Source organism: Ciconia boyciana, chromosome 4 (genome assembly GCF_034638445.1).
Source record: "Ciconia boyciana chromosome 4, ASM3463844v1, whole genome shotgun sequence".
Lineage (NCBI taxonomy): Eukaryota > Metazoa > Chordata > Aves > Ciconiiformes > Ciconiidae > Ciconia > Ciconia boyciana.
In genome coordinates, this window is record NC_132937.1 from 62,405,405 (window position 1) to 62,634,933 (window position 229,529).

General features: G+C 38.7%; 1 protein-coding gene across 11 annotated transcripts; it reads left to right on the forward strand.

The window, feature by feature from the left end:
• The first annotated feature begins 11,426 nt into the window (after positions 1 to 11,426).
• AOPEP (aminopeptidase O (putative)) lies at positions 11,427 to 221,274 on the forward strand. 11 transcript variants are annotated; one of them, XM_072859722.1, is made up of 18 exons: positions 11,427 to 11,493; positions 26,778 to 26,880; positions 27,530 to 28,496; positions 39,675 to 39,841; positions 47,522 to 47,678; positions 53,203 to 53,451; positions 97,682 to 97,871; positions 99,709 to 99,818; positions 105,068 to 105,170; positions 105,280 to 105,387; positions 115,109 to 115,152; positions 123,463 to 123,523; positions 140,405 to 140,467; positions 141,101 to 141,184; positions 196,277 to 196,393; positions 214,528 to 214,614; positions 217,336 to 217,480; positions 220,453 to 221,274. In XM_072859722.1, the coding sequence occupies exons 3-17, from the start codon at positions 27,691 to 27,693 to the stop codon at positions 217,474 to 217,476; spliced, it is 2,487 nt and encodes an 828-aa protein (XP_072715823.1). In that variant the 5' UTR covers positions 11,427 to 11,493; positions 26,778 to 26,880; positions 27,530 to 27,690; the 3' UTR covers positions 217,477 to 217,480; positions 220,453 to 221,274. The 11 variants fall into 11 exon arrangements, with proteins under 11 accessions (XP_072715823.1, XP_072715832.1, XP_072715820.1 ...); XM_072859731.1 differs by having other exon boundaries at positions 28,289 to 28,496; XM_072859719.1 differs by lacking the exon at positions 11,427 to 11,493 and adding an exon at positions 11,507 to 11,957.
• Positions 221,275 to 229,529: the final 8,255 nt, after the last annotated feature.

The following is a 229,529-nucleotide window of genomic DNA, read 5'->3' on the forward strand; positions in this document are numbered from 1 at the left end:
GGAAAACGTCAGCTCCATTCTTTACCTTCCTTCAAGTTCCCATCCCATTAAAACCAAGAGAAAGCTATGAGAGGAAACACATCAGGAAAGCTCTTTATACCTTTTCCAGTGACTTTTTCTTCTTTCCATAGGGGAGAAAAGACCAGGCCTCCAAAAGCCTGCTTCTGAATTCAAAGTGTTGCCCAGCTCTAGAGGAGACAGATCCTTTTTGTGCTAGAGAAACACGGGGGTGCTCATCAGAGACATGTGAACTCAAACACAGAAGGAAATCCGTGAAATGTTATGGGGGACTTCATAACACTCAGTTTTGAAATCTGTCTGCAGGCAGCAAGTTTTGAAATCTTTTTTTGTAAAGTCCTTTATTCAATTCTCATCCATTAATTACAAAATTGTCCCAATAATTTATAAAAAAATTCAATGTACAGAAAAGATAAAGGGAAGGACAAAATGAAGATATTATTGAAGTGTCATTGTTTATGGAAAGAGAACAGATAAACAAGTTAATAAATACTATGGCAATAAAGCACCAGCAAACATTTCAGTTTTGAATTATTATGACAAGCATTTATTTCGTGGATATTTCTGTGTTGTGGCGGATGTGAGTGATCCCATGCTGAACTAATGGTACAATGGTAAGTTCTCAGGATGCAACAGTCATTATTTGCTAAGATAACGTAAGAGCAACAGAACAAATTCACCACAGATGTAAGCAGACATTCAGAGCTGTAAATCTGTTTTCCAGACCTGCGCCTTACTACATTGGGACTTAATTTTGACTCAACCAAGTGGTAACAACTCTTGCTGGAATAAATATGTAGAAACTGCATAAGCTAAACCCAATTTTGAACCTTTGCTCTCTTATCTTCTTACAACACCTGCAGTACAATAATACTGCTTTAGTGCAAAATATATTTTATTTTAATCTATTTGTTTCTATCCTTACTCTTAACAGCAATTAAAAATCAGTTCAATACTGGCACTATATTCACACAGCATTTGTGCGCCTTCTGTCCCCTTGGAAGGTAAACATCTAGAGACATCTGGAAAGGCAGTGTCTTTCCATTGGCTGAGTCTTGTATGCCACTTCCATATAAACATTTAATAATAAATTAGAAGTTACAGAGTTGCCATGACAGCTATTGCCTATTTCCAGCAGCTAGCATGGGATCTGTAGCTATTAATAGGTACCCAGGACACAGTACTGCCTGTAGTTTTGTGCAGATTGTTACTGAAGTTAGCACTGAACTAATGCATTACAGATTAACGTAATTTGCTCTCTCAACGGTAGTCTCTTACAGTACGTTAGGTAGCTCATGATTAGTTAGCATGACCTTTACTGTACAGTTCTAATAGTTTAAGGCAATGTTGTATACCAGCTTGAGTTATTTTAGGATTTGTAAGTCCTAAGTTTTACTTGATTATATATACTATAATTATACACGCTATGTATTTTAAAAAGCTATGAATTGTGTGTGTGTGTAACATACCCATGGTTTCTACAGACAGGGGATTAACTTTAAAATAGAGAAGGATAGGAAATTAATTTAGCAGATATTATGATATAATAATGAGAGCCACACAGGCAATGACAGTGGATTTATGATTAGTAAGTGAAAATTAAACCATGAATGACCTACACAGTGGTCCTCAGTAAATCAAATTATCAGCATTGCTTTGCTTCATTGTGTCTTTTATTTATCTTAAATAAAATCTTACCTTCTGTGGCTTTTGCCTTTTTATTAATTTTTTTTCTAGATCCTGGGGTAGCTCAATTTAATAAAATAAAAACTACTTGATTACTCTGCCAGCTTCAAGTCAAAATGCTAGTCCTTACTTTTATATCAGAGTAGACTTGCATCATGTTAACATTTGTTATGGTTAACTACAGAAGGAAAAAGTGCTATAAACTTTGAGGTCATGCAGCTGCACAAACCATTATAACAGTAGTAAGCTTTTACTTGGAAGGTTGTGCACTTTTGTCTTTAGTCCTGTATTTTATCCAGTGACTGTTTAATCTAAAACACAGAAACAGCCTTCAATGGAGGAGGAGAGGGAACCAAGGACTCCCTCTTACAAATATCTTACAAATACCCTGCTTGTAAGCAGGTGTGCAGCTTGGGAGCTTTCAAGTGAGGCTGCAAGGGGCCTTGGGGATTTAAGCAGCACCTCAGCAAGAGTCTTCAGGTTCACCATTTTGAATTTGCGTACGGGAACTCTGCCTGACTTCCCTTTTCAGTATGTTGACTCCGCACAATACTGTGCAAAAGTCCTCAAGCCAGTGACACATGACCTAATGTCTCTATCTTTCTACACAATCTCGAGTATATGGCAAGCTCAGCATCTCTAACCCTGTGCTGTGTATTGTGCTGTGAACACATAGCCTAAACTCTTTACCAAATTTTGCTTCCATTTCCTGAATAGCGAAAACTCAAGGACTTATCAAGATTCCTTTTCTCAAAGATTTAACATCCCCACAGGTAATATATGTGCAAAAACAGTCCCCTTCTTTCCCACTGAAGGTTTTTCACAAGTTGCTATTGATCATGGCTGCAAACCTGAATATATTCAATTGCATATTTGGCTGTGATCTAGAAATAGCATCTGAGATGTCATTGCCTAGTGCCAAACTTTAAAATCAACCCATCATTGCTACACAGAGAGCTAAGTCACCTCTTCCCTCAAGAATCGTGATTCCAGCAGGATCCAACGGCACAAACTGGCAGCAACAAACCACTACTCAGAGAAGATGAGTCTGTCTTCCCAACACCTCCTCACTCACATCATCCGCGCAAGCAGCAAGTTCTCTTATGAGCTCTGACAAGTGAAACAACGTGTCTGTTAAGTAAAGTGCCTATGAAAAATGTGAAACTCCTAAGGATTATTTTCACGTGTATTCAGATCATAAAAAGGCTAAAAAAACCCTCTCACACACAGCTGCAGCTGCATCTACTGCATTCCATTCAAATATGACCGCATCAATTTGCTGAAGGCAAGCAGAGGCGTTCCAGGGATTTCTCAAAGCATCCCAGATTCCCTACAAAATATGCTTGTGCAGCCTACTTCGTTGACTGAATCCTTAAAATGGAGCTTGTGGGAATAACAGAAAACTTCCCCCAAGCTAAAATTATATCACTGGGACTGCTCACCTATTCAAAAACCTGGGGGCACTGGGTCCTATCTACCACCTATAAAGCCCGTCCCCACCCTACACAAGCAGTGAAGTCCAACAGGAAATATCTACTGTCCTTGAGAAGTGAGTTAACCAGGTCATCTATCAAAAAGGCAAATAGCCAATATTGTTAAAAGAATACCACAGACTAAAAAAAGCCTGTGTGTCAAGCAGACTTACCGAATGACACTCACTTTCCAGTTTTCTTCCTTTTGGTAAGATTGTTGAAAGCTCAAACCCTTGCAATATCACCATAATCATCCATATCCCCCAGTCATGCTTTTCACCCATGCATAGACCAAAATAGTCTCAGGAATGCTATCAGGAGTCCAGTGACTGAAGAACTTTTTTCTTCTGATCCTCAGAAATAAACAGGCTTCTTTGGTGATACTTCTAGATATCTTTGCAACCATTATTGTATGGTACTGGTGGCAAACATGTATTTCACCTGTAGAGTAAATGAGATGACACACAGAATTCTTTCATTGTTAACATACGGGTTTCAGAGAGTCATTACGGTCACTTTTTCCCTGCCAAAATTTTCAGCTTCCAAGCTATCACCATCCTATACTTACATATGACTGACAGTCTCTTCTCAACTGTGAACACCACAGAGGCTGTGAACTGCAAATCAGTTTTGGGACAGAGATCCAGGTCTTTTGTCTGCCTCATCAAACTTAGCCACAGAAACTTAGTATCAAAGAAGCACAAGGCTTGTAAACCAAGTAAAACATGAGCCAGGCAGTGATAATTCCACTTACACTTACTGTTCTCAAAGATAAAAAAAAGATTCATAAAGAATCTGATAAATCATAAAACAATTAATTAAATTTTATTAGCAAGGGCTGAATGACTTGAGTTAGTCTTAAGACTATTCCCAAAGCATGTTTATTAAGGATATTGTCATTTTCTTTCTTTCTTTTAAATACTCAGACACTTCATATTGTCAATGCAGATGGTGAATCAGGTTTAGAATTCAAACAGTCCCTCTTATGTTCTTCTTATAATTTTAGTGTAATTCCAGAAAAACTTTCCAAACTTGCAACATATAAAAATTAAATGCTATATATTTTATATATATTATATGCGTGTTATAACATTATAAACAAATGTATTTGTTTTGTGTGTATTACTTCTTTGTAGACTATGAATACATCATAAGAGTCTAACTCATGAGAATAAAACCTAGAATTCATTGATAAGTTGAGGAAAATTATCTTTCAACAGTTACAGCTGTTAGTAGTAAGAATTAGAGTCAGGTCATTTAAGGCATGTAATGCATATATTACGGAATTATGTGTTGAGCAGTATGTCCTCTTCTGGAAACTACAATGTAAATTTTTTTTTAAAAGTACAATTTTATAGCTTTTGTGAATACAGTGATTAGCACATAATCCGAACACCTTTTCAAGAACTTGTTTTTCACATTATATACTTCCACAGTATAATTTTTTGTTTTGAAATTCTTTGGCCTGCATCATGCAGAAGATTCAGGTTAAATGTTAATTAACCCTCCTTGCATTCAAGTCTATAATTTACTAGAGACATACTGAATTAGGACAAAACTTACTCTCGAGTCCTATGAAAGCAATGCTGAATTTGCTCTTTAATCTAGGTGCTTCGGAGTTTTTCCCCCCTACACACACTGGTGCTGACGTGATGGACTGATTGCCCAGAACAGGCATGGGGTGTAATGGAGATCCAGCGCACACTCCGTCAGCCTCCCCAGCCACAGCCCTCCAAGTGCTAATGAAAGGATTTTCAGAGTCGATCCAAAATGCCACTTTGAGTTAAAAAAAGGCAACAGCTTTATTTTGGTAAAAAATATACATGCATTTCCCTCGATAAGGCTGGCACAGTGGTTTCCATATGTCACCCATCACCCCCATATCTCAACACCTCTATAATGTTTTGAAATAGAAATTCTATCTATCTCCACTACATCTACTCTCTTCCCTTCCAAAACATGGAGTAAGCAGCTTGACCAGTGAGAGTAAATAACTTGACTAGTTCACAGCTCTGTTCCTAAGTGTGGGAAATGTGAACGTGCTGAAGAAAGCTGAGACAAAGAATTACGCTTGTTTTTTTAAATTAATTCTGAATGCAATCACCTTGATTTTGATTTTGAAATTAAATTACCTTTTATGATATTCTCAGTCCAGTTCTGAGTTCTTGGTTCCCAGATTCAGTAACTGGAGGGCAGTTAAGAACAGGAGAGATGACTTTGTCACGCTTTCATGCTAAGTTACTTTACATTCCGTTTCAATTGCTGCCTCCTCAGACAGGTGTGTATGTCACCTAAATACTCAGATAGTGCTTACTGGCCTAAAAGAGACAGAGCGTTTTACATAAATCTTTCTGGCAGGCTCTCCCGCTTATGTCCTCACCATCCCTGCATAAGGTTTCTTGTGGATTTTGAATCAGTTGATGTAGGGAGCTGAACCTCATGTGACTGCAGATGTGAGCCCTCCATCATATTTATTTTAGGTATTGTCTGGAAAAATTGCACATGCCACAGCAAAAGATTTCAGTGAATTCCTGTGGCTTCCTGTGGATGCAATGGACACAGCTGGTGACGTACAGGGGTGCAGCTGGCAGGAGGGTGAAGGCTGCCAGCAGAGCTGAAGGGCCAGCAGCTGCATCTCAGACACCCTCTGCACCCAGGTGGCCCCAGAGGCTGAGAGCTGGCACCTGGCTCCAAAAACTGGACTTTGCCAGCTTTCTTTATCGTCTTGCTTAGAAAAGGGAGGATACATACTGCATGCTCCAGAGGTCTCCAGGTAATGAGTGAAACTCATTTTGGCACTGAGCAACCCATATACTTCAGGACTGCAATTGTATTTCTTTCTGACCTACATGGAGCGGGGGAAGTTACAGCACCACAGGCCATTCCCTGCAGCTGTTCTCCTCCAGTTACGTGTCAGAAGCTTTTCATCCTATCTGTCAGATTATAAAATATTCTCTAGACCCCCATTTGCTTATACTTAGTCCTATCCTGCAGCATTCCTTGTGTTCCTGAACCTTTCCTTTCAGTTTGCTAGTGGCAAGCCACTTCATATTATTAACAGTCATAGGCCTGCAGGAAAATATTAAATTATGCATATGTTTACTTACATTCTTTGTTTACATTACGTTTGGAGATCAGAGAGTGAATAGGAGTTTTTTGTGATGATGCACTCCATTCAGCTTCCCTTTTGTGTACTAGCTGGGAAGGTTCACAATGAGCTGATCTCTCCACTAAGCACAATGAAACCCACACTCCCAGGTGCAACAAATATTTTTCTTGTGTTGGTTGAGAAAGGTTTCCTGAAAGCAAGACTTTTCAGTCTCTTTATCCCATATTTGCATGACTGTATTAGGATATTATCAGGCCAAATTATAAGAGCAAATTATCAGGCCAAATATCAAAGTGTGAGGCCAAATTAAGACAACCATTGATGTTCATGTGGAGGGGGTATTTTTTTGCACTGCATGATAAGAATCACTGCAGCTGAAATAATAGGCTGGATAAAAGAAGTAATCCTTTTAGGAAAATACAGGTTAAATTAGATCACAACACTCTTCATGCGAGAGTAAAGCCATAGAAGAACACTCATATTTAGCAATTATATCAATGACTAATTCTTACAAGTGATGGGTTGGGAGCAATAGACACTGAATCCACATAAAATTTGATCCTAAGATCAGGTGTCCATCTTTATCTTTGTATTTGCTTCCAAAAGGTAACTTCATGTGAGAGATATCTTTGGAAACCCAAAAGTGGAAATGCTATACATGTCTAGCTAAGATAAAACACAGCATCTTAGGTTCCTTTTTCTCTTCTGTGGTGTCTTTTAATATTCCTTTGTACTATTTCAAAATGTGCAACCAAGGAAAGATTACCAGGCAAGGTATAATTTTTTCCTACCTCTCCTGGAGCTTCAGGGACATCTCCACAGCAAATTTGCTTTACAGGCTTCCACATATGGTATACTTAACACATTGATTTTGAAGGTTTCAGAAACCACTTGCAGATGAGCGTCCCTTCATATTAATCAAAATACTGACAAAGTAGGACAGTGGCTCCAGCCTTAGCTGCAGACGCAGCTAAAGCAGAAAGGACTTCCTTGGAAGGCGATAAAGCTTATCCGCAGCAGGACTGCCCCATCACTCTGAACTGTGCGGGAAAAAGCTCCAGTTTTAGTGTCAGGCAGCATACCAGGTGGTACTTTTGTTAACTCTTTTTTCCTAAATAATGTGTGGCATTGGGAAAAAAAACAGCAAGCCAAGAACTTGCTGGTAAGAGCACCTATGAAAGCCATCAAAATAAATAAAAAAAGACTGAGGCATGCCAGCTTCCCTGGCTTTTAAATTCAATTTCATGCATACCTGCTTCTATACCACCTCCTCCACTGTGCTTCTGTACTCACCCTCACTTTGTTTCCTTTTACAACATTTATAAAAATTTATAACATTTATTACTTACGTACCACTGCTACCAGAGTGGAGGTGTGTGGGAGATCCTTGCTGCCATCACACCATTCATGCTGCCTCTTTCTTAAACCCTTTTCCCCTATCCTGTGTGTCTCTTGTTTCTTTAGACGATAACTCTCTGGAATACAGGATGCCTCTTCATCTGTGTGATACAGCTTTTAGCTCAGCTGGCTTGTAGGCACTATTGTCACAAACATAATAATAAACAGTGCAAGGCAAGCCATATGTTTAAAGGAGTTTGAAAGGAGCTAACATCCAGTTTCAAACTATGCCCAAAATTGTGCACACCCTCAATCAAATGCACCTTCAACTTCAATCCTCAAATATAATCTTAAACTAACATTTAACCGCTTAATTTGCTGTGTGAACAAAGTGCCATACTCACATGTAGTGTTGCTTTTTGTGGATCGAAAGAAGAGGTCATTTTTTAACATGGGCTCATACTGTTCTTGAACAGTGCAGCCTCGTAGTGTAATTGAAAAAGAGAATCTATGCACAAGCTTTAATCTCCTTAGACTCCACAGGACGGAGAAAATACTAGTTACTAGATTAACTGGCATAGTAATTAGTATATTAACTATGTTAGTTAAGGGCAATACTAGTCACTCCAGAATGCAATCTTCTTTTATTTCTTTGTGGTCAGCATCTTGTGATCAATTGAAAGGTGATTTGTAATTATAGTTTGTAAATTGTAAGCAGTCTAGACTCAGCTTGTTAGACTGAGTTTTGCCCTCTTCTCCATGTTTCAAGTACTCCTCTGTAGAGCAATTGCTCCAAATAATTGCCACTGCTGTCATGTTTGGCACTAAAATAAAAGTTGATGTGGTACTAGTCACAAAATTTTTTAAAAGGTATTTAGCAGTTACTTTCAGTATTTTTTACTTTTAGAACTTGTCTTAAGCCCGATTGTTAAAGGCGTAAACTATTAATACTAGTGAAATATTGCCCAAATAAGCTGTTATAAAAATACCCCTTTATGTAATCTTTAGACTTTTTGGTGAAAGTTACAGTAATATTTTTACAGTAAGCTTTTCTTTTTAATGGCAAATAAACTTCACTACTGGAATCACAAGCAGGTTAACTACTTTGCTCATGTTTAAGGCCAAATAAAGCAAGCTTCCAATATCCATGTACATCAGGCTATCCACTGTTCACTTGACAATAGCAATCCAGAGTGTTTTATTGTAAATAGGAAGGGTGATGATGATGTGCCATGCTGTATGCATTTGGACAGCAACAGGAAATGCTGTTTGTCAGAGAATAGCTCATCTTTCAAGAAATAAATAGGTTTGAGATAAATACGGAGCAAGAGAGAGGTTGGTTTACACTCATGATGAGGTGCTGGTTTAGTTTCTGTAGGCTAGAGCAATGCATTCTCTCAGTCAATGGAAAAGGCTGCCGTGTATGCAAGTAAAAGCAAGAACAGTCAACAATGTTGACAATCCACTGTCTTTAACAAAGCACAGTTGATTTCAAGAGCTCTGTACATCACTATTTCATCAGCAGGAAATGACCCACATTTTGCACTGAAAACAAAAAAAAACCCTAAGGCTGCTGTAGTGCAGCTTTTGCTTAAGCTACAGCATTCCTGATCAGAAAAAAATGCATTGCTTTTCCAGTATTTGCAAAGTAATGCGTATTTTCATGGTCATTCACTCTTGTTTATATATGTCAGATCTTCTCAAACAGAACTCTTACAAATACCTGTTTCATCTGGATTCAGAACACATACTTAAGCCCATCCAAAGTGGTACACTGGTTTCCGACTCAGCCTTTCCTTGATTACTGCAGATAGCCCTAGCCAGAAAGTCCTCCCTAAGTATGGGTAGTGTGGCTGTAATCCTCAAAGAGAGGACCCTGTACTGGATCTGGCTGGGTCAGAGATATTTTCTATTATCTTCCTACCAGTGCTAGTATGTTCCAATTATTTTGGAAAGACTGAGATTTCTAGCAGTTTTTGACACTTCAAAAACCATCTTAGACAGACCTGCTGTGAGTAAGTTTGCATTTCACAACAGCAAGTAGACATCCACATGTCATGTAGGCTCCCGAGTCCAATGTTTGGGAGCCTCCAAAACCTTAAAATTTCTGTTCAATTGTGATTTGAGCTCCCAGCTACCTAAATTTCTGCAAGGCAGTCTTTAAGACAGCTGTGAGTACATTTACACTGCAACTGATGGTCCTTAACCTGCATGAAACACACAGGCTAGGTCTGGAACCAGCACTTTACAGCTGACTGCGAGGTGGAGACTAAGCTACTTCACCCTGGTACTGAAGCAATATAAGGCAAACACCTCGTTTGCAGGGTCCAAAATTCATTGCTGCACTGCTTTGTGTAGATATGCCTACATTTCCTGCTGGCAGGCATTCACAAAAGTAAATCAAATCCTTCTCCTCCTCAGGATTCTCAAACTACATTCCCAAATTCCCTGCCTAGCATACCCTGTCCAGTGGGCACAGGAGGTCTGCACAAGAGATGATCTCTGTGTTGCTTTCCCTATAATCCAAAGATAATGGCATCTGCTTGGGGGGAGGGAGCTTTGTTTGCAAATTTCCCTAGTTAGCAAGGCTCTGAATCCAAAATTTCCCACCTCCCTTGAAAATGCCCTAGAAAATGCAATTGGGAGTTCTGGGAGAGACTCTCCCAATTTCCCCTCTCAGTATTTTTCCACTTTGCATAAAAAATTAAATGTTCATGGGGCTAAGGAGAAGGAGGAAGTGACTTTGCCAAGCTGTGGTTAAGGCACTCACATTGGAAAGCCAGTGTGAATCCCTATTCTAATGAATATTTAATTATCCTTCTGATACCAGACAAGCTGTGGAGGCATTTCCATTCCCTCCTCCCCCACTCCTCACACGAGCCTTGTCAAGGAGCCTGGGCACCGGTGGACCGAGAATTTAGTAAGTGGCAAGACTCACAAAACTAAACAGTGCAAAGCTAAACTACGTATTTCAAAGACCTTTCACGGTCCCGATTTTAACAGCCAGCGGCCTGCCTGTGATTCCTAGACAGCTGCAGAGTTGGTTCAGTGCTAGCAACCGCTGGGTATTTTTAGTGGCCATTCCTTTTGCTGACAGAAGTAACCGAGCACTTTGCCAGTGAGAAGCACCCTTGGCTCGCCTGGGAGCCAGCTGACAGCTCCCGCACCCAGCCAGCTCCGAGACACAGAAGCAGGGGGGCTATGCCAGCACCTAATCAGTGATGAATTTCTCCAAGAGCTTAACCACCCGCTGCCAACCTAAGCGACAGAATGAAGTACCTAATTAAATCTGTGATGTAAAAATAAATGCTTTCATTTATATCCTAAGCTGAGGTCAGTGGCACCTTGGCTGCCCTGCACACCTGTGACAGGGCCCCACCTTAGTGTGCAAAAACCCCCGTTCCTCCATCCGGTGACCTCAACGTGCCTGCAAAGGCTGGTACGAGCAGCCAAGCGATTCTGGTGCTGGCAACCATCACCGGTTACCTCAGAAGGGCAGCTCCTGCTCCCTTCCCTCATCCCCACGCCCTAGGAGCGGGAAATGCCACCTTCCGTTTGCACGACGAGGCCAGGTTCGCTGATAGCAGGCGTGCTATGCGTAGTTAGCCGTACCGTGCATCGTACGAGGCTGCGCAGTGGCGAGAGCCGCCAGCCCGCCCGCTCACGGAGAGACCGGCACGCCCCGGCCGCAGGCCCCGGCGCGGCGGGGAGGAGCCCGCGCGCGGCCGCCGGCGCCTCACGGGTGTGGGCGGAGCCTGCGAGGCCCGCGGGCGGGGCGGGGCGAGTAGGGGCGGTGCCGGGTGGATGAGGTCATCAAAAGGCGCCGCGGCCGGGCTGGAGGGCGGCGGGGGCTCGGCGCGAGCCCGGCAGGTAAAGCCGCGGCAGTTCGGCGCTCGCGGCCGCTCAGCGCTCGCGGCCGCTCACGCGCCCGACGGGGCTGGAAAGGGAGGGGTCCGGTAGCGGCCGTTTGTCCCGCTCGCCCCCTCTCCCTCGCACGCACCGTGTGGCCCCGGGAGCCGGCACGCTGGCGCTGAAGCGGCTGCCGGTGGTGGCTGCCGTTGTAAGCGTTCCTTCTCCGTCACGCCCCTGTGCCTCCGGCCCGGCGCGGCGGACGGGGCCCCCAGCTCCGGGCGAAGGAGGCGTGAGGGGGAGCCGGGTGTCCCGTAAGGGGCTGAGCTGCGCTCTGCTGGGCGCGCTGGCCTCTCTTGTACCGCAGCGTTCCCCGCCTCCGGCGTCGGGCCCATCCGCCGAGCCTCGTGCGAGGCGCTCCTGGAAGCTACAAAGTTACGGTCCCTGCCTTTTCTTACCGACTAAACGGCTGCGGCGGGAGAATAGTAAGCAGCAGAGTGATCAGAATGCAAAATAGGGGGTGTGCAGCCAGCAATACCTGTCGTCTTTTTTCACACTACTTACGCAGCTTGAATAGGTGCCCTTCGTGTAGGACTCTAGTTTTAAAATAACTTTAAATGTAATTCTGTTCAAGCTGCTCAAAGCTGATTAACAAGCTTTTCCACTCGTTGGCCACTTTAACACTTGGAAACGTATAGGTGAAACTTGTATCTTAATAAATGGCATTTTGTAACTCATCTGATGATTTCAGCTTAGTTGTGTGTTAGGTCCTTTACTCAGGATAATGCTTAGTTTTGCAGAGGTCAAGTTGAGTGACTGAGGTGGCTTGCCAATGTCAACATTGGAAAGAGAAGACTGTTTTTCTCATTCCAGCCTTAAGGAAATAGTTCTTTCACATTGTAGGTGGCATTCATGGTGCATTGAGTTAAAATGAGAAGGAAGTTAAAATGACAGCTGCACTGAGTTAAAAATGCTCATTCTATTTCAGCACAGTTTTGATTTGGACACTTCCTATGTCTGAACATGTTCTCACTTGCGTGCTCCATCTCCTGAAAATCAGACACACCCCTCCCTCCCCCTGTGTATTTTGAGTGGAAATAAAATCCAAGGTAATTTTGCACCTCTTTAGTGCTGTTCAGCATCTCCACAGAGTCACTGAGGTTGAAGGGGATGCTAAAGATCATCTAGTCCAATGCCCTGGCTTAAGCAAAGTTAGGTATAGCAGGTTGCCCAGGATTATGCACACCTTGAAATAATTTTGTAAAATAAAAACTTCAAAATTACGTCCTTACTCAAATGGGTTTTCTGTAAACACAGTAATTGTAAATTTGTAGGCAGGGACTTGTAAAACATTTAGCCAGGGACTTGTAAAACATTTAGCTGCATATGTTTGGGCTCTGTTTAATGGTTTTAGGTATTTGGTCACTACTGTAATACAAAGAACTGCCAATGGACTAAAGAGAGTTTATGGGGAATATCAGGATGCTCTTCCTAGCTCATTTACTGATAGTAAGTTATGTTTCGGTCTCAATCTTTGGTTAATTATGTGTTTTTCTTTGGGAATGAGTATTTTGGGAGCAGAAGGGGACTTTGATTTTTTGGTGTTTCACTCTTTATTTCACCTGAAAGAAAGGAGTTTTCTATCTTGACTTGTAATTTCAACTCATGGAAAGCTACTTCCACTGCTGCTAACTTGTAGTTGGTAAAGGTCTTCCATGATGCTCATTATTTCTATAGTTTCCAGAGTTAAAAGGAGGCTTCTGGAAAGGCACCAATTGCTTTGTCAAGGGATATTACTAATTGAATTAACTTTCACATCAAAGCCTCATTACGATGTATACTGGTTTTCTTGTGATGCAGAGTGAGGTCTGCAAGCTCTTTTGTATGGATTGGTTTGCAGTAGTTTAACAGTAGCAAATGTTTGTTAGTTCATTTAAGCCTTACTTTCATTTATAGAAAAACTCATTCCTGCCTTAAAAAGGCTTAAGATGATGGCTTAGCTATTTGTGTTAAGTGTGTGGAATAAAAATAAGTTTGTAATTACCAAAAATTATGTATACATATTACTTGATACTTAAAGAGTAAAATTACTGTTGATGCTGATGTTCAAAACTGACTTCTTGGTAAGATCTTAGTGTCTTACATTGTGTGAAAAATCTATAAAACTGGATTTGGAAGAAGCTTCCTTGAAAGCAGTTTAAAGGGAATTAGTTATGAATCTCTTATAATTATTAGAGAGAGTGTTTATCCAGAAGACTTTTAGTTGTTGTTGTTTTTTAATTTCTTCAAATGCTAAGTGGAGAGCATTCTAGTTTATAATTCTAACACCTGCATGTTGAAAGCAATTGAGTTGGCTTTTATGTACGGATGAAGCAAATCGTGCTTAACTGAAGGTGAAGAGAAACCACAGATGGCTTTATTTTGCACTGTCTTTTACATGGGGATAAAAAGCTGGTGGTGTTTAAATGGGTAGCATCTGGATATTGGCCGGTGGTATGTAGCGAAAGTCTGTGGTGCTGAAATACTTCTACAGTTTTTGAAGAATATAGTGAGTACATAATACAAACAAGTTGGTGTCTGTGCTTCAGAGATCCTTGTTTGCAGCCCAGAATATTAGCTTAAATTACCAGTTCGGCTGCATGTGCCAGGCTATGGGCTGGAGTGACTGTGCCTGGAGATATCCGTCTCTGTTGGCCGTTGTTCAAAGGGGAATTCTGGCAGAACCGGCAGATGGGAGAAGTATCTTCAAACAGACCTAGCATAAATTGGTAGGGTTTGTCTGACAGTCCTTAGTTTTCCAGGAAACTCGATTTGTGTAAATTTCTATTTAATTGCTTTAATTGGCTATTATTTCAGGGAATTAGTTTGTATACTATCTGAGAACTAGAAAAGCTGAGATAGAAATGGCCTCCGTCTTGGGGATTAATGCCTGCTACTTGTGTCAGCATTTGTGTGTGACTAAGTTTGTGCAACTCTGATTTTGCACAATAAAAAATATTACTATGGTTTTTAAGGCACTAACCAGTTAATGTATTCAAATTTTTGGAACAGCTTTAAGTTGGGAATTTTCCAGGGCTTGGCAGACGTCAAATACAGAGTTGTAACTGCCTGGTTTGGTTGGAGATCAGTTCTCTTGATGTTCTCTCATACAGCCCTCTCTTTCATTCATTTTTGTTTTCTGAGATTTTGGAAATGCATGAAAAGAAACAGCTACAGTTGTGCTCTGAAATAAGAGGTATTTTGTGTATGGGTACAAAAGAACACATTTGGCATAGTCCTTAATTTTGTCATGAAGACATATCTGAGATGACTGCATTTTGCACCTACCTTTCACTGTTCTGTATTAACAATGTAAGACAGCCTGTCACTGGCTGATCTACCAGGAGTGCAATGAAATAAAGCGTGTGCTTGGAAAGGGAGTGGGTGATTCAGTGCAGTCAGGATAGTACATTTCTAGCTTGTGCCACTATATTATGGAGTCATCTCTAATGACCATGTATCTTCTCTGTTTTTCAAGGGCTTTTTTTTGAAGTTTCTAAGCCTTTCATTTGCTTCCACCTAGTAGTGCGTGTGCTGGACCTCCCAACAAGTTCAGATGGTTTTCTGATTTTCTCATGTGGATTATTAGTGTTAGAGTGGAATTAGACTGGAATAGTTAGTTGTCAGCAACTGAAAATAATAGCTTCCTGGAATAATGGAACATCAGTATCAAGTATCATAATTGATCATTATAGTTTTTAATAGACTATTTACAGATTTAACTAGACTACTTTGTATAACAGTTATTCTCACTTTCTTAGTTTACTATTTGTAATGGGTATATTCCCAGGGTAGTTCAGATGCCTGGTTTTTTTCTTCCCCACTTTCCCCTGTAGGATGGGATTATGTTTCCAAGTTCTTCCCTTCTCCTGTCTCTTTATTTTCCTTTTAACCAAAACAACCAAAACTCTGCATTGCTCTGTATTTCTTACCATAAATAAACATTTTTTGCTATAGATATTTTTAGGAAGTTTATTCTCTAATCTTGTCTACTTTGCAACTGTGTTTTATTTTGGCTGGAAGCTCTTTTATCAGGTTTGCTTTCAGAGGCGTATGATTCTAATTCAGGCTGATGCTTTCTGTATTGAGTGGAAAAGCAATGTTATACAAATATAATTCCATGAAGGATCACTTCTCCCCTGTTTCCTATTCTTTGTGCCATTTATGCAACTCTGTTATGCACAGATGATCAAGAGTGACTCTATTAATGTTGGCCACCATCTGCTACTATTGTTGTTTATTCATTTGCAAACATCTATCTTCTAAAATATTAAAGTATATAACCAAACAGTTAGCTTGCCTTATATTTTTATGACTTACGATGTACATTTGATAAGGAAGGTACATTGAATGTGAGGTCTATTTTTAAAACGTACTAGTAGTTTGTTACATCTGTGTGTGTAGAAGTATGACATAAAACAGTGTAAAATTATCATCAAGAGTTTGTGGTAGCATTACAGTTCCTAATTTGTTTTCATGCTTAGAATCCAGCTAGTGAACCTCCTTTTCTAAAGGTGAAATGCATTACTTCCAAAAAAATGAAAACCAGATACTCATATTATGGACAGAATATAGCAAAAAATATTACAGAAGACAATGTTGTGTAAGAGAAGTATCTCAAAAAAGATGTCAGAAATAATGGCTCTAGTATCTTCTCTATGATGACAGTACCTTGATACGTGCATGAAGTAGTGAGGAACACATCAAATCCAAGGAATACTGACTCAGAACAGTGTATTTAGGAAGCAGGAGTAAAAGATGTACTATTTGCATATACAAAGCTCGGACACGTGCAGAGAACTTCCAAGGTGCACAGGAAGGATATTGCTTCAGCAGCTGAGGTAGCATGTTTCTTGTATTACGTGAACACCATGATTACAATTTATTCTCTTAACCTGTTAAGGAAGAATGAAAAGAAATGCAGAATGAATAGAAGTTCAGTTATAAAAGTGTATTAGATAGCTGGACCACAAAATAAACCAAATGATACCTGCGTGCTTTGACATTTGTATGGCAGAATGCATACCAATGGCTTTTGATTGTCAGGAAAACACTTTAGAGGTATTTAAACCACTTTAGTAACAACACAACATATATTACATCAGTGTTCAAAAAATACGTGAGGTATGAATATATAGGCAAGACTTTCCATTTCTGTGCAGTTAGCATAGGCAGTTCTTTTTGTTTAAAACAAAAGCCCCATTTCTCTTTCTATCTTTCACACTCCAGCTCCTTCTCCCTGTGAAAGTGAGGAAAATGTTGAATGACAAATGCTAGTCTGAATTAGTTCCATGATTGTAGGCTGTCTGGGAGTCAAGTTTGTTACACTTCATCTGAATCTGTATTCAATTAGTTGGAAAAAAAGTAGGGAAGAATCTTGCCTTTGTATACCTAGGCTTGACTTGCAAATTTGCAAAACGTTGCAGCTCTTGATTTTGCTTAGGATTTTGATAAGCTGTATTTTAGTACTTGCAGTATAAAACGTGTTGGTGGGATAATTATATTATGATTTTTGTACATTTTTTGGGAGGTCTTGGTTGAAGAAAAGATAGAAGTTGCATTTAATCAAATGCAGTTGGAGTCAAATGGTAAATTAAATCATTATTTACATCCTGTTCTGTTACATTCCCCACATGTTTATGAAAAGACATCACAGTTCAAATAAAGAGGAGAGCATGGGGTTTACAAGTATGTTTGATTGTTGCACAGCTACACCTTTTTTTCTTTTTTCTTCTCACCTGTCTCTTGTACCTGTCATTACAACTTTTTGCTTCTATGAGTGCTCACATACTTTCTCTCTGTCTCATCTCGCTGATTTAGTCATGTTGGACCAATGAGGAGCAGACTTCAAACAAAATATCAGCATGTTTTTTACAATATTATTGAAATAGCAGTACTGATTGAAAGGAAATATATAGATACCTAGCACTTAAACAAATGCAACAATATACATACACATATATCTTTTTGTCCTGTTCAGTTATGGGTTTTCACTATGGTCCTTTTAAGAAATTAAAAAAACCCCCCAACTTTTAGCTCTGATATTACATTCTGCAGTAATTTTTATCCTCCTCTTTTGTTGAAGTGCATCCTTCCTTTATCAATTTTTGCTTGTCTTTTCTTTTTTTCACTTGGTTTGATTTCTGGTTTGCTTGAATGTCATTCCTGTATCATCTGTTTCATTGCTACAGAGGTTGGGTGCATAGTCATTAATTGCCTTGATCTTTTACTTTTGTTCTTGATACTGAAAAGGCTGTCTGTTTAAGTGACCAAATAAACAACTCATTCCTGTCTTTTCTTCTTGGATAAAGCTGAGGCATTCTCCCAGCGTGGTTGAGATTCACTGTTTGATAAGCCAAGCACAGCCCGAAGGAGGAGTAGATATCCATCTTGTCTGGAACGCAACCATTTAGCCATGTATTTTAATGTCATAAAATTAGCAGTCCTGTTGAAGACAATGCATCTGTTCATCTCATGTCAAGTTAATTCTTATGTAACATGGCTTTGGGCCCAAATGAAACATTTAAATCATCTTTCTAGCTCTTAATCAGGTGACTATCATATATATGCCTTAAAATATTTCTACTAGATTGTTCTAAATTCTAGGTAGCCATATACTGTTTTTCTGTATTGCAAATGCTGTGTGCTTTCCAAAAATGCATCATTTTACCATTAAATTTCTTGTTAATAAAGCAGGTGTAAGTAAAATGGGATTAAAAAGCGCAACTCTTTTGCAGCTCCATTAATATTTGCTTTTTTAAAAAAATCTGGAAAATACATTGTGTTAGCACTGATTATACTTCTATAAATTTTGGTCTGATGTGAGTCTGAAGTTGTAAGAAGAAAAGTTTAAAGGCAGTGTGTATTGTTTGTATTTTATAATCACTTATAATTTTAAAGAGAGCATTTTATTGCATATGTACCAAACTGATTTAATGCATAGTGGTGTAACATTACCCACACACAAGAGGGCACACTAAGTCCTCTGGAATATAATTATGGAAAACCTTTTCAGTTAGGGTAAATTCATATCTGCAAAGAAAATAATAAAAACACATGTCGAATGTGGTGCTATCTATAATTTTCAACAAATGTTTTGTAAGAATATTTTATGTACATGCCAGAAAACTTAACTAATCTTACCTTAAAGTCCTTTTGGTTTAGTGCAGTGAATATTGTGAAGTTCTGTGACTGAAGATTAGCATTGTTGTTTAAGCTGGCTTAAAGAAAAGAAAAGTAGAAAGTAATCTAACGCTCACGTCATCATTTCTTTCTTACCATAGTGTGTTATAGTCAAAAGATTATAAATATAAGAGTTCCCATAGTGAAGTGAAGTTCCAGGACTCAAATACAAACATTTAATGATCTGAAAAGCTTTTAAAAATTATTGTTAGCTTTTGGTAAAGTTCTTTCCTGTTCACATTGCAGGTTTTATTTTGTACTCTCTCTCTGAAATAAGAACAATGCCTCTCTGCTTCCATCCCTAAAATTTATGTATGGATTGAGTTTTTTTAAAGATACATTAGTGTCACTTGAAGATTTTTTGTCCTTGGATTCACCTTAATTTATTACTGAAGTAACAATTGATTTAAGTTTTAAGGACCATTTCCCCCTCAGTCTTTTCTGTACTAGTGTTAGCTTTGTAATTCTGTTTCAGAGCTTTTTAGAGTCATTGGAAAAAGTAAATAATTAGACTTCACTATGCATTTGAGTTTCTGTTCATTTCTTGCGTTTTCCCATCCCTCCCTTCCCCAGAAGACATTTAGTGGCCCAATCTCCATTAAAAGCACTAGGTACTATCTCTGTAGGTCTGTATAACTCCTGAAAATCTGTCATAACAGTTTGCAGAAGATGTCTTAGGATGCCTTTTAAAAGATTCTTAAGGAATTTTCTTTCACAAAACAATCAATGCAGACAATATTGTTTAGGCATCTAAATAATATTATTTAGGCATCTTCATTGTTACAAACAATTAACATTTTTAAGTAGTCACTCTGAATACTGTGTGGAAGATCACCCTAATAGTATATCAATGAAATACATATTAAAGCTAAATTCTATGTGGAAAATAAACCAGCAACTTTAGAAACAGTGATGTAGTCTGACTACTTGTAAACATAGTATTTTGCAAATTTCTGGTTAACTTGACCATGGAGCAGAAGAGTAATATTTTGTTTGTTGTCTTGTTATTTCAGCTACATCCTAGACTTCTACTGAAAATGTAGAGAACACTGTTTCCCGGGAGTATATTTTGGTATACTCATTCTTAAAATTATGTATTTCTGTTCTTATTCTTTATCTGCTCCTTACCTGTTCATTGTTTCAGTTCAACAACAACAAAAAAGCAGCTCTGTGGAATAGAAAAACGACCATTTTTTGTATTTTTAAAAAAGTTAGCTCTATTTAATGCAGTATAATATGGAATGTAGTTGTATTTGCAAGACAGCTTAGTATCTTTTTGCTTGTCTTTTCTCTGTGCCCCTCTAAGAAGAGTCTGGCTCCATCTTCTGTATGCAACCCTTTAGATACTGGGATATAGCAGGTAATCTTCCCTAACTGCCTCATCCTAAGGCTAACCAGCTCCAGTGCCATCAGCCTCTCCTACTTTTGTGTGCTTCAGTCCTCTAGCCATGTTAGTGGCTCTCTGCTAGGCCTATTCTGTCAATGAAATTGCAGTTTTTCAATAGGCTTATTATAAACCACATTTCTTTCCACAGGATTAAGTTAAGCTAATGAATTGTTAGGCAATCAGCTTCTGAGTATTTAGTGGTAAAAAACACGCAGTGGAGGCTTGTCAAAAGTTAAAGTTGTTAAAATAATCTGATTGCTTTCTCTTACTAAACAACCGAGCTATTAGATAATGAAGAAATAATAGAAGTTTTGCTTGCCTTTGAAAGGACTGTTGTGTCCTATATTAACTTTCTTTAATTTGCCTTCGAATTTAATTTTTTTTTATTTGTTTGTAATTTAAAAACCCACCAAACAGAACTCTCAAGACCATCTTCAGCATTCACCAGTGATTTAATTTTCAACTCTGAGAGCATTTTAAGTTCATTTTAACATGCTTAAATGTAGTTGTGTCTGTCCTGTGTTTTGCTCAATTTTTGTTAAATTTGGATATGGCCTCATGCTGGGTTTAAGTCTGTCCCGATGTGAACTGCCTCCTGAAGGGCGATCATATTCTGTCCTCAGCTGCATGTTCCTGCCTCTTCCTTTGAGTTGTCTTCTGCACTTGTGTAGCTGCATAGGAAGGAAGGCTGTGCTGAAATTTGCGGAAGACAGACACATTTCCTATTCTGGCATCTCAGGCTAAGGTTGGCTTAGTTTTGTTGTGAATACACACCTTCACGTGTTTTATGCTTGCATTAGTTGAATGATTGGAGGGGGTCAATCTGGAGAGGTTACAAGCACTTTGGAGTTCAGGATGTAAGTGATTTTTAAAAATTATTTGAAATCATTAAGTTGAAATTCAATAGCAGTAAGTACAAAGTATTACAGAAAGAGAAATTCAGTGTGCAAATAAAAAATTGGGAGAAGCTCAGAGAATTGTTTTGTGGTTATAGCAATATCAGCTCAGGTTTAATAGAGCAAACACTGAGATTTAAAGGCTGAGGTTACAAAGAAACACCACTTCTGGCTTTAGCAATACAAGTATTTATTGTCTTTCTTGCCGGGGCTCTGCTGCCCCTGTGGATCTGTTGAATGACCAGGCTATGTAAATGATCTTAATTTATTATGGGCAAAATGAACTATTTTGACTCAGAGCACAGTTTAAGCTTTATTTTAATAATCTGCCTATTCTCAACTGGTGCGTTCAGTCATTGGAGAGATGGAAGAGTGACCTCCAAGTGGGGTTGGAGGTTAGAAGAGGTGAGAAGCAAATGAGTGCTTCCACAGTATAACTAGGTCCTCTTTATCCAAAACTTTAGGAAAAATGAACTTAGTGAAGCTTAGAGGGAAAAAAAATGCTTACAGGAAAGAACATTTAATTACATATTTTGAAAAAATGGATCATGCTAACTAGTGAAACTGAACGATTCCCTTCTGCAGAGGTTTTTAAAAACAGTAGAAGAGTGTTTCACATACTTCTGTCTCATCTCAAGGGAAAGAACTAGATTGTTCCACTGAGGACTCTTCCAGGCAATGTAATTAATCTATCAGATATATGAGGTATGTATGCAATAGTGGAGGCACGAAAAAATAGAGCAAAGAAACAAACAAGATATACTTTGAGAGTATTTTTAATAAATCTAGAGTTTGGATTACATGGGTAAGAAAGGCAAAATGTGGTAGAAATTACACAGTTGGCTGATGAAAATATGTTTTGATGTGAATGAACAGTAACCTGCCAAAATTCTAGTTCACACATACAGGGCACATCTTAAATAGCTTCCTGCATGTATTTGAAAATTATCACTTTTAATGAGTATTGGGTGTGTATTTTAAGCAGTGCAAATATTTAGAGTCAGGCTATGAACTTTCTAAATATTTTAAATGAAGTAAACTAGACAAGTGTGCATAGTTAATTTGGGCAGATATGAATAGGAGCGGGCAAGAGCTGAGAGTCCCATGCCTTATCAATACTGTGGAACCCCGGAGAGTGATGTAGCCCGAGTGTTCTTGTAATATCTACCATTACTTTGTAAAGCTAGATGTTTCCATATAGAGAGCTCTGTCTTTAGACTCTATTTTTCTTTTAAAATGTATATAAAATAACATTTTTTAATGTCTCATTGCTTGCCCATAAAGCAGAGAATGCTGTGGTAGTAAGAGTGTGCTAATGACATACTGCTTTGGAAATGCATCGTGATAGCTTCTAATGAAATGATCAAACCATTCCTGAAAAATACCATGTTTTTCAACTTTCACAACCTGAGATGCATATTTATATTCTCTGAAATTTCTGATCTGATACATTTTATTGAAGTTTTAATGTTAAGAAGTATCAGCAATTGAAAAAGCTAATAGGGATGTAGGAAACACCTCATTACCATTATAAAGGTAGTATTATATGTGGCTGTTTCTTTACAGGACTATAGTGCTAGATGGAGTTGCAACTAAACATTTTTTTTAGGACTTTTTTCTTCTAAAATCTCAACTTGGATACAGTCTTAAGAGATGTCTTTTATCAATTTTGTCTTATTTTGCTATTTTATACAATTTTGTATTGTTGCAGGGAGTTAGGCTTCTGCTTTTCAGCAGGTAGAAGAAAATGTCTGGTTTTGTTAACAAGCCTTGCTAATGAATTATTATATACTTCTCAGCAAGGGGCTTTATCTCTGCAGTTCCACACTGCATATTCCCACTGGGTTTTTGAATTTCTAGAGGAGTTTTTAATTATCACAGTGGTAAGGAAGTCATGGCAATAATGAATGTAGAGTTCCTGCCTCCAGAGAATGGTAATATATAGTGGAAATACAAAATCAAGGGGAGGGCTTATGTAATAAATGATCAAAGCAATTACGCTAATAGCAGCTTCTTTCCAATTTGTCTTAAATTTGGTGTTTTTCTATATGCTATCTATGGACTATTGCTGCTGGCAGAAAGGTGCGGAATTGTGCTTTAGCAAAAGTTTTGTGGATGAGTTCCTCACTAAGTTAAGAACTGTCCAGTGCAAGAATGTTAGTGGACAATTTCTTTACAGAAGAATTGACAGTAAATTAACAGCATGTGCAGCATCTCTGATGTTTATTTAGAGTTCCAAGGTTGGACTTCAAGGTTCTTTTCCTGCTTTTTAGCATTTACTTTTGGCCACTTATTTATATTATAGAAATAGATATGTCTAAGTTACTGGAATTGACATTATATGGATATGACCAAAACCAGTTTTAAGCTAACCTCTAAAATTGATTTTTTTAAAATAGTTTTTTTTGTTTTATAGTATGTTTCTGGTATTTCTTAATCTGTACAACTATACAATAGTAGAAGACATTGCTGCTGTGCATGACCATGAAACACTAGAGAACAGGGAAAGGAAGTAATCTCATTTATAATTTCTATTCTCCTAACAGTGGATTTTTGGCATGTTATTTAGTGAGCAGTAACTCTCTGGAGGCTCTAGGCATAGACCAGATAATATAGAAATGACGTTTTTAAAAAAATCAGGCTTTTTGTTTGTGCACATTTTTTTCCTCCTCTGAATTCAGTGTATGTACGTTTGCAGTTGGAAATTGAAAAAACTGGTGAAGCTGTTAGCAAGTATGTTTGGTTTATCTAGAAGCAGGTACAGTATGAAGTATCAGGACTTCAATTAACATCATGCAGACAGAAATTCACACTGAGGATGTGTATTGCAAGATTGACAAATAAGTTCATGGTCATATATTTCCTTGGACTTCTTCAGTGTTCTTTTAAAAATAATTTTCCATCTATTGTTGCAGATTATACCATCTGAAGTCTTCATATTTAGAAACTCCACAGTTGATTAGTGGAGTTTGCTGTACCTTCATAATGTAACTCCAACTTTTAAAAAGCTAAAATTGGTGAAATTATTACAAAATTAACATTTAAATTAAAAGCATGCATGATTACCCTGTCTTAAAACTGTAGTGCATAAATTCAGTTTCTTTCCTGCTTACGAGAACTCTAAATAGGACTATCTCAATTTACTTGAGACACCACCTCACTTCATAGGTTGCAACTTCCAGTGTGAGGCTTTGGTAGAGAAATAAAATTATCATTTGTAACAGAAGCATACTTTGCACAGAAGTCAGAGCTTTTTGCTAATTCAATATCAATATGGAATTATCAAAATACAGTACAAAAATACAAAGATATTTGAATGAGTCCCCAACACTGTCAGAACAGAATAGCATATCAGCTTCTTTATTGGGCAGTTCTAATGTTCTGTAGACTCCTTAAAAATATTTCATTAAAACATTATTGACAGGTTCAGAAGCCAACACACCTGAAAACAGCCATTTAAATTCACTTACTAGTGCTTGGAGATAAGAGAGGCTACCTGCAGTTTTTGAAAGCTGAGATATCTAAAGTAAGATGTTTTAAGATAGGATTAAACAGACACAGTGTTACATGAATTAAAATTCAGTGTCAGAGTGTATGCAGTAATAGTTGTTACTTGTCTACAAATGTGTTCCTCTTGTCTGTTGCTCTGTTTGTAAACATGATCCCACGTGTCATCTCCACGAAACAGAAGTGTTGATCTGAAACTTCCAACTGTGAAAAATGGATGTCCACTCTGCATGTTTTTTAGCCTCATTGGACTTTGTTTTCAATTGTTTCTCAAATCTCATGGATTTCATGTTTTGGTATTAATAGTTTTGAGGAGTATTTACATTTATGGAATTTAATTTTTTGGTAATGCTTCAATTAATTGTGGGAGTTTTTTAATTTGGATTGAGTTTACTTGTATGGCACTATTTGACTCCTTTTAATCTGCCCTATTAATTAACATTAAATAAATCTGTCAGTCCTCTAAATACAAAATAAGTGTGGTTTTGTAGGCATTGAACTGCAGCTTTACTATTTATTTTAAGGTGTTCAGAGGTACTTCTTACCATGGCAGCTGAGAATTTAATGTAAGTTAGTGTAATTATCTTAATACTTTTGAGGTAAGAAATTGATCATACTTCCAAATGGAAAACAGAAAAACAGGGATATAAACACTTATTAGTAATATAGCACAAATATTTGTTGTTAGTATAGTACTTACATTTTATAAAATGTATCAGTATTATATTATACCTGGTTTTCAAATGAGAAAATCTAAGTATTTGTGCGAAACAGGGATTCTTGAATGCCAGTTCAGTGTTGGGTTTTTTTCTCCACCAAGTGACTTTATTTCATTTCTCTACCACCATACTTAGCTAACCTGTCAGAAGTCATAATGTGTTGGTAGTCAGAAAAAAATCCAGATAACATCAAGTTCAGTCCACAGTGTTACGCACAGACATCGTATTCCCAGTTAGGTGTCAAGACAAGGACATGACTGGAATGGCCAGATGCTATTTATAGACATTGCTCATTCACTAAGCTGAGGTTTGCTGAATCTTCCCTCAGCCTTTCTTACAGGTCTTCCTAAATGCTTTAGCTCCACTTCTGTACTATTTTCTAGACTTCCTTAAACTAAGTAGAAACCAATCACTATGATGTTATTAGGACCCAACATGCATTTCAGGCTACTTAATTCTTCACCTTCCTCTGTTGTTTTTTTTTTAAGTCAAACTGGCAAAACACAGATCAAACACTGCGCATATATCTGCAAAGATAAGTTATCTTTGGAAAGCCACACTGAACTCACTAGGACTCTGCAGGAGCTCATGAACCTGGTTTTGGATCCTGATACAAGGTTGAATTCTGAAAGTATGCAGACTTACACATCAGTTAAGGCAGTGCAAGATGCAAAGTGTTTTCTTGCAAATATGTGAAGTTTGAAAGCACTCAAAATAGTAAACTGTTATGATGAACAAGATGATTATTAAATTCGGAGAAAAAGTTTGGGAAAACTCTCAAACAGAGAATAGAGAAGTATCTACTGGAAGCAGTTCAAAAGATGCAATGAGAGTCTCTTGCAGGCAATCTTCAAATTATTCTGAATTTACTGGGATTTTTCAGTGAAAGAGGGCCTTCTGAAGTGACCTTGGTGCCCTGGTATGTTTGCAAAAGTGCAGGAGGGTTGATATAAAAGTGAAAGATTTTTCTCAGCTTGTCTTCAAAGAGATCCCTGTAAGAGCTGTTTCTGACTGGTAGAAAGCCATCAAAGAAGGGAGATATTTGCTATGTTTTGTGTGGTTTGTGTGAAGCTAGTTCAGGGAACAGTATATAGATAATTTCTTGGCCTGAGTCTTTCACTTACTGATGCTAGCTTGATACATGCCCTGCATTCCTACAAGAGAAACAGCAAGACTTGGGGGAGTCTGGATTCTCCTCTGTGCTGACTTTGAGAACTCAACAAAAACTGACTTTGGACACTGAAGTCTGCGATGAGGCTGTGAAACTGTGAAACAATGTCACAAGGGAATATCTGTTCACTTAAGGCACTTAAAAACAGAATTGGCTGCCTATCATGAAAGCATCACTGAATTGGCAGGGAGAGAATTGCACATCTTAACAGTTGCTTCTTCCTCTGATTTCTGTTTCTAGTCTAGAAAGTAGACAAAAAGGACTTAAGTGAGCTAAAAGTGCATAACTTTAGCTCAATGGTTATAGCAAAACAGAGAGTGCATGACAGTTTAACTTCTGTGATTAACTTCTGCCTGTTGTTGCAACAAATGTTGATGCATTTTAATATTTTCTTGCTTTTATAGGTATTTGCCTATTTTCCAGTGAGAAGACCTTTTTTTTTTCCTGTAAGATGCTGTTATCCTGAGTGTTAATGGGTTTCCAGCTATTAGGATGTAATCATATACCGTAAGTATTTAATTATAAATTTGAAAAATCTTCATGAGCAATCTCAAAGGAATACTTGGAATGCACAAATTGGCTCATTTTCTTGTAATTTACTAGAAGTGCTGATATGAGAGCAGTTGTAATGTGGAAAGTACATTAATCTGTGGAGATGCATTGTATATATGAAATTATTGCTTTAAAACTTTAAGACAGATGAGGTGATTTAGGCTTACTCTTGTTACTTAGAATCATAGCAGAGAAATTATCACTATCTTTTGAGGTAATGCATTTGAAATAAATACAGCAACCTTAAAAACAAACAGTGCAGTAATAAATTAAATTAGATGTTGAATAACCATGTATCTTTTCTAAAGGATTATTGTGGGTGAAGAGAGTCAACAGGAGGCCTCTAGGAAAGTTTTGTTCTTTCAGTTTATAGAAGCTGTCTAGAAATACTGTCACTTGAGATCTTCTCTGAAAAATAAAGCCAGTGGTTCTTGACAGCAAATCCTGAAGCAGCTAGCTTGATGCCATTCTGTGGAGACACAATCACCCTTTGGCTGTACTATTTTTAATAAAGGCAACTGCATTTTAAATAACTTTTAGATTTAATGCATTTCAGAAACAGTTGTGGAAAGATTATCTGATTTCTTTTTGTTTTTGTTTTTAGTAGAATGTGAGAAGTGGAGGAATTGCAATTAATTTCAATGCTGTAATGTTAATCAAAATTATTTTTGCCAGTGGGAGGCTGAATATCCTTGCTCTTTATGGAGACATCACATGTAAGAAATGTTTAAGGCTTTTTAAAACTGTTGCCCCATAGTCTGGAACATGGAGACACAGCTAGACCCCATGAAGGATGACTTGCCCTTAATGGCCAACACTAGCTACATGCTTGTAAAGCACTATATATTGGACTTGGATGTGGATTTTAAAAGTAAAGTTATTGAAGGCATCATAGTTCTATTCTTTGAGACTGGTAGTGGGTACAGGAAAACCAGCAGTACTGGCAAAGACGACTGCCAGTCACAGTTTGATGAAACCTGTAAAATGAGGGCATCTGAACTCTGCCACATTCCTGTGACAAATGTGAGTGCCTGTTCATCTAAAACGGAATATATTGATTTTCCTGTCTGCGGTAAAGGTGAAGAAGATACTTCTGATAAAAATGGTAACCATAGCAACGAGGAACAGGCTTCTGGGATTTCTAGTTCAAAGGACTGCTGTGACATAGAGAATCATGGGAACAAGGATTTTCTGCTGGTATTGGACTGCTGTGATTTATCTGTGCTAAAGGTTGAGGAGGTAGATGTTGCTGCTGTGTCAGGCATTGAAAAATTCACAAGGTCTGCCAAGGTAACTGATGTTTCAAAGGAGCTGGAAAATCTCAGGAATCAGATTGTACATGAACTTGTGACTCTACCTGCAGATCGCTGGAAGGAACAGCTATACTATTTTACTCGCTGCAGCCAGGCGCCTGGCTGTGGAGAGCTTCTGTTTACTACTGGCACTTGGAGCTTGGAGATCAGAAAATCAGGAATTCAGACTCCAACAGACTTTCCTCATGCAATAAGAATATGGTACAAAACCACACCGGAGGGAAGATCTGTTACATGGACTACAGACCAGAATGGCAGGTATGTAACTATTAGCTGAAAGCTTTGCACACATTAATTTTAAACATAGGTGCAAGAATGTATGATCATGTAATGCTGAGCAACTGTGAAGATGGTGAGCATTCTCTTCCATTGTTTTCATTTCGTCCTTGGTTTGAATCCTGTTGCTGTCCTGTAGGAGAACAGACAAACTCTCTGCTCAAGAAACCCCAATGGACTTGCAGACCTCAGGCCTGTCTAAGTGATTGCATTTGCTCATTCTGACTGAGAGTAAATAATTGTTGTGTATTGGAATAAGTGTGTGCAGGGAATAGGGGATGAGAAGGTATGCATGACAGGTTATTTTCACTTTAGTACTTTGTGTTCCTTTTCCTTCCTGGCTTACACAACTGATCATACAGCATAAAGATCAGTATACACAATATTGAATAGAATTGCTTCACAACTAGTCTTTTATCAATACTGTAATAAGTTTAGAAATGCAGTCTTTTCCCGTTTAGTCTCTCATAATCAACTTTTTAAATCTCCTTCATCTATTATGTAAAGCACATTGATTATAGCAAATGAACTACAAACTGAAACTGCAAGAAGAATTGTCATTTTATCTAGCGTTTGTGAAAGCACACAGTGTTGTACAGAAATCTTCAAGATAAGCTCTTTATAGGTGGGAAACTACAATCCACTCTTGACTTCTACAACTGTAATTGTTTTACTGTAATGTTCAAAGCTGGATTTTAATGGCTGTTAGTTCTTTATGATACCTAAAAAACAGGAACAAAGTTGGAAGATGAGGAAAAAATTTGGTCTAATTGAATACTTGCTTTTCATTCCCGAACAGGAGATACATGGTTATCTTTCATTTCAGTTATGCTAATAGAAATTAAGAGTCTTCTCACTGGCATCCACGTGAGGGAGGAAAATTAGGCCTTTTAATTGTACATCTGGTAGTTAGGTAATTCCACTGCTAAACCATGAGCAGTGTCAAGTCCAGGAATGTCTCAGTCATGTTCATTACGTCTTCCCCATCTCCCTCCCTTCCTCACTCCCCAAGGAGTTATTTTTTGTGTGAGTTTAGGAAATTTAACTCAATATAGTATTTTTAGTTATGAAAATTCTGAATTTTGGCTGCATACAAAGGTAGGGCAATTGCCTGTGATCACACAATGTGCCCATGTCTACTTGCCCCTTACTGAAGTCTTTGAGACTAATGTTAGCAACACTCAGCTGGTATTGGACTCCTCCTCTGTCTTGTCTGTGTGTTTTGAGCATTTGAGGGTTTCTTTTAAGCATTTAAATCACTAATGTCTTTTAGTTTTTACTCTTTTTCCCTTTCACTGCAAAGCATTATTTTTGCTTTAGAGACATTTCATGGCAGTTGTACACAAGCACATGAAATTTTATGAATCAATAATGAAGCAGGAAAAGATGGCTTGACATGGGTCAGGCAGTCCAATGGTAGCAAATAGTCTCAAGCTGGTTTATTTTCAGTCTTTTGTAGGGTATTCCAGAAACTAATGCCTATCAGAAAATAAGTTTTCATATCACAGTCATTAGACTCTTTCTTGCTACATTTTTTAAATCAAATTCTGTATGTGGTGAACCTATAAATATAGTGGTAAAGCTCATTGTACAAAATGCTGTCATATTTTTCCTTCCCTTCCTAAAAAATAAAGCCCATTTATAATGTATGGGGAAGTACTATTACATTATATTCTCACAGGGGAATTCTTTAAATTGTTCCAAATGATGTGTATCGTGCTTTTTTAGGCACATGTCAAATCCTTTGCCAGAGGAGTCTATAATCTATGGTTCTAACCCTGAAGAAAAGTGAAGCAAATAACAAAATATAAGCATTGTGTGGCTGCTTCAAATAAGTTTCCTCTAATTTAACTAGTACAATGTTTTGAAATTTAACCTATGCACTGTTTTATAAAGACTTCAATTTTATCTGTTTTAAACAATGATGTATTATAATACACAAAAAATCAGTTAAAACAAAGCTTTGTGGGATGAGTTTAGGCAAGTTGAGATATGTGTATGCAAATCTGGTCTTAGCAGAGCAGGGCACACTCCTGTTTTCAGTAGAGAGCTGAACACGTGGAATTTCAGCATTTCCCTGTTTGTTCTTTTGATACTGGAAAACACATTAATGATCAAGAAGGAAGGTTTTCTTTAGCCTTAGAACATGTTTTTTGTAATAACATGCTTTTTGGGGCCTTTATGCGGAAGTACTAAAAAGGGGGCAAAATAGAGGAATAGAGTATGGGTATATGTGGTCATGCATATATATATACATTTGTGTATATATAAATATACACACTTTTTTGCCTCTCCAAAAGTTATACTTACAAGGACTATATCAGTTCTTAAAATTAGCAGGTAACTTTTAACAGTGTTCAATAACATAACTATTAAAACAGAAAAAAAAGATGTTGATTATAATGTTTGTAATATACTTATCATGAAAAAGAGCAGTTCTGTTTCAAAGTTTTTCAATTGTTTACTAGTACAATACAGCACTTGCGTTTCAAGCCAAGAAGGTAATGTTGCATATTGCAGTTTTAACAAAATTATACTTCTGTTTGAAGTATTCTTACTAATATTAAGTATTAGAAGATGATTTAAAATAAAAACTTACTTTAGACACTATAATAACCACTTTGTGGACAGAATAATGTGTATAAAACATCTTTCATTACTGGGAAGGAGAAACTTTTTGCCAGTCCATCAAGGTGTTTAAGCAGTTTTGCCTAACTCTTAGGAGTATGTAGCAGTGTTGCGTTAGCATGGCTACCAGTGTATTTCAAATTAAATGCTTTCTCATGATCATTGTTAAGAATCCTTATTCATTAAAATATCCTGGGATCCCATCTCTTTGTTGTTTAAGAAAAGGATTAAACACATTTGGGTTAAAATTAAAGAGGTAATTTTCCTAGCAGCCAGTCTTGTGAATTCACTTCTAATGGGAGATTCCTCCCACCTTTTTTCTGCCCTACTTATTGCCACTTCTAGTGCTGTCATAAATTAGTTAATGGTTTTGTTGATATTAATGAGCGACTGGAGTGGAACTAATTTCCTCATTGTGGGATTAGGAATGAAACAGTATTTTTGATATGAATGACATCAATGAAAGACATTCCATGACACTGAAACCTTCCAGTAAGCTACCTGTGCATTATTTACCTTGGCATACATGAATAGGTACATGAGTCGGTCAGGCACATACATTTATTTTTTCAGGTTGAGCCCTAGATATCAGATATACAGAAAAGGAGAGATTCTGGGAAGTAAACGGGATGGGTTGAATTACTCTGAGTGTATGATTTTAATGAGAATGCTATGGAAAAAGTATATTTTTAGAAGCTATTAAAGGATGATTGAGCAGTTTTGGGGAAATGCTCTAGAAAGAGTTAAGCTTGTGCTAATTTTCCGAAGTGGGAAATATTGGAAAACATGAAATGATCTCCTTAAAATAATGATCATGGTATCTTGATATTTATTTGACCAATTTAAATGTCTTACCTTTTAAAAATATTTTGTACCTGTCTAGTTGATTATCTTTATGATATCTTATTATTAGATTAAAATATCAATGTATTTTTAAAGAATTCAGAAAATATTTTTGCCTTTATGAAAGCTATGGAGGTGAATACAGCAAGCATAAATGTACGATTTAGCAGAAGTGCTAATGCTAGCATATGTTCTGTAACTAAATGCTTCTTTTCACATGCAGTGTTCAACTGTATCACAGACATCCCTGAACTGCATGGTTATTTGTAATAAATAATCTTGCATTTCTGTAATGTGCAGCTGAGGCACCTGAGGTAGATAGCGATTAGGAAAATATCAAAAGAGGTGGTACCTATCGCAGCAATAAAACAGACCTTGGTTTCCTGTTTAAATAATTGACATTACTGATTCTGCTGAAACAGCAAAGAACTAGTAGAAAAGTTCTGCTGAACCTTTTGTGATGTGTTTTGTGAACCTGTGTCAGGAGTCCATGTCAGGCTGGATCTCACTGGCATGGAGACTGGCACAATTCCTCATTATTTTTTGTCTGCAGATAAAAAAGAGAGATGTTACCTTTTTTGAAACTGGTCGTTTCAAGCCTGCCTCTCCTTAAGACATATGTTTTGAAATGCAAATCATGTTCGAAGAGAGTAGTTGCAATTGTTCATATGCATTGGTGACAAGAACTATGCATAAATTCAGGTACTTTTGAAGATAAGATCTTAAAAAGTCATACTCTTCTTTGGCACTGTAGTCAGTCAGACTTTGTTATGTAGTATGTTGCATACAGTAAGGACTAAATAAAAACTATATAAAAGTACACATAGCAACATAGGAATTTTTCCTTTTTTAGTATTTTAACATTTAGTTTATCATTGATATTCCCTTTTGAAAGACACTGAAATTTTCATAAATGTTGTAAACTTGAGATTTTGTATAAATATTCAGGGTAGTGGAAACATGCTAAACATGTTTCTTTAATATTTAGCTAAAGCTTGAAGTTAGAAGTGAATTCTTGAGCAGTGATCTCTAATTTCCAGGAGGTTACACATAGAAGTCCATGTTTATGAACTTTCTGTATACGGAAATACAACCTAGAAAAAATGTTTTGTGTAGCTGTAAGCACCATGTTTCTAGTGTCAGTCACAACAATGATATTTACTAAAAATCAAGAAGTGGAGTTTAATACATTTTAGTATATGTAATGTCCTTAAGTTTCAGAACAGTTCGTAAGAATTATGGAATTGTTTTATTAAGAGACTGCTGGAGAAGCAGAATGTCACCATTTCACATGTGGAAGGATTGCTTTCCAAGCTAAGTCTTCAAAGTTTTGATTTAGAATTGTTTAAGTCTATCATCTTTTATGTCCTACAGAGGTCAAACGACTGTCTAAAGGTTGCAAAATTGTTCATTGTGTCCTTAGTGATTGGTACTTAAGAATGAAGAATTGCATTTGGCTACAGTGAGCTAGCAATTTGCAGTGGATGTAGTCTGGGTATTGGCTGCAAGTCATTCCCTAATCGTGCTCACATACATGGGCATTTTAGGCCATACTTAGAACATGTTTGCAGTGGGCCTGCACAAAAAGAGGGTAATTGTACTGATTCCCAGACTGGATCACGCAGTTTCTCCCTACTTAGTCAGAAATCTTTCTGATTACCCTCAAAGTTCAGCATAATGCTTTGTGTTTGTATTTTCTGTCTCCAAAGTGTATTAACAATACAGTGTCTACCACAGAGCTATTTTGTACTGATGAAAAGAGGGAAGGAGGGAGAGCTAAAAAGGAATGAGGAAGAAGCCTACCAAAATACATGTGCTGAAAGAGACACTCTTGACCTCTCTAAACCTGGATGCTGGTTCCCTCCACCACTGGTATGATGACATAGGTGTGCATATAGCTGGGTGATAAGGCATATTAGGGAGCTAACCTAACTGAAACTAAGCAGGGGGGAAGGGAATGCCTTATAGGAGTTGTTTGGAATATGCTACTGAGGTTAGTTTGGAAGGTAGAGTTATCTGTTTCACTGGTAATACAGGTTTGTGACAGTGTAACCCTGTATCTGTAGCCTTTATGGAGTCTTAGGCATCCATTGAATTTTCATAATATATTTGATATTTTCAAAGCAATTATTTTTCCAGGGTAGAAATTGGAAAAATGAGTCAGATTTTCACAGTTTCAAACTGAAAATTAGAAAATGTGTCATGAAAATAGATGTTTATTTTTCAGTGTCATGAGTTAGTATCATTCTGTGCTCTTGGATGCTGGAAATATAGGAAGGGAATAAAAAGCTTGTTTTTCTTAATGGGCAAGGCTTGGAAGAATAAGATGTTCCAGAATCCAGGCAAGTCACAGACTAAATCCTAAGTGGCTACCATCAGCTGTGAAGAATTCTCTCCTGTTATTTTGTGTAATTTTGTTCCCAAGTGATGAATATATATAATTGAGTAATTAATGAAGCAGTCTGAAGTTTGTTGATTACTCATGTTTGACGCAGTAATTTCTAAGGAATAACAAACAGTATCAGCAACAGAATGGTGAAGTAAAATAAAAATAAACAAAAAAAAAGTAGGCAGACCTTGACTAGAAAATTAATTGATTTGATATTTCTGGAAATGTGGATGGCAACGAATAAATATGTCTAAAAAATTTAAAATAGCTCCTCTGAATTAGTTGTCCTAACTAAAAAGGAGGACCATGAGAAATGAGGGGTATTTAGTGAACTTACTACTTTTTCAGAGTTATAGCAAGTTTTATTGTCTGGCAGGACAAATGATACTCACATGTAGATGGAGTAAGTGGATGTCTATGGCACAGGCCAGAGGAAGGACGTGCTGGGCACTTACAGAGGCACTGCATACCGGAGTAAAAGGGGCAAGGCTGATGATACTCCTTCAAGAAGAAGGAATACAGAAGGCAAGTTGCTTCACTAAAGTGTGCCAATGAGAGGACCATACTAGATCGGAGAAGGCTGAGAATGAAATAGTATTATGAAAATACCATTATCCATAGAAACAATAAAAGTCTAAGTGTTTTAATTTTCAAATCTAAAAGGGAGGTGAAAACACAGAGATTAAAGAGCCAGTGACACGGGGTATGATAAGTCAACCAGCACTTGTGTGTTTGTGAATTGGCTGGCCAAGAAACCAAAGCAACCTTTGATTTCAGAATAGAGCTGAGAAAGTCCAGCTGTATCACAGTTCATATCCATAGGAAAACTGTCTTCTGTTTTTAAAGACAGAGGCTTACAAGGGGTCGGATTTTTTTCTTCACTGCTGTGGGAATAGAGCAATTAGGAAATCTCCTGTTTTCTCTGCCAATGTCAGTTATTTCCAATCTTTACTACCATTTAAACAGGAGCTGTGACTATGAAATTAAATTTTGTTTAAATGCAGTCAGGCGGTACTTCCTAAGGTGTTATGGAAGGAGTATTGAAAGATGTACAGGGAATGGAATACCTAAGGGATTGGTCAGACATGTGACTTCAAATTTAGGAAACATTCTCATCACAACCTTGAAGAAGCTTTTTAGCATATTGCATTTGCCAAAAATACAGGTCAAAGCAAGTGAAAAAATCCTTATTGTTAGAGGCAAAGTGGGAGCACAGTAAGTATTAAATTGATTTACTTTGGATGAAAAAGGCATGCCCTGTCTTAACCTTATTATCCTTGCTTCCCAGTGATGGCTGTACCAAAAGGTAAAACTTTGGAACAGGAGATTGTGCATGTACTATGTCTAGAAGAAGCAAGACTGATACACCTGATGCGGGCCACAAATTAGTGGGCAAAAGTCTGAAAAATTTACGGTGAAGTATCAGTTCAGAAATGTAGCTATCCAGCTGTTGGAAAATCAGCATCAGAGTAACAGAGATTACTGGAAAAGTCGGTGGAATCACTCATCTCATAATCATATTTAGTACTTTTAAATTGGATAATGGTTTGAAGAAGGCATGGGTAGTTATTGGCTGGTGTTTTATCAACAGAAAAATGAAAACAAGAATACCTGCTCTATTGGAATCTGATGACGATCACTGTCACCTTGCAGATATGTAAATTGATAAGGCAGAACAAAAAAGTTTGTGTGATTTAGGTGCCAGGAAATTCTGCTAATTTGTGGAAATGACACTGCAATTTAGAGTAAGAAACAGCTGCGAACAGCAGTGGTTTTACAGGGAATGGCCTTGAAGTTGCAGGAGGTTGCCACCTTATATCCTTACATGGAGACAACCCTTGAAGGAATAGGGAATGTATTTTTTCAAATACAGGAAAAGGATAGAGTTGCTGAGCTGGACATTTTCCTTGAGAAAGCTTCAAACAGGCACTAACCAAAGCAGGTTGACTGGCTGAGCCTTAGGACATGATTCAGGTGTTTGATGGCAGATATCTCAAAGACGACCTGCAGATTCCTGTTCGGAGAACAGAGTATCAACTGAATATTTATTATTAGCTTTAAGGTAGTAGCTTAATTTGTTATTACAATTGATATGCTTACATGGGAGAGGGAGATCTGCCAAGAGCTGGTTTGAACTGGTTTTGTTATGTTATGAAAATACATGGAATAGTGATGAGTTGGGATTGCATGAATCAAATTTTCCTCAGAATCCTTGGCTCTGGGAGACTGCTGAACAACAGACAGCCCCGAGTCTCCTCGTGGAGCAAAACCAAACAGTACCACAACTACGTCTCGATTTCTCCAGTGGCCTGGATTGTTGATCACTGGGAATTACTAGTCATAAAATTGGCCAGATGAGTGACCAGAGACATATTTTGTGTGTTGTTGGTGCTTGTCTTTCCAATGTAACAAGTAATTAGACAAATAGTCTGAGTTCTCTGCTTATCTTACTTTTGCTGTATTCAGTTTCCTTATTGCTTCCAACCTACAGTGGCAAAGATTATGGCTGGCATAAACAACATATTACATAAGTAGATGATTTGAACGTTACAAGACCATTAAAAGTGAAAGAAGAGATATGGAAAGGATAGATAGTAGGAAAAAGGAAAGGAACTGTGAAGTTTCTTGCTAGCAGTGGTAGGGATAAATCAGAAAAAAGGCCAATTTTGTATCAATTGACAAAAGCAATCTAAAATTAGTTATTTGTCATTGCTATTCTTTGATGTACCTTGGTGAGCTAGAAATTTTTCTTTTTCTGGATCAGGTGAAAAATCTCATCCGTGTCAGGATAAGAATTATATTTCTGGTCCTCTTACATGCTGGAATTGTGCTGCCTCACCCAGAACAAAGAAAACTGTCAGCTGCAGTGGGTATCCTAAAGTAACACTGCACTATTACCAATGTTGTAAAAAGAAATTACTACTATAAATGAAGTATAAAAAATTAGCAAAGTAAAACATGATTTGTCATGGGACGCAAAAAAATCTGTGGAGGTATATTTTAGGGTGAGAAGAAAATAGATTAAAAATTCCAGTGAAGGAAGAAAAGAGGAAGAAAAAATTGTGACTTCACCTTATAAACACTCCTCTCTAAAGCAGAACAGGAGACTGTTCAATGTTTCAGAGGCATTTCCCTCTAACATTTCTTCAGGATATGAAAATCCCCTATATTGCTCTTAAGATTGGGTTGTACCAATGGCACCCAGCAAAACAGCCTTCACAAATGCATGGTAGATCACTGGTAAAATATGTATATCAGCAGTCATTAACCCCAGCTTTCCTCTCATTCCTATAAACTCTACTAGGATCTCTTTTTATAATCCTGTGTATTTTGAGAAAGCTTTCATGAATGAGGAACCATCCTTTCCTCCCCATCCCCTCCCAGCACACATATGTTTTATGGTAAATAATATGTCCAATATCTCTTGGTTAGCATTATAAGGAGGAAGCAGAACCTCCCAGGAGATAAAAAAGCAAGCTCTTCCTTCTTGTGAACTCACTGCCAAGCACTGTTTCTTTTTCTGGGAGAAAAACCAATTATTTTCTGTATATCAGAGGTGGTTACAGATTCAGTTTTAGGAAATTAATTCCAAATAAATTAAAGCTAATTAAAGATTTATGCAGATTAGTGGTCTTTTACATTTAGCTGTGCATTGTGTCTTACTGGGTAAAAGATAACCAGTTGACTTCCTTGCCACTGCAGTTATCTGTTGAGCTTTGCTGGATATCAATGTCCTGCTCTCTTCACTCTGATACATGGCAGGGGGAGCCAGATTATTTTCTTTTTCGGTTTGTGTGCATTAACAATAGGCCTACTTAAACTGCAGTTTCCCTCCCTGTTTTACTGAAAGATCAGCTGGCCTGCATTAGTTAAGCCACAGTAACTTGATTGTGCCACAGACAGCTCTGGATCCAATAGCACAGATAGTACTTTTGACAAGAGGGCAAAAATAGCTTCAGAATATTTTTCATCTGTGGCCGTCAGTATCTCCAAGTTCTTTCCCTCTGTGTAGTTTAGAGTTGGCTTTAGGGGAGGAATAATTTGAATGGAGGAGCTGTTTGGAGGGTAGTAAACAAGATGCTCAGATCTTAGCCATTGCAAAATAGGTTTTGCCCTAACAATTTGTCTCCTATTTTCCAAAGTGTTTTGATGATTTTTAAACTGAATTTATGAAAGATACTGATCAGAATATTTTTAGCCTCAAGGATTCACAAAATAATGTGTTGTGCTCCCAGAATACTGGCTTTAAATATCATAGGTTTTTAAAAACTCAGTGCAGTGAAGTGATGCTTTCAAGATTTTCTTCTTTAGCTGGAGAAACTTACTGACTGTGTTTGTTTTATATAATTTATATTTGAAAACTTAACTTTTTTAAGCTAAGGGGTGGTGTTATGCAAATACTCAGAATTAAGATAAAACTGCAAAATGCAACAAAAGAAGTAAAAGAAGAATTATTACATCTATGCACCAGGAATAGCAAGCTAGAAGGAGCTGGTGAAAAGCCTTGTTACCTTCCCAGCTGTGGCTAAGCTGCTAATAAGAAATTGGCTGGCATGAAATACTGCAGCTGAAATTGGAAAGGCAAAGTAGATGAAGAGGCTGCCTAGGAGAGGGTTAGAGAAACTGCAAAAAGAGCAATACTACAAGGAAGATTGCTATGTGAAAAGAAGACGGAGGCTGAGGCTGATAGGGAAGAAATGCTTTCTTCTCATTATATGCCCTGTGGTTGAAATTCTGAAAGACAGGTGAGCTAGTGCGCATTACCTTACTGCAAGAAGAAATGTAGAAGTGTCAAGATATATTGAGGCTTGGATTTAGCAAGGCTCAAGTCTAGGTCTACTGCTCTGAGTTTGGATGAGCCTCCAGGTTGTACAGAGAGATGGGATTAATGATAATGAAAGCACTACTTTGATGGCAACAGGGAGGTGTCACAGGTGTTGGTGAAGCCCTGCAATGGCATCTTAAGAAGATATTCAGAAGCCTTCTTCGGCCTTATGGGTTCAGCTGAGAGCTATTGTATGAGGCTGGAATGCTCATGCAGAAGCAGGAGAGGGGAAAGACTGGAGTTACTCTTTTCTAGTTTATGTAAAAATTATTGTGGTAATCTTGCTTTTCTTCATCCTGTCTTAAATTACTTAGATCGCACTGTGATTGGTGCATGTCATACAGGTTTGAAACCTACATAGCTGAGGTTGAAAAAAAAAAACCTCTGTACAACAGTAGGTTTGATTGTTGACAGAAAACTTAATTCAGTCTTTCTTACTGTAACTCCAATTTCAATCTCTTTTCCTTCCATCTAGGCCATGTGTTTATACGATGGGATCACCAATAAACAACAGAGCCCTTTTCCCATGCCAAGAACCACCCATTGCCTTGTCAACATGGCAAGCTTCAGTCCGAACAGCTGCAGGCTTTGTTGTGTTAATGAGTGGTGAAAACTCAGCAGAACCAGTCCAGCTTCGAGAAGGTGAAATATATTTTCTATAGCAAATTATTTTAAATAATTTTATAAGTAGAAGTATAGTATAGTAAATATATGGTTTTTTGAAAGAATGAAGTTCCTAACCTTAAGAGTACTTACATGTCTATCTGTAATGTCCATGTCATTCTATGGAGAAGTTACCTGCTCAAGGCCTCAGGATAACTTAGTAAGAATTCAAGGCATCTACATTTCAATATCTTACTTCTACTTACTTTTATTCCTTTTACTTTTTCTAAACCTAGACTTCACTTGTCATAAATTGGTTTTGTTTTAATCACTCTGCAGTTGAACGTTTTGTAGATGAAGTACCTTATCAGGCTCTTGACAACTTCAGGCCTTGGTAGATAATTAACTTTCAGTTTCAGTTCTCCAGTCCAAGAGTAGCTCAGCATTCCACTGATTAGAAGTGGTCATTGTGTCATATCTGTTTCTTGAAATTTATGGAATAGATGAAGAATATCAGGTCAGTGCCCTGAAAATCTAGTCTTTGGGGTTTTTTGGCAGTGGTAGATCATACCTTGTGCAACAGTAAGCAAGCAAGCATTTTTCTTCTGTGTTGGTTATACTTTATTATCTAAACCTCTGTCTGCACAGACAGAAGGAAGTTTTTAAGGCAGTTCTACACATAATACAAAGTATGTCTTGCTCCCATTAGTTTTGAGATAATCTGTCAAACAGGGTCAGTATTTTCTAGTGTAAGTAGTTTGATGAAAAGTAATGTATAGCAAAAAGTTAGAATTAGGTGTTTCTGGAAGAAAAAAGTCTTCTGTTCCCCTTTAAAGAGGCAAGTTTATTCTTGAGGGGAAAAAAAAAATGAAATCCTCCTTGATTTGAGAACCATCCGTTAATTCATTTGCATGGAATTGTTTGGTTATTTTTGGCCATATGTGAAGCCTGTTTCAAGTCTTGTCTCTGCTGTTGAAATATAGAAAACTGCCATGATGAGCTGCTCAGCTCACTTGGACAATAATACTTTCCTGTCTCGGCATCAAGAAAGCAACAGTGCTCTTGACTTCAGACTAGGAGAACAGCTCTGCCATCATTGTTGAATTAGTTTAATCCACACTTACACCTTGCTAATGAGTTGTTGCCTGTCTGTCCCTTAGTGGTGGCTATATGGTCTGAAATATTAAGAGGAAGAAGGATACTTATGTGAATTTCTAGAATTAGAAACCTTGGAGAAAATTTCAGGCAGTATGAATTGGCATAGGTCAGTTAAAGTTGATACTCTCTTAGACCAATTAGCTAGTTGAAAAAGCTGTATTGTGAAAGAATTATTTCCTCATTAACATTGTTTTATCATTCTGGTTTAAAAAAAATTAAAAATTTATACTTGAATAAAGAAAAAAACTAGTTGTGGGGAAAACCATTTTTAAAATGCTGTTGATGGAGTGTTGAGAATGATATCAGGGTACCATATTGTTAATGATAGCACTGGGGCTTAGTCACCCAAAGTCAGCCTTGTGACTCTGTGAAGAACAGAAGGAGCTTTTGTTTAAATCCTTGTAGTTGTTGCAGTGAGTCAGTTTATGTTGGTAATTCATGTGTCAGTTTAAAGCTTTGTTTGTTTTGGTGTTGTGGTTTGTTTTTTTGGTTTTTTTTTTTAAATTTTCCAAAGGCTAACCCAGTATATTTCCTTTCCTAAAAACTCTGTGAAAGCAAGAAATACTGTAAGAAGTCTTTAAAGGAAAGGCCAGTAGGGAGGAAATGACTCATTTTAGCTTCACTGTGCTAATGAAGTGCTGAGTGAAAAGTGTGAAGTGAACTGGGAAGAACCGAATGTAGCATTAAAGCTGGCTCCTTTAGGAGCCGTGTGACAATGGCAAAGTTTTGTGCTGAACTTTACTGAACTGAAGAGAAGCAGCAGGAGCACCTACTGCACTTCTGTCCTTCCAGTTTTCCTTCTGCCTCTCCTCAAGATGGAATTCCCAAGAGTGCGGAAGGTTCTGCTTACGGATCTATGTGCCACACACAATTATTTAGGCTAATTTTGATGTCATGATGCAAAGGTTGCTGGGTTTCTTTAAAGGTAGTAGACGTTGTACTCCAGTAGCTCTCAAAGACTCAATCATGGAGGAGACCCTCATTATCTTGGTGCTTATATACAGTTGGAACTGACGAATCAGTGTTAGAGAGCTGTTTGGAATTGTAAAAATTTACAAAACAGATACAGAGGAAAGAAGGGAAAGGAGCAATATTGTGAGGAATGTTTTAAAAAACAAACAAACCCAAGGCTCAAGTGCTAATTTGAAGCCTTGAATAAATTCTTAAGAATTTAGGAATGCAAATTCATTAGTTCAATTAGTAGGACTTTTAAGAGTTAAAAAATTCAAAGTGGTCTGTAGTGTTAAATAACCTGTTTCACATAGATCTTGTTAGGCAATTATGCAGGGCATATGAAATCTATCCAACTTAAAATTTTGTCTTTACATTTATAAAAGACACCTAAAAGTCTTTCAGGATGGCTTCAATTAAAATAACTTTTCTTTGCCAAATTATTTACATACAGTATGCTATTGCTGCACTGCATATTTATAAAATCATACATAACTATCAGAACATGAAAATATATTTTCACAAATACAATTTCTCAGAAAGAATAAGAATTTTGGCAAACAGTTGTGAGTGAATTTATTCTGAATAGAATTACAAGTTAGCTGAATATTTTTTCCTTTAAAAATTGTATTTATAACAAGTGTGCAGACAGCCAATAAAAGAAGTGCAAGGAAGGATGATACCTTCATGCTTTTAAACAGAGATCTGCATTCTGTTTCAGAGACCTACGTCTCTAGATGCATGGATGCTGTGATCCAGTGCATAGCTAGACTAGGTGTACTCACATGTGCAGATTCCTCATTTGTCACTTGTATTTGCAGGTTTTGCTAATAGTGTACTTCCTCCCATATGTGCCATTTTTGCATTCTGCCTCCTACAAAACTATGGCTCATCCTGTCATTTGAAATAAAGCAAGGCCACATTTGTCTGAAAATACTCATACGTCACTTACTCAAGTACAAATGGTAACTATTCAAGTATGACCTAAAAGTGCTTAAAAATACCATGCATTCTTTACAGCGTACTTAGAGAAGAAAAATTTATCAGAAAAATGCAATTGATAATGCCCTTTGGGAGAAAGCTTTACAGGTAACACTGTGTGTGTAATGTGAGCCATTTAACCATTGGATTTATTTTTCAACACTTGTCAGTTTTACTTTCCTTCAGCGTATCGCTGTAACACATAGAAGGTGCAAATATATTTAGTCACAAATACCTTTACATTTGTTTTGATTCATGTTCAAGAAGTAGATATTCAACCATTAAGTGTGAAATCGACTGGCTTGCTTTTTGTGCAGTTACCCTACCATTATGTAGTCCTTAATCTTGTTTTGCCATCTCTGATTCCAGTGAGAAAGTGTATTCTGTTCTTGAGAGGAAATACGGTCCTAGAGAAGCCACTGCTACTGCTCTGTAGCTAGAAGCAACAACAGTTGCTTTTGTTTGTGCTCCTCTCACTTTTCACGGGGCAAAACAAAAGAGCCCAGTACTTGTGTTGATTGATCTCCAACATACATCAGGAACTACAGCACAGGAGCTGACAGCTCATCACATGCTACTCATCCCTCTGAGCCAGTGTTGAACTAATGCTCTGGCATGAATGTGAGGGTGCTCTGTGGGAAATTCTGACTTTCAGATGAGATCAAAGATCTCTACAAGTTACAAAGAGTTTCAGAAAGCTGAAGGGTTCTTAATCGTGGTGCTCCAGCCAAATAGTAGTTTTGGCATAACTACTTATTTAGCTGTAGTTTTATGTATCGGCACTAGCTCTTACTTTGTATATAAAATGCTGTGTGGGGCTATCTCTCTTTTTCCCTAAACGTAGCTGAATTTTGTGGGTTTTAGTAAATCATGGGCATCATCTATTTTGTGGTGTTTATATTTGCATTAGTGCAAACTATTTGAGGGAAAATATACTAGTAAGTAAAAATACTCTTAATGTTCTTGCATCTGGCATTAACAGATACTGATGCTCAGGTGCTTCTTCAGTTGTAATGGACTCCACAGGAATCAAACAATTTTAATGGTTTCAAAGATAGCTAAATGCATTAAAAATTCTAGGAAGTTATTACATAATTCACCATTATTATTTCAAGTAGAAGAAATAGATGGCCTTTAAATTGTTCTTTTGCAAAATTATAAATAGATTAAAATTTCCTACCCTTGTTAAATGTAGTCCTAAATTTTGCACGGGATGTTTTCCAGTTATACCTCATAGACTAGGTGATTGTTGTTGCATGGTATGTGCAGTTATGACATGATACATTTGCTTTGCAGAACTGAAAAAAAAATATTTTTTTGTAAGTTATTTTCAAAATTACCTGTAGAGAAAATATTTTGAAAGTATTTTAATTGCCTAAAATAATTATGTGTAGGAATCAAGTTGCTTTTAAATTAAGTCTGGTTGTAAGGAGAGGGTATAAGCATTACAGATAAAAGGACTGGGGTGCTCTTACTCTGTTTTTCCCATGGACTAACCCCAGCCTAATCTCTTGTTCTTCCCAAGGTGTCATTGCTTAGTGTGAAAATGTTTTTGTGGTACAAAATGCTATCTTTGGTAAAGAAGGCCATCTCCCGTGTCAGCTGCACTGTTACCTCTTACCCTAGAGGTGGTGCTGTCTCCAAGGTAGCCACTGGAAAGCAGAGGGCAGCCAGGGCAAGGGGAGAGAAGGGAAAAGGAAGAGAGTGGAGCTGGTGATCCCAGTCTGTGCCCTGGGATAGATCTGAGGTTACAGATGAAGGAAAACAAAACAAAGCCCACTGACCTGAAGAAAGTTAAAGAAAGGAAGTGAAGTTATGGGAGAAAAGGGCAGGCTGGGAGACAGTCTTACCAGTAGTGAGAGGAGAATACAGAAGATAAATGCAGGTTAAACTCTGTTTGAAACAGTACTTCATGGTGCTTGCTGTAGAGAAGTGTTGCCAGCATAAAGACCATTTCAGTCACTGATCAGTGAATGCACTATAGAGAGAACTCACTTGTCATGCCAGTGCATGTGATGTCAGTTGTTCAAGCCAAAACAGCTGTAGGATAAATATATAGTTATCCTACACAATTCTAGAGTATGAATGCAGAAGGCATCTAAAAGCCCTGCAGGAAATGGATTGAGCCCCAGTTAGGTGTTTAAAGACAGTATAGATCTTGGACCTTGTTCTGAGAGTATCCAGAGTTCGCATGGTCTCTATAATGCATGCAAAATATAAGGGACTTGGAAAAAAGACAAGGATCTGTATGTTAGTTGCTTTTCTTTTCTTTGGGAAATCCTAATCAACGTAAATCTCAAAACACATAGCAAGCTTTGTTTGTCTTTGGTCAAGCAAAACACAAACTTTCTTTGTCTTTGGTACCTTTTGCAAGGTTTGCTCCAGCACTGAATAGCAGATGTTCGTTGCTAATTCATGTAAACTTCTGAATGCAGTACATACTGTGCTTCTCTCTGGACTGCTAAACTGATTCCCCATTCATTTTGACATTCTGTTCAAATTATCCTTGTTTTTTAAAAAAACTATGGTCTTGCTCACTCTAGCCTGCCTTGCTAAACTTGTTTCCCACTAACCCTCTCTGCTCCCTCTGTTTGCACAGCCCAGGCCAACACCCTTTCCTTTTAGACAATCTCCTCACTGTTGTGAGAGCCTTCTCCTTTACACCTCCTGCCGTCTGGAACAGTTTTCTGTGACTGCCTTTTGACTTTCACGCTTGTTTCAGAACTCAGTTGAAAACACATTACTGTTTTTCCATCACGATTCCTCAAATTTTCACTCTTTGTCTGCTGTTATTCTACTTTTAAGGTTTTACAATTAACATAACTGCATGGAGCATTTTGTAATGCTTTGTATATAACAGATGCTACACAAAGTGAAGTATTGTAGCCTACCTCTGGGCCTTCTCTTGTACGCTTTTAAGTCAATGGTAAAGCTGCTATTAACTTCAGTGTGTGCAGGCTTGGGCCTCTAGCACAGTTTATATCAATGAAACACTCTACATCAGGAGTTTGGTATTTCAAAATAATAACTTGTTGCTGTCCTGGGTGACCTTTTTCTCTCAAGGTGGCATTTGCTTGCCTTGGCTCATTTGTAGCTTTGGTAAGTTAATTAAAAAAAAGGAAGGGGATTTGGCAAAACAGTTACGCTCTTTGTGCCTCATGTGTTTGGAGCAAATAAGTTCCTTCTGCTCACATACTGACAGATTAGGAGAATTACAGGAGTAATAATATGTTCACCTGACAATACAGACAACAGGTTTTTGACAGTAGTGGTGAATGTTGCCGGAAGTGGAATGGCATGAGGGAGTGTAAGTGGTTGCTAGTGCATATATGAGGCAGAGGCTTTATCTGCCTCTTACAAGATTTCACAAACAGTATTGTTTTGTCATACTAAATAGTAGGTGGAAAATTTGTTGAGGCTAAGCAAGAAGATTTTTCTGCTTGTCCTTCCTTTGGACAGCTTGATCTGTGGTCATTAAGGTAGGAAACCCAGAGAGAAATAAAATAATTTCCTCTATACCTTGTGGCCTTCATTGGATTGGTTTTTTTCCTTTTTTCCGTTTGATAGTGTTCTGTTGGCCTGGTCAGAATGCTATTGCAAAAGAACAAGTATTAATGTTTTCTTAAAATAACTGAAGTTTGTATGTTTCCACAGTTGCCACAGCTACAGTTATTTGCACATGATTCCAGCAGGTTGTAACTCATGCTAGGCCCTTTCCAAGAACAATTAACTTATTAATATGGTGTAGTAACTGTATTTGTGACCATAAATGAGTACTTGAATGTGACCCTTAAGCTATACCCTTTTTAAAGGGACAAAACGGAAAACCTAAGCAACATTTAGATTAATGAAAAGTACGCTGTCCTAAAACATCCTCCAGTTTATCCAAATGTGCTCATGGATACAGTCATCCTATACCTTACTCCTTGTCTTCCAGCACTGTGTTCCCATAATGATAAGACTTACCATCTTTTTACCTTCTAATAGACTCTGTAACCTTGTTTTAGCAGCTCCTGGATTATCATGACCAAACCATTGACTTAGGCAACATCCCAGCTGATTCTGAGCTTTGATTTCTCATTGCCTGGTTGGCACATCATGTATCTCATATTGCCAGGTCCAATTCACAAGCACTAGTGTTGTTTGTTAGAACTTGCCTATCAGTTTGGTACTGCCCAGAACACAGAAAAGATTTTATCCTGTGTGAGATAATATAGTTAAGACAAAACCATAATGTGGCTGATCCAGGGTTGAAAGAGTTAAAATGTAACCTTTTTGTGTATGTGGATCTAAGGGTGCTATTAGATTTAATGTCTGATGCAATTCTTGGGCAGTAACAGCACAATCATGTTAAGTTGCATTAATAACATCCCACTTATGGATGATTTATTTATGGATAGACATCAGCAGATAGAGGAAAGTTGCAGGTGTGAGTAAACAGTACTGAATCCACAGTGCTTATGTGTGACTGCTCTTATGTGTCTCAGCGAAATTATTTTTCTTTCCTCAACAAAAATACCAGGATGTAAGGTGGGAGGTTTGGCCCAAAATCTCAAGTACATAAAAATGTCAAGTATTGAGTGTGTGCTGTGACTGATGAGTCTGTACAAATGTTATTTTTATTTACAGGTGTCTTGAGCTGGTACTACTATGTGACTATGCCAATGCCAGCATCCACCTTCACTATTGCTGTGGGGTGCTGGCAGGAAGTTAAACAGCAGTCCTTCACAGCTGCTGTCCAGACAAACATTGAGTTTTCCTTGCCATCTTCACAAGCTGATTTCAGGTTGGTGTTTAGAATATTGTTGAAAAATGAGATATATGGGTAGCATTTTCATTTACTCTGTGGAATGTGAGAATGAGTCATATTAGTATAGGAATCAAAATAGAACTTGTTTAATCTGAACAGAAAAAACTTGACAGGAAAATAATTCCAAAGGCATTATTTCATGGGGAAGGGTGTGGTTCTTTTTATATGAAAACAAGCTGCTTAGTGAGCTATAGGGTTGATAAATCCCAGTGTCCTCTGGATTTACATCCTACATCCTGTGTCTCTTAATGCCCTGCTGCAGCAATACCAGGTCCTCCCTTGTTTCTTAAAATGCCTGGCTGTAGGACCTTTTGTGTTACTAAACTCGATCCGTTCTGGATACCTAATGCCCCCTACTACAATATTGCCTGCTGACTCACTTTTTTCTTCCTGTCCAGTCCCATCCCAGAGTTAGAGCTGGCCTGTGCAGTGGTTTGCCTGGGGTAATGTGTACTGACTGGGTACATGAAAGAGCTCTTGCAATGGTCCCATAAAATAAAGTTGAACCAATGATTCTTTTCAATAAAAAAAATACCCTGTTGTCAAGTACATGCAGTCGCTACTTAGCTGTCATTCACCAAACCCATAGAAATGTAATTATTTTGAATACATGTATTCCTCCTTCCAATCTGGTCAAAACTGGTCAAAAATGGATGAACAGAACAATACTGCATAGGCCTGAAAATGAGATTTGAAGCTAAAAATTAAGTCTCTGGAGAATCCACTTGTTTCCACATGTATTCACCATAGTTAGCAGAAGTCTCAGACATGGCGCTTGATTTCCTCGCATATTACTCTCAGCTTTTCAAATTCATAGAGTCATAGAACAGCCCAGGTTGGAAGAGACCTTGAAGGATCATCTGGTCCAATCCTTCGTGGGAAAGGGAGCTTAGATGAGGTTATCTAGCACCTGCTGCCCTTTGTCTTCTCCATGTGGCTCCTTGTGAAGAGAGAGCCTCTGTGCCCTTTGTAGATGCCCTTTAAGTACTGGAATACTGTGATGAGGTCCGCCTGAGCCTTGCCGTCTCTTCTCTTCTCTTCTGAGAAAAGGCCTAGCTCCTTCAGTCTTTCCTCATAGGGCAGGTTCTCCAGCCTTTTGTTCATTTTCATGGCCCTCCTTTGGACCCTCTCCAGTCTGTCTGTGTTTTTCTTGAATTGTGGGGACCAGAACTGGACACAATACTCCACGTGCAGTCCGACAAGCACTGAATAGAGTGGGGTGATCACATCTCTATCTCTGCTAGTAACGCCCAGGATCCACTTTGCTTTTGTTGCTGCAGCGGCACACTGATGACTATGTTCAACTGGTTGTCCACCAGGAACCCCTGGGTCCCTTTCAGCAAGGCTGCTCCCAGACACACATATCCTAGCCTGTGCTTGGCTCTTTGGTTATGTCGTCCCAGGTGCAGGACTTTGCACTTGTCTTTGTTGAACTTCACACTGTTCTTGCTATCCCACACTTCCATCCTGTCCAGGTCTCTCTGTAAGATGGCTCTCCCTTCTGACGTGTTCACCTCACCACCCAGTTTGGTGTCGTCAGCAAACCTGGTGAGGGTGCTTTCAATCCCATCATCCAGGACATTTGTGAAGATGTTGAACAGTGCAGGGCCCAGTATCGATCCCTGGGGGACTTGTGACAGGCTGCCAGCCTGAGTAAAAACCACTGATCACCACTCTCAGAGTGTGGCCTGTGAGTCAATTTCCTACCCAACTTGCAGACCATCCATCCAGTCTGTATTTGCCAGTTTGTGCAGAAGGCTGTGGGAAACTGTGATGAATGTTTTGCAGAAGTCCAGGCAAACAATACCCACTGCTCTCCCCCTGTCAACAGAAAATGTTATTTTGTTGTAGAAGGTGATCAGGTTAGTCAGGCCGTAAGTATTTTTTCTGTTAGTTTTTTGTAACTTCTTTTTTTTTTACTTCTGTTATTTTTTCCTGCTTGACCAGCCTGATCTCTTTCTACGACAAGGTGACCCGACTAATGGATGAGGGGAAGGCTGTGGATGTTGTCTATCTAGACTTCAGTAAAGCCTTTGACATGGTTTCCCACAGCATTCTCCTGGAGAAACTGGCTGCTCATGGCTTGGATGGGCATACTCTTCGCTGGGTTAAAAACTGGCTGGATGGCCGGGCCCAAAGAGTGGTGGTGAATGGAGTTTACTCCAGTTGGCGGCCGGTCACAAGTGGTGTTTCCCAGGGCTCTGTGTTGGGGCCAGTCCTGTTTAATATCTTTATCAGTGATCTGGACAAAGGGATTGAGTGCACCCTCAGTCATTTTGCAGACGACACCAAGTTGTGCGGGAGTGTTGATCTGCTTGAGGGTAGGAGGGCTCTACAGAGGGACCTGGACAGGCTGGATTGATGGGCTAGGGCCAATTGTACGAGGTTCAACGAGGCCAAGTGCTGGGTCCTGCACTTGGGCCACAACAACGCTACAGGCTTGGGGAAGAGTGGCTGGAAAACTGCCTGGCAGAGAAGGACCTGGGAGTGTTGGTTGGCAGCCGGCTGAATATGAGCCAGCAGTGTGCCCAGGTGGCCAAGAAAGGCAATGGCATCCTGGCTTGTATCAAAAATAGTGTGGCCAGCAGGAGTAGGGAAGTGATTGTGCCCCTGTACTTGGTATTGGTGAGGCCGTACCTCGAATACTGTGTTCAGTTTTGGGCCCCTCACTCCAAGAGAGACATTGAGGTGCTGGAGCATGTCCAGAGAAGGGCAACGAAGCTGGTGAAGGGTCTGGAGCACAAGTCTGATGAGGAGCGGCTGAGGGAACTGGGGTTGTTTAGCCTGGAGAAAAGGAGGCTCAGGGGAGACCTTATCGCTCTCTACAACTACCTGAAAGGAGGTTGTAGAGAGGTGGGGGTCGGTCTCTTCTCCCAGGTAACAAGTGACAGGACGAGAGGAAACAGCCTCAAGTTGCACCAGGGGAGGTTTAGACTGGGTATTAGGAAATTTTACTTCACTGAAAGGGTTGTCAAGCATTGGAACAGGCTGCCCAGGGAAGTGGTTGAGTCACCATCCGTGGAGGTATTTAAAAGATGTTTGGATGAGGTGCTTATGGACATGGTATAGTGGTGGTCTTGGTAGTGTTAGGTTTACGGTTGGACTGATCTTAAAGGTCTTTTCCAACCGGTGCAATTCTGTGATTCTGTGATTAGAAACTTAGCTGAAACAATACTTGCCTTTTAGATAGCTGTTTTGGGCTAATACTGTGTTAACATTAAGACACTGGAAGTCATAACCGTTTTGGTAAAGCTAGTGAGACTTTTTGGAACTTGAGGACCTAATAGGGATTTCTTATTGGAATTTAAAATGAAAGGATTCTGATGGCTTGCAGCCTGGCTAATTTTGGTTTAAAAAAATTCTAATAAATCTTGAGAATAGGAATTTTTGTATTTTACCTAAGATCAGTAAGACATGCCTATTCAAGCTTTAAAATAGTTTATAGGTTTGATAAGCTTCCAGAAATTGTTTTGTGTTTATTCCTCTACTATTTATATGTTTATAATATGACTGCCTCTACAGAAATATGGTGTAGATGTTCACTATATATTCCTCTCTAATATACAGCACTTTCAGTAATAGGAATTTTTATCAATTTGGTGCAAAAGATTATTCTGACAGAGTGTTGATAGAATAAATGAAAGTTTCAATTTTTAAAAAAACTTCTGAAAAAGGGGAATACTTTTGTAACTTTTTGTAGCAAATATTAGTGCAAGTTTTAATCAGTGTGATGGTCATCGTTATAAGTCACTCTATGTGATGGTCATTGGATGAGTTAATTGGCACAGGTAGTGTGATGTATCTGCAGCAGTTGAGTTAGTGACAGTGGAAGAAACAGAACTAATGTGTTTTGGAAAAAAAACCTGACCAAAAAAAGTCAAAAAATCCTCTGCAAGTGTGGTGTCTATTATGCATAGACAAAAAAGGAGAGCCTAAGTGTACAAGGTTGTTTTGCAGTTAATTAGGACATAAAAATCTATGTCCTTAAAAACCTGCTCCCACAGTTATATCCAGTTAATCTTTATTTGTGAGTTAGTACAACAGACACTTGTTACTTGTTTTAGTCATTAAGACTAGGTAACCAAACCAACATTATGCACAGTAGCAGGCATTTCTAGAAAGGGTGTGAAATGGATAGACAAGCCAATGTTAAGGTAGTGTCTCAGATTAGATAATGGAGATAAACTCTTGGGCAGCAGGGAAAAGAAGGCTTTCGGAAAGAAGTTGTTGAAATGTGTAATGTAATTTATGTTCAGGTGCCAGTGACTTTGACATAACGAGACGACATCAAAGAAAATGTTAAATGGAGCTAGGATGTTAAATAAGTTTCCTATCTCCTTGGGGTCATTAAGGACTTGGCAACTTTTACAAGAGATAGGGTGCTAGCTTTCATGTTCTTGCCTAATCTCAAGTCTGATAATTAAACACAAAGTGACATTGTTTTAGAGCAGAAATATGCTAAGTTAGACCACCCTTGGAAAAAAATTGTGTAATGATGGATGTAGTTTCTTTGCATATGTAATGAATGAAATAACTCTTTCTGTGAAAGAAGTGGATTCTAAGCTATGTGAGGTGTTAAAGTGTTGTCACTTCAGCAAAATGTATTCCTTTTCTACGTGTTACCATTTTGTTTTGTGTGTCAGCACTCACCTGGAGCATGATCTTCCAAATATAAATGCTTTGGGTGATGCCGGGTGCAATAACAGTGCTTTGCCTGTCCAGGCATAGTAGAACCAGCTTCCTTAAATTGAAATCTCAAACCAAGGAGAGGCGGTGCACAGTACAGAAGACAGGCTAGCAGGTGAAAACATGAAGCTGATTTCTGCTTAGATATGAGTATTTGGGCAGATAAATTATTGTGAAGCTATATGACTCAGTGTTTAGGAAGGATTTGATTTACCCCTCCTTCCTTCCAGCTACATATCCTGTAAAAGTAATGTAAAGTAAGCTTGATCCTAATGTGATATTTTCAAATGTCTGCACTGATAAGCCTGAATTGATACGTACTGTTGTTTTTTACTTAAGAAAAAAACAATTGGTAAAAGTTCCTGGAGAATTTTAGTAACAACAGACACACCCTCCCCCCCCCTTGGAATTTCATTCTAATTGCACTTAATATGTTTGTGTTAGTATGTATGAAATTTTATTTTCATAGTCAAGTTTGAGTTGGAATTCTCTGAATAAATAAGTGTTTTTGTATTGTTACTTAGTTTTCTTTATGTACACTTTGAGCACTTGTTCCTTTGATGCATATCTATTATAAAAACAAGGTTTGACTAGTCTTTTTTTAGTTATGAGTAACTATATCAGTTCTACTCAGACATATAGTAATGAGTGTTTTCACAGTGCTGCACATGTGTGAACAGTGTGAGAATACAAATGAGTTGGTTTTATGCAAACTAACTCTGTCATTCTGATGTCTAGAGAATGTCCTTGTCTTAGCATAAATTGTGCACATTTCTGGTATCACATTAAACTCTTTTTTTTTTGTTATTCTCAGGTGGCATGAAGACATCTGTGGTCATGTGGAATATCCCTGCCGTTTCCAAAATCCTGCTGCCAGGTTGCAGGCAGTCATTCCTTATAGAGTCTTTGCACCCTGGTGCCTTATGGAACGCTGCGAAGAAAGTTTGCTTCAGCTAATACCTCAGTGCCTCTCAGCTGCTTACATCACACTGGGCACCCACCCCTTTTCCAGGCTTGATGTTTTGATAGTTCCTTCCAACTTTTCCAGCCTGGGAATGGCTAGGTAAAGAAACTTCTTAGTATCTCATCTCCTGTATTTTGTTAGACTCCTTTTTATCAGCTAGTTAACAGTGTCAAATTGCCATCAATATAGAATTGCTGTGCTATTTTTTTAAATCAAGCTTAAAACTCTAGTTCTGGCTTCATGTGGGTAGGTTTGTTTGCATCCTTTGTGCTATGATCTTTAATTTTAGTTTTAAGAGGGCTCAGGGAAGGAAAATAGAAGCTCATTTAGACATGTGGGTCTGAATTTCCTCATTTACCAAACTGAAGTTCTTTTATTGCTTCTATTGATTTAAATACTTGATGCTGCTATAATTTAATCATGTTTTCTTTTGGTGTTGATTTTACTATTATGTCTTGACAGAGCAACAGCATGTTAAAATCCAGATCTAGAGTTTATTCATAAGCCTTTTGTGATTCATGAGTTTCTAGTCAAACACTGGTCTTTGGAAGCTGAGTAAGGCAAACTGTAAGGATTATATTATGAAGTTTTCATGGAACTGTGGAGAATAAAATGCTTAATTAAATATTTTTGGTTTTACCGTATAATTTTCAGTCGTGCAATGACAATAGAATTTTAGCTCTATTAGGTGTAAGGCAATGCCTAGCAATTGAAATTTGCCATTTGCTTTTTATTGTTCTTAAAAATATGTATTTTTTTAAGTTGGTAATGCGATATTGTTTGTTAATAGCAGAGAAGGAAACACTATTTTTATTCACTGTTTGCCTAGTGCCAACAGTAGAGTGGATTCATTTAGGCAGATGGACAAAACATCCAAGGGAAGAATTAAAGGCAAAGCCCTGTTAGAAAGACGAGGACTGATAGGAGAGGTGTATTCCCAGACTGTTGGTTTTGTATTTTGGAGCTCTTGGGGCAGTTGTCAAGTAGGTTTGATATCTGAAGCAACTTCAACAGATTGCACAAATTGCCAGTCTAAGTGTTTAGATGAACCAGAAATTTATTTCTTTTTACAAACTGTATATTTAATCAAATAAGGAAACATTTTGTTTCGTGCTACATGTTTTGTTTCTTATTTATGTAGATTTTTTTCTACAGCTTTCCTCTTGCAATCCTCCTTAGGGATAAAAGTAGAAAATTATGCTGGCATGTAATATGGTAATATTGTATAGTTTTTAGTATAAGTTTACTTTATTTTTTTTTAATGAAGATCTATAAAATTTAAAACTTAAGCATTTAGTGACCTTTCTCTGTCATATAAGCCTCATTGCTTTGTAGATACCTTGTACTGGTTACTGAGTTTTCAGTGATAGCTCTTCGCTCAATGAATTCCTAAATGAAAGCATCAAGTAACCTACAGGAGTACTGGCTGCTTTGGGCACCTACCACAAGACTATATTCTCTGATGCTTTGCATAGTGGTTTGATTTAAGTGTGATGTTGGGTACCATGTTTCTGAAGCCATATGAAATTGGTAGAGCTGCTTAGCGATTTTCTCTGACTTCAAAGGCATGGTACTAAAAGGTTGACACAGGTCCTTATGGATCATCACTGTAATTGAGGAATAAGCTGGGCATTTTACTTAGCGTGTGATAAGAACAGTGATCAGTGGAACCCTAAAGGGCAAGATGCACAAATAGTACAAAATGAAAGGGGAGGGAGATGTCCAGGCCAAAATGACATCACGCAGTAAGAGAAATCTTCAGGATTCAGTTGTTGATATGCTGCTGCTCTTTGGGAAGTTGTCAGAGCTTCCCCTTCATGTACCTTTCCCAGAAGTTATAGGGAAAAGATGCCTGCAGGGTATTCTGTTGCAAAACCATCTGTGGTTATCTGAGTCCAGATTGCGTGTTCAGAATACTGTAATTGTGCTTTCTTTGTGAAGGAGATGAGAAAAACCTATTTTATTTCCTTATGCTTCTTCTAACCACTGTCAGTTCCAAGCGATCCATATCATTGAATATAAGTAAAGGATGAAAGAAAGGGCATGCATACTTCCTGATGCTTTTCATTCAACAGTTCATCAAGCCAGGCCCATTCAAATTTTTCAAAATTGAAATAAAGCAATAATTTAAGCTGTTTAAATGTCAAGCTGTATTTGGACAGCAAAGGAAATTATTAAGTGACTCATAATAGCTCGTTTGTTCTCGTTTCGTGTGATTTTTCAAATAGAGGCTTCTATGTATATAGCAAGCTACTTAAATGGTTAATTCCTGTGCATGCAATGATAATTACCTAAATGACTTCAGTTAAGAATAAGCTATGTGCAAAACCATGTCCAAACCCACATTAAAAAAAAGCTAGCTATTATCTTGGGTTAAAAAGGGTGCTGTAGTATTTATTTTTTTATCTTCTGGTCTATCTGTAGCAGTATAAACATAACACAGCATGCCAGCACAAAGAGGCTGTTGTTTTGAGAATTCTAATTGTACTCCTGTCTGCCAGGGAAGGAAGCAGTCATAAATTTTAGTCATTATCTGAAGTATCAGGGCTTTACAGCATTTGGCACTTTTCTTTGTCTGTTCCTCATTAGCCGATACTTACTGTGTTTTTTATATCCCAAAATACTTCCCTTTGCTTAAGGGGGATGTTTCCCCAACATTTTAGACTGGTATGAAATGATGATAGTTCTTGCATAGAGTGACATAATTAGGCATTTTAAGCTGTCTATTCCAGTAGCTGCTACTGTGGGTCAGCTGCATTTCTCTTGAAGTCTAACAGATGGTTTATGAGAAAAACTGCAGTTGAAAGCATATTCATTTTACATATTCATTGTGTTTTCTCTACATTTCTTCCTGTGTTTTTTAATTTGCTATGGACTTCAGTATGGAAACGGGATCTTGACTGTATATAATAGTTGCAGTCATCCCCTCTTGCTTCCTGCAGATCCTTGAAGCTGGAGGATTTAATTTTGCACTCTCTCTTGGTTTTACACTATTTTAGTTCAAGTGATCCAGTATAGCTTCTCCGAAATTTATGCTAGTAAAAGAAGAATGTGGCCTACATGTCTTTGTTGGTGATACTATGTTAAACTGTACATAAATGAATAAAGCATTGTGGACCAAATTTAAATAGCTTAAAAGCCAGAAACTCAGTGCTTTCTGTAGAATTTTGAGAGTTTCATGAGCACCTAACAGCACTTAATGATCTGATTTTAAGTTCTCTCACTAGCAAAAGGGAGTGAATTGGAGGAAAAGGAGTAGGGAAGTGTGTAAGACTGCAAAGACTCTAGAGCTCCTAATTAGATTGTTCAGGGATGAGATGCTTGACCTCGCACTACACTGAAAGGTGCACATCATTCATGTACTCAGAGAGCTAAGAGGTTAAAAGCAGGAGATTAAAAGTAGCACCATGTTTTGGTGCTGTTGATGATGACATGCTACTCCCTGAGGAATTGTCAACCCCACTGGCATTTAAATAGCAGTTATTTCACAGTTGCAAATGCTGTCATGTGAGCCAGTAGTTACTCATGTGAACAAAGCTGGCTGAAAGACTTCAAATAAAAAATAGGGTCTGTGTGTTCCCAGGTTGTTCATGCTCTTCAAATCAGTTCATTCCCAGTCCAGTTTTGTTGATCACATTTGAAAACCTAGTGTTTCAAAATCTCTTCCCGCTGACCTACAACTGAATTTCCTTTCCTTTTGGCAAAACCTGAAGAGACTCTGAATTCCTTGTTCTTTTTCATTCCCCAAGGAAAAACATTCTTTTGAATACAGAGACCTTGACTTCTTTTGCAGTGTTTAATTGCAATCCTCTTTTTATTTTTATTTTCCCCATGGAAGTAATTTTTTCCTTGATAACCGTCGAGGGCCTTTCACAGTCACACCAATCTCTTGTGTTTCTGTGGCTTTATAAAATGCTTACCATCTTTATACTACTTCACAGTAAATGTGCTGATTTTTATTTTACTCCCCTGGGGGTTGTAAGCCTTTGTTTGCATTGAGTTGAAGTACTTTTTTTGAAACAATGGTCTTCAAAGTTTTTTGTTTCCAGTACGTGTAGTTTAAATGACATAAGATTACTGCTTTTTCTGTTTGAACCAATGTACTTTGGATGTACTAGTTTTGTAGTAAGTACTAGCACAAGGAAAGATTCTTAGCCAAGCACTAATGTGTCAATAAGTTGACTAGTCACATCACATGTTGCAGGGAGTTAGAAGAGTATGATTAGAAGTGTGTCCCTTGGTATGTACCATGCTCTTAGTTTTTCTTTAAACACTTAGTACTAGTAGCTGCTGAAAACAAAATAATGGGATAGATGGACTTCTGGTCTTACCTAGTTTGGCTGTTCTTATAGCAATTTTGCCCAGCAGAGCTAGCAAGTAGGTGGAACCAAAGAACTTCTGAGCAAGATACTGACATTTTCAAGACAGGATCCCAATGTTAGGTTATTTGAATCCTATTTAGACTCTAAAATTAGTGGCCTCATTTTCAAGTATGCTGGACACCCTTGAAACCCAAATGGTGTTTGGTGACAGAAACATAGAGGATGCTTGGCATATTTGTAAATCAGGTCAACTTATATAGCTGGCTAAATATGGATTTAGCAACCCAGCTTTCAATTCCTATTTATAAAGATCTTAGTCACTCTTCTCCTCTCATGTAAACAGTCTTTGGTATTTTAAGAGGAAAGAATATCCCTTTCTCTAAAACATGGTATATCAGCAGAACTCTTGAGTCTTTCCAGGCCATGTCACTAAGGTTGTTAACTTTTTAAATTGAAAAGGGAGAACAAAAAAAAATAAAAATCACCAGAACGAGAAAAAAAAAAAAGCCCAAGCATCCTCTTTGATCTGTGCATCTGTAGCCACCATTTATCCAACCTATATGTCTGCAGTGTTCCGACGACAACTGATAAGTCTATAGTAAAATCAGCCAGGGCTACTGGAAAACATCCAAGTGTCAAACCTAACTGTGCGTCTTTAGTATTGTTCAGTCTTGCAGAACTGTGATTGACTGTTTGCCTTGGCTGTAGAAGCCTTTTGTGAGTGTATACATTTGTATAAACTTTTTTGCACAACATTTTCAGGTGTGTTAATTTGACAAAATACTTGCAAGAGTAGTCCTTAAACATGAACTCTCCTTCATCTATTTTTTACATATCACTAGTTGGCTATCCAGACAGAAATAACCATGTACAAAAATTAAAGTGAAAAGTAAAAGTATGATGTCTGGAGGAAGAAAAATGGATTTTTTTTTTTAACTTATTTTTGATTCATTATGTAGTGGAGAATCTTAACTTGATAATCTATACTTGTTTGCTTGTGTGTGTGGTGTTTTTCTCTTTTATTTTGTTTTGGGTTTTTTTTTAATATGAGAGACTGCAAATTGCCTGAGATTTTAATTCCTGATCCTGCAAACGGTTTTGCATCCCTTCAAATTTACATACAAAAGTTATTTTCTTTTCATTCAAAAGCCATACTTGCATCTTTACTTAGTATATTTGTTGGCAGGATCATGACTTGGTTAAACATAAGTGAAATTTGACTTAATGATGCAAGTGATATTAATGTGATTTGAATTTAAAGAAAAAGAAAAAGCTATTGAGCATAGACTTCCTTGAAAATATTTGCAAGTAGTGTTGCTTTGGTGTACATCCAGTGGGTTTTTTTATTAGAATTTGGAGCTTGAAATCCATAGCGGAGTCCACCTAGGAGGAAATTGTATCTGTCCTTCTTGTGCTTCTAAGATGAAGAATGAAGCATGGTATTTGGCTGAAAATACCATGAAATCCATTCATCAATGCAAACAGAAGCGCTAAAACAGGACTGAGCATAAACCATTTTTTTAACTCTAGGTTCTGTTTTTCTGTCCTATTTGAGATGACCACCTCTGCTGAGTTCTGTAAGAAAGGATGCAAATTACCAATGTTTTTTCCAGAGTCAGTTTTTCCAATTGGCATTTTTTCATTTTCAAAAGTATGTGTTTTTTAAATCACACAGAAATAAGTAGACATGGTTTATTTTAGTATTGTGGAAATTACCTATGAAATCCTTGTTGTCTATGGTACAAAGACTACCATAGAGAGTTATAAATACAGAGATTCACTTTGATTTACATGGGGTTTCTTTTGATTAGTAGCTGTTCTGGTAGATATTTGGCGTGTTTGCTAGCCTCACACACTCTGTTGCAATGTTGCTGTAAATAGTAACTCAATACACCTATGTTTAGCAAAGGGACTCCAGAGATTTGCCTTGAGGAACGGAGAGAAAAAAAATGTGATACTAGTTGGGGAGATTTTTTGAAAGAGAGAAAAAGTTTGGTATCTATTTAAAATGTTGTTTTTGTTTTAAATACCAGAAAGGTGGTCAGTCCTGGATGACATAATATTCAAAAGTCATTGTAGGCTCTACAGGCTATAATCTGCAGTCAGTTTTGAATCCAAAGAGATCTTGGATCTGTCTTCCAGATATCTAAACATTTAGCTCCTTATATTTCACATTACTCTTTCCTTCCTCAAATTTGTCACTGTCCTAGGAATTTGGATTCAGTTTTTAGTGCTATAGAATTTAATTAGAATTTTAATGGAACTAATATTAATCTACTGACGGGGTAGAAATTTAGTAATTTTTACTTTTGCTGAAGCACTGCTTTACTATTTCAAGAAAGCTATTCAAAATTCATCCCAGTTGGAGTCTTAGCTGTGATAGCAGTAATTCAGAGTATGTGACTGTACAACACATGCATATGAACTTAGTGGTATTTAGACGTTGAGAACATTTTCTGACTCTTAGCTGGAGCCTGAAGTGTAATTTGCTACCACTGCAATCACAGTCCTTCATCCAGTTGTCATTTTGGGATCAAAACAGGATTTGGAGTACTTCAGGCACAACATATTTCCTTACTAATGTGCTGAGCTGCCTTGTTGGTCTATTAACTCTTAACAGATGTTCTTTTGAATGTAAACCTGCAAAGAGAATAAAACAAGTTCATTTCTTGATGAAAAGCAAAATTTGTTTTACATCATTTTATAAAATTGCTACAGTCAGAGAAATATTATTACTTTAAACAAATATCAGAAATAATTGATTATTCCTAAGAACACATCCTTTTTCCCCTTCAGAATGATATTTAATAGATTAATAAAGCAAAGAGATTTCTTACCTTCAATACCTCTTTCTTTCTTTTTAGTTTATTGAAAATAAGTACTTACAAAATAGAGAGTTCTTTAATTTTAACTTGGCAAATAGGCTTTCATGTGCTTTGAATGCCACTGGAAAATAAAATGGCTGCTTCTTTTTAAGAAACATTTCAAGTTTTGTATAAGGTAGCTTCTTAAGCCAGATACTATCTGGTTTTATACTGGCATCTTCACTGACCTATTATGTTTGGCTGCTGCAGCACACTGAGAAAAGAGAGACTAAAAGGTTAAGCACTTTGACTATGACAAAGTGGGATGTAGAAGTTACCTGCTGCAAATAATTTTTTTTGTTATTATTGACTGTTTACCTCCTCCCACCACCTAACAGCCAAATTGTTTTGCACTATGTCTTGTGACACCATAAAAACAAAAGGCAGTTGATGTTCTGACAACTATACATTTCAAGTATAAGACATGATACTGTGATAGGGGAAGCCTTGTTTCTTTAATTTGCAGGATATCTACATATTTTAAATATGGTGGGTTTTTTTTTCCAGTGGCTGTGCACCCGGCCATCTGAAAACCATGCCCTTCTTTTTTTATGCTTGAATGTGCAAAAGATGATATGCACTAATACACACTTAACACACACCCAACATACACAAGTTGCTTTTGAATTTTTTTTCCCTCTTAGGCTTATGTTTCACAATCTGACAGGTTGATGAAATAGCATTTGAGGCTATGAAGAATAAAAATTGACTTTGGCTTTTTTCACCACCCTTCATACAGTGCCACAGCAATAGCTGCTTTTATACTTAATCCCTAAAGGGAGATTATTCAAATGGCTTCTATAACCACCACAGTTCAGATGACATGTCCTTTTGCTTTAGTGTGATATCTCAATGTAACGTCTGTGCAAGAGTGTATATTGTTTTCCTTCCAGTAGCAACAGCATAAAGCAGAAAACAACTTAGTAGTCTACTAAAACAGTGGAAGCAACTACTGCACCTTAAGGTGGATTGAAAAGGCTTTACAGTAAAGTAAATTCCATGCTCTGAAACTAAATTTTGAATTGAAACCAAATTTCAGCCATACTGCCTGGTACAATCAGCAGTCTGTGCTTGACCACTCATAGGTCTGCAACAGACACTCACCAGGACCCTACCAGATCCATATATGATCCTGTTGCCTATGTATTATATCAATCTGTCAGTCATTACTTCCTTGCTTTTCAGTTGTAAGATTGGTGCCTCTTCATGGACACAAAAGTGTAGAAGCTGAGTTCACAGTATTGCATCACAGCTACCTCTGTTGAGACTTCTTCAGTTCAGTCATCTCTATGCTATCTGGCAGAAGGACTAATGTGAGGAACTTGCTAATCTAGAAAGTGGCTATCACCAAATCTTAGTAGGTAAACTGAGAAAAGTACTATTTGCTCCTCTTTTTTGAAAAATACGGTAAAATGGTAAATATGATAAAATGGTAAAAAATGGCAAAACAGGTAAAACAATGGTAAAACTGTCTTGCTTGAGTATCACCGATGATGGTAAAGATGATAAGTCTCTGAAACCCATTGTCCTGCCTTTGCGCCACCTTAGAGGACACAAACCTAATCATCCAGCTTTGCATGTACAAACTATGTCTGTGTTTCAAAACAAAACCAACCCAGTTTCCAACCCCTGCCCCTAACCCCCAGTCTCATCTGGAATTCTGAAATGTGCCCTTCCTTATAATAAACACCTAAAGTGACTTCTGCTATGGAATGTGTTAATAAACAAACCAGATGTGTATTCAACAGTACCAGGGGGCTTGCTTTTGCATTTCTTGCAGTTTTCCATAGAGCTTTCTTAGTGGTTTTAGAAGACAAGGTACAATATTTACCTGTCTTAAGATGCTCTTGGAGAGTACCACAAGAAGATAACATCTCAGTCACGGATTACTGACCAAAATTAAAACAAAAAGTCATGTTTTAGAACATGTGAATTTACTTGTGCTTCAAATATGCAACTTCAAATAGTTACCATTTGTCATTTTATGAGATGAATAAGGAATACGGTTTTAGGAGTTTAAAAATCACTTGCGTCTTTTGCTGTATGGCACATGAATTGTTAAAAGGGCTTTGGCCACTGAAACTTGTATCTGAGTTTATTGAAGAGGTAGGACCTGCACTGTGATTAGAAAAGCACTCAAAAATATGTATCTTTATTAAATAAACATTCTTAAAATTGTCTTTTGTACAGAAATTAACTTACTTCAAATGAGCAAAATAAACATTATGTTGTCTAGAATAAACCTTGTAAGCTGTCCAGTTGCACTAAACTGAGGCCTTAAGTTGGAACATGAAGCAATTCCCTCTTCTTTTGCTGCCTCTTAGCTGTAGCCACAAAAAATGTCATTTCTTCTTGTAGTAACTGGAGAGTTAATGGGGCTCTTTTGATGCTACTGTAGAACAGTAACTGCATGTTATTAAATTCTAGGATTGGAATTATTGCAGAGCCTACTAGCATCATTATAGTTAAGGGTGCGTATTTCCAATATAAACTTGTATTTCAGTGGTTTATGACTGGCTGTAAAGACTCGTTCCCAGCTTAAAGCTGGCATAAAATGGTTTGGCTCAGGAAAAGTGTGTGTGTGTGTGTGTTGTACACACATATATGAGAGGCAGGCATATGTTTATGCGTATTATATTTGTTATATATTACACAGATTATATATATGTATGCCTAATCATATATATCTATGCCTGCCCTTCATATGTGTGTATATATATGTGTGTAGGTAATACTAATGAATTTTTTTTGTTGTATGAGTTGCATGGCATTTAGAAAGTAAAAGTATTCTTTTTCCTCAGAAGTGACCTGTGTATAGAGAGGTAGAATGTGGAGAGATGAAAGTAGTAATTAATTGTCATTATTGAACACTGTTTTTGAGATTTTGAAACTAATTTTCAGAATGAGTTTTCCTCTCTCTATCCTGCTTTATCTACCCCTCAACTTTTTTCTCCTACCAACAGAGCTGCATAAGATGATGGAAAAAGTTTTTTTGTTGCAGATCAGTAGTAAAATAGTCCATGTACTGTTTAATATTGTATTCACAATCAGCAGTATTACAACGTTTAATTTCAGTTTCTGAGTCATTTAAATAGTAGAGTGCTTATAAATGCAGAGATTTGGCATTGTATATGCTGTGAGTGATAAGAAAGAAGATATTTAATATTGTGGCAAATCGTTTTGAAGCCCTAAGCTTAATTTGAAAAGGGCCAAAAGAAAGGCAGTGTTCAAAGCAGCCACAGACTTCTGTCATGCGACTGTCTCTATCTGACTTGCCGTACCAGATACGCGAAGCTTTCTTAGTCTCTGTCTATCATAATCCCTAGTAGTCTGCAATTTACCTGGGAAGAACCTGAATCAGGTAATAGATTTCAGATTTTAAACACAGACTGCAAGACCAATGTTGCTCAAAGCAAAAGGAAGTGCATACAAAGCATTAAATCCATGCATACTGCTTTACCTCTGGCACCAGTTGCCAGGTAGTAATGTTAGTCTTTTTTGCTGCAGCCTTGGTTTCAAGTTTAAACAAAAATACACCAAAACAATGCAAACAAACCAATGGCTCTGTTTTCCTTTTTTTTTCTTTTTTTTTTTTTTTTTTGCTAAAGAGAGAAAAATGAAAGATAGTCTTAAAGATAGGGATTTAAGATACAAAGAATGTGTCAGAAAAGTTGTAGACTGGAAGAGAATGAAGATAACGTGGAATTTTAGTAGGTAGTCCCAGTGCTGATGGGCTACATCATGTTCCTCTGGATGGAAGTTTTCACAGGAGACTGATTTAAGGATCCCTAACCCTTTTCTCATATGAGTAGTCATTTGAGTACTTGCTGGTGACTACCTCAGAGAAGGCTGAGAGGATTCATTTTCCTACAAAAGAGTGATGTTACTGAGCTAAAACTCTACTAAATCCAGTCCTTGTGAGTAAAGCAATCCATCCTGAGCTCCACCTTTTGCTTCTGGCCAGGGAGCCTTTTTGGATAGTCACAGACAGTTGGGTAGACAATTTTGGTTTGCTTCTGCTCCACTCACCCACCCCTAGCCTAGGGCAATAGTGTTCTCTACACTGTGCCCAGCTTTGGGCTGCGTATTATGACAGAGATACTGACAAACTGGATAGAGTCCATCCAGCAGCCACTAAGATTATTAGCAGGTAGGAGGATATGTTGTATGAGAAGAGACTGATAGAGCTAGATTTGCTTAGCCTGGGAAAAGATGAGACTAACTGAGACTCTAATTGCTGTCTCCTACTACCTGAAGGAGTGGTCACAGAAAAGACAAAGCCATGGTCCTCTCAGAGATGCAGTGGGAAAATATATGAGGCAACATTCGCAAGTTGCAGTGAGGAAGTTCAGACTAGATCTAAGGAAATGAGTTTCCACAATGATTGTGGGTAAGCACTGAAACAGGTAGTCCAGGGAGCATGTGGAACCTCCATCCCAGGAGGTGGTGAAAAGAGGTATCTTCAAACTTGACTTTTTTCTGAGAGTCCAAGCTTTGTTGCTTTTACCTGTGCTACTGCTTTGGTTTTTATGTTCAGTGACAAATGACACCTCCCCCTCCATGTTACCTGTATGACTTATTCATGTTGCCATGGTACTGTGAAAGCCTTTCAACAATTAAAATATTTTGTTTTAATTGAAAATCCTGGGAAGTAGTAGGAATATATTCTTATTTTACAGATAGCTAATTGATGTCTGTAGATGTTACAGGAGAATCTTTCGACGAAACATACAATTTCCTAATTCCCTTTTCCTCTCCCATCCCATGCCAAGGTTAAATAAGGAACTGAGTCCATGTCGTTTGGACCCAAACCCAGTGTCCTAACATTGCACCAGCCTTTCCAACCTTTTCTTGTTTGTAATAGGAAGTACTAGCTATCTGCCAAGTTTGAAATGCATACTCCAAACTTCTGGGCTGCTAGTACTAACAAAAATAAGTCTTTAATTGGAATAATGTATAGTGCTTCCTTTTTTTACTGTTTGTTTTTAAAAACACTGGAAGCATTTTCATTATTACCTCTAATCCTCGAAAAGGCAAATTTCACATGTAGAAATTTCAGTACATTCAAAATAATGAAAGCTATTGAAATTGGGGGTAAGGGATGGGATCTTTAGTGACAGAGGATCTAATATCCTGACAGAGGATTCTAATATTAGTCTTACTGCCTGTGGCGTCATCTTATATGGAATGTTTTTGTAGTATGGCAATAGACTGATTTTATCCAGTTACTTAGAAATTGTTTCAGAATGTGGTTAAGCTTTTGGAAATGCCTTATTTGGTGCCAATAAGGTCCTCCTGCAGCATCATTAGTTCAAGAAAACATTGTGTATCAGCCATTGTGAACAGGGGTGGTAGTTGTTTTTTTCTAGGTTAAGTGGTGCTAGTTTTTCTCATCTAATGTTGACTTTACTGGTTGAATGAAGAGATACATTTCTTAACTTCTTTTTTGGTTTCCTCTTCCACTGAGAAATCATTTTAGGTGCAGTAGAATTACGATATAGGACTTTTCATTATTGACTAGGTGTAAAGGTGTCTATCATGACTTTTTCTAAGTCTTTTTCTCTTTCTGATGATGTAAGCTGAGATCAGACTGAACCAGCAGTATAGTCTTAGACAAGAAAAATGGCTTTAATTTCTTCCCTTCTGCCTCTCCCAATCCCTCAAAAAAACCCCCAATCAAACAAACAAACCCCTACTCCCTCCTATCCCTCGTCCAATCCTACAATGAGTGTTCATATGTACCTCTGGGAAAAAAAAGTGAAACCATGAGACAAAGACCAGTTATCTATTTTAGAACATGTAATTATTTGGCAGTAGTGTAAAAGTAGTCTAAAACACCAGTATTTTACAACTATTTGTTGCTAAACAAGTACAAATGTTCCTTACCCATACCCATGACACGTGGTTTATGATTTAACCTGTTTTAAATTTGTGCTGATATTTTTGATTCAGTTTTCCAAATAATGTGTCCAAGGAAGCAATTTGCTTTTGCCCATACAATTACAATTTCCTCAATCAGGTAATATATGCAGCAGATGATTTTTCTTACTTCGAATATACCACAATGAATGTTATGGTCACCATAATGCTGGTGTAAATCATGAGTAATTCCATGAAGTTCTGTGTAGGTCTGTCCTATGTGCATGAGATTGTTTATGAAACTTAAAATTTTACAGCTAAATCCTAAAAAATATAGAGGGCTTTTTAGCTGTTAATTAAGATGAGTTATTAAATGCTGTTCCTAATTCTTACGAAGCATATTGTTATATTGTTGAAAATAGCTTGTGCAAATCAAGATTGCTTACCTGAGAGTTTAGAGCTCAGTATGCAAAAAGCACATTCTGATGATGGCTTTCTCATCTAATTTATCTAAAACTTTTGGGACTCTAGAAGAGGAAGATACTAACTTTTTTATCTGTGCTTTAGACAGATTTAGTCTTTGTTGAGCCAGTTGTGCACAAAGTCACTTTCTGTGAACACAGCAATTAATCATCTTTTCCTTGAGCCCTTTTTGTCTATCAAATAAAAACAAGGAACAGAGATGGGATTTTCTACTACATCTGTCAGTTACAGGCATCCTTGGGGTGGGGCAGGGAGTGAAAGGCTATGTTGAGACTGCCTGTCCATTTCTACTGCAAGGCTAGTAATTTGTAGCACTGCTTCTTACACATGGAAAAAAAGATGGGGAAAAAAAAAGATGAAGGTTATCCTTTCACTGCTTCTCCTTATCTTTATTGCAGTATATGTTATGGTAAGTGTGTCTCACTGCTTTCAGGCTGAGAAGCAGGGAGACTTGGCATGTGATGTCAATCCTAACAAGTGTAGAGTGCCTCCAGTACTCACAGTAGCTATGTGCATCTATATTGACATGCCTTCTGCCAGGCAGTTCCGTGTATAAAGACTGTGTTCCAAGTGCAAGTACTAAGTGGTTGGATATGGGTTAGATAAGGCCTTCACCGCTGCACTCCTTTGCAGTGAGGATTTGGATCTCATGGTTTTACAGTGCTTTAGGACTAGTTTCTTTTCCCAAAATTTGCAATTTCTCCAGTAAATTCTTACATAAACAAAATCTGGTGGTAAAAGCTCTGACTTTATATGAATCAGGAGGCAGGAATGCCTTTCTCATCACCATTGGTCTTTTATTTATGTTTGTTTTTTTAACTTTGAGACCTTCTGCAAGTACTTTATGATATGCTCATTGCCTCTGACCAAGGTAACTTTATCTCCCTAGACCTCAGTTTAGCTTTTGGTGTTATTTATCCTTGTCCTGTTTGAAAACTTATCTCAAGGTGTCTTTTTTAATAGCATTGGTACTTGGGATTTTTTTTCACACTTCTTTCAGCTGCTGCAAGTCTGTTTTTTCATAACGTTCACTCCCTCTAATTCTATGCTATTGTATAGTTAAGTCTCTTTTCCTCTTATATGTTGTAATTCAGTACTAGCTTTGATCATGACCATTCAGTTAAGTCTTCCTCTGCTTAATTGCTTGGATCCTATACTTCCTGTATTTGCTATTCTTCTTATTTCTTTGCTGTCATAACATTCTGTTAGTTCGGAGACTTTATTCCTGAAGGACAGTTTTACCAAATTCATGGTGTTCAGCAGCTTATTCCACCTTAGAGTGATCCTTTTCACTTTGACATTTTGTTAATCTGTTTCTTCCTCTGCTCAGTCCCCACATCGGCTAGCATGGGGCTTCACAAGGGCCTAGGTCAAATTTCAGTTACTCTTGATGAGAGGGAATAGCCAAAACTTTCTTTAGAGCCTCATGATCCATTGTTAGTTTTCTAAGCAAAGCTCTGACATTCCCTTACTATGTGAGGTCAGAGGTTTTCCCTATCTTCAGCAGCAATGGGCTGCAAGCTGGTCTAGGGGGCCTTTGCAATTCTGAGTTTGGACCATAATCTTTGGGAGACTCTAGCGTGCATCAAAAGGCATCATTTTCATCTGTCACATGTTCTGTTCTTTTCGAATAGTTAATCCAGTCTGCTTGGCTAGTGTTACTGTTCTGATATTTCAATGCCAATTAGTTAAATTTTTTGCTGAATCCGCTGCTGAGCTGTGATTATGACCTTCAATAAGCTGATGCTGCTGTTTGGCTAAGAATGCAGAACTCATTTTTCAACACTGTCACCATCAGATGCTGGCAGCTTTGGACCCATTTTGCCAAGGAACATAATTTCTTCTTTCTTTCTGGCTTCCTTCCACTGTGTATCGCCTCCAGCTACTTTACACACCATTGTAGTACAATATAATGTTTCTTTCTTTAGAATTAAATAGCCTTCTGCTTCTTTGGTTTGGGCAAGAATGTTTGGAGGTGCGTGTTCAGGTGGTTTCCCACACCTTCCACAAGAAAGTTTTCTATTTTTAGATGAAAAATTCTGGTTGTTTACAAGGTCTGATGGATGGCAGAACTGCTAAGAACAGCTTAGGCAGTGTTACATTTTCAGCAAAGTACACATTTTTGGTAGGTACTATAGGAAACACTGGGTCCAGCAACTGTGGAAAGATATTATGATCCTTCACTGTTATTTTTGGAGTGCGTGTGTTGAAGGGATTGGCTGGCCTTCTCTTTTGATTTTTTGCCTGTACTAACCTGGGAAGGGATGTAGTTAGTAGTGCCTTGGACCTTTTGCTTGAAATGAACTCCATGGATGCTGACTTAAGTCACAGATATTTTGTCATGGAGGCCTGTAAACCTAAGAAATTTAGTTGAACTAAGTGAGTTCACATAATTGGTTTCTTTAAGTCAGTCCAGATATTAGGTAGTAAGTACATTATGTCCCTGTTTTGCATTGAAATCAGACTCAAAAGCTAGATGTAATAAACAAGTTTACAATGACACAGTGCTGAGCTAATTTCTAGTTTAGAGATCAGCATGCTTAGAGATGCAAGTCAATAACTTTACAAATGCTTCTGGATATGTCTTTGTATTTCTGCTTGAAAGAAAAAAATCAAGCAAAATAAAAATTAGACAAAAACTAGTCTTAAAAACTCCACACTGTTACTGGCATTGACTGTGTTAACAAGTAATATAGTGTTGCTATAGTGGATGAATAGGCTGAAGTAGTCAGTATGGAGACCCCTACGTCTAGAGTCCGTACAGTTGGAGAGATGTACTTTGTACTTGATTTAGTCTGGTGCCCTGAGCTAAATAACACTTCCTAAGCATTGAAGCTGTTCAGAGGAGTGCTTCTTTTTTCACACCCTTATACTCCTGTTGGGGTGAAATGGTGCACAACTGGAACAGAGGTTCCTCTCCAGCTTCCTCTAGAAATAATCCAGCTTGCCTGCACCAAGATCTCCCTGAGAGATGAACCAGTTTGGAAATATAAGTGTGAATGACTGGCAGATTCGCTTTAAAAATATACTGTTGGTCCAAACAAAAACACTAATGTGGGCATAACCATTCTCTCTCTGCAGCAATAAACTCTCTATCAAACTGCCTTAAGTAGTTTGCATACAAACTATGTGGAATAGTGTTTAACTGTACTATTGTACATAGTAATAATGTAGCAAATACCCATGGGGAGATCTTACAGGTGGGAAAGGTGGTTTTATCTAAAAGAAAGCCTAAAATGAAGTAGGTTTCACTCACTCACTGTCGCACTCGAGCACCAGAATGTGCACGGTGTCCAAGTTTGTCCAACAGTCTGGCACCACGATTTCTGTCCAGATGCTAGGCTCTGGATCAGATCCCATGACATGAAGGACATGTTTCAAGTCTTTATGTCTCCTGGGTTCTTCTTGGCAACCATGTGCAGGTTTTGGATATGCCTTTTTGGATATGCATTTTTGTACCCTTCTGGAGCTAACGGTGAACAGTGTTTCCATTCTTTTCCCCTTTGTGAGTGGTCAGGCTGTGATGACTGCTCTTTGTCTCCGGATCTGGATGTCTTTTTGAAGCTTAGGTGAGCTGGGGCCTTGATGACCTGCTAATCTGCCTGCCATTAACACAGGACATTCTGAGAGCCTTGACCTTGCTGTATGTTCCTCTAGGTGCCACCACACCCAGGCATTCCCATTCATTCTCTGTTCCTGCATACTATTGCCAAAGAGTTCTCTGCAATACTGCAAAAAATCAGACACTAATGAGGTTTTATCTTCTGTGGCTTAGTTTTTGCTCTCTCTCAATGACATTTTTTCACAAAAGTTTTGTTAAACAGTAAACTTACAGGACAACTTGCGGCTGTGGTGTTAAATTTGGACTAGGCTACAACTAGAAACCAAGAGAGTTTTCAGCGGGACACGTATGCCAGTTATCAACCCTATAAGCTACAGGTATGTAAGGCATGTGTCCTAGACATGGAGGAGGTACAGAGCCATTCTGAATCCTGTGCCTTTGTCTCAGCAAGATAAAGATGCTGATCAACAGAGTCCTGCCTGGAGAATATACTAGTAAGTCAAACAGGCCTACTCAGGAGCCTGTGTGGCCCAAGGAGCTCCAGACGATCCAGAAAGAATCATAATGGAACCTGTGACTAAATACTAGCACAACAGCCTGGGCGTGATGAGCCAATAATACTTGCAAAGCCTCTTGCTTCACAGCAATCAAGTTAGCATTGGTGACCACAAGAATTAACTACGTTTACCTCCAACTAACTGGATCTCTTGCAGAGGTCAGTGTGTAGATGTAACACCATAGGCAAAAGGTGTTGAACTGGAAACTTAACAAAAACCTACATGTTGATATCATCCCCCTGTCTAAGAAGCGTGGAGTGATTATACTAAGAAAAGCTTTTGCCTATCATGCTATCATGCAGGAAGTAGCAGAATGAGATCTGTGAACCTCTGGAGCAGTGTCTATTCCCTGAGAGCAGCTTGATAAGCTAAAACTTCCTTTGAGATCAGATCAGCAGGTTAGAATGAGCTAGACACTTCACATATATCTGGGGCATTGTTTGAGCCAAGTTACCTTGATCTGAGAAACTGGTAAACTAGATTTTTGCCCTAGTATCAGTTAGAGGATATAAATGCTGGAAAAATGAGCTCCAAGAAGCTAGTAAACCAGAGCTGCTGAGTTTTCCTTGCTCAAGTCCAGCGTGCGCAAAGTATTCCTTGTATCTTTGTGCTTACTAATAGGGTCTACCAGATCAGTCATGGGTACCATATCATAAGCTTCATAAATTGGCTTTTAGATGAGAGTGGCTGGTGCTCTGAGAACAGCTGACAGAAGCAGCTTTAAGCTATGTGTGGCAGAGGAAGATTCTGGAAAGTTTGGAGTAGGACAAGCATTCCTTTTTGTACATGTTCTGGCTGTCACTTTGTTCTTTAGCTCATCATTCCTTGCTGATGCTATGTTGTCTGCTGGAAAGCATTTTCCATTGAGGCTGGAATCATTTCTTGGCTTGCCTGGAGATGCCATCCTATCTTGACAGGCAAAGGCTTGGTTTCAGCTGTTCACATCTGTGTGACCTCCTGGCTGGACAGTGCAATCCACCTGCATACCAAATATTCAGTATGTAGGAAATTGTGTAAAACAGGGACCTTAGCGCATTTCCTTGAGCAAGGGAGTCTGTTTTGGGAACGTATCAAACTTTGCTTTTCAGATTGGCTTTCCACAGAGTTTAGATTAAATTTCAAGGCTTTGAGTATCTTAATACACTCTGTTATATGGGCACAAAAACCTAAAAGACCATGTAAGGTTTCACCATGGTGATGTAATGCCTGGTAGGCATGTGTATAAAAACAAGGTTTCACCATGTTTCGCATGTGTATGTATCGCATGTTTCGCATGTATCGCATGTATATTTCTCATGTTTATACATCTCGTGTATAAAAACAAGGTTTCACCATCACCAAGGTTTCACCATGGTGAAACCTGTGGAGATCTGCAACACAGGGGAAAACTGAGGTTTATCCAGGGGGTTAAATGTCAGTGGGGTTGATCTAATTTTGCCGAGTGAATTCTTCCAGGAAGTAGGAGACAGGATGTACTGTACCACCTTGCGGTCAGGAGTAAGGGGAATGTTGTTGCCCATGCTTGCCCCAAATCCTATCAAAGGCGTTTGCTTCTGCTTTTCCCCTGGAGGAAGGATCAAAGAAGAAACAATGTGCAACAGATGGTAGTCACATGGCGTAATGCAGTGCGATTTATAAAACTGTGCAGAATAAAAATTTGCTTGTAGTTACATTGTTGTTAGTAGATTAGCTCAACTGAAATCCAGGCAAAGTAGTCCCAAATTATGCGAGTATAAGAGAACAGAATTAGTCCTGCCTACACATATGGTTTATTTAGATTGTAAGTCTTGAAGAAGACTTTCCAAAACTTTATGTTGTTGTGTGTTTATGTTAATTAAACCAATTCTGTTCAGTCTTGAGGTTTTGTTTATACCCTGTGTGTATTTTCAGGAATTATTTACTCAAACATGTAAAGACTGTTAAAAGATTCTGAGATGATGAGTCCTATGGCAGTCGTTTTTATTTTATGATTCATATTTCTTCATTAGTGTTGCTTTAAAGCTTAACGAAATTAAGAGATTTATATTCTACAGTCTACACATACTTTTTTTTCAGTTATCAAAACTATGGAAAAAAGTATGTTTTACCAGTGCAAGTATTTGCACTGTATCTTAATTACTATTCCAGCAATAGTAAGTTGAAAATTATGTGTATTTTATTAGTTTTTCTTTTCCAATGACATAGTATTTTCATTCTGATAGCATTGTCTTTTTAGTGCTTCACTAATATTCACTTGGGAAGTGCTGCAAAAGCTAATCAAAGCTATTAGGACACATTGATACAAGTCTTACTCCTTGTGTAGCAGAGCATAAAATAGCCACCAATAATTTCATAGGTAACTCTAGTATAACAAGAACTCTAGAAAGTTACTTTAATGGTAAATTGTTGTTTTTATTGTTTAGTTGCACAGCATAAGTTAATAAAACTAAATCAATAAGGAGTGTCCTAAGGCAACTCTGTATTGTACTTTTGTTTTTATACACATGCCTACCAGGCATTACATATGCAGTAAATTAGTAACAGGTATAAGCGATTGAATACATCGCATATTTGGTGTGAAACTGTACCATGCAAGCTTGTGGAATACATTCTGGACACCTTGAAATTAGTCTTTCAATGAAGAGTAGTTGTGTGTTCAATTAAAATCTGGGAAGGTAGGTGGCAACATCTTGTAGAAAGGAGGATAGAAATGTACAGAGAACCTTTCCAGTGATTAATAGCAGTGATAACATTTTACTTAATGCAAAAGACAGATTTCCCTTTTCTGAGGTATTTTTCAGTTGTTTGACACTAGGGGCAGAGTATGGGTGCTATTTTTAAACAGAATTCAGCAAATAAATACTTTATGCTTAAAAATGTCTGGCATCGCATGGCATAAGAACTTTTAATTAACGTGTGCATAACAAGACTGAAACACGCTATCTAAGTTTGTTATATTTGCATTCTAAATTGCTGATTAGTGCAGTGTTTAAGGAGGGTGAAGCAGGAGTTACTCATATTTTTCTCCATCTCAAAGCAAATTGTTTTTTTACTTGTGTCTTTCTCCTTAGTCCTACATTGTCTTAAATATCATCCTTTGTGAAGGCAAAGAAGGGAGTTTGTTCTTATTTTGTGACAGCTGCATTTGTTTATGAGCTTTTACTTGGGGGTTGTTGCAGTAATTTGACCTAAAATTGACAGATGTTTGAACTCCTATATAAAACCATATTCTAAACAGTGTAGCTTACTGCTCAACAAGAATGCTGAACGTGTCAAAACAGAAATACCTTTCCAATAATAACCACCTTGAAAGCAGAAAAGAACAGAGCTGTCAGTTCTGTGAAGTGATCCAGAAGAAGATATCAAACTTCCATCATTACATTTTCTCTGTACTTAAAATTAATGTCACACATAAATCACATTATCATGATAGCAGACTATTAAAAACTGCGCAAGCCAAAAGATTAGGAGAATTCCACTTCTCATTTTTTAATATGTGATTTACTGCTACTTAGAATGAATTTTAACTTAGATTAATTTTAAGTGAAATGGGCATTGTACACACTAAAGATGACACAAAAATCTTATATCTGCATTATAGTAAAGCGAACTACTGGCATCTCTAGAGGTCAGAACATTTGTATGGTGCACTGCTTCTTCTCTGTCCACTCACATTTAGTCATCATTATCTCTGGTCCCACAGGTTTTCTCAGAGTTGCCATACTTCTCAGTCTCATGAAAAAGTCAACATTCTCCACAGTTTTCATTCTTCACATAACATATTGGGTAGTTTTTGAAAATATTACTACCTGAATGTCCGGCTGAGACCTGACCGCTGTTTTGTTGTGTGCCCTCAGCTTCCACGGGGAACCGAATGTGTTCACTGTTTTTCAGAAAGTGCTCAGCCCTCCTTAGATCACTGCCTTTGCTTTGTAGCCAGCTAGGAAATTTCATAACCATAACTGGCCTAAAAAACTTTGATTTCATATAATATATCCTGCTGTTTTGCAATACCTGCATAAATCTTCTTAATGCTTATGGGCATCACATGCTCACAAAGAGGGACAAGGATAACCATTTGTCTGAGATTTACATAGTCTTCGTGATGTTATTTCTAAAGATTTCTGTGTTGCATTCAGCCATAAGATTTTCTTCACAGGGTTCCTATTGACGTCAGTAGGAGGTGTGCTTTCATATCTGGAGAGCATACTCATTTGTTTTTAACTACATAACATATGGGTCAGTGCTTAGATACCAAGATTATAGGAGCCAGAGAAATACCTAAATAGAGAGACATGCGTGGAATGGCTAAAAATATATACATAGTTTTAGATACTTTAATCTACTATAGTATGTCTGAAAATGCAAGGCATTCTTAAGATGTTGATCTTGGCACTTAAAAAAATGAAAGAGATTAATCTGTGATCATTCGCAATCAGTTTATAAATTTAACTTTCCTTTGGATAAAAAATAAACCAAAATCAAACCTTGAATTAAACTAGTCTCAATTGATGGATAGATGTGCTAGAAAGCTTGCCCTCTACCTTGTATCTTTTGCATAGCCAGATGTAGTCAAGCACAAATTATCCAGATCTGAATGTAATATTGTTGTGCTGTAATCTTGTTGTGAAGGTAATGATACAATATCACATTAAAAAATGGCTGTTATTACATTAAGGTTTTTTTTAGTCTGCCGGTTTGTTCCTTTTCATTATGATTAGATTTTGCTTTTACCATTCCAAAATGATAAAAGAATAAATCCTTCCTGTTTTTATAAACTGTTATCACACTGATCTTTTCTTTTTCTGCTCTTGACTTGACTGAAAATGTGAGATGTATTATAAATCATAGCTAGCCACCTTCTCACATCATTTTAGCATTGTTTTCCATGTGTGTATGGTACTTTGCCCTGTAATTTTTTTGAATAGTCAATTTTATGCCTTTTTATGTTGGTTGAAAATGATTTTATGTTTTGGAATATGCAGTGTGTCTACTTGTGTCTATCTTTTTGCATGTACTATCACTATAGTTACCACTAGTACTGCATGTACAGTGAAAAAGAGTATCTTATGTGTGCAGTGTATTTTTAAGTTGGGGCTAAAACAGTTGATCACTTTCTTCCTCCAAAGGTATCAGTGCTTCTGGTAGCTGGATATTTGGAATGAGTTAAAACTCTAAAAGAAAGATATTTTTCATTGTTGTTTGGTTTGATATAATTTTTAAAGTCTTTTTCTACATATGGCCATTGTGGTCCAAATTATCTGCTTGTGTTTAATAGGTATGAGATTGTATTACTGATAACCTAGCTGAAGAAATCAGGTGGCTAAATTCAAATCTGATAAGTATACCTACAGAGATTCTAATTTCTGAATGAGTCACGAAAAGCGTGGATGAGAGAATTTAGTTGTGTTCTTTGTGTTTGGCACCAAGTGTAGGACCAAGATTTTCCATCTTGTGTCCAAGTTCCTGTCATGAGACTAAACTACCAATTTTTGCTGTTGCAATTGCTTCCTAGCACCCCAGGCTTTTCACCTGAGTAGGCTTTTCACCTAAGTACTAGTCTGACAGTACAGGAGATGCTTACGGTGTTTGCTCTGTATGACTACAGTATCTATGCTGCTGTCATCTGTAAATAGCCTTAGGATCTCCTAGACACTATGAAAACTGTGGGTCTCAATATTTTTGCCACATTAACAGTTAGCTGTTTTTGGACTCCTAAATGAGAGACTGGAAAGGAGGTGGTAACATCCATGCTTTTGTTATGGTAGTGTCTGCCTTTTTAGGGTTCAGGTCAGATGCCATGCAGGTTTTAAATAGGTTACATGAAGTGCCCCCTGTGAGTGACTGTCAATATACATGTTCCACTTTGGGGTGTACTTGCACATGTGCATCTGAGCTCATACCGCTTTTTCCAGACAAAAAAACTGTACCTTGCACACACCTAGCTTTTCTTTGTACTCTGCACTGAATGCATGGACGGCAATGTGTGTCTTCCATTCTTTAGTGCCTCTCAGTTCTGGCTTTTGCTTAGGTAAAGCATTCTGTGGCTTCTAGTTCATAGTTTTGTCTCTTCTAAGCTTCTGAAGTAAATTTTAAAAAATTAAAGTTTGCAAAAATTTGCAAATTACAAATAACTAGTGCTCCTATTTTTGTGCAGTACTTTTAAATAACCTGAGTTTGCAAAAACTGTAAATATGAATAGTATACAAATGCATTTGTGTTACTTAAAATCTAAGTGATTGTGCTCCTGGAAACAATTTTTTTTTGTTTGGTTTATGATTCTCTCTCACTCTTTCCACAGTAACTAGACAAACAGAAAGTTGTGTTATATGCAGCATTTTAAAACCCAACTGCCTTTTCCCAAGTGCATAATTCATAGGAAGAATTAGCCAGTGTTCAGCTAGAAAGAATTGTGCTAATATAGGCTGCTCTTACAGTTCAGCAGTTATGCCATAGACAAGGAGCCTCAAGATAATTTCCTTTCCTTGGTCATGGATTTGCTGAGAGAGTTGCTACCTGTGAACTGAGATGAAATCTGTTGCCATTTATGGCTAGGAGAAACTAAGTAGGAGATAGGGATCTGACACTGACAGGCTCATTAGAACTTCCAGTCGATTGCAGAGTGCCATATATTCACTTTTACAAACAGGCTGTTTTTTTCTGGTTAAATTGTCAGCGTTCACAACTTAGTTAAAAATATCTGCTCTCTTATTTTGTTTATAGAAGTCAGGCACAGTGAAGCAGCTCTGGCAAAGGCCAGCACCTGATCCTTTCCTGCCACATGATGTTTAAATTGAATATGACCTGGAGCATTCATTGGACAAGGAATTTGCAAATAAAGATGGTTTGGGGTTTTCTTTTCATGGTACTAATTGCAGAGAGCAGTGTGCTGCTCCAGAAGCCTTTGATGAAGCTCTGTGCTGTAGTTGCACATACTGCTTTATGAGATACCAGAGAATGAGTTTGTTGTGTGCTCATTATTCCTGGGATCTGTTTTGTAATGTGTTTTGCAAAGATCTCTTCTGGCAATTTCTTTGTGTAATATTCATGTGGGGCCAGCGAGGGAGTCTCAAAGATGGTCTGTGCTTCTGTGCCGTCAGTATGCTGAAGATACCCTCCTCCCTGTCGTCACCCAGATGGTGCAGGCTCTGCTTTCCCACTGTTTGTTTGATTCATAGACTTACATAAGGAGGAGTTGGCTGAGTTTCAGCTAGAGGTAATGCTCACAGGAAGAAAGGAAAAAAATAGTGGTACTTTGTCAAATTCCTCTGTTGAGAAAGAGTGCTCACCCTCTTTCAAGAAGTCTCATCTTCTACTGATTTATTAGATTCTGCTAATTCTATGGAATCATTGTTGGATACAGCTTTTTTTGTAAGAGGCATGTTTTTACTGAGTAACTAATTTGTGGTGAAAATTATTGGTCAATGAGCGGATCTTCTTTATTTAGCTCAATTTAGACCCTCGTGCTTTAGTTTGGGGTGTGGATAGTCTTCTAGTGTGGGTATTGGAGTCCTGCTGTCAGTCATTGCCAGTCAATTGTTATTTTTTTTTTTAACTTCAATTATAAACTTGCCCAAAGCTTTATGTGTTGAAATGTTTTATACATGTGAATATTAGAAGAAAATTCTAGTCTGAGATACATGTATGTCTCTCTCCCATTGAAACAAGAGTCATATGCATACATCTGAAGAACTGAACTTGGCTTTAAGCATTTTCTCAAATAGATATAAAGCATGAACATAACTTGCTTTCATTTCTCTGTACGGGGATCCCTAAAAGGCTTCAGAACAGTCAATGCAGAGAAATGCTGTGATTCTTGCAAGTGTTTGCCGTCTATGTTGTACGTCTTGCTTTACTTTTTTCTCTTTTTCAGCTATGTTTGAAGTTACCTTTTTCTGATTTGTATGCAGGATATGCTTTATGACTGTGAGACACCAAAGCTGATGAATGGTTTTGTGTCTGATCAGAATCTTGCCCCTGCACAGTAACATCAGCATCGCGTCTCTGACGCAGCCAGTCCCTGTACCTCTAGGGAGCAACAGTCTGTTAGCAGCTTTGCTTATGTTTCCTGCATTTACAGCACATTTGCACTGCTGTTTCTGCTTTGGTAATATGACGAGCTTAAATTTCATTCTGACTATGTCAGATTATCAAATAAAGCTACAGCACTGCAGTGGCTGGGAAAAGAAGAGGCTGGACAGTAGCATATTTATGATCTAAATTCTTCCTGTTTTTCAATTCTAAGGCTGCTGTCATTTTTCCATTTTACCAGTCCAATGTGCGTGTTCAAGACTTCTACAGATGTCTGCAGTTGTCTACATTAACTGAAGAACTATTTCTTTACATATTTATTGTTTGGTTTTTTTTTTTTAATTGAAGGAAAATCCTTCTGAACAAATAAACAAAGCTCATAAAGTTTGGGAGTTGGTAAGCTGAGTGATTCTTGACATGGAGTAGTGGGGTACATTATCTGGGTGGTATCTTGATTCAACTTTTCTGCACATCACTACCTGATCTTTACATAGGAAGGAAGATACATGCCTTTGAAAAGTTTCAGCTTAAAAATAGTACAGTATGGAATTCCTTGAAGAAAAGTGTATTCTGCATATTCTGAATAAATCAGCATTATAGATTGGGGATTTTCCTTTACTGGCTATTTTATGCCTAAATCCAGATTTCTCATACATATATGACTCAGTGATGTGGGCGTCATATATAGAAGATGTTTATGGGGAAGCATTATAGCCATGCAGAAACATTCTGTTGCTTGTTTGTCCTGGTTTCAGCTGGGATAGAGTTAATTTTCTTCCTAGTAGCTGGTATAGTGCTGTGGTTTGGATTTTAGTATGAGAATAATGTTGATAACACACTGATGTTTTGCTGTTGCTAAGTGGTGCTTACACTGGTCAAGGACTTTTTAGCTTCCCATGCTCTGCCAGGTGCACAAGAAGCTGGGAGGGGGCACAGCCAGGACAGTTGATCCACACTGGCCAAAGGGCTATTCCATACCATGTGCCGTCACGCTCAGTATAGAAACTGGGGGGAGTTGGCCAGGGGGTAGCCATCGCTGCTCAGGGACTGCCTGGGTGTCGGTCCGCAGGTGGTGAGCGCTTGTATCACTTGTTTTCTTCCTGGGTTTTGTTCCTCCCTCGCTCTCTTGTTGTTTTGCTTCTCATTACTTATTATTATTATTATTATTATCATCATCATCATCATCATCATCATCATTATTATCCAATTATGAAACTGTTCTTATCTCAACCCTCGAGTTTTCTTACTTTTGCTCTTCCGATTCTCTCCCCCATCCACCCGGGGGGGAGGGTGAGCGAGCAGCTGGGTGGTACTGAATTGCCGACTGGGGCTAAACCACAGCATAGTTCTTGACCCAACTCTGTGTCTGCTCCTGTGTGTATATACTTAAATAGTATGTTTATATTTGGTGTAGAATACCACGTGATCTTCCTAGGAGGATTTTGACTGGCAAAAGAGAGTTGATTGGAGAGGAAACTTGTCCTCTTTCTGAGGTGTGGTTTAAGGCTCCATAAGGAAATCTAAGATTTTGATCTGTCTCCTAAGAGCTTTGTGTTTGCAGTTGTAAATACAAACAGAGACACCTCCAGAGCTTACCAATGTCTTGGGTTAGTTCCTGCTTGTTAATATAGCAGAATTAAACTGCAATGACAATGTTACTAAGAGCTCGAAGGAAGCAGCTGGTAGTTAAGGATCTTTCTGAGGGTAAAGAGCTTCTTTGTGGTCATGTGTATTACTTCTGGCTCCCACCTGATGCTTGTAACATAGCCAAAGGAGGAATTACAGGGGATCTGTAAGATGCTTCAAGACCTGTCTCTTCTGGAGGATGGGAAAAGTGGATGGCACCATGTAATCTATTATTAACTTCAGATAGCTAGATGTTTTAGCCCTTTTGTCATGAAGTTGGGATTTAAAAATAAAAAGGTTTTAACCCTGCTTGCAAATGCTAAGCTTTCTAGCAGATTCAGTTTGAGTATAAATGTGAAATGTGGCTGGAAAGTCCTGTGCTGCCCCTTACCACAGTTGTTAGACACTGGCAACTTTTTATTTTTGTTTTTATATAGCAGTTTCTACTGCTTTTAAAAAGAGGCAGAAAAGTGTTGGTGATGCATGAAAATACCATGGTACAAAAAGATTCCCTTTCCCCTCACTCTGACACTCAGGGAAATTACTTAGTATTTACTCATTAGGCTTGAAAGCACTTTGAGAACATAAAGACACCCATGCTGACACCATAATTCTTACAACGTGTCAGTGAGCTTGTTCATTTCTGTTAATTTCGTAGTTTCAGATGATCTTGTTTCATCTTGCTATCTTTAGCTTTGTTATCTTAAGCCATGGGAAAAGGTGTTGTTACTATTATTGAGACTACTTTGGGCATAGTCCTATGCCTGTTGATCACAATGGGAATGATAGCAAGAGTCTACTCTATATGTAATTCTTCAGATGTTTTTCAACATTTCTATTTTAAACTTGTCCTTTATTTATTATCTGCCTAGAAACCACTCTCTTGATCACATAATTTTTAGACTTTTGACATCTGAATGGAATGCATACATACAATTCTTAATGGTGGGTTATTTTAATCTTCACAGTGACAATAAATCTGGCAAATCCCTCAAGCAACGGTGTGGATTTCTTGATATTTTGATCCCTTTCTACTTATTGCAGAGGTTGCTTCATTTAAAAATGTAAGGCTGGTGTCTATTGTTATTACTAATTCTCAAATGTCAAAGCAGGTATTCCACCAAACTTTACTTTCAACTAATCATTATCATGTGCTTATTGTAGGCTTTAACCAGTGTGAGTTCGGTCTCTTTGGCAGTACATTATTTCTCTTTCATGAGGTGTAGGAAACTGTTCTAATTTTCATTGTTTTCCTCCTTGACATGTAAGTACAAGTAGAGAAGACTGTTTGGATAGACCTGACTTGATATGCTGTTCTGTCACAACATGAATGTCCACATGCTCGTTTTGGAAATGTTCAATGGTGTACCTAAGAACATTCATTAAATAACAGTGAAAAATGCGTTGAAAGGAGAGGGGACATTACAGAACACGTTGGGGGGAATCTGGGCAGTATTTATATTAATGCCTTGGTTTATCCCTGTTCTGAGACTTTTGCAGTGAGTGCACTGATAAAGCATTAGCTTTGAGCGTAGTCCTATGAGGGATGGTTATTGTAATTCTTTTATACCAAACATCTGAAAAAATTCTTTGCTAGCTTTTGTACTTTCTCTGCCACTGCCAAATTTTTAAGGTTTTTATGTTGCACACAGAGCAGATTCCTCTGATGTGTTGGTCATCTCCAATTATTCTGCATCCTTGTGTTTATTCATTGATGTGTGAGGGAAGGAATGAAAAACAGAATTCTGTATCCTGAGAACAATCATTTAGCCCTTGTGTCTGTTCCACTATATTTAATGTAAAAATGATAATTCTTCTCTTCAAAAGTGGATTAACATGTGTAGTTCATTTTAAAGATTTTTTTTGAAACATTTCTCATAGGAAAGAATATTATTTGAAAGGTACAAGCAGATTTTCATACCTGTAGGAGTAAAGTAACTATTTATTTAGAACTCTTAATATATATTAAACTATATCAGTTGCCTTTTCAAAAGAATTTCATCTGAAGTCTCCTTCCATCTGTTCCATCCAAATAATTGGAACTTTTTTTAATTTTCAGAAAAAAAATATGAATTAAAAACCCTCACAGTTTCCAAAGTGTGTTGATACTACCATCAAACCCTAAACCTGTAATGGGGTTAAAAAAGAGATTTTGCTGCCTTATTTTACATTTCAGTGATTGAATTTCTGACATAGATTTCTTCTGATCATGCTTACTAAGGAAAAGTTGGGGGCTTTTTTGAGAAAAGCTGAGCTGTGGAACTACAGAATTTTTCAGAGTACTGTCAAAATATAGCTCCTCCTATAAAAGTTAGCACCTATTGGTTTGTGGATCATTATATGTGACTGGAAATTTGAAACATTATTTTTTGTTTTTCCAAGGGCTGATATGTGATACATTGCAGTCTGATTGTTGTCATATGAATTTGCTCTGCACACACGCGTGCTTCCCACCAGTTTGTTGCTGTTAGAGATTTGCTTTGGGACTAGTAGGGGTCTCATGATAGAGACTGAGAGTTAAACTGTTGAAATTGGTGGAGGAACGCATGTAAGAATGTTTTGTCCTTAGGCAGATCAGAAGGACAAGTAGACTGCTGAGAGTGCTTCCAAGGAGGAGAGAAGGGTGCTGCGTGTTTCCTTTTTCTATGAGGGAATTGCGTCTATGATGGATTTGGGGGAAATGAATTGAAATGTGTGGGTTTGAGAATATGAAAAGTTTGCTTGGAGATTGTGGTTTGTGAATAAAACACCAGCTCTGTTTTCTGGGATAGTTTTTGGATTTCCTTTGTCTGTGGTAGCATGAAGGAAATAGATGGTTTCATTCCTTTTAATTTAAAGGCCAGTCCGTTTTCTTGCCAGGTGGCAGGCATCTGGTTTGTGATGACTGCCTGCTCTTCCCACAATATTGCATAACTTATGCCTCTGCTTAACAAAGGAGGTTACTATGTGCTTTGGTATTACAAGTTTATATTACAAGTTTATCTTGACTTCTAAGTCTGGTTTTAAATGTCAAAATTGAACAGTGAAGTCATATTAATTCGATAATCTGTCTCATTCATGGTATGATGCTGCATTGATATTTATAAAGGTTCATTTCCCTTTAATTATAGCATAATTTCAGAATTTCAAGCATCTTTAAGATTTCTTGGAAAATTGTTATCTTCTGCTTAAATTGTTTGAAGGTGAAATTTAAGGTAGTGTTTCGAACTGTGAAGAGCTAGTACAGTGAATTTGCTGGAATATTCTTTCTCATTTGTTGTATACAGAGCTATTTTGTCAAATAAATGTTGGGGAGTTCACTGTCAGGAATACATTTTTCGTATGATCACCATCTTGGTAGTGATAAATACTGAGTTAAAGCTGTGATGTAATTCTGAATAGCGTTGTTAGTCTTCTTGAAGATAACTCATAGACCACCAAAAGAAAGGTGCATATGGCTTAGTCACTGAGCAAATTTTTAAGAGGCCTAAATTAGACCTTAGCATGATGAAGTGAGGAAGGAGACTTGCTTGTCAGTGATTGAAATGGCTTTGCTACTATCTTGTATATCTTATATATGTATCTCATGATATTTCAAAAGTTTCTGTCTTTGCACATAAAATTTTGTGCACCTCTCAGTGCTAGCTGAAGCACCATTGTATTTTACTTACAGTACAGTGCTCCAGACAAAAATGCAGCATATCAGAGATAAGATCATTAGTTTGGAGAGAACACAAAGTTATTTCTAAGTAACTGTAGGACATGATTTTGAGCTGTTTGGGGAAATTTTTCTCTTCCCCACTGCCTTCAGTAGCATAATAAGGTAAAATCTTTAGGGCCAGTGCTGCTTTTCTGATTTTGATTTTGTGTGATGTATTTGTAATGCTAAACAGTACATATTAATTTTACATTGTATATATGTAAAAGCAGTATGTGCAAGTTACATCTTGGAACAAACAGATTTACAGATTAATTCCTCTTTCTGAATCCCATGACTTAAGTTTGGGTTATCACGTTTCCTCTGCAACAGTTTGATAGGTTAGAGACAATTTGAGTGCAGAGAGAACTGCTTTTATTCACTCACTTTTCCAGAGAAATTGGAATACTATATTCATTTAGTGGTGCGAAGATGCCTGATTTAAAAAAACTACCTGCCTTTACCGCAAGGATGGAGAAAAGGATAAAATGAAGCTTACTATAAGTCTACAGTCTATGTAAAGTCTTAGCTTCACATAATTTTCTATAAAGAGAGCTATTGGCAGAGAAGGTAGGATTCACCCAATTCTATTTATGGATTAAGCAACTCCTTTTTCTTAAAAACCACACTGGGCACATCCTTGTAAATTCAAACCACTCTGCCATTATGGCCAGTATAAACCAGCAGTCTCTACTTACTGCTGTTTACTTTTTTCTTATAATAAACAGGCCTCTGATTTTGAACAGATCCTGGTGTTATTGTGCTGTCTGGTAGTGCCTGACTAGATATGTTATTTGGCTCTTGAAGCTTAATTTCTGTTTTTGCTTGGCCAGTTGATCTGAGTTAATACAACAGTGCATATGTATAAATGCAAATTCTTTAAGTTCCCAGAAAAAAAAAGGCACAGAGGTATTTCCAGTGCTTTCTGAGAAGAAACAGCTACATCCAATTTGCATTTGTCAGTATAACTGTAATATTTGTGGTGAATTCTCAGTTAACCAAATTTAAACCTGTTGGAGGCACAGTTACAGAGTGATAGCTATTAGCAGGGGTGAGGTACGTATTGCTGTCACCAAAGAGCTTTTCTCTCCAGAACTTGGAACTGAGCCCAGCAGAAACACACTGGCAGACACTGTGCCGTCCCTTCTAGTGTCAGGCCATGGAGAGGGTAACAGCTTCTTGTATCTACCTGTGACTTTGGTAACAGGTGGTGAGGACAGTATAATAGACCTAGAGGTTTGAATCCAGAATATGACCTGAGAATGGAATTTATCTTTTAAAGTGTTTCCTACTCTAAAACCAACATGAAACTGCTATACTAAAGTTTAAGTTGCAGTCAAGCAGGTATGTACAGTACGTCAGAGACACACTGTCTTATAGTTGGAGCAAGTCTCAAGGAGTGTTCTCCCACTTGACATTAAATTCTGCTAAAACTAAAAATGTAAATTACACTGTGGAGATTAACTAGATTTACAGCAGAGTGACTGGATTTGGCTGTAAAACTGATAGCTATTTGGAAACTTCAATCTGTACTTTCTGGAAAATTATACAATTTGCACAACTTTTTGATCATCAGGTTCATAAATCTAAACTGATATGAATGCCAAATATCATCTGAGGTTTAAAAACATTAATTTGATTAATGCTGACAATACAGAATATATAGAAACAAAATGTAACCATTTGACAAGATATAGACCCAACCGAGTCTGCAAGGAAGAATCCAACAGGAACTACCTGTTATCCAGCTAGTTTTAATTGGATTTTAACTGGAAGCCTGATTCTGTTTGGTCTTGGCAGAAATTTTGGAATACGTTCGCTTCTTGTGAGTGGCCAATATCCACATGCAAATATGAATGTATGGTCTGACAAAAAGAGAGAGATTTTAATGTATTGACAGAACTGATAGCAGGAAAGTACATGAGGAGGAATCAAAAATTTTCTACTTTTTTTTTAATTTAAAATCCTAGGTGATTTAAAACAAAACAAACAAAACCACCTCAAAATTGATATCTTTTGACCCATGGTTGTTTATTTGCTGTGGTCTTGCAAGGCAGGAAACCACCTCACTCTCTGCTCTTGGACTTGGGAAAATACTTACTAATATAATCTGTATTAGCCTTAGCATTTTGCCAGATGCAGAATTTGGCATTCTCAATGTAACAACTTCAAAAGCTCCTTTCTGTTTTCAAGGTTTATTTGGTGAATTCACAGAGCACAAGTTGTCAGGTCACTGTTGGAAATCTCCAGAAGAAATACTGGATGCAACTGATGTTTCTAGAAGATAATGGTGTTTGCTTCTTTCTGGCATCTTTTGAAAAGAATAGGTAAATGTATTCTGTGGCAGTGTCCTGGACAACAGCAAGAATCATAGAATCATAGAATGCTTTGGGTTGGAAGGGACCTTTACAGGCCATCTAGTCCAACCCCCCTGCAAGAGCAGGGACATCTTCAACTCGATCAGGTTGCTCAGAGCCCCATCCAACCTGACCCTGAATGTTTCCAGGGATGGGGCATCTACCACCTCTCTGGGCAACCTGTTCCAGTGCCTCAACACCCTCATTGTAAAAAATTTCTTTCTTAAATCCAGTCTAAATCTGCCCTCCCTTAGTTTAAAACCATTGCTCCTTGTCCTGTCACAACAGGCCTTGCTAAAAAGTCTGTCCCCATCTTTCCTATAGGCCCCCTTTAAGTATCGAAAAGCAGCAATAAGGTCTCCCCAGAGCCTTCTCTTCTCCAGGCTGAACAACCCCAACTCTCTCAGCCTTTCTTCATAGGAGAGGTGTTCCATCCCTCTGACCATTTTTGTGGCCCTCCTCTGGACCTGCTCCAACAGCTCCACGTCTTTCCTGTGCTGAGGGCTCCAGAGCCGGACGCAGTACTGCAGGTGGGGTCTCACCACAGCAGAGCAGAGCGGCAGAATCACCTCCCTCGACCTCCTGGCCACGTTTCTTTTGATGCAGCCCAGGATACGGTTGGCTTTCTGGGCTGCGAGCTCGTATTGCTGGCTTATGTCCAGCTTTTCATCCACCAGTACCCCCAAGAATATTGTTTAGTCCCTATGATGGACTGAAACAAATTTGGAGATGTATGAAAAGGTAAATTGATAGAAGATGCAACAGAATAAAAGTTCATTAGTAGGTGATACTTAATATTATAAGACATTAACACAGTTCTCAGTTATGCTAGCTATTGCCAGTTAAACTGTCCCTTGCTATGTGATTCAATAGTAATAGCTGGATGTCTTTGTATGATGAATATAGTAATTCACATGCACACTAGCTACTTCCAGCTAAACTGTCCCTTTGCTATATGATTCAACAATAATAGCTGGATGTCCTGTATAATGGCTAAAGTAATTCTCAGGCACACTGAAGCTCTTCTATCACTGGATATGATGTAATTTAATCTTATTTTTCCACCAGCACAATAAATGTGACTGTGTGTGAAAGAGAATCTGTGTGTGTAAGATTTTATTTGGAAATAATCTTCCAAAAAGGAGGAAAATGAATGCATTGCAAAGAGTTTGATGTTCCCAAAAGATTTTGTTTACAGTTTTGTTGAACTATTAAGCATTTATTGTAAGGAGAGTAGATTGTTCTAGTTTTAATAATTATAATGCTGTTCTGTTTTAATATTGCATGATCTGTGGGCTGCCATAAAGTTGTTACAAATTGAAGGGCTGATATAACATGAAATGAGGCACCTCTTCTGAATGTTGCTTTTGTTCTGTATTTAACAAATTAGTATGTTGACATTTGTCACTGATGGATTTCATTATTTGCTGAAAGGCTTTTAGGGGGTTTGACAGCATGAATGGTTTGTCCTACAGACTTTTGAGAATTGATAAAGGCATCTTTGTTCTTTGTGCAAAAGCACAACAGATATCTTATTGACTGATGCACACAAAAAAGAAGGCTTGTATAGCTGCTGCACAGAATAAACTAAGAAAATAATTTTGAAGCCATTACGTATTCTTCTATGTTCTCTCTTTTTTTCCTAACAACATGTATCTCGTTAATCAGTGTAACAATAAGCATTGGATCCTCATTCAGTGAAATGAAAGCATGCATTTTATGTCAGTTTACATACTGTTTATAGATGACAAAAATAAGAAAAACAGGTAATGGATGATAGTAGGACTAGTGAGTTAAATTTCTATTGCCTGAATAATTTTTAAGATGAGTGCGCAGAGTGTTGTAGCATTTGTATATACAGAGGATAAAGGCATAGTAGAAATAATGCTTTTTAGCAGGGATGTTGAAAATCAGGGTAGACTTGATAGTGTTGGCTTTGCACCCCTTCTTTTAAGTAAAATGAAAGTTCAGAAAATGCATTTCTAGGTACCAATTCTTAAAAGCAAGAATTGTGGGTGATACTGCTTATGGGCAAAAATTAGATCACATGCAAATTGTATAATTATTTTAATCTCATTGTTTGCTCCCACATTTGTAGTTGGCACAACAAGCAAGAGTGTATTGGATATGAATTGAAAATTTAAAAGAATTGGATCTCTGACTCTTTTGTGATTTGAGAAGTTCTCATCTTTTTTTAAAAAACTCTGAGCTTTACCTTTTTATTTATTTTTTCTTAGAAATATCAGGGATTTGTAGCGCTCTCTCCTCCAGTAATGTTTGGGATTTCCTGAATGAATCAGGGATGTATCTGAAGTTTTCTCGGTCTGCAGGTGAAGTATTTGTGATAGGGATCCTTAAAAAACAAGAGCATTCCTTAGGTTTGGTTTGGTTTGTGATGATACTTTAACTGTAGTTTGTAGAGATTTAATAAGAGCCACTTCTGCCTTCATGCACATTTCATTTCCTTGCTACTTTTAGAACAGCGATACCACGAGGTTTACATTGAGGGAAGAAACCTGAAATACTTGGAAGAACAAGCAATCTCTTTTCCTTTTTTCTTGTTGGTTTGGCTTGTTTGTTGTTGTTTGTTGTTCTTTTGTTCTGGTATGTGTGGATAAAAGCTTTCTTCTATATGTTAAATGAAGAAAAAATGATCCATTCTTTATTTTAGTTTGCCTTTTCCATGTCACTTTTGAGACCACTAATGTATAGGCCCTTAACTTGAGTGAATTTTCACTGAATATGGAGGAGCAGATACATTTTGCTCTTTCTGTCTGACTATTTATCATAGTTGGTTATTTGCACTTTGGCTCTCAGCTGTGTTAATATCTGCCAGAAACTTCATGATGTAGTAAAAGGAAATCCAGGTCTTCCAGTAATAACAATGATGGAAAGCTACAAATAATTAAATCCATCCATGATCAAATAATATCATCCATCAGTGACAAATGCCATCACTTAGACTGGAACTGAGGAATGTTGTTAGAGACTGTTCATCATATTAATCATTTTAGCAAGAATACAAAGAATAGTTTGAAAAGGCTCCGAAACAAATGCTGTGTGCATTTCTAATATAAAACAAGAGATTCCTTTTTTTAGTCTTCCCTTTGGTACATGAGAAGGAAACCTAAAAAAAAAAAAAATATTATCACAGAAAACCATTTTGTATTTACAAAATGAGAGGTGTGAGTACCTGTATCTACATCTGTTTCCATTACCCTCTTGTTAAAATAATATGATAAATTAAAATAATTAATTACAATTATCAATGGCTGTCCGTTGCTATTTTCTGTTAACTTTTTTTTATTTCAGCAAGTGCTTAAGGTGAATTTTGTGATCCTAATCTTATAAATCAGTTTTAAATGAAAGACAATGAATATAAATGCATGGTTCTAATAGAGACTTTCCACAGTACTATCTGTTATTAACCATTTTCACATGGTTAATAGCACAACTTTTTCTTTCTTTTTCTTCATTTGGCCATTTTCTCATGTTTGGAAGCACTCAGAGAAATGTGGTAGAAGTTTCATATGAAAGATGGAATTTAGCAAATCCAGAATGTAAACCAAATATTGCATTCATATTCCAGTTCTTACTGAAATTAGTGGGAACGTGGTATTTCCTCTGGCTCCTCAGACATGAACAAAATTTTCCCCTCAGCCTCTGAACCTTTTTTGTGATGCTACCTGTGTCAGCAAGACTAGAGATGTTTTATCATTGTTGTGATCTTTGCATCAGCTGTCTTCTGTCAAACAAAAAAAAGATACTTCTAAGAAAAATTCCATATCCTAAAATACTATTCACAGAACAATCTGAACTGGAAATATTTTGACTTTCTAGATCTTGATTTCTTTGCTCTTTAACTGAAGTACTCTAAATTGACTTCCAATCTATCTGTTTTTTAAGAAAAAAGGAAATAAACTAATTGAGTTGTGTAGCTTGTAAGACTTGTTTGGAAACATCTGCCATGAAACAATACAATTTTGTACTATGAATACTTAGTAAGGGATCTGGAAATCGGTGTCACTGATTCACAAATTACTTTCAGTGTTAGCAGTGTCAGTACTTTTTGAGCATGTGAAGTGTGAAGGTTAAAAGTTGAGCTCCGTAAAATATAGAGAGGGGTTTTTTTAAGAGTGAAACAGGTGCTTGCATTTATTGAAGCCACTTTACTTGCAGTTACTTCTAAATCAGTTAACTAAATCCGTTAAATATGAAAAATTCATTGTGTGATATACAACATGAAAAGCTTTAGTCCTGAAGGTGTTTCTCTTTGAAAACTGACTGTAAGATTTTTGACAGTATTGTAGCCATTTGTTACTAGGAGGTATTGTGTAATTGATTTTTATAAGAGAATTCCATTACTTCGTGGTTTTTTGGGTGTGAGGTTTCAAACAAATCTGGATAAAAAAATCTTGATGGAAGCTGAGGTTTTGAATCTGTAATTCCTTCTCCCCCCCCAATTTTCTGTGTTTGCTTTTCTTTCTGTACAACAGGAGGCAATTTGCTGCCTGTTGCAAATCCTGGGAGTACAGAAGTTTCTAAATGAACAGATATTGTTGGGCTTACATAAGATATTAGGAAACAAAATCTGGAGGACTCCAAAAAAGGTTCGTGCCCTGCAAGTTCCTCTTTGTGATACAGAATGTGTCAGATGAAAAGAAGTGAGCTAGTGTTGCTGTTAGGCATCCTAGGGGCATCACAGGTCAACTCCTCAACTCCACAGTTCTTACTCGGGTTGACTGCTGGTTGATCTTGTCACCTCTAATTCCTGATGAGCTTATTACAAAGTTGGGTTAGCTCACTGGCAATACTTGGATCCCAGACATCAGACTGAAGTCTTCATGTAAAATACAACGTCTGTCCTTTCCTTCTTGGTTCACATCCCGAATCAGAACATTTGAAGCAGGTAGGATTTATTACCATGATATGACTGCAGCAGGATATCAGCCACAGATAAGTTGTTTTGTGAATTTTTGTAAAACCCCAATTAAAGTTTTTTTGTCTTAGCACTATCAATGTGTGTGCTCCATGTGTGTTAGAGAGAGGACAAGACAGCATTGTTTAAAGAAATTAGTTGCATTATTACCAGATTGTTCATCCTGTGGTGTGTTCCTGTTCTTGAGAGTTGGATCTAGGGAAATTCTTGTAACTCTTCTGTGGGAAGGGATAGTTTCAGTCCACCATTTTAACATTGGATATTTTGGTTGGATGATGGAGCACAGAGGAGCTGAGCCTAAAAGAAAGCTAGAACTTCAAAACAGAGCATGCTTTAGAAACAATTAGAAAAGAATAAGGCACATTTTTGGCAATACTGGTGCAAAACTTAAAACCTCCAAAATGTTTCCTGTCTGCTAGATGTGCATTTTGTTGGGCACATAAATATCTTGTTTTAGCAGGTACAGCTCTGCATTTTATATTTGAAGTCCCCTAAGACAGAAATACGAAATATGAATTCCACTTTTAGGATTGACTGTCCTATGGTATTTAAATAAGAAGTTAATAGATGGTATCACCCTGTATGTGGTTAGTTCCCATTGGTCTAATTTTAAAACAAAAAATAAATTCTTCAGTAGTTTGGTTTGTTTCTTGACTTTTATTAATTTTTTATTGTTAAAAAATAATCTAAAAATACTGCAGATTGTTTTTTTAATACTTTGACCTTTTACTCATGTAAAAGTTTCAGAGCAAGTTATGATTGAAATTTTGAGGAAATTTATGCAAATATATACAAGATATAGCATGAAAGGATATAGCATATCTTTTAATTTGTGAACATACAGTTAAGAGAATTGAGTTATGGGGAATGAGATGGTTTGACACAGTTTCCTTTAGGCTGATCTTAGCTGGGAGTGCATCAAATTCTGTGTTTATTTTTTGAAGCACATCAAACCTGTATCCTTTTTGTTTGGGTCAGTATGATTGGTCCTTTTGCAGTAACAAAGTAAGGTCTCCTGGCATATAAAAATTGCATTTGTCAGCTCTTGTCAATATTTTCAATGTGGCTTAGTTTAGTTTATTTTTGTTCATCATAAAGTTCCAGAGCTGTTTTGGTATCTGAAGAAAATTTATAAAATTTCCTCTGTGAATAATGTCTGGACAAATCAAATAAATAGTTGACTTGTAAGTCCAAAGACATTGGAAGGTGGTGTATGTCACAGTTGTGTGTGATAAATACATTCTGGCTTTTTATGCAGGTTTGTAGTTTACGGCTGTTCATTTAGTATAGTATGGGATTGGAGATAATGCAAAAAAATCAAGAGTTGTTACAAACCCAGTTGTTTGTGTAGCAGCTGTCTGAGCTTAGGCTCATGTTATCTTTTTCCTTTTACTATATAATTTCTTCAGTTTTACGCCAAGTACCAGTTTTGCTGTTGAACAGTAATAAAGAGAGTTTCTCCTGAGAGGGTTTCACCCTTGTTTATACACATCCTGATTAATCTGGTTTGGTACAGTAAAATAAGCAAGACTGAAGTGATTGTCTGCCAGTTCATGGAGCAGCTCAGGTGTTCAGATCATTAACTAGGTGCTTGACTGAAATTTGAAGTTTGGATGTTGAATTGCTCTACTGAGTTGGCTGATACCATCCTCCTTCCCACACACAGCGGTTGGTCGTCTTTCCCTATGGCCTACCCTACTGTATTATTGCATGATTTATGGAGTAAAAAGTTAGTCATCTGCTCTAGAATGACTTTCAGCTGTAACTTCCAGTCACTTTTCAGTTTCCCACTATGATGGTAGGAAGGGAAAACTTCACGAAGTTTCCATTATTTCTGGAACAATGCTGAGAATATTCTAACTACCAGATCCTTGTCTCTACAGCTGCATCTGCATGTGTATTTGAGTTTCTGGTACACTATAAACCTAGGAGGTTAAAAAGGTTGTCTCTGTAGTTCTCTCAGTACTGGACTGTAACATACACCAGAAGGCTGGAGATTATAGAGGTAACTGGATGTTGCATGTTCTTGTGTCTGCATCCTAATGGCACCAGTGTCCTCAAAGATAAATGAAGCTAACATTCAAAGTCTGGTGTAGATACCGCCGACAGTATGCTAATACTGTTCTTTGTATCACTGGAATCACGTAGGTTGAAGGCAAGTGATGAGAGATTGCACAAACTATATGTAAAGAGCTGTCATTTAATTGTCTAGCTTTCTCGAATTCCAGTAATCTTGAAATGTATATCTTAATTTTAATGTGTTCCTATGAAAATATTTTGAGAGAGACTTCCCCTGCTCCCTTCTACGTGTTTAAGAAGGGATTTTCTAGAAGTACAATAACTGTCTAACCCATTTACTATCTGACTACCTTTTTCTAAATAGGAAAAGAGAAGCAATATGTGGAATACTTTCAAAACATGAAAAATATTTTTTTAATTATATAACTTCCATCTGTAATAGTGATTTTGACTCCAGAAGCATAATTTTCCAGCTGATATGGTCTTGGCTCTGTTATTTCAATAAATACATAAGAAAATGTATCTGCAAATCCCTGTGTGTTAAGAGAGAAAGACTGCTACTTCAAAAGGAATGCAACAAGTCTGTTAGAAATTAGCTTCATGTTCCTAACTTAAATGTGTACTTAAGTTCTTGCACATACATTTGGCTAGAGTTTGTGCTGTGTCTCATCTGATTAAGTGTGAGCAGCCAAAGATAGCATGCTGCTGCAGCCTGTGTGCAAAGCGGCACCTGCATCTAAGTCGTAAGTCTGGAGAAAAAGTTTTGCAAAATTGCTTTCAGAGATTTGGCCTCTCAACTGGTCAGATTACTGCTCAGAGCTCTAGGACTCATTGGAAACCTTTTATGTGTTAAAGAAACCATTTATTAAGAACATCAACATGGGTGGACTTGGATGATTGGAACATCAGGACCCTTTGGCCTTTCACACCAAAAATTTCTTTCCCTTTGGGGCTCAGGTTTTCCTTCATATGCGTTCATACCATAGTTAACAGTGTTGAGATTTCCCTTAACTGCAGTTTAACTGGGAGAGGGAACTTGTTCCTTCTTTCAGTCAAATGATACAAAGATCTAAGTTATGAGGGTGTGATTCTGCTCAGAATAATAACCTTTTGTTTTAAAAGTGTAACCACGTGTATACTTGTTGAAAACAAGTCATTAACTTATTTTTCTGTAAGAGCTATCGGGAACTTGTCCAGCTTCCTGCAAAGGACTGCTGGGGTTTTTATTTTTTTGTTAACTGGGAGAGGTTTCCCATCTTCCTTACCACATCCAGCTAGCCTGTTCTGGCCTGCTTTAGAAACTTGGGCCAGACTTGAAAAGACATCAGCTAGAGGCATTTATAAGCTGCGCATACCTTGTCAGGTCTTGATGTAATTGCTGAGGTGAATCACCTTTGTCCGCTCCTGGTGTAAGAATGGGTTTCTCTCCTTTTCAATTCCAGTGACAGCAATGGATATCAAGCCTTATGATTTGTTCCTAGTAAATCAAATGGATGGTAAGGGGGCCAAATTCCTATTCTGGTAAAAAAAAAAAAAGAAGTTTTTGGCTATTGCAATTTAGTCATCATCCTGACTATCTTATTTTTCACATAGACACCTTCTTGAATTCCTGAGTGCTTTAGGAACAACACTGACAGTAACAATGTGCAATGAATAACACTGCATATCCTAGATGATGTAAAAAATGTAGATTTGATTGGTATCACTAGAGGTGGAGCAGAGTTTCTGGAATTCAAACATGTATTGGAAATAGAGAATCTGGGTTTTAAACTAATACACAGAATCAAACTTCTCCCCAAACTAATAGATGCTGGACATATTACAGAAACATGTTCAGTCTTTGATAAAATTACTCTTAAGATAAATGGGAACTCTGCAGTGCTCTGTAGTGATATCCGTTGCTATATGAGGCTCTGAATTAGAGATATAGATGCTTGTTAAGGGCAAACAAAATAAAAGGAATCATTAAGGTGTTCTCAGGCAAGGAAGTTGCTGGCTCTACCCAGACTCTAAAATGAAATTCTGCTGCAGCACATAATCTTATTTTTGGCCTTGTAGAAAGTTGTATTCTTATTCTTTGGCCAAAATTTTAACTCATATACATTTTTCTCACGGAAGTGATTTGTAATCCTTCCATAAAGGAGAAGATTGTTCAAATGTGGCATTTCTATTATTTAAGTGATTGGAAAAAGCAGGAAATACAATCTTTACTTTTATTGTGTGTTTACCTACAGTAGACTTAAAATGCAAAACATTCTGTGGGCCTGTTTATAAGGCATGAAGTTACTTTTGTTTTGCTTAACCAAATGGCCGAAACACTGCCAGCAGTATGTCTGGAATGTTATTTACTTGGTCCATTTCTGCGGTTTTTCTTTGTAGCACTGTACACATGCCACAGTTAGGGGTCACTTACTTACAACTGACCAAAGTAATACCCCCAAAGCTGCAGTTATTCTTCTCATCAGGGGCTTTATAATAAAAGGTTCATCATGTTCTGCAGCTACTGTGCTTGCACTTTTCCCCCCTCTCTCCCTCCCTCACTTCTCTTAATCAGAATTGCTTTTGGCGAAGATTTGGAGAGCTGCTGTTTTTTCTTGCTGTGTTCTCTGTGACTTGAGTCCTCTATTAGTGCTTTAATTTCTTACATTGTTTTTTACAATGCCAGCTGATTGAAATGTATTAACTTGCTTTGCTGGATGAGTATTATTATTTTATAAGGAGATGGTTACTGAATATGTTTTTCTGTTTAAGTGTGTACCATATTTTATGGTCTCAGTTCCAGACATTCAACTGGTTGCAAGAGAAATGTGGGTGTTTTTTTAACATTTCCAACGGATGGGTCGGGCGGGTGGGGAAGCTCTTTGGAACACTTGACGAATAATATCTGACTCTTGGAAATGTCTTGAGGCCATGTGCTCCCCTCCCATGCTCGGAAGGCTAGACTTAGTTTTAAAGACCCATGGTCTTAAAGGTATTACCATTATGCTTTATTTCCTTTTGAACTGTCTGGAGTTGAGAAAACAGTTGAAATGCAGATTATGGATGCTGAGGGTTAGTGCAGGAATAGTCTGCAGATGGTGGTCTTGGTTTGTGCCCTTGCTACTCCCATCAGTGGCACAGTGCCCCGTTAATCCCTTGCATGTTAGTCAGAGGGCTTAATTCTGCTACTTTTCTTTCCTAGATGTACTTAATTCCAAAAATTATGTAACTTTGGAGACATTAATGTCTGTAATGTCTATAAGCATAGCAGAAATTGCCTTACAGCAGAACATGAGTTGGGAACTGCAGTAACTTGCAATTCAGTGTAAGTGTTTTCAGTAGCAGAGCAATAATTCATAACAGTTTTTCCCCCAATTTCTTCTTATAGTACTTGAGTGCAAAGAAGAGTAGATATAGATTGCGTTGTTCTCCCCTGTTGTGAAAAGCAGATATTTACTGAAAAATATTGAGTCTCCTTCTCACTTCTCTGCTTGTGGTAAAGGATGTTGTTCTTCCTCTGCATTTGTAGAAATGATCAACTCTTATAATCAGATGATACCTTTTTAGCTTGTTTTAAGTTTTAACAAGCACATGTACTTTACTATACATGGCTCTTGTTGCTTTTGGATAGTGATTTGTTTTCTTTATAAAATGTTTCTGCTTTATTTATTTCCAGCTTTGATAATTTAACTGATAAATACTTGCTGCCTATATTCACACCTGCTCATCTTTTATTATCCTGGCTTATATATAAATGGTTCTATTGAAATAAATCAGTGTTGTAATTTGAAAAATATAAAACTTTGGTTTAAGTTACTTCTTACAGGTAATAGCTGTTTGACGGTTGAATACAAAACAACTGCTTGGCAGAATTTTAGTTTGATTCTCTGCCAACCAACAATAAAGTACAACCTAATTCCTCAAAATGTCTGAGCTATAAACTATCAGTCATGACCTAGCATGCATATAGTAATAACAGGCTGACAAGGATAATAAAGCCTATACATTATTATGGCCATGCAATGCATGTTATAACAGGTCAATAATGTATTTTGTCACTCATTCCTGTTGTGCAGCCCACACATCATCTTCCTGTCACAGAGTGTATTACCAGGAGGGAGCCATCTCTGTGGAACGCGTTTGTGCCATGAAATTGCTCATGCTTGGTTTGGACTGGCCATTGGTGCTCGTGACTGGACTGAAGAGTGGATAAGTGAAGGGTTTGCCACGTTTTTAGAAGATATATTTTGGGCTAGGGCACAACAGGTAAGGTGATGATACATCACTTCTCAATTGAATTATGTGAAAATCAAATTATATACCCTGCTGTGAATTAGGTAGAAATTAAACCTCCTGTGTTATGAAGATAAGTCTTTTAAAATAATATTGGAATTTGCATGATAACTTGATTTAAAAAAAAATAAAAAGTCTTTCCTAATCCACCATGAACACTAATCTTTACAGAGGTAGAGGTCAGTGCAAATAAGAATGGAAACATCTGTTTGTCAATGATTACCTTGCCACAAATGTACTACTCAATTATTACAATTCAGCTATCAAACAGTTGCTCTGCATTCTTTCCACTTGTATTGTGTTCCTGAAACTGGAATAATCAGCAGAGTCTTACTGAATATTGTCATATTCCAGGTACCTAATGAAAGTGGTCTGGTTTTGTCCAGTGGACAGCCAAGAAGCGTACCTCAAAACAAAATGAAAGCTGATGAAATAGGGCACCAGTTCTTACACTTTCTTCCTCTTATACTACCCAGCAAGAGTTACCCTCATGTCAGAGGCTTAGAAATCATTGTCTGCCTTAAAGTGAAAAGCTCATAAATTGCATGTCAGCTAGTAAAGTGGTTTTCTGATCCAATTCTTATTTTTATGGTACCTCTGCTACTTCAAGCATTTCGTGTGTTAGTCATTTCTTCCCATGCTTGTGTCAGGCCCTGATTCTGTCCCTTAAGTCTGCAGAGCTCCACCTGTGGAAGAGCAGGTGGGACTGGGAACTGACATCGTACACTCTTCTGAGCCTCCATTTAATTAAGTATTAGGCATATTTATAGCACCAAACAAAACAGAATTCCTTGTCACTTACCATGTTTCTGGAACAAGAAGGAGAGGAAGGCTGTCCAAACACTTTGCTTTTCCCTTCTGGTCCTGAAGCTCATTTCTGCCCTTACATTGAGCATCACTCCTCTGCTGTGAGCTGTTCACATTAAGTCTATGCTTTTGTGAGTCACTTGAAAGCATTTTCATTGTAGTAGACACCCTTCCATGTAGCTGAATGGAAAGGAGTAAGCAACAAAACAGGGTGATTAGTGCCCTTGTTAATTTATAAGGTCAGAAAATATATTATTGCTTTTTTTTTTCCTTTTTAGAATTTATGAGTAGTTTTGGTGCTGTGCAATTGTACAATTGTAGGATTGTAAGTTAATTTCATAGTGCCTGACAATAATTTCATGTGACTGAAATATTGTTGTAATGCAGGATAATATTAGCTGCTTTTGCTTTCTCCCATCTCCCATCTTTTTTTATACTAGAGAAGCATAGATTAGTTGTTATTTGTAAGCTGAAAACCTGGCATTTATTTCATAAGCATGCATCTCTGTTAATATTACGTAAATGGGGGGAAATACAACAGGGAGCTTTCATGAGTATATCAGAAGTAGTAGGAAAGAGGAGTCAAGTCAGGACACAAAGCAGCTCTTTGCTTTCAAGGCTGGGAAGAGTAAAGATGCAACCAAAACCGATACGCCAGGTATCTGTCCTGTCCATTCAATTCACTTATTGCCAGTCACTAAAGGGAAAACAACATGCCCATCTCTCTCCTCAGACAGAAATATTTAACCGACTATTGATTTGATGCGCACATCAAGGCTTCTGTTTTCCTTCATGCTGCTATTAACTCTTAATAGCAGCAACTGTTATTTTGTTGTTATTTTTTGGTTTGTGGGGTTTTTGTTTTTGTTTTAAATCATGGATATTGGTACTGTTTCCTGCATCTTCTCCATGTTAAAGGGAAACAAAACAAGCTTCTCTTTCTGAAAATTATTGTTGTCTGTTGGGAAACAGCAATCAGTGATTGGTGTTTTTGTACCCTAAGCAGCTGTCACATGATGAAGTAACAGGGCAGCAGGAATTGAAAGCTTTACTTCGCTGGCGACGACTCAGAGATGAGGTGCAGAACTCTGAAGAAGAGCTGCAAGTTTTAAGGTAACAATATGACAGTGTAATCTTTGCTTTTGCGTGTTCTCTCTCTCCTGTTTTCCACCATTTTCTCCCTTCAAAGGATAGGCATCCAAATCATCTGATTAAATCCACTGCATTTCCTTATTTCCTTCTGAAGAAAAAAGAAAAGTCAAATTAAATTGAGTAGGTTATTCATCTTCTGTATAATGCAATTGCTTTTCTCTTTGTTATAGAAAGCTTTCAGAACCCATGGGATTTAGCTTGATATAAAATGTCTGTAAGCAGTTTACAAGAGCCTCTATTCAGGGGAAAAAAAAAGGCCATTTCCTGAACAAAGTTCACTGTTTGAAGCTGTAACAGATTCACTTTCTGTGGCTCAAGACAAGCACATACAGGAGTACGGTATCTAACTGCCAAGCTGAATGAAGATTTAAAAAACAAAGGAAAAAGCATAATGAACTATATAAATCTTCGTTCTCTTTAGAAATGACTAATGATACTATTTAAACAAGATTTTGGTCTTTAGGTACCAGATGCTGAGCTCAAGGCTTCTTCCTACATAGCTAAAGACATTAGATAAAAAAAAGATTCTTGCTTTGCTAATGATTAATAATCTGGGCTGTTCTGATTGGTGTCTTGGGAATTTGCCATAGTCTTTTTATCTTGAGTGGCTGCCTAACATCTCCTGTGCTTGTCTCTCCACAGTCTTTGACCAAGAAAAACAAGTTTACTAATCCTAACTCAAATTAGCCCTACACTGACCAAATCACGGAAGTACAGGGACAGATTTCAAGAGATTATGTAGACCGTTCCCCTACCCTGAAATACAGGCAGTGTACTCAGACCATCTTAAGCAGGTTTTTTTGCTAACAAGTTCTTTGAAACCTCCAATAAAAAAGTTTCCACCTAGCTAAGCTGTTTTAGTGTTAACAGTTAAAAATTGCTTCCTAATGCACAGTTGAAATACTGTTTATTTCAAATAACGTAGATTTCTTCTTTTCTTTCACCAAGTGGAACTGAAGAACAAATTGATCCCCATCTTCTATATAATCAACTTCTAAATGTTTTTGGAAGTCTGTTGCCGTTTCATTCATTTTGAGGTCTGCCCTTCTTTTTGTGCTTTCCCAGTAGGACCTAAAAGCCTTTTATATTTGGGCAGTGTTGACCAACATAGAAATTCCTGTCTATGGCCTCATGTCATCTGAAAATGCGTCACCAACTTTGCATAACTGTAGCCTTTCATTGACCTGTTTTACTTCATGTTTGTTGATGAATTGTGTATCCTACGTGTAAGCAGAGTCAGTGAAGTTATATATTTGCAAGTGTGCAATCTGATGATAGGTGTAAATACAAAAGCAAGCCTTATCACTAGCTGTCATATAGCTGCTACCAAAACAACTACTGATTGACAGACTCTGGGGTTTTTGTTTGTTTGTTTTAAAATTGGAACGTTGGTTCATGTGATATGAGGCTTATCTGGATGTATGGTTCCATTTTCAACATTAGGGAATCACATTTGTCATCTTTTGCGTTAATTATGTAGTTGTTACTTTTAATAAAATGTGTATGTGGTGTAAATTTTTAAAATAATTTTTCTAAGGGCCAAAATACCCTTTGTAGTTTGAAACTCAGGAAGGATTGATTTATCTTGAAATTGAAACTTAAGCTTTCTGTTGACTTCCACAGTTAGTAGACATAAGTCTCTGTAATAAGCATGCTTCTTACCATTTGCATAGTGGTATTCTCAATGTTAATACAAAAGAATGACAAATTTTTTCTTGTTTGAAAAATATGCCTGTAATATACACTTCAGGAGAGGAACATGACGCCAGCTTGGGATTCTGGCAATCTCTTCCTCTCTGATGTTTCTAGTTTCCTGTGGTTGCCTTTAAGGACTTTCCACTGGTTTCAGTCAGATATAAATATTCTCTACTATTTTTGTGGCAGGGACTTGAATAAGTTCTCTCTTTGCATGTTTACTGTTTTTTTTTCTTTTCTTCTCCCTTCTGAAAGTATGTCCATGTGCTTTCCCGAATTGGTATGTAAGAGAGGAAATTTCAGTCTTGGCACTGCACTGGGTTTTGAGTCTGTACTGAGGCTTGTGCTGGTTCAGGCTTGTGTTTTTATACAAGGATATTAAAATTACGTGATAACTGTTTGTTACTTCTTGCCAATTATGTCAGGAAGAAAAAAATCAGCCAACCCACTCTTCCCAAGCATAAGCTTATTCTTCAATTACTTTTTTGTTTCCTGCTGGATGATCATACGATTTTCTGTGCTTTCTCCTGACAGCAGGAAAACCCTGCCCAAAACTTGTCAGCTGATCCTATTAACTTTTGATCCAGCAAATGAATACCTGTTCAGACTAGGTGAAAGCCACTCAGCAAAGTGATTGTCAGCGTGATGTTTCTTCTTATTATGGATATTTGATGTTATGTTATAGTAGCATCTCATAAGCTACCTGTGAAAAAAGAAGTCAGGTATGAAAGAAATAGGTAAGTGTCTTTTCAGCAGGCAGCAGCTCTGAAAGGCAGCACCAGCAAATCTTAGTATTGAAGAACGAATTTGTGGCACTGTAGTGCTCATACAGGATAAGACTTCAGACAGAATCCTGTGTATTTTCTCACAGAGTTTGAAGCAAACCTGCAGGGATAAAAGCACCTGTGAAATATGTCCTGCCACTCATTCTGCTGGCAAGCATCAACACCAGCATTCTCATCCAGTCTCTCTTGTTATGAAAGCAAAGAAGACTAGAGAACTCCATTTCATTCTGTGGAATAAAGCTGGTGTTGAGATTGTTTCATGCCCTGGCCCTTATGACTGAACTTCAGCTTGTGATTCTTCATTAAGACAAACCAGTGTTGATATCTAATTCTAAATTTGTCTCTGAGTTCTACTTGCATCAAGCCCATTTTCCTCCTGAAGTAATTCTCTCTGACTGCTCTGTAGGTGTTTAAAGAGTTTTATTCTATCACACTGATAGGAAATGTGCCTTTCTGATGGTCTCTTGTGGTCTCTTTATGACTACCTAGCACATCAGAGCATTTAGTTACCAAGGACTTGCTGGTGAATTGTACTTTTACTTTGTACAATGTACTTCTCTGCCTGGCAAAAAAAAAAAAAAAAAGCAGCATCTTTTGCTTCCTTCAGAAATTTGCCAGTATCTAAAATGTGCCAGGTAGCAGCTTGCATACCTTCAATCAGCTTGCCTTTAGCATTATGCCTAGCTTCATCAGCTACGTTAGATGCCAGGTTTTGTACGTCAGTGTAAAACTTTCCATCTCTGTACATTCAATGTGTTGTAAATATACTAAGCATTGCTTTAAAATAGTGTGCTGAAGTACTGACAGCAGAGGACAGGGTAACTTTCTGAATATTTACACTCTTTTGCAGACAACATCAGGGGTATATATACATCCTTTGCAAAAGGAAATTCTTCAGTACCATCATCCAGATGGGATACTGCTTTCTGGTCACCTACTAGGATCTACACAGACACAAAGTTGGAGGAGGAAGGAAGGAAGTATGGTTGCCTAATTTAGAATAATCGTGATTATGGGAAGTATTTCAGTTTAGTGTGGATCCTGTAGCCTGGGCTCAAATTCCATTTTTCAAAGTCTGGGCTATTTATTGTGAGAGAAATTAAGCAGTTTTGGCTTTTTATATATGCAGAGAACAATGAAAAGTCGCATATGGAATGCCAGTAAGCATTCCTTCCGGGAGACTGATCCAGAGTGGAAACAGGTGGACCTCTGCTCTTCTACAGTGGGTCTGCAATGGTTGCATTGTCTTGAAAAACTGGAGTTACCATAGGATAAGAAATCAGTTATTGATCTCCTCCTTTCAGTGCTGAAGGAAGATCTTCCTTGAAAGAAAATATGAACTATAGCATGGTAAAGGACTGTATTAGGAAAAGTGTAAAACTGAATCATCACTTTGTTTTTCCTATTTTATTTCAAACAGTTATATTTTGTCAAGATTTTACTGTGTGAAGTGAATTTCATATGCACAGGTCCTAAATGTAGTGCCTAAAGGGTAAAAAAAACAGCTTAGCATTCTGGACAAAACTCTAATAAGAAACCATTACACAGAAACAAAAAAGGAAGAATGTTTTCTTCAAAGCAGACATAGGTATGAAAGAAATTTGATCACATGGATTAGCTTATGAGAAGTGTGTGAGTGATGTGGTTTGAAGAATCCTGCACTGCTGTGGCCTGTGTTGCCCCTATTCTGTAGAAGTCGGGGGAAAGATGTTTGGTTTCCAAGACTGGCCATTTCAAAATCCACACTTAGAATTGGAGAGGTTGTTTCAGTCACAGGGTTAGGCTCCTAAGACAGACATCTGTTGTCAGACCACTGTTAGCTGTGATGTTTTCTGGATGGAAGAAATAAAACTAGGGGGATCTTTGGTACTATGCCTGTGAAGGCACTGCTTATAAGTGAAGAAAAAATATTAGCATAGCTTCTCTTTAGTTTTCACTCTGTGCTCATAAGAGCCTAGAAGTCCTCCAAACTTTTACTGCTGTAGATTTCTGGCATACCAGGTGCGGTATTACATTTTAAAATCAGGCAGTGAAGAAGCAGTTTTATTCTAGACATTATTGTCTTTAAACCCCAAACCTCTGTGTGTGTGAAAGGGTTGCTCTTTTAAAACAAACTTCAACTACTTTTCTTCCAACCCCAAACAGCAAAAATGAAAAACAGAACATTATTTCTTCTGCAGTGTATTGCATGCAGATGAAATAGGTTATTCTTGCAAGTATAGTTGTGTAAGCTGTTAAGCCGATGTTCAGGTATAAAAAGAGAAATCTCTAGTTGAACATAATGACTTCAATATCCTTCCCTTTCCCTTTCCCTTTCCCTTTCCCTTTCCCTTTCCCTTTCCCTTTCCCTTTCCCTTTCCCTTTCCTTCCCTATGTCTTTTTTTGTTTGTTTCTCTTTGTTCATAATGTGTCCGTGCACTGTAGAATGGCATGAAATATGATGTCATGCTGGCAGTGAAAAGAGTACACCAACTTAGTGATGGATTTCATTTGTACCCCAGCTGTCTGGTCACCTATGTACAAAATTGCATTAAAAGTATGGAATTTGTTTGTTTGTTTGTTTGTCTAAGCCAAGTTATTTACTTAGGGTAAAGAAAAAGACTGAACTCTAGTCACAGGTGTCTAAAGTTATTATGTCATTCACAATGCTTTCAACTGTGAGAATGTGTAATGTATGAGTTACTTCTTTACCTACTTATCCAAGACTTAATTAGCATGTTACCATTTTAGGCCCAAAAAGGAGAGCACAGGAGAATTGAGTGAGTCTGGAGCATCTGTTATCAAACATGGTCTTAAAGCAGAAAAAATCTTCATGCAGGTTCACTATTTGAAGGTGAGTGTTGTCAACTAATTTTTATTGAAATTGCTTTGCTAATACAATAAAGACTTCTCCATCAGTGAATTCATAGCATCCTATTTGTTTCTGGCTTAATTTCTTGCAGGGTTATTTCCTTTTGCGGTCTCTGGCAAGGACAATAGGAGAGGCTTCATACCTTGCATGTTTACGAAAATTTGTCCATAAGTTCCATGGGCAGCTTGTCCTTTCTCAGGTACTATGCTTGGGGTTGTTCTTCACTTTCTGAAAAAACAAATGACCTAAACTTTTGGTTTGACTATCTAAATCACCACTTCTGGTTATGGTGAAAAGAGAGGGGCAATTGTAACCTGGCAATATTGGTGAAATTCCCACCTGCTAGAGAGCAGAACATTTTTTTCAGGGCGATACATAAATCAGACACCCTGCTAGTATCTAATAATGTAAACAATGGGTGATTTTTTTTTTAACCTTGATACTTTGAAAGGCCAATGTTCATAGGTCCTGATGTTCTCAAAGATAGGGTCATTTACCGTACTGGAATTGTCTCCTGTAGTCTTTTTAGCTCATGGGTTTTGGTTGTGATCAGTCAGTCTTTTCCCTGATACCTCTCTGTTTCTGATAGAGAAGAAACACAGAGTAGGAATGTAACTGAAAACTTCCATAAATCGTAACAGTGCGTGCACATTACATTTCTGACTTTATTTCCTGCCTCTCTGCATGCTGCTTCATTCAGTGCTTACAATTTCACAAGTCTTTCTAATGAGGACGGTCTCTTTCTCACCAAGTCAGAGTGATGTCCCCATCACTCTGTGACATTGCACCCACATGTATTACAGTGTTGTCACAGCCTCTGTATAGGTTTCCTCATCACGGTCCATACTCCCGTGCTTTCTAAAACATTCTGTTACTGAAGTATTACTCTAAAAGGGATGTTTAAGATGTGCTGCTTCTTTCTTTCAGTAGACTTTCTCTGACAGTGATACTATACAATGGCAGCCCATTCTTAAGAGCAGTTTTTCTCACAGAAGAGGATTTCTTCGTGGATTGGTGAAGGCTTGGTTGTAAAAAAAAACAATGTTGAATTAGGAATCGGAATCTGCCCTCCCTAAGACCAACTGCATATATTAACCACTTGAACTACAGACTTAGCTTGTTCTCTTGCTGGCGTAAATGGTGTATAATTATTCCATGCAAAGTAGAACAGCCTCAAAAGGAAAGATTGAACGAGTCACACCACAGTATATTGTACCATCTGTTACACAGAGAACCAACCGGGGGTTATAAATAGAAATTTACCTCCTTCTAGGTCTTTCTGAAAGAGTCCTGTAACCACTGGCTGTAGCATTAAAAGGGGGACTGTCTTGTCCTCCAGTGTTTTGTTTTGAGAAGGAAATTACATAGCTCTCTGAACCCAAAGTTCTAGGAAATCCTGTCATTGGTGATGAACCCAGCTTGCGCCATGGCACTGTAGCTTGTTGCTTCTGTAATGGTGTGAAGACAGCCATTCATGGGGGTGTCTGTGAACCAGGTCACTGAACTCATCATGATTAAAACCAGGATGGCACAAAAGGCCAACATGACAAATAGCTGGCATCACTAGAAGAGCAGTGTGATGAGAGTGAGGGGCAGGGGAAGAGAGAAGAGATGAGGTATGAGTGAATTTCTGAAACTTTTTTTTTTGCTGAAGTCCGTCTTTTCTGGAGTTATGGTTGAAATCTTTGAGGGGGTTCAGGATGGTAATAAATGTCTCCTTGCAACATAGAGTAAGGGCCTCTGATTTTGGGGTCTAACACTTTCCTGTTCCTTCCAGCCACAGTGATTCTTTGCTCATGTGCTTGCTGTTTTGAATGTCACTCTTACAGGGTGAGATGCATGCCCATATATCTTACAAATAGCTCACAGACCTATGGATTCTTTCGTACGTGAAGTCACCCAGAAGTCAGGCACAGCAGCTCTGTCCTGTGGAGGAATGTTTGGGGTGTCAAGGGAGTTAATGTTTCCACTGCTGCAGCTGTTTACTGTACCATGTTACTGAGAACCCTGAGCAGTTACATTTGGCATAGTGTGAAAAATGCCAGTGACTATATGAGCCTTGTCTACATTATGGTGTCCAAAATCATAAATATGATGCTTCACTATTACACAGCTGGAAACTTTCAAAAATTACAGCAATCATGAAACTGCTAAAAACATGAAGCAGCCCAGTGTTTTAAACTGGTGGTAAGAAAGGTGCTCTCATTTTGTTGAGGAAAAGTTAGCTTGTTGCTCCTGGTTGATGTAAGATTAGTTGTGTCAGTAGACTGTTTAAATGCTGCAAAATTCTTAGCACATTATACTATTAGTCATGATTGCATTGTAATTGAACTACCCATGTACTAGAGACTTCTCCTCTTGTCCAGCACTCTGCTATGAAATGTCAGTTTGTAGCTTATCTAACTCCAGTCTCATGAGATGAAATAAGGTATGTTGTTTCTGCACTCAAAAGCAACCATTTTGGTTATTGGATAAAAAATTGTTCAGTGTTTTTAGTTATTCAGGCAAGAGTAAGCGATGCTTTTATTTCTGGTTTCTTAGGCCACTTTTTATCTGAATATGTACAATATGTCCATAGCTACGTGCTTAATGTAGGTCAAAAAAAGATACTTTCCCTCATTTCAAGATACTTCATTTGGTGGAGAAAGAGCTGTGTACTATGTAACTTCTACTGTGTGCTTTTTGCAGTTTTACCCTCTTTCACAGCAGCCTAAATCCAGCTCCCATTGAAGTTGCTGGGAAGAGAATTTTAACATCATCCTGTTGTTTTGTCACTATGTTAAAAATGAAAAGGGGATAGGGCTATATCCAATTGTAAATGCATTTATTTTCTTTGTAAAAATCTTAACGGTTGTATTTATGTTCATGTCTGGTATAGGCAAATAAGCAATCACAGCAGGAATTGCAAATGCAGAAGCAATGAAGTCAAGTTAGTACAAAGTTTATTGTTCAAGTTCCTTCTTGAAAAAATATGCTGTCAGTGTTTAAATTAATAAAAGATTTAAAATAAATAGAGGTGCAAACGGTAAGTTTAAATATCATAGTGTTGTACTTTCAGCTTGTCCAAAATAATTGTAAAAGTTCCCAGCTTTAGGAGTTGTGGGGATGAGGGAAAGTAAAAACAGTGGAAATAATTGCCCATGTTCTGAATACCAGTCTTGTTTTCAGTGGTGTTTGTAGTATTTTTCCTCGATGGGAGCTGCAGGTGCAAGGAAATGACTTCAGATGTGAAACATTAATCAGTTTGCCTTTTTCCTTCATTTTGATTGCATGCTCAGTATGTTTTTAATAGTAGTTTTTGTTTATTTTAGTTGAGTTAGCAACAGACAAGTAAAGCAAGTCTGGAATCTTTGAGAAGGATTTAAAAAAAAAAATCTTCCATTTTTCTTTCTGTGAGAGAATTCACTTAGTAACTGCTTTGAATTAACTTTTAAAATAATGAATGGAGTGTTGCTGACTATAAATAAATAGAAAGGAGTGCAAGTTGGTGATATTCATAACACAGTTAAAGCTGTTCTTCAGTTTGATATTGAAATAAGAACACCTTGGGAATTGAATTGTTTGCAGACTTTTAAGTTTCATGTAGTTCTGTCTGCTGTAATAGTAACCCAAGGTCTGTAGTGTTCATCCATCTGAGAGAGTTACAATTTGCCATAGTGAAATGACAGTTAAGGAGGCAGCACTTCAAAAAAATCCTATTTTATGCTATTGATAAAAGTTTTTTAAAAAGGCAGATGTATGGATCCAAGCCCACTGTGTATGCACCTATATCAACATGTTCCTGCACACCGATTTGCATAGGCACATACCATTATCATAATTTTATAAAATTGGTATCTGCACACACAAATCACCATTCAACTATTAGCTTGTAGAACTCTTGTAACTAGAATTGGAAGTCTAAGCATGCAGTGTGCATGTATTTTGATGTTTCAACCTCTAGGATCTTATTTTTAGATAAAAGTTTAACTAAAAATTTGTCTCTGCAGTTTGGCCCCAGCTCTTCCATGCTTACTGACTTGTGAGCTTGAGTGAACAACTGTTGACATCAGTGGGGTATGGTGTGGACACTGGCACTGTCCCATCCACAGCAGCCTCTAGGACAGGGATCTTTGCTTTCTACACTCTCATGTGCTTGGAAAACAGAAATAGATGGGTCAGTTTTACTCAGATTGAGTAAGTTTCCTGTTCCAATTCTAGCAGAAATGAACATTTTCCTGCTTTTTTGTTAGCTATGCACCATGCAGCCTTCATTCAGTTTCCTTATATGTATGCATTATGAGACAACCTTTAATTACTACATGATCACTGTCCTTTTATTATTTTCTTTTCCAAAGACCTTTGCCTCATTTATGTAGAATAGGTGTTGCTCTCATATGAAGCAGCTGCTTGGTATTTTGTTCTCTGTTCGTTGTTCATAGGCACTTTATTTACCATGCAGTATGCTTTTCTTTCTGTTCAACTGTTTAAGTTCTAACAAGTGTAAGGCAATAAAAAAGACTGCTTCACTAGGTCAGACATTTTAACCTGAGATTAACTGTATTTAAAACGCTTCTGTATGTGACAATTGATTAATGTATGGATCAGTTAATTACAGTAAACATTTTGACAACCCATTGTGTTCCTATATAAAAATCTGACTAGCTTTAGGCCATATCTCTATTTCAGTACAAGTGTCTTGAAAGAATGAACATATGAAATACTGTGCTTGAAGTATAAGTAAGACTAGGTTAGTAAAAGTCATTAATGTCATATAAGGCAAGAATTTTTTTTATGAGAAAACTTTCTATTTCTTTTTTCTGATAACACTTTTTTCATAATCATGTAAGATAAAATGTGTATTTTAAAGGACAGAGAGATCAGAATGAAGTAAGGCTAGAAATAGAACTGGAGAAGAAAGCAGAGAGTAGTGAAGCTAAGAGGAGCCCAGTTGTTTTATAATCATGTAAAATACAGATGAGTGATTAAAAAGTCAGTTAATGTGTCACACATTTCAATGTCCAACAGTACAGTTGTATTAAAAAAACAAGTATCTTTTGGCATCATTTATCTCAACTATAAAGATCTTAAAAGAAGCAGTTAGTTTTACACATATAATTGTCTCCTATCAGGGAAGTGACCCATATATCTGAAAATGTCTTGGACCTTTCTGATAGATTTCACGAATCCTTCCCATAGCTGCTGAACTTACTAAGTCTTGAGCTTCAGTCTTTAGCTGTGGAGTATCTTTTTGCATTTCCACTTCTGTTACAGTAGTGTCTCACTCCTCTGCTGACCTAAAGTTTTTGTATTTGCCTAGGTTCCATTTAGCATCTTTCAAGTTTAAAATTACATGGTAGCTTCTTATGCAATATCATTTGATAGGAAAAAAGATAAATTCTTTAATTCTGATGAGGGCAAACTGACAAGGGAGCACTCCCAAAGCATGTGCCTTTTATTAGTGCTGAATCACACCTCCACCATTTGTTTGATTTAGTGAGATGTATTTTAAATAATCAGTCAGATGCACCTTACATATGATTTTCTGCTGGATAGTCTTAAACAGAAGTCCAAAGAATGATTGAGGGCTCTATGTAGAACCATTGATACATAATAGATCTAGTTCCTCATCTTTTCCTTAGGTATATATGTGTGTTCTTACATGTTTATACATGTAAAACAGAAGGAATCTGTGTTTAATTCAAATTTTTAGGTGGTGGTATATTTAGTATTTTTAGTGGGCAGTGAGAATTTGTGTAACTTCTAAAGAAATTGAAACATTTCAAGTGAATTTGAGACAACATAGGCTCTGGTGTCAAAGTATAAGGAGAAGGTGTGTTCAAGCTGCATGCCTTCACTTCCCTGCGGGTCTGGTTTGAATCTTCCCGTCAATAAAGTAAGGAGGAATGCCAACGCTTTGTTCAGTGAATTAAGTGACAGTCAACATACTTTTTCCAACTTATCTGGTCCCTGAATGGACTTATCTGCTCGGAGGTGTTTTGACGTGTAGGAAGATGGTTTTTGTGAAAGACCTGGGACCCTGACAGAAACCCTTTTACAAATATAGCTGGGGTGATTTAAGACTTGCTTCCCTTAGTTATTCACAGTATACCTAAGAGGACAAATTCAGTCTTGTTAGTATGGTCAGTTTACTAAGATTGGTTTGTGTGAAAGCACTGGACTGTGAATTTGGGCAGCTCAGGCAGGGATACAGGTTGCCTTCTGCTGCTGTGCTACACAGGGCCAATAACCCCTGTCAGAGAAATGCCGGGGAATGGCCGTCCAGGAGGCTGATGTCACCTTAAATATCCACAAGAAGATTTACCAGAAATCCTTGTCAGATCCTCATATGTGCTATGTTTTCTTGTTTACCACAATAGTCAGGCATTTTTCTTTAGGGAATTGCTAGTGATCTGAATGCAGTTCATTGGCATGGGGTAAATGGGCAACAAATTCTGCTTTTGACTGGAGCTAGTCAGTGGCTCCGTTGCCTGGGGCTTAAACTGTTAAGCTGTCTGGCTAATGATTGTTGCCTGATAATAGAGCATATAGCTGGGCAGTCTTGCCTACCCTTGGTAGGAAGTTGTCGTCTTTGGAGGGGCATTCTGGGCTTGTTACCAAAACGCCAAGAGAAGGATTTCAACATTTTGCTGATTTTGTTAAATAAAAGCCAGGAAGATGAATGGGGAGGGAACTCAAAATAAAGAGGATCCTAGCAAGGGTGCTCATTATTTATTTTTCCACCCAAAAGGGACAAAGTAACGTGTACCATTTAGTTATGTAATTTACAAACTGCATAATTGATAAGGATAGTTTAACGTTGACTGGGTAATTTCCGTAAGGAATTGGATGTAAGTACATTTGGAGTTTATTTTTTGCCAACTGAATGTCCCTTCAGATGTAACACTTTTGGTCACAAAATCTCCATTGCTCTTGTGCACCCTATTTGTATTTCAGTTAGAGAATTTAACTGAAAGTATCTGTTGGTTGTAGAGTACTTGAAATATCTAGATTTGAGTTTTTCATAAAGAGGATATAATTTGTCTTTTAATATTCAGTGTAATTTATTTAATATCAACATGTGTGATCAGAGAGAGGTACCTGTCTGGTGCCCCAAAACAGTTCAAGAGTAGAAACATGCTGGTCATTGCTGAAGAAAAGAATTGGAGTCATAATATACCATATTTAGTCATGCAATAAAAGGTCTTCTAACCCCAGATCTGTCTAGTTATTGCTTCAAGTAGCCTTCATTCCTAAGGTTCTCAAAATTACTTCTCTCAACCTAATTCTCTGTCTTTGGTTCCCCATTCTTCTTTGCCTTTGACTCAGACATGCTACATGCATTAACAGTGCAAAGAAAACTTCTCCTTGATCTCAGTTCACAGTCTGTATCCAGATTTGATTTGCTCAGCAGCAGCCCAAAGTTGCAGTTGTGATTAAAATTTTTGGCTTCAGTCTGGACTATGGTGAGAGCAGACAAGAGTCTTTAGGGAATTTAGTTATGAGGGTCTAGCAAATCCTTAGCAAACATGTGAACTCATTTTCCAAAGGCTTCTTCAGTTTGGCCAAATGTCAATAAAATTCCACAAACTGCAGAATAACAGTTTCTGTATATAGGGAAAAGTTGCTTTCTAGCCTCTGGGTTTCCAGCCAGGGAAGAACAACAGGAGTATGTAGGGAAGTGAGTTTATTTAATAATATTAATATAAGCCAGTTTGTTAATAATGCAGCACTGTGGTGGCGTGTGATTTCTAACTCTTTTTTTTTTTTTTCCTGGCTTCACTGAATTACTTGCAACAAAGAGAAAAACTAAACTATAGTTTGTTTATGATCTGACTCAGCATTTATTTGTGATTACTCTAGTCATCCACAAGTCTTTGCTTCCAAGTGTAAGATCACTAGAATCTCTTAAAGAAATGGCATCAAAGCTTAAAAAACCCCACATTATTCCCTAACTTTTCTCTTGGGCACTTCTGAACCATTTAATCTGGCGAGGAAGAAAAAAATAGCCTGAGGATAAAATTTCACTCCAGATGGTTAAAGTTTGACAAAATTATAAGCAACCGAAAAGTCAGACCTATAATGGGATGTGTCATGCAGACTTGATAACAGGCAAATGTTAAAAGCCATGCAAATATGAGGTAAGTGGTAATTTGTTTTTCTACTCTGTTTTGGAGCATCAAAATAGAAGCAGCTAAAATAAAATAGAATAAATTAATCCTAATTTTAAGAAAGTGTGTAGAATGATGGTTACTGCCTTATTCTTAATAGATATTTGGAAAAATGAAGACAGCTTTAATCACAAAGGAGATGTTTAATCTCATGGTATAATATACAGAATATAAAAACACTTCTAATACCAGAGGTATCTTCAAGTATCCTGTGGGACTGATTATAAAAAGTTGATGCAATCCAATCAGGGAATCTAGCTGCATTAATGTATACAGAGACGGTGCAAATAGTGTCAAGGATGACCACTTCAGTGTTACTTTTTACACACTTTTGAAACAACTCTCATGATGATCTTTTCGTATGCTTTATTTCTGTGTAAGCTTACTCTGTACCTCCAGCAAAGTTTCCACAAGTGGAAGGAGACAGTAGTTCTCTGTTTACATACAGACTAATGGTACACAACTGCAAGTAGTAGTATGAAATAAGGGGATTTCACACTTTATCATCATGTCAGCAATACACCGTAGTTAGGACAGAACAACTCCTGGCACAGTTAATGATGGCATTCTTGCCACAGCAACACTGAGCCCGGTGCTATGTAATTTACCTTTTGTCATAAACAAATTTTGCACCCACTGCAACATAGCCTGAATCTCACTTGTAATCTGAAGGAGGAAGGCTTAATTGTGTTACCAGTAGTTTCAATTGTGCAATCACTCTTTCTTTGATTCCCTAACAATGCCATAATCAGACAGAGAAACAGCATCTTTTGTTGAATGCCGTGGCAGAGTCCCTAAATAAAAGTTTTCTGCCTTTTAGGAAACATTCTTCAAGACCTTAGAGAGCAAGTACTTGCAATCAGAAATCAGCCTGCACTCATATATTGCAGTGAGGAACATCATTAGCCTATGAAACTTGTAGTTTCATAGGCTATGAAAGGCACATAAATGAATAATGAAATGGCGTATAAATGAATAATTCATATTAATAAATCCTCTTCTAATGAGATTGTTCAGATGAGTGCATTGTGTCAAAGTGATCGCCATTAAAATTAGGCCAAGTATAGTGTGGGGTACCAGAGAACCTTTGTGTGATGTCAGGTGTGACTTTCTAAAGAGGGCTTATCATACTGTTAGAAGTGAGGATGATAGTAATGCTGTTCCAGTGGCATTGCACCTTCTTTGTAAATCCATGAAAGAAATTCTAGCTACCTTTTCTTTGAAGAATTTACTCCTTAGTTTGTGTGGTTGGTAGCAGCATTGTGAATTTTGTCACGGAATGAGGAGTAGGTGTGATCTTCCAATCAGGTATGTGCATTAAGGAAAAAAAAGCCTTATGTGGTTATATAATCAAAGACAGTGTGATAACATAAGCATAGTGGAGAGAACGTAAACACCCTTAATTCCGCTGTTTCTTAGCCTTTGAGTATGTGAATCTGCAGCCTTTAACAGTTTTAAATATAGTTTGTGTGTGTGTATTATAGATTAAATAAAAGTGGGAATGTGGGATTGTGTTAAAATAGTCAGCAGGCTTTTCAAGCCCATTTTCTTTCAATATTGACACTTTTTGCTTGAGTGGGTTGGAAAACTGACAAACATAATGTATGTTGTATAAATAACTGAGCAGTATATCACCATAGTGGATATATGCATTTCTTTCTTATCATTCTGTTATCTGCAGTCTTTATAAATCCATTGCTCACTAGCAATGCAGACACAGAGTTATGTCTTCATAAACACACTAATTGCGGTGCTTTGTTCATTTTCCAGGATTTTCTTTGCATGCTGTTGGAAGACATCCCTGAACAAAAAGAGTAAGTGAGAACCAGGCTAGAAAAGTCAAAGAAGAAAGTAGAAATCAGATTTAAATATCAGCTGTGCTAGCCAGAAATAGTAGGATTTCTTTTAGTATTGTTATGCTTTTTTTTTTAAACTGTGTGTGTGTGTGTATCTTTCTCTGAAAATTCTCAGACATATATACACAAAAAATATGAGACTTGCTGTGTTGTTGCTATCCCATGCTCCCCGCAAGCAGTGCCTTTAACTTGCATGTTATGGCACCAGTGAGGTCCTGTGTTCACTATGCAATCTGAAGCACCAGGCACAGCTGCCTCCTCAAATTAATCTGTGATCCTCCTGCCAGCTGCTTTTGGCACATGGCACCCTAGAGCAAGGAGGCCAGAGCTTTGCTGTGGAGCTGGGAAACCAGAGAAGATGGATTTTCCTCAAGCAGTAGTCTGGTACCATCCCCTCCCTGTCACACAGCGTGCCAAACGGGGAAGGATGGAAAACACTAACAGAAATCCAGCGTTAATTGCCTGACATGTCCTTCAAAATCCTGCTGTATGTGACTGTGGCTGGCCAAAGATGATACAGCTAGTCTTTAGCAGAGCTTTAAATCCATCCCTGCTTATCAGTTGGTTTGTTCTGTGCTACTACAGACTGTGCTACAAATACAGATCCTTTTGTAGTGGAGCTTTACGTATTATAGTTTTTAAAAATAATGTATTCACTTGAAAAATGCCATTTTGGGGAGCAGGATTCCAAAAGTCTTCATAAATCTGGGTGAGCAGTTTGGAATAAAAAGGAGAGAAGATATTCATAGAAGTCAAATGTATTGCATTTTTTAGTGAAACACTTCTCTTCTGAGCAGGTGAGGGACAGAGAAGCTAGTTATCATTGAGATAATGTATTTTGTGGCATCATGAGTTTAGTTTGGGTGGCATTACATTTCCAGAAATGAACTGTAGGATGATATTTTGTTTGGATATGGGTTTCCAGCCCAAATATAATCAGGAATATTAAATGGAATATATGGGAAAGTGAATTATTTACTGGCATGATTATACATGGATTTGTTAATAAAATCTCTGTTTTCCTTCCTTTTTTCACTTGTGTTTCTCTGAAGTCCAAAGCTAGTACAAAATATTATTACAATAAGCATCCAATTTTCAGCCTAGAAACATGCCAAAATATTTAAACTTTCAGTGAGACTATTGCAAAAGAAGTATGTCTCCATTTGCGTTTCATCATACTCCAGAACGTATAGAAAAAATTTCAGATCTACAATAATTCATTTTACAACCAGACGTATAGCATATCTGAACTTACCTACTGCCAAAATTACCTTGGGTGCAGTTATGAACAGCAATGCCAAGAATAATAGAAGATCTGGATATACACAAGGCCTTTATTTCTTATCTGCTACAAAGATGTTTCTTCACTCTTGAATGTATTCTGTTGCTAGTACACAAATACTAGCCTGAGGTAAAAGTAAAGGGACGAAAGATGAAAATGAAATATTTTTAGAAATCATCTGCTGATGAGTGTTTTTTTGCACAAAGTTTTAGTCGTAGGAATGAAATGCATTTCAAGATTAGAGCAACAAAATTCTTTGTAGCACACAAGACCTCCCAGACTTGTGCAATTCTACCAAGTAAAATTTTAATGTTAAAACTAAATGCTTGTTACTTAAAAATATTAAGCACTGTAATATACTCAAGTTTGTAATGGAGGCTGGACTTAATTATAAAAAAAAAAAAAAAAAAAAAAAGAAAAGAGAAAGTAGTAGTAGGGAATCAAGCCAAATCCTGCCCTCAGCTGTGGCAACAGAGGCAAACTAGGGTAGCTAGGAGTAGAATTTGGCTTATGGGTGACTTTCGTAATGAGAATGGCATTAACATGGGCAGAAAGCAATCATATAATAGTGTGGAAATTTTCTGTAATTATTAAGTTGGTGTAACGCAACATTAGCTTTCTGCTATTGGATGCAGCAGACTATATCTAAAAGATTCTCACTCTTCCAGTACTTCATTCCTCTAGTTTTTAGTTACAGGAGATTTTTTAGTACATTCCCAGCGATGAGCAGTTCCAAGATACAGATGTAAATTCTTAAGTGGCAGTCACTGATTTTGCTGCCTTCTGTATTCAGAGGAGGATTATATGCCTATTTTATAGGGCTACTTCACTTCCTGCTCTGACTCAATTTTAATGGCATGTTAGCGGTAGGAATCCATTCTCCAAGGCAGGATCCTCCTGTTTCTGGACTGCGGGTGAATACTGACATCAGACAGGCCTAGCAGTACCTTCTGGTCCTTTAGAATTTCCTAACTTTCCCCTAAGGCAGATTATTTCTCTGTGTGAAGGGCTAATGGCAAGAAGGACAAACAAATATCTACCATTATCCTTCTCTGTTTTCAAAGCTGTTTAAAATATAACATGCACTGGCTATAGCCTCACATTATCTTGGCCTTTCTGTAGAAAATCTACAATACGTCCCACCTGTAACTGAGGCATCTTATCTCCTCATATATCGTTTGAAACTTCACTACATTAAAAAAAAACAAACTAAACCAAACAACAACAAAAACCCCTCTTACGTGTCTGTATATCACGGTGCACCAGATTTGATAAAACTCCCAGTGGCTCTGTTCTGTCCAAGGCTTACACCCATAGTCTTTGCTGTAAATTGATCCTCTCCACATCTGCCCAGCATGTGAGCCGTGCAAAGACTCAATGTTTTTAAGGCCCTGTAACAGAGGGTGAGTTTCACCAGCCTCCGATAATATCAGAGTTTCAGCTGCTTGTGCTCTTCACAACTGCAGGTCAGTTCTGTTCTTTGGGTTTTTTCTGGTGGTATTTTTTATTTCATTTAGTTCAATAAAATAAGTGTACTAATAAAGCTATGGTTTTAATAATACACGATAGACAAAGGAAGGTTTGTGTTACAGCTCTGCTATTTGTACTGTTAATAACTCAGGCTTACTAACCACATTCCTTGGATGTCTTCATAAATTGTCAATCAAGTACTAAATCAGTGTTAAAATAATGCTGTAATTTCAAACTACTCAGCTATACAGGTATATGTCTCTTTCTTTCATACTTCTCTTCATTACTCACATTGTAATGAATGTGGTGATTTTGATGGAGACAAACAGCTGGTAGGCACCCAACTCCCAAAGCAAATCATTGGGAATTATTCTTTCCAGTGTTTTTGATTCCCCCATTTTTTTGGTAAGCCAAAATGTAGATGCTGGACAAAAACCAAAGGAAATCTTACCTGCAGAAAGCTATGGCTAGGTGAGAGACTCACTAATCAGTCACTCGTCTTTGATTTGCTCTAACTATGTCTCCATATTTAGCTGGAATGGCTCACTTTGAAAATGGTTGATGTGTATGAATCTATATATCCAGATGAAGCAGATATGCTTGTTGAAGTATATTCAGTTGAATATGGCAGACTTTTTATCTTCCTTTACAAAAAAAGTTGCACATTTTCATGTGCACTGTTTATTTGCTGCAACATCTTATTCTAAAAGTGGTTTCTCCTCCTTGACTGAGGAATTAGGTGGATTTATGTTATAGTTTGCAGAGTGCCTTTGGGCCTTGTGCAATGAAAGCTTGATATATAGACATCTTTTATAATGCTAATTTTCAAATTATTATTAATGTTAGTATTTTACAGAGCTTGCTCTTAAGCATTGAATCTGGCCATGAACAGTATATATGCATGTTAGGGGATCATTCCTAGGCTTATCCGCTTCTCATCTAAACATAGACAAAGGATGAGAAAATGGATGTACTAGAATTCTCATTTTACAGTAGAGAACTGTAGTACAAAGCAATTGAAGAACCTGCCCAGCCTTGTAAGAGCTCTGTTAATAAAGCTAATCAGTTGAACCCAGATCGCACAGTCCAATACAGTACCTTAACCAGAAGGCCATTCAGGAAATCACACGCACACCAGCTCTAAGTCCTTACAGATGCTTAACTGCAACATAAGCAGGTGGTGAGTGCCCTTTCTGAATATGGATGCTTTACTAAACTGCAGCCTCTATAAATATCAGGCCCTGTGTCCTTTCTCTAGGACATTTGTTTTGAAATAGCAGTCTGTTCGTGATCTATTTTTTGGGCTTGATCCGCAGCCCAACAAATTAGTGGAAACCTTTCCAAGGACTTCACAGTTCTTCAGTATTGACTCTCAACACATTCAGAATAGATCTTTGCAATAGTCTGCATATTACTAATATACTTGGAAAAAAAATAGTGAATGCCTCTAAAATGCTAAAACAAGTTGCTTTTTTTGATGGGTGCCAACAAGAATGTCCTAAGTTGGAAAAAAAAAAAAAGGTGTGTGAAAGTACAAACAAAGAACACTGCATATGGTAATATGACAGGTGTTTAGCTGAAACAGGGTGCTGCAGGCAGAGAAATAGCAGTAGTGTTGTCTTTGCCCTTGAGAAAAATGACAAAGTTTCAGGAGAGGCTGAGCAACTTACTAGTGGTGTTTCTGCCTGGATTAGCGTGGTGTCAGAACAGTGCAATTCCCCTCAGTGTCATAAGCTCATTTCAAAGCCAGTGTTTTGAAATGAGCTGTTGTTGGCTTTAAAGGAAATGGAGAGTATATTAAGCAAAGGCACTACATAGCAAATGTAGTGTTATTATTTTGTATAGTTTTATTTTTTCTGAGGAAATCTCACACTTTAAATTAAGCTTAGTTTCAGGGGGGGGGTGTCCCTAGCTGCTCGCTCTATTTCAGCATTGTAACACTAAGCTGTATTGGTTTTGATTCATGCAGTAACAAATAAAAAAATGTTATTCTGATTATGCTGCTTGAGACAGAATAAATGGTACAATCCACCTATCTACCTTTGACTATATAAAATTTGGGGACCAGTTTTAAGCTAGTCCTGTATGTGCTCTCTGTAGTAACCAGACAAAAATAAGAACTCAAGAAAAAACATCATCTTATCCCGAGGAAGGTGAATTGACTGACTGTTTGGAGATACTACTCTTTCTCTCTGTTCCCTGTGGAAGGGACTCAGCTAACTAACTTAACTAACTTAAGCTAACTTAAGCTAACTTAACTAACTTAAGCTAACTTAACCTAACTTAACTAACTAACTAGACTAGACACAAATTCTTAGAGCACTGTAGTAAGGTAAAGACAATTATAGCCTGAAGGATCTGGCAGTCAAATGCTCTAAATTTAATAAATTTGCACAAATAACAAGATACTACTAAAAGCTGACCAAATCTGGATATTTAGTAATTAATTTGAATGTAGAACACTACCCCATTACAAGCATGGCATATATGTTCAGTTATATGTAGAAAATCAATTTCCATAGTGATCAGACATGCAGAATGGTAATTTCCTGAAAATTCAGAATCCTGCCCTTGTAGAAATGCTTCTGCATGACTGCTGCAATTATTTGAACCACATGTTCAGAGGGAATTTTTTTTTTGTCTGTAACAGTCTACAATCTCCTAATGTTACAAGAGATATTTTGACATTTCAGATTTAGTGACTGGGAAGATTTCTTTGGCTCCATGGGAATTACTCTACCTTCTGGGACTTTTAAAGTCACCTCAGCCAGGCTGATATGTCACCTCTTACTTGTAAAGACACTGTTGAAGTAAAGTTTGGACCTAAATTGCATGAACTATCAAAATATATTACCAGCAGTGAATAGACTAGTGCTGTTTCCACATTAAGCGTCCTTGGCCTGCAACCATATGACTGATCAAAAACTGAAGAAAACTATTAATAGGAAATGAAAGCATGTATAAATGGCTTTATTGTCATTGTAATCTGAATGGTCTTTTTCTTTAATCTGTAGCTTCTTCCGATTTTCAGTATGATGCTGTAGCCCATGTATGCAAGCATATCTTAGTAGCTGAATGACATAGGGCAGCATTTGTAAGGCAAGACTTTCTTATGTTTAAGGCACTTGGTGACTGTTTTTTGCCTTTGTTACAAAATTCCTGTGTATGCTGGACAAGCTTATTAAAACCAGATTGCTTATTTTTTGCATACACTGTTGAACAATTACTCAATGAGAAGCCAGCTGACTATTTTGATCAGATTCTCCCATCCCTAATTCACATTGGCAGAATTTTATTCTATTAGGTAGACCTGCTCATTTTAATGGACCTACTTCAGAATACTGCTGAGTGTGAGTAGGGATGGCAGATCTCGCAACACAATGGTGTAGAGTGGAGGTTGTAGCTGCTAATTCTGCCTCAAAGGAATGCTAACACATAGTTCTGCTTGGAGGCGGAGGGTAAATTTTTCAGCTTGGATTCAACAAGGATAAGAATTTCTAACTCAGGATATAAGCTATGTCTGGAAAAGTGCTGTTGTTACACATATTAATATCAATAATTTCAATCTTTGGTCATTCCAAATAAAACTAACCAAGTTAAAAAAAAAAAAAACTATGATCAGTAAACACACAGAAATTTTTACTCTATGAATGTGTTCCAGGGTCATCCACTAGCATATTGCTTGACTGCTTTTGAGACTCCATAAGCTCTCTAAGCCTTAGTTTTTCCATTTGCATGTCAGGCATAACAGTGATTGATCTCTCTCCCATCAGCATAGTAAAAGTTAATATTTAAAGGTGTTTAAAAATCCTTCAGTAAAAATGACAGATGTTTTCATTACAAATCCTTTGTAGTCACTGATACAGTCCATAAATAAACATCCTTTAGGGTCAGAATTTTGAGCACAGCTTTGTCAGGGGATGGGGGGAAAAAAGGCTTCTTTGTCATCTAATTCAAATAAAAAATATATGGGGTTGCTTCCCTTCCTGCTTCAGAGCTTCTAAATGGCTGTTCTTTTCATGAATGCTTTCTTGGTTATGGGTGTACACTACACATATGAAGGTAGCTGCAAGTATTAGAATGAGTCTTGCCAAGGCATTACCATGCACAGGACCATGCACATCTATTCTGCTTCTCAGAATATTTACAGTCATCGAGGGCTTACTCAAGTTCCTTTTTCAGTATTAGCATACTGCATGGACAGTGTGATTCTTTTTTTTTTTAATTGGCTTCCCTGCACGTTGGGAAGACTTCAACCACAGTTGAAGTAAATGCGACAGAAGTTGCTTACGAAAGTATAAAGGGAAATGTAATTTCTGAATTTGCAAATACTTATGCATGTTGTTATTTCTGTCCCACACAGCTTGATCATGACAAACTATTTCCTTTTGTTGGGGCTCCAGACTATTCTGTGACTTCACTGTGAGTGTTATGAGGACATAAAGAAAGTGCAGAAAAGATGAAACTGAAATATATTACTTGGTAACTTTGAGGATTAATATCCATCAGTGCCTTTTAAAACCCAAAAGTTTAAGGAAGTTTGTATTTAATTTCATTTTCTTTGGTATTTTATCTTTACATTTAGGCTGCTTGTGTAACAAGATAGTAGTTTTGAATGTCTCTGGCCAAATTTACTTGCCTGTGATTTTTTTTTTTCTGTAAAATCCCAAAAATCCACTCAACAAGAAGCTGAGCACCTGTTCATACTTCACATGTTTCATAAGTGCAGTTTACCATCTTACACTTTCTCTGTCAATCCTCATAAGCACTGAATTTATTGTTTGAGTTTTAAGCACACAAAACCTGATCTGTTTTTAATTTAGAATCATAGAACCATTAAAGTTGGAAAAGACCTCTAACATCTAGTCCAACCATCAACCCAACACCTCCATGCCTACTAAACCATGTCCTGAAGTGCCACGTCTACATGTTTGTTGCACTCCTCCAGGGATGGTGACTCCGCCACCTCTCTGGGCAGCCTGTTCCAATGCTTGACCACCCTTTCAGTAAAGAAATTTTTCCCAATACCCAGTCTAAACCTCCCCTGGCGCAACTTGAGGCCATTTCCTCTTGTCCTGTCACTTGTTACCTGGGAGAAGAGACCGACCCCCACCTCTCTACAACCTCCTTTCAGGTAGTTGTAGAGAGCGATAAGGTCTCCCCTCAGCCTCCTTTTCTCCAGGCTAAACAACCCCAGTTCCCTCAGCTGCTCCTCATCAGACTTCTGCTCTAGACCCTTCACCACCTTCATTGCCCTTCTCTGGACATGCTCCAGCAACTTGTCCTTATTGTAGTGAGGGGCCCAAAACTGAACACAGGTGCCGCCTCACCAGTGCTGAATTTGCTCATATCACCTCTGATGGTATTATTCATTAAAAAGTCAAGAATGTAGTACCACTGCCGTACAGCCAATACTTGGAATTCAGGATTTTGCTCAGCTTCTAAAGGGTTAATGTTCATGTGGAAAAATCGGTGGTTTTGTGTGTGTCTTCTAATTTTTTTTTTTGTTTTTTAAGATCTGGGTTAACTGTAGAAAGTATCTTCCAGAATTGGCTTGACACTTCCGGAATACCAAAGGTAAATACAAAATACCAGTTCCCACATCTTTCTGGAGTCTTGCATTTCTCATTACATTATATATTATTTAAATCACTAGCTGAACTTGTAACAGGTATGGTTTTAAATAAACAGTTTTGATGATGACTGCTTTCCACATCTTTGTATGGGTTTAGCTTTTATTGGTTGCAGGTTTTCACTTCTACCATTGTCTCAACAAACCTGCCCATGGGCAAATCTTACAAAACTTATCCTCTTGCTTAATATTGTAGTTGTATGGAAGTATGCTTTACAGTATAGTGGTGGACTCTACTAAATGTATGGAGCATTGTTCACAGTTGTCAGTATATGAATTACTTGAAAGCCATACTGACAGCAGTAACTAAATGTCGAACTATTTGTACTTTGATATTTTGTTAATATTGTGACTAGCTCAAGAATCTGCTGCACGGGCAACATATTTTGTTGATATTCCAGCTCTGTTGCAGTCAAGACTTAGCATTATTTTCTGCTTTTAATACTAAAAGCTTTTAATATTAATGTTTTAAATTCTGTGAACTGAAAATGCTTTATTGTGTCTGTGCTATGTGAACGCTCTGATTATTCATTTTGGTCCAAAACTGGGATTAGCTGAAGAAAGATATATCTTATAAATCTTCCTAAAACCCAGTTTTATACAAAGTATGTTTTTATTATACACTTGGGGCTCAATTTCTAACTGATTTCCGCTAAGCTGGCATCCCCTAGATTGCTTGGGATTTATCTTACCTAGTGCTTGCATTTGTTTCCACTTTGCATTAGCATTTTATAAAAAAACTTCTAAGAGTTAGAATGATAAGTCCTCATTTGTATGTGCAGAAGTACTTAGGCAGCATGACTAAAGCTTTGAGGAGTGAGCATGTTTGCAGGTAGAATTGTCAAACTAGCTGGAGAGCTCAATATGATAAGCAGTGGTCACTGAACCTGAGCTGTATCCAAACACTGTGTGGTTGAGCTTTAGACGTTTGCATGTCCACTGTTCTCTGTATGCTGTAGAAGGCTCTTTTGGAAGTTTTGCCCTGAGATCAAAATGTTCAAAGACTAGTATTTGAAGATGCTATAAAAGCAAGGTGGAGTTTGTTTTTTGCTGTAGAATTACTGAAAATAACATTAGCTTTAATTGGAAGGGAGGAAAGGAAGGGACAGTAAGTATCATCATCCATCTTGATGTTCAGTCATTCTTGAAAAAGGACCTTGTTTTTAATGCTATGTTTTGATCAAGGTTTTGTTTCTGATAGGAAATTCAGTACATTGTAGAACAGCTGCTTCAAGTATAGAGGAGAAACTGATGTTGGACAGCTGTAGTTGTAAGATGCTGAACTGCCTGTCTGAAATGAAAGAGTTTTCTGGCACTTTACTTACATATGTATCTTTGAAGATGTGCCTTCAATGTCCCACAATCAACTCTGAAATCACAAATAAGGAAGATAGGAGCAGACTAAAGAATTGAAAATGGTTTTGATTAACGTGAAAACTGAACTCTGTTTTCCTCAGTGTGTACCATAAGTTGTTCAGAATGAATAGTGAGTGGTTTCATTATACCCTGCAAGTATCTATTGGTTGTGTAAGCAAAATATGTAGCAAAAATACTTCCACGTCCAGCAGGCTTGTAAATTGTTGTAAATTTTCTTTACAGACCAAAGAGATTTCCCTGATAGTTTGGCTGTTTTGTAAGAAAAACGTCAACAGGAATGGTGCTGATTTAGTGTTCTGCTGCTTCTGAGAATCAGCATGCTGACCACTTCTCTCTGTCTCTCTCTTCCCTCAGTAACCTTTTTGATGATGTACCCTTGTTACCTTCAGCACTTCTCAGGCACCTGTGGGAACTAGTTTCCACTTTATTGAAAGAACTGGAGTTGTTGTCATTTAGTGAATAGGAAACCTTTTTTCCTTTATGCTTGATTAAATCATTTGGGGAGATCTTATTCCTGAAATCAAGACTGTAGAGGTTGCTTGGTAGCTCTGTATATGTTAGTATCTATAATCTAAATATGACAGCATTTACTGACTACAGAACTATAAATCTACTCATGTGCTGTACAGGAGCTGATACTGAAACGCCCTTAAAAAGTATTTAGATGACCTTTATTTCAGCAAACTATTAACTTGGCTAACATGATGGATCTCTGTGAAGACACATAGACCACCTTCTTACATGCAGGTGAACTACCTGCATCATAAATAGCAGCCCAGGAACGCCACAGAACTGATTTATTCTTTCTCATATGGGTTGCCAGGTGAGTGGGCTAGGGTGTGTGTAGAGGAACGTTTCTGTCAGCTCCTTTGGGCGAAGTCATACGGCTGAGCCAGGCAGCATGAGCACTATGAGGTACAGTTGCCTACCTTTCTTGAGTACTGCAGCAACTGAAAAGCAGCTGCTTATCACCCTTATTTTGCTGACTGCACTATAGAGTCCTTTAGCATAATAGTTAAAGTCACTCTTAATCCTGCAGCACCTACTCTTCGAGGCACAAAATGCATTTCTTAGTGGTTTAGTAGATACCTATGAGAAATAACTTGATTGAGAATTCAAACATTTTAAATTTACAAATACTATCTAAGACTTCACTACATTTGGAGGGGAAACTTCCTTACTGAAGAGACTATCCTCTGTAATGGGATGGGAAAATATGCATCATGCTGTACATTCTGAAAGTCAAGTCAGAACATGGTTCCTTTATCTCTCTCCCATATGAGCATTTTTCTATTTTATAGTGGCTGTGGTTGTTTCCGTGCCATCTTTTATTTCTATGTTTTGGTGGGTTTTGCTCAGGAAATTCACGTCATGCATTGACTATAAAGAAAATTCACCACTTGTGGTTCATTTACAGCATTAGCTACCAAGGTGTTTTTAAGAATTTTCTGCCGTGGTTATCACAGAATCACAGAATCGTATAAGTTGGAAAAGACCTTTAAGATCATCGAGTCCAACTGTAAACCTAACACTACCAACACCACCGCCACACCATGACCATAAGCACCTCATCCAAACATCTTTTAAATACCTCCAGGGATGGCAACTCAACCACTTCCTTGGGCAGCCTGTTCCAATGCTGGACAACCCTTTCAGTGAAGTAAAATTTCCTAATACCCAGTCTAAACCTCCCCTGGTGCAACTTGAGGCCATTTCCTCTTGTCCTATCACTTGTGACCTGGGAGAAGAGACCGACCCCCACCTCTCTACAACCTCCTTTCAGGTAGTTGTAGAGAGCAATAAGGTCTCCCCCCAGCTTCCTTTTCTCCAGGCTAAACAACCCCAGTTCCCTCAGCCGCTCCTCATCAGACTTGTGCTCCAGACCCTTCACCAGCTTCGTTGCCCTTCTCTGGACATGCTCCAGCACCTCCATGTCTCTCTTGTAGTGAGGGGCCCAAAACTGAACACAGTATTCGAGGTGCGGCCTCACCAGTGCCGAGTACAGGGGCATGATCACTCCCCTCCTCCTGCTGGCCGCACTAGTTTTGATACAAGCCAGGATGCCATTGGCTTTCTTGGCCACCTGGGCACACTGCTGGCTCGTATTCAGGCGGCTGTCAACCAACACTCCCAGGTCCTTCTCTGCTGGGCAGCTTTCCAGCCACTCTTCCCCAAGCCTGTAGCGTTGCATGGGGTTGTTGTGGCCCAAGTGCAGGACCTTGCACTTCGCCTTGTTAAACCTCATACAATTGACCTCGGCCCATCGATCCAGCCTGTCCAGGTCCCTCTGCAGAGCCTTCCTGCCCTCAAGCAGATCAACACTCCTGCACAACTTGGTGTCATTTGCAAACTTACTGAGGGTGCACTCAATCCCTTCATCCAGATCATTGATAAAGATATTAAACAGGACTGGCCCCAACACAGAGCCCTGGGGGGAATATCCAAAATCTATCCAAATCTTTTTATATCCAAATCTGTCGCCTGTACACAATTGGTACTCTCTAAAATTTGATAACAACATGGTCACCTAAAAACAGACTTGTTAGCCCACCCCTCAGTTCACTACCTTCACAACAGTGTCTAGCTTAAGGACACTGGGAGGGTACTTGTGCAAAAGATGGGTGAGGGTAAATACTTTCCACTCCCCAGACTGCTGAAGCAACATTACCTACCATCTTCCTTCCAGTAGACAAATTAGCATTTTGTATTCTTTACAGTTGTATGTCATGGTATCTGCCTAACTGAAGATCCTGTACTCCTTTACCTGTGCTTTGTTACATTTGCCATCCCAAATCCTGTCTCCAACTCTGTCCAGGGAACCGCATATATATACCCCTTTATACTTGGAACTTATAACTATTGAAACTTTAATATTTGTCAATTTCTATTACCATTTCACTCTTGGAAAAGTCATTTGGTCTTTTCTAAATATTGGGCCAGTTTCCAGGCTTGTGTATATACCAGCAGTAATCAAGAATAACTTAACTTGAGTCATACTGATAAATAAAAACAGAATCTGGCCTGTTGCCATGGAAAAATAATTCTGCATGCCAAGTTACACTTCCAAATTTGGTATTTTCTAAAGCATTAGAAAGGTTAAATTATATAAAGGTTAATTATATAAAAAAGGGTGTGTGGTAATGCCTGGCCCATTCTTTCTTACATGGAAGAGTGCCACGGCACAGTGGTTGTCTTCACGCTTGCTGCGCAGGAAGGTTTTCTCACACACAAAACAATAAGGAACATAAGAGATGAAAAGCAAGCATTTCTGAAATACAAGCTTTCATGAGGATTTTCTTCTGGGAACGCATCGTGGTGGTGTTAAATAAGGTGAAGCATATTGCATTGTTGAAAATACTTTTTATCAAATCAAGCAAACTTCAGCATGTACTTCTGTCTCAGAAGTGACTTACCAGGGGATTATAGCAATTTTTCATCATGTGCAAGTAGTAATGACTTAACCCTAGTAACTTTAGTCAGTGAGTTAAGCTGGCAAGGAGTAGAATCAGAAGAACAAAACAGCATTTAGAGCTGGAAAACACCTATGAAATCACTTAAGTCCACTTCATTCCTGCTGATGATGATTTCTTCTCTTAAGTACAGTTTCTATTGTGTCTTTCAGTCTATGTAATGTTTAGAGTTTAAGACTAAAAGCACATATGCTTCTTGAGGAACATTTTCTCAGTTCTGCACAGACTTGTCTTTGTGTTATATTGCCCACTTACTCTTACCTGAATTTCTTATTCTACCCTAGATAATTAACCTTTTAAACATATGCTTAAAATCTTTCCCCATTTTGAACTGCATTGTACAGTGTTTAACTGAGGAGTAGACCAATAAACATTAGCTAGTTTCTGCATCTCATAAACTCCTACATGTATTTTTTTAACTCATTCCAGTTTCACCACCTTTTCTTTTCCCTCTGAAACTCCATTGTTTCATAACGTATTATTATTTACTGTTAAACTTGCTATGTTGAGTGTTCGTTGGGTATGTATTTCATTTGATACCTTGTCTGATGAAAACGATCTTCTCCAGATTCATTCTTGAGTTAAAAGGGTGGGGGGGAGAGTAGTTGGCCTGCTCCTTCATGATTTTTAGTTTCCAACAGATCCTTCAGAGTAATGTACAAGTCTTATGTGATCACATAGCTGCAGGCACTAGGATAAACACACCGAACATCCCCTCAAAATTATGAAAAAATGGCAAGAGGTGATAGCAGTGCTGTATCCTTCTCCTAGTCCCTTTTGCTACTTTATCCTCCTGTTAAAGCTTAATTCTTATCCACTGTTCTACCTTAAACAGTATTTCCTGATTAAAGTAGGTACTGCCAACAGGTGTTTCAGAGTATGTACAGTATCGTGTGTATTGTGAGAATACTACTCCATGCTTTCTACTTCTGAATGAACACTGGAGTACAGCCTCCTGTTACAATATGAAGCATTTTGCCATTTAAAAAAAAAATCGTATTTTTTCCTCTCTGCACTGCTTCTTGTTACTGTGGTAAAGCAGTAGTTTAAGCTATATCTACTAATGTTATTTGTAAATCATCTACATTTCTGGAAATACACAGTCAAAAGATATCTTCCAGTGGTGAATACTCATTTGTTTATAGCATTTCTGGTTTAGTTTGTATATGACTGGCTCTTGGATTGTCCTACATGAAGAAATGCATTGGAAAGGAAACTCATAGCAACACTACTGAAAAATTGGAACTGAAATATAATTTGTAAAGTCTTCTAAAACAATGCAAGTAACATATTTCTGTGGTTTCATAAATTTTAGGAGGATGTTACAGCAGGAGCTCAAGTACTCAATATGATTTCTGATAAAACAGTTTGTTGTTAAGAAGGTTCCTGGCTTTTGCCCCAGTTACAAGCTTTATAGATTTCCTGTTTCCTTTTACTAAGACAAAAATACAGATGAAGGTCGCTCTAGAAGAGAATGCATCCCAGGGTGGCAGTTATGGTCAATTACTAACAAACTAACCACATTCAAATATTTTTTAAAAGAATTCTCTTACTAAACTTCTGAATTATCTTTAGCAGTTGTTCACCCAAGTTTTACAGAGGGTAGAAGAAAATTTTTCAGCAGAAGAATCACTCTTATTGGATCAGAGTGTAACTTAAGGCTTTGGTTTGTTAACACTTGATATTTCTTGTCATTGCTACTCATGCCTTATCTTGCAGTTTTTCTGTCTGGATGTACATAATAACTGCATATTGGTGGACGGCAACACTGAGACAGTAAACAACTGAAATCCTTATTGTTTGTTGAGATACAGTAAATCTGTAGGCACTGGCAGTGAGAATGACCTGTTAAGTAGAAAATCTCATTCAAGCTTGTGATTTGGGGAAAACATTGGGAAGGGGCTATGAAGAGGTATAATTTTCTTACTTATTTAATAAAGTTCAACAGTGACTGTTAGATTAATTTCAAAGTTGGTTATTAAGTATTAGTCACAAGAATAACATGCTGCTGCTTAAATACTCAAGTTTGCTACTTGCCCTTTCATTTTTTTTTATCTGAACGTGGAGACTTTTGTGTGTATTTTAACATCAATGCAGAGAATATAACTGATTGGTAGTTTAATTCTAATGAGTTGACATTTGAGAAATAATCTGAAGGATGAGTAACTGCTACTTTAAGATATGTACTTATTCTTGTATGTGGAAAGCATACTTTGAAGAATAGGCGCTTCCCCTCAAGAAAAATGGTATTGTTTTGATATTAGCAAGCTTGCAGACTGGAAGATGAAAAGATCTTTCTAAAGTCCTTAAAAATTTAAATGAGCATAGGTCAACAATATAAATTGATTAGTGGATTCTCTAATGATAGCAAGCACAATAAGAACAAAGTTTTTGAATAGGAATTATTAGTGCTGTGTTTTTTCCAAAATTAGCACTTGTACTGTCAACATTGCATCCCATTTTCTTAGAAGAGAAGATGGGATTTTGGAAAATATAAAAATGTAATCAAGCAACGTGTATAGTACTGTAGCGTGCATAAATGCCGGATGAATCATGAACAGAAAAAAAGACAGATTGCACAGACAGACTTTCTGTGTTGTTAACTCTTTGAAAAGGTTTTAGATAAAGACTACCCATCTGAAAGTCTTTCTAGATAGACCAAAGTATACAGGGAATTTGATATTTTGTTTGGGGCAAACTATCAAATAAGTTGTAATGTCTGTTATTATTTAAATAGGTCCTGTGTTGATCTAAAGGTTATTGGCATAAAACAGTCTTGTAATTTATTTAACTGTTCCAATAAATTGTACTTAAGATACTGCTAAACAAGACACAACAGTGGTATATTTTTGTTTGTTGAATAGTTCAAAAATTCAAGAAAATCACTTATATAAAATGATATATCATTAAATGTCAGTAAGGACCCAAATTTATTTCAGAGGTCTTCAAGTTCAGGCATGACTTAGTATTGTTATAGTTTTGGAGGGTTTGGGGTAAGTTTCTTCTGCATTGCATGTGATTACTGATTTTAGGAGAAAAACACAGACAGTCAAGATCAGAATAGCATTGTTACAAATTATTGTGTGATAACATTCTAAAATTGGAAAAAATGCCGAGTCAGTTTAGACAGCCACATAGTGCTGAGTAACTTGGTGTCTAGGTTGAATGTAGATGTTCATTTTTAAATGCTAGATTTGGAAGTACTGGCCCTAAAATTTCAGTGCCTTTGTTGTTCTAATTTCTAAAAGTGAGGTTTAAAACAGAGTTTTAGGAGTCTTACATTAGCCATTAATTGAATAATTCAGAAAAAAATGCTTTTGAGATTCTCACCTAGGACTGTGAGTCTGCATTAAGGCTGAGGAGGATACTTCACTGGATTTAGTTTAATGACCTGCTAAAACATTGGCTTGCCTCTCCAGTGAAAAGCCAGATTTTCACAAATGTCTGTTTTTTTTCAGGCTACCTTTCAGTATTGTATGTGTCCAGCTCAGACATACAGTAGTAGTAGTGTAGTAAATCTGCATGAGTAATAGCTTGTTCAAGAAGTTGAAGTGCATTTGAAGAAATGTTCCATTTCTGAAATAATTGTGGACTGGATTCCACATGTTTGTTCATTAGAATCTCCTTATTTATTAAACTTAAAAGAGATTCTCAAGCAGTCGTTCTGGTTCCCTTTTCCTATTAATTGCATTGCTGAACACAAAAGCTGTGTTATGTGCAGAATGACTGAGCTTATCCCTACTAGAAAGGAGTTATGTTTGGTATCTAAAGAACAATAACAGTTTGCTGCCTGGCTGATCAATGCTGGATCAAGTTCACATTCCCAAGCTCCCACTCTCCCACCTACATGCGCAGGGGGTGGAAACATAGCAAAGAGAGGGAGGACAGGTCCTCTTTTACACAGAAATGTTGAACTGAGACTTGCCTAATAAGGACACAGCTGGGTTTGCATAGCGATAAACATTTATTTTAATCCATTGCTTGTAAAAACATCCTAAGAAAAGCACAGAAGTTAGCAACCAATTAATTTTTAGCCTGCCCATTGTTTTCTTTACCCAATGGAAACAATCCATAGAGGTTTAAAATACTTTTTTTGCTACCTTGAAAGAAAACAGTTTTTCTATATTAATAAGGAAAGAGTAGCCTTTGAAATGGCTGAAATCTCTCCAGTTTGGAGTCCCTTGTAAGTAGTTTTAGTGCATTGGACACAGGCTATGAGAAGTCAAATAATGAGAAGTCAAATGCTACTTTAGGAGAGAATATTTGAGATCTTTTTAGTGCAGGAGGATAGAGAGTTGGGCATGAAGCTGAGGTAAAAATTTTATGACAGGAACAAGTTGCCACCTTCCCTCCCCAGTGGTCTAGGGGTCTTAAAAGAAACACACGTTTTACTTCCTGGAAAATTTCCCTGTTTTCTAGGCTTTTAGAAAGACATCTTTGTGATTGGAAGGAATAAGTATTTGGGGAAGATTTATTTCATGCATGTGTATAAACACATACCATGTATCTGAAGTCCACGTAGCCCTCTGTAATGCTGACCCAAAAAACTGACCTGCAGTGGTCCAGTCAGAAAGTGAAAGTGATTCTGGGGATTCAGATCCTGCCGTTGTGTTCCCAGCTGGCCAGAGCTGGGGATGGAAGCTCTTGCTTTTGAGCCCAGTGCTTTTTTCAGACATTCTGCAAAAACACTGAGTACTGAAGTACTTCTGAGAGCAGATGGTAACAAAATTTGTGTAATGGTCTTCGTTCCATCTCCATCAATTCGCTGTCTTCCACAAAAGTTGATATAAGCAATGTCAAGATCCTTCCCAGTTTATATTACCTTCAGTCATCCTCTTTTCATTTAGCAGCACTTCATAGTCAGACTGAAGATGTACATGATGGTCACCTTCTGTTTAATCATGGACGAAATAAGTGATTCTTCTAAAACTCATTCCATCTCCATAAGAAATGGATGTTTTTCCAGAATGCTTTAACTCTTCGGTCTACTCCCTTCTCAGCCCACAGTGTAATTTAAATGCTGAAATGAAGATGTCTGGAGGAAGATAGGTTTGAAAAGTCTATTGGCTGACAAAGCTATTGGTCAATACAAAAATGAACAGTAAAGGTCATGATTCAGCTTACGGATATTATGCTTAGCATATGGGCTAATAGTATTTCATGGCCAGAGGGCTAATGGACTTTTGCCTTGAATATGTTTCTTTACTAGAGCTGTTGGAAGGATTTTTGATTGCTTCAAGGGATCAGTAAGACTCAGAGGTCAGTACCTCTGAAAGATATATTTTATTTCTTTAAGAAATAGTCTGCCTCATTTTCTTTGAGTTTCTTTGTACTGGAAAAGGAAGAAAAATACTGCTTGTCACATCAGCGGTGAAGGACTGTCCAGTATCCATGTTCAGGAATGTTTTTCTTTGTTTTTCTCTGTAATTTAAAAACAAAACACAACAAAGGGCTTTCAAAGTCCTATGTAGTTTGGCCAGCCAGCAACTATCCACTACCTACCAAGATCTTGGTTTTGGATGGAGCCAAAGTGAATTTTATAGAGGATTCTCTTATGTCAAAGAACTTGAGCCCTAGCCTTTGTCCTCTGGGTTCAAAATGCCTGAATTCAAATTACTTTTAAATTGACAAACTGCAGGGCCAACCTGAAATCTGAGGTCTTATTTCACAGAATCACAGAATCACAGAATCGTATAGGCTGCAAAAGACCTTTAAGATCATCGAGTCCAACCGTAAACCTAACACTACCAAGACCACCACTACACCATGTCCATAAGCACCTCATCCAAACATCTTTTAAATACCTCCAGGGATGGTGACTCAACCACTTCCCTGTTCCAATGCTTGATAACCCTTTCAGTGAAGTAAAATTTCCTAATATCCAGTCTAAACCTCCCCTGGTGCAACTTGAGGCCATCTCCTCTCGTCCTATCACTTGTTACCTGGGAGAAGAGACCGACCCCCACCTCTCTACAACCTCCTTTCAGGCAGTTGTAGAGAGCGATAAGGTCTCCCCTGAGCCTCCTTTTCTCCAGGCTAAACAACCCCAGTTCCCTCAGTTGCTCCTCATCAGACTTGTGCTCCAGACCCTTCACCAGCTTCGTTGCCCTTCTCTGGACACGCGCCAGCACCTCAATATGTCTCTTGTAGTGAGGGGCCCAAAACTGAGCACAGTATTCGAGGTGCGGCCTCACCAGTGCTGAGTACAGGGGCACGATCACTTCCCTAGTCCTGCTGGCCATGCTATTTTTGATACAAGCCAGGATGCCATTGGCTTTCTTGGCCACCTGGGCACGCTGCTGGCTCATATTCAGGCGGCTGTCAACCAACACCCCCAGGTCCTTCTCTGGGCAGCTTTCCAGCCACTCTTCCCCAAGCCTGTAGCGTTGCATGGGGTTGTTGTGGCCCAAGTGCAGGACCTTGCACTTCGCCTTGTTAAACCTCATACAATTGACCTCGGCCCATCGATCCAGCCCGTCCAGATCCCTCTATAGAGCCTTCCTCCCCTCAAGCAGATCAACACTCCCGCACAACTTGGTGTCATCTGCAAACTTACTGAGGGTGCATACATTTCCATACATGATTGTATTAAAAAGTGTTACATCTTTATATTCACCAAAAGGGTTGTCAAGCATTGGAACAGGCTGCCCAGGGAAGTGGTTGAGTCACCATCCCTGGAGATATTTAAAAGATGTGTAGATGTGGTGCTTAGGGACATGGTTTAGTGGTGGACTTGGCAGTGTTAGGTTTACGGTTGGACTTGATGACCTTAAAGGTCTTTTCCAACCTAAATGATTCTATGATTCTGTGATCTCTTAAATATTATCTTGCTACTTGTAGAGGAAGGTGCTGTAATTTGCAGTCTGGACTGTGTTGAAAGTTTGCAGCACATGGGAATACTTCTCAAGCAGAAAAGCCTAAATATAAAACCAATAATCTACTTTTCCAGTTGTTCCAGAGAGGAACCTGTATAGTAGTGAGAGCACCTAGTGAAATCAGGAGAGAAAAAAAAAGAGCATTTTAGCATACGCTAAAAATATGGTTATAATATAGATAATATAATGCAATATGATACATAAATTATATATCATTATATGTTACATGCTATTATTTAGTAATAAGTAATAAGCATATTATTTAGAGATCCTGTGGTCATGTGGTCAGAGATACTTTATCAGATTACGAATCTCATCTTGAACTAAATAGGTGGGTACAGTGATTCATCTTTACCTAGGAACTTTATCCACAGGGCAGGGTTGCTAATGTGGATATGAAGGATGTATTTGCATTACCCCTTTGAAAAAAATATTCCTGCCACAGTATTTGAAATTCATGTTGCAGTGTACTGAAAGTACATCCTCAAAATTATTGTTTCAACAGGCTTTTGTCTCTTAGAGGTAGAGATATTTTCAGGAAGGGCAAGTTTGACTTGAACATAATGTCTCTGTAGGGGTGTTACACTGAAGAATATCAGACACAGCATGCTGATCTGAAAAGAGCGTGTTTACACCACCACAGAGACTCTTGGAGGAATTAGAACATTTGGATTTATGGTAGCAATATAAATGACCATCTTTCCTAAAATACAGATAATGTCAGAACAACTTGATTTTCTGTTTCAGTGAATAAAGCTGTCCCCATGAACACTGCACAAAATCAGTTGGAGGACTTGCTGTTCTTACAGAGCACATTCTGGGCTGGATTTCTTTTTCAGTAATTTTGATCTGCTGCTGATATACTGCTTCTTGCAATGCAGATGCACCAGCCATCTTGTCATTTCCAGTTGTAGCCCATTGCCTCCCTAGGCTCTCTGCAAAATTCTGATAATAGCAGTGTTTTAAAATCCTTGCAATTGTTGCCTTTGGGGACTACAGTCAAATGTTTCGAGCCATTAGTAATCACCTTGTGAGCTACTGGATAAAATACTTTTCTGTATTTTCATTTTCTGAATCTTTTTACAAAAGATTGGAAGCCAGGTCTCTTCTGCTGAAGCAGTTTTCAGGTCACACAGACTGTTCTGGGGGCAAATCGTATTCTCAGTTTCCAAGTAAGTTAATTTTCCAACTTAAGATAGTGTCCTTTTTTTGGTATAAATCTTGTGTGTGGTAGGAAAACAGTTATGTATCTTGCATTTTATCATAGGTCCTTTAAATTATCCTTTACAGATATCACAGAGGTGATGGCATCAGCCTTAAAAAGTAGACAGTATCATTCTAGTACCATAGAATGAAACTAGGGGGGAGTCCATTTTTTGTTTTATGTTACATGGGAAGGCGTAGAAAGGTACAAAATTGCAATTTGTAGACTGGTGAAGGTAGCTACATCTTCTAGGAGAAAACATGACATGATGGTAAAATCTTTAGACTTTTCTGTGTGCTTGCTGGTGTCCACATAGATCTGAATATATAAATGTGGGTGTGTACACATGGTGTAAAATTCAGTAATTGAGAGGAAAATAAAATCTCTAGAATGAGAGGCTGGGAAATGACTCGACTGCATTAGTTATCAACTTCCTCTGCTTTGCAGAAGCTCTTCTGAAATTCATTTACAGTAAATATTTTTATTCCTCCGTTTTCAATTTTTTCTTTTTGCCTTCGAGTATCTGAGGACTGCTGGCAAGCCAACAAAACGGGCTGATTCAATGTTCACCTTAGATAAAACAATCTTCTTAGTTTATCGATACTGAATGTTTTAGCATTAGAGTAGCACAGACCAGCTGAAGTTACAGACAACCTGTGCAAAGGAAAAGTGCATTATTATAATTTTTCATTGAGTTATGAAATATCATTAGTAGCTGTCATAGCCTGAACAATTTAAAACCAGTTTCCGTTTCAATTTAAAATGAAACAGTTGTCCATTGCACAAATATCCTATTGTTTTCTAGGCTATGTACAATCCTGAAAGTTCATTGTACGCTTGGGATCTGGTCTGACTTGAAGAATAGCTGGTGTAAATCATTGCCTAAGTTATTTACCGGGATATTGGGCCTGTCTTCACCCGATTGGTAGAAAGTGCTACCTCCTCCCCCCTATTTCAAAATTCAGTTATACTTAATCCTGCTGCTGCAAGAATGAAGGATCCTAGCATGCTTTGACATGAATAAATGCTTCTTCACAATCTACGTGTTTACACAGGACAGCTCCATTAGCAGTCTCTGAAAGAAAGTCTTCCCAAGTAAAGAAGGACTTGGAGGATGGACTAATCTCTTAATTTCTGTTGTGAGGGGATTCAAGTATGACAGTCAGTGTTACGTGGACAGCAAACAGGACTCTTGATGGAGGGTGATGCAGTCATTCTCCCTTTAAGTTGGGTGTGCCAGCACCCTCTTATGTAGTGTAAGCTCGCTCCTTCCTTTGGGAGTATGGAGTAATACAGTAAGAGACCAAATGTTCTTAAAAACATCTTTTCTCCCCTCCCTCCCTTCCCCTTCTCCCCTCCTCTTTTCCTCTTCCCCCTCTCTCTCTTCCCTGCTCTCTCTCCTGCTCCCAATTTTCACAGCAAAATTTCCTAGTCTGGTTGTGAGCTAAATCTTATTGAAGGATCAGTAAGTAGGGTGAACAGTTGACTGCACAGCCGGTGTGCTGTGACCACAGCCTGTTAGGTCCACCCTCTTTCTTTCACTGCTTTCTTTCCTCTGCAGGCTGGCTATATGGGCATGTTGGCTCTTATCTTATGCTGCAGTGCAATCGTCTTACAGTAGACGAGTGTTCAAGTTATGATGTGCACAGCAGCCAGCACCAGGGAACCCCAGGTGTTGGCTCCACAAGGTACATTACCATTATAAAAAGTCGGTAACAATTTCTGTTGAGTTTCCTTCAGTGCTGTGCAGCTACTAACAGGAAAACAGGAGCTACCTCTGAGTTTTAACACACAGTGTGTTTGTGTGCTCAGGGATTTTCATCCCAAATCAGCCTCAGGGTCTGCAGGTCTGAAAATCAATGTCTCATTTAACTCTTTTTCCCTAGTTTTCTCCAAACATTTGACAGGAGAGGAAGTGCAATTCTTTAAAGGATTTAAAGTATAAATCTGTTTCATTGTTTCTATGACCCAGTCTTTCCCATAACTTCTTCTGTGCGAATGCACAATCTAATCTGTTAACTGATCCAAGGGAATATTGTTTAGGTAGTCGCATTAATTTGTGTTTGCCATTAAGGTAATTTTTTTGTTCTCTTTGAACTACGCTCTGTTCTTCTTTCTTCATTCAAATGTACACAGTTCAAGAGTCAATTTATAGGAGCTTTCAAAATTACCATTTAGTAGAAAATCTGTTGTGGCTTTACAAAATAAAAATACGCTGTTGATACAGGTTTTAAGTAGACCTGTTATGAGTGTGAAATAAAAATCTATAGTAAGATTTTCAACTGTGATATCTCTATTAAAAAGTTCTTCTTTGTGTAATGCTTCATAGTGAAGTTGCTTCTATTTAAAGCATTGAGTTTGATCTTGGCTTTGATCTAAAGCTTTTGATCTTGAAAGAAGGATGTTGTGGCAGTAAAACAAAAAGGGTAGGAGAGAGGTTTTTTCTTTTTTTAAGTGATAAAGTTAAAGGGATACTGTCAAAGTTTAGTATGCATTAATTGGACCTAACTTTACTTACTTAAATCTGTTTGCAAAGTCCATGTAATTCTATATATGGGAGGGTTTGCTCAAACACATGCTTTAATGAGCCTTAATTCTTTTACAGGAGCACAGGTTTTCTTTTGAAGCTTTCAAGGAATTGTCATATATAGCACAGACTATACATTATTTTTAAAATACTAACAATACCTTACTAGCATCCTTTTAACAATACCAAGTGTGACGCAGTCTATCCTTTATTGTCTCTCATTTTAAATGCTAAACACAAAGCACTTAATAAAATCCTAACTTAAGAATTTCTAGTATTCAGATTTTGCATGGCTGACATTATTTGGGTCTCTGCTGTCACGGTGGAGTTTGAATATCCTCATCAAAGGGCGCAGAAACATCTGTTGAAGTCCCACGCCTAAATTTAATCACCTGCTTGCAGTCTCCTGTTGCATAAAGCATTTCACTGAGGCTTCAGTAAAGGGCTTGCTGTGCTGTAATACGAATAAAGAGCTGCTTGGTTCTTGCTTTTAAGATGCATTTCAGACCCTCCAAGGTAGTTTAACAGTTGTATTCTTTAGATATCAAACAAGTACGGGGTAAAACTTGAAGCACTTAATGGTGATACTTTCTCTCTTGAACTAGGCCCGTTAGCCCATTCCTCTGTCTGTAAAGACCCGTGACAGAGGGTCTGTATAGGAAGGTTAATAGGAAAGCGTCTTTCAGAGCACGGGACTTAACGGGACACCGTCTCTCAAAATTACGCTGTAAGCCCGTGGCGAGCGCGCGTGCAGAGGTGAGGAGGGGCCGTCCCTTCGGCCAGGGGGTCGGAGGGAGCGCGGCTCGGCGGCAGCACCGGCGGCGGGTCCGCCGCGGCTGGGCCGGGCCGGGCCGGGCTCCGCTCCTCTCCTCTCCTCTCCTCTCCTCCGGGGCGCGGAAAGCCGCGCCGCGCCTGCCGCCTGTGCCCGCCGCCGGAGCTGCCAGGAGAGGCTCCGCTGGCGCTATTTCAGGCGCGGCGCTCCGGCCGGGCAGGACCGGGGGAGGCGCGGAGCCCCCGGCGGGGCCGCCCCGGAGCCGGCCGGCCCTTACGTCTTTAAGGCAGGCTCCTCCTCTCCGCGGGGCTCCGGGGGCCGGAGCACGGGGGCGGGGAACCCCGCCGAGGTGTTTCATTTCCTACCGAGGGCTGCGGTGTGCGGCCACCGAGGCCGGGAACGGCGGGACGGGACGGGACGGGACGGGGCGGGCGCGGCTCCGGCTCCGGGTGACGCTGGGGCCGGGCCGGCGGGTGGCGGCGGGCGGGCGGACCGGGCTTCCCGCAGCGCGTCCCGTCCCGTCCCGGGGGAGCGGAGCGGAGCGCATCGGGGATGCTCCGCGGGCGAGCCCGCCTCAACGTGCGCTTTCTCCCCCATGTAGCCTTTGCTGGAGGAGGGTGAGACTTGGAAGGAGTGTCAGCTCGTCCAGCAAGTGAGCGGCGAGGTGAGGAGAAAAGCTTTTGCAGCTGTTAACCTTGCTCCCCGCTTCTTTCCCCTGCAAATCTGCTCCTCCCGTTTTCCACCTGACACCCCCTCCCCACCCCCGCCACGCTTTTGCTTTAAAAAAATAATTGCTTTCGTATTAGGAATAAAAATATCTGCATGAGGGGGAAAAACCCAATGTTATTACTTTATTTAATAATAACAACCTCACCATCTAAATTTGGTGTTGGTAGTCTGGAACAACATTCGAGTGGGTGGCTGGAAATAAATTTCTTACTTGAAATAGAAGGTGTAAGGGATAAAGCACAGAGATTTTCCCCAGGATTTTTGCATGCTGCAATGGTAACTTTCCATTTGGCAACCTGGTCTGGCATCAAACACGTTCTTTGTGCAAAAAACCCTTAAACTGAAAGCTTTAAGATGAAGAACACCACCTCACGCTTTGACCATGCACAGGCAACTAACCAGATCACCTAAGACCACGTCATTCTAGATGGCAAAAGTGCTTTTCCTCTTTCCAGTGAAGCAATGGAAAAAATTGTCTTGAGTCTGTTTATAGCTTCTTACTAATGCTGAATAGCTGCACTCAGGTCGCATCTTCTTCCTAAAAAAGCACTATGGTTTTCAACTCCAGGTTGCAAAATGGATTCAGACAAACCAGAGGATCCGAAAAAGCGGCAAAAAGAAAAGAAAGCAGGATGAAGTCGTTTTCCAAAAGGTAAGGTGCATGATGTGCATTGGTGTAATGGGACAAAGGGCAGCACGTCCAGAATGCTTTCCGATGGCGCCCTCTTAAACTCTATAGAGATGTTCTTTACCTTCTTCGACGAGGTGGTAGTAAAAGGGTGTTACTGATAAAGTTTCAGTGTCACCATGTAATTACCGTGGAAAGAAATTAATAATCTTTTTGGATGTCTGTAATTTGGGAGGCAAAATTTCCCTATATTTGTATTTAACTGGAACGTTCTGAGGAAGAAAGAGAAGAGTGCTTTCATCAGAGAAATCAATAGCACTTGAGAGCTTTTGACAGGACCTGCACCACTATTTGCAAATTTTCAGATACTGGTAGCAGAGAAACAGTTTTCATGTGGATATCGGGACGATAATAGATGTGATACATATGTTGAAACAAATGTTCTGACTGTGCTGTTGGCTTTTCATTCAGAGGGTGAGTTTGAAAATCATCTATTTGCAATATTAATTTTCAATTAATGAAAATATGTCTGGATGGTTATTTTTAAAATTACTACAGAGGATTTTAAAAACTGAATACAACCTAAATTAAACTATTTTTAAACTGGTGATTTTTGATTTAGCTGTTGTGAAACATTTCTTCTATAATGTTGAGTTGACCATTTAAATCACAACGTAGAGAGGTAAGTAATTAGCTGACACTTTTACTAAGTAATCCGTTTTCTGTCCTCCAAAGAAAAAAAATGTGCATAAAGATGCATTTCCAAATGCATTATTAGAACTATGGGTTTTTTGCTTGCTTTGGTTTTACAAACAAATTTATGATTTTTTTTTTAAACCCTTGGTACCTTTAAAGGATTAAAATAGCAGTGTGTTGTTTTGCTGTTTCGACAGTGCTTCTAGAATGCATGATGAATCATTGCTGTTTCTGTAGCCAAATTCTTGCTGATAGCATGGCTGCCAACTCCTGGGATGTGTTGCCTTAGTATGGGCATTGCAGTATATGATAAATGTCTACAAAGTGCATTGTTGTGTGTGGGTGACTTACCAGCTCCATGGTGAGTTAAAAAACCACCAAATAGCATCCTTTAATTCACAACTACTTTTGTTTTGTAGCTGGAATACATCACTTAGGAAAGATGTTCTCTGTTGTACTTTAGAATGACAGTGATCTATACAGAGATAGCATCAACTGTTGCACCAAATAGTTCCATTTCTGTTTATGTATGTGAGTGTGCGTTTGCATGTATGTGTAGCATTTGTATTTACAATCATTTTATATTAAGATGAACAATTTAAGTTAAAAAATGTATAACCATCTGAGTTTGTGAGCAAAATGCATTGATGGTACAAATAGCCCTAGTACAAGCTACAGTCTGCATACATTTTGAAGTAATTTTTAAATGGTACAAAGTTACATCTGCTACATCTTAACAGTAGGCTTAAAGGTACCTTATGCGTTACACCCCTCCTCATCTCTTTTTATAGGAGAAAGCTTCCTCAGTGCAAAACCCCTTTGTACTGATAAAATTACATTTTTGGGGCGGGGGGGTGTGTGTTCTCCTCCTACTGCTCCAAGGTTTGTGAGAGAGAACTTCAGCATGTAGGCTTACTGTGTTAGAAATGCAAAACCTAATGTGTAAAGCTAAGATATACTTACTGGGTTTTTTTAAACAGTAATTCTTGAGTAAGGTCTGTGAGCAGAAATGTGAGTTAAAATTGAAGACAATAATACACAATTGTCTTCTAATATCTATACGTGTTAATAATTCTTGGAGAGTCAGTGCAGGTTCACAGCACTACATCAGCAGGGTATTTAAGCCCATGGGAAGGAAAAGGCATAAACAACAACCTTACATTTGGTAGTGAAACTGTTGACTAGGCACTGAGGGTGGGATTCTTTGTGTTCCTTAGAAGTTTGGTCATTGCAATGGTGACTTTTCCAATACAGTTAGAGACAAGAGAAGAAAAAAAGGATGAGGGACTTCCCTGGTGCTGGCAGAGCTTTATTGTATTATTTGGTTTTGGAGTTGGTTACAGCTAGGTTTCCAGCATGAATTTACCAGTCGGTGTGGTGCCCAGTCAGTGTGGATGGTGCTAACCTCTCTTACACTAGAATTCTTGATTTTTAGCTGTGTCCATATTGGCTTGTAGCAGAAATTGCATCATACTGCAGTTTAAGTACTTCTTTGAAGATAAACAAGAGAACAAGAAAGAAAAAAGCATGTAATGGAAAAGTTAGGCACCCTTGAAGACAGTAGCAGAGGTAGGAATGAAACCATGGAGTGAGAAGAGGGAGGTGAGAAACAGGGCAATAAGTAAACACAGAAGTCAGAGAGTTGGTAGCAGCTCATATCACAAGTGTAATTAAAATAAGGATACTACGTATTTTGCTACATTTAGAAGACTGGGCTTTGCGTTAATCTTGCTTATCCTTTCAAAACAAGCACTAACTTATTAAATGTAGCTTCTAAACTTTCATGTGCCTGTGCTGTCCGATTTTCCTCTATCATTTTTTTTCTTTGTGATAGGAAGTCCTATTTCTAATACAAGATGGATGACTTTGCTATACTGAGACATCGCCAAATCAAAGCAACTGCTTCTGCACCCAAGTACAAAATCTAGGACAGAGAGATAACTGTATGGAATAAGTGAAACAGAATTGTGGAGGAAAGGTTGCTGACAACTGCCGGGGAATTGCTTCTTGAAAAAAGTTGCCTTCTAAACAGTTACGTTTGTAGGAGCTGACTTTACATACACATATATGTATTTAAAGAACATTTGAAGATACTCTGTGCTGGATAAGAACTGTGTAAACTGCTAGCGGTAACTGCGCTCAAGGGGCACAAGAACCAGTGGGGAAGCTCGTGTAGAAAGGTGTGGTGCTGCTCTCCAGTGTGGACCCACACACAATGGATTACAGCAGTGTCACAAATTCTATCGGTGAGAAAGACTTTCTAGTCAATTAAATAAGGGTTCTTGTTCTTTTGCTCTTCTTCACTTTTTTTTTGCCTTTTTTGAGCTTTTTTTCCCTTTCAAACCTTTTTGCTGCTCTGTCTCTGAAGTATTTTGTTTTTTCTTAGCAGCTTTTATTACAGTCTTTCCTTTCCTGCTTCTTTTTCACCCCTCTTTTCTTTCTCTGTTCTTATTTGTCTCCTTTGGTCACCTTCAGTGCTGTTCATTACTTTCTGTTTACTTTCAGTTGCATTTTCTGTTTCATGAATTATCTTTTGCTCACCTTGTTTTCTGTTTATAGTACTCTGTAGGTACTTTTCTTACGACACGTGTGCATGCACATACAGAAGTTTAAACCCACTCACCCCTTGCATTTCTGCTTTTGTCATCCTTCCTATTCTCGTACATTCTTTACTCCTCATTTAATCTTACGCTGTCTCTTCGTCTTGTCATTTAGCTGGTCAGCACATCTAGCAATCACTATGTGTATCAATACAGAATGTTGTTTATGTGAGAAAATCAGAGAAGGTAGAACAGAACTTGGAAATAATTGGTTGGTTAAAATTAGTGTTGTTTTATTATGAAGAGCGTGATAGAAATGCTAAGTGTTATTATTATTTTTGTTGTTATACTGGACTATGCCTGCTTGAAAAGGGATTCCATTATCCATGCCAGTGCTGAGTGTTAGGCAGAAGAAAATGATCTTTCAATTAGACTAGTGGAATTGTAAGCATGCGATCTTGTATCTACTGTGGAATTTGAGGGGAAACATATCTTTTTATTAGGAGATTAATTCACTTTTACATTAAGTTCAGTTTTAAAACATAAAGGTTGCTTTGAAAGTATTCCAGTGGTAGAAGTGTCATAGGATGAGATACCAGGGTACACAGTAGTTAAGGACAGCATTGAAATATGTGTGTATATATATATACACTAGGTAAGGAAGATGATTTGTGCAAATTATCAAAATTGCATTTGTCTGTTTCAGTTTTAGTTTGATTCTATACTGAAACTTTGAGGAATAATTCAACTTTTCTAGAATAATTTCTGCTACTTTCTCAGAAGAACTGTTTTCATGTGTTTAAAGTTTGTCTGCTAGTTTACTACAGTTGTGATTGTCTTTGATTTTTTTCCTATTGGTTGTTGCTATTGATCATTCTTCTCACTCCAGAGATTTACAATTGTCAGTATTTAAGCTCTGTTAATAACCTGAGCAAAAATGGCTTTGTTGAAACAGCTATTAAGTTTCTAATAAAAAAATTAAAAAAAACCCGAACAGTTGTGATATGTTATGACTAATGCTAAATGCTATAACTCTCTTGTCCTTTAACAACAGATTCACCAGTGTAACTGAAACACAAGAAACAAATCTTATAATTCATGAAAATGAGTTGTGGTGTTATACTTAAAGCAGAAAATGTTTTGAAGTCTCAGCAAAAAATAGGTAGGGAGAAGAAAATACAATATGGTAAAAGAGAGCTTTTATTTAACTAGGGAATTTATTCAGGATGACGTGGTTCTGCTAATTCAGGTAAAGGAATATTAACACATAATGCATTAAAATTACTTTAAAACTTTAATTGCCATGTATTTTTTGTTTCTCAAAATGAACTTTTTTACTTAAATCCACCAAACTGGGAATCAAAGCAAGGATCAAATCTGAAATACATCTCTTGAGCTTGTGCACTGTGTAGTGCTTAACAGCTAAAAGAAACATGGTAAGAATTCCTGAAGCGTTCTCCAGAGAGTGTTCGGTGGAGTCATTTGCTGTACCTTACCTTTCCAAATTCTGGTAATCTGACAGAACTTTCTGGGAACCTTGTAAATGTATTTGCTGGCCTTCACTGATTACAGATAACATTTAATTCCTTTGGCAACCAGGGATTCGGATGGAAAATATTATACCCACCTCATGTACAAGAGCTGAATTGCAGTAAATGTTGTTAAGCTATCTGAGAAATAGAGCCTGTCATTTTAAAAACTTTTCCCCTGAATACATATGAATATAATTTTAGGCCATTAAAACTAAACATTTTCAGCATTTAGTTTTCCATCCCCATGAAAATATCTGTATTTATGGATTGTTTGGAAACTAATTGCACAGCTCAAAAACAAACTATAATTTTTTTGGGGTAGTGCTGCTTCAAAGTTCACTTAAGAAGCATTTAACAGAATAAGAAAATACTATGTCTATGTGGAAAAAAAAAAGTTGAATTTTTGGTTTAGCCATAATAATTTTTAAAAAATTGGTCCAGTTCTGACCTCAGTATCAGCTGTACCTTATTTGCAGTAGTGTTGTGTCAGGATCTTCGTTTCTTTAATAGCACCCATCTCAATTAGCAAGGAAATGTTGTTGCATAGCATATTTCACGTTGAGTCTCCCAGACAGATATTATTATGTTGTCACATGGTGACGTTAGTATTAGGCCACAGTCAGCCCACATTTTTAGATCAATTAAGCAACTTACCACCACACATACCATGATGCACCCGCTCTCTTTCAGACTCTGAGATGACCATTTCTAAATTAGGAGAAGTCAGGCCAGCATGGCCATGTGTTGAAATAGTTTAAAGTTTACAGATAATTACATCACTGTTAAGTATAGCGGTCCAAGCTAGTAGCCATTTTGTGCAGTGAAAGATTAAGGACACTTTAATGTAAAATGCAAGGTTTGTACAGGAAAGAAGAAGGTGGTTTTAGTGGAGAGGTTTTTGCCTTTTGATTTGTAAGAAGAATTAGTTACACCCCTGTGAAGGAGCACTATTTGGCAATCAGTCTCATTGGAGGCATTTTAATGAGGCGATGTTTGTGCATGTTATCATATGATACAAGATGAATTACATTACTGGGATCTACTAATGCCACTAACTTTTCAGTTTGTCGTTGTTTCTAGCTATAAAGCCCTATTTCTGGTGGTTGAAATGTGCTCCTTTGTAGTTCAGCTTACAAATACCTTTGTCTTTAATGAAACAGGAAATGGAAAATGTGAGAACAGTTTTGTTCTTTCCAAAAGAACAAAAAAACTAAAAGCATTTGATCATTTTTAAAACTTCTTGAATGTCTGCCCCCACCAGTGTTCATGCAGTGAATTCTGAGCGGTTATGTAGTGAGTTTTGGGAGCAGAAAGAAGGCTGTCCCTTTCAGGGCATTTGCAACTGGAGCGACTTACTACATTTGGAAAAAAGTGGTATGCTGTATTCAAACACTCCATAAGTTTTCTTCTACAGAATTTCCTATGGATTTTTTATTAGTTGAGAATATACACTTGTGCATGGCAGCTGAATAATCCACTTTATTTAAATGTCCCCAAGTTGTTCCAGTTGTGATTGACTGTAATGACTCCAAAGGAGGTTTAATGGTCTGCTGGCTCAAACATGTGCTTTATTTCAGTCTTACATGTGTTTTATTTCAGTCTTACATTTATTATGCATTGTCAGAAATAGGTTTAACATTTTTTTTTATGACTAGTCTCAGCTATTGTCCTCATTCTGTGTCTTTTCTTGGTTTAGATTATGTTCACATACTGTATAGTAAAAGCACATATATAGGAGTCTGCAAGTGTGGACATTATTATTTAAAGAAATACATAAGCACAGAAGGTGAAGGCTAGACCTTTTACAAAACCAGTTAAAAAGGTTTTGGTCGTTCTCAATCTGCTTCTTGATGGCCATAGTACTAGAAGTAGTCATGTGTACAACTTATAGTACTGTCATCCTCTCCTGCCCTTCCAGCCCCCTCAAGCAGCTCTTTTCGAGCAGGAAGATAGCTCACTGTTAAAAGCAAATACATTCTTTGTTCCTTTAATTAAACAGACCGGATTGAATTCTAAAATGTGTGTAAATTGTACTGTACTCGTTTGGTCTGTGTGGCATATATTTTCTTGTGTTACTTTTCTTGTGGGCACAAATTGAGTGACTGCTCACAATTGTATAGTTCCTCTCCTCAGATGCTTCACTTACAGGTTTTGTGAAACCTATACCAACATTTGAAACTAGACTACAACATCTCAACATTAGCATGGATATTTATGCTATATAAATACACATCTATATATGTGCTATGTAAATATAGAAAATATTTTTGATCTGATGAGATATAAGACACAAGCTGTGTAATACCTGTCATATCATTGGGACTGCAGTCTCACTATGGATGAGTGAACAGAAAATATTTTCCTTGTCTCTTTGTACTATTAAGCTAAGTTCTTATCCTACATTGAGCTCCACCCAGGCAGTCTCCATATCTGAACAGCATTCTTGAAGCACAGGGTATTGATACTTAAATTTTCCATAGTTTTGGTTCACAAATGATTGCCAGTGACAATTTGCTTAATAAAGAAGGTACAGGAATTTTGTTGTCCTCCTGTGCTATAACTGTGCTCTAGTTAACAACAATTTTCCAAGAAAAGCTTTTATTTTTATCCAGAAAAATTGCTGATGGAAAAGAAGCTTAGGCAATTATGTTGTTCTGTATGTGTCTTTTTCTGCCTTTAATTTAGGCATCCATTGGGCATTTTCAGTGAAACGTGTTAGTGCCCTAAATCTGCCATGTTCCTGTACGAGATGCTGTGGGGAAAGCCTACATAAAAGGAAGGCAGAAGTGTGAGCTCTGTCATTTCTGGGAATCCTAACACATGCATGAGAGGGAAGATGTTATGACTGTCCTAACCACAGAAAACATTTTTGTTGACACTTTGGGCCTTTGAGATGGTTTTGTCATGAGACACAAGTTCCTAAGAAACTGGATTTCATTACTTTTACTTCTCATAGAATTTAATGTTGTGGTTTTATGAACTATAGCCTACGTACTGTTCAGGTCACATGCTCCAAATGTGGTGAACACCCACGTAATGAATTTGCCTTACAGTTGGTTTCCTTCTTGACTCCTAACACAAACACCTGAGAAAAAAAGGGCTTAGGACTTAGCTTGGAAGACTGATGAGTGTCTTGCTTATGTTCTCTCATCCGTATTGCAGAAGGAAATTAATTAAGGCTAGAGAGGATTCAGTGTTTCCATGCTCAAGATCCTGTTTATTTCAAAGAAAAGATGACCAGCTTGGTGCCAGTTCTGCAGTAACTATGGTTGTATTGTTTTTGTTTAAATTCAAGAGATTTCTCTGTGTTTTGGCTGTACTTCTGACTCACTCAGTGAAGCTACTCATATATTTAAATACTTTGCTGAACCAGAACTTAGTCATTCATCCTCAAGATCTTCTTTCCAAGTGACCACTTTTCTGACTGAAGAGGAGATTTGACTTCTAATTGCGCAGAGTGCTTTTTACTGGGAGATGTGGTGTGAATTTTTTTTTTAATATCTTACAGTATAGATGAAACCATTGGGGGGGATAATATTTGAGGGAGGATTATTGTAGAATTAATTTGTCTTAGGCTCAATTTCCTCTTGCAATCTCCCCTCCCTCTTTTGCTTGTTAAAGCAAAAGTCGGTGCCCTTCTGAGCATATGCCAGTTTATAGTGTGAGAAACCCACAGGATGGAATTCTAAGTTTATCACCCAAATTTCCCTCAATTATGGCTTGATAAATATGGCCTGGTTTTTGACAACAGGTGTTATCCTGAGTAAGCCTCTTAGATTTTCAAATTCTTATTAAGAGATAGAAGGAAGTAAAAAATTTTGAATTTTATCTTTTGTGGAGCACAAGCAACACAGGCATTCATATTTAGGAGAAATGACTGCTTGAAGAGAGTAGGAAGCCAGGGAAAGTGATTTCAGCATATCTGATTTTATAGATGTGGATATGTGAACAGAAGGGCATTTAAAAACTTCTTCCAGTCTAAGTAATTAATATACCATACTTTTTTTCTAATACACTCTCTTATTTTGTAACATCTGTAATATTTTTCAAGGAATTAAACATTTGCTTTTCTTTGAAAAACTACCATGCTTGTTTATCAGCACAGGAGAGGAAACATACATGACAACAAAATCCTTTCCTGTATTGCTCCTAATTTTACAGCAGCTTGAAGTTGCAGGATTGAGTTGTATAAAAGTAGCTGACAGATTCTAGACGTCTCAGAACATACTACCTAGTAGTATGAAGATACAGTTTTAATGCAACTTTGTGTTTACAAAGCATCTTCTACTAAATGATTGCAAAGTGCTTTTTTTAATGTAAGGACCTCATTACCATTGCATGAGATACCTCAAAAACATGTAACATCTCTCTTAAAATTCTCTGTCCTTCAGAATTGAAATTGGGATGTTTATCTTTATTTTACAGATGGTAAACCAAGGCATGGAGGTGCTAGGTAGCTTGTCCAAAGATACCTAAGAAAGCTGGGCAGGGCAGGGAAATGAACTGAAGCCTTCAAGTTTGTTGTCCTAACACAAACCTTCACCTGAGGGCTCTCAGTGTTATAAATACCAAAGAATTAAGCCACGCAATTTTCCATAAAGCAGTTAGTGCTCTGTGTGCCCAGGTATGGACAGGTTGGTGGTATTTTAACCTGTAGCAGAGATGGGCACTGAAGCTAGTGCTGTGACTTCATTTCCCCAGTAATACTATGACAGGCCCCATGAATATAGCAGTGTAACTGAAAAGATGAACTTGAGCACAGGAGGATGTGTTTTATCAATGTTTATATTGCAATAGAACATGCTTTCTGGTAATGAATTAAGGCTATGGTTAGTGGTTTCTGATTAGAAGTATCAAGTGTAAGTGTTGGCTTTGACTATTTAAAGGATAATAATTTAATGGACAGCTATTTACCATATTTACCATATAAAAATGTCTTTGTCTAAATGAGTGTATGCAGTCCTGTAACTTTTAACACAAAGGGAGAGTAGAATAATTAAAGCTTGCTAAATTGTGTTTTTTCAGTGCAAATAGTTTTGATTGTAAAACTTTCAGGCATGGTACGATAGGGTGTCGGTGGCATTATAGTTTAGAAGCCAAAAATGTGCCTGTGTGTTGTGTCTGCCCAGCACAGGAAGAGGTATGATGGACAAGTCTGTTCCTGTCTTACTAAGCTGGAACCCATGACAAAGAACAATTGCATACATAATTCTTTACTATAGAGGTATACTTATCCTAGTGATGTGTGTTGCTTTGCAACTGTCTAAGACAGAAATACAGAGTTAAGTGTCTTGTGTGAACATCCTGCGTAGTGATCTAGCCTTCTGGTATAAAGTGGCATGTAAATAAATATTTAAAGAGTTATATTTAATTAAAAGTATCTGGTCAGACTATCAGATCTTCCTATGGTTTGTCAGGGACACAGGGACTTTTTCTGAAAACAAGCCATTTTGTACTTCCACGGTGTATTTCGTACCTTGCACTTGTTTTTAATCAGTTAAAGCCTGTGAATATCTTGTATAGGAATTTGTTTGAAGTGTTTTTAAAAAGGGAGGTTGTGTAATACCAATGACCTAGATGGCGTGTAGACACTAAATCTTTTCATTTGTTTTCTCTTGTCCAGAGCATTGAGACAGGAAGCATTCTTAGAATTATTTTTAGATTTTTAAAAGTCAACCTTGATTTCCTCGTGTGACAGTAATCCCTTGGCTAGGCCTGAAAGCAATATTGTTTACTCTTCCATGGTGCCATATGCTTGCAATTTTTTGGCTTTATTTTGGGTGCCTGTGGTTTTTTTTTAAAGAAGGTACTCAGAAACTTCCATTTAGATTGGATTGTCATACTTGAACTGTTTGGGGATAGAAGAAAGTGCTCCCTGATGTATCCATCATTCTTCTCATTGTGGGTCTAAATCAAACACAGTAAGTGGTTTGATTTATTGCAGTCTAGTGAGATGGTCATGTCTAAAAGATCCCTTTCTTGCTTCATAATTGTTTTGTCTCTATGACATCACATTTGTTGTGACAGAAAGATGGCTGAGCAATTAGGAGTCAGGAATTCTGGTTTCCTTCTTAGCCTATATCCTGCTTATTTTCCATCTGAGCATTCAGCTGAGAAGTGAGCTATAGGTCCCAATGCATTTTTACACCTAGGTCATGGTGCTGCTGCTGCTTTAGTTGATGTGTCCCTCTTTTTAAACTAAAGATAAATTAAGTGCATCAGGATGTTTCTGTAACCCCTACCATTGCTCCTCATTCCATTTCCAGCATTAAAATCTGGGAAACTTCTACAGAGATGTTGTCTTAAACATGCATAGGCTGCAAAATTACTGGAACTTACTATCCTTTCTTCTACCACACAAATGAGCTGTGCTATGTAGAGAGGGTAAGTGGTTTCAAGTTCTGCATCTTTGTAATGTAAAAATATACTTAGCTAAGTGTTTTGTTACTTGTCACCCAAGTTAGTATTTGTAAAACATACTGAGATTGGTAGATCTCGTGACTGCTAGAGTTCAGGGAGTTCCTGTTTGTTGTTGCTGATGTCAGAGCAATGACTGATGGTTTCAAATAAGGGAATTGTTAATTGTTCTTTGTGCTAGACACCAGCTTTTCAATATCTTACCCATATTTGTCTTGCAATACACCTTGATGTTTCCAAATCATATGCTAGCCAGTGTTTGACAGTATTCCTTCCATCACTAAAAAGCTAGTGTTTTTCAGCTTATCTCTTCCTGAGTCATCTTCATCTGAATGGTTTTATTAGCCTCAAACCTTAGAATAAGCCAGATGATTCAAATGTTGTAAAAATGTCTTTTCATGACAGAATAAAAATCCCTTGTGACTTAACAAATCTGCTATGGAAAAGAGTTACTTTTGAAGACTCTTATGTAAGTTTTACTTGTCCATAACATTGCGAGTTAAAGTTTATGAAAACCTGATGGTGGACACAGAAACATGAACTCTGGATTACTCACCTACAGGCTTTAAAAAGAACAAAATAGCTCAATATTAATTACACAGAGGAAAAACTGGAAAGTGAGAGAAGTTGGATCAGTATAGCATCACCTTCATTATTGTGATTCTAATTATATTTACAATCTTTATAAATTAGTAAGTCGCCAAATGTGAAGTGACCATGCCATGAAGCGTTATCAACATAAATAGTATCTTTGAGATTTTGTTAAGGCTTATTGCTGCTCACATGTTGGCTGAGGAGATCTAAGTAGGCATAGGAAAGGAATCGTAGAAGGAAAGTTGAAGCTCAAGGTTTTTTCTTTGTGTTTCCCCTCCCCGGCCAGTACCTGCATTTTCCACTGGGGAGGCTTCTGTTCTCCTGTGGGAATATTACGAATAGCCCCACTGTTGGCCTGTAAAACACTGCAACACTGGACATAGAAGTAAAGTTGCTTTAAGTTACAGGTAAGGAGAATTTGGCTACTTCATTATGTTGCATTTGCTTTTGATGTTAGGAGATGGGGGATGAGAATGAAAAGATATGTGGAGGGGATGTCAAGTTAAAGATGCCCTTACAAGGATATCCTTCATATTCCAGAAACTAGCATATAGTGCAAGTGACTTTTTTTCCAGTTTATTGAATTTATTGCCATCTTGGCTTAGTTAAGAGTGGACTGGGTGGGTGTTTTGCAATGCGGACTCTTTCCAAAGCACTGGCAAAGATTTAACAGTAAATCCAGCTGAGTTCCCCTGAGGGTTTGAGCTGAAATTCTGACTTTCGTATTAAATTAGGCATGGTTACAAGACGAGAATTATTTGAAGTTTTTATGAAGCATGTGACTGACAGAACAGGCAACTGGGATGCAAATCATTTTCATGTATGTTTTCTTTGTTGGGTCAAAAATATATTCAGGATACAAAAGGTTCTTATTTATGGGACTTGAAGGGATGCAGATGAAAAGATAATTTTTTTAATCTTAAAAATATAAAACATCCCCCTCAAACTTCTTTGCTTAAGTTTCCTTCATTTAAGAATTCCCCTAAAAAGGGCTTCCCCCTTTTTTCTAAACACCTGAAGCTTCATACAACTATCCCATGTATTTCAACCAGACAATGTTTTGGGGTTTGTTTTTTTTTTTTCCCCGTTTAGACTTCAGCTGTATTTTTTAAATACTTAAGCAAATATCTTCTGTGATGTGGCAGTGGCCAAATGGACTTCCCATTTGTTTCCTTGGCCTGCTTTATATCTATATTGCTGTGATTCTTTATGGCAGGGTGCTGCAGCTATTCCTGCCAGTATTTCGGGTTATATTATGAATGAGAATCATGAAATAAATGTCTCATGCCACTTCAGGCAGAAATTTCTATTAAACTTTGGAATGACCCATCACCACACCACAATTTTTTTTTCAACTCAGAATTGTGCTATGCTTTGCAAATAACCGTATATTTGACAAGTTTAGATTGATGTGTGATTAGAGAAAGCAATGTTAAAAATTCTGGCAGTCAGTCACTCACCTACACATCTTCTACACGACTCACGTCTTCTCCACAGTTCCTGCTGGATTAGTCCCTTGCTGGCGTCAGGGTTAGCAGCTCTGGGTGCTTAGAGGGAAATGAAAGGTAGAGTGACACAATCGTTAAGTCAGTCTCTCCACAGTGCCACGTAGCAAATGCCGTCCTTTTATTTTCATTTCTTTGCATCATATCCCATCTGCCTGCATTTTCACATTGGTTTCTTGCCATGGTCCCTACCCGCATCTTCCTCATTACTTTGTGGGGAAGACTTGAGTTTCAGCTACCTCTTTATTTCCTCCCTTTGCAAAAAAGGCTATCATGAGGGTGAAAATCCGTTTCTAACCAGAGAATGTTTATAGATACACTACTGTAACGGATACCTGTCCTTTACCTCATTTAAACCTCTATTAAGTTCATTTTTTTTTCTGCTTTGCCTATGAAAAAAAAGAGAGAAGATAAAAGGTTAATGTCTTCTTGTTTTGTTCTTTTTAATTGAATCAATGGGAAGCAAATACATCTTTCTGTATGGAGCAACTCCATGCTATTACCGATACACTTGTCCTTCCTTTTCCTTTTGTACTGTTGTTCATCTGTTCTTGTGGAAGATAATATCATATAATATAAACTGCAGAGAACCAATTCTTCATGAATATGCCTGCATTAATTTTATGAAGCATTTTAGGCATTTTTGGATGCACAGAAAATGCTAAAACATAAAAACTGAAATTATGTTAAGAATGTGATGATTTCATTTTAGCTCAAATACGAATGACACCTTATGAAGGTATCTTCACTTAATCTGCAATAGAAACAGGATCATAATTTGGAAGTGCGGATTACATGTGGCCAAAAAAACAGTACATACTTTGGCTCCATCCAATAACTCTCCCAGTCATTTTAGATGCTAAAGGACGGTGCAGTCGTCTTCTGAGGACTAGTGCTTTTGAAGTAGGCCTTTCTGTTACAAAGTAGGCTGTTCCAGAATAGGGTTGGTTTTTTTTTTAACCCAAATGGCAATAGAGCAACTCTTAAATGTTTACCTAGATTACATGTTTTTACAGTACGCTGACAGTTTTGATAACTGGACTGGGTTTCTGGGGAGAACACTGGCTATATAGAGCCTTTTGTTTCTTGATTTAAGTATGGGCAAGGTTGGCAATAGCTAAAAATTAGCTGTATCTAAAGGTTGCTGAGTGTTTTGGGTAAGGTAAGCTATTCCTTATTCCTTCTCAGTAGGAATGGCTCCTAAAACAGCTAACAAGAGAGTTGGTATTGCTTAAAATCCTTTTTTGATTGTTTCAGCAAAAGCCAAAGATAAGATAGATTTGAAGATACATCTCAACATCTGAGGCTCTGAGTTGATGCTAGTTCTCTCAGCCTTATATCTTTTGCAGGCTTTAAAGGCATTCCCCCTGGAAAGAAAAAGATCAAGTTTTCCACTGTTTACTCTGGGGGTTTTGTTTTAGTTATTTATTTCATTTTTTTAATGTGTAGCATTCATTCTGGAAATCTGCAGTCCATACAGGGAGAGAAGGTATGTTTGAACTGAGCAAGATGTAAGGACTGAATACATTGTGTATAAGCCAGCCGATGTGAATGCTCAGTCAAAAAGCTCTTTTAAAGTTAAAATCATTGCCAGATCAATTGACATGATGGTTGGTAAACTGGGGGAGGGCAAGAAGGCTGCTGATTGCCTTTCAGCAGGAGCTGCTGAGCTTGAAGTGTAAGAGAAAGCATCCCCTAAAAAGTAGTGAATGAATATTTACAGCCACACCATAAGTAATTGGGAGAGGGCTGAGAGAGATGCCTGGTTGTTGCCTCAAAGAGAAGGAAGAAATAGTTTTAAGAAAAGCCAGTATGGAGGTGAACCTGAGTTTAGATGGGATCCATGCTGTAAGTTTTGAGGGAAGGCGTACCTGTCCTTGTTAAGAAAGGCTTTGTCCCAAATGGGAATATCCATCTCCCGGTGGGTGTTGAGGGAGTGCAGCAATTCCCAACCTTCACGGCATCCTGGCGAGTTCACTGTTAGGAAATTTCTGCATAAGATGTTTTGAGTTTTGTATTTTCTAATGTCTTGGCTCCCATACAGAAGCCAAATGTTACAATCTTCTTTGACTACGCTGCTTTAAGATTAGATAACAGGGGGACCCGTTTGAAGTCTTTATGAAAACCTCTGTCTTTGCTTCTCAGAACAGTCTGGAAAGCTCCTGAAATGCAGGAGCGGAGAGCTTTGGGGGCAGGCGGGGAGACACCTTAAAACTGACAGCGAGAAGTAGAATCTGTACACACTGGGATTTCTGATAAAGTGTTTGGGGATTAACTAACTGCAGGATAAATTATAACAAAAAGCAAACTGGTTAAACCAGGCGTTCCCGTTATTAACATCATAAAAGTATTAAAAATAGAATTCACAGCAAACAGGATGTCTGGTCACAACAGTGCAGTTTTGGTTGCCCGGTATTTATGCAGTTGACCTTCTGTGCTGAGATCAGAGCGCAGTGAGGAGCCTCATGACTGTGAATAAAAATCCCGTTTAATCTGATCACACCACCATGGCAGCTCCTGGAAGGAGTGGGCTAGCATTTAAGGGCAATGCAGAGAAATGAATCGGTACCTCCAGGGAACAACACATACACTGCTCCTGCTCTGGGGTGACACATCCTTTCTGAAAAGCTGTAGTTTTACGTGGAGTTGTGGTCAGTGGAACTACGTATTTTCTTTTTAATAGTAGTGTTAAAATTATTTTTTTTTCTTCTCTGATATTAAATTTGGAAGTAGACTGTCGGGAGTACAGACTTTATTCCAAGTTCCTGAACTTGTTGTACCAAATTAATTAACAAACCAATAGTTTTGGGAGATGGGCTGTGCTGCCCAGCCAAAGGGACACAGGGAGCACGTCATGGGAAGCGTTCCCCATTGACCATTTAAAGTAGAACTATTAAGAAAATTCTTTCTTCAACGCGATAGACAAACAGGCATGCCTGCAGCTTGCAGCCTGGACCAGAGAGCACTGAGGTTTTAGCACGGAGAACAATTTGTGTTCACGGTCCCTGCCTGTTGTGTGATGGCAGATGAGAGTCGGGCTGGCTCCCGAGGGCTGGCGTGCACAGGGCTGTTCTTACTGCCGTATGCAAATACATTTTTTTGAGTCCATATTGTTGTGAAATGTGGTCGGCTGTGCCAACAGCACTTAGCTGAAGTTAACCTTCTCTATTGTGTGCTTTTCTGTTGTTCTGAAAATTTCTGTCTCTTTCAACTGAAAAGCAGACTGCCTTAAGATTTAAGGAGCAGATCCACGAATGTAACAAAAACAAGGTAAAAAGTGTCTGAGATACTACTTTTAAGAGTTGATAGCAAATTTTGAAATTTGTTGGAAATAGTGGTAGCATGATTGCATAAAAAGGAGGCTTAAGAATCAATATTAAAAGCCCTAAAAATAAGGCTATCCTTTTTCAGTGTTTGGAAGAAACAGGGCTGTTTCAAAGTCAGCATGTCTCCATATATAAACATTTTTTCTTCATGTTCAGCTGACTTCTTCTAAGTAATCCATTTGGTATTATTTTAAGAACTCCTGAAATTGTATTTAGTGTCTCTGAATATGTATGCAGTTTCTGTGAATTGGTATTATAGAAAATTGTTTTCTAGATAAGTGTACCTTGTTAAAGAAATGAAATAATAATAGTATTGATAGAGGCTCAGAAATTTCCCCAGACCTGTGCTGTGGAACAGTTGCATGGCAGTAGTAGACAAGACATGTCTTGGGGGATGAATATGGTTGCCATAAATGGGTCTTCTGGGGAGGGGGGAAAACGCAGGGGGGGGAGGGGAGAAGGAATTTCTCGTACTTTGTATTGATCTGGGTCTCAATTTTGTGATGATTCACTGAGGTTAGTAAAGCTGTACCTATAGATCTTCATTTTGGCTTACTGCCAAGTTCTTAGGTTTTGGTAGTGCCCTACTTTCTGATTTTTCTTCCTCTCTTAAAGGAGGCTTACAGCATCAGGAATTCCATTGCATATCAACATATATATTAATGGCATACTTGAAATAAAAGTTATTTGAAACAGGTATTCCTGGCGTATTTCTCAATGTCTTTTTGCCAAGCCATTTGTTTACTGAACCTTTGCAAAGAGAGATATAATTTTCAATTAACTGAAGGAATGTACAACATTCAAATACCACGCCCAGCCTGCTTAGGAGGACAATATTTTTTTTGTGCCTACATGCCCTTGAATAGTTAAGGGGCAGGTTTCGGGTTGATGTCAGTTTATAGTGGAAAAGTACAAGTCTGAAGCTATTGCTTGAGAAGGCAAAACGTGTAGGTGAAAGCAAAATGCCAGAAGAATATATGGTACAAGAAGTATAGCCTTCTTGACGAAATGTAACCGTATTAGTGGAATGGGATTGACAAAGAGCTCTAGTCAAGTTTTGATTTCCTCTCAGACTGGGGGAAGCTTTCTCTAAGATCTTATTTATTTTCTTAAAGAAGGCAGTGTGTGTGTGTATATATATATGCATATAAAAAAATTTGGCTTTCCCCCCTTCTCCTCCCCCAAAACCAAAAAGAAATGCTGTGTTTTAGGAAATGTGACTGTCAATTTTTAGTTGGTTTCATTATAACTTTTTTAGTTTAAAAGAGGTGGTTTTTAAAAGAAATTTGATAGTACTGCTTTTTTGACCTTGTTGGGAAAGCATGATTGATCCCTTTTAAGTCCTTGCTTGGTCCTCTGCAAGAGCCATGTCTTTTCCTGTGCCATCTGTGTTTCAGCAAAGTAACTAGGCTTGAGTAAGACCACACACACATTTGGGTCTGTGACAGTGGAGGATGTGGATTTAATTCTGAAAAGGTGGATTGGTCTACAGCAAATGTACTCAACACCCACGGAAGGCTTCCTTCCTCCCCACCTGATGTCCTTGCCAGCTGTCCCTGCTCACTGCCTGCAGAGGTTCACGTGGCCGGGCGTGGGCAGAGCTCCACTTACAACCTGACCGCTCTTTCTCAAAAGGTATGCTAGGGGCGCAGCAAACTTTCCTCAAGAGTGTGGGGAGACATCCAGGATGATCCCACAGCTCAGATGGTTTGAAGGTTAATCACCAAGTGCAGAAGGCCAGGTCCTTAGGTGCACGAGGCTATGCGGAGGTTGTGGGCAGGGTCTGCATTCCTCCCTGCTGACTCTGAAGGCATCCAAGAGCCAGCCTGTAGTAAACCTTCTCGCCTGGCCCCTTCTGCTGTGAAGTAGCCATAGTACTTCTCCAGAGGATGCTCTGCCAGTACCATGCAAGCGTGGAGTATGCTGCAGCTCCCCACTGCAACTAATGCTAAAAGACTGGAGCTGGAAGCTTTTAAATATTTTTTTGAGTCCCCGTGTTACCAATTTATACGCTCTGAAGTGATCAGGTTGATAAACTGCATGACTTCAGGGAGGAAACTTTAAGATAAATACCAGAAAAAGTGCCAAGTGTGCTCTTTCCTTGGTTCTGGCCTTAAACTATATTACTATCACAACTATCACCTTTTCCCCTTCACCCTTATCACTTGGAAGTCACGAAACTGAAGCTTTTTGTATTTTGTGCATGCATCCACAGGACAACAAAAATCCACAAATACTGCGTTGTCAATCAGCAATACGCATTATTGATGGTAGGTTTTCATAGAACAGATCATTAGCAGGCACTCCTCCATCGTGGATTGATAATAACGTGGTTATATTTTAATGGGCCACTTGGCCTGATTTAAACTCCTTCTGCTTAAATGTCAGTAGATAATTATTTTTGTTTTTAAATTATGACCTTTATGAAAAGAAGAAAAAGAGGGTAAATAAAATCATAAAACCTAATCTCATTCAAGATTCAACAAATTCTGTTTTTTGAGTCAGAAGCTCAATCTTCACTTTTCATTTTTGTTTGTACCAGGGGTCTATATATAGAATCACGAGGCAGAGGCTGTTGCATGCTGTGCTGTGAAGCAGCATGCATTAGAGAGTAAAACCAGCTTTTTTAACCCAAACCTTATTTTGTCTTTCATTGGTCAGTCAGACACTGTAATACTGGGCCAGTTTCAAATCTAGGCAACATAGTTCTGTAGTGATGTACTATTCATAGGGTTTCAGTCCTTAAGCAAGCTCTTTGCAGGCACGTGATGCCCGTGTCCACAGTAGTCCCCATTTAGTATATCCCAATGGAAGGACTGGCAGTTTTTCAAGTGTGGTGGAAGACAGAAGGATTGAAGAGCTCAGACTTCACTGAAATTAGTGCAAGTTTTTACAAAAGTGGTATGTGCACATTTCCTGTTCTGGCAATACAGCCACTAGATTAACATTTGCAGATCTGGTCTTTTATTTTTCATGGTTTTAAGTTTACTTTTGAGTTCGGAGTTTAAATGTGAGGACTTGAATAAAGCATGTCTGTCCGTCAGCTGTGGTGGAGAAGTACTACCCGTTTGGAATGAAGTGGTTTTGTTTAGTCCCATGTCACATTTAGCTTCAGTGATTCCATGCTTTATAATCCATGTAATGGAGCTACTTTGTGTAAGTTGAAATACAGTATTCCATGTAACAAAAGCCACTTGTACTTTTGGAATAAACCTATACTAGTTTAAAGCAAATGTCACTATGTACATTTTCTCTTATGAAAATGTGAACTGGTATAAACTTCGTGTCACCTAAAGAGTGCAATGGCACTGTACTGGGTGTAAAACAATATAGAACTTGGTGCTCTACATCAGCTTACAGAGAAGGTCAATAGTTTTGTGATTGTTTTAGTTCACCTACATAAGTGTTCATACTGCCATATTTTGGCAGTGGCATGACAAATCATTTTTGGTTTTAAAAGGTCATGGAAGCATAATTTAAATGTCCAAATACATCAGCTATTGTTTTGGTTTCTAATTCTCCCCCTTCTTGAAAATATTGAGAAATTCAGTTTCATAAACAGGAAAGTGACTGAGCTCCTCCAGTAATCCACTGTAGGTTTGGTGTTTGTGCCTTTCAAATTACAGTGGCTAGACATAAGCAATATAACTCGTTCTGAGACCAGTGCAGCATGTATAGATAGAATGGCTGCACCCAGCAGCCTGGATCTTCTTCCACAGTGCAGAAATACCACGTCATTTAGCAATATTAGAAAGATCAATTTAGAGAGAGTAGTGTAGGATAACAGAGGATGGTCTGTCCAGCCACATTACCATAGTAGGGCTGTAGGAATAGGTATGCCTAGTGACTTGGATTGCTTTTCATAGTTCTTTACAGATACGGTCAGTACTTTGCTTTCATAGAAAAAACAGTGTTTCACATCTGTAACAGTGGAGACAAAATGATAAGTTAACTGCAAAGGTTTGGGCCAATGTGTACCAGATCAGACATCTGTGTGCCAGATATGCATGCTTCTGGGAGAGTGTTTCTGCTCAGTGGTCTGCACAAGATGCTGTTCTTTATTTAAGCCAGCTTTAGGTGGGTTTCTATGAAAGATGGGGATTGCAGTTTAGACAAATAATTTTTCCTTCTTAACAATTTCTCCGTCTCATCTGCCTTTCCTGTTTTTTAGCAAGTTTTCTCCTGCTCACTGTTGCTGAGACAGTGGCTCTGGATTCTTCTGCTGTCGTGTTTGTTTTGCCATGGTGGTTGTTACTTACAGTGAAGGAGCTTTTCCTGGGTGTCATGGAGGTTCTCCTGGACTTTACATTTTCCAGATGAAACAGTGCAGCTCTGTGTAAGCTCTGGAGGGACAACTATGGAGCTTCTGCATCCTTAGCTGGATGATGGTCCTCTGTGAAGTAGGTGGCTCTGTGTAGAGTCCTGTGAAGCTTCCCTTCCCCTGAGTGGAGGAGTTGTGTGTATGGCTCACAGATCCCCTCTGCAAATATCTCTGTTCGCTGATGGTTCCTCGCTGGCCGTTAGCCAAGATATTTTGATAGCCAAGATACGCAACCTCTTACAGAATGAAATCAGATTCATCTAAAATGACCTAATTCCCCCAAAACTGTAATGCACACTGGCATTGGAGGTATTATTTTTTTCTTCTGAACTAGTAGAATCCCATTTGTGTATTACCAATGGGTAGGTTTCCAGGTTTTTGGTTGGGTTTTTTTGGTTTCTGTTTTTACTTACTATTAGAAAAGTTTGCATTAGTTCAGTAGTATTCTTGTTATTCTGCCTGGCTTACTCCAATTATCTTCTTCTGAGCTGCTGAATACCACCTGCCAAGTAATTTTCCACATTCTGTATTCCTCTTTTTTTCAGGGAGGATGGCATTGCATGCACAATACAGGATGTCAAGGCACGATCTTACAGCCCCTGGAGTTGCTGGCTGTGTTCAGGCTAGGCTAGATCCTCCTAGGCTAGATCTTGGAGGATCTCTAGGCTAGATCCTCCAAGGCATAGAACTGTGAACAGCTGGTAGCTCATGCCTCAGTTGACTTGAGAAGTCACCCTAGTGCCACACAGGTTTTTCTCTCCTTTCTGCTAAAGTCCAGGCACTGGCCTACCTCATGCTTCTCTAGCACTGCTACCTGAGAAGAGGTTAGATCTGAAAATTGAGTCCTCTGCCACCACATAGCTTTGAATGGCAACCACAAGCTCACTTACACCGAGTGTTTTATCTAAATTAGTAAGTCATTCTTTCTTCCCCTTTGCCCTTTTCCTTAATTGTTTCCTACAACGATATATTTGCTTCAAGGACATTCCCATCTGATTTCAGAGGAGAGGAAGAAAGCTGATCAGCTCCCAGGAAATGCCTTTGGTAACTGCAGGGGCTGGGCTTGTGATATTGTGGTATTAATAGTTGCTGTTCAGAGATTTTACAGATGCTGTCTTTCACCTCCTAAAAGGATCGAAGATTATTTTAGTCTTGTTTCCTATCGCATATCTCACATAAAGCTAATTTCAGTGTATATGTGTTTATCCATATGTTTTCTCTAGTAACCTGGCTTATTTAAATCAAGTATGACAGAAAGACAGATGTCAAAGACAACTGATAGAGTGAACACTAGCCAGATAGAGGAAGGAGAGCCAGTAAATAATGCCACTGACAGAGAGCTTGTGATTTGTTAGACACAGGGAATCTCTCTGTGGAAAGGCCCTAGAAGTACCTGAATAAACTTCGGGTGAGTTTACAGTCAACCACAGGACACACACCCAGGGGAAACCTGGACTTCATGGATTCTTATGCTTCTGGAACAACACAGTTTTGCTACACGATGCTCCGTTGTGATGAAGCAAACCTCTTCCTTGTGCAACCTTATCATTTTCGTACAGTAGTGTCAAGGGGACAGGTAGGATGTTGAGTGCACCCGCAACTAGGAATCAGGATGTGCAAGTCTATTTCTCCTTTTGATGCTGATGAACAAATCAAAAATAGTATCAAATAGTATCAAAAATAGTATCAAAAATAGTGTGGCCAGCAGGACTAGGGAAGTGATCGTGCCCCTGTACTCGGCACTGGTGAGGCCGCACCTCGAATACTGTGTTCAGTTTTGGGCCCCTCACTACGAGAGACATTGAGGTGCTGGAGCGTGTCCAGAGAAGGGCAACGAAGCTGGTGAAGGGTCTGGAGCACAAGTCTGATGAGGAGCGGCTGAGGGAGCTGGGGTTGTTTAGCCTGGAGAAAAGGAGGCTCAGGGGAGACCTTATTGCTCTCTACAACTGCCTGAAAGGAGGTTGTAGAGAGGTGGGGGTCGGTCTCTTCTCCCAGGTAACAAGTGATAGGACGAGAGGAGATGGCCTCAAGTTGCACCAGGGGAGGTTTAGACTGGATATTAGGAAATTTTACTTCACTGAAAGGGTTATCAAGCATTGGAAGAGGCTGCCCAGGGAAGTGGTTGAGTCGCCATCCCTGGAGGTATTTAAAAGACGTTTGGATGTGGTGCTTAGGGACATGGTGTAGTGGTGGTCTTGGTAGTGTTAGGTTTACAGTTTGACTCAATGATCTTAAAGGTCTTTTCCAACCTATACGATTCTGTGATTCTGTGAACTGAATGCCTTTAGGCAAATTAATTCACCTTAGGTTTTCTACAAATTACTCAACATAATAACTGTGTTCAGTACAGATGTCTGCAATACCTATTTCAATGGGTATCACAAAGAACACACAGTGTGGTGATTCCCAGTGTGTGATCTGTAGACCTCTGCTCCTGAATGAGCTGGTTGGCCATACATTACTGTCTTTATCTTTCAGCTTCAAAGGCTCACTATCCATCCTTTCCTGTACTTTGTAGTACTTTTTCAGGACTGATACACATGAGCACAAAAATAAAGAACTTTGAAAAAAGATGAGTATTGGAGATCGTTCAAAACTGCTTGGTGTTGTTGCTACTGTTTGTATTGCACCAGTGCCTTACGTAGTATGCAGTTGCTGCCTGTAAAGCTGTGTAAGGGGAAAACACAGTTTTATTTGTTGTGACGTTAGCAACTCGCTGCTCTTGTTTCACTGCAGACTGTTTCATGAACAAGACTTCCTGACCACGTATTTTGCTTTTTCATATCCTCAAACAGGATGACATAATGGGATCAGGCAAAGCCGTGTATGATAGGACAAATGCAAGGGTAGTGATTACATTCTGATGAGGTCCTTAGATTAATTTAGGATCTAGGGCTAACTGTTGAAATATCTTGCAAGGGGATTGAAGGGAATGCAAAATCTGCTAGTAATATGTTTCCTAGTTTTTATTTGTGAATAAAATTTTAAGAAAATTAAAATTGGGGGGAGGTATTCTTTCGGCATTGTGAAAAAGGGTATTTGAGTCTGGGGGCTTTGTCTTTTGTTTTCCAAAAAATTAAGTTATACTGAATGTGGATTCATCTAGACAGAATCAGTGTTGAGCCCCACCCAGGTTGTCCCATCACTATAAAACTCATGCCACCTCCAAAGCTGGACTAAGACTCCTGAGCCAACTTGGAAGAACGCTGCTTGGCCTCTTCCACAGAGCGCATGTGAATAATATTATTAGCTAGACAGAAGTATTTTTCAGACTGTCTTACACACTGATTTAAAACACAGGTGGAAAGTCCTCCCAGCTTGTTTAGGTACATTACTTTTCTCATAGTCTAGAAGTTCACAGTAGTCAACTAAATGTGCTGTGTGTGCATCATTAGTTAAAATGAATTATACTTTGGTAAGGAAAAAGAACCTATTTCTTTAACTTGCATAATATTCCTTTAACTTGCGTAAAAGTAACAGAAATAATTTAATTTTTATTTATTCTTGATTCATCTGGTTTGCTGCTGTGTAGCTAAACATGCTGTGACAAATGTAGCTTGTTTTACTTAATTTCCTCTCCGGGGGAAGCCTGATCAGGCAGGGCTTTTACTACGTTAATCTGATTGAATTTTACTAGTCATCTCTTTCCCTGCCATGAGCTTTGGCATATGATGGAAAAGAGGAAGAGACAGAGACAAGCTAACATTCTTGGTGACTTTGGGTAAAACAACTTGCAGCCCATCATACCAGGAACCTAGAAGTCTCATATGGTCTGTGTGGATGGAGCAAGTGTTTCGATCTCTCTTGTTCCACCCGAAACGACAGTGGCCTGTGAAGCAGGTTCTGTTTGAAGTTGTGCACAACCTTAAAGGACAGAAGAATCTTCATTCTCATGCTTGGTAACTACATTAACTCTGTTCTAGGATTTTTAGTGTGCTGATCCACATCTTTCTCTGGCATCATCCATATGATGGATGGATGGATGAGGAAGAAAATACTGTTTCTAAGTATTTTGTTGCAAGATACATATGTGCATATGGGTGATATGTACTTACAATGCATCACAACTGTGAAAGTTTTTACTCTCGATTTTCAAGAGGCCCATCTCTGGCTGTCGTGGTCTGTTGCAGCTGTCAGGAAGAGTAGATCAGTGACCATTTAAGTCAGTTGAGATCCCTCCATTTTCTTTTTTCCCTCCACTATTTTCCATGTTAGCAAGCTTTCAGAAATTGTCAGAGCTTACAGGCTGTTCTTTCGTGAGTACGCATTTTCCTTCCAACTTTCCTTACAGAACTCAGAGAAGAAGTGGCTTGATTAGCTTCCTCCAGCCCTCACTGTGGTTTTCTATGGTATGACCATTCAACTCATTAAGCTAAGAGCAGAGAATGGAAAAGAAGATGATCAGAAGGAAGATGTTATGCCTGTTCTTCTTATCCAATCCTTTCATTCTCTGAGTATCTGATAGGCACAGGGAACTTAACAAAGATTTGGGGGTTGCAGTCACCATCTGGCCCTCTGTTTGTTCGGCCCTCTGTTGGCCGCCTTCTTTTGTTCTCTTCCTCACTTTTTTGTCTCTCTGCCTCTCTTTCTCAGCTGGGTGGGAGAGCTGTCCTAATATCCTTCTCCCTTGTAATATGCGCATAAGATGTGAAGAACGACTGCTTTAAATCAATCCTTACATTCATCACAGAAGTACCCTGTAGTTATGTCACCTGGCAGATTCTGAGTGCAGTATGTTTTAGTACTGCTTTGCAGGCCAAGAGGTAGTGCAATGATGGTGATCTTTGTTCTTATTTTCCACCCAGTGTACAGCATCAACTGTCTTCCAGTTGATGAAGGTGAGTCCTTCAAAGACCAGGCTCGGCTTTCTAAAATCAGTGGGGAAAAAAAAAAAAGAGGCTATAGACGACTCCCTTTCTTGCAAATGAGGGAATACAGTGCCTCTGCAGGAGTACAGGGAGAACCTTGGTAATGCTTGGTGCTGTTGTACAGAGTAGTTGCATCTGTTGTAGAGAGCTGCTGCGTGTAGTGGTACGATACATCATGCATTGGAAGATTTCCAGCTTTGACCACGTGTATTTTCCATGTCAGCAAGAATGACGCATAATAGCCTCTGAAAGTAAAATACATAGAAGAAAATCAATCTTGAACCCAAATTTTAAAATAATCAGGTATATTTACTCAATTCCTGTTGAATCTGATTAAGTGACTGTCCGAAGGATAGAGTTTGATCTCTGGAGTGGATTGTGAGACAAACCTGACCTATCCAGCTGAGAGAACCATTGGGTAAATGCGAAGTATAGCAATTAACTTTTTATTTGGTGTCTGTAAAATGCTATGATCAGACATTAGTTTGTGATTTTAAAAGTGAGACTGTGCTGGTGTGTTTGCTTTTGAGAAGTATATGCCGTTCCTCACTCTGCTTTGCTGAGCAGTGCTGAAAATTTGTATTAATAGATCTGATGAATTTTTTTGTCTTCAAAGTAATGCATCTGATATGAAAGAATCTATCTTGTGTGAATTTCTTCTCGATTTCACAGTGAGACCATTTCACTCAAAATGTTTTAGGATAGGAGATGTTGATGTAGTCCTTTCTTCTTTTCTGACAAACTTCAGCAGAAAAAATGAAATGTTACAGTACCCATCGAGACTTCTCACGACACACACCCTTGTGCAATGAGCCCAGTTCACTATGTCTTAAACATGTTGGTTTTGGATTGATGCCAAATTTATAACCAGTGTTACAAATGTATACTGGGTAACATTGCTCAGCTTGACAGCAGTCACAGTGGTGTCAATGCTTCCCTTTTTGTTTTCAGGTAATCCAATGTCTTTCACATATTGAGCATCTATGCAGTGTTCTCAATTCTCCTGTTGGTAGGAGCTGAAGGCAATGCAGAACTGAACCTATAGAGTACCTCAATACAGCATAAATTTTTCCACTGCGAAACAGTAGTTTCCTAAGAAGGAAGAGAAGGCAGAAAATACAGATGTCCATTGATTTATTAATAGACGCTGCTTTAAAAAGTGTCTGCTGTATCCGTTTTCCAAGGAACATTGATTTCAGCACTGGAAGGGATTGGGAGGTTAGGTGGAAATAAAGTACAGCCCTGAGCATTTTAACACAGAAAATTAATAATTTCAGGAAGACAGGTAAATATTTAGATATACTCAATGTTCACACCATCTCTTAAGCTCAGGCACGTAATATCTTGAAATGAAATGTGGTGCTTAGAAGTTGCATGGTCTTGTCATTATCCCTTTATCCCTCCTGCAAAGAACAGTCATTGTTATTTTTAGTTCCTTTCATGATTCTTTGGCTTCCCTGGCAGTTTTTTTGGCATCTATGCTAACGCTTTATTTGCTTTGTATAAAGATCCAGGATCTGACTAAAGAGTCTGTTTGTGCTGTGGTCTGAAGGTTAACTGATGCATTTAGACAACAATAACTCTTTATTTTACCCTGCAGCAGTGCTTTAGCTGTGTACCAAAACTTCACAGTCCAGTTGCAAGATCTCAGTGTCTTTGATGTTCAAAAGAAAAAACTTATTTCAGACATCTCTTCAACTGTGATCAACAGCCAGCCATCTCTGTGGTAGAATTTGGCATGTGCATAGCAGAACGGTATCACTGTGGCACGTGTAAAATGTGTGTCAACAACGTCCACCCTTTAAGTTGGGACATAAATAAAACTACCCAATTCATACTGTAGGGGGGATTTAGAGAAGCAGTATGGTGCTCCTCTGCTCGAGTATGGTCAGCATATGTTTTGAGTAGTAAAGCTTGGAGCAGAAACCTGTTGGGAAAATGCCAAAACTTTTGCTAAACAAGCTGTTTTAGGACTTGTGATTTTAGACAGAACTTACTGGGTAGGGTGGGTGGATGAGTGAATGATAATGAGTGGGAAAACTCATGAAAAAAATGATACTTTGATTCAGTGTGCTGGTGGTCTCGGACAGGATGAGATGACAGCCCTCCTGTGGCCTCAGTGAATGCTTAAGTGCAGCAGTGGTGTTCGCAGTAGCAGTGTCCAGGGGAGCTACGGGGAACCTGTGTGCCCACAGCACCCGCCTGCGTGATGTGGGGACGTTCTCCTGAGAGGTGCACCACACAACCTCACCATCTCCCAGGCAGAAGGTTTGGTAGAATCTGTTTCCCGCTTGCTTAGGTGAGGGTTCATGGCAGCAGCACCGTATTAATCACCACTGTCCCTATTCATTTTCTCAGTTGGTTTCACTAAAGCAAGGGAAACCAGAAGGGAACATTACGTTTGTTTCAAAGTCAAATTTTGGGAGAAGGGTTTTGTCATCTTACCTAAAAATGTAGCAAGACAGCAGAATTTCTTGCTTCAGTCTTTTGTTCTTTTCTTTTTTTTTTTTTAACCTAACTGTTAAACTACCTCTAATAGTGCAGTTTGATCTTAATGTCAGAGTGGTCATTGCAGCACATGGGATCTGTCCTGAAGCAGTGAGTTCAGTCCTGATCAAAGGCTGTTTAACAGGTTATTTTAATTCACTCATTTTTTGGTGTACTTTTCTGCTATGACAAAACGTACCAGATCCTTTGTGAAATGAGGAATCGGTGAGTACTGATGCCATCCAGAAATGGATCTTAATTGTACATGAATGATTTTGCGAGGTTTTTCATGAGATAATGTTGTGTGAAGGTGAAGGGGGAAAAAAAGGTAGTTTTATTACTGATGACTTTGCAAGTACGGCCCTAGAATTTTTAAAAAATGCCTAAGGTTTTTTATATTTTAATTGTTCATGTGAGAACAGATACTGCGTTTTCATGGCTTGTGTTCCTTTGCCCCATAGGCTGAACAGCACAATACTAACTGGTGTATTCTATGGCTCTTTCTTTCCCCTATGTAATATGTTATGGTTTGGCTAATGTGTATTATTTCAAACCTCTTTTTGCATAGGGAATGTCTGTAAAAGAGCGTGTGGAAAGTGTGCTTTGAATACCAGTGTATTCAGAATTAAGTACTGGAAAAAACTCCTGTCCAGAGCCTGACTGTTAAGCAGTGTTTCATAGTTCCAGCTCTGTTTTGATGTCAAAGCATGAAGACCTATTCCTGAATGATTTATTTGTTCTGCTCTATGCTACTGACATAAAATGAAGTTTTATGTCAATGACCCTAGTATCAGCAATGACTTTGGGAAACAACTTCCAATTTATTCCATACTTTAGAGCTCTTCTTGCTCCAAATGTAGGAGCCCTCTCTGTTTGGTCTCTTTTCCCTCTGTCAAAAAAAAAAAAAAAATCAGTGGCTTTCAGTGTTGTTTGGGTGATGGAAACCACCAGGGTTTTCCTGATCCATTGTATGCTTTCTTTATTAATGGAGGGATTTTTTTGTGCTGAAGCTGGTCATGCTGGAACTGGAGAATAGAAACCTATTTTGTTCTCTGTCTTCTTCAGCTGACACTGTAAAGTGTTTAATTGTGACTATTCCAGTGGCAGGTAAATGGAACTCATGTAAAATGGCTTTCTGCTTGAAAATAGGGATTTGATTTTGATGGGCCGGGGTATTCATCTGAAATTCCACTTCATGAAAAGAGAGGTAGCCCAAGAGAGTTGGCAGTGGAGGCTCTTGCATCTGGAGTGGTTGGTTGATTCCAGGTTGACACTAGAAATTACCATCTCTTTGTCCTTGAATGTCCTTTGTTAAATGAGCTTTATGGACACTTGACTGCATTATGCATCAAAACTTGCTGGTTTTTAAATGAAATATATTGCCCAGATTATGCACAGTTGTTGACCAAAACAGACTTGTTCCTTGTTGGTTTTGCTGCTGTGTCCTGGGAGAGTGTGATGAGAGGAGAGCATGGTTTACTTTGTGCATGAACCTTCTTATTCTAGTTTCAAAGTCTGAAATTGGTATAAACTTCAGACTTGCTGATTTTGGTGCTGTAAGTATGCTGCCTTATCTGAGTCATCATGTCTAAGCAGTGTTTTGCTGTAAAACTGAAAAGTTGTCAGGAGAGGCCTTCTGCTTTGCTAGATAGTTGAGTATGATAATTTTGCATACTGTCATTTCATTTTGTTCTAGAAACAAAGAGGAGGGGGCTGTGTTTATCAGCTTTCAAAAATACTAGTTTTCTACTTTGGGAAGATATGAATTCTTTACTTCTAAATAATTTAAAGTTCATCCGTGTTTTTCCTAAACTCTTGATCCTTTACATACATAGTAAATCATGCATCAAAACAAAATTCCTGCTGTTTCAGTTGCATTAGCAGAAACTCATTTTTACGTGAAAGCAGCTGTTACAGGGGATGCAAACTCCACCATGTACTGTGACCATTTTTAGAAGGCAAGGAGACAGCATTTGTAGCAGGTGCTGCTGTGGAGTTGGTTGTTGTGCCCACCCAGAACCTCAAGAGCTTGATGATCCTCTGGTTGTATGGTTGTCACCGAGAGAAGGCAACATAAGTGGAGGGTGTAACTCTCTATGCATTTGCGTTGGCCTCATGATATAGAAAGCTATCGCGTCAGGAGATGGCTGCAGCGTCAAGTGAATATTACTGTTCTTTTATATGTATTTAGACTGGTCAGTATGAAAATATATGTTACCTCTGCATTATTTTGTGTCAAAGTGCCAGTTGCAGTGGGCCAGACCCCTGCTTTTTTGTTGCTGATTCAAACAAATAGTAGTTGCTGTTAGCAACTGAATGATAAAACCGGATTTAGGAAGAACTATAAGGTTTCCATAGCTTCAAAGTTTTATTGGCAGACATAGTAGCTCACAGTATTTCTTTTCCTCTCTTCCCACCATGTAATCAGGAGGTTACAATCTATTTCAGGCCACTTTCAAGAGGTATTAAAAATTATTGTTCTAGTTAGTAACCAGGGTTTATTTAAGGAAAAGTAAAGGAGAGGCAAAATTGCCTTCTGGGGACTTGTATAAAGTCTCTTTGTTTCTCTTTTCTTTCAAGCTTCTCACCAAGTCTTTTGACTGCCACAGCAAGGTCAGGAGGCAATCTGGAAATAGATCAAGTCGTGGAGAGGCGTTCCTCAGTATTTAAAAATATCTCGTTTTGCTCCTTATTTCTTATATTTTTAAACTTCATTTTTAAAAGTCCTGTGATGTTGTTATCAAATAAAATATAAAGGTTGCAGCCACTTCAAACTGTGAGGCGTGGACATTCCTGAAATAGTGTTTCTCAGTCATTGTGAGACTGCTGTGCTGGGGAGTAAATTTCTCTTTCAGAGGTTGAAACAAGTATAATTGGTTTCAATATCATATGTATTTCATTAAAAGTAAGTAATACCACACAGAGTATTCTTAATGTGTTGCAAAATAAATGAACACTACAGTTATTTTTCGGGTTAAAACTGTTAGGTATTTCAGGATTGGGTGTTTTTCCCAGCCTAACACCCATATAGAAAATAACATTTCTGTCCTCTTGGCTACTGTGTATCATATTTGGATGTATCAATTCATTTCTGAACCTACAATCCCTTAAATGATTATTTTTGCTAAATGTGCCACGTGTTTTGAGAACATAGTTGAGTAACGTAGCATTAATGGTTTGTACTTGACAAGACGCATAATTTCTTATAATTTGAATTATTTTATAAATGTAGCTTTTGTTTGGTTATCTTTACACAGGGATAATACGGAGTTATGTACAATCATGTTCAGCGGTGGCATGAAAGGACTGTAGAAAGGAATGGACACTTCTAAAGAACTTGTTCTGATTTTGTGTGCCGCGTAATCGTAACTCACATACACCGTACAGAAGTAACAGGAAGGGCAACTGAGCCTGACCTAACAGAAACAGGGGCTTTGTCTCACATATTCTGGAATAATTTGGTTGCTAAATTAATATCTACGTCCCTGGCTGCTGACTCATATGAGAATTGCAGTCATAGAACTAATCCAAAAAGAGATGCTTTTGAGCCCATTTTCAGTAAGTTAATGTGGCCTTACCATGCTGACTGTGCTTTCTATTTCAGCTGAATAGCCTGCCACAACAAAAGGGAGCTAGAACAGGGTAGTCAATGAGCCATCCAGGAGACACAATAGCCCTTGGACCCCAGCCATGTAATGGGCACGTAGAAAATTATTTCCATAGGAATTATATTTAATTTTTTTTTTTTTTTCTCCCAAGGGAGCACTCTAAGGATCTGAGCATTTAGAAACAGATACATGCTTCTTTTAACCATCAGGACAGCAATTGTTCCTTTCATAATGTATACTTTTAATCTTTGGCTTATAATACAGAGCTTGGAGTTGTAAATACAGTGCTAAGTAAGTTTCAACCTAAGGTCCTTTGAGACATGAGAGTGTCCTTGCTACCTAGGCTTGAGTCTACCCATTTGCTGCCAACTTGTGTCTTAACAGGCTTAATGAACTCTCATTACCTATTTGTGTGGCTAGCAGGCCAAGCCAGAGCAGGCAGGAGCAGCCACAGCCTTTAATTTCTGCTACGATCTGGTGGCACTTAGCTTTGGTTTTAAACTTATGATTAGGACTGATGCTTTGCCCAAAATGTCAATACCCTGCACGAGATCTGTGGCTCTTGGAGGGAGATCCCTCGTGGGCTGTGGGTGGAGAGGCAGGCTGCACAGGTCTGCACCAGCTCTCCTGGAAAGAGGCTCCTGAGAGCAGAAACCCTTCCATTCGCCAGAATAATACAGCGCAAGAAAAAGGTCTTGCGATAAGTTTCCGTCTTGCAGAAGGTTTCTGCGGCCCCTTGTTGTCTTTGAAATAAAGTGCTTTTACTGTGACATAAAGCAACATGACAGTGCTTTCCTCTGAGCAAACGTTGGGACTATCGTGGTTTACTTTCCTGAGAAGGAAACTTCCGTTTACTTCAGGTGTTACGGAGTCTGATACAACTTCAACGCTGAGAGGAAGCCGTGGCTATGGAAGCAGTAGTCTAATTTTATAGGCACAGCATGTAATATCACCCCAGAGGGGCTCCCTTTATATAGTTCCTTTGATCTTGTCTGTGTTTTGGACTGGCCACAAACATCGCATTTACAGTCATGGCCACATGAATGATCTGAAAGATGATGTGGTTGTCATGGGATTAAACTGCACACTGAGATTAGCGATGAATGAATTCTGGACATGTCGCTTGCAAATAAAGTTATTTATCTGAAAATACACTTGAAAGCGTAGAGGATAGGATATTTTCACCTCCGTAGCATGAATTTGGATAGCTGTCTTAATTGGAGATCAGGAATTGCTGGGGTTGGGGATCACACTGGAAACTGTTGTAGCATGCCTCTGTAAAAACACAGTGTCCAGTTCTGTCTTGTTGAACATATTTTTGTGCTAATAAGATTAGCACCAAGACCAATGTTCACTTTCCTTGATAAATAAAAAGTATGTACTATTTCCAGGAAGGCACATGTTAAAAAGGTACCTGGATGTCTTGTTTACTATGTAATAAACAGAGGAAATCATTGTAGTTCCTTTCATTTGCAGAAGTATTTTCCATGAATGAATATATTCTCTGAATTTTCAGACATTAGGTAATAGTATCTTTTCCTGTTTGTTTTGGGGGGTTTTAAGGTATAATTTACAGAGGGACGTCAGGTTTTACTGAAACTTTAATTTTTTATTTCTAGGAGTGCAGCCAGCTTCATCTTACAATATTTCCTGAACTGTGTGTTGAATTTTTGTTTTAAAGAGAAAGCTGTAAAGAAAATGAGATGGGGGTTGCTTGCCATTCATAGATAGCAGCCTGTGAGCTTAAATGAAAAATCAGCAAGGAGAACCTTGTCATATCAGCTAGGAATAGCATGCAATTCAACTTAAGATGTTGACTGTGGTGATGATACTTGGGCATTCCCCATGGCTGTTCGTGTCAAAGTGATGACTGGAAACATCTAGGGTTTGGTTTTGTTTTGTTTTTTTTTTTAAAAAGTGCCAACAATGCTAGCCACACCGTGAATTTTCGCATAAGGGCAAAGCATCGCCTTGTATCATGCTAGCAGTCTGTCTGCTTGTGGGTTATCTTGTGATACCTGCCCTCATGTATGTAGCAGGAGTGGCATGCAAAGAGGAACAGATTTGACTCTCTGAACAATAATGAATATTATATATAATAATAATATTATTATTATTATTTATTAACAACTATAGAACAAGAAAGCAGACAATAGTGGGAAATCAGATCAGATCAGACTTCTCAGTGTTGGGGTGCATTAATGACAAAGTCTCATCAGTGTGGGGAATATGCCAGAGATTTTCTCGCAGCTGGTAATTTAGCACGCATGAGGATCTGAATTCTTCTGCTTTTCAGTCTCTAGGCAATCCATGCAAGTCTAAAAACTGAATGTAATGGGATAACAGTGTAATAGTATAAATCCCTTGTGTAATGGTAGCTAAAGCAAACAAATTTTCAGCATAACCTGACTGTGTAGCAAATGTGGCTGTTGAACTAGGAACTGTAGTTGTGAGCCACTGGATACTTCATCTTTCTGTAACAGTGTTGAGGAACAGCTAAATTAATTTAAGCTTCCTGAGTGGAAACAAAATCATGCTTAAATCAGATTAGCAGGAGCCTGCAATGAGAGTTCCTATTGCAAATGTCTATTGCAAATAGACATTTATCTTAAACCACTGTTTCAAAGAGATTTTTTTTTTTTAATTAGCTCCCTTGAATAGTGTCATACTGAGAGAGCTGCAGGCTGAAGGATTGTGTCCATGGAACAGATGCATCATGGATGGGAGTGGTGCCGACTTCTGACACACTCGGGTACGCTGATCCGTAAGGACCACCTACAGGGAGAGAGGGTGTAATTCAATTTCCACACTCATTCAATCCCCATGTCCATCAAGGTTGCCAGTTGTGAGGGCAGCTTTTGCGATACGGATGAGTTTTTCAGTAGGGGCTGAACTGAGGCAACTAAGCTCATTTCATCTAGCTACCTTTGTTTTGTTTTGGTTTTAATGTTGCATTTCTTCAGAAAGGAAGTTTATCTAAAAAAGAGGGTTTGAGCTCCACTGTAAATGTGTAAGCCTCTCTTTTCCATTTGGTAAATCTTTTTTGCATACAGGACTATATGCCAAAAGTAGACTCATCCCTTTACAAAGTTGGAAGTACATAGGCACTGTGGACATATTTCATGTAGCTCAGAAGACAAGATTCCCACAGCTTACAGGGGGCTCGTAAATGTCTAAGTCTGATTTAGCTCCTAATTCCAATAAGCAGTAGTACAAAAATTGGAGAAAAAGATCCCATTCTGCAACTACTGTACAAAGAAAAACATTGGAAGTATGGCTATGTCAAGGTGTCAGAACTGGCTTCACCATGTGTGTATAAATAAAAAATCCTAATTTTCTCATGCAATGAATTATTGTAACAATACATTACATTCTGGTTTTATAGCTGAGATGTAAATTGTAAGCCTTCCTTCCCGGGCCTTTCAATGTTCCTGTTTGCACTGTTTGCTTATGCAAATCTGGCTGTTTCCAGTTGCAAAAGCCAAAGCTTAGCAGTTGTCTATTTGCCTGCATGGCCACAAATAGTTTTTATAAAGTATTTAGAGACATCTAAAGTCAACTTACTAGAAAAGGTTTTTGGACAGATCTCCAGTGACCAAAGTGTATGTCAGAAAATGCCTTGATAATACATACTTCTTATGCATTGGTTATGTGCTTTCTTGGTTTAGATTCTATAGTAGCTTCCTGCTAGTTTCTAAAAACCTTCTGTGTTACGAGTTGGAAAATACACCTGTACTGAATTTCATGACCTTATAAGCGTGTAGGTTAGCATGATTTTATACTGCTCTGCATACATATATTACTTTGAAATGTTGTTTTCCCTATATTACATTAATTTGACCTGTATCAGTATATATGATATCCGTAAATAAGAATGGACACAGCATGCAGATGTCCTCAATAACAAAAGCTGTGAACAAGGTGGTTAGGAGTATGTTATCTGTTGACTTCAACCTCTGCTAGATTTGAGCAAGGCTGTTGCCTGCAGCACTTTGTTTTATGTTATGCTCTTTAATGTTTACATGTTTTGGCTTTGTGCTGAAAGTTTAAAGCTAACCAAAGAATATAAAATGTCAAAATAAATTTAAATGATCATAGTGTGTGTATGTTAAAATGATTACTCAGAAGGTGCTGTGTGCCCCACCCTACAATCCTTATGCAGATGAGTTTCACTGAAATCTATGGGAATTTTGTCTCAACAAGTACTGCTGCAAAATCAAGTCTGTTGTGTCTTAAATGCTTAACATATAAATCTGATGCAAAGCAGTTGCAGCTCAGATTCCTTAGTTTCTAAATAGTGTGTGCAAGTCTCTCTTTCAGCAGTAGATAGCCCATGTAGCATAATGAAAGATAAAGTGACTATTTATGTCCACTACGCAAACTTGTTTGATTTGAATATTGTCAGAAATAACTTGGTTGTGTCCTGGTTTTTGTTATTTTTGTTTCTTTAACACTGTTTTTACAAGATGGTTCTCTGAGGTCCTCTTCAAAAGTTTTAGCCTTAAGTCAGTTCAGTCAGATCTGTTCTGTCAGCATTCAATGTATTATGTTTTAAATGTTGTCTTGCTTGTTCTTAAAGGGTTTGTATGAAATTTATATTTTTCCCAGTGACGGCATGTTATATTCAAACCTGTCAGAAAAGTAGTGCAAAACTGTATCTGTGCTTTACATCAGGACCTACTACTTTGCTCTGCAAAGCACAGTTTTATTTGCAAGTTCTGATGAAGGCGCAAATGTGCAAAAAATGTACCTAATGCTTATCTGAACAGTAACTTCTCTCATAGCTCCATTCAAGCTGTAATAAAATCTGTATTTAAAAATGTGCTGCAGATTTGTTTTTCTATATATTTGCTGATTTGTATAATTGGGGAAAATTGATTTATAGTTATTCACAGTAGGACTTTTTTTGCAGTAGCAGTGTATCAGGAACATGCAACTAATTTTAAATACATGGCCAAGGTCTCTTGTGCTAAACTAAAGTGCCTGTGATATTTACCTAATATGTTTATTGAAGTGTCGCATTAGGTAATTTAATTGTGAAAATGTATGTGGTAAGTTAATATAGCTGGAAGATTAACATCAAATTTAATGTGGAAAAATACAGAGCCTTGATTTAAGCCTGTTGTCTCCATGCTTGACTTTTCTTCTAGTATTTTTTTCTTTTTACTTTCAATTGAATAGTAATTCCACTTCAGTCAAGACTACTTCTACTTTCCTTTCATAATAAGGTACTTTAAGAACAGCTTTGAACATTGTTTCAAATATAAGCTAATTGTGGAGTACTGAAGATATTTTGTATGAGAAATAGAAATATGTGGATTTTTCATAGTAATTGCACAAAATACAACAGTTTTTACTTCTGTTTATAGCTGTTTAATTACTTTTGTATTTGCTTTGTATTAAAACTTAGAAATGAAAATGTGGTAGAAAATGAGTAACAGCAAAATACAGTTTGACAAAATCCTTCTGTAGGTGCTAGGTAGCGTCATGTAGTGTGTGATTGTTCTGCCTTGAATTGTGTATTAATGAATTTACTTGTTTCAGCCACAAATAGCAAAAATTTATTTGTAGTGTCTCCCAATTTCCAGGTATGTTTGGCTGTCTCCCTTACATAAACACCACCACTGAAAGCCTTTAGACGGAGCTCAGGAGAGTTGCAGAGAAGTAGCTTAGAAATGGCTTTTGAAAACGAAGCAGAAATATTTTCTGCGCCTGAAGTGCGAAGTGGCAGCATGTCCCATGTGTCCCTTGTACCACGGGCAGGCGGTGCCTCCCGCTTGCTCCTGGGGAAGGTGGCCATGTGCCTGCACAAGTAGCCACTTCATGGCTGCAGTTTATTTTGTAGTGTTTCAGCTCAGCCCTCGCTTCCACACACTGCGTTCTGGCAATAGTCTCCTTGGGGAAGTGCACGGTCCTAATCAAGTGTCAAATACAGAAAATGAGGGAAAATGAGAAGCAAGAGAGAGTTTCAACTTCAGTTATATTGAAATACTGGAAAAAAATAGGGGGGCTTTGGAAAGTGGTGAAAGGGTAGAACGTGTAAAGTCTCTGTGGGAAGAAAATGTCATCCTATCAATGGATTTTTTTTTTTCAGCGTTTTCTTGCCTTCTGTTGAATTTCATAATACAAGCATGCTTCTTTGTTCCCCTCTATTCTCTGTCAAAGCCCTCTCTTTCAATCGAGCAAAGTATGTTCGTTTGCCTTTTTGTTTTTTAAATGCTCAACTTGAAATCTAGTCAGCTTCAAAATGTTAGTTAAAAATATGTAAGGTCCCCCCTGCTTTGTCACTCTGCCAGATTTTGTGGTTTTACAATCCAGTTTCCTGGGGAGGGTTTTTAAAAATTATTATTTTTTCCTCCTCCATTTCACTGTGTGAATAATTAAAAAAAAAAAAACAAAAAAATAACCCAAACAAACCCAAAAACAAAATCAAACCACAACTGGAGAAACTGACTGGAGGAAACAGTAAGATGTCAAACATTAAGTAAACATTCAAAAAATAGAGGAAAATCCAAGCACCAAGAACTGAAAAAACCCCAATGTGTATATAATAAGTAAAAAATGAAAAAGATGTTAGTGTAAGCGAACTTACGTTTTTCTCTTGTGGATAAGCTGCAAACCATTTTTAAGAAACAGACAACAGTATTTGATTTACTGCTCTAAATAGTAGCAGGTATAAGTGCAAAAGGGGAGAGGCATTCAAGAAATAACTGGCTAAAAGCTAGCAGTATGTTTTCCCATGATTTTGAGGTCTCAGCAGCCTGACTCACCAGCTTCCATTCTGTCTTTTGCAATTTTACATATCCAAAATCTAGATTAAACTAATCCCTCTTGCTGTCTGCCCATGCGATTTAGAGCTGTGCTACGATATGCAGCGTGTATGTGTATCACCACAGCACCACTGGCCTACACAAAGAGCACTTATTGGTGGAATTGGAAAACTGAGCTTTAAAAGATAAATAAATAAATAAATGAAGGAAGGAAGGAGGTATTGTATACATTGAGAGGCCCTTAATTTGGTTTCCTTATTGTGTGCAGCAAATGTTGTCATTTGCAGGGTTGCTAAGCATAAGTCAATAATTTTCAGTATGCAGGCCAATAAGCTATAATTGCCTTGGCAATATAAATTTAGCCGTGTAAATGCTGAAAAAGCCAGTCACGACAGTTTAGGTTTTTGTCTCCCCGCCCCCCCACCCCCCGTTTACTTTTCAAGTCAGTTCAAACTGTACGATCAAGGATCCCAAGGGGATTGAAAAAAGGGAAAACACGTTTTCCAGAGAAAACCAGTCCTCAGCACTGTATGGAACTTGGGCAGCTTCATGAAAAAATTGCGTGCTGTTCTATCACAACATGTCTTTGTTGTCACTTTCCTGTTCTTTCCCTTGAGATACCCCTCAGAAAGGTACAGATCCTTATTATTTTGCCCCATGCAGATACATTCAAAACTACTCAGTGTTGTAAACACTTTGTTTCTATTTGGACAAACTATTTTTTGTCCACAAAGGTTAATATAGAAGGGCAGTATGTAATGGAAAGGCTGCTTATTTCCACTGGCTTTGTTAATGATACAGACCTGCTGAAATACCATTGCTTTTTTGTTTATTCCAGCCAGCCTCCCTATGAGCTGAGATTGGCGTTGTGAAATCACGCAGACCAGTGCTTATGATTTACTGTAAGCATGCCAATGATATAATATTCATAATTAACAGAAACTACAGTTTCAATAGACTGTTACTTTTTCCTTTTATTGCTTTTATTTACATTAAAATTGCATGTAAAATAAGGTGCAGTTATTCTGAAGATTAAGAAACATGTGCTGCCCTTGGCAAACCTCAGTGCGCCCACTTGCTATTTCAGCTATTAAAGCGAAAGAATATGTTTATTGCTTATATTTCCTTGAAGTCAGTGCACTAGCACCTGAAATTAACAGAGCTCTTACGCGAATGGACGCTCTCATCTTGTTACAGAAGGCAAGAGGATAACATTTCTCCTGCTGTTTTTGTCTTTTAGAAACTCATGTATGTTTGGGGGCAGATGGAAAAGGGCTTTACTTTTATGTTGTTATTGCCCCTGGAATTGTAAGATTTGTCAAAACTAGTTTCATGTTGTTTAAATGCCAAAATTAAAATTTCTAATTAATGTGATTATTAGATGAGAGATAATGCTCCCAGAAGAGCATTGAATAAAAAGGGCTACAGTATGGAAAAGGAGGAGGGAAGGAAAGAGGTGGAATATGATCACCGAGAGCAATATGTAATTGCAAGGGTGGAGCATGTCCAAGACTGGTTTGTGATTGGATTTAGATTAAGAAGAAGAGCTTGTGTATTTAGTCTGAAGAGAAGACTAATATTATAGAGGCACCACAGTAAAGGTATCATCAGGTTAAAGGACTTTGTGCTCTCACCGAGTGGAACTGAAATTGCATTTTCAGTAAGTATACCCTTGTCTTTTGGCCTTTTCACAATAATACTGCATTTCTTTTGTCATGTGCCTTACCAATTCTTGGAATAATTCAGCTGTTACTGGTTACAGCGCTTGTTTTGAATACCGGTGAAATTCCTTTCATATCACCTTCTTGCCTCTATTGCCCATTTGCACTTAGGAGTGGTTAAGAACTTAGCTTTTTCATGAATCATTCTTTTTAGGGGTTTTTATGAAAGAATATTGCTGTCTGTTGCAGAGTTCAATCATAACGTTAAAACAGGAATACTCAGCTGAGAGTGTGTTACCTGCGAGTGCCAGACTGGGCATTTACAGCACAGCTGGTGTCTGTTCTGTGACTTTAGAGGTATATGAAATACAGGCAACTTCTTTACGAACAGTTTACAGGGGGAAGAATATATATATACTACCCATGTAATCAGCTTCCTATGTCTGTTCAGATGTTTTTTCAAGGTTAAATTTTTTTAATGGTGAAATCTAAGGCTGTTTAACATGTTTTTCCTTCTTTAAAGCGGATCTTTTGGCTTCTCTGGAATTCAGACAAAAATAATTGGCAAAATGAAGACAGATACCCTGATCCGTAGCGAAGCTGATCGCGGGCAGGAGTTTGCCCTCTGAACAATCTATGGTGAAATAACTATAAGATTGCCAGAAAAACAGAAGAGAAACAGGAGATCTCAGTGTATAGTGCCTGCTTTGCGTGGGCCACTACAATGTACGTGCTAGGGTTGTGAGGTCCTTAATTTCCAGAACTGCCGAGTGCTTTCGGTTCCCAGCTTTCTAGGACTTGTGCGTATGTATACATCTGAAAGTCAGCGCTGCAGCAGCTTCCCAGGCTGAAGTCAGTGGTGCACAGAAACTGCTTTAAAAACTGACATACTGGTGTAGCCAAGATGTCTGTGTTTAAAAATAAGGGGGTAGTAAGAAGTGTTAAATTTCCAAGAATATGTTGTTTATTTCAGTGTATTTTCAGACTGGACTGGCTAAAGTTGTATACAAACTAATGAGTTCATTAGATTCTGCAGATTATAAGCAGCATATAATAGAAATTGCTCTATCAGTCTGTATAATATAGAATCCTCATCTTTTGAGCTAGTTTGAAAAAACAATAACCATACTGTTGCTGCAAAATTCTACAGCATGACTTTGCTATTAGTTTATTAAACCTTGTAATGTCCTTTTAAAAGGGACACTTAAGAGGGCCCGATGCTGTAAACTTGTGAGCATGTGTAGGCTGCTGGTCCTTTCAGTGGAGGTACTCATGCATGCAAAGTTAATTACACCTAAGTGTTTGCAGGGTTGTGCTCATAAACTGCGGTTGTCTTGGGGTTTTGTTGGGGTAGGTGATGATGTGGCCAGGATTTTGAGAGACCTATTCAGGGGATTGCTTTTAAACATGGGGAAAAAAACCACTCAGCAAACTAAATCTCTACTGCTTAGTTTGAAAGAAAATTTTAAAAAAAGAGCTATCGTTTCCTTTTATGTTCTTTAAGATGGAGCTATGAAGGGTTAATTTTGCCAGTGAAAAATATTTACTCCATAAAGTAGCCATAGCTATTCGCTGCTTGTTACCATAGCTGTCCTAATTTCAAATGTCATTAGACTCATCCTAGAGTAATCAATTGTTAAGTTTTCATTTCTAAAAAGTAGGAGTTTGGTGATAGACACTTGTCTTAAATCAGTAAACTGCCTTGGACATTTTATTTGGAATAATAATAGTGAAAGTAATCTTTTTTAAATCACCTATCGACTGAGAACTTTAATGCCAAGTTTCTTGCTGGAGGGAATTTTTATAGTTAAGTTATAAACACCTGAGAATTGCAGTTTATAATGGAAACTTCAGGTCCATTTTAGCCACAGCAGCATACATGTATCTGAAATGAAACTTCTAAAGATTGATTTCACTAGAAGGAAAGAGCTGATGGAGTGGGCACTTGCCTTTGCTTCTTAAGAGCAAGATCCATACTAAGCAGATATTTTGCTTGTACTGCGGAATGGGTTGCATTTCAGTGTTCAAAAGCATTCATTACTTACCTTAAATTAGGTTTAAATGATCATGTTACCAAGCAATTTCTTAAATTAGCTGTGGGATTGCACTGTTTAAACTTTTCAGGTAAATAGCTCGTTCTGTCACTGAGCACAGCACTGTAGGTTCTTGCTAAAGCCGACTTTCAGTGAACTATTTCCATTAGTAGATAAGATTATGAATTACTGTTGAAGCACTGTACTTAACTTAGTGGTTATCCAGCCATTCGTATATAAATAGTACTCTACTGCTGCACAGTCAGCACACTGCTCCCTGGCATTATCTGCTTGATTGTTTTCACATTTGTATGTAACTTCTGTGATTAAGTGCCCTTGTTCTCCTTCGGCGAGTAAATATTCCCGTGAAGTTAGTGGGAGCTCTCCTTCCATAAGGCGTATGGAATGAGGCCATAGAACAGCAAATTTTCCACATATCTTTCCTGGAGATCAATATTTTTTCTTCTCCCTCCTTTCCTGAAGAGAGAGAAGTTAAGTAGCATGCAGTCTTAGAAAGAAAGAAGTAAGTGCGTGCTGTTTTGTAGAGGATAGGCTCCCCTGCTATTGATTGCAGTGATTTGCTTGATGCCTGCTTACCACAAGTCCTGCTGTGGCCCATAGTGGTTCCTCCAGGTCCACATAAAAAGGTCTGAGTTAAGCAGGACATGCAGTGTCTGGAGTGGAACCCAAAAGTGCACAGGTCAGGAGAGTGATATGGGGTGCGCTCTGCTTTACACGTTAGATCTTTTTGCTAAAGGGAAAATAGTATGGAAATGAATGGCAGTAAATTGAACCATTTCTCTGCACATTTATAGAATAAAAATAAATAACAACTTCAGAGTGGGGCTTTTGGTTTAGGATTTATTTTTATTTTTCTGCAACAACTACTTTACCCTTTGCTTCCTCAGTCATTTGTAAAGCATTGGAAATTTTCAAATATTTTTAAAAATGAAGGTTGTAGTAAATGGTTGATGGAAAACATTGTAGAAAGTCTCAACTTTCTCTGTTGTAGAAAGTTTGAAAATGGAGACTAGAACCCTCTTCCATTTCAGCATGAAGACTTGTCTTTGTGCCCGCTTCTGGAAATGAAGTTGCAAGTACCTGCATTTTATAAATATGTTAAATGATTCCAGGTACTCTGAAATATGATGCATAAACCTAATGGAGTCGGGGGTATGAAATTAAGGACTTCTAAGCAACTCACTGAATATTCCTTACAGATAGATAAAAAAACAAACCCAAAACGCACCACCACCCACAACATTTTTTAAAAATTATGGGACTTGTTATTAAAAAACAGGGGTTTGGAGAGAGGTAAAAACTTTTCAGTGAGGAGTTACGTGAGCATATCTTTCTATGCGTATGTGCATATACCAATATTACAAATGAGCATAATAAATTACATTTATCCCTATTTGATAAGGAAATTAATATATTTAAAGCCTCTAGTTTTACCCCAGCTGTGAGAGTGAATTTATAAGGGAGTTTGCGCCTTAAATGTCGTGTATTTTGTTCATACCCCTTCATCAACAGTAGTTTCTTAATATGTCTAGAATAGTTTTTCTGTTTCTGTCACTTGCATTGTCATAAAACCAGAACACATTTCTATAATCACAAGAAAGTACTAACTTTTGTTTTTTCAAGAGAGCTCTTCAGAGGCTAGTGCTTTGATGTAATTCTATTAAACTGAATAGAGTTGTTCCCACATGAAGCTGTAGTTATGAGTCAAGAAACAAATCCATTATGTGGATCTAGAAGTAGTTATTAATGTTGTGTCTATACATGGAAGTACTGGTCAGTACACGTGATAAAATAACTCCTGCTCCCTTTTAATAATTCACATATCTTCCTTGGTATTCCAGAAAGTCTCATCTGAGAAACATGAGCAGAATGTAGTGCTTTTTCTCTTATCACATTTTATCTGGTAATTACTTCTGAAAACATTAGCATTTCAACTAACTTTTAGGGTTTGTTTTGCTGTTATGTTTTTTGGGTTTTTTTAAGAAGTCCTGCTCCTACACATGCTAATGGTGTGCAAATCCTGTCTCAAGCCACTCAATTTCTTGCACTACTTCAAGCTAAAAACCCGTAAGTCAAATTGCAGTTTGGAAGAGTTCATGTCCAGCAAGTTTCAGCTTGGATTTATTTTTATGATTAGTTTTAATGCTCCTATATATGAGTTTGAAAGAGAAAATCTGGCAGCTAGATCCTTGCTAATAGCGTCTTTTTAAATAGCACTGGGCATAAGAAGGGTGTCATGCAACACTCATACACTTGTCCTCAGATCTTTTAAAGGCTTGATCCCCCCCCCCCCCAATGCTAATTGTCTTCTGCAACAGTTTTAAATAAAATCTTATCCATATTTTTAAAATCAAGCATAAAAAGTAATGGGATACGCTTGTTCTGTTCCATACTACACTCATCGCCATAGAATCTGAGTAGCTTCCACAAGTGCATTAAGCAATGAACTAACATCTGTCATGTGTTGTTTATTGTCTCATCCTGTCCCCCTGGAGAGAGCTGTGTGCAGTGGAGTGTTTTGTTTCTTGGGAGGGAGAAAGGGTTGCTTTCCCCTTCCCCCCCCCCCCCCCCCCTTAAGTACATGCTGCTATGTATTTGTATTAAAGCAGGCAAAACTGAGAAACTTGCCATGCATCTGGAGTGGAAGGTGGTGCTGCTTGTGACCAGTCCTTAGCTCACAGTGCAAGTTTAGATTACCCATTAAAAAGTTCAGGCTCCCTTTCAAGAAGTCTGTGTGCTTTGAGTGGAGAACTGTGGAATGGAGGAAGAGCCTGGCTGTTGCCCGTGATCCTCGGTCAGCGGCTGGAGGTCACCTTCTCAGTGTCACCAGCGCAGGCTGCAGTGGCTGCGTTAGAGGGGCTTCTGGTGGGAACCAGTGTAGAAATCAGAAGACCAATATGACAGGCGTGTGGTAACCTGTGTTGCGAGTCACCCTGCAGTGTTCAGTACCAGTTACCTTCTGAAGTGCCAAAGGCTTCATTTTGAGATGCTGAGGTAATTGGGCTGAGAAGTAACAGCGGCTGTGGAACTGGATCACTGTCAGCCACAAGGAAAGAGTTCTCCCGGACAACTGGAGATTTTTAGTCATGGCCATTCTGAGATCTTAGTTAAAAAAATAATCCAAGAAGCTGATGGTGGTGGATTGGCATCTCTGCATCTTCAGTCAATGGAGACTGTTTCATGACTGCAGACTCTACATACTGCTCTTCTAAGTTCCCAGGATCACCTGGGTACTTTTAGGTTTAGATCTCACCTGTTACACTTACATCTGTTGTAAGGTCATCTGTGATTAAAACTTGCTTGGAGGTATGCGTATATTTCTGAAACTTGAGTCCACTCAATCTGGTCGGTTGCATTCTTAAGAAATTTAAAAAACCCAAACAACACCCCCCCCTCCCCCAATGAAGGATCAAATGGGCATGGTGTGTTGGAAGAACTGTTGTGAGTATGCATAGGCCGTGTTGGACATACAATGCATCAGAGCCAGATTTCAGGTCAGAAGAAAATATTGCTAGCTGAGGTCTGCAAACGCAGTTGATCTACAGATGTTAAAAGACAACTGATACAATTATACATGAAATCACTCATCACCTGTTGTTCTCAAATCAAAAGGGTAGAAAAGAGAGTTGATTCTTGTGGATTCCAGGAGTAAAGTGTCAAGTGATGGAAGTGCAGTTTCCCATCTGTGCTTTAGTCCTCTCCTCCAGGAAGGCTTGTGACATTATTAGTGCTTTATGATGAACCTTGGCCAGCCCTCCCTGGTGAAGCGGTGGTGTATCCTGCAGCCATGAGCTAAGTGGAATTAATATGGCTTTCTTCAGCAGCAGTCAGGCTGCTGAATGGTTAGAGGAGAAAGAAAGAAAGTTCTCGTCTCTCCCCTTCTTCAGGTTCTTTCTCTGAATGATGCCAGCTGTTTGGGGTAGATATAATACCTTTGTGATTGACTTACCAGAAGGGAACATGTTCTGGTGAACAAGTCATGGTCTCCCCAAGACCCGACCACATCATAAGAGTTGGGAACCTCCTAATGAATTCCCGTGATCCCTGAAGATCACAATCCTACATGAACTCTAGGCATTGACTGGGTCCTGCATTGGTAGGCATAGGTAGAACAAATGTTGGTTCCAGAAATTTCGATGTATGTGCCAATTTCTCAAGGAAAAAGAAGATACTTCTTCAGGCTAGCGCTTGCTCAGTTTTGTTGCCAGGATTTTGGACTGAAGAGGTAGCTTAACTGCCCGGGGTAGTTGCTAGAGGTAGGATTTGGCACTTTCGGTGCTAGGTGATGAGGTTACTTGGCCAGTAATTTGCAACATAGCAAAGCTCAGAAAAATTAGTTAATTTTCTTTGGGTTTCAGGTTTTTGTCCCTCTTTCTTCTTCTAGTACATAACAGAAAAATAAAGGAAATCTGTCTGAGGGTGCTCTCAGTGATGGTTGTAGTTAGCATACAGTGATAACGGTTCTTCAGCTCTTCATTTCACGGTTGGTAGACTGGCCACTGAAACACTGGTTTTCAGTGTCTGCTGTAGTCTGCAAATTTCTTTTAATGTCTCAGAGGACACTCACTGGTCTGGTCTGTTTTCAGAGGATCTAGATGATGGTCATTCAAGGTGAGATGGTTTATACTGCCATTGATCTCAGCATCAGTGCATAGCCTGGAGCAGCTCAGATCTGGAGTGTTTTGGGTGGACAAATAAGGAGGCAAATACTTCCACTTCAGCATCTGCTGCAATGTGGGTATGAAATCTTTCCACCAATTGCTAACTAAGACTTATTGGTCTGCTGTATGAATCCTTTAATTTGTAGTAGTCTAAGAGTCTGGAAAATAAAACCAGAGTTCTCCTTGGCTTTGTTTTTTGCAGTTAGATGAACAGTTTGCTGAACCGGAAGTGCCTCTGTTGGGTCTGCTGTTAGATGAGAAGGTGGTCTTAGTGCCAGCTGGTTTCACGTGGTTGGAGAGCACTAACCGCAGGTCTGACGTTCTGATCACCTCTCCAGTGCTGGGGACTTCTGAGATCGAGTGAAGGGGTAACGGAAGATCTTGCTGTTGCCAGCTTTGACTTTAGTTTGTGTCAGAGCAATGCTGTCTGTTCCTAGTGTGTTTACGTAATGATCCTGTGGAGTACGATTTCAAATGTGGAATCTGGCTTCTCACGTCCACTTTTCTCTTGCTGTGGCCATTTCATCTGAAAACAGGAGCAGCACATGCTGGAAGCACACTAGTAAGTGGCAGAGATGATAATCTGCATTGAATAGACAATGTGTAGCCTGTTTATGCTTAAAAGGGAATTATTATGCTCGCGGGTAAAGTTATGGTGAAACATTTCTTTGAGAAAACTAGGGTTGAGGGAAAGCACTGTATAACTTGACTGAACCTGTAGTGGAAGCCACCTGGTTTTCATTTTGCTGGCTCAGCAGAATGTTAGATCATAAAGGTTTAATCGTTTTTGACATTTCAGTGCATTTATATTAGATTGCAAATGCTGAATTTCTTAGTAAGTGGATCTTCTCTCCATTAAGTAAATTATGGGAAAATATTTTGTACTATAGCTTAAGAAAAAAACTTTCAGTTTACAGACTGGTAGCAATGGCTGACCTTTTAAAAACATTACTGGTAATGCGTAACCAGAATATCAGACACAGAACGTGAAACAGCTTTAAACTGTCATTTATGCTGCTGATTCCCACATTGAAAGTCACCTTAAAATATTGATAAAATTAAATCCTTTCATTCTCATTTCACAGTATTGTAACATATATACCCACAGTTTCCCTGCCTGCTTTTGCTTTCATGCTACCCTACAAATATTTTTCAGTGTTAAGAAAATCAAATGCTAAGTTTGACGCGTAAGTACCAAACAGTTTGGTGCAAGTAATATGATGTGATTTGTACAGTGTCAAAATCGCATTTAAATGCAACAGGACAAAAAAACCTGTATGAATATGACAAATTTTAAGCACATAAGTAGTCCCAAGAGCCTTCCCAATAGAGTGTCTGTAACATTTAGGGAAGTATGGCATTGGTTATGCAAACATTACTTGACAAATCAATGTTAATTTAGGACAGGTTTTGAGGAGGGCATCGCAAAGAAGCCACCCCGGTTTGAAAAGTGCTTGCCCATCAGGAACTCCTCTTTCAAAAACGCTGAATACCTTGCTCAGTTAGAACAAGTTTCCCAAGTCTGTTGCTTCATGGACACATTACTGTTGCACATATCAGGTTAATCGTATAATTAAAGTCAAACACATGCACAAAACCTTTTTGAACCCTCCAGAAGCCCACCTTAAATTGTAGCTGTCATAATATTTATTGCTTGCATATCGACAGTTGCACTCTGATTACTGCTATTTTTGTCCTTGCATTTGAAAAGGAACATTAAAAGTCAATGGAAATTAGGTCATTTGACTTGTGTGCATACTTAAGTTTGTGCGGTTCTTTAGGATTTGTGTCATTTATCCAGAAATGTTTTCATATGTGTGGCCAGAATAAATGAAACCTTTTTATTTGAGTAGGTAGTGGCCTTAAAATCATTTCTGACATAGATGATCTGCTTCCAAAAATAATAAATCCTTAATTTTGATGTTATAAAGAGGAAAGTAACTGGGAACTAAATGCAAGTGCAGTTGTTTATTAAATAAATCGCTCTCACTGTCATTTTTATGTCCTACTAGTAAGAAGCAAGAGGTACCAGGCAAATGTCCCAGAAACAGTATTTTGAAGTGTAACACAAATCAAATGCTGATGAACTTTCTGCGATTACTTCTTGAAGTAAGATTTTTTGAAGCAAAGTTCACAGGAATTTCTTTTCCATTATAAAATCCCAGTACATACAATTCCTGGTTTTTTGTTTTTAAAATAGATACTGAAAAATGAGTTGCCAAGCACAGAAACAACCGTCTGAGCAGAGATTGAGAAAAATTGCACACAATGGGAAGACATTTCATAGGAGTGTAGTTCCTAGGTAGATGACAATGTGTTACAGACAGATTTATTTTGCTTTTAAATATAGTGAGGTCTAGTTATCTTTCATAAACATTCGAAGGGGAGCTGATTTTTCAGCAAGAGGGAAGTCATAAACAAACTGACCCAAATAAAGTTAAACAGAACAGTCTGCTTCACTACACACTTCTGAAATTTTGTCAGTCTCTGGCATAGATGGGTTTTATTTTGCAAACCAGTTCAAAGCATTTTTTTGTCAGCTGCAGATTACTTTTTTTTTCTGCATATTAATCAAACTGCAGACTAGTTCTTTCAGAGTTAGACTCTCTTAAGTAGTGTATCGCACTATGCTAGTTAACAGCTGTTAGCGTGGACATTTTTATTGAATTCATATGTTACTTGATATGAGTACATTTTAGCCCCGGGGCGGGGGGGGGAGCCTTGTTTTCATTTAAAAGAAGTCACTGTGCAGATGAAAACAGCATCTGAAGAATATTGTTTGAGGTAAACAATGACAAAGTCTGTCTAAAAATGTTGTTGAGTAAATAGTGTTTTCTTGAATTTTCAAGCTAACAATTTTCTGGACAGTTTGAGGAAGGGGGGGATCTACAAAGGTTTTTTTGTTTAATTGCAGCCTGCAGAAAACAGCCCTCAAGGCAAATTGTCTATGTGGAGGGTTTATAACGTGAGATTCATTCAGGGATTTGTTTGATCAGTTCAGAGTATAGGCACAGAGATGGCCTGGTCCTATAAATCCTGTCTCCTGGACTAGTAGCAGTGCTTTCTTATCTGCAATTAATGAGGAAATTCTGTCTGAAGGGAACCATTCACTATTGAACTCTGGGGTGGAGTTTTTCCCTTTCTTTCCTAAGAGAGGGGTGGGAAGGCATTTGGTTTGACTTTGGAAAATCTTGTAAAAATGTAAATGAAAAGACATTTCATGTTGGGGGGGGGGGGGGAATGAGACTACCTTCTCCCAAAGAAATACAGGAGAAATATATTGTGCCTTAGAAACTTGAAACTTTTCTGTATAATTTTCAGAGGTCAAATTGCTTTAATTCTGTTTTGGGCCTTGTTTGTGTTGTATTTCAGCCAGCATTTTCCAGTGCACAGTAGTGACTTTTTTTTCCTTTCCCCCCTGTTTTTGCTCAGTGTAAACAGTTCCTTGCTGTGGTTACACAGACAAATATAGCAGAGAACCCTTTTCTGGGAGAAGAGTCTCCCCATGCATTTCTTAACCATTTTTGGGAAGAATCGATCTATCTGTGCACGCGAGAGAGGGAGGCAGTTGCTGTAAATTGAAGTGACATCATATGTATTACTCCCATTGATCCGCTTTTAGACTAGAGCCAGGATAAAAGGAAATGGCATCAGGGAGGAAGTATGCTCGTTTAGGCACAGATCCCAGTGTGATAATGGAGTAATAATAGAAATCACGCCACTGTCAATCGGTTGCTGCATTAGTCTGAGGCACATTTCCCCTCCGAGGAGGCTTTCAATGACTTCATTCAAGTGCAGGCAGGAGCAAATGGGATATTCAGCATACCAGCTGTACTACTTTAGTGATTTGTGTCCTGGCTTAGGGGTGCAGTGCAAGCGCTGGTGCTGTGGATGCTCAAGTAGATATATCTGTGTCACATTTCATGGCTGTGAAAAGGTCAGTAGTCAAATGTTTCAGTGGCGTTTTTTCTAGTATAACGGGTGAATCTGGCATTTATTGCATTTGTTAATGTAGGAATTGATAAATATGCTCCTTTGCGTGGGTGGTCTTCTGGGATGTGAGGTCAATGACCTCTGTAGCTGCCATACCAGATCTTTGAAGAGGCAAGATTTGTTTTCTTTGTGCTTTTTACAGGTTAGGGGTAGGATTTGGAAAACTCATGGGTTTGTTCCAAGATTATTTGTAGAAGCCCTATCAAACCTACTAATATCTTGAGATATTCTTGTAACACAGTATAATGGCTTAAGTGTCTTGTGTACTGATATGAATAAAATACAAAGTATGCTTTTTCTTAGTTCCCGGCTATTTACTATACATTGCATCTCAGCCCCAGTAAGCTGCTTCGCTAATAGACTTAGTTATATTTTCAGTTTGGTTACATTTTCTTCAATTCTTTCATCTTGTCTTTTTCAAATGCAGACCTAGTTTTGATACTCCCTATCACTTGCAGTTTGTTTTAGAGGTAACAGCCCAATTGTTCAAACTTTAAAACCACCACATCAGGTAACACAGGGGAAGCAGGGGACAAATGGCCATTTAGTGGCAGGACAAAGTGAACTCTTTGAAAAGGCTGAAGAGTTGCAGTAGAGGTTTTACAGTCTTAAGGGCAAGATAAAGTGTGCAGTGGTGGGATACAGCTTTATAGTGGGGATGATGTTTAATTATATGGGACATGACAGAAAACCTCTGGCGTGCTTGATCACAACATATTAATTTATTCCCTCTTTGTAGTGTCAGTGCTCGCAACTGGGGGAGGGGAAACCCTGGGAAAAGCAGTATGGTTTCCATGCAGCAGGCATAGGTTGGGAGAGGAGCTATCTACTTCACAATATAAATAGAGACTGTTGCAGCCATCATTGCCATAATGAAAACTATTTCTTGATACTTGCCACATTTCCTGATTGAAGTGATTTACTTTAATAGTTGCATAGATTTGAGCATTTTGATTGAGCATGCTCCAATACAGTTCAGAGAGTTATTTTACTTTTATAGATATATGTGTGTGTGTGTGAGATTTTTTGGTTTTTTTAACAGGAAGACTGAAATTTTGCGTTTGGGGTGTTATGGTTGTTTTCTGAATGTTTTCAATGTGGCGATACACATTAACACAGTAAAGTTTATCCTGCTGTATTTTGCTGTAGCTGCATTGTGTGGGGTTTTTTTATGCATGTTACATATTCAATAAGCATTCACAGAATATGAGTTGTTGTAAAGAAAAATGGCTTCACAATAATTGAAAAGAAATTTACTTTTTGTTTTCTCCAGCATTTATGTTTTGGTAGCACTTAAAAGCAAGGGCCCCTTTGTATTAAGCATAAAGCAAACAAATGCAAAATCTACAGTGAGAACCCCAAACAATTCTCATGGTGTGAAAGATGAGAAGAAACAGGTGGGTGGGACAAATAAGGACGGTGGTGGGGAAAACTAAAAAGAATGGAGTGTGGGTTTTCGGGCTGAAAATTCGAGTGCAATTTTATGAAGTTTGTTTATAGCCGTTAAAAAGCTGCTTTGGAGGTAGTGTTATTCATATTGCTGTGTTTGGGGAAAGGAAGATTTCTAAACCCCTGAAGGAATTTTGCAGTAGTCCCTGTCGTGAAACTTCGGCCGAGCTTTCTGCCTCTTTGCTTAGGCGAGGTGTTTCTCTTAGGCAGAGTCTCTTTTTATTAAAAGGGAAGGGTAAGAAATGAAAGAGAATGTTCCTCCTTTTATTTTGTGTTGGAAGGAGTGGGAGAACAAGATGTAATAGCTGCGCCCACTAGTGCCACTTTGGTACAGGTCTGTCAGCATTTCTTCTGCCGGTGCCCCCACCCTCTCTGCTGGTGTTTGCTAGCTCCTGCCTTGGACTTTAATTAAACCGTGAGCTGGAAACCAGTATGTAAAGTCTCATCTTGGGCAGCTGGAACGTGGGAAAATAACAGAAGCCATGGTCTCAGATTTTTTATTTTTTTTTTCCTCTGCAGTCTCAAATTTAAACTGGTAAGAGTTTAACCTGTAATTCTGAAAACTCCTCACCCATAATGCAGCACTAGGCAGAGGTGAATTAAGGACATGGCTGTTGCTCTGCTGCTGTGTTTTTGTTGGCTTCAGTGAGATTCTGTAACGTTATCTTAAACAATAGCTTTCTGTGGGTGAATCTGTATAGCAATTATATTGCAGATATATTATAAAATAATAACTCTCAGCTGTTCTGTACCTATGTATTCAAGCAGCTGTTCTACAGTTTCTACAAATTAAATGTTGCGCTGCTGTCTTTGTAGTTAGCAGAGAAAGCTTTCTAAATCAGAAGTTACCTTTCTGTGCGTGGTGTTCTGCAACATTTCAGATTTTATTAGTGTTCAGAATGAATTCGGTTTCCAAGCAGAGTCACTTCCCAGAAGCCTTCCCTGCTTTATTTTTTAGAGCGTCTCACCATCCCCTGGCAGCTGCTGTTGGACTGCGCAATAAACATTCAAGTTGGCATTTTAGTAGTTGTCCTGAAATTGAAATATTCAATATTTTTAAATGTCTGACTATTTTTAACAACTCCATTTTGTTGGCAGGCTTCGGTACCATTTAGCAAATGTGCCAGTAAGAGCCAGTAAGATGTGATTTTTTTTCCGTCTCTGAGAATACAACTTTAATAATAAAAAAAATGGAAGGAAATCAAAATGCAAGGAAACCAAAGCACTAAAATCCTAGAGACCTCTTTTCCTCTTTATTCTGATTTAGATATTAATTCTAAATTATGTCAGACTAGAAAGGAATAAAATGTCATGTTGCTGAGTTAGTTGTTAACGGCGATATTTTACAGATTAAGACTTATCAGAAGATCCTTGATATCTTCGTGGACTTGCTGTCAGAGATCAGGGGTCCAGACTTGTTCCGTCCACGTAAACAGCCCTGGCTGTGGGGTGTGTTGTTGGAAGAGGCATTTCCTATAGCCAGCTTCATTTTGTGCCTGCTTAGCACATTAATGCAGCAGAGGGGGACATGGGTGGCAAGGCGGGAGCAGAGAATCGCCAAATGTGATAAAAGCTGGAAGCAGTGTTACAGTAACAGGATATCTTATTTCATTAATCTGTCTGGAGAACATTGGAAGTGAGTAGTGCTGGTTTCTTTTTGTGTGCAAAAGCTTAAATTCACATTCTTCCTCCCTTCCCCCTTCCTCTTTTGGTGCCCTGCGATGATGAATAGGGGGGAAGGCTTTGGAGCATATAACAAACTTCTGACTGATCACCCTGAACCCTCAATTTCCAATAGATGTTTCCTGGCAGCTGGTGTAATTTCTCTCTGCGCTCTATTTGAATTATTTATTTGTTCATCCAATAAGCCTATTAAACAGAGCACTTAAGCACTTGCTACATCAGACTTCTTGTGCTTTTTCTTTTTAGGTTACATTAGGTTCAACTTAAAAATGATAGGTTCTGGAGTCGGGTGACTAACTGCTGAATATATGTGCATGTATAGATACATATATACTGTGTGTGCCACAAACATAACATTCATGCATCTTTACCACATAATGATGGATGGCTTGTGACTCATTGCACTAGAATATGCCTCAAAATGCGTCGTTACAACACTTGTTTTGTGGGTCATTTATTTGTGTTGTGTTTCTTTGTTCACTGTAAGAATATTGTTCAGTTGCTCGTGTAACATATAAAAATGCCACTCTTAAAATTATACATTCATATGTCTGGTTGATTCCTGAAATTATGCACTGTAAATTATTCTCTTTTTTTATTCCTTCCAAGCCCAAACAAAATGGAATTACTTAGCATATGTATTCCATAAAAATCTTACTTAATAAGCTATGATTATGTTTCAATAAGATGAGCACGGTTTAGATCTGATCTAACTGTAGTAATGAAAACCCTGGCAAATGAGTCTTAATTGTGCCCCAGCACAGAGTCTTTCAGAACGCAGACACGTAAACTCCGAGGTTTTTCAGAAACCAGCTAGAAGTTCTTGTTGTATTGCAAGCACATGCCAGAAGTACACAGGTTATCATAATCTTGTCCTCTTTAGTTTGTTTCCATGTAATTGCTCAGTCATTAGAGATCTTTATTCACACATGGCATTTATTTTTCTCTTAGCTTCTCCCTGACCAGCTGGTCTTACTTCTGGAGTTTCTCTTGGAGGAGAAGACATTGTGTCCTAGAATACTGCAGTGCTTAGAGAAAACATACCAGCTCCGGGAGCAAGATGCTGAGGTAATTCACTTCAAAAAAAATCTCCCTAACATACGCCATTGCGTTGTTGACTAGGAGTGATAGCATTCCACTAGGATCCAGGCTCATTCAAGTTCTTTTTTCCATGTCTCAATCTGAAATTGGATGTTCTTAACTCCAGTATTGTTGCATCTTCCGAGGCCTTAATTATTCAGTATTTCTGTGTGTTTTGTGTTGGTCCAGGTGTGTTTGCATACCGTGGTAGGAGACAGTGCAGCCTAGATGTCATTACTATTGTACCTGTACCTTGGGCAGCGCATTTGCTCAAGTGTTAAATTTCTCACTATGTCATGGTGACTGTGTATTAGAGCCCAGTTCATTTTAGTTGTGTGTATTGTCTCCAAATGCAATCGTGTCTGTTAGGGTGTAAAACTGTTTTTCCGCGTGATCAGCCCATATCGTTCCTCTTTGAGTGCTCCAGAGTCTCACTCAGGATTTAGAAGAGTTTGCTTTCCAGAGAGACTACAGTATGTTCTGGTTTTGGGCATGAGTTTAAGGGGGAATCAGTTCTTTACAGTTGCTTCTAGTAAGTGCCAGGGATATTAACAGTCCCTGAGGAAAACACTGTTTTATATGATATTGTAAATGTGCCTTCCCCATCACAGGCACATAGGAGGCTAGCATCGCTGCTCCAAAGAGCTTAATGTCTTTGGGGGGCAAACCAGTAAATCATTATTACCACACGGAGCGCTGGCTATTTTGTGGAGACCCATGGATTTCTCAAGCTGGGAGAGTTGTGACAATTAAGGCAGCAGAAGTTGTGGCTGAAAGCACCCTTGCAATGAGTCTTTGCTTTGAGTATGTAGTGTTCAGGAGGGGAGGTAAGAAGGTGGAATCAGTCATGAAAATAAAGAATATGTAGATTTATATATAAACAAGGGTTAGTTATGAAGTAGCATATGATCAAACTAATGTGCAATGAGGGAGCACAGTAAACTTAACATGACATTTGACTCTTGTTTAATTAAAAACTACTGTGAAGGTTGCGGAAAGTCAGTGTGCATGACTTACCTTGTTATAACTGGAACTTTATGGCAATAATTAAAATTGAAGGTGAGTGCAAAATCTCTCTCGCTACTCTTATGCTGCAGTTGCTGGGTGGACACTTATAAACACTTGGGAATCCAAACATTAATGTAAAGATTGATAGAACAGAAGTCTAGCTTTTTCTCAGAAAAAAATGGACAACATTTTGACTTTTGCCGTTTACTGCACCTTTTTGCTTTTTTGTTGATACAGGTTTCGAAATGCCAGATTTGTTTTTAATTAGTACTTGAACCAACATTTCTATTTATAGGTATTAGAATATATTTTAATCGCATCTGAATACCAGTGAAATGTCAGGGGCTCTATAATGGGAAGAGGAATTAATAGGGAGATAGATCAAAGCAATAGCTGTGGTGTTGCTGCTTCATGCGTGTGAATTGTAAGCACCAGGCCACAAGCTTTGGTTTCTCAGGTTTTTCCTTTCTCTCCACTTTCATGCTTTCTTTCTTCGTTGAGGTGTCATATAAAAGTACACAAGTGACCTCTCAGAATTTTTTCTTTTAAAAAAAAACAAACAACAACAAACCACAAAATTATGGCCTCAGTGAAAGGAGCATAATCTCCATTTTATTTTACAAGGTGAAACCAAGGGCTTAGCAGACGTTGAGAAGTACAACTAAGATAACATTACCGTTAGCATTTTACCAGTCATCAGACACCAGACACCTGCAGTCCTTGAAAGGGAATGTTAGTTTACACGCCCTCACGTACCTGAGGGAAGGACTTTTTGTGCCTCTTTCTCCAGTATGTGCACAGGGGATTTTTCTTGTCGTGACCCAGGGACAAAGAACTGCAGTCCAAGCCTATAGCTGAGCTGTTCTTGTCTAGATTTGATTTGTGAAAACATTAATCACTTACAGTGATCCGGTTGTGTTACTGGAGTTCAAATGTTCTCAGTAACTAAAAGTCAGAAATGGATTATTAAAAATACAAGCATAAAAAATTGCAGGCAGGCCAATAAGAAATGAAAACTGTCAATGTTAGAGGTTTTATTCAGGGATTTGTGTAAGTAACATTGTCAGCTGTGTTCCATCCAGCAGCAGAAAGTTAAGAAATAAGGACTTGTTTTCTTATTTTTGACAAGTAGCGTTTAAATTCACATTAATCTTACGGTAGGGATTAGCAATGATATGGCCAGTAGTATATGAGAGTGGTACACAAAGTAGTATGGTTTTTTGTATTTTAAACAAAGTTTGGTCTTAAAAATTGTACATAAAATGTTGTCTGCACACTCAGGAGTTGGAAGGCTCTCCCTGTATGTATTGTAGGTAGCTAAAAGGCCTTCTTACAGCATCAGAGGGAATATAAAGAATATAGCCTGTATATGTGCTGCTGAGTACTGTTGTGAGGGCAAGAATGTTCCACACTTTGTTGTACTTATGTGGAAAAAGTAAAGGATTTGGATAATGTCACCTCGTCAGATAAGTGTGTTGGGGGGAGTAAAGGGGACAGTTGCCTGGTGCATTTTACTGTTGAGATGAAATCAGTAGAGAACCACTTCCCCCCCGTCTCTGCCCATTTTAAAGGACCTGAATGTTCTGTATGGACACTTCAGTCCTGTAGCACGCTGGTATTGAAGCACCACACTGAAGCTAGCATTGGGAAAGTACTAGGGAAAAGCTGCCCAAGGTTGCTTGAGCCTGGTTGACCTGAAATGGGATACATGTGTATTGGGCTTGTTTTGTCTCTTGAGTTACTTTACAGTTCACTCATCGAGAAGCCTGTGAAACACAGCTCACTAACTCAAGTTTCACAAATGCTGCGAGAGAGCTCGTTTTGGGGGGTTGTTTTGTCCTACACAAGTACAGCACGGGGAGTCGTGGTTCATGTTTCTTAAAGCTTTTGTATCTGTATTTCTGAAGCATCTTTATTTCGACTTTAAAGTTCAGCACACTTGTAAAATGGCATGCACCTGGCAGTGTCTGCACTTGCCCACGGCAACATGCAGGTTGCCAACAGCACTGTTTGGTACTCCTGACCACTTGTTACCATGTGCGTGTCCAGCCTTACCAATGTAGGGGCACACCTCGCTTTGGAAAGGAGAGGGGGGATTGCAAGCAGGTTATCTGCCTTGTTTTGATTCTTTGGAGCAGCCAGGAGAGGAGAGAGGCGTGAGTCAGCCTTTGGCTGGAATTTAGCTATTGATCTCTCTTCAAGGAGTGCTCAAGCTGTGTCCTCTCAGGGATCTCCTCAGCAACTCATTGTAGTTCCTGTGCTCTCTCAAATGAGATCTCACCACAGATATGTAGCTTCAGAGGAGAGTAGGAGGTCAGTGGTAGCCTGTCCCGTCTAAGACAGACACTGATTTGAATGCCTCAGCTAAAAAAAATCAGAGGTTATTTTTGATTTGTAATGCATAACACATCTGTGATAGCAACCTTTGAGCTGCAAGAGCCAGAAGTGAGATAGTGATGGCTTAATCACATTTCAAACTGGTCTGCCCCCAGTCTTGGATACTACAAGAGGCTTGTAGGGCATCTGCCTAATTGCAGAATTTGTGACTCCCTCCTATTTTTTTTTTCAGTCTGCTTGTATAACAAATCATGATTTCATTTTCCATTTACTGTTCAAACCTTGGAACATCTGAGAAGGCACAAAACTACAAGTTTGTTTTCCAGAGATTAAATTCACTGATGTCAACTATTTGAATTGAGCATATGCAATCTATCTTTAAACAACGTTTTGAGAGCAAGGAAAGTTTCAAAGTTTAAAGCCATTTTTCCATCACTTCTCAGTGCCTTGAGCCTATCGTGGCTCAGACCTTGTCAGACAAGTGGGAGGCAATTGCATGGAAGAATGATTGTGTCCTCAGTTTTCTCTTCGTGTTCCCTATTTTCTTGCTGTGCCGCTTCCTGCTACACAGTAAGATAGCTCATAGACAGGCTATGTCTCCGTGACATAGCACATCCTGTGTCCAAGAGAAACATTATAGAAGCTAGGTGCAGTTTGAAGATGACAAAGTCCAGCTGGAAGTTCAGCTGACTGAGGAGAACTGGGATATGTTATAAAGCAGCTACAGTTGCCATCAGCGCAATAGGATAACAGAATTGAAGGTGGGTCTGGGGTTGGTTTTGGTTTGTTTCTTTGAGGTGGCTGTTTTATGCAGATACTTAATTTATTCAGTATCTAGCATCTGGCAGAATGTGGGGAACTGGTCTCCTTGGAAGGTTTTTGGTTGCTAGTATTTTTTTAAGTCCTCCTAACTTTGATGGCACCTGTTTTGATATGACTATGCAAGCTTATCTTGTTTGAGCATAGGCTGTTGAGGACTTTAATGTAAAAAAATTGAAATGAGTTAGTTACAAGTGTCTGCAGACAACACTGGGAGCTTGGGATGACACTCAGTTGAATCTGTTAACTAGAAGAACCCTGTGATTATTTCCATTATTTCTGTTCTAACATCTTCATTTGGTCAGGGAGAGACCTGTAATTTGTGTGTACGCAAGATCGCAGGACGGCTGAGTAGCCTGCAGAATAGTAAAAAAGGTGACAGGGAAAAGATCACTAAGACCATAGGAGAAGGGCAGTGGGAGTGCGCAACACTTTCAGTCCTATTTAAGACTTGACAATATTTCTGCAAGTGTGCTTTACTTGTTGCTGAGTTGTCTAAGACCTGGTGATAAAAAATACAGAGTGTGGATGAAGCAGAAAGATTTATGGTGTATTTCCCTGGACTTTTCACCGTAGAGTTAGCTTTTCTTTCTTTCCTACTGCAGGCATCACTTTTTTTTATAAAATATCTTGCCTGCACAGCATATGGAAAGTTGCTTTGTTAGTTTTCCTGGTCTCAGCAAGTTGGCTGAAATGCTCTTCGCTTACATAATGCTTTCCCTGTATTCAGGATCATAATGTGGTATATTTTGGGGAGAGAGGAGAGACTATAACTGTTTCTGCAGAAAATGTGAGTAAAATGAGTTAAGATCATAATATTGTCAGTCATGTGGGTGGCATAAAGCCATTCTCACACAACTACTTCATTGTGCATGAGGTCTGCCTATGAGACCAAGGCTATAAAGTGGTGGCATCTTATTTCACTGACAGAAATCCAGTCATGCTAATACAAACCATATAAGGTGCTTGGGGTCCTAAAAGTGGTGAGAACTGTGTCTAGGACAAAATAACTTTGATTCATTGATCTTTCCTAGCCCATGAAAAGCCGGCAGACATGGAAGTACAAATGAATTAAATGCAATATCTGTCTTGCCGCTTTCCATCTGATGGAGACTGCATTGAGCTGAGCACATTCTCGGACTGCGTTATTCAGCTATCCTGCCAGTTGCAGCTGGGCGTTGTTGGAAGGCACCCTTATGGAACAGAGCTCTGTACAGTGTAAATCTGGGTGGGAAAAGGGAGCTGCTCAGGAAAGGTCAGTCCATGCTTGCAGGCAGACAAGGCATTCGGTGAGCTTTCCTTTCAGCACAGCCACGGGGCTAGTCCTCCCTTGGGGCCAGGGCTCAGGAGCAGTCTCCAGCTTTTGAATAAAATTAGCGATGTGTTGCAAATACCTCCACAGGCTTGCCAGTCCTTCTTGACTGGACCATGGATCAACAGATAGGCATGTTTCAGACAGTGGCATTGCAACCGAACAGGGAGATACACGATCCTTTTCCTTAACCTACGTCATTGTTGGTATGAACCATCAGTTCAATAGATGAAAAAGGTAACAGCTTGAGCTCGTGACCATATTACAGGACATTACTTTCTTCAGAAGATAAGTGAATACAGTATTGTTTTGTCTCTGCAAAAGTAAAAATAGTTTCTGTAGTTATTCCATATTTAAACACACATCTTAGTATTCAATTTCAACTCGAGTCAGGAGGAGATGCCTTATTTTGTGTATGAGAGTATGTTTTGCAGGACTTACTAAGCTGCTGTGAAAATTTATCATGGATGCAAAATGAATTTCACCTGCCTTTTCCTTTCTTAATGTTATATTCAGAGCATTATTGTGGCACTAGAGGTAAGTAAGATTACATTGAAGAATTTTTTATTTGCAATTGAATTATTGCAATTAGCAATTCAGTATTGAGAAACTAGGAACTTAGAAAAAGCTCTGTACAGCAGTCAGCCTGCATGCCAGATTTGTTTCTGGAATGAATCATATTTGAGGTCTGTATACCCAACCATTACTGAGGCGGTACGTTCATTAAATGGAAAGGAAAGAAGAGGGAAGAAATTAGAGTTTTTACGAAGTGAAATCTCTGTACTATTACCAGCTTTTCACACTCGTCCTCACAGAAGTATTATTTTTTTCCCTGCTCTTCTACCGATACTTGCCCTGGCAAATACTAGCAAAGAGTATCTCACTGTCATAGAAAATCTTTCCCATTTTCACTAGTAAAGGGGCTAATTTCAGAGTACAGTAGACTATCCCCATCTCCTACAAAGGAAATGCATTGACCGGAGCAGCAGCCACTTGTCAAAAGGTCCTCTGTGATCTTGATATGTTTTGAGCTTTCACCCTGTTTCATGTTCTTACTTGTGTTGTATCTAAATGCGCTTTACAGGCTCTTTGGCACAGATGGTATTGGTATCGCTATTGGTAAAGATAGTTTTTCACAAGTGTGCGTTTGCAGGAGTTGGATTTTTTCCCCAATGAAAATAACTTTGCAAAGGGTATCTTCTAGGAGTATGGCACTTGCTTCACAAAGATGACACCCAAAATTCAGTGTGAGGCTAAGAGTATTGGAACAGGATGAGGGAAAAACGCTTCCAGTAACAGCAGTGGGAGTCATCTCCTAGGATGACTGGCTTATGTGCCTGTTGTAACTGAGTGGATGTGTTGGGGTGAATTTGTAAGACTGACCAAAGGATAATCTCAAGTAGCTATAATTCGGGTTTGTTTTGTTGCTACATGCAAAGTATGGGGGGTTTTCCAGCCACTTGAGAAGAACAGAAAATCCCTCCATCAGCATTAGCTCTCCGAAGGGCATGATCAGAGCGCGAGATTTATGGAGCACTGGAAATAGTTTTGCACCAGTCAGCACTCCCGATCCCGCACCCCTCCAGCAGCCAACAGCAACACGTTTGTTCCAAGTGATCTCACTCGCTGCTGGGTGGCATTAACAGGAGTTTCCAAGCTCCTGACTAGTGCCATTACCGGCGCTGTTCACTTATCGCCCCTTATTTTTCTAACTGGTTTTGGGACTTAATTTCCTCCTTATCTGGCAGCCCAACAACTTAGCGAGACTTGGAAAGTGGGGGAGCTGATGGTAAGAGGGAATCAAATACGGATTTGGGTTGGTTTGGGTTTTTTTACTGTTTACCCAAAGAATCCATGGAGGAAGAGATTGGAGGTAGTTCCTGCTTTTCTATGTCCTATTGTCCAGAAAGGAGAATAAAGTGGTGGAGTCCTCTGGGCTTCTGAAATCAATCCCAAAGGTGCTCTGAATTGGGTGCAACTGCTTTATATGAAATTTTATACAGTATTTCTGTGTAGGGCAATACAAACCTAGCACTGTAATACAAACCACCTGGCCTTGTCATGAAATTTAAAAGGTTACTCTGTTTGCATATATATATGATAGCACTGACATAGCGGCCAGGATGTCAAGGAGAATGTAGTTTTAAAAATACAAACAAAAGCTCCTAGCTATCAGCAGTAGTTTTTTTGTTTCATTCTGAAGCTGTAGGCATTTTTGTGCTTGTGTGGTGCATCCTCTTTGTTTGTGGTTTGGGTTTTTTTTTTTTTTCCTTTTTTATTCTGAAAAAAAAATCTAAAGATACTTTTTATTTAAAATAAACTGATTTTGAGGCTACATCCAAGCAGCTCATCTAGTACTGCTCATTCCTGTATAACGGCTGACTGCAGATGCAGGTTATGCCTGGATAGGACCACAGAGTTGCAAAAAATCTGCTATGCCATAAGCCTGTGAGGTCTAAATGGTGCAAGAAACAGGACAGTTCAAAACTGCTAACCAAAGCTGGTTCTGACGTCATTACCTTAGCCGCACAGATCTGGTCCCAGTGCTGAGTCACTGACTTAATAATGTGTGGGTAAAAGTCTGCTGTCCTCCTTTCAACTCCGTGCCATTTAAATACCTTTGGGGTTGCAGTGTCCTGGAGAGGAATTTTGTTGTGTTCCACATGGGATAAGCACCATCCTAAGCAGCAATGGTCACTGTGTGCTTGGGGGCAGGGAATAAAAGAGGAGAAGATTACTCAAAAATCTGAAACACGGAGTAAAATCTAGATGTTCTCATTTCAGGATTGAGCATGTTTCTTCTGACTTTATAAAATCAATATATATTTCACGTAAGAATTTTTGCTGGGGGGTGGGGAAAGGGGTGTGTGAGAGTGATGTGAAAGGTCTTTGTCTTTAGAGTCAAAATCTCGTGTTTAACTGTTTTGAAAGTTGGAAGCAAAGTTTTAAAGTATGCAAAATTAGAAGAATGTGAGCACGGGCTGTGACCTAAGCTGTGGAAAAGCCAGGCAGCCACATTGTTCATTGCCTGGAATCTGAGTCTCATTTTCATATGGAGCTCCAGATTCTGTCTATGACAGTAATCTGGCCTGGAAATCACAAATGTTTGGACCACAGTCACTGTGGGAGAGCAAAGATAAAAGGAAGGCGCTTTTTTTGCCTCTAGTTACAAGAGGGAGGAGATAGAAGTAGAGGGATGGAGAGGGGCATAAGCAAAGGGGATAGTTTACTGTTGCCTTGATACTTGCAGCAGCCTTTCCTTTTGCTGAACAGGAGTTATAATTTAATAATAATTGGTAACAGATGGTTGGTGTGCTTGATCTCAAGCTCTTCAGAGTTGGATTTCTGCTTCAGATGTATGGGTGTTTATGTGCTTTTTCCCACTACAACGTTTGGTTTTATAAGCCCAGCACGCTTTTATGTGCAGGTATAAATAGCTTGTGTTGAAATACATATACGAACACTGTATGGGTAAAAATGCTAGGCAGACTCAGTCTGGAGACAGCTGGGGGAGACAGTGGTGATGGGAAGTATTTGAATCACTCGCAATGTTGATATAAAAAAAAATTACAGTGATACCAGAGAGATTCTAGCCATTATTGTAGATAGGCATTTCAGTAGGGTGTCAGAGGGAATGTGGATGGGGTTGTATATGAGATGGAAGGGCAGATGTGGTGATGCATTTCCAATGAGGTGTCAGCTGTGACGTCTATATATGCCCAAGCCAGTCTTACCTTGCTGAAGGTATGGGGCTTGTCCCAGCAGTACTTGGTAGAGGCTGCTGTGTGAGGTTGGTTGTACCTGAGGCTGGGACCCGGTCTTCCTTCCCGTCCCTCTGAGGTGCAGCATCTCCCGGCCCCCCAGCACCCCGTCCTTACTCGCCCACAGCCTGTGCCTTCACACAGGCAGCCACCCTCACCCCAGCACCCAGCTGGGAGAAGGGCCGAGCGGGGATGGCGGGCGGGTGGGAGCAGAGCCCCGGGAGCACCCCGCCAGCCCTCCAGCCCAGACAGGGAAGGCGCGAGGTGCCGTAGAGTCGGGCGTGGGCGCAGGGCGAGCACCATGGGCAGCGGGGCTGGGACCCACCCTGTTCGGGTGCAGGGTCCCGCTGGGACCCACCCTGTTCGGGTGCAGGGTCCCACTGGGACGCCAGCACATCTCCCAGTGCCAGGGGTGCGGGGAGGCTTGCGGGGCGACGCCAGGCTTTCTTCTGCTGCCGGCCAGAAGGCAGACCCGCTCCTGAGAGCCATCAGCACCACAGCGAAGTAAAGCAGTGAAACTGTTAAAAAGGCCACCGATGACATCTTTTCTGCCATCTCCATATTGCAGCAAGCTGTGAATGGCACTAACGCTCCGGCGTGCTGAACCGGCAATACTGAAAAGGCAGGGGAAAGGGGAAGCATTTGGTTCCAGTATAAGTAGTGTATTTATGTTTTTAATTAAGGCTTATTTTTAAAAACCTTTGTTTTTCAAATTAAGTGAGTTCACATGCTGTGTTAAACATTTCCTTACCTCACATGCACTATGATGTAGGAGCCGCTCCCCCCAGCATGGAGACGGCGGCGGCACAAATGGGAACGCGGCGAGAAAAGCCTTCGGGCACAGCAGGGACGCGCTCTCCCAGCAGACGTTGTTGAAGCTGTCACGCTACCTTGGCACTGGTGGCCCTCTTGTCTAAGCGTGCTGTAGGTCACTGTCCTATCATCGCTTTGTTGGTCCACCATAAAAAAAGAACGAAAACTGGAGGCCACGTCCTGTTGTGTGTCTGTCTCCTGTTAGACGGGGCGAGGAGGGGCAGGATGAGGAGCATTGGGATTACAGAATTAGGTGTCCTAGCCGAGTCCCTTATGCACAGTGACAGCTTTGACACCAGAAGAGAGACACCGCCTGTGCCACCTTTGAAGAAGGATTAGACATGGCTTCTTAGTCACTTGCTTTTTCTGACTTATTTTGGAAAGTTTTCTTCTACCAACGCAGATGTCATTGATCACAGATGGGGCCCACATAGGGAGAAAAGTGTCTGGTCTCTAATTGGGAGCTCTCTGTTAGTGAACCTGAGGTGGGGAAAAAAGGGCGTTTGTCTTTGCCAAACAAGTCCTCAGCGTGTGCTTCCTTGCCAGGAATGAGTCTTGTCCTGAAACGCTGCCCTTTGGTTGCTGTGCCTTTCTGATCACAGAGAGCAGGAGGGATGCCCTCTGCTCTGCTTGGACTTTCCTGAGCAGCATGTTTGGCAGTTCCTGGGCTTCTGTATGCTTATGTAGGAAAGAGCCTCCACGCTGGCTGTGGAGAAGTACGTGTTTTATTTGGAGGTGTGGAAGTGGAGTGGTGTTTATGGTCTGTGGGAGCTGGAGAAGAGGGATCTGATCAGGTTGCTCTTAAGCAAGGCTGTGGTAGTACAGAAACTTTTTAACAGTAAGGTTCAATTGTGTTACGTAGAACCGGGTGAATGCTAAAACAGGAGTGTGCAGTTGGAGGGGAGGGGAACGGGAATTCAAAAGGGTGGGAAGGAAATAGATGCCCATAAATCACATTTATAAAGGCGAGAAGTTCCAAGCCTGCACCTATTGCTAATTGAGGCTTGCACAGCTATGGGAGCACGCTGCCTGACCTGCTGGCACGCTTGCGCAGTTACAGGTTCAAATGCTGCCAGTTGTCCCACAGCCTGCCGTTCACCAAACAACAGAATTCGTTTTTGAAAAGCTTGATTGTACACCACCTCTCTTTTCTGTTACTAAATGGAGGCAGTTGCTGCATGAGCTCTCCCCACAGCACTCCATCAGTGCTGTTGAGCAGAGGAAGGAGAGATAGGGCTTGCAAGTCCTTCTCCCCTGTTGCCAGCACCCCTTATAGTGTGCAAGTGCTTGGTCTATGCAGAAATGCAAATCAGAATGAGTAAAATGAATTAAGGAAGTAGAATATTGCTACCAATATTACCAAAATCTAAAGTCTGGTATTCGGCTAAAATTAGATTTCAAGTTGCTTTTTAATGACCGGTTCATACTCCAGGTTTTAAAGTATTTAGACCTCTACATAGTTCTCCTCAAAATGACAGTTAGCTCCTGACAAAAATTATTTTGATTAGCCAGCCCATTATTACCGTAGTGTTTCCTGAATGACTGTGCTACATCTTGCTGGGTTGTCAGTGGGCTATGACACTCGTGCTGTGGGACGCACAGAGGGAAAGGAGGTTGTCCAAGGTGGCAGGAATTGGCATGGGCTGCCTGTACAATCAATGATGTCCAACGCAGAGCATGAGGGGGCTCAGTGAGCTCAACCAGCTTTGGGTCCAGCCGCCCCTATCCCCACTGAACAGCAGTTCCTCCCAGTACTCAAAATAAAATGCAGCATAAGTAAGGCTACCAAAAGCCATTTTTAAAATTTGAAGTATTATCATAAATTTGACCGTAGCTCTGGAAAATTAGGTGTTTAATTCTGAGAAAGAGCATTGCACTATAAGAAACGGCATTAATTGAACCTTGACACTATGAGGGTCTCAGGAAAAAAGGTTGCCATCAAAGATGCCTGCTGCTGTGACGCTGTAGCTGGCCCATGGTTTCTTTGGCCCTGCAGTGTTGTCAGGGCGAGTGCTACGGGACCTGAGAGATAACTTAGGCTGTGAAAAGTCCAGGAGGTTTTGATCCAAAATACAAGCTCATTTAAGCTGTTAGACCGCTTCTTTGCTCAGTCTCCTGACAAACCCTTGGCATACACAATAATCGCAATTACAGAATCCTTGTCAGAATGATGAATCTGTTCTGCTTGCATCCAGTAGGTTTTTGGCTATTGATTACATTTTTTCAGATTGCCGAACTGATACTCTGTCAGCGCAGTTGTAACACACATGGCTGTTTCATTGCTCCTTCTGAGCTGCTTCAGCATCCCTGATCATCTTACTTGGGTAAATGTTCATGAAAGCAAATTTGCATGCTAAAGCATGCGTATACTGTGTCATAAAAGATAGGAATGCCCATTTGAAATTCAGACTATATAGAATGAAAAGTCACTGATGCAACTTAGCTGGTGTATTAAAGAGTAACTATTTCAGCTAAGATAGAAGGGAAAAAATTAGATCATTAAACACACTGTAAAATTGGCAATTCTTAAACTGTAATGCTTCCATGTTCAGCAATTGTAAAACCTGGTTTTTAGTCCAAATATTGCCCTGTAACATGTGGCATTGTTCCTTAATTATCTAGGAAAATGATCTAATATTTGAATCCAATTTATGTGTAGATAGGAAGAGACTGGAGATAAATGCTTTCAGATGGAACAGAACAGCATTCCGGTGCGCTGGAGATACCAGCTTCCTTCTTGTTAATTAAAACTAAACTTAGTAGCATAGCTTGGTTCTTTGAAAAAGTTTCTTTGTATTTTTTCCTCTACAAATTAGACCGGAGTCTGGCCTCTGAGACTCTTTAATTAAAATTTAAGATTCAAGTTGTTCAAATAATTTTTTTTCAATAGAGTCTGAACCTGTGTTATATAAAGATCACATATGCCGCCTACCTTTAATAAAGGTTCCATTTTGTTGGACAATAGCTCTTACTGTATTTCAAATTACCCCATTTTCTAAGATCTCTAAGTATGTTGCTTTTGTTCAGTGATTTAGATTTGTCTCATGGCAGCTTTTAAATTGGATCCAGCTATTAGCAAAATGTACTCATTTTCCCTGAAGCTAGTCTCCCATTCTGCAGACCAAAGGCTTAGTAAACTCTGGCTTTTTTTTTCTCCCTTTAATAAAGGCATGGTTTAAATTACTTGCTTTCTAAATCTTATTTGTAGACCTCAGAAGTAAAATATTTATGTTTTGCTTGCATACATATGATTGAGAACATTAGCAAGCTAGATCATTACAATATAACATATAAAGCTTCCTGTGAGGGTGTTTGTTTTAGGCTTGTCTGATCATTTGTGTGGGGCAGGGGAGGATAATATGGATTAGGCAAAGTAATTTATCACCTGGGTCAGAAAAAAAAAAAATTATCGCTTTAATTTAAGACCTGTTCAAAATAGTTTAAAAGTATTGTTTCTCAGGTATGTCACTGGGAGCTTTTCTTTTGAAAGTCAAGCCACGTATTTGGTGCCTTAGGTGGGTTTAGTCACTCAGCTTCAAGCACAATTTCCCAAAAGGTCTTGGCCTGGGTCGCTAAAACAAAGGGACTGTCTTAGAGCTGGATTGTTGGCATATTTTATATAAGTATTTATTTCAGTTAAATAATCTCACGCAAGAGCTTGCATTCTCTTAAAACAGACTAAGACAGCATAACTTTGGTTTCCCAACATCTTCCACTGCACTGTCAAAATACAGGTAATATTTGAGCTGCAAATAATATTATGCAATACTGTGTATTTTTTTAAAAAATGAAATTAAAAGATAATATGAGACCACTGGAATTATTTGTATAAGCTGCTGCTCCTAAATTTGTGACTCTGCTATCTGACAGTAGCATCCCTCCAAGACATTTCATCTAGGTGCTAGCCAATAGTTAGATCTTGATGTGGCTGAAATTTATGAAAATGTAAGAGCTGTTTTCCAAATGTCGTACCTGAGACGGTGAGTGTCTCGGTGTCTTCCTGCCACTGAACTGTGCCTCAGAAATACCCTACTAATATGGGTAGTGTCTTGCAAAACTCACAGTAACAATCTTCATTTCGCTTGAAAAGCTGGTAGTGGAGATGTCCGTATGAGCTGCAAAAGCAGGAAGGGAGGAAAGAACAATTTCTGGGCGATGAGGATCCATCCACGAGGAACCTGAGGTCCCAGCAGACCTTCATCGCCCCCCCAGCCACCTCTCCCCATCCTCAGGAGTACCAGCTGTCAGTCGCCGGCTCAGAAGGACAGCTCTCAGCCCGGAATCAGAGGCTGAGAAAATAAATTGCGTTTCCATCTTTGGCACGTGGGTCCCTGCAGCTGCCAAACCCGTAAGAGCGAGTGTGGGTGGGTGGGCAGTTACAGGTGTTGCTTCCGAGCCAGACAAAGTCGTATGTGCTCTCTGCCAGCAGAAACAGGAAGGATTGCTGTAAATTACTTTTCAGGTTTAGTTTATATTGTTTATGCTGTAACCAGCCAAAACGACATATGGTGTGCATCTCTGAACCATGCAGAAGAGCACAAAGAAATGCGCGGACAGAAAATTTGGAGAGGACTAATGAATTCTTATTTTTGCCACTGAGTATTTGCTCCTGGGAGGAACAGAAAAGCCAAGAAGAGCGTACACAGGATGCGGTATGGTTAGCTCAGTCCTCCCACAAGCTACTTAGTTTTCAAAATTTTCTTTCGAGACTAGTTTGTTAAAAGTGCTTGTTCACATGACTCATTCATTAGGCTGTGAAGCTGTGGGGCCCGTTTTACTTTTCCTGCTCTAAGCATTGGATGAGACGTTGGGAACTGAATTTTTTTTTTTTCCATCCTTCTCTTATGTGAAGAAAATTCTCATGTTTGTGGTATCAGCCTAGGGCATGGATTATACTAGAAAAATCACTTCTTTATAGTGCGCATATCTGCAAAATGACTGTTTGCTTTAGCTGCCATTCGTGTAACATGGCTGTCTACGCGCCGTGCTGCAGGAAGGTGTGGGGGGCAGGAGAGTAACTAATAGGTATGTTCAGTCCAAGTGGTAGTGAAGATTTCGGTGCCAGCGTTGTGCAGGTCACCCCCTGCCCCTCTTGCACTCAGAGCCAGCCTTGGTTTCTGTGCTCAGCTTGCTGGGGTCCTGTACGAGACAGGGGAGGGACGTGGGGCCGAGCGCCTGGTTTCACAGGCGCTTCAGCAGCGATTGGTTCTCCTGCAGTTTGCTCTGCCGCGAGAGCATTTGGGGCGTTTTGGAAAACAGGAGGCAAACGTGGAATCTGAGGATAACAGACGTGCTGCTCCTGCCCCAGCTGGCAAAGCGCCAGCATTTCGGGTCTGGAAACGTACCAGGACTTGTACTCACCCTGTGAAAGAAAGGGAAAACAGCAAAAGAGAGAAAGGAAAGTGTGTGCTGTCACAGATCTCACTCAACAGATAAATATTTTTCTTTTAAACTGTTTGAAAGGAGGTTGATTGCAGGAGCCCTACGGAGGAAGGAACAATTAAGGAAATGGGCACTTGGAAAACACTTCATTGTTCCGTGTTTTCCAAAGCCTTTGGGATTCAGATGATCAGGCCACGATACAAAAGTAAGGCAGATATACACAACATTAGTGTGTGAGGAAGTAGGACCACGTGAACGCCTTCACAGGGAGAACTTCTGTTCTGCTCTCCATGCCGCTGTTATGGTTGCACCAGGAAAGGCGTGTTGGGGACGAGCTGGCTTGTGTGCTGCACGAGCCAGGTCCCTGCTTCTTATTGAAAGTACTCAGAAATTTAGGCCCTGAATTCTTATGACCTCTTGCTTTAGGATCAATAATTATCTTAATAACTGCAGGGGAACAAACAGCTTCACCAGGCGGTATGAAGAGAAGCCCATCCCAGAATACTTTAAAATCTGCTGTTAAAATATTCTCACTGAAGGCACAGTTTGAGATCTTGAGCAGACACAGAAACTGGACTTCATTGCTTGCCTTCTGGGCAAGTGCTGTAACTGCTGGACCAGGAGATGTGGAGGAGCAGTGATCACAGGAGAGGACCACAGTCCCTTTCTCCTCATGTTTCTCACACATGCTATGAGAATACGTAAGGAGTTTGTTTTTTTTTTTAATATATGACAGAAGGTGCAGAATAAAGTGTGTCAGATGAAGACATACAACCTTTTAAATGTGTTTGTATTCTGTTTGGTTAACTCACCCTACCAATGAGAAAGGTGTATGCTTAATTTTTGAACCTTAAAGGTTTGGTCCAGGCATGGAGCTGCTCAGTGCGATGAGAAACACTCTGTAACAAAGCTGGATTGCCTGGGAAGATTTACTGGTGAAATGTGTAGTGTCTCCAGGGAGAAGCAGCAGCTGGGTAGGGTTTTGAAGGTCTGCATTATGGATATGGGCATTTACAGCAAACTGCATTGAATCTTGGAAAGCTATTTACTTTTGTAGATTTAGCTCTGGTTCCACTTGCAGGAATCTTAACAGCTGTTATTTTGTCAGCAAAAAGCTTTAAGAGGCAGCTTTCATTCCCTTCCATGCAGTGCACTGTAACTGTTCAGTATCTTGCATGCTGTGAGTGCAAACTCCACTCAGCCACAAAACCCCTCAGCATTTATTTCATTCATAGGCTGTGTTCAAACTATTTTGTCTAAGAGATCAGCTGGAAAGAGATATCAGGTACCCAAAAAGGACTCTTCCAGGACCTGTGAGCATTTAGCACTTGTTAATTATGCTAATAGTACTAACATCTAATTACATACATCTGTGAAATTTTTTCCTGAGATGTAAAGTTGGCAAGGACTAGGACGACAAGGAAGGTGTCGGTATTTCAAAATACCTTATTTCCAAAACAACAATACGCTTAAGAGTGACTTTTTTCCCCCTCCCTTTCTGGCTTCCATTCTCGATGTTATCAGTAAATCTGTCATTCAGAAAAAGGTTCATGTTCAGTTACTTGATACGAGCTCAACTGGGACTCAGTTTTGAAAAACACTAGAACTGCTAACATTTTACTCTTCGTATGGAAGGTGATTGTTATTAGCTGCCCTGCCTTTTGAAAGATGGTAAGAACAAAGGCTGAAACAGAAGGACTGGGAGGTTGGGAAGGTTTTGTTGCACTTTACTGTTTTCCTTTAGGATCAGTGCTGAGCCACTAATGGAATATAAAATGTTAGGCTGATCACTGCCTACAACTGAGGAAGCCTTGCTGGAGAGTAAGATGATGCTTATGCCACCAGAGTGGCTAAGAACAAAGTCAGAAATTTAAACACAATAACAAAAAACCCACATGCAATTCATGTTCACACTACTTAAATAAAAATATTTTTCAATTGTGATTTGCTTGAAAATTTCCATACTTTTCATTACAGTATGTTAATAACTGCTTTTGTCAATGTGCATTTGGTAGAATAGCCCAGTTTTTTAAGTGTAGACAGATTTTAAATGCTTTTCAAGGTGCTTAAAATCTCTTACTGGCAAAGATACGGTGGCAAAACTGTGTTTCATTTAACTGAAGGCTCCCTATTTCATGGTTTTATATCTAACTCTTATCCTTTTGGCATGGATTTAATATCGTTACAGAATTATATTTAAGGCTTTTTATCACCTGGATTATACACTTATGTAGGGGGGCTTATCAATTATATCTTGTGGCTCTTCCAGATGTTTACAGTGCTGATCTCCACCCCCTCCCCCTTCTAAAAATATAAAAGAAATAATCTCTAGCCTAACTTCAAAGAAAAAAGTCAGGATTGGAAACAGTGGAGGTGAAGGTGCTGCAGATCTGTGCCTGGATCTGGGTTAGTTTACTGACTTGGAACCAGGAGTTTGTCCTTGGGTGTTCTGGGTTTCCGAAGCCCAGGCTCAGGCACGCAGAATGCTGCACCTTCGCCCAGCTTACCGACCGGTGTCGAGAGGCATCTGCCTGGCTGCTGGGGGAAAAAAACCCAGCCCACCAAAAAACCCAAACCCAACAACAACGACAAAACCAAACTGGTTAGAGATGTATTGTTTATCAACGCTCACACAGATACAATACAGTTTGTATTTTTTTTTTCCCCTAATATTTTTTCTCTATCCAAAGGTTCGTCATCGGTGGTGTGAACTTGTTGTTAAACACAAGTACGTGCCTGGGTATGGAGATGTTGAGAAATTTCTCAGAGAAGATCAGGTCAGTTACATTTAGTTAGCGTTTTCAAAATAACTGTTTGACACCCTGAGTGAGAGACTAAATTATTTTAATATATTTTCTTGCTGCAGTTTGTCAAAAACTTGAATGTATATTCAGTTTTTGCTTCTTTTGCCCCTTAAACATTGTAGCCACCTAGGGGTATTCAACCCTGCCTAAGCATGCTAATCTTCTGGTAAGTGGTGAAATAGGATATATTCCCTCCTCTCCTTCCATGTTATGCAAGCCAGAGGTAGCAATGATGCTAGGAAGATACTTCTCAGAATTGGTTCTTTCGCAGGATGACAAGGGCAAGTCTAGCTGGGAATGTGAATGCATGTAGGTATGAGCGAGGTGCAAAGCAGTCAGTGCTGTGGTGACTTCAGTTTTCAAGACAACATCCAGAAGGAGAAGCATAGCACAATGATATAAATCCAGAGAATGCAGGCCTCTCCACAGTTAGGGAAATGATACCAGAAGATTTTGAAGGTCTTAAAAGGCTGGCCATACATGATGTCTTTACTGTGGCTTTTTATTTAGGCCATTATGAACTTAGAATTCTAATTGTACCTCTGCCTTGTTCTTTCTGTTTCACTTTATTTTTATTCAGTACGAACTCTGTAAAATCAAGACATTCACTGCCTAGGATGACTGTTATATATTTAAAATGTATGTAAAAAAATAGGAAATGTTGCAAGATATGCCAAAGTCTAGGGAAGATATTAATGTCTTTACCTTTTATGTTGACAATGAACAAAGCCATTTACAGCCAGTGAGGTTTTTGTGCTTTCAGGCAACTATGTTTTGTCACAACAGCACAATAAAGTTATTGCAGTCTCTCATCTTCGCTCTTCCAGCTCCGAAGTATACCTCCTATTTATATCTCAGCCAATAAATAGGCCCCAGACTTCTTGGCAAGCTCTCTATTAAAAAAAAAAAAAAAAAAAGGCATAAATCAACATTATTTATTAAAATAAGGAGTTACATATATTGTGCATATTTTAATCCAATGAAAGGATGAAGATAGCCACCAGCAGAAGCTGGGGAGGGGAGGGGCGAGGGGCGCAGGGGCAGGAAATCCTTGAGTTCATAAAACCAAACATACTGAATTGCATTATGTTTGGAACAGATACTATGCCAAATAAAGACTAACATTTTCTGCAGTGCAGGGAAATAATTTTTGCAACTTTTTTTAATGTAGTCTTCAATATCTTTCATTTTATTTACTCCAGCAGTGCATACAGTTTATGGCACCACCAGCTTCTGGAGTGATTACAACTCAAATCAGAGCAGTTGCATGTCCCTACTGATCATGAAAGACTTGGCTTTTTTTAAAGTCTGGGAAAAATGCAAATGTGACTATTTAAATCCTTTTCAGGACTACAAAAACCTAGTGTGTTTACTGCATGTTAATGTTTAGGCTTGGGGGAAAATTATTAACACTGGGTAGAGAAGGTAATTCCTATTTGTAACAAAATTTCAACATTTTGAAATTCTCTATGAAAGCGACTGGAGCCCAGCTCCAAGGCCTTGTGCGTGCCTGGTGTGGCTGCCAGACACTGGTGCAGCTGCAGACCCTGGAAATCTGCGTTCTTGAGTGTCTGGACGGAAGAGAGCATGCTTAGGGGGTTGGCAAGGAGTGTGGCAGGTTTCTGCCACTCTGGGATTTTTTCCTTTAATTTCAGTCTTCGTTAAATTTTAAATTTCCCTTCTTGTTGAAGCTAATTTTTTTAAGGCTTACCAGCCAATGTTAGAAATTGTGGGGAATAGTATTAAAAATTGTGTTTTTTCAATGCTGTCCAAATGTTTCCTCTCCTGCAACTCTCCAAACATCAAGTACAACTGTAAAAGTTAGTGTGCTAAGCTGCTAATATTTTGTCACATGTATGATGCTCTTTTGATAAGTGCAGCTTAACACTTACTGAATTCCTGTAATTAGGTGAAAAAGTTGTATCATCAGAAAAAAATGGCAACCCCCAATGTGTTTCCCATTAACTTGGCCAGTGCTTTGCTACCTGCCATTGAAGGGGCCCAGATCTCACCCCCAGGTGCCCTGCTATCTTTCTTGATAGCTGCCATGTCCAGAATCAGTGGTTAGGAAAAGTCTACCTTCTTACCAAACCAGAATTTGTGCACGTTCAGCTGTATCTCAGATGTAAAGAGAAAAGTCTGAAACACAGACCTAACAGCATTCAGTTGATGTCCAGTCACAGAATTGCCAAATGGGAATTTTACGGTGGACTGTTTCGGTTGATGTACTCTTTATTTCTCTGTGTGTGTGTGTAAACATCCCAGCTAAAAGAAAATGTGTATCCTGTTGAAGGAAGGACAAGCTGTTTTCTTAAGGGGCATTTGGAAATATTTCAGGTAGCGGATAAAAGAAAACAGATTTCAACTTGAAAAGCAGCAAGAAAAATGGAGTGAGAAAGCATTTTCTTGTCATGACTTAACATACACCTCATATTAATATTCTGTTCTTACACACTCAATACAATATATAGACAACCATCCTTAGGCTAAAGAGATCCAGAGAAAACTACTTTTTGGGGGGAAGGGTAGGTGTACAGTATATGTATTAATACAGTATATGGTATTTTCTGTGTTTTGGGTTGTCTTTTTTGTTTTGTTTTTAATTAAATGAGTACTAGGAGGTCAGTGGAATGAAACCCAGCTAAGTAGTTGTTACTGGTGATAGGATGCCTGTGTGTTATGTTCCTCTTTCAGGCAATGGGTGTGTATCTCTATGGTGAATTAATGGTGAATGAAGATGTGAAACAACAAGAACTTGCACATAAATGCTTTGCTGCAGCACGAGAACATATGGATGCGTCCTCAGCCAAAGTGGTGGCAGAGATGCTATTCTGAAGAGGTGACTTTTCTTTTTAAATTAAACACTCTGGTTTTGCCTCATACAGAAAGAATATGCAGAGCTCACTAAATGTAGTAAACTTTGACATACCATACAGCTTGTGGCTGCTTAGCTTGAGAAGTAACTCTTGTTAAATATCTTGCCTTTTTTTTTTTTTTAAGCCCAGCTGCTGGAGCAGTGAGTTAGATACATGTGGGCACTAGCGGGAGAGCATGGAGCATGGCTTTGTTGTGAACTTTGTAATGGACTGTACAAGAGGCAACTGTAAGTCGGAATGGCCAGAGAAGGCCAGGCTCCACCTGCACTTGTTTCCCGTTCTGTATTCTTAACTCTGCTTACAGAAATTGTAATTGTGCAAGGTGCGTTTCTGTTTAACAAAGCTGCGTGTTGACTTGATAGGCAGCACAGGCTTTGAAAAGAATCTGAGCCCACAGTGGAAGTACGAAGCTGTGCACTTGGAAGCAACTCTGAATCATGTGAGAACAAGCTGATAATTCAGATGTTTTTGTGTTAAGTGTAGTGAGGCCTTTGAAGACTGATTATGAGGTAAGGAGAGTAGCCTTAACACGAAGACGCTGCTTAATATCATACATAATCTAGCTTGTTTCTGAAATTAATGGGGAGGAATCATCAGAGAAAAAGCAGAATTGCAAGAAATATTCACGAAATAAAGATTGCTGCAGGCTATAAGCTGGTAATTTACAAAGATATTCTCCATTTCTCAGTTTATTTGAGTAGCCGGAGGTAACCTTACAGTGTTTGTACATGCATGTTTAACACATAGCCCATTAGGATCGGTATGAAGGTTTCTTCCAGTACAGCATACCTCAGATTTTTGCTTAATGATATAACTCGTCTGACAGACTGATTGCCTTGGTTGTTCACATAACTTTGCAGTTGATTTGAGCTATCAAAATTCAGGCATCTAATTTAGCAAAATCATCATTTCCTAATTGGTACTGAGCAGAAATCTTATTTTTCTCCCGTTCAAGCCTGTACCTGTAGCAGTGCTTGATAGCAAGTTCCACTTGAATGTGTGGTTACTTTATTTATATGAAATACAGCATATAGATACCATGAAAGGAAATTTGTTTATGAACAGCCATGTTGTTCTTCTGTGTAGACAAGAACTGAGCCTGCCAAGAAAACTTTTTGGGAGAAGTGTATTAGACTGTACAGTGCCAGGATATCAGTTAGGGGGTAGGAGGTTCGCCTTCTAAAACAGGTAGGGTTAAGAGACTTGCTTGTGTGCTCCCAATTACCGAGGACCCACAGGAATTTGAGTTACGTTCAACAATTTTTAATCTGGTAGATGCCTTCAGGTGTCTGAAGGCCAGAAACATGGAGATGCAGTTTGTTCTGGTACTCCTGTACTTGGAACTGTCTTCCTATGGCTCCTTCAATACTAAAGTGAAAATCAAAATTTCTACAAGCTTCTGGTGGTAAGTATTTAGCACAGGAAAATTACATGGTATGTATGTGTTAGCAAGAGTCCAGAATTGCCCAATGTGACTTTTCAGACAGACTAGAAGTGCATGGTGAGCTATAACATAAAATCTAAAGATACTGTTATGAGAACAACACTCTGTGTGACTGCACAGCTTTCTTTTAATGTTGTGGCTGTTTGGGTTCCTGGCATGATGATTTGTGACTTAAGATTAAAATCACATTGCCAGGGATTACCACACAGCCATGACCGCAGCTGCTAGTATGAAACTCACCATAACTATCTGATCCGTGCACAGCGTGGAATCCTCTCTGCCCATTAAACAAAAAAGAGAGGAAAGCAGCAGACGCACCGCGGAAGAACCTCATCCGATAATTAGCTATACCGAGACGGAGACCTCTCTGGCGAGGTGCAGAGCTTAGCTGATTGGTGAACAGTGATTGTTTCCCTCTTTGTTCACAGTGGCTAAGTTCTGCACCTGAAGAGAAGGGAGAGGAGACTTTGCTTAGTGGCAGCCTGCACAGGGCGGACAGCATTTGCTGGCTGAGGTACCTTGCTGCTGAACGGGCAGGTTTACAATGAATGCGTGTGTGCGAGATGCAGTCTATCGAGGATGAGAGGCAGAGGTGACTTGGGGAGGACCAGAGACTCTTGGGTCTAGTTGAGAATAAACAGCGCTCCTTAAATTCTCAGTCCGACTGCAAACGTAAGGCATTGCCTACAGTAATTTGGTTACCATGCTTTTCTAAAGGTCAGAGGAAACAAATGTTTGTGACTTTAAACTGGAATTGTCTATAAAGCTTTGTTTCATAGTCTGCTCTTTAATGGATGCTGTCATGATCTCTCTGCAGTGTGTGTTACACGCTGTGTGTTACACAGCTTAGCACTCTGTGTTGTTTGCAGGAAATGGTTGTTTCCGACTGGAGCTGCCACTTACGGCTGCTGCTGTTGTTCCAGGCTGTTGATGGACCCGTCCTCCGGTGCCTACTGAGCTGATATCAGTTCTGATTTTACACACTGGCTCAGTTCAGCAGGAACAGGAGTCGAGCCCTAGAGCAAAAAAAGATGTACCTTTTCTAAAAGCCTTTGAGAAATGTTGTTACTGTTTTCTCTCAAAAACCGAACTAGTATACATTACGATGTCCTGATGTTAAACACTAAACGGCCTAAGGTGGAAAAGCTACCTCAGTACTGTTTAGAGAACTGTTGGCTTAAGACACGAAGGTATGTGGATATGTAGCACATCACACAGTATTGCTCTGGTAACTGACCTCCAGCGTTATTTTCAGAGTAACCTGCTAATAACCAAGAGAATGTGCTTGTGCTGTAGATCTTCCCTGTCTTCTCCAGACCTTGTTGGGTAGCTCTAGAAATCTAAAGCGATCATTGTTAACTCTGTAACCACAGATATGCTCCACCGCTAATGTAAAAAATAACTCCCTTTGGAAAGCTGGGGCAATCCAGAATGCACAGATACTCCTTTATCATGACAGAGTAATAACTTTTACCGCTGTTTCTGTTGCAGGAAAGATCACAGAGAAACTGTTTTAATATATCTCCTACTAAACCTCGATGTTACTAGGATTTCATTGACCCAAGACATCAAAGGAAGGATTATGTGACTGCTAAAACAATCAGCTGACAGAAACATTTACCTCTCAGTATTTATGTCTTCCAGAGACATAACCAAGAACGCACCACACAAAACTCACTGTAACCAAGAACGCACACGCACAAAACTACACACACACACACACATTACTGTGGCTTTAGGTAGTTCTTTAATACAAGAAATATGGGGTTTATCCTTGCTCTTTGGCGATACAACCATTCCAATTTGCAGATGCCAAGGACTCTTGATTTGAATTATTTTATGCACTCCAGTAATTTGGCCAAGATTAGTAATCTCTGAAATTCAATGAAACTGTATTCTGTACTTAAAATTTTGTTTGTAACTTCTATGCCAAATGAAAAAGCTAATATAAAATTAGCAGGAGCAGGGGTGGGGCTGGGGAGGTTAATTGGAAGCAGGAATAATCTGCGAAAAGTGACCAGCCATCATCCTGGTGTTGGGATGGACTGAAGGAAAAACAAAGAAGAGCATTCTCTCTCTGTCTTGTTTAGGTTAACTTTTACCAGAAATGTCAGACCTTCCATTTTCTGAAAATGTCTTCCGTAGCCCTGTGCTGCTCCTTTTGCACAGTGATATATCAAGTGTAGCTCTTCTTTCCTAGGAATGTACTGCTCCACTGATCAGAAGACATCTTAACTGTTCCTTTCAGAGAGTCAGAATTTAACACACACAAATTTGTGAACATATTTACTTTGTATGGTATTGTTTTACATCAAATACTCTTGTAAAAATAAATACTTTTCTGAAGTATGTGTAGTCTTTCCATTGCACAGTGGTTCAATGTTAATTTACAAACTTAGGAAAAAGAATGACCCCATTTCTGCTTTTGCAGCAGGAGGGAAGCAGCTGAAAGTTGTTAGTTAATTAATAATAACAAGAAAAATCAAATGTGGTAATTGATTTTTTTTAAAATTCTTGTGCTCAGAATCTAAACTAACAGCCTGCCTCAACAGTGACTTCAGTCTAAAGAGTACAGTTCTTCTTTAACTCACTACATCTTCTGACCTCCTCCTTTCCAGGCACACAGTGTCAATACCTGAATTACGGGACACTCAGCAACTACTTTCAAATGCAGCAAGGGTTAGGAAATTGTCTGAGAACACACTGAGATACTGCAATGACTTCTAATGTAGTTAGGCTCATGGAGGTATTTATTAAGGGATCCCATTCATAAAAGAGTTAGACTTCAATTCACAGGTTTTTCTGCAAAGGCCAGCAAAGGAAACCAGCTTGCTTTTTGCCTTTTCCATTGTGTAAGGGAAAGAACCCAGAGCTGGATAAGGCTCTTGCACAAGACACACAGAAATTAAATACATTGTAAGCTTCTTCATAGCCAGTACTGTTAAAACTACATGGCAGGTAAGACATTCCACACATCTGCAAATATCACCACGTTTTTCTTCTTTCAAAACAATCTACTTTTCTTACCTTTTTTAAAATATTGAGCACAGCAGTAGTTTATTTTGCTTGCTACAGCTGTTCCAGTCTGTCTCAGCAGTATTAACATGAGCATGAACTTGAACATTGATTTCCCTCACAACAACTTTGTGATCCATCATGCATTGTAGCGACTGAGAAAATGAACAGAAAATAAAACACTACCACCAAACAACCTAAAAAAATGGCAAAGAGGTGGCAGCCCTGGCCCTGTATCCGGGCTTGTGTGGCCTTTTGTTGCTAATCCAAGCATGGCTAAGTAGAGTGAGGCTCCAGATTAATAAGGAAGCTAAATGTGGCTTCAAATAGTTACTGTCACCATAACTCATCGGAAGAAAGAGAACAGGAGACTCCTGTATGTATTATATAGTAGCTTCATTAACATGATATAAGCATTACCATTAGTTTAAAATCCTTTGAGTCATGTAAAAAGCTCTGGGAGTGAACCATACAAAGTGTTGTTTAATTATTTAAGTTTTTAAGAGGCCCTATTGAAACCTTAGCAGAAAAAAAATAAAACAATGTTTAGCACTGTTCATTTTACTCAAGATTCTCCCAAGGTGGGTGTTTCCATATTAATTTCTTGAGAGGAGGAAGTTGTAGATTCTAATTATAGTAAATAAAAGCAAACAACAAAAACATCCATTTCCAAACTTACTGTAACTAAAATCACTGGAAGTGATGGTTTATCAAATGATACCTCTATCCAGACTTGACTGTCAACACACTAAAATCCAGTGAAACTGCCCATTTGTTGCTTAGGTTGTTTGTTGTTAAGTATAGTCAAGCATTTGGGGAAAGTGGCAGAAATGTTACGACATTAAATCTCTGTTCGGAGGTGAAAACTAAGACTTCAAGGGTAACATACGGTTACATATCAATGTACGTGGCTATGACAAGCACAGGCGTTCACGTAGGTGTGTCCTTGCCTTACTTAGGTTTCATTCTACTTCTGCTTTATAGTCAGCCCCCTCTGAATAAAATAAAGCATTTTGGGTTGTTTGTTTTTTTGTTGTTTTTTCTTCTCCCATTCCTAATTCAGTCCTTTCCAAACACAATAGTAGTTTTACTTTGGATAACATTAGAAATCCCAATGCAGAAGGCTGGACTGTCTCCTGCTTATTTCATTAGGCCGGCAGCTGGTTAGGATCTCACTGATTCTTTTCTGGACGTAGCTTTTAACTGTAAAAATGAATCTCAGATTAATCTAAAACTGTATCTGTATAGTTAGGCAAGGATCAGCACCTATTTTCCTGTGCTGCTAACTGGGTCACAGCTTCAGAGTAAAGGCAGCCCATCCTGAGGAGGTGACCTAGGCAAGTCCCTTGCCCCCTCAGAGGGGACGCATTCCTGGTCAAACACTCTCTGCTACAAACACAGAGTAAAACATACCATTTTGCTGACAGCAGCTCCTCCACTTTGTTTTCTGTCTTCAGCTTTGCTGGGAGGTGTTTGCAGCTGCTGCTGGCTCTGTGCTTTCTCCTTTAGGAGGGAATTAGCTGTACCCTATTGCCCATTCCTTGCATATAAGAAGGAAGGAAAAAGATCTAGCCTGGAAACAGCATGTCTCGCCAGAAACGCAGCCTGAGCAAGTGGGCAGCTTGAGGAAACAAGCAGGACTCAAGGCATGAGGAGCCTATATGGATTTCTGACACATAAAAGCACTATGAAAAAGGATATTACAACAACAAAAAAGTTCTATAGAGCTAGGCCATGATAACGTATCATGCAGACCACTGCAGCTGGACAATTCATCTCCACAGCTGATTAAAGTCGTGAGAACTGGTATTTCTATTACAGAAAATTTTAGCTGTTTTGTTAGTGTTTGCAGGTCTAGGCTCCTCTGCATACGTAAGTATGCAAGAGAAAACCATGGCACCTTTATAAGAATGAACAAGCAGCTAAGTTACTGTATGCCATTATGTGCCAAAGGCTTTACGAGTTTTGGGTTGATTCTTTCCATGCAGAAACTGGAGTGGAAATATTTGGAAACCCCACACCTTTCAGGACTGGGTCACCCCCCAGGCCTGTGCCGCAGGCGCGTGGCGGTGGGTGGTGGTGGGTCCTACACGTGCTGCAACGCTGGTGCATGAACACAGTACGTCGCATGTTACGGATTGTCCTGCTGCACAGCACTGCTGTCTCGGCTTTTGTGCCTGAAGAGGGAGGAATTTCCACACCTTTGTGGGTCTGTCTTTCCATACACATGATTTAAGAGTCAGGATTAGTTCATCTAAGAACGTTCAAATTTTACATCTGTAACTTAATGGTATTTTCTTAATGGTAATGGAGAGAAAAGCACTCTCTTAATATAATAATGTACTTCTATAGTAAGACTACCAATTGACATAAACCCACATACTGAGCACAAAACTTTGCTGTAATTCACTGCAAGCCTTAGTCCAGGATGCTAATTCTTCATATCTAAAAGTAAATTAATATATTTTCTGGTCTTTTAAAGCTATAAAATATCTACCTTTGTGCTACAATTCCCAGTATTCATGAGTCAGGTTTGAGGTCCTCTATAACAGGCAAAGATTTTAACAGACATGTAAGTGCATTTCTGTTCTTGGCCCCAATCTTTGATGCCCAGACTAGTGGTCCAAAAAAAAGACAGACTTATTTACAAGAAAGGACAAGGAAGCAACCAAAAAGAGGAGCTTGAGTGATGAGTCAAGAATTTGTCCAGAATTTCACCACAAGTATACCGAGCTCAGGCACATAGAAATACTGAAGTGCATGTATACGCTAACACAGATATGTTCCCTCGCTTCTGTGGACACAACATATTGGAAAAATTATTTTTAAAACTTACCTTGCTGGCAGGCTGACATTTTGTGCCAGTGAAATATGCCAGTGCATAAGGAAATTGAGACATTTGCACAGTGCTTGGGACATAAACTGCATTTGTCCGTTTACTCTAAGTAAAACTGAGGGCCTATTTTCTGCACAAAATTAAGGGCCTGATTCTTGCTGCTTATAGCTTCTAGGGGAACAGGCATTTGTTATAACATTTAAAGGCATGCAGAAATGCAGTTGTGTAAAGATTTGCTTTATTGTGATAATTTATGCATCAGAAAACAGAACTTAATTTTCACCTGAGTGATGCTTTGTATTAGCACAGTACCCCAACAGCAGTAATGCCCACCGTCCTACTATGCAAAAGCTTGTTTTTGCTTATTGCCCCCGTTGTAGAGATGACAGCTCTGCTCACCTCTGAGCAGCGGCTGGACGTCGTTGTAATCTTTGGTTAATGGAGCTCACTTCAGTCATCTCTGAAAAAATGCCATTTCTCTCACTACCTCCAGGCTTTTCCTCTGGTTTGCTGGGAGGGGTGTCTCAGCACTGGGGCTCTCTGCTGAAAATCACTCTGGCACATTTTATTCATGAGTCAATGGTGTCTGTTTTGCCACTAGCATCATCCCCAGCCATCTTGACTAGACATTGCTAGATCTAAATGGGCTAGTTTGAGAAGCTGATTTGGCACCATTATGTATTTCACTTCATCGTTAATCCTCAAAGGACAGTGGTTATCATCTACTACACAGAAAAAAGTGTATTTTTTTTTAACCTCGTTTACCTCATGTTGTTACATCACAGTATCATCTAACTTTGTTCTTCAGTTGTTTTTATATTTGGTAGTAACAGCTATCTATCTGCTTTACAACTGTATCCCCTTACAGTCAATTGCAAACACAACAAAACTAAAAATTACAGCGTGTCAGCAGCCATCTTACTCCATTCTGCATCTATCTCTGGGTGGGCCCAGAACTCACCTGTTTAACTGCCAAGCATGACCAATTAAAATTTCATTCAAATTCATTCAGTTTTACATCTGAAAAGTACTATTCCTTTTTCTTGTTCCCTAATGTAAAATGTAAGCCCCCTCCTGCCTCATTCCGGAACCCCTTCCTTACAGCCATGGCATCATCATTCATTTTGAACTCTGTTGTTCCCTTCAGTAATACAGCAATATTACTCTGCAATGCTGCTGTTAAGATTTTGTCATTGCCACCACTTGTGCTGAAATTGCCCATCATGCCCTAAACTCATTATCACCTCCTGTTCCTTTTGACTACAAGAAGGATGGATTTTTAATAAGCTCCCAATTTTAGTTGAGGGAAAAAATTGTCCCTGTTTGTTTGAATATTAAAAAACGCAACTACCTGACGTAAATGAATGATTTTTTTTTTTTCCCACACGTAGGTGAAGAGTCAGATGAATAATGACTCACAAGGTTGTCCATTTTATGCAAGAACAAGTAAGCCCATCTACTGACATTTTATGGTTTCTATACACACCTTTTAGACACACTGTATAGAAACCTGGGTTTCTATACCGCACCTGCCTCTCCTTTCTTCAGTCAAATCACAGGAATGCACAGGTTTCCCACTTGACAGCTGGGAGGAAAGAGTGGGAATTAGGAAGCAGTCATACTGAGGAAACGGTAAGGCAAAGTCTTACTTAAGTCTTAAGTTATCTGAGTCTCTGTTACCAATATCAAGTAATGTCAGCATCAGCTGTAGGATAGATGTGACACTGAGAAAAGCAATTGCTCGACACCACAGAACAAAGGTAAATGCTAAAAGTTTGTGTATTTTTAGCACTATAATTTATATTTTGACATCGAAAGCATCCAGCACCAAAACCACAGGTTTATAACAGGCAAGAAACAAAATCACAAAAAAGTATTCCCCTCTCTGTCTTGAAACACGGCTAGTAAAGGCTGGGGTTTCTGGTAAGTTTTAGAGGTTGTGAGGACCCACTGCTCCCAATGCGGTCAGGAAGGAGGAGCTTACTCTCCAAATGTCTGAAAAACCAGAGCTAAAGTGTCTTTCAGATTCAGAAAAGAAAACTGAATTTATAGGAAAATGATGGAAGTGGCATCTCAACAGGGTATCACATGGCAGTCCTTTTCATATTTTTGTTAAATACATGTGGATTGCCAGACTCTGCAATACCTTTTGAAGAACTGTCCCCAAGTAGAGTTACTGTTGAAGTGGAATACCATTACTGGGCTGTTCAAATGCCTGATTTTTGAAACAGAAGGGAGACAGCACAGATATAATACCAAGCTCTCTTCTTTCAGTATTCTATGACAAGTTTGCCCAGTCTGAACAAACCAGGGCAGGGAATGGCTGACTTTTAAGACTGCTGTGTGATTAGAGAGAAAGTAGGTATGTGAAGGATCTCAATAGAAATCAGCTCATATGTGATTTTATATGCAAGTTCTTCAACTTCATTCTATGATGTTTGCATAATTTTGGGGTATTCCATCTTAAAAATAAAATAATAAAAAAACATGACTGGATCTACGGTTTTTACAGCCTGCCCATCCACAGAGAAGTAGTAAAAGAGGAAACTCTCTAGCTCAGCTGCTGGAAAGGCAGAACAAGTTGTCAGAACAAAGTGAACCTTACTAAAATTAAACTAACTTTATGGGTGTGAATTAACAGTAATCAACATATTAAAATTTGTGCTAGGGTAGTGCCTGGGAGCAGAGCTGGCATCACACACATTGGGACGTACAGGGGCTGACATGTATCTTCCCCTTCCCGGACAGGTACACTGGATGACTTGCACCGTTACCTAACTTAGCCTAGCAAAAACCAGTTGGTTTTGGCTGCTTCATTCACTTTCTCCTAGAAACCCATTATGGATCATACCTACATTCATCCTGGATCCTGGGCAGAAAGGGAGAAGAGGGGAAGAAAAAGAAAAGGCAATGCTTCTGCCTAAAGAGTAACTGCGTCTGAGAGCTCACTCTGCCAATACAGCAAGCAGAACTGTTAAAGAAATCAGAAAAGCTATGATGAAAAGTAGTCCACAGCTATCATCTGAAACCTTTAAATCCCAACAGAATTATCTTTCCAAAACAGATGTTATGGCTTAATTGCAAGGTCTGGGCTTGCCATTTGGGCTTGACATTTGTTCAGCATCCTTTTATGGCCAAGGTCAAGCAGGCCAGAGCAAGCAACTACAGCAATTCAGTCTGGCCCTAAAAGTATGCTGTACAGTGTACTGTTCAGCCCTGATCATTTGTGTTTTAGCAAAGAAGCAAGCCCACAAGAAAGGAAAGTTGAAACACAATAGTGGTTTTCGCAATGCATTTGAAGAATAAATGTAGTGGTCTATGGAGACAACATTTGTATTTTTGTCATGTCTCCAGAAAAGATGGTAATCATCCTGCTGACTAGAAACTCACAGATAATGCCTGAATTCACAGACACACATATTAGTCATTTCCATCTTAAGAATTAATTCTGTAGCAAATTTCAAGGCCCCTCTCCTCTCCAGTGGAATTTCATACTGGCTTTTCCCTCTCTATTTGCAGACATCTCAAGCTGATGTGGAAGTGTAGCACAATCATAAGATTAAAAGCACTTAAACACTTACTGGTAGTCTCTACAGCGAATGATAATACAGATGGGAAATTTGTATCTTCAGCTCCTATTACAAGTTAGTTTGGAATAAAAAAAAAATTGAATTCCTATGTTTAGACAGTAGACTTATACACAGTAGAAGTTACAGCACCATTAGTCAAAACAAAAGCTGCTTTCTCATACGTGAAATATTAAGGGAACTTTTAACAGTAGCATGCAAATGACATTGCACGCACCTGTTTTGGGAGCCTCAAATAAACTCACAAGAAATAAAATGAAAGCAGCAAGGAGTGAATAAACTGTATACACAGGCTGATTTGGCATATACACATGGGAAATCTCAAGGACAGTGTAATTCAGAATGTGGATAACTAAGTGGAACTTCATTATGGTCAAGAATATGTAAAAATGTGTTCTTTTCAAAATGGCAATATGCATCTGCAAAAGTTCATGGGCCTAACAGATATTTTTATTCAAAATAATAGAAAAGAGAGGGTCATTGTTCCTGAGGGGCTGCTTTTTTATGAAATGAGTCTATCATCTGACATAATACAGAAGAGTTATGAAACATGCTTTTAAAGTAGCAAGATTTGTTAAGAGATGGGAAGTTAGCTAAATGTACAGACCTATTAAAGACAGTATTGCTGGGTTTTTTTCTGCTACTTGTTTATGTTCAGGCTATATAAGGCTAACTGTCTTACATGGAATTGTTATTTCCTAATCCTATCAGTACTACAGTTAAATTGAATATAAAAATCCCAGCTAGATTTCTGCAACTGAGTTTCAACATGCTGGGTTTTTTCTTCCTTCTCACCCTCTCTCCCTTCCCACACATGCAAGAATATAAAATACAAACTAAGGCACAATCCATGCCTACTAACTATGTTGCTACAACTCAGCTACAGCCAGCTGACATTTCAAATTTTTGTTTTAGTGGCTGATGGCAATCCAATGCCTATCCCTAGCTGGCTTGCGGCTGCTAAAAGGACCCAGTCACTATGAGTACACTTAAGCCATCAGAAGGGGCTCATAAGGTTTATTCCTTTCCAGCAGCCAGACAGCTGGCTAAAGGAAGATGGCCAATGCAAGCAAGCGAAACTCCTTTTTGGCATTCACTAGTGAACAGACCACCTAACAGCAAATTCCCAG

What these genes read in the sequence shown, in the direction of transcription:
- AOPEP (XM_072859722.1), top strand. Translation starts at nt 27,691, where the DNA reads ATGGAGACACAGCTAGACCCCATGAAGGATGACTTGCCCTTAATGGCC. An exon ending in GAAGAGCTGCAAGTTTTAAG is followed by an intron (nt 99,819 to 105,067) that starts GTAACAATATGA and finishes TTACCATTTTAG; the next exon opens with GCCCAAAAAGGAGAGCACAG. An exon ending in TCCGGGAGCAAGATGCTGAG is followed by an intron (nt 196,394 to 214,527) that starts GTAATTCACTTC and finishes CTCTATCCAAAG; the next exon opens with GTTCGTCATCGGTGGTGTGA.